Source organism: Aythya ferina, assembly GCF_964211825.1.
Source record: "Aythya ferina genome assembly, chromosome: 11".
Taxonomy (NCBI): Eukaryota; Metazoa; Chordata; class Aves; order Anseriformes; family Anatidae; genus Aythya; species Aythya ferina.
In genome coordinates this window covers 20,559,867-20,826,083 of record NC_140307.1, presented here as the reverse complement: position 1 = coordinate 20,826,083, position 266,217 = coordinate 20,559,867, and the positions used below count along the sequence as shown (strand labels likewise).

General features: G+C 38.9%; 4 protein-coding genes and 1 long non-coding RNA gene across 16 annotated transcripts; 3 read left to right on the top strand and 2 right to left on the bottom strand.

The window, feature by feature from the left end:
* Positions 1–247: 247 nt before the first annotated feature.
* Positions 248–9,658, top strand: CTXN2 (cortexin 2). Of its 3 annotated transcripts, none has more exons than XM_084532802.1 (3): positions 250–404; positions 1,429–1,588; positions 9,210–9,658. In XM_084532802.1, exon 3 carries the CDS (start codon positions 9,264–9,266, stop codon positions 9,510–9,512), a length of 249 nt encoding a protein of 82 aa, XP_084388928.1. In that variant the 5' UTR covers positions 250–404; positions 1,429–1,588; positions 9,210–9,263; the 3' UTR covers positions 9,513–9,658. The 3 variants fall into 3 exon arrangements, with proteins under 3 accessions (XP_084388927.1, XP_084388928.1, XP_084388926.1); XM_084532800.1 differs by having other exon boundaries at positions 1,429–1,660; XM_084532801.1 differs by lacking the exon at positions 1,429–1,588 and having other exon boundaries at positions 248–404.
* A 5,056-nt stretch (positions 9,659–14,714) lies between these two features.
* Positions 14,715–70,163, top strand: SLC12A1 (solute carrier family 12 member 1). 2 transcript variants are annotated; one of them, XM_084532792.1, is made up of 27 exons: positions 14,715–15,248; positions 20,965–21,099; positions 21,317–21,392; positions 25,991–26,086; positions 26,740–26,835; positions 27,503–27,642; positions 28,069–28,179; positions 28,779–28,890; positions 29,377–29,504; positions 33,890–33,974; positions 35,709–35,860; positions 37,488–37,595; positions 38,385–38,508; positions 39,423–39,524; positions 41,368–41,523; positions 43,216–43,315; positions 43,402–43,513; positions 47,635–47,775; positions 49,446–49,552; positions 51,002–51,084; positions 53,622–53,765; positions 56,065–56,196; positions 56,420–56,531; positions 58,778–58,864; positions 61,414–61,549; positions 63,844–63,911; positions 64,949–70,163. In XM_084532792.1, the coding sequence occupies exons 1-27, from the start codon at positions 14,838–14,840 to the stop codon at positions 65,082–65,084; spliced, it is 3,390 nt and encodes a 1,129-aa protein (XP_084388918.1). In that variant the 5' UTR covers positions 14,715–14,837; the 3' UTR covers positions 65,085–70,163. The 2 variants fall into 2 exon arrangements, with proteins under 2 accessions (XP_084388918.1, XP_084388919.1); XM_084532793.1 differs by lacking the exon at positions 26,740–26,835.
* Positions 54,100–70,780, bottom strand: LOC311442995. Of its 2 annotated transcripts, none has more exons than XR_014697022.1 (3): positions 57,313–58,026; positions 54,972–55,181; positions 54,100–54,465 (listed from the first exon to the last, which is right to left on the bottom strand). It is a non-coding gene; the product is annotated as an uncharacterized lncRNA (long non-coding RNA). The 2 variants fall into 2 exon arrangements; XR_014697021.1 differs by lacking the exons at positions 54,100–54,465; positions 54,972–55,181; positions 57,313–58,026 and adding exons at positions 58,958–58,997; positions 60,706–60,836; positions 70,147–70,780.
* Positions 70,781–70,896: 116 nt separating this feature from the next.
* DUT (deoxyuridine triphosphatase) lies at positions 70,897–83,131 on the top strand. Of its 3 annotated transcripts, none has more exons than XM_084532796.1 (7): positions 70,897–71,002; positions 71,291–71,441; positions 74,308–74,399; positions 75,471–75,515; positions 80,904–80,978; positions 81,847–81,917; positions 82,372–83,131. In XM_084532796.1, exons 1-7 carry the CDS (start codon positions 70,996–70,998, stop codon positions 82,426–82,428), a joined length of 498 nt encoding a protein of 165 aa, XP_084388922.1. In that variant the 5' UTR covers positions 70,897–70,995; the 3' UTR covers positions 82,429–83,131. The 3 variants fall into 3 exon arrangements, with proteins under 3 accessions (XP_084388922.1, XP_084388920.1, XP_084388921.1); XM_084532794.1 differs by having other exon boundaries at positions 70,920–71,147; XM_084532795.1 differs by having other exon boundaries at positions 70,922–71,128.
* Positions 83,132–107,566: 24,435 nt separating this feature from the next.
* FBN1 (fibrillin 1) lies at positions 107,567–266,001 on the bottom strand. Of its 6 annotated transcripts, XM_084532053.1 has the most exons (65): positions 265,517–266,001; positions 252,609–252,691; positions 251,586–251,684; positions 244,351–244,446; positions 242,233–242,328; positions 210,254–210,451; positions 206,813–206,938; positions 202,169–202,294; positions 198,229–198,387; positions 194,733–194,900; positions 193,285–193,425; positions 192,359–192,478; positions 188,516–188,641; positions 186,235–186,357; positions 181,300–181,422; positions 179,951–180,103; positions 177,221–177,274; positions 176,160–176,285; positions 172,885–173,010; positions 172,080–172,199; positions 170,983–171,120; positions 169,568–169,618; positions 167,156–167,281; positions 166,122–166,346; positions 164,287–164,412; positions 164,066–164,194; positions 162,624–162,749; positions 162,361–162,486; positions 161,998–162,120; positions 157,978–158,103; positions 157,133–157,258; positions 148,674–148,796; positions 147,982–148,104; positions 146,038–146,163; positions 144,298–144,420; positions 143,570–143,692; positions 141,645–141,809; positions 141,234–141,302; positions 140,994–141,119; positions 139,486–139,608; positions 138,681–138,839; positions 137,688–137,759; positions 136,482–136,607; positions 134,446–134,568; positions 130,413–130,538; positions 129,499–129,615; positions 128,965–129,093; positions 128,581–128,700; positions 128,006–128,131; positions 125,875–126,024; positions 123,446–123,511; positions 122,457–122,573; positions 121,980–122,099; positions 120,186–120,308; positions 119,622–119,753; positions 118,929–119,054; positions 118,057–118,263; positions 117,444–117,569; positions 117,112–117,234; positions 116,070–116,186; positions 115,484–115,612; positions 114,557–114,676; positions 111,889–112,120; positions 110,683–110,857; positions 107,567–108,836 (listed from the first exon to the last, which is right to left on the bottom strand). In XM_084532053.1, exons 1-65 carry the CDS (start codon positions 265,684–265,686, stop codon positions 108,447–108,449), a joined length of 8,607 nt encoding a protein of 2,868 aa, XP_084388179.1. In that variant the 5' UTR covers positions 265,687–266,001; the 3' UTR covers positions 107,567–108,446. The 6 variants fall into 6 exon arrangements, with proteins under 6 accessions (XP_084388179.1, XP_084388181.1, XP_084388180.1 ...); XM_084532055.1 differs by lacking the exons at positions 251,586–251,684; positions 252,609–252,691; positions 265,517–266,001 and adding an exon at positions 245,270–245,288; XM_084532054.1 differs by lacking the exons at positions 251,586–251,684; positions 252,609–252,691; positions 265,517–266,001 and adding an exon at positions 244,974–244,992.
* Between the last annotated feature and the right edge of the window lie 216 nt (positions 266,002–266,217).

Here is a 266,217-nt window from a genome sequence, read left to right as displayed (position 1 = left end):
GTCCCGGCGGCGGGGCCCGGCCGGGGGAGGCTCCCGGGGGGCTCCGGGCCGCTGCCGCTTACCGATGCTCCGCACGTAGCGTTTTGCGGGAACTTTCCTCGCTTCAAGCCGAGGCGGGGGGGCCTGGAGAGGAGCGCGGCGATGGAAGGGGGCGGGCAGGGAGAGGGAGGAGAAGGAAACGGCTGTGGCGTGCAATTTGTAATTAGGGCGCTTTGAGCATCTCCCGGCGGGGGCGCAGCGCCGGGCAGCGAGGGGAGCTCGAGCGAGCCGCCCCCGCCGCACGCCCCTCCGGGGCCGGAGCTGGAGCCGTGCGAGCCGTCGGGGCTGCGGCAGCCCTGGCTCCCCAGAGCCGGCGGGAGATCCGCGATCCGCCACCATGAGCAGCGCGGCCGCGGAGAAGCCGGGTCGGTAGCGCGGGGGCGCGGCAGGGCCGGGCCAGGGGGGCGCGGCGGGGGCTGACCTTGGGGCCCGGCCCGGCCCGGCCCGGCCCAGAGCTCCCTGCCGCCGAGGGGCAGCCCCCGAGGCTTGGGGGCCTGCCCCCAGGGAGCGGGACCGAGGAGAGCAGGGGCCAAGCTGGTGGAGGCGACGGGGTTGGCGACGGGTTGGCTCGGTGGGTGGCAGTGGCGTAGCCTGCATGCCCCAGGAAACTGGTGCCCTCTTCTACGTCTGTAAACGGAGGGTGATGCTAGCGAGCCTTTGGTTTTCCTGCCTCTGATACCCACGTACGTGAATTCACAGTATGGGGCACGGCACGGGGTCTGTCCTTCCACACAGACTCCAGGCTTGCATACTTCCTAGGGGTAAAATCTCTTTGCTGCAATTTATCTCTTGTCTGAAGGCTGGGAATGTCACTGCCTGGCTGCTGCTTCATTGCAGGGGAATGCAGTTTACGTGAAAAAGTGCAGCCTCTACCCTGAGTTACCATACTGCAAAAAACACTGCATGTTGGGGAGCAGGGGGTGGCTTTGCTATGCTCACAGAACAGTTCAACATGCTTCAGTTGCTGGTCATCTATGCCCTGGCCTTCCTACCTTACACCTACCTCCCCCTATGCTGTCTTAGAAACCTCTACTGAGCAGACAGTTTCCTCCCCAGCAATTTAGGGAAGACAGGCATGCAGCATGGACATGAGCATCACTGGTTGGCTCTGTGGTCACGTAGATCTTTTTGCCTTTGCATTTCTGGCCATGTGTTGTTAACTCATCTCAGACCCTTTGAAGAATTCCAAATTCGTTCTGGTTTCTATTTCATTATTTTTTCTCCATTATTAATCTTTTTACCCTAACAACTCCTATGCCCAATTGCTGTAATAGTATTCCTGAAATTCATTTTCCTTGACCAAATAGTTGAGTGCAAATACAGTGCCTCTGAAACTCCCAGAGGATGCTTGTTGATGTCCCTAACTGTATGAACATCTTTTCAAGGCAGGTTTGCTGTCACTCAGAAACAGAAACCTGGAACTGAAGCTATTCGAAGAGCCTTCAGAATGACCAGATTCATGAATCAGCAGCTGGGCTTGCAGCACATCCAAGGGGAGAACAGATGGCAACTGATTCAGTCCATTTTGTTACACACTGTAGTTTATGAAGTGAGTTTTCAGGGACCTGAGGCTTAAACATGCCAAGGGGATGAATGTTTCCAGTTTGAGCAGCTATTTAAGGTACCCATTTACAGTACTGAGCCATTTAAAAATAAATAAATAAATTGCTGGGGGTTCTAAGGAGAAATGGCTGAAACCTGAAGTCTAAGGAAGATTCTTTAGAAAATCTGTATTTAACACTTGCCAGCTACTTTCTCAGGGAAGTCCAAATTATTTAATCTTCTCAGTACCTCTGAAAACATGAGGGTGAGAGCTAGGTCTGAAAAAAGTGACACTTGAGCCAACAAAGAGCTTGGGCTGGGATCTTCAAACCACACTAAACGTTGGCAGAGTTAGACTGGTGATGCTTCTGGAATATCAAGAGTTTCAATGGCTTTCTTCCAGCTAACTTTCAATGCTTAATACCTATGGTACTCCCTTTCATCCTCTGTGGGTACAGCCATCATCCCCAGCTCATAGCTCCATTCTCCTTACCTCAGTGGTCTATGTCCCCGGATGTTTTTCCTCATTGCTGTTTTCTCTTGGACTCTAGCTGTTTCTTCTTGTCTCACAAGGGTCTCCAACGACCTTTTATTTCACAGCAAGATGTTAAGGAGCCTTTCTTTATGGCAGTGTTTTTATATGGGCAATGAATCAAAGAATAAGTAGAGTCCTGACCTATTAAAAAAGTCAAGAGACATCAGTCTGAGACCAGCCCCTACAAAATGACTCTGCAGATTCTAACTGACTTAATGCCTGTCCCCATCACATTGCCCTAGAGGTTATCTTCAAGAATTTTTGGATGTAGGCCATGTTAGTTAGTATTCAGAGTCTTCTGACTCACAACCTGACACATACTCTGCAGCAACTGAAAGGATATCTGACTAACTGGGAGAGGACATCTAACCTGTATACGTAGCATGAAAATCTGAAAACAATACAAGTGCACTCAAGGTCAATTTTGGTACCACAGTTTTGGGGATATGTAATGCAAATATGCAAAATGTTCTGTGAACTTTAAGGCTTCAATTACAATTTCTGCAATTCAGAACAGGGCAGAGAAGAGCACAAAGCTGTGTATTAGTTTCCCAGAACCAATTTCCACACAGTGGCAATGCCCACTGGTTTCTCATACAGCTGTTTCAGCCAAACTCTTGCTAAATAAGACAGATACCCATTTCTTAATACTCCATGTTTAAGTGTCAGCTAAGCTTTGTACAGAGATCTGTCCCATAATCTCCACTGACAAGCAAATAATGTGCAAACAAATCCCACTAATTTCAGTGTGTATCCTGCAAAATTAGTGAGACTTGGAATATAGCTCTGTGTTAAAGATGTATATATTTCCCTGGACTTGGCTCCAATGTAAGGTTCTCCAAGGCAATTCTATATCTATGATTTTTTCTATACATCTTTGAAGACAGCAGTGTTTTGGTGATTGTTGTTGGTGGCTTTTTGTTGGTGGGTTTTTTATATTGTGACACCAATTTGTGATACTGAACTTAGTTGTGTTTTTTTTTCTACACAAGGTCAGACTTATAGAAAAAGTGTAAGGGTACACAATGCAAACCTGTGCCGCAGGTGGCTTCATCTGTGATGTATTTTCAGAAAATAAATATTTATTATTGCTGACATTACTTTTCCCGTAGGCTATATCCAGATCTTCTCCCCAGCATAACAGGAATTAAAACAGTATGACCCAAAGAGAAGAATATCATTCAAAACAAAGAAGGATCTCATACAAAGCTCTATGGAATAAACGGATCATTGGTTATTGTGCTGTAGCAAGTGTGTAAAGAATGTAATAGAAAACCATACTATTTAGTACATATCAGGTTGGAGGTTAGTGCAAAAACAAAAACAAACAAAACAAAAAAAAAAAGGAAAAAAAAAAGACAAAAAAGAAGACTTGTGCCTTGCCTTTGCTATAAATGAAGATACAACTCAATCTGAATTTAGTAATATTTATAAAACGCAAGTAAACAGCGCTGGGTGCACGCAAACACTAACTTTGAACTTTCTAAATATACAGAACATTGCTTTTACATGTTAAACCTGAGTATGCCTATACATATGTACAATCAGAAAAGGTATCAATTGAAACATAAACATGGCAAAGTTTTAAAAGGCAAATGTTTAACAAACAATCCTTTAAGTCTATTACTATTATTGTCCATGACTGGGGGAGCATAGTTGGAGTTGGGAATCCTGGTTGAAGTGCTCCCGTATCTTCCATGGCTTCGTTAATTTTTCTCAGATCATCTAACAGTCTCCATTTTCTATTTTTCTTGATTACAAACACCAGAGAATTCCAGGGCTAGTTGTGGGAACAATGTCCCACTTTAAGTTGTTAAGCAACTCGGCCTTCGGGCTTTATGTATCCTATTCGTCCCGGATCGAAGGGAAACAAATATTTCCATTTCCTTTTCAAGGCCAATGAGGCCTGGGTCAAAAGGCACGTCCAGGTCAACAGGGGGCATAACAGCAAAGGCCTGCGATGGCTGTAGCAGCAGAGGGGCCCATGGCGTAGCAGTCGGATCAGTAAAGGAGCCCGCAGCTCCCTTACTATCGGCAAGCCACACGTTTGTGATTGTGGCTCCACATGGCTCTTTAAGGCCTCAGAGATTGCTCACCAGGTGCTGAGCAATCCCACTGCAACCTTGTCATTTTTAGTTGCAGAGTCCCACACCTTGACATCAATTTGGTCCCATGTTTCAGGATCATAAACAACTGTCTGATTGTTAATAAAGAGAATAAGCTGTAAGGTTGCCAGGACACTCTTTGTTCCTAAGGACGTATGATTCCCCATAATGCACAACTGCTTACCAGCGAGGGGCAGTTGTGTGTGCGGCTCCGCTTCTCTCAGCTCAAGCTTCTTTCCAGCTCCAGTGCCTATTTCCAGTGACTTTGAGTGGTTTGCTGAGTTTGGCCGAACCTGTCTTCACGGGGCGATCAATGTGCCTGTTCCCGTCCTGGTCTCCATTCTGCTAGCCTGTCCCTATTCATTCCTTTTTCCTGCTTCTTGATTGATGACGTAACTCCATTATATCATGTTGCCTTTTTTCATCTCGAGGACAGGCTCCCCTCTTATACCCTTCGCCCCACAGCAGTCCTTTTCAAACACCTTTTCATCGGTCACACAACTTTGCCTGGCAACAGCAAACACCCAGAAACTTCCATGCCTTAACGGCTGGAGAACAAGCAACCCCAGAGGGCATGGTGCCTCCTGAATACCCCTTCTTTGCTCCCTCTGAACTCTTTGCTTTCCTGATGGCCTCATCGGTAAGTGTCTGATGTTATCACCAACCATGGGGCTTGCCGACCCCCATGGCCACACTCCCACATCTCCCCCTTCTTTATTAATATCAACCATCTTCTTGACATGAATTATTACTCTATATATCACACCTTTTTAATCTTTGTTTTACAACTTTAATTCCTTGGGACAATATTCAAAAATCCCACAGATTTTTAACGTGAGAAAGGAGACACAGACAAGATAAAAATTCTGTCTGTTTCTGTCTTCTCAAGAATACCAATTCTTATTTTTACTTTTGTTGTTAATTCTAGACTGACTCAGGATATGTCTATAGTTCAGTTTCAGTCACGACTGCACTACCACATAGAGATACTGGAGCTCTCTTTGAACTGGCTAGGGCAGGTACCTGTATCAGTGTAGTCATGGCAGCACAGTGCTCCAAGTGGCCTAATTACTCTGCCAAGAAATAAATGGATACCTGGAATTCCCTGGGGGGAGAGGTGGTTGAATTGTTAACAAAAAGAGTTTTCCCCTGAGGCGCGTTAGTTAAATAGGTGTTAACACAAGAGGCAAAAAACCCCAAGCTCCAACCTTACAATAAAAATCCCTTTGTCCTTTACCTTGTACTTCTGATGTACCAGTCTTTCCAATCCTTCAGCTGCCTAGAGAGACATAAAAGAATTTCAGTATCTGACAGAAAATCTAAAATAAAGCAAACTAGCTCCCACCCCCAACTGAAATCTATACATAAGAGCTTACAAATACAATGAAAGTCTCTCCTGCCTGGAAATACACAGAACTCTCCTCGTGGCGATGGTGGGGTGGAGCTGCTCAGTGGAGTGGATGGAGCATGCCACCTCTGGAGGACAAACATCAGGGTCAGTCCCCTGAGCTCCACAAGGAGCATGTTCATACCTGATACTTGGAATGCCTGTAAAAATATGTATTTAATGGGGAAGTCCAAGGAAAAAAAACAAATTAGAGTAAGACTTAGAGGAAGGGAATTTGGTTGTGTTGTTTCTTCTCCCACTAATCTTTCCTCATATGCAAGAGTGATTTCTATTTTTTTTATTTTAAGTGAAGACATATATACCATGTGCCCTTGGGAGCTAGAACATGGCTGTAACATCACCACAGTGGCTCAATCCACCAATTCAAATGCATCTTTCAGCACTGTGTTTCTGGACACACTTGGATTTTACATACTGAATGGCACCCACTGCATGGACATGAACACAGAAAGGTGAAGGGGCAATTTTACCAATGTGTTTACTTCCAATTCTTGCAAAGATAAAAATGAACACAGTATTGTTATATATGGAGTGGTAATTCGTTTCGAGAAAATGGTTGATATTAATAAAGAAGGGGGAGATGTGGGAGTGTGGCCATGGGGGTCGGCAAGCCCCGTGGTTGAGATAACATTAGACTCTTAAAAATGAGGCCATCAGGAATGTAAAGGAGTTTAGAGGGAACAAAGAATGGTGATTCAGGAGACTCCATGCAGCCTCTGGTTTCTTGTCCTCCAGCCATTAAGGCATGGATGTTTCTGGGTGTTTGCTGTTGTTGTTACATTCAAAGTTGTTTGACCAATGAAAAGTTGTTTTGAAAAGAACTGCTGTTTAGAGAAAGGTATGAGGGGAGCCTGCCCTCAAGATATAAAAAAAAAAAAAAAGAGGCAACACGATGTGATGATGTTAGAAACTGGCTGGATAGCCGGGCCCAAAGAGTCGTGGTGAATGGAGCCAAGTCCAGTTGGAGGCCAGTCACTAGTGGCGTCCCCCAGGGCTCGGTGCTGGGGCCGGTTCTCTTTAATATCTTCATTGATGATCTGGACGAGGGCATTGAGTGCACCCTCAGTAAGTTTGCAGATGACACCAAGTTAGGTGCGTGTGTCGATCTGCTTGAGGGTAGGAAAGCTCTGCAGGAGGATCTGGATAGGCTGCACTGATGGGCTGAGGTCAACTGCATGAAGTTCAACAAGGCCAAGTGCCGGGTCCTGCACCTGGGACGCAATAACCCCAAGCAGAGCTATAGGCTGGGAGATGAGTGGTTGGAGAGCTGCCAGGCAGAGAAGGACCTGGGAGTGATGGTGGATAGTCGGCTGAATATGAGCCAGCAGTGTGCTCAGGTGGCCAAGAAGGCCAACGGCATCCTGGCTTGTATCAGAAACAGTGTGACCAGCAGGGCTAGGGAAGTGATCGTCCCCCTGTACTCAGCTCTGGTGAGGCCGCACCTCGAGTACTGTGTTCAGTTTTGGGCCCCTCGCTATAAGAAGGACATCGAGGTGCTTGAGCGGGTGCAGAGAAGGGTGACGAAGCTGGTGAGGGGCCTGGAGAACAAGTCCTACGAGGAGCGGCTGAGGGAGCTGGGCTTGTTCAGCCTGGAGAAGAGGAGGCTCAGGGGCGACCTTATCGCTCTCTATAGGTACCTCAAGGGAGGCTGTAGCAAGGTGGGGGTTGGTTTGTTCTCCCACATGCCTGGTGACAGGACGAGGGGGAATGGGCTTAAGTTGAGCCAGGGGAGTTTTAGGTTAGATGTTAGGAAGAACTTCTTTACTGAAAGGGTTGTGAGGCATTGGAACAGGCTGCCCAGGGAAGTGGTGGAGTCACCATCCCTGGAAGTCTTCAAAAGACGTTTAGATGTAGAGCTTAGGGATATGGTTTAGTGGGGACTGCTAGCGTTAGGTCAGAGGTTGGACTCGATGATCTTGAGGTCTCTTCCAACCTAGAAATTCTGTGATTCTGTGATTCTGTGATGTTATGTCATCAATAAAAAAAGCAGAGAGAAGGAATGAAAAGGAACAGGCTAGCAGAATGGAGACCAGGACGGGAACAGGCACATTGATTGCCTCATGAAGATAGGTTCAGCCAAACTCAGCAAACTGCTCAGAGAAGCTCGTACTGAAAGTCGCTGGAAATAGGCACACTGGAGCTGGAGAGAAGCTCGAGCTGAGAGAAACGGAGCTGCGCACACAACTGCCCCTCGCTGGTAAGCAGTTGTGCATTATGGGGAATCATACGTCCTTAGGAACAAAGACTGTCCTGGCAACCTTACGGCTTATTCTCCTTCTTAGCAATGAGACAGTTTATGATCCTGAAACATGGGACCAAATTGATGTCAAGGTGTGGGACTCTGCAACTAAAAATGACAAGGTTGCAGTGGGATTGCTCAGCACCTGGTGAGCAATCTCTGAGGCCTTAAAGAGCCACGTGGAGCCACAATCACAAACGTGTGGCTTGCCGATAGTAAGGGAGCTGCGGGCTCCTTTACTGATCCAACTGCTACGCCATGGGCCCCTCTGCTGCTACAGCCATCGCAGGCCTTTGCTGTTATGCCCCCTGTTGACCTGGACGTGCCTTTTGACCCAGGCCTCATTGGCCTTGAAAAGGAGATGGATATGCTTTTTCTTCAATCTGGGAAGAACGGGATACATAAGGCCTGAAGACCGAGTTGCTTGACAACTTAAAGCGAGACATATTGTTCAAAAGGAACGGAAAATGGAGACTTAAGTCATGGAACTTAAAGGATTGTTTGTTACCTTTCCTGATTTTAAATATGTATAGGCGTACTCGAGTTTAGTAAGTCATCGAACTTAAAGGATTGTTTGTTCTTTCCTGATTGTACGTATGTATAGGCATACTTGGGTTTAGTATGTAAAAGCAATGTTCTATATATTTAGAATGTTTGATGTTCATGTGTGCGTGTTGTTGGAGCGTAGACTCCCCACACACCCAGCGCTGTTTAATTGCCTTTTATACCTTTTATAAATATTTGTTTTATAAATATTACAAAATTCAGATTGAGTTGAGACTTCATTTATAACAGTATTATTCTGAGCACAGTATTTTTCTGAATATGGAGCCCAAGACTACATTAAAATTGCACACACCATTTTATTTCATAAATTGTATCTATTTATTTAGATTTCTAAACTAAATTACATGAACAAAATCCACAGTATTTGGCTGAAACTCCCCTTGAGATCAGTTTGAGTTTAACTAGTTTAAGAACTCAGGTAAAGCCATTTCAGAAAGCATACTTGTTTATCCAGGTTGAGACCTTGTGAGTATTGCCTAATCAAAACCTGTAGGCTTATGCCCAGTCTGACAAAATGCTGTTTAAAACAGCCACATGCCAAGGTTACTGTTTTGAGGAGGTAGAAAGCCAGAAAATTGAGTTTGCTGCCAGTAAGTGGATGGTGTGTAGGGGCTAAAAGTTGCAATGCTATTACATTAACTTAAATGTGAAAAAAAAACAACAGGACACTACAAAAATCCAAGATGTTTTTCATTTCCAACTGTTCGTATGCTACAGCTCAGACATACACAACTCATTTAGACCTAACCAAACTGATTCCACTTTTCTATGCAGGCAAAGAAGCAATAGAGGTGGAAATCCCACAGAGGCACCAGGATGTGATGGCCAATGATGAGCAGTAATTACTGCAGCAACACTTCAACCAGCATGAGTGTCAACGAAATGTCTGCCTTCCCTCTGACTTTAGAGCAAAAAACTGGTTTTGCTTTTGTAGGAATTCTATGTGTTTTCTTGGGACTCCTAATTATCAGATGCTTCAAAATCTTGCTGGACCCCTACAGTAGTATGCCTTCTTCTACGTGGGAAGATGAAGTTGAGGGGTTGGATAAAGGGACATTTGAATATGCTCTTGCATGAAAATTCATAGAATATCCTGCCTTAAATTTGATGATGATCTCATTTTGGAAACCAACTGTTAGTACACTTGTTATACATGCATACATTTTGAAGGTATGTTGGTGGCATCCATTTTTGTTAAATAAATATTTGTTGCAAATTCAAAAGGCGCTTCACATTGTTCTTCTATGAGGAACAGTGGAATGGTGGATAAGAAATGGTTAACAGCAAAGAAATACTACAATGAACAATTTACTATAAAGTTAACACAGAAAAAAAAAAAAGGTTGGTTCACACACTCTCATACTTTAAGGAACTAATGGGAAAGCTAACAATTAGTAATATAATCATAATTAATAACATCAATTGCTAGCTCAACTCTCACCTTTCAGGAAGAGGAGGTGCTGTATGAACGACTGTTTGTAAGGAAACTGTACGTTGTTTCTCCTGTGTGAAACATCTAAGTCCTCTGCAAACAATGCATACTTCTATTTCTTACTGCTCATCTGAGAATGTGTTTTTGATAGATTAGGTCTCCCTAGTAGCTCTACCGCTACAGAAAGCTAAACAGAACTAGTGGAAGGGAAACAAACATTGATAAAGATATTTTAGATTCTAAAAACATTCAGCAATACAAAATGTATTAATTACCTGCTCAAAAGTCCATTACCTGCTCAAAAGTCCATCATAAACCAAGAACACCACAGTCCCACTCTACTTGTGCCTCCCATGCAGTTAAAATCTTACGGTGAAAGAGAATAAGTAAACATTACATAACCAACCTGACAATCTAACTGAACTGGTCACGCCATGTCAATTTTTACTCCCCCTGGTTAAAGAGGATGATTGAGTTTAAACTGGAACTTCACTTGTTGCACTGTTAGCTGCAACCTGTTCTGTCTGGTTAACAGCTCCTAGCAGTAATTTCACTAGCTTGTCAAGGCCAAAGCAGACACTCACACTGCATACTCGTTTGTGCCCAGCCCCCAGAAGGCAGAGGGGTCCATGAGCTGGCTGGAAATCTTTGAACTCTCCAGCTCATCTCCACAGCTGTTTCTTCTGTGTTCCTACATCTGTGCACAGTGTATGATCTTGACTGTCAAACTGAGGAAATGGTCAGAGGAGATCTTATCAAGACAAAAGAACAGACAGTGAAAGCAGAGACTAAAACCACAAGGTCACCCTCAAACACAGGTGTTTAGAAAAGTGTGACAGTACTTGACAGAAATTCAATTCAGTTTTTAAGAAAGTTGGCATCAGAATTTTAAGCACTGTCACTTCTGCTAAATAGCTCTGTTTGCAACAAAGAGCAAAGACAAAAAGATCAGTTACAACGGCTGGTTTCTTCTGCATTTGTTTGGAAAAATCCTTACTAACCCTTTTGCTGTATATAGCAGACAGACACAGCCAGTGGAACACTGGACCTCAAATGCCACTTGGAACATGGAATACTGGATTGTACAGGGAAGGACATGATCTTCCATCTGAAGAATGAGAGCTGCAGCTAACATTCATCTATACTGGTTCATCTAAATAGAATAAACAATTACGAGAATATAAGAACTTTTAAACTGCTTCAGACTCTGTGTAAGAAAAATTGTCAGATCCACACATATTCAGCATGTTGCATTTATCCCAGTTAATTTAACCACAGAATCAAAGGCAGATATCCATATACTGAGTCACATAATAGGATCATCCACTGCAGAGACCTGACACCATCATTCTTTTTATGTACACCTAATCAGCACATCTGAGCCCTGTACTGTCAGGTTAGATTGCTGAAGGTACTTAAGTTATCTGGGATAAATATAGTTCAGTTATCTCTAAACTACATGGCAAGCACAGCAAACATACCTCAAGAACCTCACTACTTCTTTAGGTTTTGACTCAATCTGTTGCTGGAAGCAATTATCAAATTCTCTTATGATTAAAAAGCTTCATAATTTTTTCCTGCCCTTCTCACACCCCCAAAAGACAACAGTCTTCCCAGAATGAATGAATGAAACCTATTTCTTCAAAGATTTTCCTTAAATTTACAGAGTAAAACTTTAAACAGGGTTTAGATAAAAATAGTTCAAAAACATGTGGGACAAGGAAACCCACCAATGGGGGTGGTACCCAAGTGATCCCACTGGCTTCACTGGAGTCTGTTCTTCATAAATGAAATCTGTGCATTTTATAAACTCTTGTTATCTCCACTGCTACATATGCAGAACTGAAAAATAGGGAGATTATGATCTGTGCAGAGAATCATACATAGCTGGGAGGGAAATGGAGATAACAAAAGTATTTTGGGGCCTCCTTGGAAATTTTGCAATACCATAAACCCTGTAATTGAAATGGATAGCTACATTTGCTGGTTAATAGTTAACAAGCTAGAATGCTTCTCTAAATCACCATCCAGAAACGTTTTGAAAGTGCGGGATTGGACAGTTTACTTAATATGTTAAGCAGGAGAAAAATCTGGCCAATAAGGCAGAGTCTGTAATGCCTCAAAGAGAGATTACATGCATGAATAAAAGAGGAAGACTGTCCTTCTCTAAAAACACAGGACTGAGTGGTAAGTTAAATTATCTTGAATAAGGTAAATTTGATAATTTATGTGTAATGATAGAATGCTAAATGCAAAATTTATGGTAAATAACAGTCGAGACACTCCTGGAAATGAACTGTGAAAAAAAAAAAGAGAAAAAAAAAAAGAGAAAAAAAAAAGTATTGTTTTCAAGAACAGCAGAAAGGTAAGAGACTTTTCTTTTCCTAGCCAAGCAATACTATTAAGGAAATAGGACACTGAAATTACAGGTGACAAAAGATTTGGTTTTGCTCCTTCATGCCTGAAGATGAAACACTTCCTTACAATTTTAAAAAGCTGAAGGAAGCAGAACACTGTGATGAGAAATGTATAATAATGATAACAATAATAATACAGATCATCCAAAAACAGCAGAAGTAACAGAACTTAAATTAATGTAACATTGCTGTGGGTTTTATAAAGCGTTAAATAGGAAAACCAACATAAATATGAAGGGGTTATCATTTATCAGGTTACAGCAGAATATCGTCTATAGCTGATGGAAGAAGGGAGGAAATATGCCTTAGCTATATCTCATACTAAAGCTGGAGGACATCTGATTATCAGCTCTTCAAATTATAGTTTTGATATGTGTTTTTTAGACAAAATGTACCTTGCCAAGTCGTAAATATTGATGCAGTATTTTATCTTTCAGTGCTAGTGCCAAATGTATTTTACAAAATCATAGATTGGAAGAAATCTCTTGAGGTCATCTAGTCCAAGATCTTGCTGAAAGCACAATATTTAAAGAAAATTCTTCTAATAGGCTTATAACCCTGATTTTCAGTTCACATATTCCTTTACATAGATATATTTTGCTTCTAAAACTTTCTGCTATTATGTACACTTGCAAATTTTCAATGTCTGTCTAAGCATGCTTTTAGTCAGTTTTAGTCCACTTCAGCAGACCTGGACTCCTATTGAATTATACAGGTCTATAAAGTTACACCTCTGTATTTCCTCAGAAGAATTTTACTAGACATATGCATTGCCATTGTTTCCAATATCATTTCAATATCTCAAAATGGGATGCATGCCATTCCAGGGCCATGTAGGCCATCCCACAAGTTGCTGCAGAGATACTTAACCCTTCAAAGGCCTATATTTAAGCCCTATATTTAAGTACCCCTTTCATTCCTGGGGTTTTTATTTGCTTGTTTGTTTTTTGAGGGATCTGTGTGGAAAAGTGGAGGTGGGAAGCAGATAGTACTTCTATCATATGTTATGGGCTGCCATTCAGAGTGACCTAGATGAGCTAGAAAAACAGGCTCACAGGAATTTCATGACATTCGACAAGGACAAATGTGAATCCTGCACCTGGGACAGACCAACCTCCTGCAACATACAGGATGGGGCCTCACTGGCAGGCAGCAGCTCTCCTGGAAGGGACCTGCTGAGCCATACACTACAGAGGAGTCAGCAACATGCTCTGGGAGCAATGAAAGCAGTGTCCTGGGCAATATTAACAGGACCATAACTAGTAGACCAAAGTGATCATTACCCTCTGTTCAGCACCCATCAGATTACACCTGGAAAGACCCAGGCTCTTTACTGAGGTGAGAGATGATGGCCATAAAGCAACAGGTGGATGATTGTAACTGGGTATACATGAAAAAAATCACTGCAAGGACAAATAAATATTAGAATATCTGCCATGACAGGTTGTGGAATCTGTCCTTGGAGGACAGAACTGAGAGACCTGACTGATGAAAGTCCTAAGCAACCTGATTTGTATTCAGTGTTCAATCTGCTTTGAGCAGGAGGTTGGACTAGATAAACTCCTAAGCTGTCATCCAATATGCATGATTTTATGACTTGCTACAGCTTCATTCACATTGTCTTAAAGGGTGATTCAAGAGTAAAGTCTCAAACAGTGTAAAATTCTAGGAAGCTTTCAATGCCTATGACTACTGATATTTCTCAATAATTAATACTTCACCATAGACTTTTATTTCATCCATTTAGTTTAGAAAACCCAATGTTATTTTTGGATATGTTCCGTTGTTGATTTATTCCTTTATATGACATTAATTTTATTTACATAAAACAGTAATGTTTTGCTATACATTAATTGCCTGCTCATAAACTGTCACTGTCCTGGAACTATTGAAAACTTGAAGGCTAACTTTTGCAATTAATTTCAAAACATGTATTTCATTCAAGCTTTTCAGGACAATTTACTTCTAGGCTAGGGTAGAAATATACAAGATAACTTAGTACTTAAGTGGAACATAAACAGTAAATGGATGTCATGGAGTCCTGTGCATCCCTCATATTACCCACACCTTCATTGGCTTCATTTAAATGTAGAGTTATTAAGAGAAATATCATATTTGAAATACAGTTGTAGGTACTTAAAATCTGATCCATAGCCCATTTTATTTAGACAGAAAAATCCTCACAAACTCAGTCTTTCGCTTAATTACTTGTTATTCAACATGTCATAGGATGACTGTCTCACAGATATTTGGCAGGGCAGGGAGTGGGGAGCTATTGTCCGAAAATGTATCTAACTGTGCAAGTTAACATTTTTTTTATTATTATTACTATTATTTCTTTTTTATTGTTATTATTTTATGGCAGAGCCATAGAAGACAAATTTAGGAAGACTGCTTAGGGAGTTCAAGAAATATTTCTTAGAACTTCATTACTTTAGGAGCAAAGACTTCATATGCAACAGCACTAGAACCTTTGCTGTAGCTACAGTAGCACTAGCTGCAGCCCCAGAAGACCAAAAGGATCAGTGACTTAAGACTGTATCATCCCTGAAGATGTCAATTAATAATTCTCCAAATGTATTCTTGGATACAAATGCTAATCGGTTTCAAGTTAACATAATTAATGAAAGTCGTGACAACAACGAAGCATCCCAAGAGGATGTGGGCTCCGACCCACCACATTATGAAGAAACATCTTTTACTGACGAAGCACACAACAAACTGAGAATCAGTTACAGACCAGGAAAAAGAGAATTATATGACAACTTCCTTCAAAGAGGGGAAAAAACAGAAGCTAGTTTACATCCCTATGATACTCACAATAAAATGTATTATCTACAAACTTTTGGCCATAACACAATGGATCCAGTTCCTAAAATTGATTATTATAGAAACACCGGCAGTGTCAGTGGGAATAAGCTCAACAGACCAAGCTTATTAGAAATTCATGAACAACTTGCAAAGGTAAGTGGAAAGGAAAGATACAATTTTTCTCTGTTCCATTTCCAGGCTGTTAATTCTGTTTATTAATATGAGAAAGTCCTTAAATTCATGGACCTTGCCCAAGAGAGAAAGTACAACTAATCACTTTCCATATTTTCTTCAGTAGCTACAGTATGTTTTCTGCCCTGTATCCTGCTCAAAGCAAAGATTTTCATTAAAAGATGATAGTAATGTACTTGATTATCAGAACATCATAGCTTAATCTTACCTAGAAGTATAAAACTACTGAATTTCTTCTGTTTCATTTAGGAGTTAGGATGGTAGATGATGAATATCAACTCATAATTTAACCAAATTACACAAAACACATTTATTCCAAATTTAAATTTAACATCAATTAAAAACTAAGTTTCACAGATTCCTGCTGTATTCATTAAAATATATCTATATATCGATAGCTATTATAAAAAGTATTGCGTGCAATAAAAGCAATTTCAAATAATCAGAAATCAAAGCACTACCTGTTTATTGCAGTAACAAACCATTCAAATAGCAAGAAAGAATCCAGAACAAGAGTGTTGGGGTTGAAAGTGTTTGCCCTGAAGAGGGACAGGAGACAACAATTTCCAGGTATTGATTCAGTGAATTAATTTAGTCCTTCATGCTCATTATAACAATGAGTTTGGAAAGAATCTGAAGAGTCTTTTGAATGACCATGCATAAAGTATTTATGGAAGAATAAGTTGGCTGAATTCCTTCTAATATATCATGCAGAAGAGCTGTTTAGACTTTTCTCATATCCATGTAAAATACACTTACAAAACACACTTACAGAGAAAGTTATTGAACAGAAAAACAACTACCTAATTTGTCTTTGAAGAATTTTCTAGGGCTCAGTTTCTTCTCTCCCCTTCTGAGTGGTTCTACAATACAGGAGTTTATTGCTGATACATATGCCCAATGGATTTAATGGGGAAAAAAAGAACCTCCCCCTTAGAGGACTCTTCCTGTTTGTACTATTTCTTCCACATAGACACTACAGTAAATGAATAATGGAATACCAAAAACATGCCATTTAGTGTGATAAACCTCACTTTTGTCACCCTCTATAGCTATATACCCAAAGAAAACACATTGGTCAGGTATAATCTTTATGGTTTGCACATTTAAAACTTCCACTGCAACTAATTTGGTAAGCTAACAACCTTAAGTGTCAAATATCAGATTTTCACTAACTTGTGTGTTACTGCCTCAGCAAAATTCACCTATTTATAGACCTTTTAATGCTCGACTTTTGTATGTGGAGGAACGATCTCCATGCAAAATAATAATGCAAAATAATGTGGAAAAATGCAATGAGAACTTTTGGATGATAAAAACAACTAGATTAAGCAGTTTGAAACAATTAAACTATTAAAAAACCTACTGCAAAACATTACTGGAATAATACGGTACTGAACTGACTTTGGTAAAGTTATAGCCTCTTTCACCTTATCCACAATAATAAGTTCTCCATAATAAACATAGTTCTCCATAAAAAGCAAAGGAGAGACACAGGGTACACCCACTTACTGAACTAAAATCAATCCTTTTTTGAGTTTGTTTTGTACACTTGTGAGGCAGGGCTGGAAAGAGAGAGATCACCTTTGTATTCAAATTCAGACTGAAAGTGTTAAGTGCAGGAAAAACAAACAAACAAACAAACAAAAATAGAGAAAACACACTGTCGTTGCCATTGCACTGTTTTACATAATTCTGAGGATCAGACTAACATCTGATTTTTGTTCAAGATATTGTTCAAACTCCAGTTCTCTGTAGATTCACCTGTCCTAAGAAGGATCAATAGAAAGTAATTAAATCAAGCAAAAAAAAAAAAAAAAAGCCATTAGGAAAATTAAGACCTGATTCGTTAATATCTGATCAGAACATCTTCCTAGTTTGGGCCTGACTTAAATTTATATTATAACTTTAAACTTTAAATGAAGGTCTCCACATACCTGCTTAAAATGGTTAACATAGAAAAGAGAAGCAGGTTACCCGAGTAATTGTTTATATGACTGCAAAGTAGATGTGAAAAGGGGAGAATATGAATTTGGTAGCACTACTCCTTTTCAGCTGCTACTCAAGGGACTAAACATATTTCCATGTTCCAAAGAAAATTCCTATTATAGAAATAATTTACATTGATGGTGGTCAGAGAGATGAAAAATAGTGTATTTTGGCTTTGAACATAATGCTAAATGAACATATACTAAACATTAGCATATTAAGGAATTTTCAGTTTTGACCATTACCTTTTTTTTTTTTTTTTTTTTTTTTTCTCTGTTGCATATCTCATTTGGTCAAGAAGATTGATTTGTTTGTTTTAAACACAATTAGATAAATTGCTTGAGATTTGTTAAGACTTAGTGAAGACTAAAAAGGCATCAACTTCCATCCCAGAATACAATGAAGGGAAAATTGCTGACTTTTAGGGAAGAGAAAAGAGCATGGTCTCGCTCAGTTGTTTCCTTACTTTTTTTTTTTTTTTTTAAATATCCAGCTTACAGAAGGATAATCTTGTGCCTCTCAAACTATAAAAGGGAATGTCAGAGGTAATGGGATTTTTGTTATGCTGGCAACCTGCTGTGCCCTTACATGTGTTGTGGCCCTGATCTGGGAACCACGCCCACAGCACTCATTAGCATGGCTGGAGTCCACTCCTGGCTGTCCCCTGGACTTACTCTGTGACCTTGGACTAATTACTTCTATCTACACACCTTCACCATGTTTTCAAGCTAGTTCTGAACAGGATAGTTCCCAAGTTAGAATAAATTCAGCAGCTGCCAGGCTAAAAAGTATAGGGATATTAACATACTGTCTCAGCTTCTGAAAACCGTGCCAGAACTAGTAGGTACTATCTAGAAGTACCACCCTAGCTTTTGCATATCCAAGTGCTTTGTGGTCTTTCACACAGTCCTGCCTTAAATTTCCAGACAGATTCCATAAAACCCGATTTTCTGACATGTGCTAGGAGTTGAAAAGCACCACTGAAAGATGCAATCAAATGCAATTTAGACATTCCAAAGAATAAACAAATGCGAGAACAGCAAGTAGTAGATTAGTAGAGAAGGCATTAAGATAGTATGAAAAAGCTGAGCTCCTATCTGCAGGTGAAAGCAGTATGTGCAGCAGAACCCATGTGCAGCAGGCTCTCTAGCCACCCTTAAGTTAGGGATGTAATGCCCCAGTATGTGTGTGTGAGGGGGATAGTCTTATATCCCAGGATACAAATCTGAAGAAGATGCTTTATTCCTTTTTTTTAAACACTAAAATCTGGATTTACCACACTATAACCCAAGGCAATCCCCTCCCTCCACAGATTTTTTGTAACTCAAATTGCTGAAGACAACTGCCTTTTCAAAGCCCAGTGCCAGATTCTGATAAGAAATGACATATATTTGTCTTCAGATTTCTAAACGTCACATAAGTTTTCCCACTGTGCTTTGATGCTGGCTTAACATCAGAAGATAAGTATTAATATTTAATACATTTTTAATATGCATTTTTTCAAATGTCAGAATGTAAGCCAGGCTGAAAGGAACTTCAAATATCCAGTTCCCACGCTGCTGGAGTCAAATGTGTGTCATCTTTTAGCAAGATGTGTCACGCTTTGCACACATTAAGCCACAAAACACCAATTAAATCCCTAAGAAATAGTTTAAGTGCTATTTCACAGCTTATAGCTGGTGATAATTACTTGGGCTTAATATTTACCTTACATAAGAAATCATTTAACCTTTCTTCCTCTTGGCTATTCAACACATTTGTTATGAAGACTTGATGACCTCATCATCTTTATCTCCAGGAGAGATGAAGGCTAGACTTCTGAAAAAAGAGAGGAAATTTTTATTTTATTTTAAATAAAATTTTAAAATTTAATAAAATTTTTAAAGGGGTTAAATTCTGATTTTGGTAGCTTTTTAAACTATTCTGTCACTTTTACTCCACATCCTTAATGCATGAGTAGCGCAGGTACAGCTACTTGGTAAATAACAAATCATTGACTAGAGCACACCAATTTAAAATGCATTTAAAATGCATTTATGGAAGGTTTAAGACCATAATTTACAATAATGACATGTGATAGCACAAATTAATTCAAAGTATTAATGAAACAACTTGTTTCAAGTACAAACACTGAACCCTTTAATTTTTTGCCTTTGAAGCTCTAACCACTGTACATGCAAATAAGCAAAAAAAAAAAACAAAACAAAACAGTATTCTGATAATCTTCCTTAACTCACTTTAATCGTTTTCTGTTTAGAACAAACAGAGCCATTATTATTTTCGGGTGAGAATTGTTAAACATATCTAAGCATTTCAGGAGCTCAAAGTCACAGGTTTTCAATAGCTTTTGTATTCCCATCACAGGCACCAACTTGAAGTTATGCCAAAATGCATTATCCAGTCACTTATTTCAATTGTGAACACAATCCTAAATTTATTGTGTCAAAGGCATTCTAAAATTTTACATCACAGGAGCTAGAGACCCCTTCCATGAGAAGGGAGATCAAACATTATCATAAATATCATATACAATTAGTTGTTATGCCGATATTGTATTCTATTTTCTGAGTATGTGGACAAAAAACAGAAAGAGATTTGAAGCTTAAGCAGTATCTAGAAACCTCATATGTTTTACAGAATCACAGATGTTTTCCCTCCTTGACTTGTTTAGTTAATGTGGAAACCTCTTCACCCTCCTCCAAACCCTAAACATCTGATTTCTCTCCAGAAGGGACACACACTCCTGACCCTCTGCCTGGCTAAGATAATGTACATACCCCTTCCTGAGTCATTTTGCACAGGACCCAGACAACACTTGGCAACAGTTAACCAAATTCCAACTCAGCGCAAAATCAGTCAGAACTTTGTATAAAAAAATTAAAAGAAACAAACCAGCAATGACAGCACGTGTAAACCTCAGCACTGTGATTAATTCCCATTAAAACCACAGGAAACATATTGTGGTGCTAAACTGAACTGAAGAGATAAAATACAGATACAAGTCTGTAACTGGATGGGAATGATCCAAAATTCTGGGCTATTTATTATAATTACATAACAAGTATGCCAATTCTTAATCTTATCTACTACAGTTAAGCTAGAGCTGAATAAACCACAGAAAGGGTTATTAATTTACTGCATTATTTATTGCATTTCACAAGTATTTTTCTGACTGCTTTCAAGAATATGCCAGTGTCTCAAGAATATTTGCTGTTGGAATTACGTTTGTACATTAGGCAATGAAAAATACCAGAGTTCGTCACATAACTTATTTGCCATGCTGCACTCAACTAGGTCTCTTCACCAGTAAGCAATTCTCTCTCTATAATTATGATGATTCGTAAATTGTTGCAGCAGCATATAGAGGCCAATCATGAGGCCCTCATTACTTTAGGTGCTCTACTAACATATCAACACAACATATATGTTGAATACAGCTTGGGCTAAAAATAAAAAAAGAAAAGTATCAGATAACAATGTATTTACTCTGTTTAAGTGATTCTTTAATTCTTTCATTTTTTCTTGCTGCTAGCAAGCCCACCTGTTGATGCTTGGTGTCAGAAGAGTATTGCACTAGAAACAGTAAAACTTGATCTTCTTTGGAATTCCTTCTTCCATGTCCCTCTCATACAACCAGGTGTCCTCTGCTTGATACAACAATGTGTTTGTTTTCTGTGTGATCCTTCAGAACATAGCCGTGAGCACCAGCTCAGTGGAAAGAGTGGCTAATGGAGAAAGCACTGCTGGAGATGAGACAACAGCTAGCAAGGAAGAAGAAAACAAAACAGGACTTGTCAAGTTTGGATGGGTGAAGGGTGTGCTGGTGAGAAACTTTCTACATTTCAAAAAAAAAAAAAAAGAGGAGAATAAAATTTAAGATTAGTTCTGCAATACTAAGCTTTGTTAAGAAGTAAGAGAGGGAGATGGACTTGAGGGATGTTTGGGGTGCTTTCAAGAATCCCACAAAGCACACTATCATGCTTCTGATTAACACTATTTTCAGTGTTACACTAATGCAGAATTGTTTGTTTAAAACCTAGGTAAGATGTATGCTCAATATCTGGGGTGTGATGCTTTTTATTCGACTTTCCTGGATTGTAGGTCAAGCAGGAATTGGTATGTATCGTATTTAATACCATTTTCAACAGTGAAAGGGATAAAGAGGATAAACTATACACAATCACAATTAATATATAATCTGAGATGTGCATTTGCATGTTGCACTTAATCATGTTTTCAAATGCTTGCCAAGGTAAAATATGTTAATCCTCCAAACTATTGGAATTTTCCAGACTTCCAGCCAAATTACTGCTTAGAGGCACAGATCTGTTAACTGTGCATATGATCATCACATTTGAGTATTTCTGAGCTTTGGTAAAATTTGTATTTAGATCCTGTAACAGATGTAAACTCTGTGACTTGGGCCAATTTCTAATATGTGTGTAGAGAGTTAACCTTTAAGAGTTTGCACTTTGCTTATCTGTGAATCCCAAACCTTGTCTTCTGCATATTAAAAACAACACTTCTTCACACTTCTCTGCAAAGATGAAAACAGAACTGGAAGGAGGTGTCATTTCATCACAATTTTAACTATAGCAAAGCACTACATACTAGTGTACAATGAAACACTAAGTTATTAAAACTCTGCTACAGCTTTCATATAAGTAAGCACACTTCATAGTGTATTGTATTTTTGCCTCTTCACTGTGTATTTTCATTAATCCAATTCTTAAATCCCAGTCCCTGGGAGGCTGGGCCCCCCAGGCTCCATGCAGCATGTTGTTAAGCATTCAGTGAAACCAAGGCTCACACTACATGGACCCCTAGCAGCTAGAAGCACCTCAGGAACGTGCAACATATCAGTAGCTGTTGTGTGGTACAACTTCATTTTTTTTTGCTGCTGCTGTAGAGAAACAGAAATGTGAACTGCAACGGCAGTGTCACTGTATTACATGTTCATAAGTAAAATGGGTCCATAAGCTTTAACTGGCACCCAGACATCACGAAAAGCAGCAATTCAAAAGGTTGTTGACAAATATTTCCCTTTGTATTCTCACAGAACAGAAATACTAGGTTGACATGAGCTGGAGTCCAAACTCTGATCTCTGGGCCTCTACTCTCCCCATCTTGGATAAAACTCAGTGCCCAAATTCAGACTGAATATCAACATAATTCACAGCCTTGTTAATGGCTGAAATGAAACACTGAATAGAAACATCTCCAAAATTTTGCATGGCTGAAGTGTAATTTCCAGCAAAATACAGTAACTTCACAGAAGTTCTTCTTGAGCAAGACTGAGCTTTAAAAAAACAGATACAAATAAAATGCTCATTAATAATAAGAAAAAAAAAAAATCAGCCACAAAATTACAGGCACAGGTAGGAAAAAAAAAAAAAAACAAACACAAAACACCACCAAACAATAAATGTTCCAGAACTAAGCGGAAGAACTTTAGCTACTTTTGCAGCGCTCTATGCATGGCTCTAGCACTGTGCCTGACAAAGGGGTGCTTGCTGACTTTATGATGCATACCAAATAAGAGTGTACAGCCCAGGGCACTGTATATGCCTTGCCATGAAAATTCTGCATCTTAATATTGCCAAGGCTTTGCTCTAGGGTTTCATGCAAAATTAGTTTTTAAGGGCAGTTTAGTAACTTATTGAGATCATCAAGAAGTATTACTTTGTTTTGAGGTGTGAGAATAGCCATAGGCAAGAGTAATTCATTTTAGAACAACTTTCTTAGCAGCCATATGCCTAGGTTTCAATCTAAATTTTAATCAGATTTTAGCATTAATTTGCACCAAGATCAGTAACAACCCTTCTGCTTTCACATTTGATTTTACCATTTTAATTCATTGATAAGCAGATCCTTCTTTCTTAGGCTTTATTGCTTTGCTATTGCTTTTTAAAATTGCATGTCTTATGTAAGGAGGTTAGCCTTTCTTCTGAAAATGAGACATCTAATTCCATTTCAATGATTTCTCAATGTATTTTCTGATGTCTTGTAAGCAATGAGTTTAAGTCTCTAGTCAAGTTGCCTAAAGAGAACAGTGATGGAAGTTCATCATCATGAAAGCTTTGGGATTTCACGTGGTACTGCTACTAATGTGGAAATCAAATGAGTTAAACCACCATTTGCACACCATTTATATTCCCATCATTAGAGGGCCAAAGAGAGAAAAAAAATATATATATATTTCCAAATCCTGCTGTCTTGGGCAAAAACTCTGAGAGAATAAAAAAAAACGAGGTACAGTGTTTATCAACAACCTGGATAAAAAGGACAGGCTGGTTTTGATAAGGTTTGAGGTCCAAAACCAGTCTGGCATTTCGACCTAACATTTGGGGACTCTCTCCAAAGTCAGTATTTGTACCTATACATGGAGTGGTTAATCGATGGCAGGGAAAAACACCAAGTTTATGTTAACTGAAAATTTGGCCCCATATATTACAATTATGTTATCCTAGGTTATATATTACCATGTTTTGGTTGGATTACTTGATTTACTTTATGCGTTTTTCTTCTTAAATGTTTGTTGTTGTTGTTGTTTTTAAATAACATTAAGGCCTCCCCTAGCAGATATTACTCATCAAATTAGCATAATATCTGACCCTACTTAGCATATACATATTTACAATATGACTTGTGAAATCTAATAGAGAATTCCAGAAAAATACTCCTCAGGATACATGTGTACTTGACAAATAATTTTAAAACAGGTTTAAGAATAATGTGTCTGACGTTCAAGTTAAGAATTAACAGCTGATTAAAAGCCATATTCAGCCACTTTTGGGGCATAAAATTTAGAGTTCAACAAGGCCCTTCTATGCAGCATGTAATCGTAGCTAACCAGAAAGAATGACCATTTATACTTTTACTTTTGTTTTATGCAGACCATGTACAAAATAAATACATGACTTGTTATGGAAAGAGTTCAGAAATTAAAAGGATAAACATTATTTATTATAGGCTCAAATCACTTTAAATATCCTATGCTACATTATATATCATTTATATCTCTTGCATTATGTTGTTCTTAAAGGATTGTGATAACATGGTTCTAATTCAAGCAGCAAAGAACATTTATTCAGAGGCTGGATGCCTATAGCCCTCCAGTATGAACTGAAGTCAGGGCTCTGATCTGGAAGCTAGGGGGTAAAAATACAGCAGATAAATCAGTATGTTTGTAGTTCTAGTTGGATGTCAGTTGTTGAATACAAGTTTCAATTTGGAGGAGCCTTGGTCAATAAATATTGTTACAGGCAATGTATAATCTTCAGTTCCACATTGAAGGCCCTTGTACCTTACAGAAACAAGAGAGCTACTGCATAAGCACTAGCAAATTCAGATACAAGTAAGAACTGATTCCATGTTTTTGTACCAAACTATGTTGCTGTTGTTGTTGTTTTGCTTTTTTCTCTCAAAGACAGAAATAGGAATAGAAGCAATAAAACTGAGATTAAATGTTGTATTTCATCAAATGACTTGAAACAAGGAAGTTTTCTTGAACTACAGGGCCAAACTTTTATTCGTAATACCAGAAAATATAAGCAATGGCCACAATTGTGTCTCAGGAGATCCCAACAGGACACAAAGAAACTTTTTCACTGGGAGGGTAGTCTACCACTCAAACATGTAACCCAAGGAGGCTGAGAGATCTTTGCTAATGCAGGTTTTCAAGACCCAACTAGCCAAGGCCATCACAGATTTACTGCTGTTCTGGTGATAGCTCAGATATGACTGAGAGGCTAAGATACACACCTTCAGAAATCACTTCCAGCCAATGTTTCTATGATTCTAAATCATACTAGGTGCCTTTTACTTACACAGTTTCTTGCACAGTTTCACAAAGTTAACAGAAACTTGACTTTAGAGCCCATGATTGGAAACATACTCCAAAATCAGACTTACCGAAACTGAGTTCACCTATCACTAATACTGATCTTCAGATGTTTGCTTACATTTAATGTTTTTTTTTTTTGTTGTTGTTGTTGTTTTTTTTTGATCGTTCGTTTGTTTTTTATATCAGCTAAAAAAGGATGCTAAGTTATCTAAGATTACCCACCACTGGTTACTTGTCAAAGTACACAGCATCTAAAAAATAACATTTCCATTTTTAAATGTTGATTTTGTGTTAAATTAAAACTACTTTTTGCAGGGTAGAAGGAGATTAGGAGAAAGTGGGGAAGCATTGCACTGGACAGCCTGGCAAGCAAGGATATAGAAGGATCACATTCAGATCTTGTTTCTCTCCTTGATAGATTCTTTGTCCTGGTGAAACTATATATAACTATATATATTATATAACTGTGAAACTATACAGTCACTATCCAACTCAGTATTTAACTGATGAAAGACAGAAGAATTCTTAAATGAGCTCTGGTTAATCTCTTTTGTTAAACAGTCGGGATGTATATTAAAGGCTGATATAAGAAACGCTTGCTTGCTTCATTCAGCTAATGGAGAAAACCTTTGACAATCATAAGAGAGATTTTGGCTAGGGTACTCCTATCAAAAAGCATCGTCACTTGAAGACTGATGGGAATAATTTAATACTGCGACATGGACTCCTTGGAAACATTCCAAGTGGTCAACAAACCATCTTTCAGTTTATTGCTCTGATTCTGGCCTGTAAATTCCATTTAAAGAAAGAATAATATGTAGGAATTGTGGAACATAAGTAAAATATTTTATCTTCTTATTACTGACAGGTCTTGGAGTAATCATAATTCTTCTCGCCACGATGGTAACCTCAATTACTGGGTTGTCAACTTCTGCAATAGCAACTAATGGGTTTGTCCGTGGAGGTAAAATCTTTAGGGTTACTAATGCTTTCAAGCCCTGAAAGATCTTTATGTATTATTTTCATACGATGCAAACCAGCAGGACGATAAAACAAATAGTACATCAGCAGGAACCAGAAGGTAACAACTCTAGCCAACTCTAATCACCATCTATGGCATATTTGAATTGTCATTTTTCATCAATTCCAGATTTCAGTTCAGTCTGTGAAGTACATTTCAGATGTTCCTGCCTAATGCTGAGTGAGAAACGGCATCTGAATTTTCATGGAATTTTTCCATTCTTACCTTGCAGCAGGTCTTTAATGTTCAGAGCCTTACAGGTTGGACGTCCTTGGACAAACTGAACATGAAGCACTCTTCCTCTTATTGTGAATACTGATGCAGATCAGCGGTATCTTCAATTTAATACTTTCTTGTATAATTCTTTATAATACTCCTTACATTTCAGCTACTTCTTCAAAGATGAGCACATATTTTCACTGGAAAAGTAAAATGCATATCAGGTATTTTATGATACAAAGTTTTAGTACATTTCAGATCCTTTAAAAGTTGTAACTGAGCTGCGTCTGAGGAAAACAGCAAGTTCTTACTGCATCATTTAAGCAGAAAAGGTATTTGAATACACTTGTATATACTTTCTTTTTCAAATCTTTCAGGTCTTGGAATCATAGTTATTGCTCTGAGTGTAGTAGTAACAACATTAACAGGTATCTCCATGTCTGCCATTTGCACTAATGGAGTAGTAAGAGGAGGTAAGTGAATATCATCTCATGAAAAGTACAAAAATCTTCAGACTTGAACTAGAAAAAAGCGGGAATTGAGATAACTGTGTTATAAGCAAAATAAGAATAAATAAATATATTTGGGGTGATCTCTCTTAATAGAACAAACAGCAAATTAAAACATATGTAATCTTCAACGTTTTCTGACAATAAATATTAAGTGAGATGAGATGAAATAATTAACTGACAGAGTAATAAGCTCCATTTATGGTGATATGAAAAAAAAAAAAAAAAGATTAATGACTCATTGCATCACTCTTTGGGAGCTTTAAAAATTGTGTCACAGTATATGATTTTTCATGCTTCATGGATCCAAGTAAAGCAGAACCTGCCTAGAGGTGAGGTTTTCTCTGCTCTGTGTTACTGCATTATGGCTCATGAAAAATTGTTTGAAGGTTCGCTTTTGCATACTAGTATGTACTAAAAGGATTCTTGCAGTAGAAAGGCAAAGTAGAAGAGTCAGAAGTCAGAACCACTACAAAGCACATTCCTTGGTTTTCAGTTAATATATTAATATAGGCAAATCTTTATTTTGTTTGTTAGGCTTAAAGTAGAGATTCCTGTGATATACGTGAGAAAAAGTGAGCAAAATCTGAGTATTTAGTTGTGCTGAAATAACAGTAATTTCTGTCTGCAGGTGGAGCATACTATCTTATCTCAAGAAGTCTAGGTCCAGAGTTTGGTGGATCTATAGGACTTATCTTTGCTTTTGCAAATGCTGTGGCAGTTGCTATGTATGTGGTTGGATTTGCTGAAACAGTTGTAGAGCTTCTTAAGGTAAATGTAAATGTTTCATATATATTGTTAAATTGGCACCTTTTATATATACATATTTGTTTTAATGGTGACACTTTTCAGCTGTGGCTTAGGGACAACTTTAGCAGGAAAGATGCTGGTCTTTCTAGCCATGCCATGTAGTGCTTTTCCATTATTTCTGCTTTATGAATATGTCATACATTTCTCAACAAGAGCCTCAAGCATCAGAAAAGGGGGTAGACACCTAATTAAACAGCCAAATAATCCCAGCTATGAAGAGCCAGCTGGACCATGAAATACAAACATTTGGTCTCACAAAACATTGAAACTGATTGAACTATGACAACTCATTCCTTTCTATTTCACCATATTACCTCATCCCACCAGCTGGGCCAATAAGGACTGGTCCTAACAACATTTTTTTTTTTTTTTTTTTACTGTTTCCAGGAGAGTGATACAATAATGGTAGATGAGTCCAACGACATCAGAATCATAGGTACCATAACTGTTGTATGTCTTCTTGGCATCTCTGTTGCTGGTATGGAATGGGAAGCAAAGGTAAAGTTTTAAAAGAACATACAAGCAAGCAGTATATTAGAGTACTGCACTCTAGAGGGTTTGTGCATGAGGGATGCTATACAACAGGTGGGATTTTCAAAAGCACTCAGCTTCAGTTTATGCTTAGCCTTTCTAAAAGCAATAACAGTTTAACCATTACATTCATTGAAAGCACTATTACTCTGTGCTCTTCCTTGAACATTCAGTTAGGAAGGAAAAGGAAGTTTATGTTTCACAGACAGCTTTATAATTCATGGCATCATTTATAGCCTTGGGTAAGTGCTTCTTTTACCCTTATTTTTGATGCAGTTTGACAGAATAAACAGTAGTTAAAACAATATATGGTTTTATCACTGTAATCTCTCAAGCTCTGATCAGCAGTTGAGCTCTATTTGCTAGCCATTCCTTAATCTCTGGTGATATCTGTTATTCCTTCACCCTCAAAAAAAAAAAAAAGAAAAAAAAAGTTAAAATTTGAAATACTTCAGAGTGTAGAAATCAGGTCTGTAATTGGACCCTTATTTTCATATTCCGCTGTGATGTAAACTTAGAACTACTTGTAAAGTTCTAAGTTCATATCTTTTTATTTCTATTAACAGGCTCAAGTTATTCTTCTAGTTGTTCTCCTTATTGCCATTGCAAACTTCTTTATTGGAACAGTCATTCCTACTAACAATGAAAAGAAGGCAAGAGGCTTTTTTAATTACCAAGGCAAGTACTGTTCATCTATCACAGAAAAGTAACTTTGCATTCTTTGTGGCTTCATACTGAGTTGAGGATTCCACTGAAAAAGGTCACAGGATAAGGATCTTTGGCTCAAATTTAAATAAGCTTGCAACCAAAGCTTTTTCTTTCATCTTTAATTTTGAGTATGTCTATCTGCTGCTGAATCTGACAGCACAGTTAGCTACAGTTTGAGTCATTTGTGTATCAGCAGAGCACAGACAGACCTTTAAACAGAGCTAAGTGCAAGTGCTGCAGTGACACTCCTGTCACTTCAATATGGCTCTGTGGCTTTGAGATGCAGACAAGCACATCGTACTGGGGACCAGACTGAGGAAATCAAATTCACTTTGCTTATGAGACAGATTCAAACCCAAACGTCCAGATGTGAAAGACTTGATGATTCACCTTCTTCATTAACTAACTCTGGAATCAAATGCCGTTAACATGTTTCATTTTCACCTATATTTGCAGCATCAATATTTGCAGAAAACTTTAGACCAGATTTCAGAGATGGAGAAGGATTTTTCTCGGTGTTTGCCATTTTTTTCCCAGCTGCCACTGGCATTCTTGCAGGAGCCAATATCTCAGGAGATTTGAAAGTACGTATTTCGTTAACTTCATAATACTAGCTGTAGGCTGAAAAAAAGAACAAGAAAAATGATTATGAATCAGCACTGTATTCAGTTTTAAATCATGTCTGATTTTAGGAAGCAAAATTCTCACTTTTAAGTACCTGTTTTATTATTTAAAAATACCATTTCACATTTTCTATCGTAATACATTATGGGTATTTACACAAATTACTGCAATCAGATTTGGGTTGCTGTATCATTTAAAGGCATATTTCAATAAGCCGCAGTAATGTAGCCATAATGGCCTGTTTGCAGAACATTACATAGAGAAAGTATGTGTGTATCTCCTGGTGCTCTTTTGCAAAATTTCCTATAACATCATCCCAAAAAACATACCTGTCAAGCTCATGTTTGTACTCACAAGAATAAGTGGAGACCAGCTTTGTCTGTTCAGGGTCATAGCAATGGCAGAGTAAACAGAGCATTTAATGAAAGCAAATGTGTCCCAATCCCTTGTCACTATGGCTGCTCAAAGGAAAAGATGCAGGTTTGCAGCTGTGGCAAAAGAAAGGTGTCTGAGGAGAAAAGGAAAGGAGGTCCAAGGGTGCCTAAATATCTTGCTGGGGCTGTTCTGTGAAGTCCTCGCTCCTTTTGCAGTACAGCAGTTGCACAAGATGCTACCTGTCTACCTTGACTTCAGCAAGGCTTTTGACACCGTCTCCCACAGCATTCTCCTCAAGAAACTGGCTGCTCTTGGCTTGGACTGGCGCACGCTTCGTTGGGTTAGAAACTGGCTGGATAGCCGGGCCCAAAGAGTCGTGGTGAATGGAGCCAAGTCCAGTTGGAGGCCAGTCACTAGTGGCGTCCCCCAGGGCTCGGTGCTGGGGCCGGTCCTCTTTAATATCTTCATCGATGATCTGGACGAGGGCATCGAGTGCACCCTCAGTAAGTTCGCAGATGACACCAAGTTAGGTGCGTGTGTCGATCTGCTTGAGGGTAGGAAAGCTCTGCAGGAGGATCTGGATAGGCTGGACTGATGGGCTGAGGTCAACTGCATGAAGTTTAACAAGGCCAAGTGCCGGGTCCTGCACCTGGGGCGCAATAACCCCAAGCAGAGCTACAGGCTGGGAGAGGAATGGTTGGAAAGCTGCCAGGCAGAGAAGGACCTGGGAGTGATGGTGGATAGTCGGCTGAATATGAGCCAGCAGTGTGCTCAGGTGGCCAAGAAGGCCAACGGCATCCTGGCTTGTATTAGGAACAGCGTGACCAGCAGGGCTAGGGAGGTGATCGTCCCCCTGTACTCAGCTCTGGTGAGGCCGCACCTCGAGTACTGTGTTCAGTTTTGGGCCCCTCGCTACAAGAAGGACATCGAGGTGCTTGAGCGGGTGCAGAGAAGGGCGACAAAGCTGGTGAGGGGCCTGGAGAACAAGTCCTACGAGGAGCGGCTGAGGGAGCTGGGCTTGTTCAGCCTGGAGAAGAGGAGGCTCAGGGGTGACCTTATCGCTCTTTTTAGGTACCTCAAGGGAGGCTGTAGCGAGGTGGGGGTTGGCCTGTTCTCCCACGTGCCTGGTGACAGGACGAGGGGGAATGGGCTTAAGTTGAGCCAGGGGAGTTTTAGGTTAGATGTTAGGAAGAACTTCTTTACAGAAAGGGTTGTGAGGCATTGGAACAGGCTGCCCAGGGAAGTGGTGGAGTCACCATCCCTGGAAGTCTTCAAAAGACGCTTAGATGTAGAGCTTAGGGATATGGTTTAGTGGAGGGCTGTTAGCGTTAGGTTGGAGGTTGGACTCGATGACCTTGAGGTCTCTTCCAACCTAGAAAATTCTGTGATTCTGTGATTCTGTGATCTAAACTCTAACTGTAAATTAGAGACAAGAATTTAGTTTTGAGTGCCCTCTAGTTTTCACAACTCTGCACAATGTGTTTAACGTGAAGAGTGTTTAAAGCTAAACACAAAGATTAACTAATTCAAAGCTCAGAAACATTTTGTAAAATATCTCTAGCAAATATACGGCAATGCAATACTTTGCAGCATTACAAGAAAACCAAAATGCAACAGGGTAGGCAGCAGGGTATCTATAACTCAAGCTTTGGAATCTCATACTTAAAACAAACAACAAAAACACCATAAATAAAATGCAAAAAAAGGCACTGAAAAGAACAGGCTTACACCTAGATTGCCCCAGCATGTCAAATGATATTATTTGATTTTATCATATAGACTCACTGTCTTTAGTACCTTAAGGATTTGACCAAAGGTCTGTTAGTTCTGCGTTGGCAAAGCAATCACAAGTTCACCAGGATCCTATCAACCCTGACAGCCGGTTTTGTTTCCCTCCCTTACACTGACTCTATGCCTCAACTCCTTTGTTTTCAGAGGACTCCTTTTGAAGTCAAGCACAGAGAGAAATACATAGAAACTGAGCCACTAATAACATTTATGAGATTCCATTTTTAATTAAAAAAAAAATAAAAATCATTGTACTTCTGTCCACTGGGACTGAATCAGCCTCACACAATCTCCATCCTTTTATCAAGCAAAAATAATTCTTTTGCTATACGTGGTACTCTCTATCTATGGCAAGCTCCCAAAGCAGCAGCACTTCTTTCATAAGCTATTTGAAAGAGTCTGAACAGACCAAGAAAACCAGGTCTCCTGTTGGCTCCCTGCAGCTGTTTCTGTCTGGCAATAAGTAAAAGTCTATGACCAGCTCCTCCAGGCTGCAGATTCCCCACTGAGCATGTTTAGATGCATTAGATCTAATTAAATTAACCAGCCTCCACAGAAATCCAAAAGACAAGCTGACTATTTAAATTGTAAGATTGACAAACTTTGTTTAGAATTTGTTACAAACACCTGTGTACATGCTTCTGTAGCCACTACACACTTAGTAGGCTACTAAGTAGTAAGCTACTCCAAAGTCTGCTTATGGAAAGAGTTCATCTTCCTAGTGACTTCAGAGGATTTTAGAGCAGGCCTCAAAATGCTAATGGCATATTAAATGTGTTTAATTATTAATATATTTTAAAAGTTGCAAAGCAGCAAGAAGCTTTAACTCTAAGATTTAAGATTACAGTGATTAAGACTGCAGCATAAAACTCTACAGAAACAGTGACCAGAGGCACACCAAAAGTGTATAAATTAAAGTTACCAGGATCCCAGGGCAAAAGGTCTTATGGAGCTGAAATGACTTTGAAGTTATTTTTCAGTTCAATAGGCCCTTACCTCACTTAAAAATATATAGTAATTATTTATGCAGTTAAGTCATTCATCCGTGTTTCACACAAGTCACCAAATCTATATACATATTTTTCCATGCAATTAGTGTAGTTGTTGCAAAAGTATAAAAATTTGTGGCTTAAATGTATTCCAGGCATCTATGACAAAAAAAAAAAAAAAAAAATCACCAAAGGAACTTAACAAGGCAATTCATAGAGTGCTTCCTACCAGAAACAAACACACAGTAGATTATAAGGTTGGTTGGTATTGAACTCCACTTTAAAATTACAATGTATAACGCAGGTCATTGCATTTTTTTTACTTACAGTTGCATGAATGAAGCTGATATTATTGTGAGACAGTCTATAAACATTATAACCCAACCTTATTAAAACATCTAAATTAAACATCAAAATAGTGAGGAGTAGTTTGTTGTCAAGATACAAGTACCAACAATTACTAGTTGCGGATCACAAAAGTACTGTATTACGTTCAGGGTGACTATATGCAGCTCTCTTACTGATTAACCAAAAATGGTCCAATCTTGTCATCTGCACAAGCATGATGACAACCTCATAAACTGCATTAATGCGGACATGTGTTACACTTGCTTAAACAACTGCTTACACCAAAAGCCTGATCCAATTACAAAGGCACAGAAGGGTTAGTGAGAACATGAGCTGTATTCAGGTCTTTAAGAGGCTGCCTGCACATCTATTACCTACTGCTAGAGAAAAAGATGTCATGTTGAATGGAATAGTCTCGTAGCCTGGATGTGACCATCCAACAATCATCTGGACCCGCTCTACTGATTCAAGCAACTAGATGTTTAGTTCAGGAACTATTTATCTATTTTATCATTAAGACATTAAAATAAAGGCCATTGCAGCAATGTAAGGGGAGTTTAGAGCACCCGGAAATGCAGAGTTTAGGACTCTTCTGCTGCTGTAAGCATTAGCTCTGCTCCTGCAGACTATGTTTCTCTATGAACAGGGATAGGAGCATGGCACCACAGACTGTTTCATGGCTATCAATGTGCTGGGGCAGGAGATGTTGGTGCAGCTGTAAGTGATAAAATTGTACCTTCTTAAAGTATCTTCATGTTGCAGTGTGGTAGGACTAACTGGTATGCAAATGCAATCAAAATGCAGCACGTGAACTCACTGTGTTTTGGTCACTGCTTTATTTTAAGGATCCACAAGGTGCAATACCCAAAGGAACAATGCTGGCCATTCTGATAACAACAGTTGCTTACATAGGTGTTGCAATATGTGCAGGTAAGTATAGAGCCTCTGTTTCAAGTCTTAATTTATACAGATATGAAGTCTGAAAGCCTAGTATGCAAATGAGTGATTAAACTCAACACCTTTTCATCCTGTGAATTTATTATGTAGAAACAGTTGCTTTGATTTTATTGAATGTAAAAACAGCGAATAAAAAGAAATAATCAGCAAAAACAAAGTCCCTGTTTGGCAGCTGGATGACATTTGCCTTGTTTGAGTTTACACAAGAATAGAAAAATGATTTTCGTAGAACTTATACAATTACTTTTGCATTTGATTCAGTGACAGACTACTAGCCTATAGTATCCATGAGTGTAGTAAAGATTCAACAACTTCAAATCAATCTGCTCATCTTTTGTTTCTCATTCACTTTGAAGTTTCATATGGCTTCTATTTACACTCATTAGTCTTAGTAAGCACTCATCAGTGTCATGGCAATACACTTATTTTATATGTTGTGTATCAAAGACAAATCAATTGCCTCTCTTCAAGAAGATGCCCTATATTACTAACTGCTCTACAATATTGGAATGTGAAGTAACAAAAATGAACACAAGCATAAAAAGGAGGCCAGGTACTGTGTTGGATAAACATGCAATAAAGTTCTCATTACAAGGGTATACTAAATTTCTGATCAAGAAATATTTTTTTTCTTCTATTTGAACAGTACAGTAATAATGAGTGTTGTAAATGACACACCTCTTTATGACCAAATATCCCAGCATTGTATGAAAGTCCTGCAGGGTACTCACTTTCCTGGGAGATGAATCTCAAGTCTTCCTGACTTTAGCAATCCTTGTACTTTATACAAAAGACGGAATACTCAAGTCAAATTTCAGCTCAGATATCACATGATTTGGATCTACATTTCACTTGCAATTACAATTGAAGCAGTCATTTTTCATCTTGCTATAAATTTTTGTTAATACATTGTTCTGTTCTCATAAGCAATAGCTGTATTTCGACTTCAGAGCTGTCTACTATTCAGTGTAATATTTATTTATTTATATACTGATTTGCTAAATAGATAATGGTTACTTTCGAGTCTCAATAACATTTTTGACATGTTTGAAAATACAATATGAACTTACACTTCGGCTGTTAAAGACATAGAGATCAGCTTTCTACATTAACTCCATATGTTTCTTCCCATTCTAGCAGCAAACAAGAAAAAACAGCAGAAACATTATCATTAAACACAAAGACTACAAGCAATTTATCCTCTTCAAAGTTTTTCTTACTGTATTGATCTTTGTAGAGCTGTGACAATTTAAACAGATGAGGATCTGGGTCTCTAAAGCAACTGTGTGTCCTTGTTAAACCAAAAAAAAAAAAAAAAAGTGTGTCTGGATCTAGGACCCGCATTGACATGTTACCTTTGAATACTGACACTTGTAAAATTTGTCACAGACTGACAATCTACTTCTCAGTTAATTTATTACTGATCTCCAGTGTCTGGTTCTCTACTTTCAGAAAAATGCTAGTCTTCATTAGTCAACTATTTGACTATTTTAAGAGTAACAGAAATAAATAGTTGCTTAAAGATAACATAAGAAACTTAGCCAAAGTACAGGGAAGTAATCTCTGCCTGACATGAAAACATTACTCTTCGGCATGACACTAAGGCAGTGACTGTACAAAATATATGCAGACTGTTTCAACGTATGGCAAGAACATTCTTGTGGCATCATGAGGAAGGAAAATAATAATATGCTGTTGTGTCCACAGCCTCCTGTGTTGTCCGAGATGCTACTGGGAACATCAATGATACAGTTGTATCTGGAATGAGCTGCAATGGATCATCTGCCTGCAACTTAGGCTACGATTTTTCCAGATGCAGAAATCAGCCATGTGATTATGGGCTGATGAATAATTTTCAGGTTTTAATGGAATAATATGTATAATCATAAGCAATGCATGAATACATAAGTACAAACATGCAAAAATATTATTCACTAACAACTGACTGCAACAGAACATCCACTTTCATCTAAAAAAGAGTCTAAAACTGTAGGAATAATCAAAGCAAAACATTCCTGCATTCCTTATTACCTTCACACTGCCATCACTAGCCTTCCCAGCACTCTGCTAAGGTCTTCATCTCCCCTTTCAAGAAGTACCATGCAACACTATATACTCCAACACCTTCAAACTCAAAGCCTAGACTTAACAAAGACCTCGGGAACTCCTGTCAGATGAGCAGCTCATCTCACTGCTCTTTACACAATAATGTGATTTTTACCTCAGGGGTGCTGTGGCCACTGTTAGAGGCTTGTGCCACTGTACGAAAGCCAGAGCTCTGACTTCTTATAAAAAAAAGTATCCAAAAATAGTCAAGTGGGAAGTAATGCAATCTTTCTCCTAGGCCAGAGATACTGTCTGCCATTTTTATTCTTCAAAATAGAGCTTAGGCAAAAGATCAAAGAAAAGCAGTTCTTCTGCAGCACCACAACCATGGCTCCCAGATGTCTCTTCAGCCCCTCAGCTTCACAGCCCCAAGAGGAGCTCACCACCTACCCGCACATGCTTTTCAACTAGACATTTTGAGTTTTTTTTTTTTTTTTTCTTCCCAGCTGGTTCTGCTAAATGACAGGGCTGGGTAACCACCTTGAAAGGGATATACTGTTCCTGTCGCAGACTACTTTTCATTCCTTCGCAGACTGTTTTCCTTCCTTCCTCATTCCCACCTCAGTTCAGCTGCCCAGACTCAGGGGAACCCTTAAAAGCAGTGACTTCACTCAAGCCATGCACAGAGCTTCATTTCCCGCATTTATCCTTGCCAGAGTGAAGTCAGAAAGAATTATGTCTTCATCCGACAAATCTCCAGAATTAACTGCTCTCTTTCCTGGAGTACTTCCTACACACTGAAAAGCATCTGGCAACCACATCCATCCACTTCATCTTTTTCTTCCTTCTCTGGTGCTTCTGAACTTAGCAGCCCTTTTATTGTAATGGTGGTAAAGGCCAGGAAAGGCCCCTTTGGAAGGGCTGAAGGAGGCCTGATGGTGCCCAGCATCACAGTTTGTGGTGTGGCTGTTGTGCCAGCACAGTCACATATTCTCTTCCTTTTTTAGCCATATTAAACAATAATAATTAAAAACAAACAAACAAACAAACAAAAAATAACAACATAAAACAAATCTCAGACCCTCTGACCACATTTAGCACTTTGGGGCTCTTTCCTGCTGTTTCCACTTTCCCTTTTTACTACCACTGACTATTTATCCATCAAGCAGAGACTGTGACTTATAGTAGCCAGTCAGTACGGGAGGTAAGGAAATCTCACAGATTATCATTTACCTCAGCAGACAGCTGCAGGTTTTTATAAAAATTCAGCTGTGCCTCAGTTGCTTTTCACTGAAACAGGAATAACACTACTCCCCTACCTCACAGCTGGTTTGTAGTGTATTGAATTTAGGACCATGAAAAGCCGTACGTAGAGTACTTAAATGGATCTGTGATCAAAAATGTATCCAAATGCAAGTCTGATTTTTTTTTTTTTTTAAGGTGATGAGCATGGTGTCTGGCTTTGGTCCTCTCATCACAGCTGGCATCTTTTCTGCTACTCTGTCATCAGCCCTGGCATCTCTTGTCAGTGCACCCAAAGTTTTCCAGGTAAAATCAAAATATCCATTTCCTTATACTCTATTTTACTTCAAAGACGAACAATTTAGTTGAGCTCTGTGCCAAACGTGATAGGTATTTAAACAACAGTTACATAAGTAGGAGGACAAACCAAGGGAAACAGCACACAGAATGTTCTTCTACAGAAACAGACAGGTCTTGGCACCCTCACAGAGGGGGGAGCATTTAGGATGGTAATGTTCCTTTGGTCAGAGCTCAGCTTGGTAGCAGAAACAGGTGCTGGTTTTCGATAGCTTCAAGGCTATTTTCAGGACCACTTCTATCTCCTGACAGAAAGCCAGCCCATAGCTCAGTAATGCCAGGAACATGCAGCAGCCCTCATTCCTGTACTGGCAGGGTGCTCAGACAGGCTCTCTCCACACACCACCAGGGCACCAGCAATGTGTTTCCCAGCAATGTGAATGGGAACACAGGGCACGGGACAGAACGATACGTTGCACCCTTACAGCAAAGCTCTGATTTCTGCGACAGTTTCCTCCAGTTTTTTGTTTTTGTTTTTTTTTTTTTCTCCATGTCTTTTTAAAGTACTGGATAAGTGTCAAATGACTGTGATTTTTTTTTCTGCTATAATTTAGCAGGGTATTGGCTTATCACCTTATTTGAACGTTTACATGCCATAGCAATAGATGAACTTGAAGTACTAAGATAGATTTAATTTTTGTTTAGCAAAAACCTAGCACAAGCTGTCACTCACATATGGTGAATTTCTTCTGAAAGAGATCACTGCTCAGCAGAATTAAATTCTGATTTGTCTACCAGGCTCTTTGCAAGGACAACGTCTATAAAGGGCTCCACTTCTTTGCCAAAGGATATGGAAAAAACAACGAGCCAATCAGAGGATATGTTCTCACTTTTGTGATTGCTATGGCGTTCATATTGATTGGTTTGTATATAATTACATAACTGCAATATATGTTTTGAAAGTATATAAACTGACATTTTAATACAATGATTAGCTATGGTTAGAAAAACTTCCAGTCAGGTAAGCACACTCAAAGCTCTGGCAGCAATTTCATTACTCTTAAAGCAAAGAGAAACAAACAAGGACTCTGGTAATAGCACAGTACCACCAGAGCCTCATTGCCAAAGATACTAAGTAAGTGCAGCTCCTGTTCATTTCACTGTAAGAGGGCAGCGCTTAGAACTATATCAAATAAGGCAATATCCAACTTTGAAAATGTATTTCCAGTTCATATTGCATATGGATGTGAAATAATTTTGAGATAATTAGGAGGCCTACTCTGTCAAGCCTTTCCCACAGTCAGCTCAAAGGCACAGCCCAAATTGCCAGCACTGGTGGCAGAAAAACTTAGCTACCATATTGAGTGTGCTATCACTATTATCAGTAATTTTGGGGAGTTGGATTTTTTAAATTATTTTTTCTGAAATTTCAATTTCAAATTGTGTGACACTCTCAACAAATAGGAAGTTTAGTAAAGAGAATTCAGATCACCATTTAAAAAGCAAAACAATACATTTTGACTAAAAGCCTTTCAAGAAACACGTGTCCTCTGAATCACATATTTAAAGCTCTGAAATTCACACCAGATCCACATCATTAAGAGGCAGTCTGCAGGACTGGAGTATCAAGTATAACCTTACATGGCATATATATTATTAAAATGAGCAGACACACTAATATAAATGAGGGTATATCAAGGTGGCCTTAAATTAGTACCACAGAAAAATAGCAAAACTCCCTGAATAAAAAATTCAGACAGTATCCAGATTTAATGCAGTCAGAAGAAAGCTATCCACAACCTAGGAAACTGATGCCTGTGTGTGTGTGTCTTGCAGCTGAACTGAATACCATTGCTCCCATCATCTCCAATTTCTTCCTGGCTTCATACGCTTTGATTAATTTCTCCTGCTTTCATGCCTCATATGCAAAATCTCCAGGTAAGTCGGCATTCACCAGTGATTTAAGGGTGGGCTACACAGACTTCTCTATGCAAGTTTTCAACTGTATGTCAGAGAAAGCTGCAGTACCTGTAAAACATCTAAGCTATGTGATCTGAGGTTTTACTGCTCCCATTGAATATGATGACATTTTATTTATCTGCAAGAGACAAAAATAATGGCTCTAGCCCTTACATTCCCTGCAGTTGTACAAGATGAAAAAGACTTTGGTGAATCCCACTGGAGCAGAAAAGCTCTTCCTTAGGGTGTATTTCTCCTCACTATCACTCAACATGGATGAATAAAAAGCTATGCTACCTCTGACCACATAAAGTAAGCAAGGTATAGTGGGGTATCATTATGCCTGTCTCTGCCAGAACTATGGTGAAATTTGTAGAAGGTTCATGAGCAGTAACTGTGCTAGTAGTAATACAGCCTTGGAGGGAACACACAGAACAAGAACAGGTCCCCAGAACAGCATCAGCTCTGCAGTGGCTAGTAGCAGAAATGTAGGGTAGAACATAATGAGGGCCTCTACAATGGTAACTTGGGAGTTACTCTTTACACTTGTACAGCAAGGGAGAATACAGGCTTGCAGGCATATGCATCACCACAGATGAACAGTCCTCCTCATCATCATTAATGGAGGGGTGACACCTTAAGGACTAAAGTCAATCAGCTGAGCAGCACCGTTTAGGGCACACAGGAAAGACATGTTCCTGCTGATATGAATAAATTATTCAATTCAAGAAGCAGAGAACACATTTTTGATTTCCAGCGTGAAGAAACCTGCAGTGGTAGCAAAAATGCCTACATCAGCTTCCCTCCAACAGATCTGCATGGTGCCATTTGTTCAGAGGGCAGAAAAGATGAACACTTCTGCTAATTACCTGCACAGCTGAACAAATGCAGATCTGCTTTACATGGCCTTAGAGCTGAGTAAAAATTACCCCTACATATTTCACATACGTGCATCTGATTCAACTCTGCCACTACTTAACGTTTCCTGACAAAACCGTATCCTTTTTTTTTTTCCTAATTTCCTCCAGTTAATTTCTGCCAATTCACAATGATAAATTATCATAATTGCAAGGCTGCAGGATAGCAAATTTCTTCACAGCAGGACCTTCCCATTCCCTCATTACAAAGATGATCCAAAATAGGGTTGCTCAACCTCTCCTCGTATCTTCAGTGTTTTTCTCCTCTCCAAAGAGTCTGCTCTGTAGAACACCTAACAGAGACCTGCAAACCATGGAGGCTCACTGCTTGCTTCATTTTAATTGCTAGCAGGGGAAGGATTCAGTACTGCAGCTGAAGAGCAGCAGGAATAATATCTTTTTAAAGTCAATTGCCAATGATTTTATTTTTATGCAGCGAGGCCAGGCAATTTACAAATTTGAAAGACACATGTACTTAGAACATTGGGACAAACTGTCCTCTCAGCAAGCATTTAGCTTCTATTAATAAGTTCTATGTGTATGCATCAGAAGGATGTAATAACCTATTACTTGGAGTTACGGGAAAGCCTATTTTCAGTTCTGAACTAGTGAACTTTATTTTGGCAAAAACACATAAAAGCCATTCAAAGCGAGGCTGGACAAAGCAGTAGGAAGCAGGTTATAGTGAAAGGTTTGCAAGCCCCAGTATTTGGTATGTATAGAAATCTAAACCAGCCAATACCCTGGAAGTACCTGTTGCCTGAGAACTTGCACATACCCCTCCCACCCCTTCTGACAGAGCCTGAAAAAAACTGCATGTGAGTCTGTATGTGCAAGACCACTGGATCGCCATTTGCTTTATATATTTTTCTGCTCTTCCAATTTCCTCAATTCTCTTTAAACAGGTTGGAGACCTGCATTCAGATATTATAACATGTGGGTATCACTCTTTGGAGCCCTGTTGTGCTGTGGCGTCATGTTTGTCATCAACTGGTGGGCAGCTCTCATCACTTATGCCATTGAACTCTTTCTATATATTTATGTGACATATAAGAAACCAGGTAAGGCCACAAGATACTTATTTTATGTATATGTTATGCAGCCTCAGCAGACTTTACTGGAATTAATTCTGCTTATAGAAGCACCCATTCCTTCTTCTTAAACACCTTTCCTTACAGGGAAGTTTGAACCATCATATCCCACTTTATATAAAATAGATTAAGGCAATAGTCTTCTGAACTTTTGCCTTTTTAACAAGCACTTCAGGTTCAGGGCTTTGTATAAATGGTCCAGCGCACCATTTGTTTCCCACATCATTATTAAAGAGTTAATCTGGGCTTTCACTTGAGTTTCACTCATCACGTTTTTCCATCCATACACAAAACCTTGCTTGAATTTTGCTGTGTTCTTAGCTGTCTCGTCTGGCATCCTCACTCAAAATAGTGAAACCTGCTGCCACTATACAATAAAAACACAAGCTGCATTGTGACCTGATCTTTCTCCACTACCTTCATATAATTCCTCAGTAAATCATGAAATATAGGCACATTTTACTGCTGGAAAAGAATGCTTAGTAGCTCAGCAAATCACAGGAGCTGTCCTTAGAAATCTGTGCACTATTGCAATACAGCACCAGTATGAGACAACTTAGTCTGGTTATTCATAGCCAAGACTAAACTAACCCAGGTCCAGATTTTAGTGCTAACCATCTGAATACCTTGTTCAGTGAAACAAATAATACAAAGAAAAAAGGCAAATCTCCCAGCATAAGATGTGCTTTCATTGCAGCTAGGTTGATACAGCAGCATCTGGTCTGAGCCTGTGTTACTCTTTTCTGTGTATATTAGTTCATTGTTGTGTGTCCTCCCTATTTGTGCTCTCATACCTACTGGGATGGTCTGTGGTTCTTTCCCTGTACACCACGTAGGAGAATGCAGCTGTGAAAAGATGGGGTGTCAGAAATACATTTGAAGATTGTTACCCTTTTCCTAGTATATTACCAATGAATGTCCTTGCTGGAAAGTAGCAGCTTAAAGCCTGGTTACATTCACTGAAGACACCAAGCAAAAATCTATCCATCTCCAACTCTCCAAGATAGTGACTTTTGTTCAGCACTTACCTACCAACAATGGAGTGGTTCAAAAAGTCTAATATTCCTCAGAAAAGAAGGCCTCTAGACATCCTTCTACTTATTTTCACTAAGCTTTAGCTCTGTACCTTGACATAACTGGACTTGATCTGCATTCATGTTGACCTCAGTATGGAAAGTTGTTTCTCATCTGCCTCCTTCCACCAAAGAACAGAGAAGACAATCTATATGCCAAAATTAGTTTGGGAGAACAATTTTTGCCCCATACAGAAGAACAGAACTAACCAGAGCTTGTGATACTCCCTGCTAATGGATTAATTTGAACTTCCTCAAATTCCACACTGAATGGATTGCTCAGGGCTGTCCATTTTATACATGGGGAAAGAGTACAAAGTTAATGAAACATAAGAAAACATTTCCCAAGCAGAAGAAATAACGTTGCTTATGCTTTTTATAAAAATAATGAGACAATTCATTTGCATGTTATTTTTGCATCACACAAACTAACTTTTCTTATGAAGCATAAAGAAGGGTAGATCTATATCTAAGCATGGTAGAATATACACTTCTTTGACTCATAGATAACATGATTTCTGACCTTTGTAATAGAACACAGAGAAAAGCCCATGGTTTAATATGCATTATTTATCTTCATTATATGCAGAAGTAAATTGGGGCTCTTCTACACAAGCTCTTTATTATATTAATGCCTTGGACAGTGCTCTGGCTTTAACTGCAGTGGAAGATCACGTGAAAAACTTCAGGTAAGATTTCCAGTGAACAGCTGAATGGCTTACTCTGAATAAGTACATTACCCAATTAAATACAATCTGTTTTTTCCTCCTAACAGGCCCCAGTGCATAGTATTAACAGGAGCTCCTATGATCAGGCCTGCTCTGCTAGACATCACACATACTTTCACAAAAAACAATGGGCTGTGTATCTGCTGTGAAGTGTATACGGTAAGGTCAACTCGCATAAATACAAAAGTTCAGCACTGATGGGTGCTGCATATCCCCATTACACATTCCACTTTCAGTTGGCACACAATGTTCCCACTGGTGCTGATGAGCTTCTGTGCAGACCACGAAAAAGATTCACACTGAGAATTAATTTTGTCATAAGTCTTGACAAGAAAGCTATTGGCTGATGTAGTGCCTGTTGGTAAATGCCTCATTGTGATGCATTTCAGAGCTCATAGTAGATGGAAAAAAAAATGATAAAAGTTTTTATTTATCAATTTTTATTTATCATTTTTTTATCAAAAAATATTTCAAAATATATCAAAATATATATCAAAATATATATCAAAAATATATATCAAAATATATCAAAATATATATTATTATATATATTTTATATATATTATATTATATATTATATATCAAAATATATATCAAAATATATATCAAAATATATATCAAATATATATCAAAAAATTTAAAAAAAAAATTAAAAAAATAAAGCATTGCAAATTTTTTTTTAAATTGACACAGTAAGGTTTAAAAAAAAAAAAGAAAAAAAAAAAAGAGGGAGGCAGAGTTCTCTCAGGAATATAGCACTAGAGACAATTACCTAAGCTCTGTTTCCATCTTTGCCACTCATTTGCAAAGTAATGCAAGTTGGCAAGTAATTCAGATCTCTGTGCAGTGCTTTCTCCAAAATTGTAACAACGCTAATTTTGAGTATAAACATACTTTTCCAATATCTTCTAAAGAAAGAAGCAAAATATATTTCTAGCTATAAGTAGACAGGAAGTTATGTATTTTAAAAGGATGAACATTAGACTTTAATTAGGAAATGACAAAAATAGATGGGTTTGTATTATAGAAGAGAAAACGCATTTTAAATATTACAACAACCTTTTGAGAGGAAATAAAAGGTCCATGACACTAAAAGGGACTGCAGAATCTAACTAATAGAGTCAGAGTCACTGCAGACAAGATAATGTATTCTTCCACATGAGCATAAGAATAATTCCTTTGATGCTGTCACTTTGAAGAATGGAAGTATAGAGAAGCTACATGTGATTTTTTCCAAACTGAATGAATCTATAAAGAGTGAATGGCTCAAATCCTTTTCTATTGTAATTATTGGTAGCTTTCCCACTGCATTCAATAAGCACAGAATCAAACCCAAGAAGATCCTGAGATTAGGCAGATTCATAAGGTTGATTTCCAGCATGTTTTCTGATTTATTTAGGCATGTTTCTCTGATATTACCACTTTCTATGTAGAACTGAAATTTCATTTTAGTCTACAAAAAAAACAACTATGTCTATTTTGTCAGTGTAAGCATTTTTTTCCCTATTATTTCTCCAGTAACAAAAGCTAAATTTAATTTGGTTGGTAATAAAAGTGTGACACAATAAACCTTACCAATTTGCAAAACTATGGCAACAACCGCATGATAAAATTCCTGTGTCCTGGGAGTGGGAATGTCATAACGTACTTAGAATAAGTTTGCTGCCATAGTACAAGACTGTGAGGTGTCTTACTGTCACATAAGCTTGCACGACTCCAGAGAGAGCTATGACTGGAAATCCAGGCACTGTACTGAAGATACAATACATATCATAACAAATACAGCAAGACCATTTACCCACAAATGTAATATCCAACATATTTTGCCTCAAAGGCTGACATGCTGCTAGCTATGCTAAAGTTTTGAGACTATGCCAAAGGGAACATCTTCCATTCCCTATCCCCAAATGAGGGCAAGAAACTTCCTGGGAATATGATAATGTTCACAAATGGGTAAAATAAATATAGGAATTTAATATACAGACAAACAGCTTTTAAACCATCTTTAAGGTTGTGGCTGTGTGTGGGCTTGAACAGTGATTTTCCAGTGAAAAGGGCTATTCTGCTTTTCTCCCTGTTTTCACAAATATTTTTGCAAGGTTAATCTTCATCTGTACCGAAATTCACTGCACAATTGCAAAACATGAACAGTGATACAAAGGAGGAGTAGGGGAGGACAGATAGGCTATCTGATGAAGTGGGACTGTCCCCTTGGACAACAGAAGCATCTTTGTGCAAGATATTTGTAAATGTTTTATATTTTTTTCCTTTTCATGAATTCACAAATTCATTAATAATGCAGCAAACTCTTCTCAAGTTACACGTTAAGAAATACTCCAGTAAGCTTACTGTCACACAAGAGTGCAGCATCGTCTCTGAAAGATTATGTGCATTTACCTCCCTCCTCCTGTACTTTCCAAAAAGTCATTCATTAACAGAACTATGTGAGGGATGATGCCTGAGTAAGCATCAATCCAGCCTGCTTTTGATCAGATCAAAATTCACATTATCATTTGAAACAATGAAAAATGTGCAGATAAAACATGACACACAAACTCTGCCAGATCATTTTCTTTTTCAATGCTGCTTTATACATGGAACTTACTGAAAATTTTCTCCTTTTCTATCCCCTTCTCTCCATTTTCTATCAGCCAATACCAACGAAGTGAAAGTAAATGTATTGCAGTTATTTCTACATCTCTATAAACATACAGTACATCCAATTTCCTTCCTTACAGAAAAAAAAAAAAAAAAAAAAAAAGTATTTCAGCAAGGCTGGAAAGCTCTGAGACAAAGAAATTTTGAGTTTACAATCTGTATCACCCATTTAAAATTGTTTTTAAATTAAGTGATTCTTCCTGTACACTTCATTTCAGAGTGAATATCTTTCAGTTTCAGTTTTACGCTGTTCTCGATTGGGAAATTTTGAGCCTATAGTATATGTTATGCCTAAAAAAAATAAATATATCTAATTCTTCCTCTACTCAATTTTAATCAATTTCCTAGCTTATCAGGAGAAGCTACCAGATACTAACTTACTTTAAGTATGAAAGATTTAAATATGAATTTTGAAATACAACCTCCTGAGCATGAGTTTACCAAGCCTTTCTAGTTTGTTGTATAAAGTTTTATTGAGTTCTATTAGTTTCCTGTCCCTTTGTAACCAAAATGGCAGCTTGCACCCTCAAAACTACTAGAAATTATAAAATAGTAAAGTGGTGACTGCAGACTGCATGGAACTCAACTCCGTAGCCAACTCAAGTTCTAAATTATCTGTTTCTAACAAACCAGTCTGGTACCACTTCCCTCCTTAGGAACAAGCAAACACACTCACTTGATTTCAAGCACTTCCAAGTTATCTGCATCTTTCTGACACATTTAATTATTACTACTTTGATGTTGCTGAACACACTCCCACAGTTTACAATTCCACTTTCTATTCTTCCTCAGAAAGCAAAAACTACCTGTACAGCCAGTAACACTCCAAAGCCAGCATCTTGAGCATCTGTCTCTGTGTTTCTTCTTCACTGCAGAAGAGCTAGATTACTGTTACAGATTTCTAAAAATCAGTATAAAAGGGAATAAACAAGGCCTCACAAACCTTAATCTCACACTTAAGAGCACAGATTTTTGAAATCAGTTAAATTCCAGATATATGCTCCCCAAACTTATCTTATCTGTCTAAATTCCCTGCTGGCAGCCTTGATGTCTCCTCTGGGCCAAATCTTTCTGGGGACTGACTGCCAAGCCTTTCTCTGCTGAGAATGTACCAGGTCTTATGACTTGGATATAGACATGGATTTTGCCTCATTAAATTACCAGATGACCGCTGGGAGGACCTGGTAACAAAGGCAGTTACATGTTTAATTGTATGGCAACATATCTTTCTCTTCTTATTAGTAGATAGTAGTTTAACAAGGTGTATTTAGATCTGCTCAGCCTTATTTATGAAATCATGTCAGGAAAGGAGTTTATTCACTCTGAGATGTTTCATCATACCTTAGATATTTTTCTAAGATGTTACAGCCCAGAGTAGTCATCCTTTCTGTCAGAATCGCTATATTTAAGTAGCATTAACAGACTCAGCCTTCTTGAGCAGAACGTGAATTATGTTAGCAGCCTAGTTCTTTTCAAAGGGTTGAATCTCTGCAGACTCTTTTGGGAAATGTATTTTTCTGACTCTCTCCATTTGCTCCCACAGCAGACTAGGTAACTCCTTCAAAATTGCTCTGTGTTGCATAATACAAGCCTTCTTAATAATATTTTATTGTATCATGCAGGGATCACGCAAACTGTGTGTTAAGGAAATGAACAGTGGCATGGCAAAAAAGCAGGCCTGGCTTACAAAGAACAAAAGAAAAGCCTTTTATGCAGCAGTGGCAGCTGACAGCTTCAGAGATGGAGTCAAAAGTCTCCTTCAAGTAAGCTTTTTGTTTACAGAACACAGAGAAGAGTGCTACATCAAAGCATCCCTTTATAGAAAGCATTTCTGTTTACTTGTTAAGAAGTCCTGTGTATGTATGGAAAATGTTATAAACAGAGAGGGCATTCTGGGGGTACATGTATTTATATTACAGGTTATTTCATAAACAGATCTAGTTCTGGGCTATGGAATTATGAGACAAGGCAGGCTGATTCTTTCCTAAATGAACAAGATACTTCCTAAAAACAAAAACAGAGGCCTTTACAGGGCATCATATGAATGTCTGTGCAGCTGACACTTGATACATTTCAAATCAATTCTATTGCTTGGTATTATGCAGCATAATAAGTTGCTAAGATTTTTATTTTTTTTTGCATTTATTGAAAACAAAGTGTAATAAACATACATTTTTTGCAGAGAAGGCCATCTAAAATAGTGGGCAATATTTTTCTATTACCCTAAGAATAAAGCAGACTCTTTCCAAAAGTCCATTTTTAAATGGCCTTAACAACAGGGGCACTTTTTATGTTTCCAATTTCTCTCTCTCACCTGTATTTAAACACAAAAGTACTGAGACAAAATGCAGAAAAAATTTGTTCTATCAAAACTTGACATGGTTACTTCACCTTTGGTTTAAGCATTGTCTCAGAAGGAGATCCTTCTAATATTTTTGAGAACAATCATAGTCTAAAGATCTCTTCATTACTACCTAAACCACAAATAATTCCCAGCACACCAGAATAACCATATAATCACTGTAATAACCTAAGAACAAATGTATTGGTTTGCCAAGCACTTATTCATTTGAATATAAACAGTGCAAATCTAACAGTGTTACCCCAAAGCCAACCAAAAAAAACCAAAACACACACGCACACAGACAACCAATAACAACAAAGAAAGAAACAACAACAAAAAAACATACCAAGATTTCAACAGTTTTTTGTTGAGGTAAAAGGTTCCCAATACTCCGAGTATTCAGATTTCTATAAGAATTAAGTTAGCTTAAACTAGAACTGATAGCCCTTACTTTTCCATGTTTTCACATCCAGTTCCAGTTTTGGAGGCAAAGCAATATATTGACAATCCATTTGTTCTTCCTGTTTATAAACTGTAATTTTATCTACAGAGCATGCTTAGCTGCTTCTGGATAAATAACCTTTCGGAATGAATACAGAAGAAACAGAATAGAACAGCAACAGTTTCTAAGCTCAAGGCAAAAAAAAAATATATTCTTAAGAGGATATGCCTTCTCTACATATCTGAGGTGTTTAAAAAGACTTCAGACCCAGTTAATCTATTGGGTATTCCAAATCTGATAAAAGCTTTGTGTTATTGTCTTAGAATGAGCATACAAACAGTGCTTGAACTCTCTTTTGATTACAAGTTTTTGAACCATTTTAATGAGAGCATGTCAGAAGAGATATAAATGAATACTTTAGCAAATTTAGAAAAATTACATTTCTGTCATCTAAAAATCATTTATAGTTGGAGTGATTTAGAGCTAATCTTTTTGCATGGGTAGGAGCATGAAGGACATTCATGAAATGCAATCTAGTCATACGCGTGTCCAGAACATTATTACTTCATTTATCTTTCACCATTACTTCTCATTTACAGTAAGAGCATGTGTGTGTGTATTCTCAAGCAGTGTTTTAATATTGATAGGCGTCAGGCTTGGGTAGAATGAAACCAAATACCTTGGTGATTGGATTTAAGAAGGACTGGAGAAATGCTGCTGCCTCGCAAGTTGAAAACTATGTGGGTGTTATACAGTAAGTCACAGTTCAGCATCACCTTTTTCACTCCCTCTAGTCTAGATTAATATGGCATTTCCATACAACAGTTGGACCAGATGATCTTGGAGGTCTTTTACAACCTTAATGATTCTATACAGAACTTAACATGCAGAAAAATGTAAGAATAAACCTAGAGATCTGGGTTCACATATGCTATCTCTGTAACACTCCATGGCTTCACTCACCTTGCAAGATCTGCTTAGAAAACGTCTGGCACAGTTGGAGATTATGTGGCTTGACAATGCTACATAAAGAAGCTGCACTGTTGTCAGCAGTGCTTTTGCAGAACTATATGTTCTCTTTTTTTTTTTTTTTTTTTTTTTTTTTTTTGTAGGCAGGAGCTCAGAGAAAAACAACCCTAATGTACACACTTAGGGAATAAGAGAACATCATGGAATTCTTCTTTTAAGCCTAGGAGACAGAGGAAAAGCCTTGCTTCAAATCTCTTGTGTGCCGAAGGCTCAGCAGCTCTGTGGATTGGGATTTAGCCAGAAACAGTCATTTAGAAACAGGCTTCTCAGATTCTTGCTCAAAACTCACCTGCAAACCCACAGCAAGTCAAAGAAATACAAAACCCACCCCAGCTTTGTTATTTCCTCAGAGAAGGAAGAAAAAAATAGCTCATGGCAACCTAGCTCCTAAAAAGTGTTGTGTGAAGTTCTGTGTGCAGTTCTGGGCACCACAGTACAAAAAGTACATTAAACCGTTGGAGAGTGTCCAGAGGAGGGCGACGAAGATAGTGAAGGGCCTAGAGGGGAAGACATACGAGGAGCAGCTGAGGTCACTGGGCCTGTTCAGCCTGGAGAAGAGGAGGCTGAGGGGAGACCTCATTGCAGTCTACAACTTCCTCGCAAGGGGGAGGGGAGGGACAGGTGACCTATTCTCCTTAATCACCAGTGATAGGACCTGCGGGAACGGTGTCAAGCTGAGGCAGGGGAAGTTTAGGCTGGACATCAGGAAGAGGTTATTCACCAAGAGGGTGGTTGCACACTGGAACAGGCTCCCCAGTGAAGTAGCCACTGCACCAAGCCTGTCTGAATTTAAGAAGCGATGGGACTGTGCACTTAGTTACATGGTCTAAACTTCTGGGTAGACCTGTGCGGTGACAGGAGTTGGGCTTGATGATCCTTATGGGTTCCTTCCAACTCGGTATATTCTAGGATTCTGTGAAACACCTGTTATATTAGGAATAGCCTATCTGTTCCCATACCCTTTTTTCCCCCTCCCCTCAAACGAAGGAAAAAAATTAGAACTGTACTTGATTCTTGTGCAATACCTTCTGCAATTTTACCCAGAATAGCCCAGCACATGGCAGTAATACCTCCACTGAGCACTAACACTTTTACGCATCAGCTCAAGGCAGCTTTCCTCAATGACATGCACGATATGAAATGATATATGTTCTTTTTTTATTTTATTTTTCAGTGATGCCTTTGATTTTGAGCTTGGCATGATTATCGTCAGAATTAGCCAAGGATTTGATATAACTCAGGTCCTCCAGGTTCAAGGTATGTGGTGACTCAGTAGTCAAATTATACTTCACAGCTATGGTAGTTACATGCTCAGCACAGGGAAGATTCAGACCAATACTCTTAGCATCACCATCTGGTTTTGGAAATAGTTCCTACACCTGTAATTTCTACAGTTCCTCATTGCTTCTGCAGTTTCAATACTTCCCAAAATCCTTGCTGAAGCAGATGTCCACTGGTAGTTACAGGAGGTCAACCCTCACATGCTAATGAATTCTGCACAACAGGGAACTGAACTCCCAAAGCACTCGTAGCACAGGCACAGGCTAAAGCTGTAAAATCATGCATGGAGCAACCAGTTGCTCCAGCACGGTTCCTTCCAGCTCTCAGCACATCTTCCTCACTCTGCCTACCTGAGATCTCTGGGGCTGATGGTAATCAGGAAGCTGTGCTTTCAGTATCACCTCTGTAGGACGCTGTGGCCCAGAAAGCCGCAAAAATCTCAAAACTGCACGAAATATCAATTCTCCTTTTCACCTTTTTGTTCATTCTTCCTTAGATTAGCAGCAGCAGTTGCAAAAGGACTTTCAAGAGCTATGTTTAACGGTGGCCTTTGTTTTCCCTTTCCTCTTTAGGGCACCAGAGTTCTACTGGTTCCTCATGTAACTTGGGGAGGGAATGGCTCCATATAAACACCCTATTAGAACAATTCTCCAGGTTTTCAATACGATAACTTTTCCATTTCCTGTAAGCTTGTTCACTTGAGCAGACAGATCCAACCTAAACCCGGAAATTACTCCCAGTGTCCCATGTAGACCTCACCAGAGAAAGCTTTTGTGATACAAATTAGATAAAATCTGTAGACAAGGAAGGTATATGTACACAGGAAAAGAAGAATGGTGGTGACTCTTTGCTGCCGCCTGCTGTAAATCTGCCTCCAGCTTCTCCCCACAGCATTTTAGAGACCCGCTGACAGACTGTGCTCAGGACTGAAAGAACACCCAGAAAGAACATAAGTACCTTAACTCAGCTAATTAAAACAAAAAAAATATTTCTCCACTAAAGAGGATGGATTCTAGGGATGAGGCAGCCTCCAAAAGCAAATCACCTACGAATTAAAAGGCACCAGAGACACCTTTAAAAACAAACAAACAAACAAACAAAAAAAAACAGTAGACAAATATTCACCCAGGAGAATCTCTGGTAGTCTGATGTGCATGGAGAGCTACAGTGCAACATGACAAGAACTTAAAATACTAAAAATAGATTTATGCTTCCCCAGACCTGTAGATACCTCCAGTAGAACTGCCCGCCTCTGCATACTGAGAGTCAGAAAATGACTGCTCAGAAGATAGAGGCATTAGAACACCAGTGAAATTTCAGCAACTACCAACTTTGCATTCTTACAAACCAAGTTTTAAGACACTAGGAATGAGAAAGAATTAGAAACAGTAGAGCAAATAAAATAAAACCCCTCTCATATGCAGAAATGTTTTGAAGCAGATGCAGTCTCCAAAATGGAGGAAAAAAAAAAAAAAAAAAAAAAAAAAAAGGTTGTATTCTGGTATTCTGTTCTATTTGCTATGGAAGTCTGTTTAAGAGAGAAACTGAAATTCTACTTCTGAATAACCATTAAGTTGGTGGTTATCATCACCTCTAATAACCAGAAGCACAAGGTTGTCATGGATTCTAAAGTAAAAGAAATGGCATTCATTTACACTGGCAATTGAGAGTGCCAAAAGTGCTTATGATATCCAGCTGGTGAGGTTTTGTTTGTTTTAAAAAAACTTTATTAAATAAATTTACCTCACTCTACATAAATAGAAGTCTTTCTTTTGAAAAAAAGCTTTCAGCAGGTAAATGCCTGTATCACCATAAAATTAGTGCCTCATCATAATATATACCACAATAACATATTGTACTTTTTCCTCAATATTGCTAAGGTGGAATTGTTCTTTTTTATTATTGAATTTACAAAATTGTTTAGCTAAATCTGAATTTTTCTGCTAAATTGAAAAACAAAAAACAAAAAACAAACATCAGACATACTTCAGCTTAGAAACTGATCACATATTCAGTAACCTTTCATATTTCTGAGAATCTCAAGTCCAAATTGATGTAGTCTTGCTCTCAGAGCAGAGGCCCAAGAGCTTGAACTCTTTACACCAGCTTTCTTACTTTAAGAAAACAGCTTTCCTGATCTGTTTTTGAATTCTTAAGAATGAAAACAACCCACAAACATAACTAAATGTATAGTATCTTATGTAACCATAAAATACAGTAATACTGAATTTGATCTTGAAAAGGAAGTCTGAGAATGGTTAACTAGCACTTTAATATTCACTGCTGTGATAAGCATGGGCACCCTAAATTAGGGCTTCTAGAGGTGAATTCAGCCTCCTCCTCCCTATTGGTTTTCGAGGAGAAAGTATTTAAAGACTTTTTCTCCCAGCAGCTTTACATTGTGTACTAAGAACCACAACAGCAATTACAACATCGCTGTTACTTCAATAAGTGTTTTTATTTGAAATAGAAAATGATGTGTTACCAGTTCGCCTACTTTTTCTCAAATACAGAGGAATTAGAGAAGCTGGAGCAGGAGAGGTTGGCACTGGAAGCTACCATTAAAGAAAATGACTTTGAAGAAGAAAAAAGTGGGATCTGTGGATTCTTCAGAAAAGCCAGAAAGCTCAGTATCTCAAAGCATGAAACAAAAAAGGGTAAGTTCTGAAATGAGAACTTCTTCCTGACCCTTCAGTTCATTACACTCTCACCAATATGCAAGCTGGACTTTGGCTGTAAGGCCAAAGCTCCTGAGCCACACAGAGTCTCTTGGAACAAGGCCTGCCCCGCGCAAACAGGCCTTGGTGGCCATAGAAAAATAGCATCAATGTTTGAGGAACACAGAAAAAGTCTTATTTTTAAAGGACATTTTCAGTTTTTAAACAGAGGTGTTTTCTTCCTCCTCTAAAGTAATTACGAGCAATATTCAGGGAAGAAGCAATCTTGCTTTATTCAACATTCACATAGGCACATACACGCAAGCACCCAGTATCCAGATGGAAAATAGGTAAAAACAGTACCACTGCTCTATATTCTAAACATCATTTTGTAAAAAGGCACAAATGAAGGTGGTACAAGTATTGAAAGTACATATACATGTACAGCATGCAGTGAAATAACTAATTAACACATAACTTAAATGTAGAGGTGTTAAAATCAAAATTACATTTCAGATACAGTAAAATGACACAGAACTAGAGAAAAAAAATTAAAGGTCTGATATTGCAATTGCCAGGCTGTGATGATAATGACCCACCTGAAGCCACGCTTGTATGCGGACAACTATTTTCAGAATTTTCACCTGCAGAGCTTATTACATCTGTCTGTGCATGCAACTCCCACAGGTATCACGAAGACCTACAGACAGAAAACACAAAATGAAATTATTCTTTACTTGCAGGCTTTAGTAAAACATATATATAAAAAATAAATTAAAAAAAAAATGCACCTCCCTGCTTCAAATACCCTTTTCAATTTTATTCAGAAAAGAATAAAAAATACGTTTATATACTTTGGGTCTCAATATAATATAGATTATGTTAATAAACATTCCTATGTCTCCATTTTGCTTATTCTTTCATACTCCCCAGAGCTGTTGCATCTTCCTGCATAGATGCTAGAAATGTAAAGGAAAGCCAATAGCTGCTTGGGAACAGTTGCATCCAGACTCTAGAAATACAGGAAAATAGAACAAAGCATTTTCAGAACCTGACAGATCAGAGTAAAAGCTCTAAAGAAGCCTGTCTGCTGCATTTATAATACTGCTCTGACACTGTCTTTTTTGAATCATTGAAGCAGTAATAAAGCCACAGGCTTCAAAAGATGGAATGAGAGATACTGTTAGTGCATAGACAAGACTGTACCTTTTAAAAGCAGTCAAGCAAACAGCAAGAAGCAAAGTTTATTTTCAATTAACAATGACCCTCTCAAGCATAGGGAAGTTGCCATATATGCTTATGTTTTCTGCCTTCCAGTCTTAGCCTCACTTGTGTTCTTGCTGTGCCCAGTTAGCTCTTTGTCCTTCTTTACTGTTCATTTTATGATGATCTGTATTTTACAACAGCAAGATGAGCCTGTAAACAATGCAAACACAAGATAATAACCATTTATTTCTAAAATCTATCAAATATTTCCTAATTGCTTTTGAAGATCCTGGTGAAGTCTAGGGTAGTTAACAAGATCCAGAGAACAAAACCAGATAATCCTTTTGAAGATGTTACAGTCTAGTGAACACAGTATTTATTACACAAGCTTTGTTTCCTCTGTGTACTGGTCAACTAAGAGTCCATAGCATGTATGCTCTACATTTTTGTAGATTTATATAATTTAGAGCAGAAACAAGTCAACCTCTGTACCTTCGTGTCCTTACTGAAAAGTATATCAAAAATAACGAACTTCAAACAAATATTTACATGTTTGCTAAATTTTTAACAAGACAGTCTAATGAAAGAAAGCAAATCCATGTGACAGCAAACAGGTATTTCTCTAGTTCCTCATCTTGATTCAGGCAACAAAATACCATCACCTGTTTCGGGGGGATATGTTCTTGTTGCTTATAAGGATATCAGCCAGTTTTGCTTATATAAATAAGTTTAAACAAATATACAAGTGTTCACAGATTTAAGATACCAGTTTAATGCCTTTAACATCTGATGGTTTCATATAAACATGCTAGGTTATGGAAATAATCCATTGTTTCTGAATGTTATATGGATAAATTCCAACATATCATTTGTTCCTAAGTAAAGGGCAAACTTATAGTAAGGATAGGCACAATTTCACTAATCTTTTTAATCCTTTATTTTGTACAAAGGAATTGAAATAGAACTACAGTGACCCGGGGGGGGGGGGGGGGGGGGGGGGGGGGATCCTGAAGCTTTTTCTCCATTTGGCTCCCTACAGCTACATGTTGCTTAACTTGTCAGAAATCTTTCCACATTTTCTTTCTCATTTCAGAGAGCACCATTAACACAATACAGTCAATGCATATGGGTGAATTCAATCAGAAGCTGCTAGAAGCCAGCACTCAATTTAAAAAGAAGCAAGGAAAAGGTACAATTGACATTTGGTGGCTGTTCGATGATGGAGGTAAGGAATTCAAGTGAGAACCGCAGGGAGAGATTTCTGTGTTACCAAACAAAAACATACTCGGGAACTTGTACAAAACTGTTTTACGATTACATAGATAAGTTCATTTTAAAATAGTTTAAACAGATGGAAAAGTATGTCCAATATTGCCTATATTAAGCATGGCAGTTCTCCCACACAATGCACTAATATGATTTTCCTGCAATTTTATATGTTCTTCCAGGTCTAACAATCCTAATTCCTTACATTCTAACTATCAGGAAGAAGTGGAAAAATTGCAAATTAAGGATCTTCACTGGAGGAAAAGCCAATAGAATTGAAGAAGAAAAACTAGTGTAAATATATCTATTTTGCCTCACTGCTTAAGGATTTTGATAAATATAATATATATGCAGCAGAAAGCTGGGAATTAGCCAGCAAAACTTTTTGTTTAAAAAACTGTCAGCAGTACCAAAACAAGTACTTTCTATAAAGGTGTTGAGCTTATGGCATAGCACTCAGGGCTTGGTGTAAATGGTGATGGTGTGAGGAAACTCACATCCAGATATTTTTCCCATTAACAGTTCATATTGCCTTCTCTGAGAAGGACACTGCACTTTGTAATGAGAATATCATTAGTTTTATGGGATTTACATAAGATCGTCTAGTTAATGCTATGTGAAATTACACATGAAGCTCCTCATATGCAAATACCATAGGCAGCCCATTTGAATGTGATTAGCCATAGCAAAAGTTAAGGAAGGTAAAGACCGTATTAATCAACTTTAAGACCAACTTAATTTGACTTAGCTCTTTTTAAAAGTCTAGATTTCATAATCATTTGCTTTCAAGCAAATGAAAGAAACTAATACACTCCTATTACCAGCCTCACTGTATACAGGACCTTTCCTTCCGAGGCACTTTACACACTAGAAGTACTGCCATTTCATCAGCAGGTGAAGCAGGCAATTTGGGCTGGAAATTTGCAACAGATGCTACTTCTTAAAAAGCAGTAGCACTATGTAGTGAGCTAGTAACACATCCATTCAAAACTCCATCAGAAAGCAGTCAGGATAGATGCAAGAACAGGAGTTAGAAGCCTGCCAGCACCACTAGGATTACGACGCCATGCCTTACAAAGACAGCTGCCACAGGGACACTGCTAAGATTTTCCCTTCACATAAAGGAAACTTTATGAAGGAGGCTCTCTCCTCACCGCTGGGGTACTGTCAGCAGTAAGAACTGCCCTGAAGTCGACACACTTAAGTAGAACAGGTGCACAAGTGTTTGTGTAAACTGCTCATACCACTGGCTAAAAGCAGCCTTTCAGCTGATTGCGGCCTGTGAGGGAGAGCTCTGCCCCCTGTCAGGAGCCTGCTGGAGCTCAGCTGTTTGGGAGCACAGCGGGTGCCTGGTCCAGGCCTTGCACACAAGGCACCAAGCTCCACCAAGAGTGGAAATAGGTTTTGACATCAAACAGGATTTGTGGAAATATGACAGACATACATAGAGGTAGCTCAACACCTGTGCACACCACTGGTGCTACAAAAGCCAGAGTGAACATGGCGGTCGGTATAACTGACGACTTGGTTTCAAGAAAAGAATGTGTGTATACATTCCTACATAAACATCAGCTGTCCTCAGCAGCATAATCCACCCATCACACTCAGAAACCTCAGACAGATGCACCAGAGGCAGGCTGGCTCTGTTCTCTAGGAAGATCTAACACAATGATGTCCAAGTACAGTTTCATACATTGTACTTCTCAGTTCAGAAAGAAAACTAATCTGGACTTTTTCTAATGTGTAATTCCCCAAATATTAAAACCTTCCCACAGAAGTTGAGACTTGGTTATTTTTGGTGTTCAAAAGATTTGTGTAAGCAGTATGTTCTTCTTACATAGGAAAATCACAAGTATATTCTGAGGTCATAGGCAAGTATGGTTTTCTATCATGGTTTACTCCTAGGAACTTTTTCAAATTCCAAAGCTTGCATACCAGAAAAGGGGTGGAGGAGGTGGGGTGGGGGTGGGGGGGGAATAAAATAAAATAAAAGATTAAATTCCCAACTGTACTTCAACCAAAGACAAAACTGACTTAACTTCTTAACTGTCCCTCTGTAATCTCAGCACAAACACACAGAGCTGTAAACTATTCCTCCTGCCAACTGGTGCAGAAGAGCACTGTATTTCCTTTTATGAAAATATTTAAAGAAAACATATGAGTAGATCAATATAAATGCATACATTACGTATTGCACATCAACCTTCTGGACCAAATTTTCACCAATACATGTACAACCCATGTTGTATGTATTCCATGCATTTTTCCAAAACAAACAACCTTCCCCTCTGTCCACTACTTGTTTCCATTTTTTATTTATTTTTTTATTTTCATAGATCACCAGTTAAATGAATTATACTGCAGCAATCACATCAATCCAGTTCTGTAATTGGAAACTGAAATATTAAAGCATTTAAAGTACTTTGCCATATAGTTAAAGACAACGAGACAAATGCATTTGATATCTTAACTCATTATGAGTGCTCTTTGATGCAAAGCACTCAGAAATATAGTGATAAAATGTTCTCTTTTGTTTTCAGGATGGCTTCACTTCTAAGCAAATTCAGAATAAAATTCGCTGACATTAATATCATTTGTGATATCAATATGAAACCCAACAAAGAGAGGTAAGAAACATTACCAAAATCCATTACTTAGCAGCAGGCCTTTATCATGAGCTTGTTTCTTTTATGCTGAGCATTTAACAAAAAAGCTCCACAAAGAATAAATGTCGCTTTATTGCAATCATTTCCTAAGAACCTACAGGAGGAAAAAGAAGAACCTTTTAACAATCACAATCCAAAATGTCAAAACCATAGGCAGCCTTTTTCTTTATGTTGCAATTATAAGATAATTTTAATAAAGCCTAACCAGACACCGTACTTAAGAACTTAAGAGACACTAAATTTAACAAGCATTTGATAATGTATTTCCATATCTATTAGTTTGCAATATACTTCACCGTATCTTTCAGTCAGCCACAGTTCTCTTGTACACCTCTCTGCCAACTCACTCTACTGGGTTTTATCATGCATTTATGAACTTAGTATCTTTCTGGCCAAGCATAAGCATACTTCTTTGCCCACAGGTACAATACTGTAACACACCTCCATCACTCAAGTATAATAAATACATGTATAATGTACTGAAACGCATATTTAAAAAAATTAACTTATCTACAGACTTCATTTTCTCAGACAAGGGTTAGGAAGTTGGTAAGACGGCACTCAGGAAGCTCCACCTCCAACTATTAGGTCCAGTTGTTTTCAGTTCCATGCCACTATTAAACTTTTTGTGCTCCACAGCAAGTTAAAACATAAAAATCTGACCTTAACATTTTCCTCCTGTTTAGGCTTGCATTGACACTTTATATAGTGGTATCTTCCATATACATGTTACAGGAGGTACTTAGTTCAGAACCTGTTGTAGACAAGTCCAGATGGAGGGTGAACACACTCTCTTTTGCTAAGGGGAACTCCGCTTACTCATGTTAGCTATGGATTTCCTTTTCCACGTATTGGAGGTCAACCAAAATCTTCAAGAGTCCCTGCCTTATGAAACATCTCTCTATTGAAACACCCTATTTCTTCTGCTATATGTAGACAGAAGTATATAGTACCTTCCTCAGGGAACAGCTGAATCCTAGTTCAATTCACAATATTGCTCTTGGTATTAGGGATTGAAGCATTCTCACTTTGCTATGCTCCCTTCTATCCCACCCCTTACTCAATAGCCCACAGAGACTTCATAGTCAAAGGGCTCATCTTCACCATGCAGAGCCTTTCCACTGAGTTGAGATGAACCTCAGGTTAGTCTGTTAATCCTTCTAGGCCCCATTTCTCCCTACACACATAACTGCAAAAACAGTACTAGATTCACCAGTGTTTCTACAACAGACTGGAATTTTTTACTTGGGGGGTACAATTGAAGAACATAAAAATATTATTACTAGATACCTACAAATTGCTGAAGTCACTTACTAGTACCCTCTTGATCCCTCAAGTTAATATGGTTTTAATTATATAAAGAACTGTGCAGAATATTTTTCCCCAGTACTAAGCAGTGATTTTACAGAAATAAAAACTATCAATAGGAATTTGAATCTGGTGTTAACATAAAATTCAAATACATTTGCTGCAACAGCACTATCTGAACAGAGTAAGTGAATACAGTGCAGGATGCTTTCTAGATCACAGCATCTCTCCCCCAGCTGATATCCCAATTATTTCACTAATAATGAAAAGGATTATCACTTTTTTACATACTGAAACAGACACTAAGGATGTTGACGAGCTCGCTGGGAACTCAGCCATGGCGACATTAAACGCTGCATTGCCTTTAAGCCAGCTCTTGACCTCCTGGCCATATTGAAAAGTCCAACCTGTGCCCAGGCTCCCATTTCACTTATTTCTAGGCCTGTCTGCATAAAGGGGAAAACACACTCGCATTAACACAAATAGAAACGCACTTGCATTAACATAAAGTACACTCCTTGAGATCTCTGTGGGACGATAGAACTACCCAATAAAGGGACAAGCAGGGAAGCATGGCAGGATAAGCTTCTCCAGATGATGACAGTCACAAGCTTCAAGAAACAAACTGAAAGAGAGAAAAACCGTGGAAAAGATGGGAAATGATCACAAATCTAATCTCCATTCAGCAAAAATCCACAGTGTTTCCCTCAGCCCCTTGCTACAGGTGATTTATAAAGCCTGTTTTTTTATTTCATGAAAGCTGTAACAGAAAACTTGTACCAGTCAGGTGATTTCTCAAGTTAATGGTAAAACAACGTGAATAAAAGCTTGTTATTTATGAGGAGACCCATATTCATTATTAATGTCAGTAACCAGTATATTGCGGTTTGGAGTTACAGCACAACTCCTTTTAGTATTTTTGCTATAGCCAGGAAAATGCAACAAATTCTCTGCAACCACAACAGGCCAAATGCAGTGTTTTCATCATCCTATCCTCAAATAATCTTTTAGTTATCCTCAAATAGCCTCAACATATTGATCTGGTATAAATAAAACTTGGGGCACAATGCCGTACAGAACAGTTAAAGATTTTGCATGTTTTTCAGCTACAGTTATAGTCAGTGGGGTCTACCATACACAGTGTCTACAAGTAAGTAAGTTCATATCCTGCAGCAAGACATCCTTTGCAATTCCTGTTTCAGTTGGAAATTCTTTGAAGAGATGATTGAACCGTATCGCCTCCATGAAAGCTGCAAAGATATAACAACTGCTGAGAAATTAAAGCAAGAGACTCCGTGGAAAATTACAGATGCTGAGCTGGAAGCATTCAAAGAGAAGGTAAAGCCTTCACTACCTTTTTACATTTGTACCTATTCTTACACTGAAGACCAGATGCTTGAAGTTATTAGTAAGAAAATGTGAAATACCAGATATGGAATTACAAACATAACATGTACAAACCTGTATTTGATATTTATAATTTTCATTTGTGTTATAAATACTGCGGGTGTGTTATGATTACATTATTCAGCACTGTGTAAGACCTTGGTATGCTTTACAAAGTATTTTCCAGGCTAAGCTCTGCCTACATTCAAAGCCAGCCAGATGAAAGCCACGTCTAAGCCAGAAGCCAGAGAACTGTGCTAAGCCCAAGCTAATAAGATCTGCTGAGGTTTATTAAGGGGTTCCACTGTTAAGTGCCTGAATCTCTTAAGAACAGTTCCAAACATTCACCACTTTGGCAAATTTAGAGGTGAATCCAGTCCTTACAGCTAGCTGCTGAAATTTGTGCAAAAGGCAAAATTTAGCATGGATTCTTACTTCAGTGGCAGAGCTGTCTAAACCTGCCTACGACATAGGAACTCTCCCCCAGTTTGAAACTATTTTAAGGCTGATGCTGACTGATCCACTAGGTAAATTAGAGACTGGGATGCTCTTGAATATTGTTGGAATGTATCTTTTTAGCAGTGAACTGACAGGCTTCATCTGCCCAGTGCTAACAGATCACCTAGAACTGTTGCATTCTTAAGACACAAGTTCTGCTGCAACTCTCAGGGAATGAATCCAGCAATCTTCTTTACAGTTCCTGTTGGATTAACCTGAGCGCATTTGGAGTTTAGTTGTCTCCACTTTATGATGCTGGTAACTTCCTCAGTGAAGCAAGGACTGTGAGTATGAGATCAGAGATGCCAAGGGTCACAGCTGGACGTATTAACATAAGCTGAAATCAATGGCGATTTAAGATAACACACTATACTGCCGACTGCAGCAGCTGGGAAGCAGACTGACTGCTCACTGTATTACCCTTTTCATAGATTTGATAGCCAGCATAAAATGATGGTAGTCAGCTGCAGGCAGAAAACTTTTAAAACACTCTCAGAATAAATCATCAAAACCTGAGTCAGTCCTTAATCTCCATAAAAAAGACAACAGAAATATACTCCCAAATATACACACTTGTGTACACAAACAATGAGGATACAAGAGGAGGAAAAATACATATATACACATACACAATGGTTAAGCTTGGTCTCATCTAGGTCCGTAACTAAAGAACCAAAAAAACCCCACCTCTATGTTTAAAGCAGTCAGCAATATGAAAGTGCCAAGTCTCTGTAAAATAACAGCAACAAAATGTTTAGCTTGCACACCTGGAAAGACATGCCTCTTATCTTAATCAGTAAGACAGTTCTGGAAATTTTATGGAGGACATTAGAACACATTTAAAATTCAAGAGAAAAAAGCCTGGCAGCACCACAGATAAAGGGTGATGTTACAGGATGACTCTGGTGAGATAACTTTCTAAATTACGAGTACTCTTAGTTACATAACACAGGTAAAACAACAGTGAAATTTCCATAGAGAAAGAAAATTTAAGGTCTGAATGGAGAAAAAAAAAATAAATTACCTTTTACCTTCTCTACTGAAATAGAAAGGTTATTTTATGACACCACTGAAGATACATCTGTCTCCCATGCTGCAATGTCCCTGCTCTACCCTCTTATTCTCTATGACTTTTGTTATGTGTTAAAAAGTTTGAGAACCTGACCAAAGTAAGGTTGGCTGAATCTCAAAATAATAGCCATTTATGCAATGCAAAAACCATCCATACAAATACACAACACATAAAGCAGTTAACAGTCTTACTCTAGAGCCCTGGTCTTTTGGAGAAGAAAATAATTTTTATAGGGTGGCAAGGTCATCGTTTACATGCTGATGTTTAGCCTTACTGGCATGGCAGCTCAACGCTGCAAAAATAGATGAATTAATGTATTAACCATCAGCAAACAATATCACAAGTCTTTTCACAGCTCCAAAACAGCTATGCTACATAGCCAAACCAATACCTAAAAACTATGCCTGATCTGGCTATGGTACTGTGCCAGTACAAGAACAATCTCAACCCCCAGGAAACCATAAACAGATGTGAAGAAGTCTGGCCCCTGGGCATCAATACCAACCAAGAAACCCATCCTAGACAGCCTTGTATTTTGCCATCTCTGTCACTTTGGATCACAGAACACACTTGGCTTCCAGTGCTGCCAACGCAGAAAATCTTTTGGGCAATAGGTAGGACTGCAGACCATTGACCTAACGATCTTTTTATTTCTCCCATGTTTTGGTTTAAACAGAGTTACCGCCAAGTCCGTTTGAATGAACTCTTACAAGAACATTCGAGGGCAGCTAACCTCATTGTCCTGTGAGTTGCGTGGGTTTGGTTTTAACTTAGAAAATAATATTATGTGCATAGAGATTGTAGACTAGAGCAACAGAAACACTTGTGCTAACTCATTGAGGGCAAAAATAGCCTTTTAAAGTACATTTTAAAGGACTTAAATCTGCACTGATGATTCTCTGGGACTACACTAAATATGAATCTCTCCTCATATTTCTTCATAGCTTAAAGCAAAGCTGTACTCATGAATGTGTCAAAAACATAATCTTCACATCCCACTCTACACATTGAATGCTACACCTGCTTACCCACCTGCACAAAGTACCTGTTTTCCTTTCTTCCCCCCTTCCATCCCAAGATATTAAGAACTCAAAGTTGTAGAAAGAACTCTTTTGATTTGCACATAATCAATGGAGATCATTTGCCAAGATCTACTTGAAACTACACGAAACTGAATAAGGATGATTAACTGCATAAAGGATAATGTCACCAATAAAAACAAAAAAAAGTCATTTTTAGATCAACTTCTAGATAGAATCATTTTTTTTTTCATAAAGATACTCAAAAAATCACTTAGTATTTATGATGCACAGATAAAGCTCTTTAGCCCCATTAATTCAGTCTCCAAAATAGGGGTGAATGTGTAATGTTTAAATTGACTCATATGTCAAAACTCACATCTCACAATAGCTACACATCAGGAAATAAACTGATGGACTGCAAAAATGTGCATGTAATGTATTTTTATCCTTTAAAAAAAATCATTGTTGATGAAAATACTTCTTTATCTATTCAAGGTAAAGATATTCACAAGCAGTTCATGCTCACAACAAATAGTCATGTTAATGGCATTAACTAGGTGACAAAGAATTTGCAAGATTAAGACTTGATGGTAGCTTTGTACTTTATAAGATTAAAACAATCATATAGTCTAATTATGAACATTCAGAGTGGCATATGAACAGCTGAAGTTTTCTACTTAATATTTTGTGTGATGCATGTTCTCAGGTCTCCTCTTTTTCTTAATAATGTTATTTTTACTTTTCTGTCTATCTGAACAGGAGTCTCCCAGTGGCAAGAAAAGGAGTGGTGTCTGATTACCTGTATATGGCTTGGCTAGAAATTCTCTCAAAGAACCTTCCTCCAACTTTAATGGTCAGGGGCAACCACAAAAATGTACTGACTTTCTATTCTTAGAAAGACTTCAGTGCCTAGAACATCCCATGCTTGATTTCAACCCCACAATTTTAATGGCAGTGCTTTATTAAAGACACACTTATTTAATACAGATCTAAAACTTCACTTATTGACAGAAAAATTATCAGAATTCAAAGCAACATAGTGGAGAGTTGGACAAGAAAATGCAAATGGTCCCTAGTGGTGTCACACTCCTGTGCAGGCAAAAGCAGGAAAATCCACCTGTATAACACGAGACAGCAAATATTTTGAGAATACAATGAAGAAACTCCACTAATTTTATTTATACGGTAGCTAAAATGCTTGTGATATTCATCCTTGAGAGCCAAACTTATCAGCTAAGTGTAAAAAGTATTAAATCTATAAATGAATACTTTTAAATTGCACTGTCATAATTGCTACTAAACACAGAGGAGGATTAAAATCAAATGCATCAATGTGGGAGAGAAAAAAAAAAAACAACTGTACAGTACCCATGAGGTCAACAGAACAGAAACAACAGAATTCCTGTGATGCTGTTTAATTATATTACATTAAAATTAAAACCTATGCCTACAACAGATTCTTTTACCTAAATTGTAATGCTTATTCAAATGCTTTTAGTTAACTTGCAAACAAAAAAGATACATAGAGATGGATTCTGTATGGCAAGAGCTGATAATGAATTTTCAAGCTTTGACCTGGAATGGACCTGTATGATTTCAATAATTAAAGATGGTAAGTAAATTTCACAAAGAAATTAGTCAAAGACTAAATATTCTGACAATTTTTGCTATGACTGTTATGAGTTAATATAATTTGAGATTATACTTTGGAATGTAATATACAGTGATTCATGTAAGTGATTAGAAAGCAAATGATTAGCTGAGTTGAATGCCTTATTTTTTATTTATATAAATTTATGTTATTTTTTAGACTTTCTAAATAATACTTGTTATACATTAAGTTGAAATAAAGGAAATCCATTAAGCTATGCTGTTTTTCTATTTTCAATTCTGCAACATTATAGTACTTTATCATTTCAGCTGTCAATAAAAGCAGTTTCTCTGTTTAACGGGGAAAGCTATATCCTATGTCTAAGCATTATTTAAATTAAAGACCACTGAGGAGCACAGCTAATTTAATTACTGCTGTCCTGCAACTTCTTTGGATAGACTATGAGAAATCTAAGCCCCAGGAAAGTCGGTGGACCCTGATTTTCATTAAATGCTTATCTCAAAGCAGGCCTCAGATTCCATCTTTGCTTGAATTATGAGAATGTAACTTGTGGAAGATCTAGCACTCTATCTCCAAAAATGTCAAATATTTGATATTCATATTTTTCAAGTTCAGCAGAAGCAATTCAGCAGAACGTGGTAATGTAGCCCAATAATCCATGGTTTATTTTCTCCAGCTATTAAAGGCAGATATGAAATATTGGTATTCTCTCTTAACACTCCTTCTTACACATTTACAATGAGGCTGAAAGATCACTTTGCAGTTTAACTGCATGACACAGATGTATGAGTTTCCTAGATATGACAGACTTCCCCCACAACTCTGAGCAAACCAAACCTCAAATTCTGTACCTGCAAAACATGGAAATTATTCTGATCCTTCACAGTGAGGTGAACAACAATAAAGGAGTTTGTTACATGCTGTCAAGTCCTTCCGCCTTGGTAGAATTGCGGCAGCCACCACCCTTTCCCCTTACCGCAGACAACAAACAATATATCAAAATATATACATATTATATCAACATGTACAAAACAAAATATCATAAAGATATTATCTTTGTGAGGTACCCAAGCAGTCAATAGAAAGAGAAAGAGCCTCTGGGTAAGCTCTAATTAGGCCTTCTGTAAGTGTGTTTTGTATCACAAGATATGGAAGGACTAGGGGCAATTATGCATCTGCATTAAGACCTTCAGTTTTGTACATGAGTGAAGATAGTTTCCTAAATATTTTCAACTCCGGTAAATTCTCAGTCCACAGGGAACATTGCCCCAAACTGATATTAGGGAACTAAGCAGATCGAAAAAGAAAGAGCATGATATGCATTAGTAATGGCACTTTCAATACCACTCCTGCTTTTTTCACAGACATCACTGCAGGCATCGCAACAGTGAATCCCCAAGAATTAAATTTCTAAATGAACAGCCATACAAAAAGTAAGCACTAACATACACATCAATGGAAAACTCCTTGCTCAGACTACAGAGATTAAATAATTAGCACAACAGTGCTATGGGATTTATAACCAGCAACATAAACTCTACACATAACTATCTGAAGTGCTTTTTTCACAAATCCACAAGTAATTTCAACATAACAGTTTCCAAAGAGCTTCTTCTTCACCACAACTTTAATGCATCTGCACGACTAATTTGGAGAGCGTGCTAATTGTAAACTCTTGAATTGCAACTTCAGTTGCAAAATTTTATTAGTCCACCTACCTCCTTTCCCACTCTGTAAAAGACACTTCCTTTTTTACATATATTATGCATAAAACAACTGCTGAATTTTAATCACCATGTTAGGAACTGAATTCTAATTACACATTTGACATCTCTAGAAAAAAACATGGCTCTAAAGCTGTCTAACACTTTTTGAGCATATATCACACCATGGGTTTAAATAGGCTAGGGTTGATTTGATCAGACATGACAAAAGCAAGCATAGATAAGTTGACCAAAGATGTACAAATGAGAAAATAACCACTCTTTGAAGAAGTAAATAATATTTTGAGAATTCTACAATGGCCTCAGCCTACCACAGTTCATACAGCTACGCTTAAGGCCTAAGGGCCTGTTAAAAGGATCCACTACTGCTTGTCTCATCAGTGAATCTCACCTTTTCCTCCTCATATTAGTGGAGCTCAAACAGGTATCACAGAAGGCATTGTATTGTAGTTCTTTAAATCTCTTTACAACCACTTGCAAATTGCCCATCCTGATCGTACACCCATAAGGCAGGATGCTCAGTAACTGTAACCCCTGTCTAGTGTTCCAGATCAACATTCTTCCAACAGGACTTTGACTAGATTTTCAGTCCCCAACAGAGTTTAGTTTGTTGTTTTTTTAACCCAACAGTGCAAGTAGAAGACCGTAACCAAAAATTCATTGTATTCTGAAGACAATACTGCACCTGGTCAAGCCACATTGGGCAAAGAGCATGCCAGTGTCCTACTTCACACCCAAAAGGGTTCTCCATTTTCTCATCATGATCACAGTGCAAGGCCCCAGCCACCCACAGAGGTTTAAGACTGGGGTAACTTACTGAGCAATTTTCATTGCACCTTCAAAGTTCTACCAGAAGCCATCCTGGCAAGGCAAAATGATGGCTGTCCTTCATTCTCAGAAACCCTGGATGTCCCTCATCCTTTCCCTCTTTTTCTAAAATTCTGTATAGTATTTCAAGTTCTTCCTTCAGGCAAAAACAGTTTTGGCAACTGACTGGTAGTCTGCAAGTAACAGACATGGCAACAGATAGCATGAATTAACACTAAGTCCAAGATACGGTGTAAACAGCAACACCATTTTAGCTATTATGGACCCATTTAACCATATCTGTTTGTCACCTCCCCTCTGTCAGAGGTCCCCATCTCATCAGCAAAGCTGAGAGAACAGAGTTCAAGGAACCCTAAACCTCTTCAGCTCAAAGCTCAGCAGCATCCCTCTTGGTGCTGACCTCAACTGCTGTGAGAGCAGAAAACATTCTGTGCCGTTGCAACCCATGGCCAAACCCAATACATTTCAGCTTGCACGCTCTACAAATAATGACAATAACCCACAGCTATGCCATTGCTGGAATTTCATCAGAGGAAATTCAGTTTCAAGCAAAAATAAAGCACTAAAGTTGTTCCGTAACAGAGTAAAAAGCAATGACAAAATTCTACAGTCTCCACACAGTACAGCAAAACACAAGATCAAAAATAAAACTTAATTGCAAATAAACACCCCCACAGCAGCCTTTAAAATTACACATCTTAATCACTGTGAGAGAGACAGCTGTTCTAAGTCAGGCTGGGGTGGCAGCAGGGAAAGCTCTATTTTAAAGCCACATTTTTCTCCTAATAAAAACACTCATTCTATCACCAAAACTTCAGTGCAGAGAATTTTATGGATTAGCACCCCTAAAAGAAGCTCTGTATTTCTTTCTATGTACCAGCAGCTGCCACTCTTATTCTCAATTTAGCAAAAAGGCAGATAATTTCAGTTTATCTCACTATTATTTTTCAAAGCCAGCAGATATGCCTAATGGAGAACAGCAATAGTCAGCAGTCAAGAATGCAGAAACGTTGACCAAATAACTGCTTATCTCCAGAGCAAACAACACATTCCCAGCACCAAGGCAAACTTGCTGACACTTCTGTCTTTTCTAAAAACCTGACAGGGGGAAGTGTTGGTCAGCTGAGGCCTTTTTCCTTGATGACAAGATGTTTTGACGAGTTCTCTTACCTGCTATGCAGAGGCTTCCTGACTACCTTACATGTAGCATAGAACCAAACCCGCCTCACGGAGGAGCCAGGCCGCTCACAAAATCAGTCCTTTTCTGCACTACGATGCAGGATGCAATTGTAACCATTATGAAGTGCTGGCTGTATAAATAACCAGTTATGATCAGACATTAATGTGATGTAACTTCAAAAAAAAAATAAAATAAATCAACTCTCAATTTGTGAATGGGTTATATCAGAAGTCATTAACTATTACTTTTTTTCCTACACAGGTCTATGGTACTGTTATAACTGAAGATACAACTCAATCTGAATTTAGTAATATTTATAAAAGGCAAGTAAACAGCGCTGGGTGCAAGGGGAGTCTACGCTATACCAACACGCACACACGAACATCGAACTTTCTAAATACACAGAACATTGCTTTTACATATTCATAAGAAACCCGAGTATGCCTATGCATATGTACAATCGGAAAAGGTATCAACTGAAACATAAACATGGCAAAGTTTTCCGAATTCCGGCAGGTGTTTAACAAACAATCCTTTAAGTCTATTACTATTAATGTCCATGACTGGGGGAGCATAGCTGGAGTTGGGAATCCTGGTTGAAGTGCTCCCATACCTTCTGTGACTTTTTCATTGGTCACACATTTTTGCCCGGTGACAGCAAACACCCAGAATCTTCCATGTATAAGGGCTGGAGAACAAGCAACCCCAGACGGCATGGCGTCTCTTGAATCACCCTTCTTTGTTCCCTCTAAACTCTTTTACATTCCTGATGGCCTCATCGGTAAGTGTCTGATGTTATCACTAACCATGGGGCTTGCCGACCCCCATGGCCACACTCCCACATCTCCCCCTTCTTTATTAATATCAACCATCTTCTTGACGCAAATTATTACCCCATATATCTCAGTACATATGCATTCTCATTCAAATGGTGATTATTAAGACTAGAAGTGCCGGACAGAAACAACGAAACCCCAAATTGGGATGTTTTTCAAAACACTGTTTTTCAGAGTGCAACACGCAGCAATGGTTTCACTGCCACCTGCCTGCACTTCAGAACGTGACACAGCCAGGAGACACTTGCATACACGCTAATCTTTCAAAAAATGTCATTAGGAGAGGGTTTGGGACAAAATTTGGAGGAGCAGAGAGAACTCCTACAGCCCGCAGCGACGTGCGGAGAGAAAAATACATCCATCCGCGCGGGGAAGCACGAGTTGTGCAGCCGCAAGGCGGCAGGTTCCGATGTCAGCCTACGGGGGGAGTTCGCTTGGCTTGACGAGGAGGAGGAGGAGGAGGCGGAGAACTGGTACCACGGTTCCTGCAGGGGGCAGCGACGTAGCCGAGCCCCGCCTGCCGCGCACCCGCCATCGCCTTCCCCGGCAACCCTGCAACCCCCGCGGGGTCCGCCCGCCCCTCGGGGGCGCCGCCGCCGCCGTGCCCCGGGGCTGCTCTGTGCCGCATGGCAGGTACGGGCCGTGCCGTGCCGGAGCCAGCGGGGGGTGTCGCTGCCCCCCAGCCCGCAGACCCCCGGCCAGCGGCGGCGAGCGCCGGGAGCCCTGAGGCGTTGCGCCGCCGCCATGGCGGCCCGTCTGGTGCGGCTCCTGCGGCTCCGTAAGGAGAGGACGGAGGGGAAGGGAGGGGGGCTGCGGGGGGGGGGGGGGGGGGAGGAGGAGGCGGGGACTGAGCGGTTCCCGCCTGGCGTTTTCGCGCGCTTTTTGCCCCGCCTCACGAGCAGCTCGTGTCGCCCCGCGCAGCCATGCCCTGCTCCCAGCCGGCCCCAAGCAAGAGGCACGCGAGCTCGGCGCCCGGGGAGCCCTCCGCCAGGCTCCGCTTCACCAGGCTCTCCGAGAACGCCTTCGCTCCCTCCAGGGGCTCCGCGCGAGCCGCGGGCTACGACTTGTACAGGTGAGGGTCCTCCCCTGGGGAGCGGCGAGCAGCCGCCCTGCGCCTCGGCTCCCTTGTGCCCGGCCCCCTCCCCGCATTTCCAGAGCTCCAGCCGTGCCGCAGCCTCCAGGTCATCAGGCAGTAGCGCTGTCAGGGTTGGCACGGCAGCACGAGCTCCTGCTGGCACCAGCACTGGGCGCTTTCCTGTGAAATAAAAAAATAAAAAAAAAAAAGTCAGCACTCGTGGGTTTGGTCTGCCAGAGCTCGTTGCTTTGCCACTCTCCTCTTGGCCGCTGGGTGCTGTGGCCAAGGGCGTTGTGGCAGTTTGATAACGGCGCCCAGCAGGAGCCATGGTCACGGCTATGCAGGGCTAGGTTTGTTAAACTGGTAAGTGTTGTTCAGAGGCATGCGTTATGTCTAGGAATGTCTACACGTGGTTGTTTGCATTGCTCAGTGATAAGATACAATCACTAGCTATATCTGCGCTCTACTCTGCCTTCTTCCAATTTCCTTTTGTAATATCACTTAAATATCCATCCTGTCTTTTTCTTTCCCCTTAACCATCAGACTTCCTCTCAGAGGCTTTATGCGTCTCTGTGATCTACCACGCTCAATGCTTTATATTGTATTCCACTTTTCTAGGTTTGTTTTTGTCTTGTCTAGTGGTGTACTGTACACCTGGAAAAAGACAGCTTTACAGAAAACTTTTTGTTGCTTCCACATGTTTAAAAATAAGTTCTTCCTGTGATATATGGAGTAATAATTCATGTCAAGAAGATGGTATTAATAAAGAAGGGGGAGATGTGGGAGTGTGGCCATGGGGGTCATGAAAAGGTGTTTGAAAAGGACTGCTGTGGGGCAAAGGGTATAAGAGGGGAGCCTGTCCTCGAGATGAAAAAAGGTAACATGATATAATGGAGTTACGTCATCAATCAAGAAGCAGGAAAAAGGAATGAATAGGGACAGGCTAGCAGAATGGAGACCAGGATGGGAACAGGGACATTGATTGCCTCATGAAGATAGGTTCAGCCAAGCTCAGCAAACCACTCAAAGAAGCTTGTACAGAAAGCCACTGGAAATAGGCACTGGAGCTGGAAAGAAGCTAAAGCTGAGAAGTGGAGCCGCACACACAACTGCCCCTCACTGGTAAGCAGTTGTGCATTATGGAGAATCATACATCCTTAGAAACAAAGAGTGTCCTGGTAACCTTACAGCTTATTCTCTTTATTAACAATCAGACAGTTTATGATCCTGAAATATGGGGCCAAATTGTGACTTGTTGAAAACGGACTCTACAATCTTATTGATTGTGGAGTCCGTTTTCAAAGTAGGTATATTTATTCAGCGCTGGGCAGCATGGAGGGTAGTCCCACCAAAGTTGTGCACACCTGATGCAGCAACTTGCCTTGGTTTTATGCCATAAAGAGTTACATATGCATGAAGTTTCACAATATGCCTATACATATTCAAAACCCGTCCCCACTTCATATTAAAATTAGTTCCAAGGAGTTATTTCCACAACTCTTCCCATCTGCGCTTGCGCAGTGTATTCTGGCGGTGGTCATCAGGGGTCATGGGGATGAAGATTGATGACTTCCTCGTCACTGCTTGTTGACCTCTTGTCTTTGTGCAGACTCAGTTGCTCCTTGGCTCTTGTGCATTCGCAGGACCAGTTTCTGCCACTTTCTTAAGATAGGCTCACGCTCTTATTAGGAGACTGACCTTGGTAAGGCGCCCAAGGCTTCTTGCTTTAGTTAATTTGCACAATGCACCATAGTTAGCAAAGACATGAAGTAGCATCCTAACTTAATGCTGTCAGTGCTCTATCGCTACTTGATAAGATTCTCCTAACTCCCTCTCTCCATTGATGTCAAGGTGTGGGACTCTGCAACTAAAAATGACAAGGTTGCAGTGGGATTGCCCAGCACCTGGTGAGCAATCTCTGAGGCCTTAAAGAGCCCTGTGGAGCCACAATCACAAACGTGTGGCTTGCCAATAGTAAGGGAGCTGCGGGCTCCTTTACTGATCCGACTGCTACGCCATGGGCCCCTCTGCTGCTACAGCCATCGCAGGCCTTTGCTGTTATGCCCCCTGTTGACCTGGACGTGCCTTTTGACCCAGGCCCTATTGGCCTTGAAAAGGAGACAGAAATGTTTCCCTCTGATCCGGGAAGAACAGGATACATAAGGCCCAAAGGATGAGTTGCTTGACAACTTAAAGCGAGACATTGTTCCCACGACTAGAACTGGAATTTTCTGGTGTTTGTAATCAAGAAAAGGAATGGAAAATGGAGACTGTTATGTGATCTGAGAAAAATTAATGAAGTCATGGAAGACACGGGAGCACTTCAACCAGGATTCCCAACTCCAACTATGCTCCCCCAGTCATGGACATTAGTAGTAGTAGACTTAAAGGATTGTTTGTTAAACACTTGCCTTTTAAAACTTTGCCATGTTTATGTTTCAACTGATACCTTTTAGTAGATTTTTAGGTTATAGTTAGCTCACCTGATGTAGGAGGCTTAATCAGAAGAGAAACTCCTTAAAGTTTCTGCTTTGGCACACAAAATTGCACATCCTTGTTGACCTGGTTAATTTCAAGTTAACGTCTATGTTTCCTCTCTCTCTTACTAGTTAAAAACAGTTAAGAAACAATCTCACGATTATGCGGTTCAAATGATGCTACTGAAAGCTAGCACTGTGAAAATGGGAGCATCTTGTATTTTATACAAATATTGTCGATCTGTAACTTTCTTGTATAAATTTCACGGTAGGTCATGTTCTCCTACATCCCAGCAGGAGGAATTCTGGGTAATTTTGTACCTTAAAATACAGAGGTGTCTTTTTTCCATATTCTATATAAACTAGTGTTTATTTCTGTAATGCAGTGCCTACGACTGTGTGATACCACCTATGGAAAAGGCTGTAGTGAAAACAGACATTCAAATTGCTCTTCCTTCTGGTTGCTATGGACGAGTAGGTAAGTAAGCAGGCCATGAAAAAACTGCAGTCACTGCAGAACAGGTTTGACATGATTTTTACATTAATATTCTTGTTTTCATATATTTTATGTGTGCAGAATAAATCTCACATCTATGTGTTTGAGCCTAATAGTAGACATTTGTGAAAAACATTTAGTAGATATAACAATAGTAGACATTTTTGAAGTTCGCTAGTAAGAATGTTCATAATCTGTATACAATGTCATAGGCTATGCAATAGTTAATTATTTCTCTGCAGTTTCAGAATTCAAATGACAAAGACCAATAAATAATGGATAAATGGAAAATGCACCCTTGACTATTTAAAAATTAACTCTGAGATAGGAGAGTATGGTAGTATTTTACTACTTTTAGTGACAAAATAATTGAGAGAATGTGTACAAGGTATTATGTTATGTTTTGTTCATTCTTTTTCTGAATTACATATTAGTAAAAACATAGTAAAAACAAACAGAAAAACAGCTACCTCAGTGGAAGAACGTGCTCAGAGTTTGCTGTTTCCTTTCATCTAAAAAGAGAGTGCACGTGCATTTATTTTAATCCAAACAAAGAATTCTGGAGAGAGTAATTTTTAGCACCTCATTAAAGTACGCTAAGATATATATTAAAAAAACAATTGCACATCATTTAATGTGTATAATATTCTTAGTAAATTGCTTGTCAGATATTGTTTTCCATCATAACTAAAATGGATTGACCTAATAATCTTCTGAGATTATTCCAGAATAGTGGAAACAACTAAAAATAAACCAACACTAGATAGTCATTGTCTGCTCCAGCATTCTTTGGAGAAACCTGCTCTGCAGTTGATGGTCTAAACAAGGATATACTTGCATCATTTAAAGATTTCAATCTTAATGTAGCTTGTAGCAGCTGCTTTTTAAATATATACAATAACACGTACAGTAGTTCCCGTAAAATCACATTTATTTTAGAAAGACCATGGAAACAGTTCTTGCTGACACAACTTCAAGCAAACACACTAACCTATAAATGTTTTATAAGAGTTTAAAAACAAAATTAATACACTTAAAATTATTGTTTTCTAGCACCACGTTCTGGCTTAGCTGCAAAGCACTTCATAGATGTTGGTGGTAAGATTTTTGTTATTTTTACTATAACTTCGTAAATCTTGATTGTTATAAGTGCCTTAATTTAACATTGTAATATGTGTAAATAAGTAATCCTGGCTTCATTAGTTGTCTGGCAAAAGGAGATAATTGGGTAATACCCCAGTGACCAGTAAATCACACTTACTTTAAAACTTTATGGTTTATTACTGATTTTCCTATAATAACCACAGAGCACTCATGTAAGCAGTGCATGGCATAGCTGTTATTTTGGGGTTTAGACATTAAAATGATTTTTTACAGTATGTTTTCTTCATTTTCATGAAATACCTGTGTGTGATTCTTTTCAGCATAGTGTAAGATCTAAGTGAATTAAATTAAAGCATATAGATTTTCTTTTATACAGAAGACACAGTCATTGTAAACAAATCAAATGATAAAAAACACTGGAATACACCATTACTGTGGGCAGTTCTTCACTTAGAGAAAATTTTTCATTAGGTTACAAAGAACCTAAAACTTTAGTTTATTCTTAGTGATCAAAATGCAACAAATATAAAGCAAATAAAATTTAAACTAACTTTGTATGTTTATTGATTTAAAATCTGAAAATCTTTTGAAACAAGTAAAGCAAATCCCACTTTCTACAGGTCTTTCCTTTTTTATCATCTTTTGCAACAGATGTGTTTTAAACAGGTTGTCTTTTAATATACTTTGAACTTTTCCTTAATCTTAATTAGAAATTCACAGATCTCTAAAAACAATTATTATAGGTGTATATACATAAAACCAGAAACCTTTATGAAAGTCTCAGAATCACACATTATAAATATATATATACACTAACACTTTTTGATCTGAAAGTTAAACTAGGAGGTACTCAAAGGAAATAAAAAGTGCTTAACAGGATGACCTGTTCAGTTTTTCAAAAAACAAGAGTTTAAAAAACACAAGTTAATGATTACTAACAGTTAGTAGAGGACCTTTTATGGAGAAAAAAAACAAAAACAACAACAATTGCTATATCATTTTAATTTGTTCTGACTAGGTACATTTCTGACAGTGAAAGCCATTACCCATTTAAGTAAAAATACATTGTAAGAAGTCCTGTAAGTCAAGGAGGAAAAAATGGGATCATGTAAGAACACGTTCAGAATTCACATCTGCTAGGTGTGGCTGCTTTCCAAAAAAACGATGTGCCAAAGTTCTGACAGAGTAAGACAGTATGTCAGACTGCCAATTCTAATGCACAATTTTTCCAAAAATGATTTAGATGATTTCCACCCAATAAACGTAATTTAGAAGAGAGTCTTAGTGCTCAGCAGTGTGTATAATTATTGCAGCTCAGTGTTGTGGAATAACAGAATGCCAAGGCAGAAAACTTATTGTTAACTTTTTTTTTTTTTCCCCAGTATGCCTAGTACGTACAGTTTGTTTCTGACCCGATGCAGAAGGAGGACTGTCAGGTCCTTCTTGTATCTTCCAAGGATCATATATTTTCTGATACAAATAGTATAGTTTGAACTCAGGTGGTAGCTAAGCTCAGATTATGTGAATGGAGGTATAATACATTTAAAGAGAAAAGGATTGGAAGGCAATTAATTTTACAGAAACTTTATACAAAATGGAATTACTTCATGGAATTTGAAGTTATTGTGGCTTTGAAAGTATTACAGTCATTCAGCACAGCATTACACTGAGGGTTTGGCCACAAAATATATTTTAAAAATATTTCTTAATACATACCTTCAACTCTGATTGCAAGTTTTGTTTGTATCATGCATGCTTTTGAGGAAAAAAAAAAAGTCCTTACTCTGCATCTGCTGAAAAGCTTTCATCCTCAGAAGTGTGTGGGAAGCACAATTCTCACTAGAAAGGAAGTCTGAAGCTTTCTAGATTCTTTACTTTATAGCTAAGCTTACAAATGTTAAGTGCTTTAGTGAGTGTTTTTTCCCGGTCGACTGAATACTGTAAATAACTTATGTTGCTGACCAGTTCAGACACAGAAATATTCATCAGTCTTCCGCATTGAATTATCAGACAGTTTTCAATTCCTAGAGAGCTCACCTGTCTTTGTTTTTACACGCTATTTCATTTCTTTGGGCTGGGTCATCTTCTCCAGTGGTAAGCTTGCTGAAACAAAGAAAACAAAGAAGGAAGCCTGAATTTTAAAGTGATATTTACAAATTTCAGTTTTCTCAAATTAAAGTGGCCACTGCTGAAAAGCCACTTTTAAGAGAAACTACCTAATGTTTAAGTTTGAACAATTTTCAGAAGAATTTTACTAGCTTACTGCCAACAGTGGTTAAACACATGGCAAACTTGTAGTGACTGGTGTTAGAACATGATATATATTCATTGAAGGGCAGGATTCTCTTACAAACATATTCAACTTGATCTAGAATTACATATTTGTGGGGAGGGTATGGCCCTTGGATAGCCAGTCTGAAAGCTACGATGAATACAGGAAGGAGTTATGGCAGCCTGATTTCTAAAAGAAATAATGTTAAGATAGGTGTAGAAATAAAAAAACTCAGTGTTATCTGTATGCTTTTAAATAATAGCTCCATAGTATTACCCCAAAACTCATTGCCAGTCTCTTTAGTAGTACTCAAGTAGGTGGTCAAAAGAAATTGGTGTCTGTTCATGACAAGCTTTTCAGCCAATACTTGTAAAATAAATTTTAGTGCCTATATATAAAGCTGAGATTCTGCTAATGCCATTGTTTAAAAGTCAGGGAACACATCTGACTAGATGGATTGTAGATTAGTATATCCATTATAGTCAGTATCACTCCTTTCAAAAAAAAAAATGGTTTGAAGTTTGAGAAAAGATAGAATACTAACATGCAGTTAAGCTCCAGATACTCCAACACAAGCTAAGTTTTAGATACTGTTCTTTTTTTTCCCCTCCAGAAAATGGTAAGAATGACAAGTAGACCAAGAAGCATCATTAGCAGTTAAGCACTAACCAATGCATCAAGTGTGATTTTTGTCATTATGTAGAAATAAACTTGTTTTCTGTCAGATAAAGAGGTAGAAAAGTTAAATTAAAATGCCTTTAAGTTGCGCCAATTGTTCTTCAGACTTTCTTTAGATAATTCCAGCAGAAATGTGACAGTATTTTCTTGCCTGTATAAATTTAAGGGTATTACTTCAATTGATACATTCTGTACCCACAAAAGCATATCTATTTAAATAGAATTAGACTTTAATAATCACTTTAGAGTATTGTGTTACATCAGAACAGATTATATTATAACAAATAAAACTAGCCCTTGATATGTTAAACTAGCAAATTCCATTATCAGTCTCTAATTACATTATCTGTCCCAGCATATAGTCTAGAAAAATGTTTTCTTAGCTGCACAGAAATGTTTGAGAATGGCTTGTCAAATTAAGGATATATCCAAAGAGCTAATCATCTTTTAATGGGCATTTATGAGCATATGTACACAATTTTATCTGCCAAGCGTAAACTCTGACTTTCAGCTCTTCAGCTGATTGATGCACATCAACAAAGGCACCAAAATAATGGGCTACTGACCACAGAACTTGAGTGATGCTTAAAACAGTTTGGACTGGTATTAACAATTGGTTGAATCTCCCTTTGTCATGCATATATGTAGTATGTATAAATTATATGTGTAGCACTCTTACTAACACTTTGTGTCACCCCTAGTTTAGGGATTATGTGAGGATTATAGATTATTTTGTGTTTTAAAAGGGGGAAGGTAGACTACATTTCTAGAAGTTAGAAGCAGTTTTCACGGTATTTTATAGTTCAGCTGCTTATGCACTGACACAGGCATAAGGGTTCAGTTTTTAAAGGTTTTAAATATTGATTTGTAATACTGAACTGTGGTAGAAAACGTGCAAGAAACCTCTTAGATGTGATGACCAATGTAAGTGATGCATTGTGATGCTCAATTTAGCTGATGACTTTCAGAAAGTTGGTCTAACCTAAAACAAACAGTGCAGGACTTGTACCTGTAGCTTCAGTACATCAAGCTCTTTGAATCAACCAAACCAAATGCTATATTCAGGATTTATTTATTTTTTTAAAAAACTTTGATTCTGGAAAACGTTCATACATAGCAACCCCTAAGATTTGTTGACTCTTACTTCTGACAGTACTCTGTAGGTAGGATCCCTTTAAACAATTGCACACAAATATCAGTGACCTAACAAAAAAACCCTGCATGTTTTGCTGATTTTCCAGAACTCAGGGATACTCCTGGTCTTATTAGCAGCTTAATTAGGCTGCTTTTCAGAAATGTGGTTGGATTAACCCAAAATATTACATGGGAAATAGAGCTCCGTAGATACCATTCATACCAGAACAAGTGCAGAGATGACACAATAACATTACGTACAGTATATAATGCAGTGCTTTCACACAGCTGAAGAAACAGAAAAAACGTTCAGTTTCTATTCTTATGTGTTGTTTATATGTTGAGCTTCAGCAATAATAATTCAAAGTAAAGTATAGTCATAGTACAATTTATTTTGAAATCTATGATCTACGGGTAGCATTTTGTATGTATGATTCCTTGAATGCCTGGGAAGGACATTCATTTTACTATTTCTGCAAGTATTATGCAAAATACATACTTTGGTCCACAGGGAAATCTAATTTCAATTTTTTATATTAGAAACATATTTCCTGTATCTGAGAGGGGAAAAGAGAACCTGAATGATAATTTTTATATATTAATAAATAATCTGCTGAACTACCTTTCTAAAGATTACAGAATATAGAGTTAATAGTTTATATATAATAGCAAGCTTTTTATACAGTATTTACACTTGAATGTAGCTGGATTTTCCTCCCCTGGATGCTCCCATTGCTTCTGAAACGAAGGAATCCACCCTGGTATGCACCTTACCCTCAGCCTTTCACAGCAGAAGAACAAGAACTCAGTTCTTCGCAGCCTTTGTGCTTTGCTTTGTGCTTTTAATCCATGAGAAAGGCCTTAGTTCCTTAAAGCTTCAGTTCTTTTAGCTTGCCTGAGATAAGGGACTGGAATCCATGTAAATCCATAAGTTCCTAAATAAAGTATTAGAGTTAAGAAAACAAATTTGTGCTTGACACTGTAGGAGCTGTAGTTAGCAGAATAAATGGAGGCTAAAATTGGTACAGCTGTCTTGATTTCAGATAGGGTATTGCAACTAAAATTAGTAGTACAGTGGCAAAACACTTCTTAATACATGATGGTGCTTTTCAATTCTTTTTGTAAGATTAACTAGCAGTTTTAGTTGTGTCAGTGTTTTCATATATATTGTTTAATTGCATGAGTAGTATAAAGGATGTCATTATGAGATACGGCATTCACCGAACTAATCTAAACAAGCATTATTTAAAATACTGACAACATTTATTAACAGAGTATCTTTCTTAATTCTTTGTCAGCTGGTGTCATTGATGAAGATTACAGGGGAAATGTTGCTGTGATACTCTTCAACTTTGGCAAGGAGACTTTTGAAGGTATGTGTTGAGCTAGACAAAGCCTGTTTTCAGCCATTGGATGGGAAATGAGAAACTAATTTTGTTTAAAAGTCTACAGAGAGATAAAGTTACCTGAGAACATTTTTACAATTAACAAAAACACGTAAACTTAATGTCCTGTTAAGGAAACCTGAAAAGTTTCTACTATTAAATTAGGTGACATGCAGAAAAGAACTACTTAGCTAACCTGTAGATTCATGAGCTTTACTGAAATACAACTTTGTATTTTGGTTTCTTTCTTGTTTTAGCAAAAAAGATTTGAGATAAAAAGTCTGTGATTCTGGGAAGTATGAGTAATAAAGATAGAATTTTCCCTTAATCGTGCTCTCCTTTTGCAAATGCAGTTTTAAGCCTCAGGACCCAGTTAAGATATTGCTAGTGATTTGTGCTGTGAAGTGGCAGAAAAGGCTACAAGATTCTTACAGAAGTTCTCTGAATCAAATTGGTACTAATCAGAGTTTTTGTTTTCCTTTTATCAGTTCGGGTTGTTTTTTTTTTTCCCCAGGGAAATTAATTCCTGTATCTAGTTCACAAGGGAGCTACATCGTGGAACTTGCTCACAGCATCTGCAGTATTTATGCATAATAACACTTAAGATGCCACGGTGTAGCAGCAGGAATGAGGGGAGATCTCTTGAGCTAGTATTGCTGTTGAAACTTCATTTATGAGGCACAAGCACAAGTTTATCACATCCTGTATATTTCTGGGACTATTAATGTTTGCTTAACTAAGCTTCAGATAAGTATTTACACTTAAATACATTCTCATACTCTTAGAAAGGGATTGTCTAAACTATTTGTTTGCTTTTTTTTAAAAAGGAAATTATAATAATTTAACTTTGTTGCAGTTAAGAAAGGGGATAGGATTGCCCAGCTCATCTGTGAACGCATTTTCTATCCTGAGCTAGAAGAAGTTCAAGTAAGTTGACAGAAGGAAATATTTCTGCTATCTTCAAGAATCAGTAGCTTAAGATAGTTGTATATAAGCTGAAATTTATGGTTTATGTAAATACTTTGTATTAAAACTATTTTCAGTGTTAGGCAGCAACACTATCATGCTCTTTTGAATAAAAATCTTTATGCTTTGCATGCACTTACCTGGAGGATGTTTTTTTGTTTGCTTTTTGTTTTTTATTTTAAGTCTTCAGAGGTAGAAGGCACATGAGAAATATTTTCATTTGGTATTTGTTTAAACTTGCACAGAAAGTATTCAAAACTCTCTCTCTCTCTTAAAATGTTTTATTTTAGTTTGAGTTATAGCTAGCAAGAAGCTGAGTAAATATATCCTCCTCTATGGTGGATGGTATCTGCTGTGTAAAAATTAAAGGCAAGTTAAAACACTAAACCAGCTTATCATCATTGATGTCTTTCAGGCTCTAGATGATACAGAACGTGGCGAAGGCGGCTTTGGTTCTACAGGAAAGAACTGAAAGTTATTGTAATATGCTTTCTGTGTTGTTGCTTTTTTGTTACTCCTAAATATTCATTTGAGTTAGGAGTGGGATTTAGATGTACATAAAAATAACCTCAAGTTTTATACAACATTTCTGTACTTGTTCTCCTTTCTAGGTTTATAGGCAGTTAATTCAGCTGCATTATGGGGGAAATGTGCATGAATGACTTGATTGATTGGTTGATGATTTATTTTTTGTAGCTTTTTGGTCCTCAGTAATAAGTACTTGTTTGTGCTGATTATACTGCAATAAATCTAAAAATAATTTAACAATGTGATTTTATTTTACGCATCTTTAGTTAACTTACCTAAACAGAAATTGCTGATTGTTACCTTGTCAGTTTATATTAATCTTCCGAAATCCAGTTTTCATGTATCTCAGTATTTCATGCTGAGAGCTCATTTCATAAAGAATCAGTGATGATATAGAATATAGCTACCGGTATGACTTCCTGCTCTGACCTAAATCAGAATAAGGTGAAGATATTTACTATTGCATCTTCTACCTGTCAAAAATGCATGTTTCTGCTCAAAGCTAATGTTCTGGCTTTGATCCTTAGCTAGTCCTCAAACAGTCATTTTTTCAGCTTTCTATTAATAGAGCAGGCAATATAATGTTTGATCTAAGTAACACAACTCATCTGGAAATTATTTCTCTATAATAAATAAATGCTATGAAATATGCTGCTTGTTGATATGAATACATGAATAAGGTACTGAATAAGGTACAACATGAATAAGGTACTGTATGAAAGAATGATTCGGAATTACTGCAGCACTCCATAAACTGCCTTTTTTTTTTTTTTTCCAGTGGGCATACTTGTTGCAGTAGGTATCTTTACCAAAAAAGGCTCACTTATTTTGAAAAGTAGTATATAGTTGAGTTCCCTTTCATCAGTCTCCTCAGTCGCTATCTAGAGAAGCGTGAAGCATGTAACAAGTTTCAGATGACTGCAAGGTTTTTGTCAGTAGGGTTTCTTGGGGGGGGGAGAGGGGAGAAGAGGGAAGTAACTGAAGCACTGGAAATGCTTTCAAGCTCATCTCTACACCAAACTCCTCCCTGTATGCATCAAACCACTGCACTAGATAACATTCTGATAATTCCTTTAATAGAGTTGGGGTCTTGCTTCAATATGAGTAGCGAAGCTGTAGAAGATAAATACTTCCTACAAAGTACCAAGTTACATACCAGCATATTGAATGTTCTGAAATTGATACTTATTTTTAAGAGTCCTTCAGACTTTCATTTACAATAAACATGGGAAGCAATGCCCTCCAGATTATTTTAATGTTTCCTTGTGAGTACCTGTTAGAGCAGTTTAGGTTTTTTTATTATTATTTATTTTAGTTTTCTTTAAAATTCCCCTGGCTTTTACTCATACGACTTACCCTTTCCTATAAGTAGGGAGAAGATAGACTAGTAATTTTTCAGCAAAGTTTAAACTTCATAATTTTAAGCTTTAATTAGCACATTTGATCCTGTTTTCTTAAACATTTTATTTTTTATTTTTATTAATTTCTATACTAGCAAAAGGAAGAGAGGACTACTAACCTTGTTGATCTGGCTCACTACTAACAACTAGTTATAAATTAGTTCTGTAATTCAGTGAAAAGCTGGCTAGGTTTGTCTTTGACTGAATGACATGCATGATTAAATCACCTCACGAGAAGCCAGAAACTAATGTGCAAGTCTTACATCAAAGATATATAGACAGATTCTTCTCCAAAATCTGTCACTGAGGAGTGGTTCCCAAGGCTCACTGTATGAGACCAAAGAGATGGAAAGCTCTGAAGCAACTTGGAAGTAAAATGCTATTTGGAAAAAAAATAAATAAATAAATAAAATGAAATTAAAATGCTATTGGACTGCTCTCCATTGTCTCACAAATAAAAAGCTTTGTCTGAACCTGTTTAAAGTTTACACTGTTAACTACCAGTTATTTGTAGAAGTGGCAAAGCTTGAGGAATGATACTGCAGAATCTCATTGTGTAAAAGGAATGTGGACCTTTTACAATGGGAAATAATTAAATAATTTGGGGGAGGGGGAGTTCTTGTCTACTGCAGAAAGTGGCTTTTTCCTGCAGGGAAAGGAAAAGGATATTGCTGCTAACAGTCTGCCTTCTTTCTGTTAGAAATGAATTTGACTTGTTAAAAATAGAGATAGATCTGACCTTCAATTCCAGATCAATTTGGTGGAGAAGGCTAACCTTTGAATTCAGATTCTTGGGTCCAGCTTCACCACCATCGTTTAGGCACCATTGAGATGTGAGAGGGTTCAGTTTTCCAGTTTGAACTGAAATACATACGACAACTTGGAAGGTTACACATTCCAATAAGCTGATGAGAGTCTTTAAGGAAACAGATGATCACTAAATGATTCCTACCATTTGAGCTCTCCACTTAAGGCTAAAAGCTTAAGAGAAAAATTATGGTAATAACACCATTTATTTCTAGTCCTTTTCTTGTTTCCCCGAAGTATTAACCTGGTCTTTGGTGGCTCTGAATTCAAGCACTGCTTCCTTAGTTCAGCTACAGTTATATTACTCTCTGTGTCACACTCAGAAGTTTTTGGATCTATCTAATGTTTTTCAATAAATCAGCCACTAGATGGCACTTAAAGTTTGCTTTCTTTTCTACTTTTTTTTTTTTTTTTTCTAGAGGTATTTTTCAGAGATCTATTCATCTGTAATTAAGAGGTGATGACTCCCATCGGGACTAAGTTGGCGGAAAGCAAGATGCAGCAATATTTGAGTGAAAGCAGGCAAAAGTATAACCATTAAAGGGGGAACAATGACTGTAATTTAAATAAGATTTGGGTGGTTGCAGTGTTTGCATAATCCCTCCTGGCATGCAAGAGCAGTAGAGAAGCCTGTGGCTTTGCTCTCCTGCTGTGTTTCAACAAAAATGGAAAATTGTAATGAACAGCAACATTTTTCCTATCTTTAATGTTCATTCTGCTCTTATTCCCCCTTCCTCCATTCCTTTAAGTAGAATGCAGTTTACTTAAGGATTGCATTGTAATAGAAGTAGTGTATAGCTTGATAAACTGTATTGGGATTCTCCAAATCAGATGCTTATTGCCACAACTTCAGGACAAATTAAAACTTAGTTAATGCATGTTAACCCAGTAAAAGCAAGTGACATACAGTAACGTGAATTAAGGGAAATTTTATTAAAATTCCCTAGACAAACTAGGTTGCTACTCTTACAATAGCTCAGTCCACTACTCTTGTATTCCCCCCCCATATATATTTTTATAACTATCATTGTATTTTGGCTTAAAGATGGTTAAATAAGTTTCAGTATTAAGTAAACTTCTATGACCCTGCCTATTTCCTGTCCTGTCAAACCTTTCCTTGTAAGAATAACAGTGTCCTTTTATTTGGTGGAGTGTAGCATGATGTTTTTGGCAGGTCCAACATTTTTGACTTGCATAAATTTGTGACCTCAAGTGCAAGAAAAGTGAATGCTTGCTTCAGTGCCTCATGGTTTCTGCCTGAAGAGAAAAAGTGTCCACATCGCTAATCATTACAGTTTCTGAAGGAAAATTATCAGCACACTTATTCCACCTGATTGCACATGACTGCACTTCCAAAGAAAAGAATCTGCAATAAAAATGAGTATTTTGTACCTAGTTATGTAAGGTACCAAAAGTCTGGAAATATAGGGCAGACTGTACTGACTTACTGATTTCTAGAATTGGCACACAGGGCACTTCCCTCACTAACAGCTATTTGGCAATCTCTACCTCAGTAAGGATGTTATTCTGTAAAGTGTAAAGTGTAAATTTGGATCTGCTGCTGGGCAAAGAATGTCATTCCATGGTTAAAGGTTGCAGGATCAGGTCTGAAGTGAATTAACGTAATTATTTTCCTAATTTTTCCCTCCATTAACTGTGTGGCTATTTGGCCCTTTACTACTGAAGTGGTGTTTTTCCCCTTCTCTATTAGAACACAGCAAGAAAACCTTTTGCCCTGCCAAGTCTGAAAACCTGACAAATTAATTTTATAATTCAAGAGCCCTCATCCAGAAAGCAACTACTGTTTTTAATATACAAAACTATGCTTAGTTAAACAAATGTGAGCTGTGTATGCACATTTGCTTGTTTCACCATAGACTTTAATATTACTGTTCTGTGACATCAAAAAAATGATGACTTTTTAGAAGATATTTGTATAGTAAATTTTGTAACAGATACTAGAGTTTTGTATCAATTAATATTGCTTGTAGCCTTAACATTTAAAGCTGGTGTCCTTGAACTGAAGAAAGTTCTTTTGATCACTACTGATTACTGCAAAGGAATTTGTTTTGTAAAAGGAAAAAGAAAAAACAAATAGTCATGAAAGTATTGTCTTTAGCCAGATTTTTTTAGCGTGAGTATTTTGTGGTTTATGGATTCCTAGCTAGTCCAAGAGGTTGTCTCAAGTCGACAAGACAAAATAACTATGTGTCCTAGTTGGAAGAAAACTTCTCCCTTTCATTTGCAACTAAGCCTGATTATGCGTACCATGTCTAGAGAGCAAGGCAGCATGTATCTAGTGCTGCCTTGCTAAAACCCCTCAGTCATAACCATAATGTTCCTGCTTGTGCCAGCTTGCACTTCAGTTGCTGATAAATTACAGGTACATTCCCTTAGGATACAGGACAGCATCAGGGAAGCCCACATGTCAGGTTTTCACAGCAGCAAACACAAAATGTAAGCATCACTTTCCTATACTTCCACATAGAAGTTATTGCTGGCAGTGAGTCCAAACTTTCAGGGCTATTACAGCTAATTCAGGCCATTCACAATCTGCAATATGGCTTTTTTTTTGTCCATCCTATCCTATAACAGTGTATCATAGCAATATAGGCTGGCAGTGGTCAAAGAAAAGAAGGTATTATGTTTGGGGGAAAAAATAAGAAATAATCATATTCTTACCTTTCTTCTCAACTTGCCTTAAAACATTAACAATGTGGGAAAACTGAAAAAGGAGTTGTGACAAAGCCGGGAAATCATGGATCCAGCAACAAAGAATTCATTGCACTCGTGATGTGAAGAGGAAGAAACAGCTGTGTAAGAATGGAGTAAAGGCTCCCATTTGTCAGCTTGGTGAGACTCTTTGTTTAATATTAACCATATTAATGTCACTTATAAAAGTGGATAAAACCCACTGCCTGGAAGAGTGCTGCCAAATGAAAAACCAAAACACTGCTCAGGGGAGGCAACAAGGTACTGGGACTTTTGTCAGGGTGTTAGTCCTCACCCAAGTGCAGCCCTCTGCATCTTTTTCTCAGTTTCTTGCTAAGAGAAGCTGCAGAGGTCTTCACATTTCTATTATTTCTGGAACCATAACATAGATTGTGTCCTGCCCCCAGGCCACCTGCACAGAGCTTTCAGCCTCCTGTTCATAGCTTTCCCAAATGCCAGCTGAGTAAGACTGACTTATGCAACAGGCAAATCTAGGCAACCTTTCACCACTGTATTTTGAGCAGGCTGGAAGTCTGATGCGTGGGAGAGTTAGCCATCTGGTTTTATTTGGAAGGCCTTTTATGGAACAGCCCAGACCAAGCAGAAAAACACATCTCATGTTCTTGCTTGGTTCCTACAAGAGGATTCTGGGCACCTGCTTACCAACAGGACCTATTCATTTTTTCATCACCATTTCCCACTAATAAAGTTGACTTTAAAAGTTACCAGCCCACATTAATAATAATAATGAATTGGACTTCACATTAAATTGTTTGATTAAATATTATTTAATAATTACTATTAATTAAATTAATGGACTTTAATAATAATAATGAATTGGACTCCAACTCTTAAAGTTTACCCTTCAGAAGTTCAGAACACATACTGAAGCCATAGCTGTGTATGTATTAAGAAAGCATGCAAATGATCAGTGGTACCAGGATTGCATACAAGCTAATTAAAAATTATTACTTATTTACAATTACTCCAAGAAATTTTGAGTAGCTGCCAAAATACTAAAACAGCTGGATGAGGAGAAGAATAGGGTCCGCCTAAGCTGGCGCTCAAATTCATACGAAGCAATACCCATAGTTGTCTGTTACCTTTATCACAGCGTTGGGCTAGTACAAAACAATGCACACTGATAAAGCTGTTTGCTAGCAATATCTGCCTGACAAATAAGGTATTCCACCAGCTTCCCTTATATTTGAACTGTAAGGGAATACCAAGTGCCACTAGAGCTACAGGTCAGCAAAACCTGATGCAATGCTGAAACCAGAGCTGTCTGGCTGTGGTAAGATTGCTCAGCATGACATGATTCCTTGGGTCTCCCTGGATAGCAGCTTTCCCCCTTATCTCTTTGCTCATTGGTTTCTATGTTCTGGTTTGGCAAACTTTGAGTTTCCAGGTGTACTATTAGCTAGCAAGCAGTATAAGGGGTGTTTGAATAGTTCATTGAAAGATTCATGTGAGACTCACTTCTAATGAACAGTAGAGGAAGTTCTATTTAACCAATGCAAAGGAAGAGTGCACACAAATTAGGCATTAGAAATAAAATTAGGTCTAAGAGCAAACTCCTGGTTTAGTACTCTAAAGAATGTGCCAACAGCCCAAGGAAAACCTTTTCGTTACAACCTTTCGTTACTGCCTCTTCTAGAGCTGCTCTACAGTGAAGTACATTATGTAGTCTCACTAGCCTGCGCATGTTCCTGGTCTGTTGCTGACAAAGCTTTCTTATTATATTACTGCATTACACAAAGCCATCTGCAAATGCTAAACAAAAAGAAATTATATCCAACTGCTAACAAAGACATTTTGGGTATTCAAATTTTTTCCCCTCCTTCATACCCAAAGTGCCAGTCAGACAAACGCTTCTTCTGAATCCTTGTTCATTTTGCAGAGTTCAACTCAAACAATCACAAAAGGATACTAATCAGAGCCTTCTGTAGCTTTGCAGCTATACTCTGATAGCTGTCCTGCATACTGAATAGGATTTTCAGTGGCTACGAACTGCCAAAATACAGCCCTCATCAAAATGTTAAGGGTAGTGGCATTCCTTTAGAGCTATGTCCATAGTCAACTTCAATAGTCTATATGTACATAGATCTTCAAAAAAAGTCAGACCGTTGCTTGTTTTAATAGTCATGGAAGTATTTTATTCCCTTAGAAAAAGAATTGATTCATGTTTTCTTAATGCCCAATACCCAAGGTCAAAAAGCACGTTCATATATTTGGGCAGAAGCATTTCCTAGGAAGAGATCAAGATGTCAGAAAGTTATGATTGATCAACAGCAGGCACCCAGGGAATTTGAATGAAAACATTTAGGAGTCTTAAACCAATAGCTGTCAAAAGTCCTCTATCTATAAATGTAGTTGTTTTTAGTAAGTATCTATTGAGTGGTTTTAATTCACCTAAAGAAAATATGCTGGAATAACTTCATGGGTTTCTGGAACATCACATCACTAATTGCCAAAGAACTTTGGCACAATTGAAAGGAGCAAGAGGCAGACAGAACACTTCAAACACTAGTTAGGGCAAATTGTGAACTTTTGCCAAGAGAAATGCAATTGTTAGGGTTTGTGCACTAGTTACTACTGAAAGATGACAAAAATCTGTCTAAGGAATAATTACCGAAAGAGACAGCTGTAGGGTGGGACACTGTTAGCCTCATATGATCTGTACACAAGTAGTGATTAATATAGGATTACATTTGAGATACGCTATAGTCATTAAGACTCAGGGACCTTCTCTCAGAGTTCCTTTCCTCCATCAAAATGAAACTTAGAATGCCTCTGTTATTTCACAAACTCAAAGTTACTCCTAAGGGCAAGAGCTAATCTGCTATGCCATAGTCTCCCAAGGGAAGCTGTGGAAACCCCTTTGGCTTGATACAGACAAAGAAGGGAAAAAGCACATTGCAGAAAACAATCCTGCTTTGGCAGATGGGCTGCATAGATGACCTAACGGGTCTTTTTCATCTATAATTTTATTCTGTGCTTTTGATGCTGAAGGCCCTGTTGACATCCACAGTGCTTTCCTGGAAGCTTCAATCAAGATCTGGTTTTGAACTTGGAATAGCTAACATCACTGAGCAACTAACTCTAGTATGAAGTGACAGGCAACAAGAATGCCAATGGAAACATGCCTTGTCGTGGTAGTTGGGTTTATCCTGGGCCTTAATACCAGGATGCCCTGAAACACTTGTATCAGTGTGTAGTAATTGTAATGTCAGTGTTCTGCTTACTTCAGTGCAGAAGAAATGCAGCATGCAATCACTTATTGTACTATTTAACCAAGATTTTGTTTGAATTTATAAGCATTTCTAGTCTAGACTGAAGTACTCAGTTCATTAGGAGATGCAGGTATCCATCTACAACTCCACAATCCAGCAGCAGTGTTGGTATTTCTTTCCTGTTCTCTGCCCACCTAAGTTAATATAAGAGGCCTTACCTCCTTTTCACTATAGCACATCCTTATGTAAAAACTGGTACAAGCTTACAAGAGCCATTTTATCACGTTTATTCCTTAGTTGAAAGACAAGACTTTATAGTCTACCCTGTTGCCATGGGAGTTACTTCTGGGCCCAACACTATTACAGTTATATCTCAAAGTATAGCAGGAAGATTCGTGATCTCTCTTGTCGCTGAGAACTTGGGAAGGTGACAAGGCTTGATTCTCAGTGTGAAATACACCTCTAGCCTCTAGAGCAAGACAACTTTGTGCAGTGTTTCTGCACATAGAGCAGAGCTCCTCAGCCAGCAGTCAGCTATCCAATAGCCTGGCAAGGTCTAAAGATAGTCTGCCAATACAGAAACTGAGTGAAAAATGGTAGAACATAGCCTACCGCAACCCAGATCTGAATCTGGAAATGTAGCCTGCAGAAGCATGGTGGTACCAGAGTAATATTCTGACTCAGCTAGAACAGTTTCTCAGATCTGAAAGAAATCTTGCCCAATGGGAGCTCACAGCAGGTCACAGCTCTGTTTCTCATGAGGTTGGCTACATCTGTTCCCTTTTATGCAAGAGAAAAGCTTCATTAGGACCCTGTGTAACCTTCTGTTGGGCAATACTGGGCACTCCTGGTTTCATCAAATGATGAATCAGTGGGTTCCATTATTGCTTCATACCTCATACAGTAAATTTTTGGGTGGGTTCTTGGATAACAATCTTGGCTCCAAAAAAACATTTGCTATGACAGCCTTGGAAACAGCCATACTGCTCTTTTGTAAGAAATGTCTGAAATACTGTATATATTTAGTTACATCATTAAGCATAAAATGAAAGCCATCTCTTTTGCTATTGTATAAAATAATAAAAAGCCCCACAACATACTGATATCTCTTCTAGAATTCAGGAGTTATATCTCTTGGAATTCCCCACTCAACCCCACCACACACAAACACACTCCACTGTGTGATTTAAGAAGGTATCTTAGATTTTACACCTTCCCATCTGCTGCAGAACAGCTGTGTTGAGAAGCCTTCTCCAGAGCTGAAAGCAGGGGGTGGTCCACAAAGGCATCCCCAGTACTTAGCAAAGCAAGCTGTGCAGATAGTTGAGGGAGAGTGGAATCTGCCACTTGGTAACAAAAAATAATAATAATAAAATAAAAAAAATGCTATTTTTAAAAGCTATATCAGTATTTTTTTGAATGTTTTATAACTTCAGTAAATTATTAGTTGGCTCTATCATAATCCAGTTCTCTTAAGTTCCTGCTAATGGCAGAATAAATTTGAAGTCTGGAGTGCATTAGAAAGCACGAAGAAGGACTAGACATTACGATAGTATTGATGGTAGCCTTGATTATTTTCAGTAGGAGAAATCCCGACTTTGCTGAAATCAGTGGCATTTAGGCTGGGATTTAACCACAGAACTATTTTTAAAATGAATGAATAAAGAGAAATATTTTGAGTCTTAAGCCCTCACCTGTTATCCTTCTTCCTTCAGTCTGGATTGAGGTGGGGATGTTGGGCTAAAATTCTGGTAGTTACTCTTAATCTAGCTGTAGACTAAATACAGCACAAGTGTAAGTGGACACGAGGAGTAAGACTTGCTTCTACCACAAATCAGGATTAGTTTCTTTCACTCATCATCTCACAGCAGTCTTTTCCAGCGACCTATACTGTGGGTCCCCTAAAACTTTTAAGCATGGAATTGAAGGTACAGACAGGACATTTAATTGGCCCAAATCCACTCTCAGATTCATCATCTTGAAGCCTAAAATAGTCATAAGTAAAACAGGTAACTGAACATATCAGCTGAAAACCTGTTTAGCCAACTTGTCCCTCACTGTAGAGAAAAGTTATCGGTGGAGAAATAGGTCTGTCTGTTCCCATTCTTACCTTAATGTAATATTGCTACTATATTTTGTCCTCCAGAAAGCACTAGAGAGTGTGGCATCGCAGCTTTTTCTTCCCACTAAGTGCCTCATACAGATGACACACCCTAGCAGTGCTGGGCCTGAGCTTGGGAACCTCAGCCTGTTCCAAAAACCAGAATTCCCACATAACTACATAATTTGCTGCTATCGAGTTACTGGGTTGGCCACAAATTGACTAATGCAATACTCACTGAGGATCAGGAGGTTGTAGCATGAGTCTTTAATTTCCAGGAGAGGGTGATTTGTCCTTTAACATCATAAACACTTTAATTATTAACACACAAATGCACACTAAGTCTCTATCTAGCAGCCAGGCACAATACAAAAAGGGAATCTACTGGTGGGGATTCACAACCTTTATCTTGCTCTGATGTACCTAGACATTAGGGTCTTCTGAAATCTCTTAGCAAGATTTGTAATGCTAGTGCCACCTCAGCTGTGGGGAACAGGCCAAGGACAGGAAAGCAGCTGGGACTTAGCACTGCAGAGCATTGTTTGCCTTACTGTGACTGGGAAATATAATTCTCAGGTTGGCTACCATGCCTTCTCACTTGGTGTTTTCAGCCCACAAACTAGACAGTGATAGCTATCAAGAGCAATTCATTTTCCCCTTGCATGCTTCACCAGTAAATAAAAGTTTTCCCTAAAAAAGGATATCAGTCCTAGAAAATCAAATAAATCTTTTCCTAATCTAGGATAGTCTTTTGAAGTGCTCCTTGAACCAAGGCTTCACATCATTCATTGTGATGTCTCAGTCTTTGGTAACCAAACTGATTTATAATCTGCAATTTATAATCTGCTGGAGCAAAAGAGTTTGCTCCAGCTATAACAACACCTTACATTTGAAGGAAACAAGACCTACTTACATATTCACCAGTGCAAAATCCTGATAGTACTGATAGTGCTTTCTTCACCAGATCAGCTCAACAATCCTACAAGTCTTCAGAAAGCAAATGGGAGAGAACAAGCTACAATTATTGGCTGCAGATATTTACACCAGGTAGTGTCCTGCTAGCTACCTTTAATTGCCAGCATCCTCCAGCACAGGAGAGCTTCATAAACATTTGCAGCTGTTAACAGCCATTTCTTGCTTATGCATGTTCCCAAGGCTATATATATATATATATTCTTTATATATATATATATATATATATATTTGTACCAAGCAGGAAAGATTCACTCTACAAAAATTTTAAAAACCACAATCTTTAGGTATCATGCTGAATATACAAAACAAACTTCTGCAAAATAAATGACCACCTAAGCTCATTGATTGAAAATTGCAGGGCAGGTTCATTAAATGTGTGCCTACCTCTCTGTTAGGGCTGCTAATCATCTCTATAACAATCTACTGCCTGAAAGATTTTTTCCAAATGTTGAACCATAAAATCTGAGCAAGTTATTTTGAAGTAGATCGTTCTCTGGATATTGCAATACCAGCAAGTTTTCCTTAGCATTTGATTTACATATTAATCAATGAAGTCCTTCTAGAGTGACTTTATTCAGTCTATAACTACAACTCACTCTAGGGGCATCCGTAAGAAAAGGAATTAATTTTGGAAAAGGTAATTTTTAATACCACTGGATTGTGGACCACTCTGTGGGTCAAAGGGAATTTCATTGCTCAAGATGGCCAAGTAAGTATATTCGGTTTCTCAAATCAGGCATAGATGACAGGGCCACAAGAGTTGTATGTACTCCCTCTAGACTACAAAGAATATGTTTCCTTTTGCTTAACCTTCATGCTCTCCTACTTTGCATTTACCTCCAGACTTCAGAGCAGGAGCCATTTCAAACAGCTGCTTAAAATAGACTGCTTAGTTATTTGAGCATCTTAAGCTCTAAGTGCAGTAAACACAGGCCATCCTTATCCATTCATGCATGTGGCATCCATAGATGCTGACTGTTTTCTACATTAATGTCATGAAGATCAGGTGGAACTAAAAAGTCATACATGTATCAGGTCCCAGAGCAAACTGCAGACACAGGGTCTCTTCCTGCCAGCTCTGCAAAGGAGAAGGAGGTGCCTCTTGTTTGCTACTTATATTAGACCACAGTGTATTAAGAGTTGTTAAAGATCAGTTTTTACTTGTTTCTATTCTTCCTAAAAATAAATATGATTTTATGCCACCTGCTTCTTCTGACCGGAAGGGGCCAGATACCATAGATTCCACTGAAAAGGCTGAAAGAGTTCTTGTGTTAGACTAGATGTTGTGCTTTTGGACACTTTCATTCCATGAACAGTGATTCTGAAGCCATACAACACTGGAAAACAACATTTGAAGTGACCATAAAAAGTGGAAAGAAACAGTGCATTCAAAAGAGCAAAAGGGGAAATAAAAACAATGGGAGGATTTTCATAGTCCATCCTGATATGTATTTAGCTTTAAGTAAAAACCTCTGTGGTATCCCATCACAAGGTGGTCAAAGGACTCTTTTTTTTTTTTTTTTTTCCCCTAAAAAAAGGCATTTGCAGCACTTTAGATTCAAAGAAAAAAGAGCAAGAAACACTTTCCTGATTAGCCTCTATAATGAGGAGGAGGAGTGGAAAGGAACCCCTTCTAGGATAGTGATCAAAACTGTGGCAAATGCTGGACAGTTGAACTCTTTCAAGGTGACTATAATCCATGAGCCAAGTTCAGTACTCAGAGTTGCTTTCTCTGTATTAGTGCCTAAATGTTTCCTTGTAAAAGTGCAAAGCCACTGGTCAAATTGAGCCAAACTGAACCAAGTGGTAAATGTAACATCTGCTACACTCATATAATAAGCCTTTTAGGAAAGCAGGCAGTGAATGACAATCTGGACTAGTAGCCACCCAAATGAAAGGATGTGGTGTGAGCTTTACCTTTATTAGACCTCAGCAAATGGGAAGGAGCTGCTACTGATGCTCTGCCTGTGCGGGGACTGAACTTGACTGAACCTTGGGTCTTACTAGACATCAAAAGTTCATGTATAAGCCATGCCTTTATGAGAATAGGCTGCTTTTATTTCAGATTTGAAATCTCCACCCAGTATCAGTGTTGAAAGACCTCCACTTATCAGAAATCTCACAGCACAATTTATATATGAGCTCACCTGTGATCAGTGGGAGGGCAACTCTGAAGCATCTGTCAAAGAAAAAACGTCACTTGAATACAATATGGAGAAAACCTTATGGTCAGCTTAGCAAATGAAAAAGTATGAGAAAGTCAGCAAACCAAAAAGAAACCAGTGAAATAACTTAAATAATAGCAATTAACTACCTTAGCTCCATTTTCTGCAATAAGATGTTGTCCTTGCTTGGACATTTACTTGTGTAGGTGGGAAAATATTGTCACGAGGGGTCACACGTGCTGAGGTGATGAGAAAGTGTATGAGCAAGAAGCAAATGGTTGTAAAAAAGTTGTATACAATATGACATAATGCACCAAGTCCAGCAAACACACCTGCCTGGGTTTATAGGAGGATAAAGCTAAAGTTATAGGTCATTTGAGTTCTCAAGTGACAGGTCAGATCTGTGAAGTGGCAAACATAGCATCATTATTAAAATAAGTGTTGGCAAGTATTATGGGTCTGCCCTTATGTTTAATAACATTTATAAGCTGTTTTGGATATCAAGTAGCTGTTCAGTCAGTCAAACACAGAAAAGTCTCTATGGATGCTGGGTTACTGGAACAGAGCTGAGGGTGTGATATCTCTCCATCCATAGAAATTTTTATTTGTTTGTTACTTATGCTCTGGCCCTCTGAGAGCTCAGGGCAGAACTCCACTAACCTATAAAATTCTTCTTATGTGCCAAGGTGTCTCCGTCAGCAACTTCAGATGCATGACACCTATCTCACACCCAGGCCCATCGGTATTACCAAAGTAGTATTCTCAGCACAGCTGGCTGAGCAGGACCCAGGCTCAGCTGAGCCAGCACCAGGACCCTTCTCTGCTCTCTGCCATCTTTTCCCTCGCTGGAGCTGTGGATGGCTGCACTGAGCATGGGTGAGCTCCAGGGGCACTTCAATGATCGGGGTAAAACCTTGTTCCAGTGAAATCAGTGGTAGTTCAGCTACTGACTTTGGTGGGGCCTGACTTCATTCATAGAGAGTTGACTGTTATGATAGATTTATCAACCCCACAGGCAGCTCGTGCAAGAAGGGTAATAGATTTAGCACTCTTGCTTCTCAAAACAAATCCCCTGGCTTGGACAGAGGTCTGCAGAGAGCTGCTTCCTCTGGGCCAAGCCCTTTATCCAGGAAATCGACTACCGAGTACCCCACAGAAAGCCCCGAACTGACCAGGGCACCTCCAGCACAGGAGGACAGGCTCCTGCTGGCACACCAGCCTGCTCTGGGAGAAGTCAGAAGCCCCATGGAGGTGTGGCCCCAGTGGTTCTGCATTGCAGCAAGACAGTCCCTCGAGGAATAGCAGCAAGGGTGGACTTCCTCAGCTTGCACCATAGCCAAGATGGCCTTCAGCAACCTTGGCTCAGAGAAGGCATAAGTCACCGTATGAGCCAGCATCAGTGCAAGCAAAGGGATGGAGTCTGGCCTGTTACAGGGCAGGGAAACTGCTGCAGTGGCCAGCACTGACCCTGCGCCACAGCTGCAGAGAGGACTGTGGTCTGAGTCGCCTGTCATATACTGCCCTGGCAGGATTTAAAAAGAAAAAAGCAGAGAGAGGGAATCCTGCTCTATTGTCCTTCTGCAAGTGGAAAAGAGCTGAATTAATTCAAACCAAACTCAGAACAGAAACTCCTCCCAGGCGGAGACATTTTTTCTGTCAAGTTTCAGCCTTGGGAGAATTTTTACAGCTGAGCAATAAACTCTTGAAACAGAGGTTAAGGGCCTCACTAGCTCCAGGCTTCTAACACAAGGAGCAGCACAGAGCAATGTGCACTCTTTAATCCACAGCAATGTGTCAGGCTGGCAGGAAGCTGGAGCTGCCAGGGGATGCAGAGGGTTAATCACCACAATTGCCCAACAAACATTTCCTAATATTGTCACTTTTTACCCAAAAGTTACAATTTCTCTGTTACTATAGAGGCAAGATGTTGATACTGGATTCATTTTCTGGGTTTTATTCCTTTTTGTCATTTTTCCCATGAACTAATAAGCCACAGTGGATTTGAAAGTATGAGCAAATATGAACATTATACAAAGCACTTTTATGTTCTATTGACATTTTCTTCCCACCCCAATAATTTAGAGCTGTTAACATAAAAAAAAAAAAAAAAAAAAAAAAAAAAAAAAAAAAAGATGATCATACTTCCCATCACTTTCATTTCCCAAGTTTATGAAAGAAGAATCATGAGTAATTTCCCATAGTTATTGTTTGCAGCACAACACATGGTCTCAATTACCAGGATAGAGAGGGTATTGGTGAGGATAAGTGATTTATCTGTGCATTTCATTCAAAATTCATTTTCCATGCCATAGTTTATGTTACACTGATCAACCATCATCTTTCTTACTCACTTTATAAACATAATCCAGCTATTCTGAACAGGACACTGGGTCACAAGTGATCTGTTTGCTGACACATTTTTGGAACTGTGAAGCATGCACAGAGTGACCCACAATCAAACCTACCTGCCATTACAGGAATCTACCCAAGAAGAGCAGATCTGGACAAACCTATGCTAAGAGTACCCAAAATAACTGTTGCCCTTCACTTTTATTCTCATTTCCAAGGAAACAAAAAAGGGGAACAACTAGTATCAGGATCCACATCCACATATAACAGAATTCTGTGCATTCACATGCATTTTCTTTATAGCAGGTGGAGGCACCTCACTTGCCTTTAGACTAACGATGCCTTGAAAATGCCATTGCTGCATTAATGAAACAGCTGTCTCTGCACCCATAGCTTATCTCTGCCATGTGAGCTCTACCTCTGGAGTGGATGCACGAGAGCCTCATGGTACATCGCTCCTGCACAAGTAGCAGGCAGGTATCAGCATGTGACCATGCTGAACCAGCCTGTGCTATAAAGCTGCAACTCTAGCACAACCACAGCAAATCGGATAACAATTATTTTTTCTGGACTTTGTTCTTGAATTAGGTTTGAACAGTGTCCTACTGCCTGGCTGAGACAAGCTGATGGCATCGCTAAAACCCACAGCAAATGGAGTGCTCAGTTTCTTGCAGATTTTGCAGGGCTGGAGGTTTGGCTCTGTTACCATTAAAGCCAGGATTTCTCTCTTTCATCCCGCCTTCCTGTCTGCTACTCAAAGCAATGAGCTGCTTCTCTCACAGGACTGGTTAGAGACCATAAGGGACATGAGGTGTTTAATGCTTAGGGGCCTGCTGGAGAGGTTCCCTTGAGTAAAGCCTTTACCAATTCTCTATTTTTTAAATGAATTCTAGGCTGGTCTGTGGGGAACCCAGAACTGTGCTATTTGTTAGCATGAATGAGCCCAACACAATTAATTGATCTTTATCACCAGAGGGTTATGCAACTCCTGCCAGACTTGGCCTTCAACCTGGGCCCAGCGGTCATGTTGAGACCCCACAATTTCCTTCCATGGTTTTATCTGTGCTGTCATTGTGGAGAATAAAACGTTCTCGTTCCCAGCATATTTAGGGATATAGGAGTATGTAGTAGGCCTATGTATAGATCACAGTATGATCTTTGGTGAATTCAGCCTCATAAATTATGTAATCAAATTACAGGGACAAACAAACAATGGGCAAGTTCACGCAGATCTGACTTAGCTCTAATACAGTTCTATTTCCTAATAGGAAGCATCTTGTCCTTGCTCTGAGAACATGCACCATGGATATTTTTCAGCCTTTTTTTCCCCCTCTCTTCCCCTTCATTGCTGGGTGCCTCTTTCAGTCTTAATCCATGCAAGGTGGACGTGATACGGTGCTTGAAAATAAAGAACATGTCACCCCAGGAGTCTTTTCTCACACTCCTGTCCATCCCTCACCCAAAGTGTGCTGTGTTGTACAGCAGCTTTCTCAGCCTGAGTCTCCAGTCGGGATTCTCCAGCTCTGGCCTCAGATTGTCTCACTCCACAGCTGCACCCCAGGAGTAGAAACAGTTACTGGTTGAACACGTGGCAACCTCTTGCCTCCATGGTGATTTGACATTAGAGCTTTAGGGAAAGCGCTTCACATCTTTTATTGCAGCTACTTCTTCCAAGTGCTGTGAGAACACTTGAAAAAGTATTGAGACATCTTTTACAGTGGCAGATTTGAAAACTGCAGTTAAAATAATGATAGTGAAAAGCTTTCAGTGAAGGGGATTTATGCCTTTGGCAAGTACCATTTCAACAAGGGGAATGGGAAATCTGTTAAATTCTTTCTTGCTTGGTTACCCTTCTTTTGAATTCAGTAAATGAGAAATTGTATTTAAGGACTTAATAATCTATACTCAGCACTTGGGAAGGTCACATAGTGATCTGATCCTGACAGGCTTTGGGGATTTTTCTGTCTGGCTCATTTGGTAAATTCTTACCACCCCACAGATGGACTACACCCTCCAAAGGGGAGCCACAGTCCCACAGCCCCAAAACCACAACAGGCAGATTAAAAAAAAAAAAAAAAAAAAGGCCTTTTTCCTGCTATTGCACATAAGCAGTTGCTTGATATGAAAATGCTTTCTAGAATACATTTTCCAGTTCTTCTCACAATATCACAAATATAACTACCCCCAGAAGGACAAATTTTGCACTGGAAGGATGCGCACCAAGTTTAGCTCTTCTTAAGGACTTTGCCTTACACATCAACCCAGTCATGCCTGGATTACATCTCTGTGCTTGGACAAGCTGAAATATCTGTAACTTTCCCAGCTAAGTAAGAGACTATGTATTTTTACTTCTATCTTCTCCAGTGTCTTTGATAGTGCAGAGAGGAGTTGGTAAGTAGGCAAGAGATTTCTGTCCCAGAGCAATGACCTCTGCCTCAGGATTCAGATTAGGTGGGTGAGCCTGAGTCTTTCCTCATCGATAAAAGAATGAGCACAGCAGGAAGGCAGCAAAGAAGGAAAATTAATTGTTTTCAGGACTGAGCACAAAAAGAAACCTGGCCATATACAGTTATTCAAACAACACGGCAAAGAAAGCCACGTTCCTCTCTGGGCATTTCAACCATCTTCCTTAGTATGCTTTTTGCTTGAGAAGTATCCTCATCGCCCTTTTGCCAGTGGACAACCTAGGCCAGTGACATCCCTGTCACTGCCAGGGGCCCACAGCCAGGCAGTTCCAGAGCTCCCCACTAGGCTCCACCTCCAGTCACTGATGGGACAGCGCCCCTGCTCTCCTCACTGGATCCATTTTAGTGCAGACATGGTACGAAAAGCCCTGTGGCCAGCTCTACAGTCCTTCCAAGTGCTCGTTGGTTTCAGAGTGCCAAACAATGGGGAGGGCTTTACATTAAAGCTGGTAGCCTTGTGGAGCTGGCTACCACAAGGGCAGGTGGCTGCGGATTCATCTCAAAAAATCCTTTAAAGAGCTGGCCCTCAGCTGGCAGAGCCAGCGCTGCTGAGTCGCTCTTTCCCTTTCTCCCTTCTCCCAGTTCCCTGTTGTTTCAGCTTTGCACCGATGTGGATGGATATAGACTGACAGTGCGGTTCCTTGTCTGCTCCGCACTGGCACTTTCTTTCTCCCTTCCTGCCCATCCCTCCAGTCATGTGTTTCTCAAAGCAGCAAGTTGTGCTATCACCTTCTACTCTGGACTCAGCACTTACATTCCCAGTTCAGCTGTTCATATTTTGCCTGACAGTTGAAGCCAGGTCCTGCGCAAATATTTTCCAGCTACAGTTTATGTTTGGCGCAAAAAGGATCTCATGATCAAGGGGTTTAATGATGATACATACTTTTTTATTTAAAAAGACAAGTTTATGTCTGGAGATCCCTTTAAAATGCCTGAATGAATCTGAAGAAAACTGCATAAGAGAATTTTCATCTCTTTTTCTTGTTAAAGGTATCTGTGCTGTGGACCACCTGGCAGGACTGGCAAGCTGAGACTTCTTAGACCCTCTGGACATCTCCAGGCTGGAGAACCAGTGCTGCAGTGCTCTGAATCTCAGGAGCTCATTGAAGCAACAGATAGAAAGTCTATTTCCCCATAAGCTTGGTTGCAAGCCATGTTTTAACACAGCATGGGGATGATGACCCTGGGCCTTGTTCCCCTGTATAGATTTCTTAGCCGAATTTACCCCTTAAGACACAAACATGCAGTATAGATTGGATCATTGTTGCACAAGTCAAACCTGAAGTCAGTACACTCCAGACTTAGGAGTTGTACATACAACCTCACGTTTAGAGGCTGGGGAAGGCTAAGTTATTTGGAGGACATACATGAGCAGGACTGGCTGTGTCAGACTGCTGGATGGACATGCACAGTGGACATGCACAGGGACAAGCACCTTCAGGGTGGGAACAGCCCCGTGGCTGGTGGAGCATCACAGGTGTGTGCTCAGCGTGGTGCAGGGCTTTGGGGTCCCACCCAGTGAACCCATTTCTGCATTGTTTATTCGCAGGACGCACCTCCTTGTCCCAGCTGTTTTGCTTTTAGGGTCAAAATTCAAAATCAAAGTGAAACTCAGCCAAAATGCCAAGGTTTCCTGGTTACAGATTGAAACGAAGCAAAGACTTCACAGTTTGTATGGTTTCAACCTAAAATCATAAATCATCTCTTATTCACCTAAAATTTGTTCCAAATTTACTCAAAGCTTGGACCAGATTTGCCTGAAACTTGGCCCAGGATTGCTTGAAATTGAGCCCAGCTTCAGAGAGGTTCATGAACCTCAACAAACCTGGCCTGAGCCTTGAGTATGTAATGAAACCCAAAACCAGGGGAGTTTCACCTGTTTTGTGTTTGGTTATAGATGTTTCTCACGGCTCTAATATTTAGTATGATTAACATAACAATGCATTTATACAAAACTGCAAGCATACATACAACATTAAAAAGGAAGAGTTCAGACAGCTTTCCTACCTGTCTGAGCTGAATAACACAGTGTGCTACATCTATAATCAAATCAAGCTCCACACAGACGCTTAAAAAAATAGACTAAAATTCTTCTTGGTTGTCACAGGCAAAAAAAAAAATCACCCTGAAGCACCTCACATAGGAATGATAGGAATAAAGAATCAACCTCCAAAGAAAACTCAGCAGTAGCCCTGTTTTCCTGGCTGGTTCATCCAGCAGCTTTAGCGACGAAAAGGGGAAGCTGGCAGAGCCAGGCCCTGCTCACCAACAGTGTCACTTCTGATTACCTCTATGCACTCTGATGACCTGGATGCTCACCCAGAATCCTTTTTCCAGCAGAAGACTACCAGGAACCACCATTCTGATTTTTTCTAACCAGTGCTGCAGCACCTGCAATGGCAGCATCCCATGTGGAGCTCTGTGGGGTAATGGCCAACCCAGAGGACTGGTGCTGGGACATTTTTTGCAGCTGGACAGTTCCCATGGCTTCATGCATGCCAGGGCTGTCACAGAAGATGAGCCCATGTAGCTCCATGTTCTCTGCTCTGAGGACGCTCCAGCACTTCAGAGCTGCTCCAGGCAGGACAGCCACGGCCTATAGGCTCTTCCAAACTGAAACATCTGGTTCTTGGTTTCTGCCCTGTAAAAGACGATGACAAACACATCCTAACCTCACAAGAGTGTAGTGAGGATCAACACGCATGTCTGAGGCACTCATATCCTAGAGCCTTGGGAGCCATAGAGAAGCTCATAAACAAACAAACCCACAGATGTGAGCACCAAGCCAGGGCGAGGGCTGGGCCCGTGCTGCTGCCACGCAGGAGGGAAGGGTCCAGCCCAAGAAAGGGAAGGAGAAAAACCCTTTCCTGGGTACTTAACAAAAGGTTAGCCCAAGTGTGAATTCAGACTGGAAGCACTGAGAGAAAGTTTTCCCTCTAGACTTTTTAGAAATAAAAATATACATTTTTACATACTCCTGTAAGCATGTGTCTGAGCAGGTTTAAGACTTGGCTATGTGCTAACAAGCAGCAAGAGCACCCAGTGGGCCTGCCTGCACCAGTGCAAGGCTTTGACCCAGCTTCACCAGCACGCTCCCAGTGCCCGAGCAGCCTCAGCCTCTGCTCCGTTAGAAATGGAAGGGGGAGCCTGACATTAAACAACACTGCAGTGACCTCTCCGGCCTAAATGCTGCTCCACTGAACTCTGGGGGAAGCTCTGAACTGAGGAGTTGGCTTGGGCACAGTATTCCTCAAAAGCATTTGTTACAAGGGTGTGAAGTATTTGGCAAGTTTTAAGGACAGCAGAAGTAGATGGCTGGAATTTGTCAGAGCTGAAGTCATCAACGTCTTCAAGATTTTGCTGCAAAAGAGATGGTCTCATCTTTAGGCAAACCAAACTGCATGACCCACTTGAGAGAGACCAGCCTTTGTTCTCGGTCTCTCTGGGGGCACCAGGGTCTCAGCAAGGCATTCCCTGAACACAGCAGCAGCACTGTGAGGTCCTGCCTCTGAACACCTCCAAGGTAACAGGGACAGCACAGGTCCAGTCTGTGGGGGAAGCAAAAGCCACGTGCATTGGGGTGTTTTGGGCAACTGAATAACTGCTGCATTCTCCTCCCTCTTGTTACTAATGCACTCACTGCAATCATTTGCTATTTACGTTAGCATAAGTGATGCATTATTCTTCCCCCAAATAGAGCTGTACGCTCACCCTCTCTGAAAGTTTCCCTCTTTAGCTCTCACAGCACCCAGAGCAAGTGTGACTGTGGGCACTTGGAATCAATCATGATGCCCAGACCAGTGATGTCAACACACAGGCTTGTAGGCAGAGCCCCCTCCACAACAATGTGTAACTGCAGGAGCTCCCAGAGGGGCTGCATGGGTTTCTGCAGCCATCCAACACAGGCCACTGTCAACAATTAGAATCCCTGGGTTTTTTCTGAACGGTTTTAGCTAAGCATTATCCTCCAACATCATGAAAAAATGAGGGCTTATTCTGGGCAAATGTTCCAGTAGGACACTGCCAACCTGGATTTACTGGATTAGCCCACTGTACATTCTATCTTGGCCTTAGCTGCTGGCCACTCCCACAAGCATGAAGTCAACCAAAGCAGACTGAGCTTAAAGACTTGCTCCAGAGAGAGGGTGAAGTAGGCAAGATCCTGGGCCCAGACGTCCCAGCTTTGAGACGTGTGTCTGTCCTGTTACCTCCTGTGCTACCTTATGCAGGTCAGCTGCAGGACCACTGCAAAATGGGTACGCAGCTCCTGTGGCTCCACAGGCAGCCGCGGCCTCAACAGCTGCTGAACTCTGGCTTCCTTCTTTGCAACTCAAAATGCAGGATTATCTTGTCACAATGGTGAAGTTCAGAGGAGGGAAGCTTTCTCCTTCCCCTCCCATACCTACTCAGGAAGTAGCAGTACCACACTGCAACATAAGCTGTTAACCTTGCTCATTTATAACCATTCATAACCAGACTCATTTTGGCAGAAGCCATCAGACCCATAAGAGTACTGTGAGGTTTTGATGATTCCAGTACAGGATTAGTTTAAATGGGGAATCCTAATGATTCTTTCGCAGCTAACATGAATTTTTAAAGGTGGTGAGAAGGCTTTTAGAATGCCAACGCCTCCCCCTCCAGCTTGGTTTAGAGCAGCTGCAGGCTGCCTTGTGCTGCACTTACCTGTCGCAGTGCTGCGGGCAGAGACCAGAGGTGCCCCAACAGGGTCCCAGGAGTTGTAGGCAGCTGTTAGGTGACAGTCGTAGTGCCTTGCTCCCCAAACAGCTGACACCTGTCTGTGCTCAGGAGTCTTGCCCAGATTAGCTCTTCCAAAGCACAAAGCTGAACTTGAATCACCATGCAGATAATTTATCTCAGAGAAAACCTGAGTGTGACCCGCTGGGACCTGCTGTAAGAAAGCAAACACTTTGGGTCCTTTGAAAGTCAGTGTTAAAAGGGAGACTGTAGAAATAGTCATGTTCTGCCAAAATACACGTTAGCTGTCAAATTTACAAGATACAGTTACAATACACAACAAGAATGATTTGATATGTACAGTAAGAAACCATCTTAGTTAAACAGTTAACCAAAACCTCTATTTATTATCCATGCATTCATGCATGGATATATCCATGCCAAGTCATATGCACAATCGCAACAGAGCACATGGTTATTTCAAATATTTATTTCCTCAAAGTTGAAAAATAGCCTTTAATTGCAAAAGCATACACATTGGAAAAGACCTCTGCTTTAGTCTACCTAGTACTTAGAGTCTCTCCGGGATCCCACTGCCAAATCAAATACAAGAAAATATTTTAAATCACACTTGTAGCTTACAAACCACTTTTTAATTGCAGGTCTCACTCAATGTTATCATGCAAGCTTTGTGCTTCACTGGGAATTTAAGAAAACTGCAGAAATTCAAGCTATTGTAAATAATTATACATATATGACAACTAAAACAGGTAGGCAAGAGTGTGCCTTCCATTTTTAAACCACTAAAAGAGATGCTGTCAATATTTTATAGCACAATATTGGAATTACTTGAAAATTGACTTTTAGTTGATAGAAAAATAGAACTACTTCAAATTGGTCTCCTCCCTGGAGCACAAAATAATGATACTCCGATTCTCCCTTGTTTCTGCAGCGTAACAAAGGTGATCCACTGCACAGACAACACTGGGACTGCTGGAACACAACACAACTGAAGGCTTCAGCACAATAAGGTGCTATACAGTAGCTTCAATGCCAAACTAACTCTGCTTGACACAGTCCTGACAGTTCTTTCTAAAACTACTCTTCTCGCTTCCTCTTAATGTTCATGGGCTGGAGAGAAAATACCCAAACCTTAAACAGAAACCATACAATCTTGCACACTGCCACTGGCATAAGAAAACACTCCCAACCTGCTGAAACTGAAGTGGCATGTACAACTGTAAAGCTCTGGTTATACTTTGCCATAGTTATGCAATATTTGGAAAAAGTACACTGTTCAAGATTTTGGCACACTAACAAATAAAATCCAGACATAGTCCATTACAAATATCAAAGTAACCCTGTGCACCAGCTCCTTTCCATATAGTTATATCTGTTATAGAAGAAATCCAAGGCAGCTGAAATCTAATTACAGAAAATAATACAACTCAGGGTAAATTGTTACAGTACATGTCCCTTTCAAAGTTGTTATAGCTTAATGTATGTTCCCTCTGTCAACTACAATGCTATCCAGTCACTTTCATTTCCCCCCCTAGATTTTGTAGCATCAAACCTCAGTAGAACATCCTGCTGCTGTTAAAAGATGCATCACAGCACTTGCATATACAAGAACATGGGCATCACTGAAAAATTCCTTTGTTATTAAAGCCCACCTACAACTAGTGGTTGCTTTTGGTATTGGATTATCCCTTTTGCAATCAGTCTTGGATCATTTGACAACAGCTGTTGAAGTGGGGGTAAAAGAATGGAATATTTTAAACAAGTTAAAGCAGTTTTAGCAAACAACTTTGTTTTTTATTTATTTATTTATTTATTTATTTTATTTTATTTTATTTTGTATAATGATTTAACATCCACTTCTGCACGTTTTGGCAATCAAGTTACTGATTGACAGGATTATTCACATCAAGTCATTGGAAGTGTTCTAACACACTTTTTGGAGCCACACAATTATTTTACAGAGTTCCACTGCTGCTTAGATTTGTGAAGGTTTCTGTATTTCTTCAGTTCTTCGTTTGCATGAAGAATGAACAAATGATAGCACCATGCCTTCAAGAAGAAATCACCTGTGCACAGATACACAACCAACCCTACCAAAAATGTCTGAAACATAAGAACTCAGTTTATCATACTTTTAGCAAGAACACAAGGCCACAGAATAAACTAAAAAAAAAACTGTTTTATTGTGACATTTATGACATTGAACCCTTGTTGATATGAATGACTATGGGTACTCTTAACACATTACATAATGTCATGGTGTAGGATGGCACTGATTGTCATCTGACTTTTGAGAATGTTTAATGGTCCCTACTGACCTCAGTGCATTTTGGCAAGTCACAGAAACTTTATCATCAGGTTTGTGTATACAGTTAACAAGTAGTTGGTCTTATAAGCACCATTACAAACCCTCACATTAAGGGTATTATTAATCTAGTTTACAAATGCTTCATTGATAAAAATAACATGATTACAGTATACACACACTTAATTTACATGTAATGTATTATAGGCATAACTGAAATAAACTACTGAGCTAACTTTGGTTGATTGAAGTATTTAGACTGAATAATGGCAATTTTGGCTTCTAAGTTGTGTAAATATTACAGTGCATTTATAAATCTAGGTTGAAAATTTACTAGCACCAAATGGATATCATAAATGGCTGACCTAGTAAGTTGTAGTTGGAGAAGCAAAGTTTAAGAATTACAAAAATAGAGCTGTCCATCAGTTGAAAGCACATTCTTGTACCTCTGCTGAAATGATGATGTGTCTCAGCATCAGTGGCCAACTTCCAATGGTTAAAGTCCCAGTTTTCAAGATTCAACATATCAAGGTAGCTCAGCTACAGTTAAAAGCCTGAGAAAGTGGTTGTTTTGAGCTAGGGTATTCATCCTGTACCTTGTTTATGTAATAATATAATAGTGCTCATTCATACAAATGTACTCATGTACCTATGATATGGAGAATCTGATTGGGAGGAATATTCATTCCTACCTATCTATCTTTGGTTTAATTATTTGGTCTTTGGTTGATGAATTAATGAAGCAATATCTGAATTTTCATTTTCAGATTATCTCCCAGCTCACCACTGAGGTAGTCTTTGTCATGTTTCTCTTCAAGCTGGTTAAGTTCCTTCTTTTTATAGAGTGGAATACTAGTGATTTGTAATGAATAGTTTCCAGGCACTGGCTTCTTCTTTGTGAAATGAAGGTAACTTATCCCGTCCTTCTTATTGATTCTAAAGAAACCATCTTCATTTCCGGAGTCAATTAAATATCGGTTATGGTTTGTCAGTGTTGTGAGGGCAGGAAGCAGTTTCAGGATGCGATCTTTGTTACTGAGATCAGAGATGTTGATAGAAAAGACTGCTGCTTTCTCAATATCCCAGCTGGCAAGGCTGATTGGGGGCTCCGGCTCTTGCTGATCCTGCACAAGAACAAACAATGTTAGTCAGCTTTGTCAATGTTTCACAGGTGCCTGTGTGCGTAGTTCTTGCCCAGTGCATCTGTTACTAATGAAATAACTTTTAAAAGGACATTCTGTAACATCATCTGTCTAAACCACTCTTGGAGTGGTCAGAATAAAGTACAGTCACGTATCCACTCTTCAGGGCAAAAGCACTCTCCTGCCTTCCCATGTTAGCAGAGAGCCACTCACTGAGCACTTAATGGAAATGGCTCGCTGGCTCCCAAATCCTCTGTATTCACATGTGGAAAATATGCTCTTCGGCATACACACACGAACAGAGTACACACAACAGCTCAGGGTAGTGATGGTGTGACATCATTTTACAAGAGTGTGCAGAGTCTCTTGGTTATATTTTGAATGGAATGCACGCATTTGCATACACAGACACATACTTTTTCCTACACAGTTAAGACCTGCCATGACCTGCTGCTTCTCTGGCCAGATCAGGGCAGGTCCCATCACCTTTAACGTCATTGTCACCACAGAAAGGATGAAGAACTGGGACGTCCAATGACTGTGAACACTTCTGCAAGCTGTTTACTGTTTGTAAAGTCTAAGTATAATTAGTGTGAACAAGGTTTAAGTCTAGTGACCTGAGTGGGACACTGCACTGTATGACTCAAGCAGAAATTTCTGACCTTATATTACAAGAAGTTAAAATAAGCCAACGTGGCACTCCTTAGGTAATGCAGGGAGTTTTGCTCAAGAGAGATTACAGTAACATGACACATTGTAGGACCATGCCTCTGCCACAACTTCTGCACTCACAGTGGGAGGAGTGGTGCTGGGAGCAGGCAGACTTTGGACACTTGTGCCGCAAGCACAGCTGAAGAACAAACAGCATTACAACCACCTCTGCCATATTGTTTCACTGCTGTGATCAATTCAGAACAAACCCCAGCTGGGGGAGTTACTTTAATCCCGTTTTGAGAAATGTTTTCTAAGAACTAAAGAAAAATATCTCCATACAGGATGAATGAAAAAGGGTGCTTGTTCTTCATATAAAGACAACACACGTCACTTGTCACACAGCAGACCAGTTTTCACCCAGATATAAGTGTGGGCATTGAAACCACTCACTAACTTTTGGTTGCTAAAAAAAAAAACAATGAAAACAGATAGGAAAGAGTACAGCTGGGTGAGCACAATAGATTTTAAGCATTTTACTGACACACAGTTACCCACTCAGAGGCAAATGGAAACTGCCACTGTCCCCAGGGACTTCCTAGTGATGGCAGTTGAAGCTCAGCCTCCTGTCTTTCCACTGGGACAAGCAGTGAGCACCACGAGTGACCCCGTTGACAGCTTCATTCGTGGGCTGGCAGCCCAGCCTGAGTGACTGCAAGGGTGCAGACAAGCCCCAGGAAGGCCTGTGGTGACAGGTCCTGCTAGGTGGGGTCCTCACCCTGAACAACAGTGCTGCCTTCCTGGCCACAAGGTCACACACATTTTTTTTATTTTTTTATTATTATTTTTATTTTTTTTTTTACCTATCTGCCATCCTCTAACATCAAGAGCCTGCTTTGCTGGGGGGCGCATTAACCTCTATAGATAGCTGGGTGGGTTGTTTTACTGTTTGATGTGACAGGTAAAGATGAGGGTTGCAGAAGATGACCTTAGTCTAGTGACAGTGAACAATTTCAGAACAGCCTCCCCCCCCAGACACCTGTAGTCCAAAACCAGCTCTTTGGTCTACTTTGGGGTATATTTTTTTCTTGTGGGATTGTTTCTTGGCCCAAGTCCTTCTAAGATTGCTTTTCACGAGATAACACCAAACCCCTTCCCCCTGAAAAGGGTCAATTACCTCTGCTTCATTTGCAGTTTCATTAGTGCTTCTGCGCTTCCTTCCTCTCTTGGGATAGCCATTGATTTTACATTCATAGCAAGCTTCTGGAGAGAGAGAGTTGTCATCTACTTCTCCACTGAGTGAAAGTTCTTGCCCTTGACCTTTGCCTAGCCCCACTCCAGAAACACAGTGTCTGAGGAAGGAAGAAATCCAAAATTAATTATAGTGAGAGACATATCTTATCAAAAGCTAAATTTGGGGACTGCGAATGCAAATAATAAGCAATTATGTTGCACTCATTTCCCAGAAAAATTTTCTGCTGAATTCAACAGGCAAAAATCTCAATGAATCACAGTGCAACTGCCTCTTTGATTTCAAGACTCTGTCTCCAAGAGGCTTTGCCTAAGAGAGACCTGCCAATATTAAACAGCTTTAAAAACTCAGGTTTAGGCTCTGAGAAGTTCTTAGTTATTTCTGTCACCCAACCTGAAACACATTAAAACAGACCAATTTTCAGAAAGTGCTGAAAAATCTGAGAATTGGGGTCTTCCAGGCCAACTGAGTATCCCAAACTTTGAGTCACCTCTAAAATTTAAGCCACAGTCTTTCTGCATTTGAGTGCTTGGTCCTACATGATGCACAGCCCTAACACTCCCACTGGGGCAAGTGAAAATTGGTTTCCTTGATAAGGGAAACATTTATTTAAAAAATAATTAATATGGAACACAGATAAGAATATGGAACATGCAGGAATATAAGAGCATACAAAATTGTTGTTCCAATCAGTAGGTGAAACCTCCTGTATAATATCATTTGTCTTTGGATTTGGAGGGGGATGGGGTGGGCTTGTTTGTTTTTAAAGAGACAAGTGTACACCACAAATCATGGTGAGAGGTGTGAGCTTCCAAGGGGCAAGCTCAGGTAGCTTGTCTAGCTGCTGGGCTACGTAGGAGAGAGGTGAAAACAGTAGTTTAAAAGAGATTATTGAACTTTGTAATTGTGAGAAATTTCCTTAAACACTAAACCCATACAGCTCCCTTCTCTCTGTTAGCTCTCCCCTCCCCCATCTCTAAAACAGGCAGGTGGATCCGTCTCCTGAACACCTCCACGACCTTGTCGACCTTTCAGTGGTGACAACCCGCTGGTTCTGCTGCGCCACACCACAGAGAAGGGAGAGAGTTATGTCTCCTTTATGTCTGTTAGGTTAAAATGAGAATCCCTTACCCTTGTCCTATTCTGAAGTAACCAGGTGGACATCCACAGACATAGCCACCTTCAGTATTTGAACAACCATAACTGCATGGGGCTTGTGCAGAACCGCATTCATTGATATCTTGGCAACCTCCACTAAACTGTTCATACTGAAATCCGGTAGGGCACATACATTTATAGCTTCCCAAAGTATTGTGGCAAGATGCTCCTCCACAAATGTGTGCACTGAGACATTCATTTTCATCTGGAAAGGAAGCAGAACATACTATGTTAACTGTTTCTCAGGCCCAGCCCAAGCTACCCCTTCAGAAAGGCTGTGCTCGACTTGCTAAACCTGCTGCCCCGTGAGATGTGCAGAAAGGAAGGGAGGACAGGGCTCGGCCTCACCCTGACTACAGCCACACAACCCAACAGCTGGGCTGCTCTAGATGCGTCATGCCACGTCTGCTGGTGCTGAGTGGAGAAGCAGAGGAGGGAACTTTTTTGTTCCAGAAACAATTGAGAAGGATAAAACATTGTACAGGTGACACTCTGGTCTAGTAATCACATGCTGATAATTCTATTTAGCATTAAAGGGAAGAGTAGGGAATTGGGCTCTGACACCTTTTCCAGGCACTGAAAATCCCTCCCTACATGCAGTTAAGTACAGGTGAAGTGCAGGAACTAGTAGTAAAGTAAAAATAAAAGCAGCTGAAGATACAAAGGACTGCCACAGTGAGACAACACTTTTCCAAACTTTCCAAGTGTGGCACTGTAGGAGTTTGAGGTCAGCTCAGGCTTGCTTACTGTAAATGGATGATTTGTTAAATGCAGTTGGTCTGAATGTTTTCTCTGATGTGGCAAAATCGCTTTGAAATGTTCTGAATGCTATTGTTCTCCATTTTCTGTGATAAAGCAACTGCACATGCTTGTGTGCGTGTACACATGCATAAGAAATGTCATCTGGACACTGCATAGATAAAAACATCAAGCCCAGAGCAGCATTTCTGACCTGAGCATCCACATGAGACGGAAGTACTAATTCAGAGCATCATTGTCTCTTCCCAAACAATGTGGCTGTTCTTTCTTTGTTTAAAAGCAGTGCCTTTACTTTTTGCAGTGTGATTACAGAACTGCCTGAGCAGAGAATGCAGTCACACACAGCACGAGGCATGGGAGGAACCAAAGCATTCTTCAGTGATTATCTAAGTCTGTGTTGCAGCAACATCAGAAGTCCCTGAATACTTTATTAAATAAATTTAAAGAGACACAAACTGTTTGCAGAAGTGGGATTGCCAAGTAATAGGAAAGAAGTGTCACAGAAAAACCTATTACATGAATTTTTCCCCTGTGATATGCGCAGGAGATCTTGATAAGTATTTTAAGCACATATAATTACAGATGTTATGATTTGAACATGTGGAAAACTCAATATATTGCAACCTGGGGCTGCATTCTGTATCACCAAAGCCCAGAGGAGCTTTGACATTAAGGTAGAGTGATGTCTCAATATCATACCTAACACAGCTGAATCCATGGCAATGAAGCACACCATAAGCACTTGTTTGTGCCAGAGTGTTGCTGCACCAAAAGACATACTCTACAACAGCTGGAGTGTGGACACTACCAACTCTAGTTCCAGTATTTTGGGTGACCGGTGGAAGAAAAAAAACATGTAAAAAGGAAAAAAAAAATGTACAGGAGCCTTGGACTCTGTGCTAGCTGTGCCATCAGGTGCCAGCCTTCCTCTCTGGTGCTCTGTGCTCCAACACATGCAGCTCTGTCACGCTCAGCTCCAGCAGGAAGGAGAGGTGCCATGAGCACACAAGGAAACCAAACCTCTTGCCCTACAATGCTGGGTTTCTGCCTGGACTACCCTGTGTCCAAGAAGGTGGAAGTACTAGCCAAGTCTGTCCCCATTTGTGGCACCCAACCTAACTTTCCCTAGTGAAGTCTGGTGATTAGTATTTGTTGCACAAAGGTTGAAGCCCTTCTGTCTTTGCATTTTGAAACCGATAATCCTTGTATGAAATCTAAACAGTAGTCAATAGTCTCAAAAAACAGAATAAAAGCGTGGGCCTGGTCTGGAAACCAGGCTGGAAATACACGTAGTTAAATGCTGTCACCCAAGAAGACGTCGAAACAGCAAAGATGACTTGCAAAACTAAAAAGCTGCACTTTTTCACATTCCACAATGTCCTCCAACAGTCAGAATCAGTAGTACTAAAAATGCAGGTTCTTTATTACAGGCTTATTTGATATTTTTTTTTCTCATGACAATTATTAGATTCTAATTTGACCCTAAGCTCTGCTAATTTAATTATTATTCAAGGCCACCCTATGTTTGTACTCCCCGCTTGTTCTTTTGTATGTAATAGGCATTAAGTGCTGGAGCACAAGCAAGCAAACATCACAGCAAGGGCTGCATAAAATGTCAGGAATTTTGGTAAGCATAATGAGAAGCAGAGACCTCCCTAGAGCACCACAGTGCTAACAAGCTACGGCATTTTTATGTTTCTGAAAGCAAAGAAAGCCAAACAAAGAGTTACAGAGCTCTTTGTTCTCAAAGAGGTCAAACACATCTCCAGCTACCTACATAAGATGAACTTGTATGAGGCCCATTCAATGTCCTACTGCCCTTCACATGCTGCTAACAAAGGTAACATGCATTTCTATGTATGAATTTTAAAAAGTGACTTGCCAACACATTGGTTCCATTGGTAATGCTGGAGATATCCTTGCGGACAGCTACACCTGTATCCTCCAATTATATTTTGGCAGCCATGCTGACACCGGTGGTTTCCATCACATTCATCAACATCTAAAAAGGTGAGATACATTCTGAATTATGGGAGAAAAGCTCAAATTATTCTATATTTGAAAAGTATGTTACAAATAATTGTGTATATGTATAGGTATATTCAAGGATCTTCCAAAAACCCTGACCAGCACACGAACTCACTTCAGGCCTTTCAGGTTTGGGTTTGTAGCTCCACATCAAGTAAATTAGGGCAGAAAACCACCCAAAGATTAAATACAGCCACAATTTTCATAGCTACTGCATTCTGCTGTTGAGCAGAGAGAAGAAAGCCATTTGTATGTGAGACCAACAAGGCCTTCCTAAGGGTCCTAATCTCCACAGCAAAGAATTCCTTGCTTTTCCCTCAGCAAACCCAGGAATCCCAGGATATCTTTTTTCAAAGCAAACAAAACCCTGTTCCTGTAAAAGGCTCGAGGGACCCAGAGAAATATAGCCACCAGCCCTTGAACTCTTCTCAGCAGGTCACCTTGGAGATGCAAGACTTCCTGTCCTTGGTGAGCCCCTCAGAAATCCAGGCAGGATTCAACAGAAGTTCACTGAACTTATGGTTCTTAAACTAAAACATTCCAGACTAAATTGAAGTCTCCTCAGAAGATATCAGCTCTCTAGCATCCTGCAATATATCTATTTATTCAGGCCCATTAGGGGAAATTGTTATAAACTTGGATACCCCACCCTCTCTTCAGTCTGCACATGCTTACCCTGTAGGTTTTGGTGCTTACTCTGTATGTCCCTCCTTGGATAATAGTAGGATAAAAGAAGATGAAGGAAAACAAGACAAGATCAAGTTAAATGTGTTGTACCTACCTTCACAGCTAAGCCCAGTTTGATCTAGTGAGAAGCCACGTTGACATTCACAAACAAAACTTCCTGGTGTATTCTGGCAAATACCCTTCGCCCCACACAGGTTGATTTCAGTAGCACATTCATTATTATCTGAAGGAAAACAAAGCCTAAATGTTACTTTGACATGAGGCATTTCCACGGACCTAAGGTGTAACTATTTAAAGGAGGACTATAGAAACAAATGTTTCATGCTTATTTTTTAAAGGAGCCTCAACGTGATGTCTAATGTGGGCCTGCAATTAACTACAGGAAAAGAACTGATTTTTAATTTTTATTGCTCCTTGGGTAAGAAAGGGTAAGGCAAAAATTACAAATCAGTGGTCTTACTGTCTAGTTCTCCCACAAGTGCAAAATTCAAAGACATGGTTTAAGAAAACAAAGGAAGGTAGGGAGGACCTCCACCTCTGTTCTGTGGGCCTGGGATCAGAATCTGGCCTGTTTCCATTTGGTTTCCCAGGAAGCTTATTTCGTCTTCTTGCTACTTTGCTTCTGGAATAAGAAACAGTAAGAAATCCCAAATCTGTGTCTACATTCTCACATCACTTACCAATGCAGGCTGTATGGTGCTGAGTGAATCCAGGAGGACATTTACAAGTAAAACCCCCAATAGTGTTGACACAAAGGAACTGGCAGTTGTGCTGCTTTGTAGCACATTCATCAAGATCTAAAAAACAAGCAAATATCTTTCATTTATGTTCCCTGGCAAGGATGTGACAGTTCAGTTGGACTTAGAAGAGATTGCAAATAAATAAAGTATCAAATAAAGGCTTTTGAATCCACACCTCACTTTTCAAGCTGGCTTCCAGTACCTCTTACGCGGAACCCCACATGTTATGATGGGATTTCAGAGCTATGCTAATATTTGCGATAATGCAGGACTACAGACACCACTCTCATCTGCCTGAAAGGTGCTATTATATGTTAAATGCCTGCTCTAGATACAGTCAACAAATGCAAAGTCACAGTCTTGATCAAAAGCAGTGGCAGATTGCAAAATGATTGCACAAAAGTATTGCACTGAAGCCTGCTATAACTCCAAAAGAAATATTTAAATACTAATGACAAAGTATACTGTCATTTCCCACGCCAAGTTTAGAATTGCTGCTCAAACTTGTGTGGTTTCAGTCAGAGCTTTGGTAACAAGATACAGAAATAAATTAAAATATAATGAGCATTTCAAAATCTCTCCTGCAACATTGTCCCCTATTCAGCCTGCTGCAGAGGTGGTTGGTTAAAACTCTGTTGATGCTAGACAATGCACTGCAAACCACATCCATCTTTGAACTGCAGATCATTAGAATTATTATAATTAGCAGTCATAAAGATATATTTATCATTGAAAAACATGGCTTAAATCAATATGCTTACCAACATAAGACCAATCATTTATATCATTGGTTCAGAAGTCTTTAAAGACTGACTACTACCAAACTGCAAAATGCCTGTGGTTCCAATGTTCATCCAAGTTAACAAAAAGTACCTGAAACACCAGCTCCATTCTGCACAAGCTATTTACACTATTTATTTTTTTTTGGATTGGTATGAATTTCTGCAGGTTTTGTGTTTTTTTTTTTTTGTTTTTTATATACCTTTGCAGCTTCTCCCATCTTCTTGAAGGATGTACCCTTTTGGACATGAACACTGGAAGCTCCCCTCTGTGTTTTTGCAGATGAAATTGCAAGGTTTGGGGGACTCGTTACATTCATTCAGGTCTGAAATAAGCAAAAACATATCTCCACTGTGACAAACAACATTCATGATGCTTTTTGAAATGCTCCAAACCTCATAAGGAAAGACATTTTAATTTCCTCATTTTTTCAAAGTTTTTGTATTTCCTTCCACAAGCCATGCCTTGTATATAAACTTTATATGTATACAGCATAATAAATTTTATATACATACCGCATAATGAAAAACCCACCTATGCAAAGAGTGCCAGTTATGTCTGTAGTGTAGCCCAGGTTGCAATGACAACGGTAAGATCCCCTTTCATTAATGCATTCCCCATTACGGCAGACATCATGAATAACCTTGCACTCATCAATATCTGCAGTTAAATGAAGGTTAGTTCACAAGAGAACACCATGAAGAGCTGATTTTGTAAAGTTTGTAAAGTTCTAGTAGATTCTTGCAATCTGACATAAAAAAGTCCCTACATTAAAAAAAAAAAAAAAAAAAAAAACACAAAAAAAACACAACACATAAAATAATGAAATATTGCCCAGATTAAGGAGAAATATTAAGTAGAAAAATATGGAATGGATCATTAATCTAACTTTCAAGCACAATGAACAAGTTTTAAGTGTAAGTAAAACAACTGGAATTGATCTACATTAGCCTCCGTAAATCAAACATCACTTTACTTACATGTACACAAGTAGTTCTTAATCTGTACCTACAGCACAAACAAATGTGAGCATGCAAATTCCCATTTGAGTGTGTGTCAATCAATGTTTAACTATGCAAAAAGCAAGATTTTCTAACATACTACTCAATAAATTGCATAAGACGGTGTTTAATAGGTAAATTGGTACCTGCTCCATTAGACATATATCCTCGACCATGAGGACAAAGCTTCTTAAAGGCCACAGTGCCTGGGAAGGGGCAGACCTCGCAGTTTGGCCCCCAGCCTCGGCCACCATCACAGCAGCATTCAGACTTGGTGACAGAGTTCCTGTTGCTTGATCCGATTTGACACATACTTTGTAAGACTTCAGTGAAGCAGTAGCCTTCCCTGTTGTCTGGAAGACAAATTATGCATCACAGAGAATACTAATGGTGATGACCTCCATAGGGTCATGAGATATTAGGAATTTAGTTAGAAATATAAAAGAAAGGGCATACTTCACCCTGGGACTGTGGAACTGAGAGTGAAAAACTACCAGCAGTAAGAAAGAGAGCACGATGTCTAAGGGAAACAAAGAAGACAGGAAATTTAGCAAAAGGTGGAAGACAAGTTACATTATGCTCATAAAAAGATACACTTCAGTTTGATCCCAGACAAGAAGGGCTGGCTGAAAATCAGAACTAAAGAAAAGGCAGAGCAATTCCAAGCTGACTGACACCACCGAACAGTCAGCTTGCACAGCAAGCCAACCCAACCTGACTAATCAAAGCAGTTAGCAAGTGAACAAAGAAGTTGCAAGAGGACACCTACTTAAAAAGGCCCCTTCTAGAAGGAATGTAAATTGAAACACAGGTTTATTAACTGTTACATTTCTAAGTATAAGCTCCTGAGTACTTCCACAAAATGTAGTAACTCATTAAGCTGTGAAACAGCCTCAACCAATGGTCGCCTCTGAGTGCCAAAAAAAAACACCTTACAACCACAGATAAAGTGACTCCCAGAAAACAGAATTTCTGCAATCGAAGTGATTGTTCATAAGGGTGTTACTGTTAGACTTACCAAGGCATTCTTTCTGGCTGTCACTGACGCTGAATCCCTCATTGCATTCACATCTGTAACCTCCCACTGTGTTTACACACCGGCCATTCTCACAGATCCCAAGTTTGGTCTGACATTCATTCTCATCTGTGTTTTCAAAATGATATGAGAAAAATCATGTCTATTACTGGATTGAAGCAGGTTATAGAAGTTTACATGGAGTTTTTAAGCTGGGCATTCTGCATTGTTAAACTTGCATAAATATTTTTTTTAAAATAAAAATTCTCTTTATTTAATTTTCAGAGGAAAAAGAGCTGACCAGCTCACAACGTTATATATTTTGTTACTAAATTTTCTCTGCAACATACTTCTCACTGGTTTTCAAAACTGTTCCCAGTTATAGCTGTACTTCTTAATGCTATCCAAAGTTTTAAACTAATTCAGGATCTACACTCATTTACAGAGATAAACAAGCTCACAGCAGTAAGTAGGAAATCCAAATTTCCTACTTACTGCCCAGATGTGTGAACACCTGAACAGTAAAGGGACACATATGGCACTGGTGGATCCACTACGCAATCCACTACTGGTGGATCCACTACGCAAGTAGTTTCATAATTCTTCTCTTGGGTTCTTTAATACTTTGTTAAATCCAAAATCATCTGCTCTGCTGAGGAACTGTCTGTATCAAGAGCTTCAATGCTTCACACTTACCTACACAGCCTTCCCCATCTGGTCTGCGCTGATAACCTGGTCCACAGATACACATATAGGTACCTATTAGGTTTTTGCACTCCATCTGTTTTGAGTCACAGTCATGAATGCCTTCTTCACACTCATCCTGATCTAAAACACAAGGTTTAGACATTATAGTATAAATAGATGCTCCTGAAAATTCACAATAGTAAATACTGACTTTGGAATTTTAATTCTAATCAAATTCTACACACACTTTTATTATGCAAAACTATATACAAGATGTAGTACAGACCAAATTCAGTTCTCCCACATGCCCTTTTTACTGGGGCAAGACAAATCCATATCATCTGAAGTGACCTCACTTTATGTAGATGTATAAGATTTCAGGCAGGATAGGGCTGATACAATCAACTGTGTAATGCAAACTGCAAGCCATAGAACTTCATCCCAAATTCCTTCTGACTTAGTTAGTTCCTGAGATTAAAACTCTGTACCACTACTGCAGTGAGTCAGGGCCCTACCCCTGCAGGAACTTAAAATCATTATCTTGTAACTGTGAGAATCTGGTAGGAGTTTTACCTCTGCACATTCTCCGGTCTTCTCGCAGAACGTACCCCGCAGGGCACTTGCACTCATAGGATCCGTAAGTGTTCACACAGCGGAAAGCACAGAGCAGAGGGTTCTGAATGCACTCGTTGACATCTAGATTCAGAGCAGCAAAGGCCACATGAAGTGAAAACATGCTTTTGCAATATGCAGCAGACTTGAACATGTAGGCTTTATTTATCGGCAATACCACAGAACTCCGTTTAGCAAGGGCTAAATTTTAATTGTTGAGGACCCACATTTCTACTCATTTCTGTAGAGAAGCAGGCACCAGACATGCTAGGATGTTTAAAAGATACCTGAAGTTTCAATATCTTCAATAGCAAGCAGCCTATAGAAATAATTTCCAGATCTATGCTGCCAAAATACCATCTAACTTAAAATTGCATCTTTTCTGCTTCTAGGCTCAATTTTTATGACTGGTTATTTTTAAATTCTAGATTCACTATTTCAAATTCTTCATACACTGAATTCCATAAAACAATATTCTCACTAGAAACATGATTTTGAAGTGCATTTACATATGCTCTGGGCTACTAATTACTGCTACATAACAATGTTTATGCACTTGCTAACTCCTCCTCTGCAATTTGAGCTTTGAACCAAGTTCCACAGGGAAGTGAATGAAGCTCTAACTGTATATAAAACTAACATGAGCTGACATAAAGATAGAAGCGTTCTTTTGTATGAGCTTGCAAACAACTAGATTGTGGCAGATAATTTAAGAACAGCTGTGTCAGGTCAGATGACAGTGTCAGAATGTCCTAGGACATTCTTCTCTCTGACTATAATGGGAGGGGAAGAGTATTGAAAATAAAACTCATACCATGTATGCAGAGATCTTTCCCCTGATACAGCCTCCCAGTTTAAGGACTTCCACAGCCAAAATCCACATCCATACTATCAAGTTTAATTTCCATTGATGGATTACCACACAAATTTGTGCAAACTCTTTCAGGATCAATTTATACTTGAGGCTTCACTAATGCTCTGCAGCAGAGTTCCACTACTTAAATAAGTACTATGCATACAAAAATGTTTTCTTTGGTTTGTCTAACATGTTCCTTCTAGTTCTGGTACCTTCACCAGTTGTGGCTTTATAAATATAAATCATTTAATCATATTTACCACACTGAAATATTCTAGTCTAACTAATTTTCTGTGTGCTCCTTCTATAACCCTGATCTTCCTTATTCCTCCCTTCTTTGTGCACTTTCACTTTTTTATGTCTGAAATGAGAGACCAAAGTACAAAAAATATTCAATGTAGGGGTACCATAGTAATTTTATATGGTACTGTGTTTACACTGTCTGTTTGCTCCCTTTCTTTCCTTAAAAACAAACAAACAACAACAACAAACAAGCAGTCCATTTTCTACTTTCACTTTTGCTTAACATTTCAGAAGTCACTGACAGTCTCTCTTTACTCAAGGGCCACCTGGGAGGTGAGCAAAACCCATAGAAACAGTAAACAGCATTTCTGGGGACTGTTCTGGAGAGACCATACTCCCAGATGCTCCCTTCTGGGCGGTCGTTTAGTAGATAACACCTGAAAGCCTGTTCACCCAATCTCCAATAAGAAAAAGGTTCAGTTCAAGGTGAGTACGGGAAGGAGGAACTTGCTTTCCCTTTTCAGATAAAGACACATTGCTCCAAATGGCTGTATTTTACTTTTTAAGCTGCTTTACTCTCGTCAGTTGTTTCTGAAATCAGGAAACTGTTTCAGCACACAACTGCAATGACTGTCCTTAACATGTAGGAGTCTCACCTTCACACGTCATCATTGGTCCAGGCTCAAATCCATCAACACAGGTGCATTCAAAACCTCCCACTACATTCCTGCAAGTTCCATTTCCGCACGGATTTCCAACAGCACATTCATCAGTATCTGCAAGCAATTAAATCAAGGCAAGAATACACAGTTATTCTCAAGTATAAGGTATAAAACTCTATGTCATCAATATGCAACCAAAAAAAAATAATACAAAATCCAAGAACTCACTTAAGTTACTGCATTACAGTCACAGAATTCTGTCATAATTTGAGAACACTGGAGGTTTTCTTGGCCAAACCCCCATCCAGTGGAAGACCTACTTGGAACAGGTTGCACAGCCCCTGCCTAGTCAGGTTTTGAACATCAGCAGGGATGGAAACTCTATGTTAGAATAATGTATCTCCGTTATGTCTTTAATGCTTAACAACTCAGCAGATTCTTTAAAATGGAAGATGAACCAGCTGTACTTACCCACACATTGAGTTTCCTGTAGGATGTAACCATATGGACATTCACAGCGGAAAGACCCATCTGTGTTGATACACTGCCCAAATTTACAGTTATCTGGATCAAGGCACTCATCCACATCTGAACCAGAAATACAAACAACACATTAAGAGCAGTTTACTTCATGTGGTTTTAGACTTCTCCCAAAGAACAATGTTGTTTTGGCAAGAAATATTCCTGAGATCACAACAAAAATACAAATATTTGAATTTTGATTTACTAGGATGAGAGCAAAGAATTCAACTTACAGGCTGGCTTTCAGAGTACAAAAAAGAAATTCATTCTAAACATCATATAAAAAAATTGTCTGGGGAGGAAAGGCATAGGGAGAGGAGTACATATGAAAAATAGTGGTCATCCACTGCTCCTTAAATGAAAATTTTTGCCAGGGAGGCTGAAATGTGTTGGGTGAGAACAGAATGTACTGATGGCATTTGGGAAACTGTGGTTTGTACTTCTGGGGCCTCTGAACAGGCTACCCATATTCTTTAAGAAAAGGCAGGTATGCTATGTGATCCATTCTCTAGATTCACAGAATCTAGAATCATTCACAGAAGTTTCCTAGTAAATTTCACACAGAATCACAGAATCACAGAATTTTCTAGGTTGGAAGAGACCTCAAGGTCATCGAGTCCAACCTCCAACCTAACGCTAACAGCCCTCCACTAAACCATATCCCAAATTTGCTCAGCTTAAATTAAAAAGCCAAAGGTTTTTTAACTCTAGTTAAAAAAAAAAAAAAAAAAAAAAGTTAAAAGTTAAATTTCTGACATAGGACATATTCAGGCTTGAATTTAAAATTAGTATAAATAAATGAGAAGAATTATAGAAGTTTCCAAAATTTGTGTATTTGGAAATAGTTGCAGAGATGTTATTCTCAATTTAAACTGAGAATGGATTTTGGGTATAAAATGTCATATTGATACAACAGCATTAGCAGTTCAGGCACTTACCCAGTCTTGCATCACCAGGTCCAACAAGGATGCCTATTCCAAATGGACAAATCTGTCTGAATGCCTCTGTGCAATGGAAAGAAAAAAAAAAAAGTTCAAAGCACATGATAAATTCTGTCTTGGAGATCAGCATTAGCCATAAGCTATGCAATCACTCATACCAAGTCATCCTTCTCATGGTCAGATCCAGAAATTTAGTATGTACAATTTAAAATGCATAATTTACTTTAGTCTTATATTAATGTGAAAACTGTATGCTTACTTTACATTCCACCTGATCTCCAGTATGTATATATGTAAAATTCTGTGAATAATCAGCATCGTTCAACTTGCTTTAAGGAGTAAAGTAACGCAATATTTCCACTTTAAAAGTATCAATAACAGTGACTGCATTCATTTTTATTGTAAATTGAAGACTTCCTACATTTTCTGAACAAAATACAATCTCATTTGTAGTCACTAGTTAGTAGCAATAGTCTTTTTTATAAGTAGGCTAAGAGTATAATTTCTGGGTTCAGCTTAGAGTGAAGTTACCACCCAGTTTCTAAATCCACAAGGTTTTCTGTGCAGTTTTTGAAGATTTAAAGATGATGTAAATCTTTAGAGAATGAGTTGTTCCCAATTTTTTTGTTGCATATGGCATGTAGTTCCTTACCTATGCAAATCGCCTAATATATTCTGGGCCTTACAGTAAACAAGAAATCATACATTTCCACTCTTTTGGACCAAATTACAATGAGGATTTTGTAATCACAAAGGCTCTTCAGATTCATAAACTACTTTTGGGCCAGACATGCACACACACAAAAAAAACCAACAAGTCTTTCAAATTGAAACTAGCTTTCTACCTCTCTTCTCTAAACTGTATCTTCAGCAGATGGATGGACACATGCCTGTAATTCAAATCATCTCAATACACTGCTGAGCATCTATTCACTACTAACCATGCTCAGAACTCTTCATAAGATACAACTTTTATTTGAAATTGCAGTAGGCTGCAAAGAGGCAGTAAAAAAAAAGTTCAGCAGTAAAATCCAATCTTAGCCACAACAGATGTTATATTTTCTTTCGTTGAAATACATTAGCATACTGTTGCTGAGGTTGAACAAAACTGAGCTAAAATTGTGCTGAGCACACTTGCGCTGAAAATAACAAAGTGACTGGCATGCTGTTGCTCTCTGATTGGGAAACTTATCCCTGTGCTACTCAAAACCCACCTACTGCCCAAGCCTTCAGAAAGAGACTTGTCTATATGCTTGAGTTTACTAGCCTGTATAAGATGGCATGCAGTGGAGAACACGTAAAGATAACAACCAAGTACTTATTTAAAAACAAAACAAAACAAAACAATGGAAACACAACTAATTCCAGTGTCCACAATATGTCAAGACATAAATTTCCCTCACTCTGATATGTTAATACCATTTCTCTTTCAAAAGATAAGAAAAATGCCCTTGATCTCGTCATTTGAGAGCAGCCTGGACTGCAAAAAACGTTATGTGCTGACACTTCAAGGAAATGTTGTGATGTATATCATGCTTTTCCAGCTGACTGGTTCAAATGCTCCTGGGGCAACTGAATTAGATTTGCACAGGCATTATGCCTAGAAGGAGTATTGCAACTGGCACATTTGTTTTCTCTTTTCTTCTCTTGGTTTTTGTGTGGATTGTCTGCAAAACATCTACATGACATATTAATGAAATGAACTGTATTAATGTATTCCTGAAACTAGTAATGCTGTTAACCGCATTTGTCAGTATGAATTAAAGTGCGTTCAGCAAATTGCACTACGATGGTACAAAGGCCTGTTGAGTTGTTTGACGCTTAGTTACTCACAGTCTTACAGAGGATACTCACAAAAGAAAGTATTTCTTTAGCAACAGTCCAGGAAGGCTTTCCTTCATAAGGGCCTCCGTTTTGTCATTCTCTGCTATTTTTGCAAGTCATTCACATTGAAAAGATTGCCAAACAGATTTTTTTTTTTTTTTTTAAATAATAACATGAAGTCACAAAATTTAACATGGTGGTTCAGATGAGGAGCTAATTCTATTGTGTTTTTTGTTTGTTTGTTTGTATTGTTTGTTTGTAATTTAGATTTCATCTTTATGGCACCCCTTCCTGTACTTGTAATTAGATGAATTCCATTTGCATCTTGCAGGTATTTCCACATACAGCCTCCTACCTTCCTACTGCAGTATGTGACACCTCCAGAGCAAAATACTCACCAACTAATTATACTAACAAACCTATAAGGAAACATGGAATATGGTTGAGAGATGCTTTTTGAGACCTCAAAGGCATCTACTTTAGAGATAGCAATGGCAACCTCTGGAAAAATATTTTTCTTAATTCCTTCTTATAAGAATCACAATCTTCTTTCAGTTCTGAAAGTCTATCATGATACTAAGGTCACCTAGTCAACAACACACCATCTGCTTCCTCTGGGCAGAGTTCACAGGGATCTCCCCACCCTTGTCCTTTCAAGGCACAGCAACACTCTTGTTTGGAGTGGTTTCGGGACTTCGGCACAGAACATTTTCCATCTTCAAATTTGGTAAAGCAGTAACTCACTCTCAGATCTGCATAGAGAAAAAGTTGTTAGTCTAACTTTGGCAGTTTTCACTTAGAGAAGTTAGTTGCAAAATTACATGAGGTCTCCCTACAGCCCCCCCAGCAAAGCACCCAAATTCCATCTGATTTTAAAAAGGACCATTATTGCCTCTGACAGGAGAGGCTCTGATGGGAACGCTCTGATGAGGGAGAGACTCCTTCCATCCCAGTAAAGGAAAGCTATGGGATAGAGTGTCCTATCTCAGTCAGGGAAAAGGAAAAGATTTTCTCATATTTCCAGCAGAGATGAAAGGGCTGTACTCCCTTCCTATCTTCACTCCTTTTTGTAAAAAACAAACATTGACTTATTTATATTTCATTATGAGTAAGAATCACTTAAGTCAAAAGATTTGAGTAAACTTGCAATGATAATGCTGTGTAGTATTAAACTGAGGGGCAATGTACAATAGTGCTTTCTGTTATAATTCTTCCCAGAGGTACATGGAACAAAGAAAACTGGCCCTGTGGCACTACATTTTACTGCTTTAAGCTGGGTAACAAGGATGCTGGAGTAGGGCTGAGATCAGAGACCACAAGCATCCAGCAGGCAGAAAGCTGGCAGCTCCCTGGCTTGGCAGGGGAACAGCAACAGGCCAATTGTGGAAGCAGCTGCTCATCCAGTTTTCTGGCTGCAGCATCAATGCTGGGCAATGTCCAGACTTTACAAAACTCCTAGGTAATGGGAAGTTTTAAACAAAAGTTTGTTTTGCCCGAGATACTTGAAAAAAACAGTCTTCTTCAGTGGATGGGGAAAAACACAGTTCTTAAGGTTTGTTCACACAAGTATGCATTTTCCTCTAATATTCCATGTGAAACAATGGTTGGCTTTTATAAAGAAGAAGATAAAGCTGCATACTTTTTTTGTGATTTTGTTTCTTGTTGTGTTTTTGTTTTTTAGTGTTTTTCCCTACCTGGAGAGAACAATAACCTCAGGGTAAAGAAATCTCATTTATACAAGCTACAAAAACACAGCTAAAACAGCCATGCTACTTTCTTGAAGTTGAGGCAAGTAACTATGCCAAACTGCATGGTGGTTTGGAGACCTGGATGAATGTTTACTGCAGGTTCCACAGATTCATTTAGCCCATTGTGAAGTGAAGAACTCACTATGGTGTCAATAAGCATCACCATTATGTGCCAAGCATAACTACAGAGGTCCTTATAGAGGTCTTACTCATCAGCAGTTACCGATGTGCACACTGTGTATGGGACATTTAATGATATATCTATTTAATAATTTCCAAAGTATTTAAAATAACTCACTCCCTAATTTGCTGTGCTTATTCTTTATCCACAGAATAAACTAACCTGTGGCTTTTCATTACTAGATGTTCAGTTCTCAGCATTTGACCTGTCTCAGTGCCTCTGAACAGTGTATGTACTAATGCCTGAAGCCAAAAGGAGCTTCAGACTTTTTTAAGTAGATGGGTGCTTATCAGCCATGCCACACCACCTGCAAATGTTTTCCATCTTTTTTCCATCCACACATTTGCGTAGAGGAATAGTGTATAACAAATGCTATATAGAATTTGATAAGTGCTAAGAACAGCCTTATTCCTGGAAATGCTGTTTGTAGCACTGCACTGCAGTAGTCTCCCATGTTCATGCTTCTACACCATGTCAAACATGTCACAGTCTATACAGAATCTAGGTAGCCTCAACATTTCTTCCAGGGGTGCAAGAAAGGGCTACAGGGCAACATAATTTTCTCACTTAACCTGGTGCATTTAACATAATCTTCACCTCTTTTATTGAAATGTTCTCTTTGATGACAAACAGATGTTAGAGCAAGACAGAACCTGGCCACAGCTGAAGAATTACCATGTTTTTCTTGTGAAAAACATTGTTTGAGTCCAGAGTCTCCTTATTATATTAGAAACAGGCAGCTAACAAGGCTTTTATAAAACAGAAAACAAATTCTGAAATGCCAAAAAAAAAGAATAAAATTACCTTGGCATCGCCTTCCTGTGGAAGACAACACAAAACCTTCTGGACACAAGCATTTGAAACTGCCTGGTGTGTTGCTGCATGTGCCCAGGGCACAAATTTCTGGCTGTTCTACACACTCATCAATATCTGTAAGAAAAGTAATTACAGAGATGAGAAATAAAAATGTCTGCACTGGCAGATGTACAACATAAAATACAACCTTACATCAACAGTGATATCTAATAGATTTGAAAACACTAATGCCAATAGAAGAACAGACAGAAAGAGGGATGAGAAATCCAGGCACAAAATCTACAGTTAGTTTTCAAAACCTCATGTGGTGGGCACGCCTCAGCAATGTACCATCAACCAAACAGCCTGGGATCAGATTTTTCTTGGGATCTGATAGGGTAGCTCAGGTTCAAATAAAACTGTGTGAGATTTTCTGAGAAGCAAGTGACTTATCAGTTGCTACAGTTCAGAACTGCATACTGCCACAAAAGAATAAACATTACGTATGTTTAGATGCAGAGAACAGTGGTAACAACAGTGAGTAGCTAGAAAAACAAACAGATAAAGGATTGGTCTATACACACCTTCACATTTGTCATTTTGCAGGACATATCCAGGAGGACAAATGCATCTGAATGACCCATCCAAGTTCTGGCACGTGCCCGGTGAGCATTTTCCAGGATCCAGTGCACACTCATTCACATCTGAAAGAAAAGAGAGACAACAGCAATTATTTCAAATATGTTATCTCCACAAATCTGCTGTAGAGGATGCTTTACTTTTGATTCCATCAAACTAACGGTGGAACTTTCCAGGAGCAGAAGTGTCTTCATCCACTTGCTTTTCTTCAGCTAGCTATAATGACATCAGTTTGACAGTTCTCTCTGACCTCCTTCACTTTTCACTCAACACTGTCATTTCAAGGTTTGTTGCACTTTCTTTTTTTGACCCTAAAAGAAAGTACTTACCAACACAAGTCCTTCCATCCAGAGCCACCTCATAGCCATCATTGCAAAGACACTGGAAAGATCCAATCGTGTTCACACACTGACCATTCCTGCAGAGCATCCCATTTCCACTTGCACATTCATCCACATCTAAAATAACATTGAAAGATACATGAGAAATACTTGCACCAAGTACAATTGCATAGATAAGATTTCTGTTTACACTACATCGCACAGTAACTGAGAATTCATCAATAAACCCTTGTTTCAAATGCAAGTGAGGGAAAAATACTCCTATTGGTCTACGTTATAAAATTGTCAAAGTGAGAGTTAAAAAGAGAATGGCATATTTCACAAGAAAACATTTAAGTGCTTATAGAAAAGCAAGAAGTTTACAATCAGAAGCCTTTTCAGACCAAAGAAATAGCTTTTTGTCTTTAATCACATAGACCATTCAAAGTGCAATTTTAACACCATAGAAATGATGGTACTAATGTTAATTTTATTAGAAGCAGAAAGTCTTAGAAACACTTAACTGGTCTCAGCACTCCTTACCTATACAGTCATTGTTATGTGAGAGGATGAACCCCAAATTGCAGCGGCAATTGAAAGAGCCAATGGTGTTTCTGCAGGTTCCATTGCCACAGGCATCTCTCTCACACTCATTGATATCTACAAAGGAGAAAAAACAAGCAGCAAGAATTTTAATCTCTAATGGGGAAAGGAAGGCCTGGAGCTATCCCACTGGCATGAGAAATAATCTACTGCCAACACAGAGCAAATAGAAGTAAAAAAGATTTTCCTGTCTTCCAAAAGGAAGATTTTACATGGGTTTATGTATTTGATAGCAACATATGTAAAAATAGATCAAGTGTCCAATGATAATTTATTCTCCTAAATCTATTTTGTATCTATCTCACCCTCCCCAAGGGATTTCTAATTTATCTTTGATCATAAACATCCTGAAATCTCATCCTATCCACAACAGATCTAAACTAACAGCTACAAATGGGTTAAGTACAGAATTTCCTTCTTTATGAAGATGCCTCTGTTTCTGAAAAGGGCACTTTTCTGGCAGGAAATCTACCCTTCGCTTATTCTATTAACGAGTAGGCTGTATACAATTTCTGTATTGCAATATTCATCTATTAGATTTCTTGTCTAAGGAATAAATGAGACAAAATGCTTCAGAAAATTCTAACAAGGAAGGAATATTTTCCTGAGGAATGAAAGCATCAACAGTTCATTAGACAGGATATATATTTTTAAAGGTTCTATCTACAGTAACGAGATGTTCTTCTTTCATTATCAGCTTATCATCTCCATTTACCAGGTATGGTGTTTTCACACCATTGCCAGTGGTAGATGGCTCACAATCAGTTCTTAAAGGGCCACTCCTTATGATACAGAGGATCGGCTTTCATTAAGATAGTCATTAGTCTAAGTACAACTTAATTGGATATACTTGCCTATACACATTGTTCTGTCATCGTTGGTCTTGAATCCGTTGTGACAAATACAGTAAAAACTTCCGACAGTGTCAATACACTGCCCATGGCTGCAGATATTGGGAATTTCTTGACATTCATTCCGATCTGAAAACAAAGAGGCACATTGAAAGTTAAGGCCTCTAAACTACAAGGCTAGAAAGATGTATTAGCATCAACCATGATATTTAGAATTCAGTGCAGGTCTCTAATTTAAAGTAGTATTTTTAATTTATTAATAAGAGAAACATTACTAAATAAATCTCTGGAAATGGGTAATTTGCTTGTAAACTACCTTTACAACATTTGTGGAGCTAGAAAAAGTCTAGTGTAAAAGTGATATTGCTGAAACACGAATTCTTGCTGAAAGGGAATCATGTCACTAAATTGTGATTTTCAAATCACTGGATTTGAAAAGCAGATTTAATGACATGAAATTGTGTCAGGAGATTTCTGAGCGTTCTACATTGATTTCACAGCAGATGTGAAAGCCTCACATATATATATTTATATCACAGTTTGTATCCTTCTCGTGAAAGCAGCTTATTGCTTTTAGCCATGTTAAGCGCAATGCTGCTTAACTGACTTACTGAAATCATACAAAACTGAGATTGAAATAAATCCTACGCTCTTTTCACTGAGCTTACAAAAAGATAAAAATGCATTAAAATATTAGGCACTCTGCAGAGATAAAATGAGCACAAGTAGCACCTGTGTCTTATGCAATGTGATGGTCCTGAAAATCAGACAAACAAGGCATGATAAGCTGTCCTGGATTCAGCTGGAACAGAGTTAATATTCTTCCTAGTAGCTGGTATGGTGCTGTGTTTTGGATTTAGGATGAGAATAATGCTGAGAACATGCCAATGCTCTGGTTGTTGCTGAGCAGTGCTTACACTGAGTCAAGGACTCAACTTCTTACACTGCCTTTGCCAGGAGAGAGGCTGGGGGTGCCTCACAAGGAGCTGGGAGGGGACACAACCAGGACAGCTGACCCAAAGTGGCCACAGGGATATTCCATACTGTATGGCATCCTGCTGAACAATAAAACTGGTGGGGGGTTGGCTGGGGGAGGCAGGAGTGGGAGTGGGGAGGCCACTGCTCAGGGTCTGGCTGGGCATCAGTCAGTGGGTGGTGAGCAATTACATTGTGCATCACTTGCTTTGTACATTTTTTTTTATCATTGTTATTTTTCTGTCACATTAAACGGCCTGTATCTCAACCTGTAAGTCTCCCTGTTCCTCCTCCCCCCCCTCTTTTTTTTTTTCTTCCAATTCTCTCCCCCATCTGTCCAAGGGCAGGGAGTGAGCAAATGGCTGCATGGTGCTTAGCTGCCTGTCGGGATAAATCACAACAAAAGCTCAAACAGCAAGAAGAGTTATGCTGTATGTAGCCAGAAAATATTTTGCCAACAGAAGCATACAATCACCTGTATAGTTCTGCAGAAAGAGATGGGGAAAACTATCCTGCTAGCATGGGATTTGCTGCCTTACAATAGCAGGGCATCTATTACACTAGTTCAACAGCTACCCGTTTCCTGCTACTCGTTATGAATACTTCCAGGCAGAATGCAGGGTTTTATCAATAGTAAGCGAAACAAAATGTCAAAGAACAAAATGTTTGCTGTCTAGCAGACTTTTTCCATAACAAATCAGAAACATGAATAAAATGAGGTCTTTTTGTTGACCTCATCCACCAACAAGAGCTGGTTTGATTCAGTATGCTTCCTGGCATTTTGTCTGCTGCATCTCCAAAATACTGCAACTGATATGCTCCCATTAGCCTGTATTGGAGTCTAGTTGATTTTAGTGTTCTGTAATTTTATTTCAAATACAATCTAAGCAAAACATCTAAGATGCAGTTTCATAACAAACTGCATTGCAAAAGTGCAAGAGTGAAATTGTTCCTAACTGCAAAGAATTGCGTGTACTAAATCTTGTTTTCCTTTGTCTGTTCTCCACACTCTGCTAAGCACACAGACCATCCTGATAGCTCTCATCCCTAGGATTACTGTACATCAATCAGCTCCATTAGTAACTTTGGATGAACATTTACTGACTACTAAGCTCTGCCAATGCTATTAAGGATACTGCTGCTAACTAGAATCTAAGGAAGGAGAAAGGAAACCAATGCTGGATAGCATGCTGATATAAGAATTCCTAATTTTCTCATCTCAGAAATGTAGAGGGGAAAGAAAAACTATGACTCTCTTTAGTGCTCCGTGAACAGTGAATTCAAAGTCCCAGGGAAAAATCACTTCTTTTGGGATAAACAGACAATAGAACAGAACAGAATGGAATAGTTCAGTTGGAAGGGACCTTTCAAAGGTCATCTAGTCCAACTGCCTGAGCACTTCAGGATGAACCAGAAGATAAAGCAGATTAATGAGGGCGTTATCCAATTGACTCTTTAACACTCACAGGCATGGGCATCAACTATCACTCTAAGAAGCCTGTTCCAGTGTTTGACCACCCTCACAGTAAAGAACATTAGAATTGTTTAAAAACTGGGAGGCAGAATTGTCTTAATTGTTTATAAGAAAAAATACTCATTATACCACGATAGATAGCACCAGAAGAGTGCTATTTTTATAAGATAAATTAAATAGTCATAGTATTGTTGACCATGATACAACCTAGTTACGTACAATAACATACAAGCTACTGGGGTGTAATACTATTTAATGCAGAAGCATGACTGATCCAGCATTGCAAGGTGCTTATCACTATGCTCTCAGCAGAGCAGTTAGGATTTTCCTTTCTTTGCTGGATCAAGTATTTTATCAACCACCTTTGACTCTAATTGTTACACTTTATTTTCACTAAGTATAAAATAAGAGCAAAATACAGGGAAGTATTACTTTTGTGCCAATTCATGCTGGGTTATTGTAACCCGTATCAGAACCTTCCCTGGCTCTTCCTGTACTACGGTCGAACACGTAAAAACAACAATTACATTGGTAATGTATTGCATATTTACATATGCCACTGCATAGCTTTACAAAACAAAGTTTTAGTTCTCATAGTAGAGTTCAGGTTGCCCCTACACCCTTTTCCCTCAAGGGTCTCATGAAACAATGAAAAACTGCACTGCAGGAAAAAGTGCACTTCCTAAAAACTCAAGTACTCAGAAGCGCAAACAGAAGGAAAATGTTACCAATTTCCTTTGTAATTATTATATTGTTCAGAAACGTATATAATATTTACAGCTCTTTAGCTCGTAGCACTCTAAAATCTCTGCAATTCTTCAAGTAATCAAGATAACACCAATGCCTCTCTGGACTATGATATTAGAAGAAAGACCAACTAGATTAGAGAACTACAGTCCCAGTCAGGGAGTATCTAAAAATAATGTTCAGGGGCCAGTTTAAACCCACGGAAAAGTTAGGAAGTTTAACAGAAAGCTTTTTAAGTTAGTTGTTGCATATGGCTTAGGTAAGTCCACCTTATCAGCAGAGATCCCAGCAAGCAGTGATTTATTCGTGAAAAAACATGTGGCAAAAAAAGTGCTAAAACACATCCAGAAAATAAAAATAAATGACTTTATTCAGATGAAGGGGAAAATATCACATTCTCTGTCAGCAACTAAATTTTTAGTGTCAGAAAACAGCTAGTCACAAAGTAGTGAAGCCAGACATGACATGGACTAAAGAATCACACACAGAATCACAGAATTTCTAGGCTGGAAGAGACCTCAAGATCATTGAGTCCAACCTCTGACCTAACACTAACAGCAGATCTTTGCAGTTGGTGGTATAAAGTGGAGGTCAAATACCTACTCAGGTGATTAACTATCATTTATGCCTTTGCAGGATGGGCCCATTACTCTTCCGGGAATTAGCAGAATGTTTATGGGATTTCCTAAAAGTCTTTAAGAGGAGGGTTCTTGGAGCCTAGATCACCTCCTAGTATAAAAAATACATCTTACTGAAAAGGAGATATGCTTTTTTAAACTTCTTTTAAAGTAGTACCTTACTTTCTGCAGACATTCATTCATGCAAGGCAGAAATACTCACCAGTGCAGCGTCCGGTTGATGTGAATCTATAGCCAGGTTTACAGTCACAACGGTAGCTACCAGCTGTGTTGACACACTCAGCATTTTGCTGACATACTGGTCCATTTTGGCATTCATCAATATCTGTTATACAAGAAGGAATTTGACTGTTATGGTAAATTGGTACTAGAAAGATAAGAAAACCACATTGTTTTTAGTGTAAAGGAGTACTGTTTTATTAAGTATAGGTATTTCTTTTAATTCTGAAAACATCAATATACTCATTAAATTAGGTACTTGGTTAAATTTAGATGTCTCCTTGAAATGGTCCCTAATCTGTATGTTCCATTTGTAAAACTTATTCCTGCTTAGAAGACTGATATAATGGTTTTCTGAAACTATTGGAGTGCACAGGAAAGGACTGTTGCAACCTTCCACTTGGATGGACTTCTGTCAGACTGCGATCAGAATAAGGAAGTTGCTATGCCCACATAGATCTGCAGGTGGAAATTATAAGCATCCCCCCAGTCGTAACACAGAAACAAGATCCATGTTGGATGTTAGCAGCTTACAATATAAATATAAACAGCAACATAAAATTTCAGGCAAGGAAAAAAACCAGTTTTCCTTATTTAAGAATGTGAAAAGTAGATGGACATGAATGACAATTTTTTCTTTTGTGATATTCGCCTGTACTTACAATTTGGGAAGATTAGTTTTGGATTATTTCCTGTGGATGGCTGCATATTGAAGGCAGCACACTCACTTGGGAGAGCTGTACTACCACATGCAATTTCTACCAGCAGCAGCACCTCAGAGACCAGTGCAATGACATAAATACATGCGCCATTCTAAATCTGAGAAACATAGTCATAGAATCATTTACTAGTTACCCAGACTAAGACAGTATGAGTAAGAATCTGACAGAACAAGTTAAATTCATGGTCAGAGGCAACGAGGTGTGAAAATAAAGCATTAGCACTGGATTTGATTATGTTTTTTAAGCTTTGAAGATGGAATCACAGAAGTAGAATTTTACTGTGGATGGATTGCTGCTAGCCCCCTCGTTCTCAGAATATGGAAGGGAGAGAGCTGTTTTATAGGTTAGATGGTATAACCAAGAGATAGATGTATAATAGCCCTCTTAGAGAAATACACAGTCTAAGAGAGGTGATTCTCACAATCATGTTCTAACAATAGATATTGACTATAATAAATCAATATTATTCTGGAAAAAAAAAAAAAGGCAGGTGAGCGGGGAGAGAAGCAGGGCTCTTAAATGCAATTTTATTCTCATTAAACAGCATTCACAGCACTGGATGGCAGAGCAGAGGCTATCCTCTGAATCCATTCAAGCTTGGGTCAAAGTCAACACAACCCTCATTGTCACTTGGGTTTCTCAAAGCTGCTGCTAACAGAGAACATTATTTCCCTAGAAATGTAACATTTCAAATAGAAGCTGCCTACAGAACATGCTTGTACTTGAAGCTCCTCAATACCTTGCTTTTAGTATCCATTTTGTCAGCAGTCATAAACCACACCAGGGAATGAAGCAACTCATACTACTGTCTTTGGTTTCACCATAAAAATGACTAATAAAACATTAGGAAATGTTTAAATTGCCCTTCCCCCCCAGCCCCCCCCAGGAAAAACAAAACAAAACAAAACAAAACAAAATAAATAAATAAATAAATAAATAAATAAATAAAAAACAGAAATCTTTGTCCCATAAGAAAAAATATCTTGGAATAAAAAAATATTATTGTGATTTGACTCAGGATGACTACTCTTGTCTTGGCTTTTCTGTCAAATGTGAAAAACAATGTTTCTTCCCATGACTGCTGACTCATGCTCCTCCAAAGCCTAAGACGTCTGATAGAAAATCTGGTATTTTCTATGCAAAAAAAATATTATAAAAGTCTTAATTAACACAGACTTACTACACTGACACCAGTAATTTCCTTTGCTAAGAATGACTTGCAAGTATCTCAAACTTGCCACTGTCTGAATTGTCAGCTGGTGAAATACCATTTCTCTGAATGATATCAACACTCTACCTTCGCAGATCAGTAGCTTGTCATTGTAGAAGAAACCCACAGGACACTCGCATCGGAAGCTGCCAACCATGTTTATACAGATGCCATTTTCACACACTCCAGGAATCTCTCTACATTCATCAATATCTGCAAGAAGATTTTTTTTTTTTTAATTCTTGTAAACAGCACTTCATAAAATCCTTTGCTGAAGAACATGTCCTCTTGCATTTATCCTTAATAGAATCATCAAGCGCATGTGATCATCAGAACTTTTCCAACTGCAATAGATTGCAAGTCGTTCCAAACTATGAAAATGTAAATGTTTCCTGTTTCCTCAGATCCTGACTCTTCTCTGTAGCGAAGACATATCCTGCCACATGGGAAGGCAGAGCGCAGCACACACCCCTCCTCATTTCTCCCATCCATAGCACTGGCGAACCTGCTTGTCATTCTGAGTGTTACAATGAAGTTATTTGGAAGAGCCAAATGGAGAGAGTTTAACTGCTTTGAAAATGATATTCCCCACTTCACTAGAAATATTACGATTTAACTAGCCAAACACTGCATCAGAGCAACAGATTAATCCTAAAGCACCTGATTACTGCCCGTATACTGCCTCCGTTTGTTACATGGCACATTATCTGCTTCTTATTTGCATTCTTGTGTGAATAAAAACAAAATAGAGTCCCAGTAGGGTTTACTCAGACTTCAGTCTTTGAATTTCTCATTCTCTCCCTCTTTTTGTTTTGCAATTCGTTACTCACCATTCAAAAGTTATACACAATAACATATGTGAGAAATATTCTAGTTGAACAGAAAAAAGGATTTTTCTGTCAAACCAATACACAGGGGAACTGGTATGAAATGTCAGAATAAATCTCTGGTTTAGTCCCAAGGAAAGACTCCTAATTCTACTCAGAACAAATGCTGATTGGCCTTACTCCCAGACTTTGTAGGCTTGGTATCTGTGCCCTGCTCATGCAGGACTGATGATAATTTATTTATAGCTTTATATTGCCTTAATAACAAGCAGCAATAAACATTGCTGCTAGCTAGGAGGAGCTATACGGAAAGCTTGCAGGCTCAAAATTCAACAGAAGGTTGATCTCCATTACACTGTTTGGCTTTTCTTCCTCCCATAAAAGAAATAATTGGGAAAAGAAACATCCTCCCTTCCTTGGACAGAGGTAGTATGGAATTTAGTTCAAAACAGAAATCACAACTCACCAACTGGTAGTCCTGTATATATATCAATGAAGAAGCCAGGCCTCTGACTTCCACAGAGCGTAGAGAATTCATCTACAATAGGAGACCAAAGCAGCAATTACAGTATTTTGAATTAATCAACAGTCACAAATTCACTACATCCTTTGCCCAAAGAAATTTCTACTTTTACCCTTTCAACATCTGCAGGGTATGTAGAAGTATGCAGATGCTTCCCTAAGGCTCACTGTGTGATGTGCTTAGTATGTACTTGGGTTCTCATTCAAAGGCCACTGAAATTAGCACATAAAAAGATGAGGAAGGTTTGGGCTCACATCCTGGCTTTGCTGTGCATATGTTTATCTCTGTGCATTACAGTTTCTGCACACAAGTCCAGATCTGAATTTAAAAAAGTCTGAACCATAAGTTGGAACTTATCCAAATAATTGTCTAGGAAGTTTATTCTTATAGCTAACCACCTCAAACCAGAGTGGGATATCCTGGGCTCAACTTTGCAGAGTCTTAAGTCAATGTGGAGGCTTCCTGTATGCCCATACAATTAGCCCAGAAACTGCTACATCTTATTGTAGCTGCTTGACATGGATCGTTCTCAGAAGAGACAAAGGTACCTCAGCAGTCAAGGCACAGCACAGCACACACATTTGTTGAAGCAATGGCAATAAAAATCCGGTCAGTGCCTCAGTACTTGATCAATAATAGGCATTTGCCAAGAGATGGATCAAATTATACAGCATGAAGTCTCCCAGAAAATGAAACTGTCACAAAAGAGGCATGGCCCAGCAGTCTGTACACATACCACTCCAAAAGGATTTAAACATATGCTTTCATTGTGACTAGGACTGATCACATCCAGGCCAAAAGAGGTAAGTGATCTCTTCATTTTAGATACACAAGAGCAGACAAAGTCATAGCATCTCTTTCTCTAACAATGTTACACCTGCTAATAGTATTCCTGTTACCAAGGCTTTCAAATTGCTTCCCAATTCAAAAAAGTACCGGTGCTAGGTATAGGACACTGTTCACAAGGCTTATTCCATGCACGTCCAATGTTGTAGGAACAGCAGCACATTTTCTTGGTCATATTAAAGAGTAGCTCGCCATCACAGGTTTGGTTATCAGCATAGTAATTTCTGTAGCACAGACTTCTTCTCATATCTGTGAAAATGAAGAAAAAAAGGCCAACACATCAGCAACTTTTACAAAAGATGGCGAACCTGAAGGGTTTAAGAACTATTCTTCACATACATACTTTTTAGATGCCTGTCTAGTAGATGTTGTGGTACTGTAGAATACTACATAAAAATTTATCCCTACAAGATTACTTTAAAAGTATGAAAACTTGTCTGCAATACAAACATTTAAGAGTCATAAACACTGCTGTAACACTGATCAGAATCATTAAAGGATTCAGTATTGGCGTTTTGCCTAAAATTGAAAAACACGAGTTTGTTTGTGGTTCCTCCTAAAAACTGTGCACAGGTTGTGATTTCATTCTGTGAAGCCTGAGTCATTTTAGTAGCGTATCACCTGCAGAAGCTTTTAAATGAAAAGCTGAAATGATAACTGGAAAGGATGAACACACAAATTATCAAATCAAAATAGAAATTCTGATGAGATACTAAAAAGTCTGTAATAAAAGTGATCTACCTTGGTTTATGTAATAAGATGAATAAAAGAAGGTAGATCTTTTATTTAGTTAACTCTTGTTTAACTAAATTTAGAGGAATAATTCTGATTTGTGCCAGCTAAAGCCCTGGCCCAAAGCATGAATATAAAGCTTAAAAAAACCCACAACACATACCCATACAGTTGTTCCCTCCATTGACTTGCATGTAATCAGGAGGACAGATGCAGGTGTAGTTCCCAACAGTATTGTAACATGTGCCAGGTCCACATATGCCAGGTGTATCACACTCATTCACATCTAGAAGAGAATAAAAAGGCAGTGAGTGGCCATAGCAGTTTTCTCATTGTGCTTTCAAGAACGAAAATGTCTCAGTAACACCTGAGGTTGGAAGGTACTAACAGAGGACAGCTGAAGGATCGCTGAACAAGATCATGGTGGAGCAATGCCCACACAGTGGAGGAGTTTGTGGCACATGTGGCCACAGAGAGTCCAGCTGTGGTGTGAAGATGGGGACTCTAATGTGTCTAGGCAGCTCAAAGACAGTAATTTGGTTTCTGCAATTGCCACACAAAAGTAGCATTTAAAGATCTCATTCATTCCGAATTCCCAAATCCAGACAAGAACCAAAGCTGTTTACTGTGGAGTGCCCATCTCAGTAAGTAATGATGCTAAAACAGACTGATTGGAGGGTTCAAGTCTGTTTTGACTGGGAAAAGTGAGTAACTTTCCCAACTCAAGATGTCACCTTAATTTCATCAAGAGATCAAGATCACATGACATCTCACGTGATTCATCATCACGTAGATTTCATCAACATTTGCTAAAATAACAACAGAAAAAGTCCAACTTGGTTCCTAAAAATTCAACAGTAGTTCACTAACCTTAACATTTTAAACGATCTTTGACACATCACTAAGGAAAAATAAAAAGGTAGATCTCCTCTTTAACAGGAAACCATTTGTTGAGCTACATAAGCACAATATGCATGAAGCACTTTGCTTCAGACTTAATTTAGAACCTGAACCTTTTATACTTCTGCAGTCCCTGGAATATCATAAGTACTGTATTAACATTATTAACAGTCTGGAAGGCTGAAGACAGCGTGGGCTTTGGGAAATTTAAGGATTTAAGAGGTTGCCTGAAGTTTTGTATCCAGTAAAACCTGATAGTTTCAAGCAATGTGATGAATATATACTACGGACAGTGCTGGGGGAAGAAAAATGTTGTGCAGTCCAACAGATATTTTCAGTTGGACATTGAAATCAATAGGAGCAAAAATAAGCAGTGGATAAAAAGCACAAAGACATTGTAACCAACCCAGGAAACCAAGGGGCAAGTTAGCTCTTTATCTGGCTACCCATAAACCATTCTATTACCCATTAAAGGACAGCTATTTTTTTTTATAACTGGTTATTAAACTATGTTTTACATATAAATGGTTGTTTTTTCTGTCTTTGACAAAAATATTATTATTTTGAATATAAATTTGTATATATTTCAACATGGTCAAGAAAGAATTCTCTCTCTCAATGTAAGACTTCAATCTGTTTCAACTTTCCACTGTAAAGCTGCATTGGTCTGCTTATTTTCATTTTCAAAGACAGATCAGTTCTGCTACATGTTGATTTGTCGTCATTTTATATCAATAAAAGCTGAAGACTAGTTAAGTGAAGGCTACGTACCATCACATACTCGAGTCTCTTCATTCAAATAGTACCCTGATGGACACTGACACTGGAAGCTACCAAATGTATTAATACATTTTCCTCCTTGGCAGAGCCCAGGCAGTTCTTGACATTCATCAATATCTGTTCAAACAAATTCAGAGACATTATCTCATTTACACTTTTCTATTAAAAACAACACTCACTCAAGAGTTTAATAATTTTAGGCATGTAAAAATAGGAAAATGTAAATATTACCCTCTAATATAACTGTAATAGGGTTTGGTCGGAATCCTTCTCCTCCAGGGCAAAGAACCTTATATTCAGCTGAAAACAAAATAGATTTATGAACTTAAGATAGCAGAAACATTTTCAGCACAATTATCTTTGAAAATTAGTCAAATTGTTACAGATAATATAAATGTAAAGTAACCAGATATCAATATTAAATTTTACTCTATAACATCAACTGATATTTCATTTCATAATGTTAATTTTTTTGTGTAACAGCAAACTTGCTCAAAAGTGATAATATTCTGTCTAGATAACTGAAAGACTATTAAAGTTTTTGATTAAGACTGATGAGGTTCTTCAAAGACCTCTTTCCTGCAGGTATCCAGTAAATGATCACATTGTATTGTTGTGTCTAACCCAGGAAAGCTGACTTACTTGTGTTCACAGGTGGGCACTGTTCACAGGGAACTCCCCAAGCTCTGCCCAGAGAGCAGCAACAGGAGGCCTTAGAAACACCCACTCCAATCTCATTGCTGCAGAAGGTGCCACCATTATCTCCACGTGTTTTAATGTCCAAGTAACAGTTGCCAGATCGTGTATCTATTCAGAACACACATTAGCAACAAACATTTTAGGAGAGGGGAAAAGAAATCACAAACAATATCTCAGGATGAGGGATAGCCTCAGACAACTCTAATTTCTTGTGTAACAGCTAAAGAAAGTGACTTGTGTTGTCCAAGAGAACCCATCTCTTCCTGCATGGGTAGGACAGTGGTGCCACATCTCTTCAGCCAGGCCTTTTCTCATTTTGATTTACATTGTCATCCACATTTGTACACCCTTCCAATTTCAGAAATACCCTGCTTTCTCCTCTCTATGAGATTAACATGCATGAAAGCATCTACTTGTTAGGATTTTCAAATACATTTGAATTTGAGGAGCATCCCTATGCCCTCTTAAACAAACAAAAGCAAAAAAATATCAGAGTAACGAGTAGTCAGAGCCTAATAAAACAGCATTTCCATTGGTCATGAAAGCTGTACCTATCCAAGCTGCACTCAATTGCTCAAAGAGTGTAAGGTGGCTTTATGCCATAACTTCATTTGCCTGCCATCTTGGGGCAAGCTGGATGTTGGTTTAAGCTTGCTGAAATTTAAAATCATCTCATGCCTGCTGTAAATTGTGGACAGCTCTAACAAGCCCCAAGGGCTTGGTTCTGGCAGCAGGGCATTGCTGGCATGCTGCATCACTTCAGGCGTGTTCTCACTGCACTATTACAAGTTGCAAAACTATTAAAACAGGCCAGGGGCAGTGGGCTGGGAGTTGGTGAGTCTGTTCCAGCCCTCTTCCATGACCTAGGACTTTCACAGAATCACACAGATGACCTAACACTAACAAGTCCTCCACTAAACCATATCACTAAGCTCTACATCTAAACATCTTTTAAAGACCTTCAGGGATATCTACCACTTCCCTGGGCAGCCTATTCCAATGCCTAACAACTCTTTCGGTAAAGAAGTTCTTCCTAACATCCAACCTAAAACTCCCCTGGTGCAACTTTAGCTCATTCCCCCTTGTCCTGTCACCAGGTATGTGGGAGAACAGACCAACCCCCATCTTGCTACAGCCTCCTTTAAGGTACTTGTAGAGTGTGATAAGGTCGCCCCTGAGCCTCCTCTTTTCTAGACTGAACAATCCCAGCTCCCTCAGCCGCTCCTCATAAGACTTGTTCTCCAGACCCCTCACCAGCTTCATTGCCCTTCTCTGGACTCACTCAAGCACCTTGATGGCTTCAACCCCCTTCTTGGGGTTTTTGTGCCCCAGGTGCAGGTCCCGGCGCTTGGCCTTGTTGAACCTCATACAGTTGGCCTCAGCCCATCGGTCCAGCCTATCCAGATCCTCCTGCAAAGCCTTCTCACCCTCGAGCAGATCGACACACGCACCTAACTTGGTGTCATCTGCAAACTTACTGAGGGTGCACTCGATGCCCTCATCCAGATCATCGATGAAGATATTAAAGAGAACTGGCCCCAGTACCGAGCCCTGGGGGATGCCCCTAGTGACCGGCCTCCAACTGGATTTGACTCCATTCACCACAACTCTTTGGTCCTGGCTATCCAGCCAGTTTGTAACCCAACAAAGTGTACACCAGTCCAAGCCAAGAGCAGCCAGTTTCTTGAGGAGAATGCTGTGGGAAATGGTGTCAAAAGCCTTACTGAAGTCAAGGTAGACCACATCCACAGCCTTTCCCTCATCCACCAAGCCCATCACTTTGTCTTAGAAGGAGATCAGGTTCTAAACGGTTAGCCTTGCAGCCTCTGTGCAACTTCACTTGTAAATAAATATGAGCGGTCCCTTACCAACACAGCCAACACGGGTAGGATTCAGCTCAAAATCTGGAGGGCACTCACAGGTGTAACTACCAGCAGTATTGACACATGTGCCACTGATGCAGGTTGTGGGATCTGCACATTCATTAACATCTGCAAAAAAAAACAGCAGGTGGTAAGCAAATACTCCAGGACAGTGCATACCATAGATATATCAGGTATAATATGCTGACCACCACAAATCCATTAGTTACCAAGTACTGATCTCCAGGAAGTTCTCAAAGTAAATACACGTCTTAGAAGTAGAACACTAGCCTGAGATTAATTCATCATTGCACTAGGAAAAAAGTATTTTCCCTAGAAAACCAATCTATCAATTCACATAAAATATTCAAAAATACTTAAGGGAAAAATACATGACATCAGCTTGCCATCCAGTACTGTGAATGGAAACTACAGGGTGCAACACATCTCTGCCTTGAAGATGTAGACAAAGATGTTATCTCTGCTGTATTTCTCCCTTTCTTCTCTGAAGCCACTGGGAAATCAGAAGTTGACAAAAAAGGTGAAAGAGGAATGTGGAGAAGGCTGCCAGTCTCCATTTGAGTATAATTTCCACTGACATTTCTCTCTGTGCTATTCAGCAGATTTTCTTTATATTCAGACTGATTTGTATAGCATTTTAAAATAATTTCCTAAGGAGCAGATTATAACACTAATAGAAAATTAAAAAGCGTGTTGTTTGAAATCATCTTTACCTGTGCAGTTACCACCACTTCTGTCCAGTTCATAGCCCACTTCGCACTCACATCGGAAAAGTCCAGGAAGGTTATGACAAGTACCGTAGACACAGATGTTAGGAAGGGAGCACTCATCAATATCTGATAGAGAAAGAGGAATGGAAAAATATAAGATTTCTTTATCTTTTTTAATATAGATACAGAAAACTACAAAAAAGTTCAGAAAACATGAATCTGGAAACCGACTGCTCCTGTGCACTATATGAGACCAGACAAGAATAACATGCAAGATTTATGCTTGAAACCTAACTAATCTAATCTATGGCCTTTTTTTTTTTTTTTTAATGCAAAATACTCTTTCCAATGTCACTAGAGACCATATAGAAACAATCTGAATTTACTCATGGGCTAACCTGACAAGTAGCAAAATTAAACATGGCAGGAAATATGCTTTAAAAATGAAGTTCATCCTAAATCAGCAGCCATCTCCAGAAAGCTGAACTTCAGCAAAATAAATTAATAATAATAATAGGCAACCCCCCCCCCCCATGCTTGTGCACAGAGGTGAATTTGATGCTCATCTTCAGGTTTCTGCACTTGACAGATCTTGAGGTTAGCACCTTAAGCTCACTTCTATGTGCTGTTTGTCTAAATCATTGTATCTGATTCATTATTTACTGAATGCTTTATGTATTAGACAAAGAACAACTAAATGAAAAAATAAAAAAAAAAGTGTGTGTTTACAAAGGACCTTAAAATACTGTGTTTTGTGTACACATCCGAGACATCAAGGGAAGTCTGTTTTCACAACGGAAGCTAAGCTCTATGTAAGATATTTAAAGTTAGCTAAAAGGTCTCAAAGTAAATTATTGCATGAAACACTATGAAATGTAATATTCTTTTAGTTTATGCACAAATTCACTCTCGTAAATTAATTCTCTTGGTAGATTACTAAAAAAAAATTACACAGAATACTTTTCAGGGGAAAAATCCTATTTATAGTGATGTAATTATGAACTCCCTCACATACTAGTTCTTACGAGTCATTAGTATGTCAGATGATACAGCTGCTGCTTCTGGACTGACTGAAGTGATAAGTGCTATACAAACTGGCTTTCATATATCATTACCAAATATATGCCCTTACACACATTGGTAAAATAGGTATTCCTTGGGTTTTGTAAATCTTTTCATATAAAAAGCTCTTACTGAAGAGTGGTAACCAGATCAAAAAGAACAAATACTCTCGGGATTTTTTATTTTTTTAATTTTTATTTTTCCATGGTCATATAAATTTTCTGTAAGGCTTCAATCTCTGATTTGGCATTTGGCAGAAACCCTCAAAGCAGGCTATATTAGCTACCAAACCAGTGTTTTTCAGCTTCATATGCACTAAGGCAAAGTAACTGTTTCTGTTTAACTGTTACAAATAAAATGAAGAACTGTGTGCATACTGACCAAGATGAAATGGCAGTTGACAATGCCATTTGGATCAGCAATCATGTCTACTAATAATACGTGGAAAAACAGTTTCCAAAAAGCTGTCCTTTCTCTATACAATAGGTAAATGAAGACCTGGAGGTCCATAATAAATACTAGCATCCAAGCACATAAACAGAAAAAAAAAAAACAACTATTGACAGTTTTCATGCAGTTCTCAATAAAACCGCAACTGCAACCAATTGTAAGACTTTTCAAACATAAATTATTATTAAGGCTGAATTTGTTGAGTGTTGTTTAAAGCTTACAGAGAATTACCTTCACATGCTTTCCCATCCGGACTTGGCAAAAATCCCATATCACATTCACAGCGATATCCTCCCGGGGCATTGAGGCACTGCCCATTTTCACAGAGATTTAAGTTTTCTGAGCATTCATCTAGGTCTGTAAAAGGAAAAGAAATTGGAGGTTTACAGTAAACATGGTTTTCTCAACAACATTTATTTCAGCTAACTATGCAGTGTTCCAAGGATTTTAACTATTCTCTTAGCTCTGAACACTTGCAGAAGAAACTACACCCTACTTATAATCAAAAGAAAAATTAGCAACAGGTACAGGCTGCTAAAGTAGCTACAGCTAACAATGGTTGGAAGCCATACACACAGTCAAATTTAAACTCAGAATAAGAACATGAATCTTGTTATCGTTATCATTTCTATTACAGCAAAGCCTAGATACAGCAATTGAAATAAGAGGTTTACTGTGTAATGAGCAAACATATGGTAATAGACGGTCTCCATGCCAAATAGAAAACACTAACAAAAGTGGCACTGAAGTGAAAATAACTCGATCAAAACCAAACTGCAGTTTAACAGCTGATAAGAAAAACGGCCTTGATACTGGGCTACGCTGCCCTTCAGATAGATTGTGGCCCCTATTTTCTAGCTGACGTTTTATACATTAACAAAAGAGCCTACTTGCTGCAACAGAGTCTAGCTGTCAGTGTGAGTTTGTTGCAAGTCCGTGGCTGGCAAAGCAAAGGTAGTACCTATCACAGTGAATGCTGTATATTTTGGAAGAGAGCTTACAGAATATTTGCATACCCTAGTTGGAGCCCCAGCCACCTCTTGCATCCACGAACAGTAAGCTTTCTTTTTTTTTTTTTAAGGTGTTCAACTGAACACAGAATCTCTCTAAGTGCTCTGAAAGATGTAGTTTATAGACTCCTAGAAATCATCATCTAGGAAATTAACAAAAAGCCCTGCAGGTTATGAAGGCCACTAAGGAAGCTGAATCAGATTCAAGACTAAATTATACACACTCCATTAAATGGAATCCCAGGGCTCATTTATAAATTGGAATTATTCAAATTCTGCCTTAAACCTACTGAGCCAGATTCTCAGATGCAATGAAAACTACTGTTGTTGATAAAGCACTACTAATCTGCAGCAGCTGAAAATCTGGCCCACCAACTGTCTTCCCATTGCTTTATCCTCAACATGATCCCCCTGCATTATCAGCAATGCTGAATTCCTTAACGTAATAGCAAGGTTGTGAAAAAAACAAAACAAAAACATTTTTTGGTAGTTTTATAAAACAATTTTAATAACGTACCCTACTATTTAAATATTAATGTTGGCAGCCAGTGGATTGGGTTACTAATTGGATAAATTATATGATGAAACATTGTTTTAGTAAGTTTGCCACCCACTCCTACTAACAAGAAAATCTCAATGAAAACTTACATTTTATCAAAAGAAAAAATTGACTGCTTTAGGTATAATACACAGTATCTTTAAAGTTGTCACAACTTAAATGAAGTAGAAAACAATGGAAGATGACATTCGAGAATAACTTCAAATCTTTAAAAGCTTTTTTTTTCTGTATTGAATCACAGACTAACTTAGGTTGCAAGACATCACTGGAGATCATCTTGTCCAGCCTCTGCTATACAAAAGGCTAATTTCAAAATTATATCAGGTTATTCACAGCCTTACCCAGCTGAGTTCTTAGTAATTCCAAAGATGAAGATCTTACAATATCTTTTGACATCTGCTGCAGAGCTTAAGTGCTATCTGCTGAATCAGCAACCTAATTTGGGGAGCACCAGACCTAACGTAACACAATCCTGTAGCTGATCCACACTTTATATTCTAGTTGAATGGGATTCAGAGTATTTGTGTTTAAATTATAACGCTAATAAGCCTAAATGCCAGGTGAGTATGCAAGCATGGTACTTGTCTCATTCTTAAGAAAGCTTACCTGTACAAGTGAAGCCATCCCCAGTATAACCTTCTTTACACAGGCAACGATAAGAACCCATTGTGTTCTTGCAGTCAGCATGTGGACTGCACATGTGGGTTCCATTTGAGCACTCATCCAGATCTTTAAAATAATAAGAAGAAAAAGATTTTTTTTTTAATTAAAAAAAAAACAACCAAACAAACATGAATACACAGTTTAGGCAGTATATGACATGACCAAACCTCTACTTCAAATAATCTTCTGTAATAAAACCCCCACATATGTGGTCATCTGACGGGAAAAGTAGTCACAGCTTATTTACAGCCCAACAAAGAATGGTGACAAGGTAATTGTGAATGAGGAGGCTGCAGGGCACCCTCCAGGCTAAGATCTTCTAGGATATATCTTGTTTTCACAAGGAGTACTGAGAGACCTCTCACTGTCTCCCATGAGCCACAAACTTTCCTGAAGTACACAGTCTCTCTCCATGGTCCAGTTCACTTCCATCATCTCACTCACCAAATATGAGATAATGCCGATTTCACAGTTACCATGGCAGAGAATTCACTCTCCAATGGATAGTGTCAAATTGACCTAATGAGGATGATAAACATTTGTCTTCTCTATTTGTAGGTGTGGTATTGTTTTTTCCAGGGTCACACAGACCCCGTGTTGATCAGACCTTACAAATAAATGCATACAACACTCACCTGTGCACTTGATACCATTCCCAACCCAGCCAGGGCTGCAGCTACATTTGAAACTTCCTGCTGTGTTCGTACATATGGCATGCCTATCACAGTTATGGGCTCCAATTTCACACTCGTTGATATCTGTAAAAACAGAGACATTTGAAGAGCTCATGGATCAAACTTTCTCAGAGTCAGCCTACTGATATAGGAATTTTTCAAGACAGACAATGTGAACATGAAAGCAAGTCAGCATTTCTTTACAACATGAGATTTTAAAATGACACAGAAAAGAAATAAAAGCAAAGAAAAGCAGAGAAGCATGTAGAATATTTCAAACATGCTGGCCTACTACCTGTTTTTCTGGGAGACATATAAAGCAGTACTTCTGCAGTCCACTCCAAAATCTTTTTATAACTAAGGAGGAAACCAGTAACTGAGGTTCTTCTTCTTTTGCTATCCGGTACATTCACAAAGAACGTGAGGACACAGCCCTTGGGAAGAGGACTAGAGCCCATAAAGAGTGGTAACACTGCAGGTGTTCAGCATCCTGGGATATATGCCTGTCAAGCGGCTTTCAAATAGGTTGTGGTTCAAATCTAGTGACTAAGACGTGACATGTGGACCTGTGCTGCCTTCACAGCTACAAGACACCACTACAATCTATTGGCATATCCGGAGTGTACCTTAACATAAGTGAGGGAAAGATGACAGCTTCCCCGTCTGCCCATCCTGAAGGTACTCGGGTGGCTCTGCACTGCATGGTTTGCTAAAAGATCAGAGGAGTCTCTGCTGCCCATGGACTCTTGGAATGCAGCACATCCCCCACAGTATCTGCAAGGATGCTGATGAACACCAACTGGGTACGGTACCACCTGCAAACTCCTCCTAGCATTATCCCCAGGCAGTTAATGAAGCCAGGTTCTGCTTTGCCAGAGACGGTGGGAGGTGAAGGATGGGCTGTAAAACTGCATATAATGGGACAGCTGATGGACCCAAAGCTCATCAGGCATGCAGTTTAATAGGAGCTCAGGAAACCTATCAGAATGGAAAAAGTCAGCATCCTTGGAGACACCAGACAGCAAGTCATCCAAACTTTAACATATGCATTCATGCCAGCACATTCTATTTCAATATTTTCTATTTTCACCTTATTTTGATTCCCGGGTGTTCTCCAGCAATGTTGAAAAGTATAGACATTAAAAATACAAACAACTGAACTTCATTCTGACTCATCACAAAACAATATTAATACTCCATATAAGTACTTGGAGAATGTGTAAGCTTGAAGACAAAGTTCTTAGGAATTACTACTGGTAACTAAAACAAAGTGGTCAGCAATTTTCTTACACATCTGAGCTATGGATTTTACATTGCTTTCTGTAATCAAGCTCTCTCTAACTGTGCTTTACATCCACACAGGATGTAAATTATTTTGACTTCATATCAAACCACTTAATATTTATATCCTTTTTTTCACCCTCCCAGATACTTTTTGCTGTTGCAATAAGTCAAATCATGCCATCCTGCTAAAAGCTGATGGAAATGGAAATCAAGCTCATGAACTCCACATGATTCCATACACAAAAACCCACCTCAGACCCCTTTTGAGAAGATGATTAAGAGAAGGTATTATCCATCAACCAGTTAACAGTCAGTGGGGTTCTCAGCCCCAAACCCTCAGACCTCATCTACCATTGTACCTAAAAGCAACTACCTCTTTCAAGAGAGCAAAAGAGTGGAGCCACCGGGGAGAGTGTCCAGGTAAGACCTTCACCATTTCCTTTATAAACATTTCTTAGGTTTTCTGCCCACCCTTCTTTAGGCATAAGGCTCTACGTCCTTTCTGTATAACCTGTACATATACCCTGCCTTTTCACAAAGGCTACAGGCAATTCTGAGAAGTAGATAACAAATGTCTTGCATCCTACAACTAAATTCTTGACTCAAGATTATTATTTTTTTTTTTATAACTCTGTAGTGAAATTGCATCCAGTCTTGTTTTTCTGAGTTTTTCTAAATGAGGCATTGCTCTGAATCAAAACTCCAGACGTGAGTATCCTCACAATCTAAATACTGAAGTCCAGATACAGATCTAAGTCTGGCAGCTGGAATTTACTGTTAATGAAGGCAGACTGCACCACAAAGCCTGAAAACATGCAAATGGACACTTACTTTTTAGAACTTAAGGGGGGGGGGGGGGGGGGAGGGAGGGAGGGGAAGGGTGCAGATGATCTCAAAGAATATTTGCCTTCAGTATGTGCAGAAACTCATGTGAAGATAACATCACCCTAAACAGGAAACTAGTGTCTGTTAAAAATCTTAAGGGTGGTCAGGAAAAAAAAACAAACAACAACAACAAAAAAAAAAAAAAACAAACAACCAAAAAACAAACAAACTCATTTTGGCTTGGACTGAAGGGAAAGACTAAAAGGAATTTCTAGAGGTCAGTTACAGTATACATTGACATAAAAAAGCTGAGGCAAACACTCTATATTTTAACCTTCATGTGATTTTTTAAAACCAAACTGTTAGACTTTAGCCAGCATTAAGATTGTCCTGTATTTGATTATTTGATGCTTTGAAACAACCAATATCTTCCTTATACCCTCTGGAGCACAACAAAACAACACAAAGACCATCATCAGTTGAGATATTTCTGCCAAGAATTCTTCTAAACCACCAGCAAACACAAACAGAAACTTGCATGCAACAGCTCCACCGCAATGAAGTCATGTTCAGGCTCAATTTTAAGGCAATCTAAAAGCAATTTTTAGTTCTACATAAACTGACTGTGGACTCCATCTCATTTTGTGCTGGCCCACTAAGAGTTTGCACCCCATTACTATCTCCCAGTGGAAGAGAAAGCAATTGCTGCACTTTCTCACAGCTTGTGAGCTGAGCACCTTCCCCGGTGCCAGCCATCCTGTTCCCCCATCAGCTATTTGCCACAAACACTAAAGAGATTGGAATCTTCTGCAGGATGAAAGTTGTGAGCACAAATCTATATCCAAACAGGGGTATTCATAATGGGATCAACTTTATCAGATATCATCCACTAAAATGCCATTTTACTTGCTTTGATCAAAATCTTAAAATCCTTTTCAGCTTTTATCCACCAATAAATAAACAAATAAATAATTGATTTCACTACTTTTTACCTGGGTAAATATCAAATAGGGAATGCAAAATACATTTTCTAATGCCATCTACCTTCACAGTGATGTTGCTGGGCTTATTTCATTGATGCATGGAAAATCTTTCACATACTTAGATGAAAGCTCATTGAGGTGTATAAAATTCCTTTACCAGCTTCTTCCCAAATTGTACTTATTTTCAAAGCTATCTGCATTTAACTTACACATTGCTTTGTTGTAATCCCTATTCTCTCCTTTCACTGCACAGCTGAGGTATAAGCCTAAATTTATTGCACTGCAATTATTTCCAAGGCAGAGATCTCAGACCAAACAGGGTCCTGTGTAAATGGGGCAGTGAAATCAATGGAATTTATGCCTGCTTATACTGGAGCTTAACATGGATTTATGTTACCATAAGTACTGAATTATGACTTCACAGAATGAATCAAAAAGGAGAAGTTGAGCTCTGTAGGGGAAAATTAATTCAACATAAATATCTTTAATAAAAGAGTCCAGATTGTGCTGTCTGCATGGCAGTACAAACAGTACTACACTCTTCAAATAGCTCCAACTATTTTCATGCAATTGTTTGAAGAGCAAGGCATTACTCAGACTGAGTAAAGGTATCACGACCCAAAGAGCACACAGGAGAATGCTGCTCAAGTCCATGTTTCACAGAATGATGGCCTATTCCCATTGACTTCAGTGGGATTTTCATTAAAGAGTAAAGGAGTGAGTCACTGATTTATATCAACCTTCTCTTTCTGCCTCCAGTATGAGTCTGTGACAAGCCAAGGAAAATAAAGACATTCCAATCCAAGACTGACACTGCATCCTCAGCTGGTCCCACTGTGTCCCAGTCCTGCTGTACACATGCTCTCAGCTCTGTAATTGCACAACTCCCATTAATACTAAGGGAGTTGTCTGCTACAACAGATGAGAATATGCATGATAAATAAAATGCAGATCTGACATCATAACAATCCCAAGCACTATGGGGAAAAAATAAAGTCAGTCACCCTATTTTGTTGGCTCTTTCAGTTCTCTGGACCAATGTTTTTTTTCCCTCAAGTCCTTGGCAATTAATAAAGCATCTCTCTCACTGATCAAAGAGACACAAGTATTTAGGGCTGTGAATGTACAGCAAAAATATATGCCTCACATATACCTGTTGTGTTGGCACTATGCCTGCAAACATGTCAGCCAAATGCAAGAAACAGCTAGCCAGCACCTGCACAGAGTCCCCACACAGTTTATAAGTGCATCATTAAAAATCAGCCAGAGAGAAGCACAGGGAGAAGTCACTTTATTCTTGCCTATACTCTGGAAACATCCAAATGCAGAGGAATCTCTGCATTTGAACAAAGAAACACTAACCCATGACAATTCATATATCCATCACAGGGCATGAAAGCATCAAAGTATGCCATGTACATTTACTGTTAAGTTTCACTGGGGATTCAATAGCCTATAAAGACTCTTAGCAAAGCGTGAATTTAATTCAGTCTTCACCTATAAATTAGTACAGTTTTTCAAGAATAATGCAAATCCCTCAAGCATTTTCTGACTTTTTTTTTTAAAATTTTTGGCACTTTTTATATATATATAAATATATATATATATATATATATATATATAATCTGTGCATTTTATTGCACTGACGTTCCACTGGTATTTCGAGCCTGGCACTGATTCCCACCAGACCGGTCGTCTGGTGGAAGTCACAAGGCATTTCCTCCTCCTGGGATGCTGCCCATGTAATCAGGTGAGGAAAAGGAGCTATTAAGAAGGAATGCTTCTCAGAAGGGAGAAGACAGTGACTTCTGTCTTCTATTTCAACTTAGCACTCGTTTCAACATATGAGTGGAAATATATATGGAAAAATTCCCTTAGTCTGAGCTCTGTACTTGGTGTAACTGTTTTCTTCTTTGGGATTCACTCTCGGATTCTGTTTCGCATACTGCAGTGTAAGCCCCTCCTGGAGTTTTTTCCCATGGGCCAGGTCTAGCCTGCTATTGATCCTTACATAATCAGCCCGGGGTACAGCATGTTGTTGATGGACAGGCACCTACTCACAATGCACTCCTTCTGTAATACTCCCATTTGGCGGGTAACCTCATAATATTATTATCTTTTGGTATTTGGCCTGACACAGCCAGCTCCCAAATTCATAACGGGAAATGTATTTGTTTCACTGATACCACAATTCTCTTGTGCCATCAGACTGAAGCACAATGTATTATTAATGGCCAGAAGCCAAAGGCAGGGGAGAGAAAGTCAAAACAGATTGTACATGCCACAAAGTGTTATGGACCTACTTCTGAGGGCAAATGACAAGGCTCACCTCTTCCTTTCACAGTATCAGTTTTCTTTCTCTTTTTAGCTGTGTTATTCTCAGCCATGCAAGTATTTAACAGCATGCACACACTTCTCCTTTAGCTGTTAATATCATCACTACTGAGTGACAGCAAGTAGCATTCAGGACCAAACCCTCTAATCTCGCCCAAAGGCCATGGCTGAACACCTTCCACCAGCCTTTCTCCAAACAGAGTGGCCCTCACAAAGTCAGCAAGCAGAAACTGACCCCAGTCCTCCAATTCCCCAAGCTTGCTGTGGAGAAGCCTAGACCATTTGAGCACTACTTTTTATCTGCTGACCATCTCAGGTGACTTCTGCCCCAGGGTCACCTCATGCAGTTTGACTTTGTGAAGAGCAGCCGAACCCTGTCCAAGCACAGCTTCACCAGGAGCACACAGCCATAACTAGCCAGGATGGGTGTAAGAGAGTCAGAGAAGAATTTGTTCCTCTAAGAGGGTATCAGAGCAAGTAAAGCTGAGGCTCTGCATCAACAGTGAAATACTGCATCCAAAGCACCGATGAATCTCCAAATGCAAGTGCCAATACAGGATTCCATCTCTGCGCAAATACATGAATACTTTATTGAGAGAAAAAGCAGATAAATTTGTTATAAAGCTCAGCAATCTGGAACAGAGATAGGGGAAAGCTTTGCAATCTTTCCTCTAGTGGCTATGAACCACTACTTGCCTAGAAAAATCTAAAATGAACTGCTCTTGGTCAGTCTTGCCACAGTTTGCTTTGTGAATGGAAATTACATCATTTGTAACATTTTGCCTCAGAAACCTGCATTCACAGTGTATATTTGTGTATAAAACATTTTTAATTTTATTTTTGTTACTAAGCTCTGTACACATTCTACTGAGAACCAAGGCAGGGGGGAGGAGGGGAAGGGGAGGCTAACATCTGTGTGGGATGGGAATGCAAGTCAGTGGGTGGATTCTGAATACTGTTACATGATTGGTGAAATACATGTTTATTTGTTAAAATGGAAACAATCAGTAATGACAAGGGAGCTGAAATATTTAGACAAAACTGTAATGGAACCCAGAGGACGTTATTTAATTGTTCTCATGAAACAAAGAACCTCCCATTCAAAGTATTGTAGACATTTTTGTAATTTTTTTCCACGGGAGTTCCTAATTACTGTGAATGCTTTTGAACTGTCTGCATGACAAGAATCGGGCCCTTGTGTCAAGGTGCTGTTAGTAGGGTCCCTACTGAAGAAGTCTTGAAAGATGCTCTCATGGGTTTTAGTACCTGGGTCTAGAAAATTCAGCTCTGGCACTTAGGCTATGCAAGCATGAGGTGTGGAATTCAAAAGACTCCACCAGTAAATCAGACTTTTTCTGTCAGAATGTGAGAATCTGCACAATGGGACCTGTTTCCTATGCTTTGGTTCCTACAAACAGTCTCCTCATCATGAAACCAGGCTATGAAGGTCCTGCTCTGCTTTCTCCCTTCCCCGAAGACTTACTTAAATCCAAACAATTTTGGTGAGTTGAGTATGGTCCCATCACAGCTGTACCAGCACAACTGATACTACATCATTTTGTTCCTTAGGCCACTGGCCTCTTTCAAATCACAGAGGGTTTCTATAGCATCTGCTGTAAGTTAGGTGTCCTGGTGAGTAGCGTCCTCCCTGGGACACTGACACATAGCCAGGATAAAGAAAGAACAGGCTGAGAGAAAGGTAAGTACATTTGAGGCGGTGAGAAGAGCCTACATGGCAGATAGCATCCATCCAGAGGGCTGGGCTTGGCTGGAACCAGGAGGCAGGGATTTCCCCGCCTCTGTTAACAAAAGAGTATTTATTGGGACAATTGCCACTACCTTGTGTCACATGCTGCCAAAATGGTGTCTGTTTCCAGGCACTTCCCCAGAAGCCATACCTCAGATTCCTCCCTTGCCTCCAGGACCTTTCTCTGCCTTTTCCCTTCTACTAGTCGTTTCATCTTCCCTGAAAGCTCCTTACTGTCACTCATTACATGGTGTGATAGCTGTACCATGTCTAACTGATCAGCATGAGGGATTTCAGGTCTAGAGAACTGAAGATATTTACATAATTTAGGACAGAAACAAAGAACAACGAAATATTGGTCTACAGGGTACAATTAGAGTTTTCTTGGATTTAGATCAGTTCAGATGTAAGTCAAAGGCAGCTGTTACTAATGCACAACTATTCGTCCGCAATCCAATATGCAAAGTACAACTTAAGTTCTCAGATTGTTCTATGAGAGCTGTTAAAAACCAGCCTCATATATTTGGGGCACTTACAGTATATTAATAACTCAGTACAATAAGAGCAGACAAAGAATAAAAGTCTCAAAAACATTGCCAAAAATGTGTTTACCTTAAGTCTACATCAAAAATTATATTAAACATATGTTTGCTTTCATATTTTGGGCAAAGCCTAAGATTCTCAACACCTTGGCTTGAGACAACAGCATTAGGATCATGCCCTTTAAGTCTGTATATTTGAACCTCATTTCTGTTAGCTTGCAATATATGAACTAATGCAAATTCTGATTTTGCTGATATAATGTAGTTGGGTAGGTGTATTGTTGCCACTTTGCAAGAACTGAGAATATATTTTAGCACATATTTCAAGCCATTATGTTTGCCAAAATAACACTTGGAAACAAGACCCGTTATTTGCATGCACAGCATACAATTAACTAATCCTAAACCACTGTAGCCCTCAACAGTCTGTCAAATTACAGCCAATGGCATTTTCTGTTCTCTTAGACTAACAACGATACAGTAAGCCCAATTTTGCTCCCAGTGCATATTTTATCACTCATTTCAGCAGAACCTGCATTAAGCTGAAAGTTGTGCCACAGAATGGAAGCAAGTTTGGGTAAGGATTACAATATTTAACACGAGTGAAAAGAATCACAGTGAGGAGGTTTTGAACACTAGAAAAACTAAAAAGGCATATAGAATCACAAGTTCAACTGAAGATTAACTATTAACTTTGTAACATACCTGTGCAACCAGTTGTGCCTTTCTTGCCTGAATATCCCATATCACAATGACAGATAAACGAGCCTTTTGTGTTCTCACAGGTTCCACTCAGACAAATGTTTGGATGCAGATCACACTCATTAACATCTAAAAAAAACCAAACAACCACCACGTAATTTAAGATTTATTAAATAAAATTCTTAGAAAGTAACTAGCAAAATCTCTGAGATATGGTTCCTTAAAGACTCAAAATCAGCAGTATTGTCCAAAGAATGACTATGACTATTTATTGAAGCTTTCTATGTATATGTATGCGTGTGTCTGTATAGTTATATATGCATACACACACAGACACTATCTAGTTTTGCTCAAACAGTTCTCAAATATTCTCCAGATTTTTAATTTACATGTGAAAATTTGTTCCGGATTCAAACTGTTTCCTGACTTTGTTCTACCAAAGCACAGTACTTGCACACAGTTTGGTTTAGTGACAAGTTTAATCAGCACTGATGATTTACCTTGCCAGAAATTTTCCAGTGTCACCCATCAGCAGTTCCTTTCTATAAGCCCTCTTTGATCTGAGCTGCATAAGAGCTTATTGGAAGAGGACCCAGAGATACACTATTATAGATCACCACGTCTGCATCCCAACTTGATCTGGGGGTATACTGGAACACATAGAAATTACATCTGCGTTTGGTAAACATAGCTTGTGCACTAGGACTATTCCTGTGGTCAGGTGGCCAAAATTGCAGCATAAGAGCAATACCTTTTAAATACCATTGTCTACCTACTTGGAAATAGTGCCTTAATGAATATTTTTTTCCTTAGTTAAAGCAAAGAGGAAAAGATATATTTTCACTTACCTACACAAGTCTTCATGTCCTCTGATGCCATGAATCCATCATAGCAAAGACACCTGTATTCTCCTGGGATGTTTGTGCACTGGCCTCCATCACAGATGTTAGGATTGTCTTCACACTCGTCAATATCTACAGGGAAAAATCATATGCTTTAGATATGTTATCTTTATGCAGTGCAACTAACCGTAACCACAGCAAGCAAACATTGGTAATCACACTCAAGATTGAATCCTTGAACAGTATATTGCAAAACTGTCTTGATGATTAAACTTGCCATCTCCTGGTAAAGTCTGTGGAAAACATTCCACTCTTGCTCCAACAGGAGCAGGAACCAGCTTTGTAGGTAAAAAAGTCACTAAGAAAAAAATACAGAACCTTTGTCACACCGCATGGCCACATATAATTGTATCTTTTTAGATACCATCCATCATTGTTGAAGTCAATGGAAGCTCCAAATTCAAATACAGTGACTTGATCCAGTCAAGCTCATGATGTGAATAATTATAGCACATACATTTATGTCACTAAGAGATTTTATGGTGGTTTTTGGGTGGGGTGGGTTTTTTTGTGGGCTGGTTTGTTTTTTTGTTTGTTTGTTTTAGCATTTCAGCAGACTGGCTAACTCAGACACATACTTACATTCTCCAGCATATAAGATGCTTTTTCAATTCATGAATCGGCCATCACCGATTTGGGGCAACTGCAGAAGCGGACACTTTATTATATTATTGCAGCCATGCTAAGGTCTGGAATCTTTCAAATTCCCTGGGGTTATGTTATTGTTTCTTGTAAAAATCCCTAGAATTTCCCTGTATCAGCACCAACATAGACCAGCAAGGATAAAAATCAGAAACTCTGCTTAGTGATTCCATGGGAAAAAAGTCAGCACAAAAAGGACAAGATTCAGGAACCCCCTTCTGAGAACAAGGGTGTAACTCATTATCAGACTGGTCTATTGTGGATTGCAGTAATTATGCAGCTGCAGAAAATGAACGCACTTTAACTAAAAATATTATGTTCATTATTCTTCTGTATTTCTAGCAGCAAATGTTTGTGTGGATACACACAGCTTCTGCAAGGAAGAAGGCTGACTCACCCTTGTTCATCTTAATGAGCAAATAACATTGGCATGGACATTAGCCTGGAAATGTTAATTTGGAATGAAATTTGAATTAACATGCAAAATTAAGCTCTATAAATTGGGATAATGACAGAAATGAAGAGCTTTATTTATTAACCTGTCACTGTACTGATTTCACAGTTGGGGGAAAATCATCTGACAAAGAACCTGTTGTTTCTCCTAACTGAGGTGATTATTTATGCATAACCTCACCAATTCAAATCTGACCTACTACTGAACTGAACAGCATTCTCAATAGCTCAATTATCAAGAAATATATTCCATAATAGCTTCTAGCTCTGTATGATGTTAAAATTAAAAGACATGTTCACAAAGAGAGCAAACTGAAAATGTAAAATAGGTGTTTCACATACTTAGGTCAAAATGCTACTAAATCATGTACCCTGCACAAACATACAACACAGTACAATCAGTCATTATGTGCAAAAAGTAGAATATGTTGCAAAAAAAAAATTTTTCTTATTTGTCACTAAGTTTGGGTAGAAGTCAAAATTTCAGCATGCAGACTTTGAATATTCACCATACACTTATATATGTAATTAACTTATCTTCATAAGAAGAATGCAGCATTTTCAGATACTAAAAGCATGGTGAAGGTGGTCTGGGTATTTTCTTGGGTAGAGTTTGACTAGATATCCAAAAGTCTCTAGTATTTCTGCTATCCGTACATGACACATGTGCAGACATAGCTGATATCTTTCTACACAGACTGTAGGAAAAAGCATCCGACTAAAATTTGATCACTGTTATTTGTGTTCACAATTAATTGTATCTACAATCTTTCCTGGATATGCTCACATAGATCTGTAATAATAACAAAAATCTGGTATGTCATCCTTCAAATCCCACCTATTGGCAATATTCCTTAATGGAATTTCATTCATTCTCATATTTTATATTTAAAAAAAAACTAATACAGATGCAGGAAATACCAGAGTTCCTCTATAAACATAGAATTATAATAATATCAAATGGTTTTTGAAGTGAGGATATAAATTATCTTTTAGATTTGGGATAGCAACCTGTTCTAGCATGACATCAGTAGCTCCCCAAAGCTGCAGTCATTTGTTGGAGTGTGAGGCATCTATTCAGTATGGTATTTTGTGTTAAGTACACGGATAGGCCTAGAGAAATCAGCATACTTATGGAAACCTCCTTACACATTAGTTATTGCATCCAAGTCTTTCTTAGGGGAGAATATGAAAATGAATAGCTAGCAGCTATTAATGGCTGTCCTGTAAATGAAATTTTATTTTTCAGAGTCAAGGCTGGATATAAATATTCAAAAATTAACTAAGATCAGATGGTTCCTCACCCAGATCTGACTACAAACCTCTAAGGACTTTTTTATGCTTGAGTGGTCAAAGACATTGAGAACCCATGCCCTCCACACAGCAAGGACAATTGCTCCTTCCCTTTTTAAACCTGAAAAGGGAAAGATGATAGTTTTCTATTCCAAAGGTTTTTGTTTAATAGGCAGGAAGATGCTCTAAACAATCCGCTCTGTTCTTGGTTTTAGAGATTCCTCTGGCTAAGGGCAAGAAGGGCTAAAACAGAGGAGAACTGTTGCTAGCCATCAGACTTGAAATCCCTAAGACTGCCTGAATATGCACTTGTGTTATTTGTACCCAAGTCAAGCCAAGATGAAAACACAAAAGTGGACAACAGACCCCCTGCTCCTCCCCTCCCTCTCATGTATCTGCTAATCCTGTCAGGTTTAGATTCTGGTTGAGTCACAATTTTGATCAAATGGTTTTTATTTTTGCATTCAAAAAGTGCCCAAAACAGCACTGTTGGCAAGTTTTTGCATGTACTTGCCTTCACAAGAAACTTGACCTATCCCTGCTCACTAAAGTAAAACATTTCTAATTTAAGTATTTGAGGTTTTGAAATATTTAATTTCAGGGTCAAATTTGCACTTTTCTAGTTGACTTCTGTCTTTGTAAAAGGGTCAGATGCTTGATGAAGATTGGCTACTTCACAGCATTGTGACAGTGTAATCTTTCAATGGGGGGCAAGCTGAATTGAACCATGCTTTAAGGCTCTTTTATCCTTTGGAATGGTAGTGAATGGCCTCAGGGTAAATGAGATCTTGTTCAGAGGTCCATAAATATTTACCAATTCTAAATGTGAGTCCTCTCTACTAATTTAGCATAGAAAACTCTCAATTTGTTCTACTATAAAGGCAATTCTATTCCAAGGGATTAACCCTGCTATATTTCTCATGCTCTTCAAGTTCTTGGATGGAATTGGCAAACAGCTGGCAAATATTCACATGCCTCAGCAGTTCAGTGGTTGTGCAGGAAGAAATAAGAAAAGAGCAGAGAATAATTATCTTTCCACTAACCTATGTGGAAATCACTGAGTACAATCCACATACTGGGATTATGACTACCAGAATCCCAAAGGAGAACACCCAACCATTACAGAGATCTGATGACAATTTTCTCACAAACTCTGTTTAGAGTGCAAGAGCAATGTTTCCTAAGAAAGATTTGCACTATTCAAATTTCAGTTTGGCTGAAAGTCATTCCGTTTTGAATGAATGCAGGACACTTGCATTTCACTAAACGAAGAACTAAAAATAGGATTATTTATTTTTTTTTGGTTGTTTAAAAGCAGACAACACTGCATCTCTATTTGTTCTCCAATATAATCATATGGTATACACGTATGGCATTCTGACATATGTTTATGATGATTCTTTCCATTAACTTCAACACATTTTGGATTTGGACCTATTCTACCTTAAGGGAGAAAATTTATCTGCTACTAAAATATCACTGCCTTTTGCTACCAAATATTAATATTAAGAAGAAGTTACATTTTTAAAATACTGAAATCAACCATTTCAGCTGAAGAGTTCCAAAAATCTCCCTTACCAGTACACGTCCTGTGGTCTGGCATGAGTGCAAAGCCTTGTTTACAGCTACATTCATAGCTGCCCTCGGAGTTTGTACAGAAGTTCTCACAGCCACCATTCATTATGCTGCACTCGTCAATATCTAAAATGGAGAAAATTACAGTTAATACCCACAGTATCTTTTACTTTAAAACACATTTCACAGACATACTTGGAGTTAGTTTTCCAGAACAGCATCAATCCAGCCTCTACACTTGCTTTTGCATGCTCCTCGAAGATACAAGCGTTTGCAAATACAGGCATTAGGAATAATGTCAGGCAAACCAGGAAGGAAAAGAATCTTCCCTACTCACTAGGCATCTTGTGTAGGCTTTGTCCTTACCAACACAGTGTAACTTGTCAGGTGTAGACTGATATCCAGGGTTACAAGAACACTGATACTTTCCAATCAGGTTGACACAATGTCCGTTTCGGCACAAGTTGGTGCTTAGATCACATTCATTAATGTCTGTTGCAAAAGAAAAAGACAAACACATTTTTATGTCTGTATGGAAATGAAACTATTGCAAACATAATACATGCTAGCACAGTAAAAGATTAGTATAAAGATCTGTGCACAGTATCAATTTTATCTCCATATCTCACCTATACATGCAGAAATATTTGGTGATATCTGATGGCCTGGAGGACAATCACACCGAAAACTTCCCTCTGTGTTGAGGCAGGTTCCACCTCGGCAGAGAAGGGGGTTGCGCTGACACTCATCGATGTCTGTGAGAAGAAGGGAAAGCACATCTGTGGTGGTTTTACTCAGGCGGGCAGCCGAGCTCCACCACAACTGCTCTCTCACTCCCCTTCTCCTCAAAGAGGTAGGGGGAGAAAATACAACACAGAGAACTCGAGGTCTGAGATGAGAAAGGTTTAATTAAAGGGAAAGGGAATGGGGAGAAAAAAAAAGAAACAAAAGAAACAATAAGTCCGTGTGGAAGCACAGAGAGAGGGGAAAAAAGAAAAAAATTCTCTACTTCCCATCAACAAGTGATGTTCGGCCACGTACCGGGAAGCAGGGCCTCAAAACGTGTAGTGGTTGTTCAGGAGGAACAGCCCCCTCCCCCACGAGAGCCCCCCTTTTCATTGCTGAATGTGACATCAGGTGTTATGGAATATCCCTTTGGTTGGTTTAGGTCAGCTGCCCTGGCAATGTCCCCTCCCCATCACTTGCCCACCCCCAGTGTGCTGGCTCTTGGGGGCTTGGAAGGAGTCCTGATGCTGTGCCAGCACTACGCAGCAATAGACACAACACTTGAGTGATATCAGTGCTGTTCCAGCTACAAGTGCAGAGCACAGCACTGTGTGGGCTGCTGCAGGGAAAAGGTGACTCCAGCTCAGACAGACCCAACACAACATCACCACCAGGATCAGCACTGCCAAAGCACCAGCCCTGGCAATGCCCCAGCAGCAGCCCTAACAATGCCCCAGCACTGTTCCTCTCATGAGCATACCTATGCATCTCCTCATCCAATGCCTTTCCAGGTGCTGACCATGCTAATCTCCCCAGGGTTCCAAAACACGTGTTAAAACAAGGCACGGGACTGCTCCACACACCGTACTCACACAGCCCCTGTATGCCACATCCTACTCCCCTCACTGACATGCGTACCAGGGGAAGTGATCACTGCAGACCAAGAAAAACTTTCCTCTGTCCTGACCGAGTCCATCTGTCCCCTTAGTCTTCTCCCACTCCCAGTTCCATCAGCCCAGATTGATGCTGGAGCCTTTGCTACAGCTAGTCATTCCTTAAAACTGCTTTAACTTCAGAGTTGAGGATTGTATCCCTCTCAACAGATTGTGGGGATAAATTTAACCTCCTAAAATCCTGACCCTTGCACATTTATGCTTTGGCATCCTACAGAAATAGGAAATTAATGTTTGTGGTGGAAACCAAATTAAAGCAAGCTTTAATAAGACTCAAAAATGAGAGAGATCTAAATCAAGGCACAATCAGGCCTTTAAAATAACCTGATTGCTTCACAAAAATAAAACATACGTAAAATACTACTGCACATCTACGGTATTTAAAAACATACCCATGCAGTTTTTCATCATCATAAATCCACTTTCATAGCCTTCAAAACATTCACATTCGAAGTCCCCAGGAGTATTGACACAGATCCCTTGACCACAAAGATCAGGAGAGATGCGGCATTCATCGATATCTGTAACAGAAAAAAACATTCACAGTATTTTCAAAGTAGTCCAGCTTTTCCTTTTCCAAATCAAAGTTATGAGAGATGTCTACGCAGTTTACCTGTGCAGTTCCTCTCTTCAGAATCAAGGGCAAATCCACTATCACATCTACACTTGAAACTGCCAATGGTGTTTCTGCATTTTCCATGGGTACAAAGGCTGGGGACCATTTTACATTCATTGATATCTAAAAATGAAACAGATTAGGCATTTGATTGTCAAGTGAGCTAGCAGAACATCCAAAAACTTCAAGAAGGACAGATTAGTAAAAATGTAAATTCTGCAATAAGAAGCCAACCGCAATTTATACACGCAAACTTTCATCACTTCCCTCAATGTAATAACAAGCATTCATAAGCAAATATATTATCTTTAACACAGACTTTGGAAGAGTTTTACAGAGAGGTAAGTATCCTTTATTTCACAGAATCTAGAGTGTAACTAAGGTGCTAAGGAAGACCTCTGTTCAGTGCAAAGGTATTCAAGCACTGCATAGACTTCATGCTTCTTGTCCTCAAAGAGGGAATGACTGAGAAAGAGGGGACATGTCATGCAAGATCTTGATGATATATTCTCTTAAAAAAGCCACATTTCTCACTCTTCTTAGCTCCCTGTGTATGGATTTAATGATAAGGATATATGATATTATCCCTTCATACAAGAACTGCACACAAAAGAACAACATTGACTTCAGAGATCATTCTTTCATGTGATAATTAACTCTCCTTTTGGGAAACTTGGCCACACTACATAAACTGATAGTGCCTTCCACCTAACCACCAATACAGACACTATGTAGTGGAACTGCATACAGCACTTTTTGCCATAAAAGGGCAAAAGGTCTTATCCTTCCTTTGTCCTACAGGATCTAATTGCAGCTCACTGAAGGAGACATTGATTTGAATGGATGGAGGATCAAACCTACAAGGGCAAAAGAAGCTTCCAAAAGAACCAGTGCTAGTGGTTCTATCTGCTAGTTTCTGAGAAAAAATGTGTCTTTCATGAGTCACAGAAAATATGAGCATAAATAACAGCATGTCTCACTTCTTTATGGATAATTAATGGCTTAGCAAATGTTTATAAAGCTAAGACTGAAACTATTTACAACAATTATCATTCATATATATTTCCCTATCCTTTAAAACTTCAAAATATTTAGGTTTTGGTAACTGGCTTTTAAAAAACAAATTCACGTTCAGTTGTGCTTCTGATATTATCTAGCTTAATCCCACTGGTAACCCTGCAAAGATGGCTTTCAACACATGACACCAGGGTGTCACTGTGTGATGCCCACTAATGCTGGTAGTTTACCAAGCACAGTCATAACAAGACTAAGTTTACAGTAAATTCAATTCTGCTCACTTAAGTTATCATGCTGGAAACATTTTTCTCAATTTCTAGTGGGTCCACAAGAAATTACCAAAATTTTTCATCCTCCCTTGCTTGCTCCACTGTAAAATTGAAGTTCCCATACCCTGTGCAGGTAAGAAAGACTCTGCTCTTAGAATATGTCCAAAGCTAACTGCGCCGTTAGTTCTGGTTTCTTGTATTATGAGGTGCCAAGTTTTCAAAACTATTCCATCAGCCAGAGATGCCATTAGATGCATCACAGGAGGCACGGTCATGCACAATTTAACTTCTCTAGTAGAGACAGGGATTTAGTATTTTGAGGCTGCAGTATAATATAGTATTTAATGGTCTGTGACACAGACTAAACGATCTTATGTTTTATTCTGGCCTTACTTTCCATGAAATCTAATGGGATTTGCAAATGTGCCTTAAGGCAACTGAAGTGCCTAACCACCACTGAAATTTTCAAACCCCCAGGAACTGACCAAGAGAAAAAGGAAAAGGCAGCAGAACTTGGTAGCAAAGAACTGCAAACACATCAGATACCTTTAGAAAAAGGTTTCCCAGTAATCTCTATCTTTGTAGAGAATCCAGATCCTCTGGGACAAAGAGCTTCAAATTCTGGTGATCCCTTCAGAGGACATTCCTCACACTCAAAGCCCCATGCTGCCCCCACAGAACAGCAGCAAGCATCCATTCGGTGTCGGCCTGGTATTTGTAAAGTGCATTGCTCATCTTCATGCTGCAGGTAGCAACTCTCCAAGCGAATGTCTGTTGGCCAATTGAACAATATGTTGAGAGAGAAAAAGAAAATTTAGTTCACTGCAGAGGAATCTCCAGAATCCCTTCTCAAGACAGTTTGCTCTGTGCTTTTGAGGATTCATGGGGCATACCAACCCCACTGCACAGCTCCTAACAGCAAAATATGAACATTAAATTTGAAAATTAACAACTGAATAAAGTTTAAATGTTTTCTCTAAAATGATGCTCAACACTTGAAATACATTTAGGCTCAGAAAAGGGTTTTAAGCATTTCAGCTTATGTAAGGTATGGTAAACCTTTAATCAATACAAGCTATTCCTCATTCTGAGACAAATCTTAGGCATTTACTGTTATAAAGGGACGAAGGTGCTTTGTATGAACTGCATACAAAACTTTGATATTCTGTTGCACTCCCCATTAATGCGTACACTGTGGCTACCAACACCACAGCTCTCAACAGAAGCCTTGGTCCTGGCAACAGCGGTCCCAACACCACCCTTCCAACCTCGGTGGGACTGATGATGAAGAGTACTGAGGGCATGGATAAGCTGTAGGGATTTGTCAGATGAACAATTTGGAACCAAATCTATGCCATTCACCAGCCAGCAGATGGTGATGGGCTTTAGACACTACCACTGGAATCTGTTCATATTCCAGTTGAACAGAGTTTATGTCCTTGATTGATTCCACCTGAAAATAACACATGTGGACAAAAATAATTTTCCTTATTTGTAAGAAAACATGCAGCACAAATCTATTTTCTCATTACATAGATTTGCTATTCCCTAGTAGACCTGTAAATGGAATTAATACTTACCAAGACACGTCCGTCCAGAAGCATCTAAAGTCATTCCACTGGGGCACTGGCAAACAAACGATCCCAAGGTATTGACACACTGCCCATTGGTACAGACTCCAGGGAACACCTCACATTCATTTACATCTATTTCCAATGAAAGTGTGAATAAATGTAATCACTAGCATGCTAAGCATTAACAGGTCAGAAAAAATACTAACATTCTAATGTTTGTGTTTTAGGATAAAATACAAAGCCACAACAGTTTATATGGCCTGACAAAACCGCAAATATTTAGGATTTCCTATGCAAGTCAGCCAGAATCAATTAATTACAGACAAATGTTGATGATTAGGAATATTACATGTTGTTATTTGTTGTTCCTATGAATACTGAAATCCAATTCTAAAGTAACTAAAAAACATACAAAATTTCCAAAAAAGAAGAAAAATATTTTCAAATATTACCAATTTTCCTATCTATTGTTATTTGGCACTTTCTGGAAAGGATAATTTTATTATCTGTGTTAGCATGGCCTGAGCACAAACAAATGTTTAGCAATCTAAGCATGGGGTCCTCCCACCTGTGTCCTTTGTGAAAACCACATGCTACACAACTGCCTCTATAAAAAAGCCTCCAACGTTAAAGATGACCCAAGATGAAGTATAAGAATTTTTAAGACAGTAGGGGATAAGAACAAGGAATCAGAAAGGAATGACTGGTCTATAGCTCAACATTCATGTACAGAGTGTAATCAAGAAGTGGGTGGGTTGGACTCATTCATCTTCCTGACAAATCTAGTGTGAACAGAGTCTGTGCAACACTCTGACTGCATAGCGCAGGGTAGAGGATGCATGTGTAAGGGGCATCAGTGGCATCTGCCCTTGACTAGATATTATAGATAAAAAGCCCACATCGACTAGGAGGCATGAAGTAAAGCCAACAGACTATCTGTAACCACTGAAACACAGATCACAGCCTGTGAACCATATTTCAGCTGACAACTCCAGGGCTCACCCATAAACTCGAGGAACACTGCTAATTTAGTTTGCTTATTTCCTTGCACAAGGCCCGTTACTAATTTTACATGGACTATGTATGGGAGAACTGAGTATCACCTTTTATGAACAAAACTTACTCTCTTTCCCTGTCTCTCACTTGCCAGTAAATTTCCCTGAGCTCTTCCCCTGTCTTGAAAAATGCTTACATTGGTTGAAACCCAAATACCACTTTAGTATGTTAAAACCAGGGGAAAGCACTCAGAAGAATCTGGGACCATCCAGGTCCCATTGAAATCAGAAAGATTAAAGCATGTAGTAGATGTAATCCAAAGTGCTGGTAAAGGAAATGCTGAAAACAGTTATGTCTACATCTTGGAAGGATAAACTTTCCATCCCAGCAGTGTTGAAAATGTTCTAAGACTTTCCTTGTGAATAGAGAAAGGTGGGGCTGCTTTTTTTTTTTTTTTTTTTTTTTTTTCCCCTTTTCTTTCACTTACACACTCCAAAAAGTGTTGCTGAGGTCAGATAAGTTATGTACAGTGGGTCTGCAGCACGGACGTGCCAAAGTATTCAGTCATCATTTGGAAAGCGAAGAATATGTGTGAGGGTGTTCCTCTTCCCTTTTTGTTGTTGTTTTATTTTCTTTTTTGTTAAGGAAAAAAATATTTCTTTATGGAAGCTACATATGGGAGTAATTTTTAAAAAATATTTTAACTGCAGTGTCATGTCAGATGTTGTCAGTCAGGATGACCCACAGCGGTTTGAGACTCTCTGAGCTTCTGCATATTATGGAAATATGCAGTACTTTGCCAGGGGTTCAAATCAATTCAGATGAAGATGAAATAGGGTGGGACCTTCAATTCTCACAGAATAGTATAGAGTCATCTCATACTGAGCAAAAAGCTACACATTTAAAAAATGTTCAGCCTGTTCTTTAACCAAAGTTTAACTGTGTCCTGATGCCCATTTTTTATAAGACAATAACTATGCTTTGGAACATTTCTGATTTAATATGTTACATGGAAGAAAGTCAAAGTTAAGAAAAAAAGCTTTCATTTCAAATACAGTCTTTAAACATTCTTATTCTACAGCATGGTAATGGCTTTGCATACCATTGTATTAATAATGCCATGCTTTATGGCATATTTTGCCTGAATAGGTTACTCAGTTAATAGTATTTGAAGAGAGAACCATCTTCTTATACTCATAGATACTGTATTTTCAAGTGTGTACTTTGAGATAAACTATATGTAGGAATGTTAAAAATATATATATAAAAATTCAATCCTGACATAAATTTAATGAAGTTAATGGAATCATACGAGGTAAGAATTTGGCATAATGTTCCTCTATGCTAAATTAACTGCTTAACTCAAAACACTGGCGTTTTTTTCATTCAAGCTCTGATTTATGTTAAGGCAACAATAAATACCTTCACATAATGTTCCTCTTATTCTTGAATATCCCTTTTGGCATATTGGGTCTGTAAAACAAACAAAAAAGAAATTTTAGAATGGTACAGTACAAAACTCACTGTTAACCTCTTGTGCAAAAATGATCATGTGAAATATTATCTCGAGTTTATTGCTGTGAGAGGTCTGAGTACATAGACAATATCTCAGTATTTTCTGAAAAATAAGGAGACAAGATGGGGCTACTACATAAACTGTGTAAAGTGTCAGCCATTGTCCTCTTTTACCTCCAACGCGTCTTAGCTAGCTAACCACAAAGTGGTTATATTATTCCTGCTTTATTCAAATCAATTAATTCATTTAATCTGGTCTCAGCATATTACAGCTCTATTTATCACTGACAGATGAGGATGAATTCTGCTGAGTTATAAAGGATGAATTAATTGATGACTTGAGCAAACTAGCAGCTTTCAGTGTGTGTAAGTATCAACCCATACACATTTGTGCAGTCATCATCTCATCCTTAGGTTCCCAGCTCATTCCACAGTTCAGTCAGGCAAATTGTGATAAAGTGAATACGCAGGCACCTCAACTCACTGCTTGATCAACCATATGATTCTCTAGATTGTCAGTTAATCTACAGAGTATAATAACAAGGGCTACTCCCTCTCCTCCCTCCATTACCACACCAAAGATCCATTTGTTGCAAACATTTTCTTGGAAGCTCTGGGGAACGTGCATCAATTGCTACATCGTTAAGAACTTTAGATCACTTATTATGACAAACCATGCTAAAGTAAGCAAGTTACAGACTGTAGGTGTGGTCCCTTCCTTTCAGAATTTAATTTTGTAAAATGTTTACTATAAAAGCCAATGTCAGAGCTTTCTATAGTTACATGCCACCTCTCAATATTAAGTCATCTTTTTTTCAGACTGAATAAGGAATGAGTGTTGTACAAGAGAAACAGTAAACTTATTTATCTGGCCTGTGGTCAAAGTTCTGTGACAATAATGTGGACCAGCCTCAGAACAAGGAAAAATCCAAGGTTCCTGAGGATACATACCATTTGTTACACTATGCCACCTTCTCAAAATAAAGCAAGGCTATAGAAGACAAAGAACAGTTTCCCTGTCTTCTAAAACTTTATGGATCGATTGAGAATAAAACCAGTCTTACTACCTTATTTTATTTATTTATTTAATGTGGCACCGGTGCCTAGATGGCCATCATCCTTGTTCTAGGCACTAAAGGGTTATGCCAAGGATTTCATAGCTAAATGGTTTAAACAAGCTTGCCTTTTTAAGCTTTTTCCCTTGCTTGGAATGTTACTTTATTCATTAATTCAAGTAAGATGGGAAGGCTCTTGTAATGTCACAGCTGTGAGGTACAAGAGCTTTGAATGGGAATTTTAAGAGAATAAATGAAGAGTGTTACCTCGTTCACACGGTGTACATGGACTACCCCAAGCAGCACCTAGTGAGGAACAGCACTGGGACTTTAGAGTTGCTCCATTGATATTTATTTCACATCTTCCATCAACTATGTTCTGCCAACAGGTACCCTTAACAGTTTCTGTTAGGAAGAAAACAAGGTATTGTCATGCAGATTGTTTAGAATTATACATGAATATATTTGAAAATACATCTCAATTTAACCATGAAAAAGAATCGTCCTTTCATTCTAACTCACCACATCAGATCTGAATTTAGATTAAAAGATCTTAATTTATCCTTCTCTGTGCTGAAGTACAGCCTGTAATCATCCCAGCAAAGAGCCCTTGCAAGTCCTAATTTATGCTTATTAACCTTAACAGGGAATATCTCAACACCATTCAAGACCTGAGTCGCCATCATTTTTTTTATGATTCAGATCTGAGGCCCATGTAGAATGGGGTAGATATGAACCTCTTCTAGATCCTCCATTAATCTCTAAGATACTCCAGTCTGGATATCTGACCCTCCCATCTAGGAAGTGACAGGAGACAGCTGAGGACCACCCAGAACCATAGCTCCATAATTTTCCTTGCTGACTAGGCAACAGCTATAAATTATTGTCACTCCAGAACAACTCAGGGATAAATTATGAGCTCACATAGTATATGAGTCACAGCATTGTCTGTGTCTGCTCTAGAGTTAGTCTAGACTATATTAGACCTATGCTCCATCTCAAATCAAAAAGGGGCCTTTCTAGAGAGAAGATCTTAAGGAGAAGATTTTAAGATCTTGCAGGAAGGTTGAAGTGGGTGAGCACATTCCTGAAGAACCAGTCTGATCATTCCCATATATGTTAGAAAAATTTTCATCTCCTTCACATTTGACATGAAAGCATACCATGCTACTACATGCTAGTCACACTTTATGTACCCATAGTAATGGTGAAAACAAATACTTTAATGTTGTTTCTGGAATATTTTCTACTTAACATATCTACAAAAGTAATTTTAGAGTTTTTTTCGATACTTGGTGTACACTGCTTTTATGTCATTGGACATTTTCTACCAGCAAACATAAATTTTTCAGAAAAATAAATACCTATGCAGATAGTTCTTGTTGTATCCAAAGTACTTTCAGGAGAACATTCACAAGCAAAAGAGCCTGGTGTGTTTTTGCATACCCCATTAACGCAGGGGTTAGATTCACACTCGTCAATATCTAGAAGAGAAACACACTGCTGTTAGTGCCAGGAGACATTAACAAGAATACACATAGCCTTTTGCAGCGTGGGTAAAAATGGAAGCAGCTTTCCTCATGATAGGTTTTCCTCATATTCTGTGTTACAGTTATATAGTTCTTCACAGCAGGCTAATGATGCATGTGCCCTAAGGACACACTAACACATGAGAGCATTAAAACACTGAACTCAGCAGAAACATCTAATTTTTCTGTGACATCCAGCTACTATCCTGTTTTGAGTTGGTAGACTGTGTTGATTAAGTGATTTGATACACTGTCTGCAGCTCAAAAAGGATTCACACAAGGACCCATCTAGCTTTTTGTTCTCCACGTGAGAGAAAAGATTTGTAAAACCTGTCAGTTTTCACAATTTTTTCACTCCTGGCACAGTGCAGGCCCACTGGTGGTAGCCAATAAGGAGAATGCTAGAGCAGACCTGATATAAGCTATTCCACAAGGTTACATAAAACTTTGGTTTTGTCTCTCCTCTTTCCCCAACTTTCCCATATTATTTCCCTATGATTGTTTTGTGTTTTTTTTGCATTTTTTTTCCTCTCAAGTTCTACATGTTATATCCTTATCAAGATTCAAAGTATTTCTGACACAACTCCAAAACAATCTCTGTGAATCAAACTAAAATAAAATGAAGTGTCTTCACAATTACCTTCACATGTTTTTAGGTCTGGAGTGTATACAAATCCTTTGGGACAAGTGCAGGTGAAACTCCCAGGCGTATTTCTGCATTGTCCGTTGTCACAAAGCAGCATGTTCAGTGCACATTCATCAATGTCTGTAATGAAAATTAACATTTTTTTTAAGAAAGGAAACATTCCTGGACTAGAAGCCAAGACAAAATTCCCCTCCTCACAGCCACATTTTATTACATTTTGCGTATGTGAGACAAGGAAATAAAAGGGAGATAGAGAATACTCATACACATGCCTTGCACTGCTTTCCAAAAACACTAAATAGATTTCTAGACTTTTTAGTAAACAACAGACTTGGAATTATTTCAAATGGAAATGACCACTCCAATACTTAAGACCCCACTTCCTTCATCTTCCTTCTTCATGAAAACTTGTTAACATAGTGGAAACAATAAGTTATATGAATTCAAATCACACAAATATTACCTGGAGAAAAATTAATGGCTTTGTTTTGCTTTTAAATGGGGAAAATGCCCCAAAAATATTTGTTCATCTTTTCCCGTGCTTTACTATTTAGGAGGCTATTTTGCATTTGTAAGTGCTCATACTTTCCTTCTACATGAATTCACAATATGTGGCAGCCACAGCACTGTTTAAAATAAAGCTGGGAATCACACTTTTGTCTTGCCTTTATTGTAGAATAGCTCTATGCAGTCTCTGATTCCCTGAACAACAGCCCTCACTCATGGGAAAAAAAAAAATAGATGATTGGTTTGGAAAGATTTGCTGGTCATCCTGGTCCTTAAATCACCATTTTTCCAAATCTGCTCTGACTGTCTTAGATGTTATGGTTAATAAGGCCAATGTGAGTCTACGTTTGTTTCAGAGTTGAAAATTTTCAATAGAAATGCCAGTGCGAAATTTCAGGAGCCCTTAGGAAATCTTTGGAAGAGCTGTGGTCATGAGAGAGAAGTTGCAAGAAGGTGGCAATGGGCCATGAATGGCAGGTGAAGATCAGGAGAGACTTCAAGAGCAGACAAGAACAATTGGCTAAGTCAGAGAGGCCTCAGAAAGTGTTGAGAGAAGTTGGGAAAACTCAGAGGGTCAGCTCAGCAGCTGGGAACAGCAGAAGTGCTAGGAAAAGCAGGGAGATTTGCAGAATAAATCAGACCATGTGGGAAGCTTCACAGGAGTTCAGAAAAATTGAGAGAGGGCCAGGTAGAACATTATAGAGGAATGGGAAACAGCTGTGATAGAGCATGGATGTGGGCTGCAGCAGGGTGGGCTGGGGAGCAGCTGGAAAAGTCACAGATGGATGGGGAGAAGAGAAGGGATGCCATAAGCTAGAGGCAGACTCTGAAATGGGACATGGATAATCAAAGCCAAAGAAGCAAATGGGAAAATGGGATGAATTACATCATGACTTTTATCAAAGATCAACTCAGACTTTTTATTTTTAACAAGATAGTGGATAGTTTAGACTGGAATAACACAGATGACTTAAGCTATTTAGATTTAAATAGAGAATACAGAACCAAAATAAAATTATTATGTAAGCTGAAGATAACAGGAAGGAACTTATGAACTTTAAGGTAGATTCAGATCTGGCTGAAGGAGAGATTACAGTAGGTTACATTAAAAAAGAGAGTCATCACATAGGAGAGATGATATTAGCAATGTTTTTCAAGGATAAGTCATGGTTCTATTCATTGCCATATAGAAATAAAAAATGAATTGCATCAAAAATTATGGACAACACTACACTGGAAGTTATTGCTAACACAGACAATCATGCAATTCTTTCAATTGTGCAATTCAATTAAGCTTGACAATGTGAGTAAGAAAAATAAAACACAATCACCAATGTTTGAAAACTTAGGGGCAAGTAACAATAACATGCTTTAAAACAGAACACATAAATTGAAGGCAATAGAGGAGAGAGAGCTCTGAGTGTACCTCCCAGTTAGAGGCTGACTTTAATCCCCAAGTATAATGTGTTTGAGAAAAGAGTAATTCACTCCAAAATCAGTTCAGGCAGGACTTTTATAGGGGCGATGGAGAAGTGCTGGCACCACTGTTTAAGACACTGGTTGGACCTCATCAGAAGACCACATAATGGTTGGATCAGTTGTATGCAATACAAAGCTGTAGCCTTTGTTTTTATGAAACTACCAAAATCATTAATTTGGATAGTCACTTAGGCAACAGTGTTTGAGAAAGGTTACAAAGATTCTTATAGAAATACTTTGGGGATAAGTGCTGACATGGTGCTATGTCAAATGATAATATTAGTACAACATCAACTGGTCATAAAATGGTCACAAATTTTAACAGGAAACTAGAAGAAATTTGTAACCAATTGTATAAAGACATACTGGAAACATGAGCCAATGCAGTAGTGGAAGAAAGGAATTTGAAAGTTTTTAAGTAATGTGCTTTTTGAAAGTGTTTAAGTAATGTGCTTTTGATGGTTCTGTTAAGTGGAACAAGAGAATTACCAGAACTAAAATTTCTAATAGGAGCTTTTTTTTTTTTTAAACATCCTTGACAGGATGAGAAGAAGCTGAACTACTACTTATTTCAATTCTTTTAATCTAATTCTTTTAAAAAGTGCAGTGCTTCTCTTGTTGTTCCTCTAGAAGTGACCAATTTATTTCACTTTTTCTGTGATGAAAAAAATTGGCTTTTGTTTTTTTTTTTTTTTTTTTCACTTGTACAGCACAGGAAATAAGCCATAGCTAGAGAGAGCGCACAGGCAGAGTCTGCTAGTGCTTTCATCAATTTTCCTACATCTGACCAGTAAACTTAGCCCTGTCAGAAAGTTGAAAAGGAATTTTCCCTAAAGTCAGAACTGGTGGAAATCACAGAAGTTTTCTGTAGTATAGGGTATACTCATCTTCTTAGGATCTATTATATGTTTTACATAAATACATTTTTTTACATAAAGTCCCTCTTGGAGGTACTTACCACGCTGGTGATCCTAGATCTCTCCCATGGTGCACTGCAATAGCAGGATCTGGCTGTTTCTTATTTGGAGAAACAGTGATGCCATGGAGCACATATTTAGGGGACTTATCTGAACTGCCAGCGATTCAGGTCATTGGTAGCAATGGTCACTTACACTCTTACGCTGGAGGACTTTATAAGCAATGTAAAGCACCAAAATTAAACCAATAAAATTTAGCAAAAACATCCAGAAGAGGAACTACTGGATCTGATGAAACACTGAAGAAAATGGCAAAGGAGGATAAACACGAGCAAACTTCAAAATGAAAAATAGGACATTTCATACCAATGCAGTTTTTTCCAGTTGAATCCACTTCATACCCAGGGTTACAAATACATTTGTATGTTCCATGCAGATTCTCACACCTTCCATTGGGACAGAGATCAGTATCCAGTAAGCACTCATTAATATCTACATAAATGTTAAATAAATAAATAAAAACAAAAGTCAATTGTTGAGAACTGGGGGGTTCCCCCTTTTCATTCTCCAAACTAGAATAAGATATATTTTCAATATCACTAACATTGGACATTCCATATTTTTAATTATGTAGTTCTGATTAGCAAATTCACACCTAAATATTCACATTCAAGACAAAATATATCCTTTTCACACTGATTTAAGACCATTTCTAGCCCACAAACATTTAAAAAACTTGCAACTGTAGATACAAACTGGGATATTAAACTGGGCTCTTATGTTTATAGATGCACAGGTACTAATAGCACCCCGTATTCATTTGCTCTGATTCACAGCATTTCCAGATGTTATCACTCCCAAGAGCATGAACATCCTTCCTTTCTGAATGCTCTTCCCTCTCTACTGGCAGCAATTCTATTAGTGAGTATTGACTTACTTAAGGTTTGCAATTTCAGTTGTACAACTACAAAGCTTTTATTGTAATCATTTGTTCCTTCTTTGTAATTATCAACCAAGCTCTGTTAGCCAGGTACTTGTGACTGAGATGAAAATACACGAGCAAGCTCAGTGTTCAACATGGCTTTATTCTTCAGGTCAATTTCAATTAAAAAATGTAAATACGACTTACAGATAAGATTTCTAGGTCACGTAGGTAATGACACTATTCACAGATTTGCCACTATTCTATAACAGCACTCACATACATTGAATGGCATAAAAAGAGAGGGCACACTGATGAAATAGCATGCTCCACTTATTTTATCCTAAATTCATCTATTCTTCTGTTGCAAACACCCACCTAGATAAGCCTTCCTCCCACTCTTTCCAGCCATCATCCCATCCAGCATGTCTAACTAATTAAGGATATCAAGGTCATGCTTTCAGCCAGAACTTCCACAGTTTGAAACTACATAAGGTGATCTTACCATTTCCTCCTGCTGTCATGCCAGTTCCACTACTGCACAGAGCCTGATATTCAGCTGGAAAAAATACGAAAATACTTACTGGCATACTCTTTTTCAGTTCATTGCTTTCAGCTTCATTTACAACATGCTAATTAATTACTCCAATTAAATAACATGCCTTTCAATTCCAAACACACGAATATTCTCCCAATGTTCTGAATCTGTGAAACATTTTAGCATTCATCTGCTGATGAAGATGAATGAGTAAAAACTTCAAATGCTGAACCGAGGCATTCAGGAATAGGCATGGGCTTCATCATGGCCTTCCTACATAAATAAATCATAACATCTTCACAGCAAAATCCTCCAGTATTCATATGTCCCAGTCCTTGCTTGAAGTGCACACTCAAAGTGATTGAAAAACAGAAAAAGTTTTCCATAAATCTAGGCCATATTTAACTCCATTTAGTAGGAGTGTCTGCAAATCAAGAATCTGCTATCCTTAAAAAAAATAAAAATAAAATATCAAATTTTCTCAAATGTTTCAGTGAATGGTGGGTTCAAGTCCTTTTGAGTTCAGACCATTTGACAGAGTAAGCTGAACAATCACATCTACATCAGGACTACCTGTAAACAGATAGGTCAGTGTTTTTCAATACAGTTGCACTTTATGAACAGTCAAAATAGAATCTTAGAATCATAGAATGGTTTGGGTTGGAAGGGACCTTAAAGATCATCTAATTCCAACTCCCCTGCCACGGGAGGGGACACCTCCCACTAGACCAGGTTGCTCAAAGCCACAACCAACCTGGTCTTAAACACTTCCCAGGGATGGGGAACCCACAGTGTCTCTGGGCAACCTGTTCCAGTGCCTCACCACCCTCATAGTAAGGAATTTCTTCTATCTAATCTAAATCTACCCTCTTTTAGTTTAAAAACATTACTCCTTGTAAAATAATTACACTACTATTAAAAATATATTTATTGAACAGCTGTTTTCTCGTCAAGAAAATCATATGCAAAACACCTCCCAGTCTTATCATAATCAGCAGGTTAATACAAATTCAGAAGGCTGTACGCTTAACAGATTTTCTGACTTGTAAAACAAACAGATAAGTGGAATCAATTGACCCAAAATCATCTGTTACAAATATATTCTGCATTATACAGTTTACAACAGGACTTTTCAAGAGAAAGGACCTAAACCAGGGCAAACTATATATGTCTACATTGTGCCCAAAGTGATTCAATATCCATGTAGATACACACACAGAGCACATACTGCTACTTGAATCAATTAATCACTGCCAACTTATGTGAAAGCAGACCTGCTCTAGACATGCATCAGCAAAACTATTATTCTCATACTCAGTAGGAACTTCTGCAGAGAGTTTCTGAGGAGAACAGAGCAACAAGCATCTTCCTTTCAGGAATTCTTTTAAATTTCTCTGATGCAATGCTCCTCTGTAAAAAATTTTCTCCTTTCCTCTCCAAGTCAATTCCCAAAGAAATGCTGCACTTCACCCTTTGTGAGATGGATTTTTTTTCATTTTAAACAGCTGAGAAGGTGGGCAAAACAACACAAAAAAAATAGCTTTCACATGTGTAAATGTTCTGTTAAAGTAATTAAAATAAACAGAAGTCAATGATACAGACTCCAACATTTAGATCGAAAGATTTCAACTCTACTGTACAGAAAGAAGGGCCTATTGATATGAACAGAGGCTGTTGGAAAGGCTCTTTCCTATTCTGCTAACATTTCCGTGGTGTTTTGCTATTCTAAATAACATGGCACATTATAAAATGGTGGCAGCAAGCTCTTGCTGAAGAGCTCTAATCAGCTCAACAAGCCTAATCTGTTCCAATTGCTCGTGTCTCTAATGCTTTTCATAAAGCTATCAGTTAAAACTGAGATTTAAAATACATTTTTGGCCTACAAAGCAGGTACCAAGTTAGTGTGAGATGGTTTAGAACTACTTATCAAATGGCTTATTTGGTTCATATGCAACAACAAATTTGCTGAGTGCAAAGAATCACTTGACAAAGTTGTGCTTCAAACTATCCCCCTGCAGTCACCTCCACAAAACCAGCGTCTCTTTATTTATTGGCTTCAGGACAAGGACTGCATCAACATATTCTTCTTGGAAGAAGTGCTTGCCTAAAAGCAGATTCTGCCCATGAGAATGATTAGGATTGCTGTTTTGCCAAAGTGCAACTATGTTCCAGACATTGCTTGGTGGGGATTTTGGTGAGAGACTCAAATATTCTCAACTGTCTTAATCGGGCTTTTGTTTTGCACTGACTATCCAAAGTCTACTTACTGTATTAACAATTTCAGAACACTAGGGTGATACAGAATTCAGACAGCCAACATGTGACTGACAGGTGTACAAAAGGATTTGCATGAATGCATGAATTACTCAACATGGTTCCATTAATAATTTGAGATCAAAATTATACTTTTAGTAATCCACATCTACCAAAGTAGAGTTTTGTATGTGACAATCTGTTTTCATGTGTGTAATGACTTTCAATCAGATATTGGCATTTACTGTTACCTCAAAAAATTCTCTCCTATGCTATTTCAATACTCAAAATAGCAGATTGCTCAAAATACTTAACATGTTGTTTGACAACATAATTCTCCAGTTTTTAGATGCGATGTAAACACAAAGCTGTATTTTACCTTCCTAAAAACAGCTTATTGACATAAAGCTTACATTAGAGTAAGTACCAGTTAATATTCCATACCTGAATTTTGTGCCGGACAGGGTTGGCAAGGCTCCCCAAAGGCATAGTCAGTGCTGGCACAACAACATTCCGATTTTGTAACTGCACCGGTTAATGGTCTTACACATTGCCCTCTCTTGTAGCCACCATAGCACGTGCTTCGCATATGTGTATCTGAAGAAAGAAATCCCTCTTAATCCTATCATTATCAACTATAGTGCCGTAAGTTACAACAGCTATTAAATATAGCTTGGTTGTCATAAATAGTGTCAAAGCTGTCAAAACAAAATATTTTTCACCATTTCCCTATGTTTCTCAACCACCTATACCCTTACTATACTCAGGACAGGAAATTCTTCTTCCTCATGCTCCTTCGAGTTCAGACACACAAACTAGTTACCACATTTAATGACTTAACAAATGAACTACAGAAACTGTTACTATGGGCTCTAACATGCAGAAAATGCAAATGTGTAATGCATTAGCTTAGAACTCTTTTATTGACCCTATAATGCATTTTAAATTCCCACTTCCTTTGCAACAAAAGTAAAGAAACAATTACTATAGCTCTGCTGACCACAGCTACTCTGTCAACCGGGATAAATCAACCACATATCTGAGCAAAATTTAGTGAAAAATCCATATTTTCATGGCTTCTGAATGTCAAAAGAGGTTTCCCTAATGAGAATACTTGTGGCACATTACCGAGATGGCTTTTTAAAGGCAAGTTGTAGACTGAGGGACTGGGGGCAAATATTAAAATATCAGAACACCTTATTTTTCTGCATTTTTTGCATTACTGCCTTTCAGAATACTCAGAGATGAAACCTTACAATTTCTGAGTGTACCATTAGTTTTCTGTTGTTGTTTACCTTTTCAGGATCATGGTTGACATTTCTCACTTTTTAAAAACTGGCTGATAATGGCCATCAGACATACATGTATTATAATTTTAAAATCAAAGATCTCAAACCTCCTTCATTTAATAAGAAATAGATGAAAGTAGGAAAATTGATATGTCCAACTTTAAGAGATGAAAGCCTAACTAAATCTTTAACTTGGTGAAAAAATGAAGTAATCTAGACTGACAAAAACGGGGCAGATTCTCACCTGCTCAAAACTGATACAATTTTCATCCCCAACAGCACTATTCTATATAGTCTACCTGATCTTGTAATTTGGCCCATACATTTTTTACCTTTAAACACAAACAGAAAGAAAAAAAAGTAAAATGGGTCATCAACATAAATATTCCAGAAACCACTAATCCATGAAAATACAGTAAATTCTACGTTCAAATTCCAATCTATCACTTTAACTTTAATGCCTTAACATTGGTTGTGACTCGCCTCACATTGAGCTTGTCTTACCAACACACACACGTCCATCCAGTCCTACTGCAAGGCCAGGGAAGCATTCACATCTGAAAGAGCCATCAGTGTTCACACAGCGCCCGTTCATGCATATTCCAGCTGTCTCACACTCATCGATGTCTGTTAGAGAATAGAATGAGCTTTATTAGAAACTAAGTTACATAGAGTTCAATGCTTGGCTGAAACTTGCATTTGTGCAGCCTATTTTCAGCTGAAACGCATTCACAGCTGCTTTCAATGCATCTTATAGAAAAATATCAAATGAAAATGGAAACTAGTTCAAATAAAGGTCTTATTAAGATTATCGATTAATTAATTCTGTAAAATAAAAGAAGAAAATTTAAAATTCAGGAGAAATGACAACAAACCAGAACAATTTGACTCTCTTAGGATTTTTCTGCTGCTCAGAGGTCTACACTTTCCCAACTTGTTCCCAAGGGGTACATATTCCAAAATAAGGGTCATTCAAGCAAAAACATAACAGAGAAATGAGGAAACTGTGACTGCTAAGACAAAGGACTTCTGTAGTGTGCAACTGCATATTCCCTTTCTGTGTTAACAGTTGGTTTGCACTGTAAGAAATCAGCCCAGATTGCAAATTGGATCTCTCACACCATCACTGTGCTCCCCTCTATCAGGAATGCCTTCATAGGGACACCAAAGAATTTCCCTTCCTCCTGCTGTGGGTTCAGTTTTTGCAAGCTCATATGAATGTTCACAGGCAGACCCTTCCTGCACACAGCATCTCTCTGGTTATCTGCACGACAATTACTTTTTCCTATCAGATGCTCATTACAGCCCATTTTATAAACTTTTAATGGGTGGACTATACTCCAGTCTTGAAAGGAATTTCCTAATGATCTGAGCACCAAGCAATTGCCAAGTACAAGCTATCATCTTTGCCCAACAACAGTACACTAAACAATAAGGCCCTTAGCAGTGAAATATAAGAGTAAAACCTCACAATATTGGACTATCACAAAGGGATGTCAAATTAGCAAAAAAAAAAATCATAGGCTTCCTGTCCTAATAGTAAGATCATTCTCTAGACACAGAGATCATGGCATTATTTTATAGGTGATTAAGAAAAGGAGTGTTTAAAATATTGTTTGGAAGTATGTATAACCTTTATAAAATAATCACTTCATAACAACTCTCCATAACACATACAAAAGACAGTGTGTGTGTGACAATTTCCTTTTTTCTGACCTTAAAAGGGCAAACTGAGAGTGAAACACCTCTATGTTTTACTTAGTTTGTGTTGTTTGGCATAAAACATGACTTGTATGATCCAAGATTCCTTTTTCAAACTGCATTTTAAAATAGAAGTTATAGTTGAGTATATGGGCTCAATTCATTTCAACTTCATCCTGCAATCTTTCGTTCTGTTTCAGGCAAATTTTAAATGCTTTTCCCTCTTCAAATGTAGTCTTTACTCAGTCTAAGTAAAACTGACTCAGGAACTCAAAGTATGTCCATATTATTTAAAGGTGCAGACAGTTTTTGCTAAACAATAATGAACTCCTTGGACAGATACACTGTAAAGTAGTAAGGGATGAAACGTCAACGTGTTTTGTTTTATACTCATTTAAAAATGTGTCTAAAATACCATCATTGGTGTTTTATAGAAATATACACTTGGTCACTCAGCATTGCAGAGGTAGCTGAAATCCTGGCTCCAGTGAAAAAGAGGCAAAAATCCTCTGATTTTACCAGGGCCTGGATTCCAACCAGTAAGTCAACTGCACATGCAGGCATAAAGTCCAAATTTCTAACCCTGACAAGGGTCCACCGTCCTCTGTGGTAAAAGCCACCATTTTGACAACTTCAGAAACACTCACTTTTCTGACTTTTGCCAGTGTACCTCAACCTAGTTCTGGAAAACGACCTAATATATTAATTCTCCATGTCCAATCAGTTTTTGCCTTTTCTGCTTAGCTTGCTCAGTAGTGCCAGCTGGGTACACTAAGTCCTCTAATTTTAACCAGGAAAAATTTACTCAGACTACTAAAGCTCCCACTTCCAGTTGCCTTGCAAGAGCTTTCAATAATGCTTTAAACCTCTGCCTGCCTGATATAAGTATTTCTGAAAAAGCTTCAGCAAATCATCAGTGGAAGAACCTAATGGTGAAAAAGTTTAATACGTCTTGTATTACAGGGAATACACAAGACTGTGGTGTAACATTCTTTTTTGGCATGTTACTTCATAAAGACTGAGTGGAATTTTTACCAGACAGCCAAGCATATGCCCTGTACTTAAATTCCAGTTTTATGGAACTGTCAATTACAGTATTCCTAACTTTGAGTTAGAAATTCTTAACATTTCCAAATTCAGCTTACAGTGCATCAAATGAGATGTTTATATGAGTAACATGTTTCACACTGCAATTCTTGCATTCTTTTGTTGATCTCCTGAAGAATTTGGCAAAAATACTTGTCAATTCCATATCAAAATTGCTCAGGCAGGTAGCCAATTTGTTGCAGAAACGTCAGTTTGTGCATACACATGTTCCCAAAATGCGTGAGCACTAACTGCATGTTTAAGCTTGTGTAAGATCTTAATGCATTCACTTCACAAACAAATTCAGGATACACAGTGTGAAAGATGAGTGTTTCAGAACCTAAATGTTCTGTAAGACAGGAATTATTTACTCTGCACATGTGGTATATACAGAGAGGACTCTACAGGGAGAAACACTAAAATGTAAAAGGAAAAAACATTATTAAGGATCAATTTTAAACTTTTATTAATGTGACTAGAGACATTTACCAGAGAGTTGTGCTCATTCTAGCCAGTACTTTCTCCTGGGAATTTCATGATGCTTTGGGCGAGTGGAAGAAGGAGGCACATATGGGAATTTGGGAATATGTGCACTTTGGGTGTCAATGTCTCAAAATCTGGTTTGATTTTCACCCAATAGCAATTTCATACTTAATGAATGTTTGCATGCTCGTTCATAGAGAACAAGGCTTACTGTAAGTGTTGAAAAGCAGTGGGAGAAATCCTTTATTTTACTATAACATCTGTTCCAACTTCCAGTAGAAATCAGTTGAGTTGCCTGCAATTTTGGATAACTTTCAAATATTCTCCCTTTGAAGCACAGAAGTAACATTTCTCTAGGGCCAGAAACCCCTTTTTGGCTGTATCCATAGTCCTGTTTGGCCAGGAGGCATGTAAGAGAGGCTATGAAGTCAAGTATCCCAAGTTTGATTTTGAAAGAGTCGAAGCAATTTATGTACCAGTTTCTTGGATGGCATTTCAGTGAACAGACTGATGTAAAAAAAAAAAAAAATAAAATAAAATAAAACCAACCAACCAACAAACACAACCCATCAACAACAACAAAAGGCCATACCAAAAGGTGATAAAGGCACAAAACAAGGTTTTCGGCTGAGTTTTCATGAGTTAGTCACATCCCTGCTAACAACACAGAGAGCAGCCAGTGAGTGGTCTTTGGGAACAAGACTGTCTGATGTGCCAAGGCCTGATAGGCATTGAACTCTTCCCTGCCAAGTCTGAGGCCAAGTCTCATTGCCTTCCCACACACAGATCAGCTTGAAAATAAGCCTTGGCAAAGCGCAGACATACACCCACTATTTGGAAAACAGGTAAGAATGTAAATACAGCTGATTGCTGTTAAGTGTGTGAAAGTTGCTGCCAATGCAGACAGTAGCTCGTAAACTAATTGGACACATGTACAGATCCATGCATTTGTTTGTCTGAGAAATTAAAAGACAACTTATTCTCCCAATCAAAACTATCCTATTATGAAGCAAGAATGGGGTCTCCTCTTGCTATAGTATATGAATCCCCTGCCTGAAAGCTGGGTAGCCCTGGCTTGCACATTTAGTGCAAAAGGTAACAGATGCAAGAAAATTTCTGGATGTTTTACCAATAAATCATTGTCCTAGTTTGGATCCAAAGTCTAAGTCTAGGTACCATGCAGCTCAGATCTAAGACCCATACAGTGTTCAAGAAGCAAAAGGATCCAGAGAATGGATCCTTTAATGTCAGTAACTCTCAAAAACAAATTAATTCAAACATTTAATTTTGTAACTGGTCCACAAGACGCTGATGTATAATGCAGTGTTCTTTTTTTGATTTTGTTTTTTGTTTGTTTGTTTTTTAATTTACTGAAGCGTAAAAACTTTCAGTTCAGCTGAAAGATTTTAAATTTTTCAAAAGAAAAATCCTATGTAACTTGGCACAGCATTTGCTTATTCTTTATTTCAGCTTCTGTAAGTAAGTTGGCACAGCACTTGTTTGTTCCTTATTTCAACTTCTGGTTTGCGCCTATAAAATGCACTGAAACACAAAGATTTATACACACAAAACTTGCAGTTCCTGACGGGACAGAACAGGAACTCCAATGACATAACTAGCAACAAGAAGACTGCAGTGTCTCCCACGGGAGCTTTTGCTGAGCTAGTGCAGCAAACAGGAAAGACAATCTCGCTGTGGTGCTCATGTCTGCATCTCGGTCACAAGGGGTACTGCACACTCCTTGGAGATACTGTATTGACTGGAGACACCCAGTCAGGAATGGGAGACAGACCCCAGGAAGGCAGTGAGCCAGGGTGTTTGGGTGGTCAAAGGCAGAAAACTTGAAAATGCCAAGCACAAGAAGTGCTGAAGTGCTGGAGCCAAACTGCAGAAGACCTCATAGGCAAAAAAAGAGTTGAACTAGGTCAGATCACACAGTTGTTGATCAAAAAATATTTCCCACTGGTTGGTCAGGGCTGCTGCTCAGCAGTTTGAAGAAGACTGAGTGCTGTCTTCCACAATAACAAATCATTCTAGCTAATTAAAAAAGCATATCTGATGAGAACTCTGCCCCGTGTTTCTTGTCGCCAAGGATCACTGTAAGGAAATTGAAGCTACAAGAGGAATATAACTCTCATGCTTTGGGAATCCATTACTTATAGTGCTTACCTCTGCAATAACGTCCATCAGATGCTAACTGGAACCCTGGTTTACAAATGCATTTAAAACTGCCGTCCTCATTGATGCACATCCCATTCAGGCACATATTTCTTATGCTGCATTCATCCATATCTGAAAATGCACATAACAGATGTAATCCTTATACTGTTTACGTAAAAGAACTCCTACTAATTATATCCAAAAGGTAAACCTTAATTTCCTTCTTGGTTGTCAGGAGTACATGATAAATGGGAACATACAGTGGGACACAGTGCGCTGCCTTAGGTTATTCATGAAAGCAGTAACTCCAGTTTTTCATAATGAATAGTTAGCATACAAAGGTATGCATACAAAAGAAGTAAAGAGAATGACAAAATAGATGAGAGACTGAACAGTTTGAGAACTGCCTGTTGGTAAAAACTTTTAAAAGATTTTTTAGAAAAAAAGGGGGTGGGGTGGGATGCAATTGAAGAGAGACTGCAATCTTGATGAAAATGGAAGCTAGGTTAGAAGCAGATTGCATTTGGAATGGCAAACATATTTTTATATTACTAAGAACACCTGAATGGGCAGGAGTGGATACCTGTGTTAGAAGTAAAAACTTCTGTAACCTCTGTTTGATGAGTTTAAGATTTCCAGTGTGGGAGACTTCCCACCACTGCATTCAAGCATGCAGAAGCACATTGAACTCTGCTGCATTTTCATCACCAATTTCCATTTAAAATAAAACTCGCACCTTCCTGGATTTGGCATGACAGGTCACATAGTAGAGGTACTTACTAGCTTCATGCTGGTATTATTCACTCTCTGACCTAATGGCATAGAATAAGAATTCAAATAAGAATAGCATATACTGCTATTCTGAACCCTGCACAGTCAGTCAGTCTCTCTCTCATGCAAAGACAAGAAATTTCTGTGCTTGATTTGAGTAATATATTATGTGCTCTTAGTCTTTACTTCATGCTGGTGCAAATGAAATAAATTTTGGACATCGCATAGAAGAAAATCAGTACTACTTAGCAATTTCATATAAAGGACTATACACAGTTACATTGAGGGATGGCACACGGTCTTTACCGGTAAGTGTGGGCGTACGTATTCCTAAGAACAAAACTCAATGCATTACAATGCCAGAGATGAAACTGTTTCATAAGCGGATGCAACAGACATTCTGGCAACATGTGCAATGGAATTAAAAATGTTTTACCAGACTGCCGATGTCCTGGTTCTTATTACTATTAGCACATGGTATTTGGTGGGAAAGGAAGAAATCAGAATCAAGTGTTTGTTTTTTTTTCCAAAATATATTCATTTTCAAGTACCTTTAGTCGATACAGATCCATAATTAGATATTTAAAAACTAACCTATAGTGCTAAACTGTGTCTAAAAAAAGAGTCAGGTAAAACAGTCTTAAAATGTCTGTCTCTACCAAGGATTAACAGAATCACTACAAGCACATAAAATCACTGGATCATAATGACATTACAATATATTCGGAATCGTGCTATTTTCCTTAATATTGCAGCTGTCTTGGACAGAAATTACACTTCTAGACATGGCGTGTTTTCTTTTTACTTACAGGCTAAGTCAGACAAAAATAATTTATGATTAAAAAAAAAAAAAAATCATGTATCTATCCCAACCAGGAATTTTGGCATTAAGTCTTTGAGCTGAATCACTGAGATAATATTCTGCCAAAAATGTTTCTAAGAACAGTGCTTGAAATTCCTTTAATGTATGAATAGATCATTGGGAACCCTCCCAAGGACCTTGAGAAGCATGATAAAGAACATTTTCCTCCTCCCCCCCCAACTTTGCTAAAGGTCTGGGAGGTAGGAACACATCAATTATGTTTACAAATTTTTCTTAAAAACAGACTTTATGGGTCAGCCCAGATTGCATCTGCATAAAACACACTGCTAGTCACCCAGTTAGATCCCATAAAGTATGCTGTTAAACATACAGTAAAATTAGGCAGCATGTGACTTGTACTCCATTTTAAAATGTACCACTCCCATCAAAGAAACTGCATTTTGCCATAGTGGTATGTGCTATTTCTCCTGCTGGACAGACATTCTGTTGAGGATTGCCAAGCCAAGGCTCCAAAACTGGCTGCAAAAGACAGTTTACTTGCCCTCCCAGATACAGCAAAAGGTATATAGAAATTTGATTCCTTGCTCCTTTCCTTTCCCTCTCATCAAAGGTTCTTTTCTTTTTTATTGATGTGAATAACCTCTTGCAACTGTATATTATTGCAACTAATATGGAGTAACTTCAGAAAAATCTTACCTTCACAGTTTTTCCCATCAGCTGCCACTTGAAATCCAGCATTGCACACACAGTGAAAACTGCCATCTGTATTTATGCATCGTCCATTATTGCAGATACGACCATTCTGTAAACATTCATCAATGTCTGAAAGCCAAACAAAAAGAAAAATAACGTTTTAGGACTTTTCTGTTTTATACTCAAGAGGATTTTTTCCCATTTTCGTTCCCCCAAGATTTTTAACCCTACATGGAAACAATATTCACCTGAGAAATAATTTAATTTGATTTCCACAACCAAATGCTATAGGTATGGAAAATGTTCTGTCAGCTTGAAATTTTAAGTTCTGTGAAAGAATTTCAGTGAACATTACCCAGCAGCTTGCTCAAACAAGAATCAGACCCATTTAACTGTTGTTGTTTGGTTTTGTTTGTCTGTTTTGTTTGTTTGTTTGTTTTTCCATTTTCATTCATCATTAAAATGCTTTTACTGAAATTTAACTTAAGAATAGCTAACTACTGAAGGAAAGACAAGTTTGTTTTTTGATGCTGCTTTGTAAAGTAAGAGGAGAGTTTGAGACTTTTCCACCTCAGAAGGTATTTCTCATGCTTACTTTATATTTGAAACATCAGCTCCTCATTTCCCTCTCTCTTCAGGAGGTGCTTGGCAAGTGCTTTGGAGGACCTGAACAGTGATATCACACAAGGCTGGCAGCTCTCCCTTGCCTCCAAACGAGGGGAGAGGAGATGCTGAGACAGACTGTCTAGACATTTTTCAGATTGCTCAGTGTTCTCCATCAAGGCCTGGACCATCTCCCAGAGATTCCTGCACACAGGGGACTCTGTTCACAGAGATTTCAACCAGCCTATGCAAATGCATCTATAGTACAATCACATCATCTTCCCAAATATTCTGGAGGTGCCCTTCCCCAAGCCCTCTCCACAGAAGAACATTGCTGTGCTTGAAGAAGGAACAGAGGACAAGGAGTCCTCCTGAACAGTGCCCCTGCTCTCTAGACAGGTATCTGAGGGGAAACTTATGTCTCATGAAATTGTGAACCTAGATTTGCCTTCCCAGCAGCATGGTACTTCTAGGAAGCTAATAAGAAAGCCCTTAAAATACCTGTTTTGCCAGCATGCAACCAGGCCAGCAGAGGCAAGAGCTGCTTAAGTGGCAGTGGTAGCTAGCATCCCTCTTGACAACCAGCAAAAGCGTACAGGCTTGATAAACCTCTTCGCAATTGATAAACAAGCATCATTGATCAGTAATGCAGAAAGCAAGTTGTCTCTGTGCTCAGTCCCTTTTCCCCACTTTTGTGACACTCAGTTGTACCTGAGCCTGACTTTAGTTACTCTGCCAGCTTTCTTCTTCGGGGTAGGCTGAATGCTAAATCAAGATTTTTCTGGCCTTTTAGTTTTTAGAGTTTGTTAGGATCTCTACCTTCATGGATCTGATAAGGTAACAGTTTTACACTAAAAGAGAGTAGGTAGTAGGTATGGGTTAGACAGTAAGAAAAATTTCTTTACTGTGAGGGTAACGAACACTGGAGCAGGTTGCCCAGAGAAGCTGTGGATGCCCCATTCCCTGCAAGTGTTCAAGGCCAGTTTTGGATGGAGCTTTGGGTGCCCTGGTCTGGTGGGAGGTGTCCCTGCCCATGGCAGGGGAATTGGAACTAGATGATTTTAAAGCTCCCTTCTGATCCAAACCTTTCTATGTTTCCATCTAAATCATGGTACAGGAAATTAACACAGAATTTTGGTGTTCTTTACATTCAGAAAGCTGACTGGAGACCCATCACTTGTTTCTGTTACCTTTAGAATTTTCAAGTTGCAAAATATCATTATGGATTTTTCTTTTTCCTCAGGGAAACTTCTAAAACTCAAAGTTCCCCTCTCACTGAAATGCCTGAAATTGCTGCCACCTCTGTGTGAGGTATGATCTCTTCCTCTTGAAAATATCAGGTAGATTATAAAAAGCACTTAGCTATTAAAGCTTTGATTCCTGAAAATTCATAGTTAATCACCATAAAATTTCATTTTTATGGAGGTCTATTTTACATCTACTCTTCTGCAATTGGAAAGCATTGTTCATTTTGATCATTAATCATAGCTCTAGTAGCCTTATTTATCTAAGTTCCCAATTAACATATTCATTTAGTGGAACTCCTACTAAAATTAAAAGGAATGCTATTAGCATTTATATTAGTAGCTTGTGTTACGGACAGCAATGTTTAATCAGACACCTATCAAACTTATCATGCAGAAAACCTTCCATGGAACCTCAGAGCAAGGAATAGATAAACATCTGGTCATTAAAGAGGTTTCATTTTTCAAGAACGGATGTAAGGAATACATTTGCAAAAGTGTATCACCACAGACACATTTGTATACGCAAAAAATAGAACAATTTACAAAGTAGTCACACGAAGTAATTCTACAGTAAATGCTGATTTTGGCAGGCTCCAGTGCTATATGCATATTTTGCCAAATGTACCCCACTAGCCCTTTTCTTTTCCCTAGACTGGTCCTAAAAATTCCTTCAGAAAACAAAGATTCTGCATATCTTAGCACTTCATGAACTGTCTGTCAAGCAAGTACAGTTCCCATAGACTGCAAAGGAACTGCTAAGTGACCACACGTTAATGCCATTAAGCTACTGGGCTTCTGACAACCATGTGTTTGTGTAATGAATCAGTCATATTAAAAGCGTGTGACAAAAATGACTCATGAGTGAATTCATCACCACTGAGACTCCACTTCAGCACTCCTTCACCACTAGTCAGCTGAACTATGAAGATGCTTCCACAACTTGGCTGTTTGGCAGCAACTAAGTCAAATATTCCCGGCAACATGCAGCAGAGGTGCTGGCTCTGCATGTCCTCCTGGATTGGAATAAGCTTCTGTACCACAAATACCTTTCAGATTCACAAAGGAAAAAATAAATAAAAATCACACATTAATATAGATAGCTTTCTTCTGGCTCTTTAAGAAACTCTGCTTCATGATGACTGCATGTTCAGGGAATCCTTCTTTTACTCCAGAAAGCAAAATATTATAACAAGCTAGGACTTCGAGCATTCAAATTTATCCTACTCCATTTAGATGCCTCCTTTCTTGTGGAATATCAAAGTAGTCATTAATTCTCCTGCCCAAAGTCTCTCATTTTGACTTAACCATAAAGGACTGCATCCACCTGTGTTGCCTAATTACCACCTCAGGGCAGTTTGGAAGTCACAGAGCCTTGACAGAGGGCTGAAAACTGAGGAGCTACACCTTCCCCACTTCTGAAGACAGGGTGAAGACCATCAGGACTTTTGTTGCCCTTGTTCTTCAAAAACACAAATGGGGATTCTACAGCTTCCCCACCTAGCCTTTTGTATGCTCTGCCACTTCTTCACACCTTAGTGAGCTGAAATTTATGCTGATTTCTTCCTCTGTCAGTGCTTATTTTATCTCCTACCTGTGTTAGTCTTTTAGCAGTAGGTAAAAGTGCTGTTTCAAATAAGGTACGTTTATTTGTCCTTGAGATCCTTGAGATGGAGCAAAAGAAGAAACAGCTGAACACGTTTTTTTTTTGTTGTTGTTGTTGTTGTTTTGTTTTGTTTTTATTTTTTAAAAAAGTCTTCCAATTCAAAGCCACAAATGGTGCCAATATACCTTCAGCACAGGACAAAACGTCTGTTTTCATAACCCTGTCTGAGGAAGGCAGGTTAATCATTTTGGAAGAGCTCTTTTTACTGCTGTATTTATTTTCTTTTAGATTTTTTTAAATCATACATAACAAGTGTTAAATGTTGCTTAAAAACTGTTTTCCCTCCTGGTATGTATACAATAAAACAGATATGTCTGTAAAACTGTGATTTACCTCGGCACTCTGTTCTCGTTGGTGTGCTCTGATATCCTATACGACACTGGCATATGTAGGATCCCTGGGTGTTCACACAGTCTCCACTGATACATGGATTCTTCTCACATTCATCAACATCTGCAAGACACAGACAGTATATTTTTATTAAGACATTGGTTGAAAGACATTCAGGTCCATAGGGTTATTTTACTGTTTTGTAGTTGGAGAAACAGTGTGCTGCAATCTAAAACGAGAGGGGATACCACTGAATTCCCACTAACAGGATCCCATGTTCTAAGCTAAGCAGGACCTGGGAAACTGGAGTACTCAAGACAAGATATTGTGGTAGAGTTCTTTATCCCACATGTCTGTATTCCCAGCACCACATGACGGATTTTGACAGAAGCAAAATCTTGTAAGACAGCTAATCCTTGCTCCTTTCATCTAACTCCAGCTGAGTTCCAAAATCAAAGGCCTCAAGAGTCCAACAAGGTACTCCTGATCAGCTGAAAGAGGACTTGTTAATTTCACTGAGTTTAAGATCATGTCTGCTTTTATTTATTTTATTTCATTTATTTGTTTACAATAATTCTTTTGCATACTCAAAGAGATCGTAACTTTTTAAAGGTATCATTTTAAATCACTAAGAAACACATTACAATCACAGATTAATAAGAAATCCTTAATTTGGTATAATTTTGTGACAAGTTACAAGATTTGTTATATGCTGTCTTAAGGACAAAACTGCTGTAAAAGTAACTCTGCTGTTGAAAGAAGTTTTGCTGTCTTTTTAAATATGAAGTTATTTTGGTGTGTTGTTGTTGTTTGTTTGTTTGGCAGGGGGTTATTTTATATAAGAACTCAGAGTTATTACATTGTCTAGAAAAGAAAAAAAGTTTAATAAAATTCCCTTCTGTGATTTACAGCAAAAAAAAATCACATACCAATGCATTCCCCTCTAACATCCAATTGGAATCCTTTGTTGCACTCGCAGCGGTAGCTCCCAGGAGTGGGAATACAGCGCCCATTAAGGCAGAGATGTCGGAACAACTGGCAATAGTCAGTGAAGTTCACCGGCAAGATCACTGAAAAAAGTTGGAAAAATATTTTAATAGCTCATCATAATCATTTTTGGTAATCTGCAACTTGGACAGCATTTTCCGTTAAAAATAAACATTTACCTTCCATCACAACATGAATTACATAGTACAATCAGCACTGGAAGAGAGAAGACAGCACTTTGTCTCTAAGAGATCTGTCTGAAACCAGCTAACAACCACTGCCTTTTTCATTGTGGCAAATCTGATACAGTTTTCCTCTTTTGCAGGACAAAAATGGCCTAAAACTGCTTGGACCCAGGGGAAAAGCAGGTGTGTGGAATTGCAGGGACTCTATCAAAGGCCAGCTGTAACAAGGAGCAGGAAGACTGGTTCAGTTATCTTCATTTTCAAACACAACACAATGACAGAGGGCAGGAATAACCTTGGAAAGTATGCCTATACGGACTTTGGCAGACAGACATGAGCGGGTTCTATCCATGCTCCCAGCTGACCAGAAGCTGTGCAGCTACATCAGTGCAGTGTCAGGCCTGAGTTAGTATACTTTGCCTCTTAGGCTTATTAGCTCAGCTTGGTGCTGAACCAAGACTAAATAGTTTCAGCTGGTGTAAGTGCAAAGGGAGCCTGCCTGCATCTGCACAGAGCATGGGTCAAACGAACTTGTGTTTACTTGCAAAAGAAAATGTGGTTAGGCCAAGTGATTTTAGGTGGTACATGCCTACTGCAAACTATCTGGGTACTCAGTAAATTCCCTGAGAAAGGGCAGAATAAGGAATATGTCATTATTCAGCTCTGGCTTCTATGTTGTTCTAGTGAAACCGTACCTATCTCATGTGTATCACTGGAACAGTTCTTTCTTTACATTGGGTCAGCCTCAGTGCCCACCAGACTAGTATTTTTACCTGTATATCACCTGGCCAAGTGAGAGCGAGGAACACAACCTGAAAGAAGCTGCTTTCTCATAGACAAACTCTTTAAAGTAACTATCACAACTTAGTTCAAAAGCTATTCATGTTACATGATGTTGACATGCAGCAAAGCTCGCAATAGCCTTAAAATGACAGTAATGTAACTATTATAATACATACATCTCAGTACAGACAGTAAAGATATGATGTTGGAATCCTATAGAAAGGAGGAAGACACTACCAATGAGGTACACTTGCTGTAAGATACATGTTAACCAGGCTACAATTAGAAGGATATCTAGAAACTATATGGCCACATAAAATAAGCGATAACAGCTGAAGAGAACAAACTGCTCCTCAGAAATGCATGTTTGTATATAAACTAAATGCAAATGGTATAGGAAAAAGTCAATACTTCCTTCTTACCATGAGGTGGTGGAGCCCGAGATGGATAGACAATTTCTGGCTGTTGAGGGACCAGAGGAGGATAAACACCAGGAGGGATTGGTGGAGGCATGACTTCAGGACGACCCGGAGGAAGGTCAGGTCTTGCTGGCAGCAGAGCGGCTACTGTGCACAATTTGCGATACTCATCTAAAATGTGAAAAACACGACTGCTGTTTTAGACTCTTGTAGCTTTTCCATTTAATCCAACTCCCCCCTTTTCACAGCATGTCAGATTAGTAATACCAAACTCTAAATAATTTGGAAACTCTGAGCCTACAATTTTCTTCATAACAACAAGCTTTGTTCTGTGAATCACGTCATTAATCCAAAGGAGGGTATTAATGCTGCTTGTCAAAAGACTGCTCGTACAAAGCTAACATAACTGACTTTCTGGATATGAAATTGAATGGTCAAACTGGGACCTGATCTTAATTTCATCTTAATCTGATTTCAATCATCAAATCTTTGATGAACTCAGTGAAAAATTTACCAAAAGAAGGACTTTTGGACTTGATCCCAAGTTAATTTAACACAAAACCTCCCATAAAGCTAGAATAATACTGCACTGGGAAAAAACAAACAAACAAACAACAGTTTCTACTGTATTTCTTAAAAGTTAGTCCCCTAAAACAAAGAAATATAAACATAAACCATGAGGCAAAAGCAATTAGAGAATGAATACACTAGCGCTATTTCATTGTGAAAACGAAGTTTGCCCTTAAAAGCAGAAATCAAATGAGGTGCAATCTAAGGAATGTAGTCAAAGAGAAACTGAGTCAGATCCACACCAAATTCATCCTTCCCTTAAGGGGAAAATGATTTGTTTTGCTGTAAACGTTATCTATACTGAGCGTTACACATTCTTCTATTGTTTATCTTTATTAGTGGCATCTGCCCTACTGACTCACTTTTCCTTGTGCCCCCAGCCCTTTTGTCCTTGGGAAGTGTGGGTTTGGAAGATGTGCTGCAAAAAATGCGCACAATTAAAGACCACATTTCCAGCTGACCTGATTCACACCCACAATTCATGTGTACACAAATAATTACTTGTGCAGCCAGTATATTTGAACTTCAAAATTGTAGAGTTTATGGCAGAACTGGAGGGAGGAATTATATAATGAAAACAAAATGCTAATGATGCATGAATTTCTGAACCAATATAAAAAAATGAGAACTGAAAAACAAATCCAGTGTTGGAAGATCTAGGTTGAGTATTTCAGCCTTCAACACTTTCATCCTGCTTTTATTTTCACCTGTAAAACATATTAGAAATTCTTCCTGAATCACGGAGGTTTTGTTAAATAAATATGGTAGCCCCAAATTCTGCTTTTCCTGATTGTGTTTGTGTTTTGTCTTTGTGTTTATTTTCATACTCTTAGGTGATCAGTTTGTTTCATACATCACTGCATTCCCCTCTACTGTTTTAGTGTGACTTAATCTTTAAATCATTCGTAAGATTGTATTGTATTTTGCTTGTTTTGTTCTAGTTTTCTATTTTGCCTATTCATAAGTAAGCTGAATCCATTCTGTCAGTGATCTGTGATAAAATAGACACAGAGACATTCAGAAGGAAGTGTCCACTTAAGTACGTTCACAAACAACAGCGTGCAATTTCTTTCTAACAACAGTAGTTTTAATAGTCAATTTTCTAATCATCCGTTTTCTACAACCTAGTGATTAGTTTCTGTGAAAGGAAATACTTTATTTCTTTTTCACTCCAGATTGGTAATGCTCAAGTACCCAAAGGCAATTGACCAAGAGCTGAGAATTTCCACACAAAAAGAAGTCACAGCATTGGGGCTGCCCACGAATGCAATCAGCACACATGAGCAAATGGTTTAGGTGAGAACTGAACACACATGTGGCTGGGTGCCTGACACACCACTTTTGAATTATTTGCAGTGTCAATGCGAAGTGTCACTCCATATAAACAATTATTGCTGTGTTATGCAAAGAAATACAGTGCAAGCCTTTTTTATTGCAACTTTAATCTCCACGTATAATTTCCAGCAATAAACAGCCTATTTTATAGTACCATCTGGTCTGCTGCCCACATTGAAAATGCAGCTACTTGGTTACATTATGCAACCAGTACTCCACTTCATATCGCTGTGTGCTTCCATTTCAGAATTAGAGAGACTTTGGGCCATTGGTACTCTTCGCTGATAGCTCTAAATTCTGCATCTTGCTTTCTCAGGCTATATTGAGGAATAAATGAACATGATTAAATAATGACAGCAATACCTTGCATACAGGTAAGGCTTTTCAAATATTTCAAAGCATCTTTGAAAAGAGAAAGTTCAGTCTCAATCTATATCCCAAGTTAGAAGAAAAAAGTGGAATATAGCCATGATCTTGGGAGACCTTGTATAGATTGTTGCATCAGGAAGTCTGAGTTCTAGCTCTTTTTCCACGATATGTCTCAGTCTGTGGCCTGTGCCAAATTACTTCACTTTTCCACCCAGCTTATTCAGCAGTTAGATATGAATAATTAGAAAGTATGTAAAGAAAACAGGGACTATGTTAAGATTGAGAGTTGTCCCATCCTCTTCCAATTTCAGGTGATCGTCGATAGATTATACTATGTTCTTAGCATTATTCTAGTCAATCGTGGATATTTAAGATGTTTAAATATTATTAACGAGATAGTGACAGAACCAGGAAGATACCTCCCACAGTTTTGATCTTATCTCTCTGCTTCAGTATTACAGTTTCAGTCAAAGGGTTAAAAACAAGAATAATAAGCACTCCCATATGTATTCTTTGACAATTTCTTCAGTTATACTGCAGTAGTGTTATGACCCCAAATTCTCCCTAAACCCTGCACCTCCCTTGAGCTCCTCCTAGCAATCCTTAAGCTTCTTGTGTTCTTCATTTCTAAAGCATTTCATTAAGTCTCCACTCCTGAACAAACTCAAAACATCTTTCCTCTACCCCCTCACACTTAGTTTCACAATCTGCTCACCATCTTCTGTAAATTCCAGATTCATGTTATCTGGGGATCTCAATAAGCAGTGAGGCACTAAAGCACAACACGTTTTGGTGTCAGACAGAAACCATGTTCTGTGTCAAATTCGAGAATGGCACCTCGAACAGCTAGACATACGAGAAAGAAAACCAGTTTTCCAATGAGAATGAAATTGTAGACGGATCTATTAGAAAGCTCTGGACTAACTTGAGCCTAAAGAGGATGTTGAAAACAACACCTCAGTCAGGTAGGGTCAGAATATCCAGGCTACAAAACATCAACTAGCTACTGATAAAATCCTCTGATAATGTTTGCATGCCCTAGCCTATTGGCATTCCTGCCATAGGAGACCATGCTCTGAGCAGCGGGGCTGGATAAAACCATCTCTCAATGTGTCTTCTAGCCTCAACTGTTGTGTGTGATCCTGTGACAAAAATACTACTGATGAAAGAAAATGGCTGCCTAATTCAATGTTCAATCACACTCAGAATACAGGTGGATTCATACCAGTGGATCTGATCGGACACATTTCAGGAGCACCAGCTGCACCAGAAGACCAGCATCGGCCACTGTCACAGCAACACTGCATTTTGGACAAAGGCTGGGGGAGCTGATTGCTGCAGCGCCCATTCGTCAGGGAAGAGAAGCAGTATCCAGGACGCACATCTACCAAGAGAAAAAAATGGATACATAATCATCAGTTCAATGAGGAATGTGACTTTAACAAAAAAGACAGGTCCCATTTTTCTTCTTTGATTACATGATCAATGATACAGCGTTTTCAACATTAAAAAAGAAAAAGAAAACCAAAGGCAGAAACCCACAAAAATCTGGATAAAATTTGGTCTATGTGGGATTCAACACAGGTGAAATACCTCCTGTGTGAAAGCCAAAGTGAAACGTGGTAGCAATGAATTAGAGGAGGAAAAACAGAATGGAAATGGGTATTCAGTATACAAAATATGCAGGGCCTCCAAAGAAAAATTCCAGTGTCAACTCTATAGTTAGTACTATAGATAGATAGATAGATAGTACTAGATCAGTTCAGTTTAAGCTTTATTTCAAAGCCACTGATACATAGCAAAAATTCACAGCATTGCAGATCTCAAAGGAGTAATTTATATTTCATTTGTCACGCCTTCCCCAGCTGAAGTAGGTAGTGATTTGACAAGATATAGGCTTGCAGGCAAGAGAGAGCAGCACAGCTTTAACTAGTACCGTCACATTGTTTAGGGAAACATACTGTCTTCTTATCTGAAAAGGGTAAGCATGTGCTGTACAATGAACATCCCATACCCAGATTTCGTACACTCAGCTCTAACAACATTGTACAGAAGATACCCTACCTTAGAAATGGGAAAGAAAATGTATATGGGAGCAAAAAAATAGAATAAAGTAATCTTGTGATAAATACAAAGCTCTGAGCAATTGTTTCACAATACGTCATACCACGTCAAATTCCATAAAAACTGTAGAGTGATTTGATGCTGCATGATAAACCAGATCAAGTTTGTTTTTAAAATGCACAAACATTTGCTGTCAAAATGTAGTGGAAAAAGTTACAGATAAAACCTTACAACAGCAGACACCATGCACAAAAGAAACAGTATCTCAGTTATACAAGGCAAGGCATTCATCTGTCTAACCAGTGCTTTCCAGAGTTTACTAGATATTCTAGTGGACAAGTAAAAATAAATAAATAAATAAATAAATAAAGAAGCAGGGAAGTTTCTTATTATTTTGAGGAAATTGATATATAGTGATATGTTGGGAGAGCCTGTGATGGTTCTTTGTTTTATTAGCTGGAACCATGAACACGGATATTACTGGCAGTACAGCTAAAACAAAAACAAAAACAGTTGGTCTTTGTTTTCAAACTTCAGTTTACTCTTGTTATGATACAACGGAATTCTGAAATAGACAAAAAAAAAAAAAAAATCTATTCAGTTCTGTTACTGGCCTCCTGGTACCCAACTGAACTGCCAAGCACACGTAGTCCTTGATCTACCATTTTGAAATCAAAGAAAGCTCTGATGCAAACTGTTCTCCACTGCATTTGTTACACAGTCTCCTCTTCACACAAAGGAGAGGTACATTCAGATGTTTGGCGTGATGGTGGGGTGCATGGGCAGGAAGGGAGGACTGTAACCATCCCTAACCCCTGTAATTCAGTCTTATCAGTTTTGGTCAGTACGAAGTTCTGAAACAAGTGAATGCAGTAATGGACAGAAGTGGGAAAAGTGTCTATGTGGGTTCTGTGCAAGCACGCAACGTGCCATAAAAAGATAAACAAAGATAAACAAAGATAAACAAAGAGCAAACATCTTTGTCTGCCTACAGGCATACGAGCTTATCCAAAAGCTACAACACTTTCAGAAAATGAAGGTAAATTTGTGAGTTTTTACTTATTAGGAGTATTTTCCATATTCTGGAAATAATTCTGAATTATGGAAATAATAAATTTATTAATATTAATATTAAATTTATAATATTATATCAATATTAATATTAAATTTCCATAATTCTTTCCTTATTTAGTTCTTTTTTCTCTTTTATTTTCTGTTGCAAAAGGGAAAACACGCGTAAGGTCAAAAATAGAGGGAAAAACATTTTTCTATTCACAAATACATTTTCAGATTTAACAATTATAATATTTTTCACTAAAAACTATTTCGAAATTTAAAAAAAAAAATAATCACTGAATATAGCTTTCAGGAATTTTTGGAAGGAAAAAAAAAAAAAGTAATCTAAAAGTAACACAGAGCAAACAAATTTATGAAAGCCAGAACCAGGTTTATAAGCTTTCTTAATAGCACTCTCGATGTACTTTGGTTGAGATGTTTCGCTTTTATTTCTACTCTCCAGCTCCATTTGCTTCATCTATTCTAATTTTTAAGATTTGTCATAATGGAACTCCCAGTTCTCCCTTTGGATATTTGGCTTCAGTGCTGCTCCATTTGAGTCCCATAAGGGATACATTTCTCAGAAGCATTTCCTCATCTCTAACAGAATAGACACGTTCAGCTAACACTTTTCACTTAAGACAGGCATGTTGTAATTAAATCAAGATTACATGTTTTGCCCATCTCTAATACAGATTTGGGTTCCATCCCTGTTAATATAGCAAGTAAACAGTCTGCGTATTAGACAAAATCCAAAATATCTGCAGCTAATTAACAATGCTTCCCATTTAGCACGTTTTGCCTTGGACACGAAGCCAAAATTTCAATGATGGTTCATGGTCTGGCATATTACTTAACATAGCCTGTCATCATTTAAGTACCCCATTCTTTAGCTAAACTATTTCAGACTGCAAATACAGTGGGTAAAAAAGGCTGGAAAACTGCAGGAATGGAGGGGAATGTTGGGCAAACCTGACTGAGCAATGAATATAAAAAGTAAAACGCAAATAGCAGTTGAGCATCTCCACAGAAGTTTTTTGCTACATAAAAGTGCAAAAATATCCTTCATAAATATTAACTACAAATGGTAATCAATGATTTAATGATTGTCATTTAGGAGCTATTCATCTGAACCAATGAGTAATGCTCAACCAGCATTTTAAGCGTATATAGTACACGTCTAATCTACTAAAATTCTGTTCTTGATAATGCAAGAAACAGTCTATTTCTCACAACCTGCAGAAATAGAATGGCACTCACATAGAATGATTCAAAATGAATCATAACCCAAACTACTTCCAGAACTCTTGGGAAAATTAATATCATTTGGTACTTTTCTCTGTGAAGTTATTTTTGTTCAAATTTTTCCCAAATCATTATATACCAAAGGTACTAAACAACAAAGAGCTCAACCTGTTCCAATGCCTCACCACCCTCATAGTAAAGAATTTCTTCTGAATATCTAATCTAAATTACCCTTTTTGAGTATCAAGCCACTACTTCTTGTCCTATCACTACACTCCCTGACAGAGTCCCTCCCCAGCCTTTCTCTAGCCCCCTTTTAGGTACTGGAAGGCCACTATAAGGTCTCCCTGAAGCCTTCTCTTCTCCAGGCTGAACTACCCCAGTGAACTGCCTGGTTTCACAGGAGAGGTGCTCCAGCCCTTAGATAATCCTCTGGATAATCCTCTGCCCATTCTGGACTCACTCTAATATAACTAAATGGACTAAACCAAGTACAAACATAAGAGCAAGAATATCAAGTATAATTGTTAAATATGTTCTGCCTACTTAAAGAGAACAAATGTGACATGACAGAAAAATTCTAATACAAAAAATTAAACAGAAGGTCACAACAAAGAAGGAAAGAGGAAACATCTTGTAAATGAAAGCCTCATTTTGGAATACAAATATAGGCACATTATGTACTTTTATATAAAAGAAGGATTTAAAGATCACAAGGTGAAATATATTTCTGGTACAATGTTACCCATTTCTGAGATTCATGACACCTACTGTATTATGATTTACAGTATTTTACTCACCTATGCATTTTAAGCCATCAGGAGCTGTATAAAACCCTGGAGGACACTTGCAGAAATAACTGCTGACTGTGTTTGAACACTCTCCTCCATCACAGATTCCAGGAATGGTGCTGCATTCATCAATATCTTAAAGCAAAAAAGAGAAGCAGGGTCAGATTAGCTGTATTAGGCATGAGAAAAGTTGTTTTATAATTAACATTAATGATCAAATTCATGATCAAATTGATCATTGATGATCAAATTCAAGTCTGATACCCCTCTCAACTTATGTACTAGGGACACAATCAGCAGTTTCAAACCAGGATCAGGATCTTTTGTTAGCTATCTTATAAATGCAAGTGACACAGAATCTAAGGTCATATTATATCTATAAACTGCAAAAGGTCAGTTTGTTTTGCTGCTTAATAATGATGAATGAAAATCTAAAGCTGCAGAAAGGATTTACTAACTGTAAGTAAGCAATAACTGCCAATTTGAATTCTGCACACTAGGATTAAGAAAATTGGTAGTGATCAGGAACATAACTGTTACGTCTTTTGGTATCTCCAGCAGCACAGCATCTTCTGGCACCAGACAGGCAACCCTGATTTAAAGGGATCTGTGGCACCTACTAAATTGCCTACCCTTACTGTATTTGTTTTTTCCTTAAAAATCCCCCATACAAAACTGACCAGATAGGTACTAGTTAACTAATGCAATCCAACAGGATTGTAGCACAAAGCACAATGACTACAAGCAACAAAAACTACCTTTCTGTTCCTCACCTGTTTCTCTGGCAATAAAAAGCCACTAAGTGAATGTACTGAAATTTCAACAAATTGCTTGACACTACAGATTTCTAGAAACTGAAATATCTACCACACTGAAATATCTACCACAGAATATCTAGCACGTCAGATTTTTTTCTCTCCAGATTTTGTCAGTAATTAAAAAAAAAACAAAAACAACCATACCGTACCATCACTAACAATTTTTAAACCATATACTAAATCATCAGCATATATCTAACGCAGAAATTTTTTCAATTTCTGTTGGAGAAAATAACACACATCTTATACCTGATCATTGCTGCATACATGAACAGAGGGAAGGTTTCTTCCATGCTTAGGAGTTCATGTTATTTACAGTCCTGCAAAAAACAGCCTATGCCAGTCTCAGCTGCTCCTTAATTACCATCAATAGCCCGCCTGTGCTGTGTTGTTACTTCCCCCCTGGTTTTCAGTGACTGTCTTAACATTATAGCTGTATCTACTTAGCACTGCTCTCATCTAGGAACCTGGAGTCCAGCTGAGCTTGAAAATAACTCACTTTTTTCTCTGGTACCTACAAGAAGAATCAGTAAAGCAAACCAGAAAGGCAGGTTACTTTTAGAGTGATCAGTGACAACTCGCTGTCACAGCCATCTAAGATCACTGAGCAGAGCTAGCTCTCCTGAAAGGGAGAATCCTGCCAGAAATCATGGTATCACAGGACTCTCTCTATACAACCTCTTCTCCAGAGATGTACAAACAGATAGACACATGGCTAAAATAATGATTTCACCAACCACAAAAATTTCTGAGATGAAATACTGCAACACCACCCAACACACCAAGGCAAGGAATGAATAATATTGTAGTCATTATAAATGATTTGAAGAATTTAAATGTAACGCCTAAATTGGAATTTGGCCCCAACAGATGGGGGAACACCCGAAGTCCCACAGGCCCATTAATGTGCTTTGTATCAAGTAGAGAGGATTTCTCTTTTCCTTTTCCTGGGAAGATAGTAATATAAAAATGATCAATTCTTTTTTCCCTAGGTAAAGAATTGGATGGTCTGCTATCTTTGTGGCCCCTTGCCTTTCCGGTAAAGGAGTAAAGGGACTGGGGTGGCATACAGATGGCCAAACTTTGCAGATTGTCCCATCCCAAACTATGCGGGGCCCTGGACCCCCTGTGCACACATTCCTCCCTAGCATCTTGCTAGCTGTCATGATGTGGGTCACATTCCTTGCTTGGGTGTGTGAGAGGGGTGTGACTTTTTGTTCAGTGCTACTTCAAGGGTGTTGCCAGAGCCTCCAGCCTTACTGCCCTGGGAGCACTGCTAAGAGACTTCTGGCTTCTGATCCAGGATTATACTCTGCAGGAGTCCCAAAAGTCTCAGTGACAAAAAATGTGGAAATTGAATTTCGGTCTGAATAGAGCCCTTAATTAACAGAGAAAAATGCAGTTGTAAATGGATCAGATTCAAGCATCTTCTGACTCAAATTCACCAATGTTTATCTAAAAGTCAGTGTTGCCACTGTTTATATAGAGTCTGACCTTTTTAAAAGCAAAATCACCACTCTTTATTTTAGGGTTGAGCCTAATCCAAACAGTATTTCACTATTTATATTAGTGTTGACATTCATATAAGCAATATTGTCATTATTAAGCATGCAAGGTAAGTATACTCAATGTACTCACAGACATGAATGTCACTCTAGGAAAAATTACTCCCTCCAATCGCCACAAAAATATATCTATCTCAGCTTTAATGCAACTACTGCAAGAGGAATACTGATTTGAAGCAGTGAAATAACATAACACCTAAAATCTAATTTTCCACCAGCTTTGATAATAAAGAGGACTTTGTCTGACACTTCTCTTTTTCCCATCTTGCTCTGATGTCTCACTATACCTTATGATTTCTGTCATGATCTTACTTGAGCTGGGACCCACAATAAAATGGTGCTAGTAATTCAGCAGGTAGCTCCCAGGTCTATGAAACCAGGGACCAAGGAGATGTTACACCTGCCAGAAATCCTATCTGCTGGACAAGAAGTTAAACCAAGTACATGATCATATGTTTATTATTATGTGATAGAATTAATTATAATTAATTGCAATAAGCCAAACACCTTGTCTTATAGTGGAAATTTCAACTTAAAGGGATAATTCAGGAAAGCAGAATGGATATTCAGCTGTTACATGACTATGTTCTTAACTATCGAATCACTGTCCTATTTCATGATGCTGGTATAGGGCTGCTACTTTCAATTCTTTCAATTTTATTAATACCTACAAGGCTTTCACGAAAATTGCATGGTACATTTTATATGAAAATGTACTGGAGGTAAATCTCTGTCTGCTGAAGTTCAACAATGAACAGGTATAAAATAAAAGAAAGTCTATCCCATCTTTGCAGCTAAGAAATTTCACGAAGAGATTTCACATGATGGTGCACAAAATTTGTGGCAAGGCTTGGAAATGAACCAAGTTATCCCAGGTTCTTGGGATAGTCAATCATTCTCAACTGTTAGAAGAATTGCAGGCTCTGAAGGTGTTCTTTTCTTTTTATTTTTTTTTTTAAGTATGATTTCACAATCAAAAAACACCATAGCAATGTTTATACAATGCAGCAAGCCTGAGGTTCTCAGTTTTAATACTTAACAGTATTAACACTAGATGTAAAAGAACTCAGTATTAATACTTAACAAGGCACATGTTCAGTCTTTCCTATTCATCCTGTTCTTGATACTTCATCCACTGAAGGAAATACTTGTAATGTTGTTCTACCATGAAGCTGGGCTACTTTCTGCCAAAACCAGAAATTCTGGCAGTCAATATGAAAGCCATGCTATGTACACACTCTTCTGAAATTGCTTTCCCTAACACGTAATTGAATTATGATTTTTTTCTTGAAATACGGATTTTCCTTTTGAAAGACTGTCATAATTCTTCCAAAATGACTACAAAATTTTGAGTACTTCCTTAAAGGCACCTGACATAAGAAAGGGTGGTGGATGCACACCTCCCTTACACAATCACCTTAAGCTGTAGAGGTCATTCTTCATCATTTCATCTTTCTGAAGGCTTAATCTGCAAGGTGCTAAATGCTTGTCAAGTAACAGAAAAGCAGGACATTCAGAAAATACTCTGGGGACAGACCCTCTGCCACCAAAGTCAGTGGAACAGTAAAGAAGCCAGTGATTAATACTCAGATTTTCCCTTCAAAAATTAGAATTGCAGTATCTATGCCTGATTATTATACTACAGAGAAGAAAAACCATTATCAAATCACAGTTAAAAATTCTCAAGATTCAATAATCATGCAGTGCAAATCTCAATGCTAATATCTAGCACCTGCTAAACTTCCAAATTAGGATTACCAATAAGGAAAGACAAAATGTTTGCCCTTCTTTAATATCTGCAACCATAAGGATGAGTTTAGACCATAGTCCTGTGGTCTTCACTCAGCAGTGTAAAATTCTCATTAATGTCACATACAGTTTAACTGAGTAGGTGGGGATGTGTTGAACCTTCCAGTCATATATACTTTTTGGTTAAAAGATCCACAGAGAGACATGTGCCTCAAGCATTTTTAAAGTAACATATCAGTTAAAAACATTTTCAGCTTTAATGTTTAACTCGTTTCAGATGTACCTTTAAGTCTGCAAAATGTTACATGAATAAAAGGCTGGAAAAAGCTGCAGGGCCAATATTTAAGATTCTCTGTTTTAGAAGGAGAAATGACTGTTATTCATATTTGCTGTGAAGAATGCTGTTTGCATGTTCATGGCAGAAGAGACTGGAAAGTTTGTAACAAACTCCTAAACAAAGTTGGCCCCAAAAAGAAGACTTCCCCCCTTTAGTTGCAGAAGAAAGTTCTGAAAGTTCTTACCATCACATTTTTGTGTCACTTCATTAAACTTGTGTCCAGCTGGGCATTTGCACTCAAAAGATCCAACAGTATTAATGCAATTTCCCCCTTGACAGATCCCAGGGATGGCTTGGCATTCATCCACGTCTATCATATAAAAAAGGAAAAAACACCCACTTTAAATTCATTTCTCAAGAATAGCCATAATAATTTGTCTAGATAGAAATTAAAGTAAATATGCCTACATCCATCATTCACCCATGATAATATTATGATACTTGCTTGTGAAGTCAGACACTAATTTTGTAATTACTCTATGCAAAGTATGATTAAGTACAGTAATCTAAATATTTTCTGCAAGAAATTACATGGTTATTATTGTTACAGACATTAAACATCTAACTGTTATTGCTTTGTTTTTCCAAAACATCTGGGGAATGGTGATGCAGAGAATACAGCCTGCCACAACCCAGGTTCCTTTGCGTGTCTGAAGCTGGGCACCCAAAATCACTTGCAACTTTGAAAAACTTGGCAACTCCATATAGCATATACCTGAGTGCTGAGATGCAGGAGCCCCAAATCAGTGGAGGAGCAGTGTGTGATGTGCATGGAGAGGCCTTACAGAGGGAATTGCATGGTCATTATTGGTGGAAATGATTAACTCCTCACACTCCAGTAAGTTCAGCATCAATGACCTTAAGCTGTGGTTAGGATTTGACTCAAGGAGTTCCATAGCCATAATTAATGTCTCCAGAGGCATTATTAATCACCTACTTAGACATTCATAGCTTTGTCTATTTTTTGTTGTTTCTTTCTTTCTTTATAGCTTTTTCCTTTACTTTTCTCTTCCTTCTAATTTGTCACTTAAGAAAAAAATGACAAAGATAGTACCACAGGGTAGGTAGGAAACACAAGACAAACATTTTCAAGAAGCCCCACTTTCTGGCCTGACAGCTATTTTAGCACAACAACGTGTGTCATCACTAAGCTGCAGAAGTATTGCAATGGCTTAGTAATAGCTAGAGAAAAGAGATTAAAGGAGGAGGACTAACGTTGCCATAGGAGACAAGGGAGGTCTGGCTCCCAGTCCCCTGAGGGCTGCCCTGTGTCTGTGGCTCCCTAGTCCTTTGGGAGCAAGCAGAGCAGTCACCACTCTGCACCCCAAACACCTGTGCTTACACACAGCTTCCCAAGGGGTACTAGCTGCTGCTGGCAAAACCCCATTTCTTGAAATCTTGGGCTTCAAGCTAGGATCAGTTTCTACACAGGACCACAGGCTGAAGGAGATGACGCCTTCAAATCTCCCTGTATAAATCCCAGAGAGTCAGCTGCAATGTGTCTTGCAGTCTGAAAAGCAAAGTATTATGTCTGTACAAAAGGCCAAGAGGCAATTTCCCTGGGAGCCACAAGTAGGAAGTTTCAGCAACGCCATGGGGCATATCTGTACCACATTGCAGAGCATTATGTAAAGATCCCCCAGTGATGAACTGGGTCACAGAGTGCCACAGCAGAGCCACAGCAGTGCTGTGCCTGAGCTAACCCAGGTGCTAGGAGGCACAGACAATCAGCACAGCACCCACTGACACTGTCATACTGCTGCTGGAACCTGAGCTAAACCCAAATGCTGCGCTACAGTAACAACAGTCAAGCCAGACTTCATGGCATTGCCCTGAATTTAAAATAAAAAAATAGAACTTATGCTCCTGAGTCACAATGTCTGTTTCAAAATCCCACGTTTTGGCTTTCATTTTCATAGTTTGTATCTTTAAGAAATCTCATCTGTAATACTAATTTAACTTTTAGTCAGACAAAGTCAAACTGTAGGCAGTGATATTCTATTTATTTTTTAAAATAAACTTGTCCTCCCCTCCATTTTATTTCTTCTGATTTCTCCACACAATAATAATGGTTTCTTTTCTCTTCAGAGAACCTGGATTTTATTTAACCTGCTTTTATTTACTTAGATTGAATATGGATGTGAAAGCCCTGAAATGTCTTCAGTCTGAATGGATGTTATCTGATTTCAAAAGGATTGGATTTAGTACAATTGTATGAAAAATAAAGCTAATATGTGGTTCCATAGCAGACCTGTTGAAATTATGAACACATTACAAGAGAAAAGAAAACTGGAAAGTACAGGTCAAATATACATGGCCAAAACTGTGCTGGCACTGCATACGGATTAGCATAAATGTAGCTGCATGCAAAGAAATGTGCAGCAAGCGGAGGTAGCCTTATTGTGAACTGCACAAAACCATCAGAGAGGTCACCGCAACTTTTCCATGACACAAACAAGTGGGCTATAACTAGGTGTGGCATGAGGTCAGGGGTGTGGGCCACATATTTATGCACATACAATCTCAGAACTGTCCAGAATGTTAATTTACAGATTTCTGCACAATTTAGTTCTGACTTTTAACAGTGAGAGGAGAACAGATTGGCTGAGGTCAGAATATGTACACGTTATGCAGCATACGCAAACATGCCCATGTTGAAGTTCACCATGCCTGTCTGCAGGCACCAACCAGGACTTAGCCTGTGACAGATATCTACATTTTTTAATACAATGGAATGTCTTGAAGTCCTTCACAAGAATTTGATGATTAAATAAAATTACTTGTAGATTTATAATCTTTATCTTCCCTATTTTAAAAAATACTGTAACTTATTAGAAAATGTTAGACAGATCGAAATAAACTAGTCCCAAAGATACGGCCCTGGGAATTTATAATCCACATCAGTTTAATACATAGCTGCCCCTGTTAACTTTCTCCTGTTTCCTGCCAGACATCCAGACAATAAAAGAATTTATACAGCTGGAAGTACTAGAATAAAAGCCAAAAGCAGAGTAAGGACTTTCTATGGTAAGGCATGCTTAGAAAGAAGTAAGCAACATCTGGGTGGATTTTACGATTTGAAACAAATGCAAATGCATTTCCAAAATTGTATAAAATTTACAATAAGTATAATAAGGCATTTGAAAATGTCATGATGTGCACTTTTCTCCAGGTTGAAGCAGTGTAGCTCAAGAGATAAGACACCTAAGATGAATCCAAACCCAACAAATTTTACCTAAAAAAATCCCACACCAGATAAATGGAACAGCATCACCACAGATTGATGTATGTTTTGAGCACTTCTTGAAACACAATAAAATCCTCCGTGGAATGGCTGAGTGGTATACTCTGAGAAACATGCTACAGAACCAAGGGAAAGGGCTCCTGGCAGTGAGAAATTCGTTAAGATGCTAGCTGCTCTCACATGACCTAAGTTACTAATGTACTCACTTGAACATCAGACACTCACTGAATCATGAAGTAATGCATTTGACAACGTTTTTCCATACTTCACACATATAGCCGAGAATGACTTAGGACAGGTTATTCACAGCAGTGCAACTCAATTAAGATTAATCCAGTAACAATTTCAGCAGCTTTCGGGTAAGCTTTGCTGCTAACTTACCTTGACAGGCCCCCGTTCGAATGTTTGGAATGAAGCCTCGGCGACAGGGATGCGGCTGGGCAGGACACATTTCACAGGGGTGGCCCCACGCTCTTCCAACAGTTGCACAGCAAAGGGTTTTTGTGCAGACTATTCCACTGAGCTGTCCCTGGCACATCTGGTTGGTTACCAAAGTGAAGCAAGGGCCGGTCCTGTAATCTGTGCCAAAGACAGGAAACGTAATCAGCATCACAGTAAAAATACATAACAAAACTTATAATAACTTACAATAAAGCAACAAGATTTAAGGAAGACTTCTGCACATAAATTCCCTACTACCCCAATGATTTCACTTAGCAGTGCTCTGCTACAGGTTTTTCTCAGATTTACTTCTTATTCAAATCCAAGGAAAATACGCAGCTCCACAAATACACTGTGACTATTTTACCAGGGGTATTATATATTTAAGATTCTCCACATCCCCTTTGCAGCTTGGTTTAATCTCTAGTAACACTATTTGGGAGGTCTTTACACTACTTTGTTTTAAATATTCAACACATTAATTAAAATAATACTGATAAAAAGTTAGGATATGTTTATTTCCACAAGTGTTATTCTCAAATGAGTCTCAAGGGACAAGAATACAGACTGCAGGAAGTTTTTCAAGGACAGCTTTCACTGTTATTGAGGCATATGCCGTACCAGATACATGGGTAAGCTTTGCCTACAGCTGAATGGAGGGCATGTGGAACACATCTGCTTTGATTTGTTTATGGTAGGACAGGCCACTTATCCAACAGAAAGAATTAAACTAAGATGTTAATAAAATACTGGTAGACTTTATTTTGTTCCTTTCTCCAAGGGCAACAACCAAACAGTGGTACTGCCAATTCAGCTGTCTCCTGCACATCCGGGGTGCGCACTCCAGCTAATTCTTCACAAGCGACCCTAAAATGCTTTTCTGTTATGGTGCACCAGGACAGAGTCCATCATCCTGTAAGCACAGCCAGCAAATTCTAAGCCTGACGTTCATCTGTACTGAAATAGTTACTAGCTGCATGAGCCAAGGTCACTAAGCAATCCACACTGCCTTGTAGAGATGACATTATAAATGCCTTCAATTTTCATGCCACTTCCAAACGTCGTTAACAGTAAGATGTTTCCATTAAACCACTGATAAAAAGTGTTAAATAGGGCAGAAGTAAGAATGGACACTTTTTCCATCTGCCCCCCAGTACTCTTGTCAGACAAGTACTCCAGGATTGCTCCCCGAACCAGGTGCACCTTGAAACTGACCACAAGTCCTATATGCCATAAAACAGTGCTGTATTACTACTGCTATCTTCAACAATTAAACATGATCCTCTCAGGAAGGATAGCAAATTAATCTGAAAGAATTATTTCTGATAAACTTGTACTAAATGCCACTCACTATCAGTGACCTCACATTCAGTAAAGGATGGAGATCCTCCTTAATCTTCATTTTGCTCTTGGTGTATTTATAAAAGCATTTTTCATCGTCTTTCACTGCACTAGCCAAATGGAGCTCCTGAGCTTTGGCCTTTACGATTCTGTAACTGCACAGCTTGCCAACAGCTCTAGAGTCCTCCTGAGCTGCCTGCCTGACTTTATATTAGGGGAGACACTGATTTAATGTCATCCTTATATGCTATTGGATTGCTAACACAAAATTTCTGTCCTATCCCCTCCAAACAGTGCGGCTACATTTATTGAACACTTCTCCATCGCCTTCCCCAGCAATTCTGTAAGACTCATCTTGAAATGGGTCAGAATCTCTCTTACCTCTGATTACTAAATTCCATTTCATCACCCTAACTTTTTTTTGGGTTGGCATTTCTCTTTCTACCCCTTCAATTCCCATATTTTTCTGCTCTACAACTTCTCTCCAGTTCTTTTCCTGTTTTTAAGCATTTTTGTAGCTACCTTCATTTTCCTAGTTAGATGGCTTTGTTTTGCGTTTGTCAAAACTAACACAGCTTTCTTTCTCATTTCTCATAGTAGACATGAAGCTTTGGAATCACACAGTATTACTAGCTTTATCATATTTCTTCAGCCCACAATGAATACAAGTGAGTCAGAACAAATTACACCTAACCAATCAAAAAATTTTAGTTCTGAGATCATTCCTTCAACCTAACACAAACCGAGGTCTACGACAGGTAATCTACTTTACTGTATGCAAAACTTCTGATACTAGAACTCCTAATATTAAAACAAGAGATGACAATTTATTTAGAAACACCACAGTTTTGTGTTGGCAACATGAAACCTCCAGCGCACCTCCTAAGAATGAAATCCCTTATTGTAGATTGCCCCTATACAGTTTAAATATAGACAGTTAAAAAAGGAGGCATTTTGTTCTCTGTCACAGTGGGAAGCAAACCTCAGACAGCCCATCTTGTATTTTATGTTATGTTATGAATGGATCAGCATTTACAATTGTTTAATTTCAAATTATAAATGGCTTATCAGTGGCTAAAATGACTTAGAAATATTGTGAACCCAATGAAGATCACTTCATAATCATGCAAATTTCCCTGAGGTTTGAGTAACAAGAAGTAGGACAAATATGGACTCAAAACCAAGCAAATCCATCTCCTATTTGTTATTATCCGATCAAAAGAGCTCTAAAATTAAAGTATTCCTAATGTTGTGTTTAATATCTTTTACATATTAAAAGAATAAGGCATACAACAAGGAAATGTGTTTCCGTTAAAATGATGGCAGAATAAAAGTATAATAGTATAGCTAGTAATGAGGTACCCTTGGATTTACACCATCTTCTTTAAAACTGTTCGGATTTATGAATTATGTTCATTTTAGAAGACACTGTAACCCATAAGGCCTATGTTACAAAGCACTGATGTGGAATATGAGCTTAAAAAATCGTTTCTATTTTGTTACAATAACATTCCCTTATGCATTCATGATTACTCAAACTACTTTATGAGTAAAGCTCAATCAAGATTCCAAGTGATCAGTAAGGAGCTGAAAAAAGAGGCATGGATACTACCAGAAAAATTTGCACTTTTCCAGAGTAATTTTACTTTAACTAAAAAAAAAGTTGAGGTTTGAAATTAATTTAGTAAAATTATTTTTTAAAGATGTGCAACTGATGGTTCCAATGTTCCACATAATTTCTAATGCAATTTTCAGCATGTGCAAGCAGCCTTCAATAAGACATTAATCACGGTTATCTAACAATTTTATCTGCTTCTTCACATACTTTTTAGCCATTTCTACAAGGAATAATTCCTCAGGGGTCCTCAGACAACTGAGAAAACAGCACAAACTGAAAGCACTTTAAGTTCATATACGTCAAAAAGAAAACAAGGGCAATGGAATGAAGCTGGTGTATACCACATAAAATCCTGTTTATTAAGTCCAAGGGAAAGAAGCAAGGTGCATTTTGATCCGCAACTTGTTCCTGTTTTAGCAATAATGATCGGATAATTTTAGTTATCCTTTCAAAAGATCCCTTATATTCCTAAATCCATCAGAGAGGCTGCTGAAATATGTAGCACAGGAAGGCTTTGATCAAAACCAAGTACAGCAATAAATAATGGTAATTGTTCCAAGTAATGCTGGACAGCACCAAGGAGACTCAAACACTTGGTCAGTGCAAGACTTTCTACAGCATGCACGCTTCTTAAGTCCTCAACTCAGAAAACCCTTAAACCTTTAGCTCCCGCTAACCCCTGTTTTCAAGAACAATACATTTTTTAATGTTAAGATACAGTTTAAACATAATTTTGAACTAAGGGAATACAGATTAAAGAATTATGATAGTGCAAGGATGCTGGATGAAATTACGGTCACTCTCTCCTCAATATTCATTCCATAGAAACATCCTAGAAAGAGTTCTTGATGGTTAAATTAACAGGCTGATTTCACAAACTGATAACCACCTATTGTAGAGGTTGACAGACTCTTCCAGCCCTGTTAGAATGAACTGCAACTGAGTAAGTGCAGAGAGAGCAGGATCGGATCGGAAATGCAAGTCAGCATTTACCTTACTGTGATGCTCATTTGGAACCTGATTTCAAACAACCAAAGAATAATGCTAGCTAAAAGATTGCCAGTCTGATTTTCAAGTAGCAGAATCCTTTCGACAGTACACAACTTCACAGGTAAATAAAGTTTCAGGTATCTCCATAGTTATGGATACCATGATACAAGTTTGTACTTCTACACCCAAGAAGGTATTTGGAAAATTACCTTCATATTTTAGTAGCAAATGAAACTAAATACACCAGTCTAACTGAATGGAGAGACTACAAGAAAGGGTTTACTATGGTCTATTGAGAAACAAGATAGACAGAGGAGACTGCACCATATAACCTGCCTAGTGCTGTATTGCAAGGAAGAAAAAGAAAGAAAAATTGAAGCAGAAGCGAAACAGGTCACTTAATTGTAAGACTGGCCAAAAGCAACTGCTCACCAGATCATCAACCAATTTTTTTCAGAAGGAAATGCAGGTCTACATTACGATTTATTTAACAACACCTTTTGTAACCTGGACCGCGAGTTTTCTATCATTATCCAATTCAGTAAGGAAGATACCACACTTATAGACTCCCATGTAATGGTGTCACCAAAAGCTCTGTAAAATGTAACAGACTGAACAGAAAAGACAGAAGAAGGTGAAAGGAAAAAAACAACTGAAGGGAGCGTCTTCAACTATTTAAGAGGTAAATTTCAACTTTATTTTATTTCAGTTGTACAAAACACATATTTCTAATGGGGAAAATGAATTTTACAGTGATTCTGTTTCTCAATGGCATTCCTAAAGTACAAGAGGGGAGCACAAATTTCAGATTAACAAAAATTAGGATCAGGAAAACAGATGATGGGAGTTCCAAAGGAGTTTCCAAAAATGTCCCATGACGGGACACTTGCATATAGCAAAAATTAATGGGGGAGAAAGGAACTCTGAATGCATCAACTCTAGCGTCACCAGTAAGAAAGGTATGAAAATCACATCAAGCAAATTATGTTTTTGAGACATAAAGACAGTATTTTATAAAATTAGCTTTCACTGAACCATGAATGAAGAATCTTAAATGAATCCTAAAAGTATGCGCACATAATCTTATTTACCCACATCAGAGATTCTAGGCTGATCCAGCTGTGCTTGCACAAACAGAGCTCCTATCATTTTCCCAAGTCTAAAAGCTAGGAATTGAATAAATGTATGTCTGCTACTCTGATATAAAATTTGAAATAAATGGTGACCTCACAGCAGTAGGGATATAATGAGAAGCACCAAATCTGAAAGTCTTAGTTCTTTGAGGAAGCCATGTTCCTTGACAGGATCAGAAACCATACAATACCTCCACTTCAGTACACTAACAACTACACTGCTGACAGTTAAAGAAAAGAAACAAAAAAAAAAAAAAAACAAAACAAAACAAAAACAAAAACAAAAAACAAACAAAAAAAAAAAACCTGCTTCATTCACTGTATGTTTCAATGTACTTCCATCGTTTCACACTCTTCAGAGTGTGAAATGCAGTTAAAGATGATGGGGAAAAATATCACACATTCTGCCTCATCTCAGGAGGCAGGATGCATTGTGCCCAAAATGAGTTTTTTTTGCAGTAAAGTTCCAAGAATTACAGGGAGACTCCAAAGTGGCACCAGACCACAACAAGGCCACGCTCACTGCAGCAGTCAGCACCACCATAGCACAGGGAGTTACTGAAAACAGAGGTTCAGCATTTCAGGCTCAATTTCCAAACATCCTTCCAAGGAATTCTAGTATTTCTATGCAAAAATCTCCTCATAAGGACAGAGGGAATAAACAGACTGCTTTATACACATACGACTCCCAAGACGCTAATGCAAACTCACGTGTGCCACTTTACCAGAGGCATAGGAAAGGCCAATGTGCTTGGACTCTATTTGCACTTGTCCAACGTTCCCTTTCCATTGTGTGTAGGCTATCATGAAATCATGTTTTGCATTTATACAGGATTTCATGGCTTTTAAGCACCAGGCAGAAAAGTGAATGACCACTGTCAGGAACCCATGGGATAACAATTATTTACCTCTATTTTTCTTAATAGGGGACAGGCCACATATCTCGCTTCACAGACTGAATTGAGACCAGACATACAGCATCACGTTCCCATGTTAGCTTGATGCACTGACTTCCAACCATTTAAAAACTCAGACACCATAAGTCTCAGTTCACAGGTGAGACGGAAATGCCAGTTGATAAATGCATTCAATCCCAACACTTTTTTTCCACATGGGCCATTTCCTCAAATAATTACTCACTGTTAAGCTCTCCCCTGTCCCCTCCTCCCTCCAGTCAGACACTATTACTCATCCCAGTCAGATCACAATGTGTCATCACTGGAAAGTACATGGCAAAGATATCTGAGGGTGTTCAGAAGGAAAGAAAACAAAATTTTGTAAACATTTTAAACACTACTTCCTACAATGTCCAAAACTTCTTACTAATGAGGCTTGGTGGATTTAGCTGTGGTATGTGAAGAAATTATCACCATGTCACTTCTGTCTGCTGCTTTCCAGTGCCAGAGGTGGTTTCACATATTAACAAGACTGTTTCTTGGTTGCTTCAGTGCACAGTCCAGCCCAGAACTTGAACTGCTGAGATTTAACACTGGTTAGTGCTGCAGTGTCACTGGATCTGGGGACTCAGAGTGCACTCAGTCAGCACTGTGTCTGGCAGGGGTATAAATCTGGCAGCAGAAAGGGCTCAAAATACCACAGCTGTGCTGTGGACAGATCAGTGCTCCAAGTTGCCTCTCATTATTTTAACGAGAGTAAAAAACATCCATGGAGGCATATCCAACACTTGCAATAAATAACTTCCACTGGTATCGTAACTCTTTATTCTGTATTAGTCAACCACAAAAGTTAGTTCCAGCCTCATATATTCCAGACCTAGGAATACTATCCCCTCATTCATGAATCTGATGACCCCATTTCTGCATGTCTTCCTCACCTTTGGTTGTTGCAAATTGTTCTCATATATTGACTTGCTGGCACACTTCAGCCCAAATTTATTTTCCATTCCGTAAGCTTCTTCACAAATCACTTTCTGCACAGATAATCTGTTTAACATGTCTATCTAGCAAATATTATCTAGTCTTCCTAGGATACTGGTTAAAGAACGGGACTTTTAAATAACAGTTTGCTAACCACATCAGACTAACATTATCAGTTGCACTGGATGTAAAGAACAATTCAGGCTGGCCATTTAAAAAAGTATTTTGGCAATTCATTTTCAAGAACAAATATACAACTTTTTCATGCCAATTTTGTTCTTGCAACTGACCCAGTTCTTGAAGTCTGTGACTGAAAAGTAATAACATTACAGTAATAAAATAAAAAATAATAATGTTCAAAAAAATATTATAGAATTGGAGTGATTTGTTGCACACATTTTAATCCAACACGCAGACTAAGCATTTCACCAAAATCAAGGCTTTAGCTCTGTTGTTCCCAATTATGTGCGGCAGCAGTCCAAATACAGAAAATTGTTACCACATTTTATTCTTCTCCATGATGAAGAAAACAGTAAGCAATGCAGCTAAATGCAGAATAACTTCTCATTTCTGAATAATCAGTTACCTGACAAACTCTTACCCACCCTACTTTGCTATGTAAGCTACAAAGGAACATTTCTTCACAGATTTTAATTTTTCCAATTTCTTTCACAGGCTAACAAAAATGAAATAAAATTCTGAATTGATTTCCATCTCTCTTTTTGCAAAAAAAGTAACTAACGTTGGTGACATATTTATTGTCAAGACCGGATGATTATTAAGGAGAATGGATTCAATTGAAGAACTCTGGAAGTTTCACTTAAAAAGCACAAGTTGGCTGAAGTTTATTACTACTTTTTTAAAAGTAGAGCTCTTAAGAAGTGCCACGTTATAATAACAGTCTTAACATACCACAAAGTATTAACCATTAAATAACAAGGTAAGGACAAAGCTAGTAGATGGGCTCTGTAAATTTTTTCTCTTTGGTTCCAGAAGACACTGACTATAAAATAACTAAGACTATCCAAAAGTAGAGCAAACTGCGTAAGAAAAATAGATGCTAATGAGTTATAGTATATTAAATAGAGTGACATCCAAAGACAGGGCAAATGCTTTCAGACAATGCAACATGCAGCATTTAAAGACATACTGCTCATATTTTAAAACAAGGAGTGGTACAATATATTAGGAATAACTGTGTGTGTGTTTTTTTTTAATGTAAATGTTTCTCTGCAGTGTCATGAAACAAAATACAATTGCAGAGCACTGGAATGAAACTCAGTCCAGGACCGAAGACGGGTTATAAATAAAAAGGGGAGGTGAGAGGAAGGAAGAGAGCCAATTTCACTGTTCAAGCTAAGTGAAATACAAAGAGTAAACACACAGCAGGAATGGCAAGAAGTCGACTCTGTTTCAGTGTGGATAACTTAAAGGGAAAGCAGTAAATGTAATAATGGTGTTTTGGGTGTCAGTAAGTATATATTATCATAATGACACATGGACAAATGTTTGTGGTCCTAACAGAATGCAGAACTTCTAGAGTCCTGGCAGCTCTTTAACGAGGTAATTAGAGCAAACGACAATTTCTTCTGACTTGGTTGTAACAGCTGCCAGGAATCATCTAGCTTGTCCTAAGAAAGCTCTCTCTTTTCCATAACTGAAAGGGACCAGCACTCCTGAGAAATTATGGCAGTGGAAAAGCTTCCACCCAACACAAGCAAGGATCATGTTCTTGTGAAGATACTCGTCTCCAAATGGCTGCCAGCTCCCTGACCAAAGGGTCTTCAGGCAGCCACTGGCCTGGCTTTTTGTATTTTCAGTACTTCTTGGGTAAGTGTAGTTTTAGAGTTATGATTTTAGTTATGACAGATTTGATATAATGTAAATATTGATTTATTTATTTTACTAGTCTGAAGACTTTCAAATAACTTGCACTTTTCTTTTTTGAATAAGTTTATAATATGGAGTTTTATATTGCAAATAACCAGCTTAAAGCATTTGAAGTATCTGAAGAACAGTGATAATATACAGTACTTTGATTTTCACAGAAATATTTTAACTATGATTTTCTTTCATCATTGCACTATACTCCCCTCAAATCTCATAAAGTGTTACAAATTTAAACTGATAATTACCAAAATAACTTCAGACACGAATGACTCACCTCGAACTCTGCAGCGAAACACATCAACTACTTAATTGAAATACCATGCAACCCTTTGTGTTAAAGGATCTGATTCCTTCCTCAATTAAACTGTGGCATCACTCTGTGTTTACACCAATATAATCATGACAAGAATCTGTCTCATTTTGCATAACCACATATATGGGATTCACATTAAGACCATGGTTCCAAAAATAAACACGGTAATAGCATGCACTAGTTAACTCTGAGTAAGTCTGATAGTATCTCTGTTGAAATGTTATAGAGTACATGCCATAACTCTGCAATTATCACATGTACTTAATACCTATTTCTAGAAGTAGAAAGCGTCGCTCTCCAAGAAAGCAAATGATCTAATCTTGACTGACAAGTATTTTCAGCTATGCAAGTATAATTTTAAGTGTTTGTGTGTATGTAAATGGGTGTGTGTGTATACATATCTATCTATCTATATATAACACCTACCAAAATACATTTTATTTTTTTTTGTATAATCCTGTAGATATCACTATGAACTCTACTTCTCAGTTGCCATTCTTCTGGTCTTTTGATTTATCAGGTTTTCAGAGAGCCTATGGTTCTCTCTTCTTTACTGCTTTCCTGTATTATCTACTAAAGCATTAAATAGTTGCTATCTGTGAATGAACTGCAGAAAATCTAATATATTCAGACAGCTTATAGGCTTCTATATTTATTGGAAAGAGACAATGAACATCAGTTATACTAGTATTTAATGAAAAGAAGTAAAGTCATTCCCTTCTTCATTGACAGCTTGGTTGGAGAAGTGTTCTTGCATGGCACTAACTAGGAGGTGAATATCGCCTCCAGTCAATGAATGACTGGCCTCAAATGACTGAGGACTTTCTGCATATACTACGTTTTTAATCTAAAGATCAGAAAAACTATTTATGGCAATTCTCCATTAAATAGCCTTTGCCAAAACCATATCAAAAGTCTGTTTTTCCCAAGAAGTAACAAAATACAATGCTAATTATAATTAAGTATCCTAAAGGAGAGAAATAAAAAAGAAATAGACCATTAGCACACTTAGGGTCAGATTTTTTTCTTGCATGTATGCTGCAGGTAGGAAGAGCAAAAGGTCTTTACTGACTAAGATTTCATTTGCCCTCCAATATGTGGCATAGCATGAAAACTTGGGAAACAGCCAGTGGTCTTGAACATTTAACATTCAAGCTCTGAAAGCTTAAATCCTTAAATCCAGGTTTCTGTTTCCTCCCTATTAGAAAGGACATGATGGCTTTGTAGGTACCCAAATGTGGACATCCAGAAGGAAGTCCAGGTCTCAAATACAAGTAAATGGTTAGACTCACTGACTTTGGTGAGACTGACAATTCTGGAAAGAGCGTAGCAGAGGGACACCAAGATGATCAAGGGACTGAAGTACCTCTCCTATCAGGAAAGGCTGACATGTTCAGCTTGGAGAAGAGGAGGCTCAGGGGCGATCTTATCAATGTGCATAAATACCTGAAGGGAGGGTGCAAAGAACACAGAGCCAGGCTGTTTTCAGTGGGGCCCGGTGCCAGGACAAAAGGTGGTGAGCACAAGCTGGAAGTCTGAGCATCAGGAACCTCTTCTGTACTGTCCAGGTAATGGAGCACTGGCACAGACTGCCCAGAGAGGATGTGGAGTCTCACTCCTTGGAGATCTTCAAAAGCTGTCTGGAGATGGTCAACCTGCTCTAGCTGTCCCTGCTTCAGCAGGGTTTTGGGCAAGATGACCTCCAGAGATTCCTTCCAACCTAAACAATCTTGCAACTCTGTGGGGAATCCCATTGCCTGTGATTGCACATGCAAACCCACACACGGAAAACAGCCATCACTGGGAGGTGACAGTAAGAGAGAGATCCACCCAGCATCAAAGGCCTCTTTCCAAAAGCTAGTCGATACTGGCTCAACCAAAAGTGACACACTCCAGTTGTATTTCACTAACAATATGCTCACAGGGAATAGCATCAAACTCTTGGAAACTTCAGTTTGCACTGAACCAATCATTGTTCCATTTGGGGTGATTTCTCACTACTTATTTTAGAGATTGTGTTGAAAAACAAGGTTTCTCTCACCTCCATTCTGCATAAATCCCAGTGATTTTTATTTTTTGACTTGACGGTCACTGAAATTTATCAATGTAAATGCACAGAACATCTGGAATTAATAGTTTCAATTATCTGAGTGCATAACAGTGGTACTCCAGAACATATGTCAGTGAGAATCAGATAAGTAATTTTTATTTGGGTGCTATGGGAGAAAGGAATCAGGGGTTCAGCAAATAAACCAGGTGTCTGTGAATACCTAATTATGGCACATAGGGGAATGAACAGCTCTGGCCTCTTCTTTGTGTGCTTCAGCAGAGCACTGCTGATTTCATAAAAAAAAAAAAAAAAAAAAAAAAGAGGGTGGGAGGAATATCCCTGTTGAATAAGGATGATAAGGATGATGCATGTCCATGGAGTTGCCCCCTCACATACTTGCACTTCCATCTGAGGTACAAAAGAAGTTTTATAATACTCTGGCTACACAGAGATTCTCCAAAAGATAAGAATATACTCAATATAATAGGAATCTCCCAGATGTAGGTCAGCTAACTGCTAGCCTCACCAGTTCCCAACACAGGAGTCCTTAACTTCTGAGGAACAGGGGTGCGTTAGCCTGTTATGCCCCTGTACCCCCCCCTCTCAGTTTACGCTGCACGGTGTAACACCCCACAGCCTGGCGCTGCACATCACTGCCAACACATCGTGATAAACGAGTAGGACCAGAACCTAAAACATATGAAAATTAAGAGAGCCAAGGAATGCAGAAGTCCTTTAAATATGTTTCTCATTCTTAAAAATCACTGAAATGCCTTGTAATTAAGGATACTATTTACAGATTTAACTACGCAATTTATAGATAAAATAATAATTTATGTTAAATTTACAAAGCCCTTACAGGCTTTGCTTCTGTTTACAGATAAAAGTATCTGTAGAAACTGCTGTTGATCCAGATGCCTGTCTAGTACATAATACCTCACAGCCTTACAAAATGCTGTGTATAAAAGGATGGAAATTGCTTTTTGGCCTACTTTCTACACTGACATACAGAAGAGGAGGGATAGTCTTGTGGTTGAGACACTTGGCTGGGATTGAGATGACCTGGGTTCAGTTTCAGACTCTGCTACAGACTCCCTGTATACCCTTACACAAGTGACTTAATCTCCCTGTATATTAGCTCCCCACATGTAACATGGGGCTGCCAATACTTCTGGACGCTGTTGGGTTTTTTCCTCTTCAGACTACACAGCCTTTGGGACACAGACTGTGTGTTTTGTGAATGATAAAGGGAGCCTCAAGCCAAGTTCAGGCCTCTTGGCATTACTGTAATAAGATGAGAAAAGATTTTTCACATAACGTTTTTTGTACTATGACCCTTCAAGTTATTTTATATATATATATGTATATATATATATATATATAAAAAATTAATTGTCTGTTTATAGTAAAAGACCAGAGGAATTAGCTCCTGAGATTTTCTGTGCTGGGCAAGCGCAACAGCAGCAGAACAAATTCCACAGAGGAACTCATGCACAATCAATTAGGTCGTCTAATTAATTTTCCAACTCAATAGATGCTATGAACTATTTTTTATGCAGAAATATGTCTTTACGGGACACACATGTAAAATCAATCCAAAAACTTTTAAAATCTTAGAGGAGAAGGATAGATGCTATTCGCTTGAAGGTAACAATGCCCTCTCACATGGGATTCATATTTCTGACATGAGAGGAGAAAACACATATGGGGAATAACAGTATTTTCCAATTGACAAGGTTGTGTATTTAGCATTACAGACTGACTTGTTAATCACTATTTAGAATGATTTATGATGTTATGTACCCCATAAGTAGGGAGAATGAAAACACTGGCCACGTGGAAAGAAAAAGCAAAAGATGTGCTTAGAAAATATGTCTAAATACAACAGGGACAAAATGTATGGATGTTTATGGGATTTTTAAGCTGAGATGACATGAGGCTACAGCATCTAACAACAGAGATCTGTTTATCCAGTCCTAATGCAGACAAACCTTCAATTAACATCAGCAGGAACTGTGTCTGAATAAGGACTGCAGAACAAAGTCTGAAACAAGTTGAAGAAGAGTGGCCACAGAATTTTATGTCTTTTCTCACAGGGTCTTCAGCAGCAAAATTTTAACTGCTGTGTGTTTCTCCTGCACTGCTTCTCCCATCATTGTGATTACCCCAAAATACTTCTTCCCCACTAACAGAATAAAGCGTGAGACTACAGTTATAACTGTGAAGTCTGGGTTAGAAATGTGAGTTGTGGTATTTCTAGAGTCCTAAAGGAAACAACGTAAGTTATACACATATACTTGGTAATCCATAATTATAGGAAAGGTGGCACAGAAGCACAGCAAGACACATCAATCATGGTTTTATCATGGGCATTTCTGTGTAAACATGCACTAGGTTTATAAATGAACTTAAATATCCTATAGCAAATAAAAAGCAATAACCCTAACCATCTCTCCAAACTGTAACACTAATCAGTTTTCAGTTAGTGACTCTACAATGTCCTCTGTTTCAAATGAAGCGGCTCCTACATCAGACAAGTGGACAAGAATAAGAAACAGCAAGCTCTGGAAAAGATGCACACTGCCAGTAGGAAAGGGAGAGCCAGTGCAGAAAACTTTTAGGGAACAAGTGTGAAGGGAACAAGGATCCAGCAAATCAAAACAGCAAAAAGAGAAGAGGGAAGAAAAACAGGAAGGCAGCAAAGACAGGATGGAATAAAGCAAATCTAACACATGAGTGGGAGGCACAGAGACACAGAGAGATAAACAGTGGGAATCAGCAGACACCATGTGTGAAAAGGGTTGGAAAGGAAGGGAGGGAAAAGGCCGGCCGGCAGAGAGTTTCATCAGCCAACCAGGAGAGGGAGGTTTGCCAGGACAGGCCAGCCAACTAACTAGTTAAAAAGGAGGTCCAGGGAGCCAACTAGTAAAGAGCAGCCAGCCAGGCAAAGACATCCAGGAGAGCAATGTCTATCGAGTAGCATGGGAGCAGTCCCGGCTCCACCCAGGATGTGGGCAACCTGCCACCAGCACCGTGACTTGCAGGGAGCGGCAGGTGTGAGCGGCACTCACCTTCACACTCTGAGATGCAAAAAGATGCCTGGGAATTTCATAGCTGTGTGATAAGAGTACCGCTGATGCAGTACACAACAGCCTCCCATCTGGCAATAAACTCTGAAATATTATGTATTAGCTACCACTAGGTGACTACATGAATAAACAATGATTACATAAATTACAGATATTATCCTCATTTTTTTTCCCAAATGGCTTTTTCTCCCTGCATCTTTTTCATATTCCATATTTCCAGTTGATTTCCATATTCTTTTTTGCTTTGATATTTTCAAGCTGCTAAGGTAAGAAGTATGTACCCCGACATTATTTATATACATCAATGTCATAACCCTAGATCAAGCAAAACAAATACCAGGCCAGTGATAAATGAGGATATTAGATTTAAAAAAGGTTAGAAACCATGTCAAGGATGGCCTAATCCAGCTGCACTGACAACATACTGCTTAGCTGTTAAATTAGGCAGCTCTTATGTATCCATCTCAAAGAATAAAATTGAGGCAAAATTAAAAGCTGTAGCTAATGGATTGCCAATACTTGTGCTGTTTTCTGAAACATTTTTATACCGAAAGAATAATTGTATAACTGAGTTGGAGCTGAATAAACCATGGCAAGACCTAATCATACGTTTTAAAACTCATATTTCAAACCAACAGTCACCTTCTCCTTGGGAGAAGAGAACAGTACAGAATGGAGAGCACCTCAGGGTTTCCCTCAACTGCTAAGAGGGGAGAGAAGAAGGGAAGCAGGATGGACCTCCTGTCTGCTGCTGGGAGTTAAGATGGGCAAGCATACACAGTACAGCACAATGCAGTTTGAAGTTCCTCTGTGGGAGCTCCTGGATGTATCTGAACTGCACGGTTTAGCAATTCCAGTGCCAATTTTAAGCTGTACCTAAAAATATAGGAAATATTTTCTTTTAATATTTGATAGAATGGGTGTATTTAAAAATCTAGGTTGTCACAGATACACATAAGCATCACTCCCAGCAATGTTAAAGGAACAGCAAACTGTTCTGAGAGGTGACTAAAGCTTCAGCTGCTTGCAAACCAGAATTGTGGAAAACTTTTAGGTGGCTTTAAAAAAATTCCCATAAAACAGTAGAAAGCTCATAATTTAAGACACGTTAGTGGGAGTGAAAACTTCCTCACAATTATCAGAGGTATTGTGCACTATATCCAAAAGGTAAGTAAGATTGTTTCCAGAAATAATGTCTTTCATCCACATCACCCTTGTAAGGAAATATTTGTTTTAATAATTAAGCTTCAAGTTTCAGCTACACTTACAATAAATAAAATTTGAATTAAAAAAATGTTTTTAAAGCACCAAATAGTTTAGTCTTATAAAATAAAATAAGACTGTAGTGGTTAAGCTGCCTTACACATGAATGTTTTATTAGTGTGTGAATATACTATAAACCTAAATTATAAAGATAATGTAAGGTAGCCCTCATATTTCAAATGAGATAACCACTGGAAGGAACTCTTGCCTGGCAGCACACTGGTCTCCTACTTTCCTCCATCTCATTTAATTAAGAACTGCAAATTGGATCCGCATCTTTTAAACAGCTGATTAAAAGCCCTGTTCATAAAAGCGATATTGTTCATTTTTTCACACGAGCATCAAGCTAATGCCCTGCAGGGCAGAGTGCCTGCTGCCCACCTGGGATCTGATTCTGCTTAGAACGAGGTGCAGAGAGCTGCTGGCATCCTGTGCACTCCATCTGCACAGGATGTCATTCCATGGAAAAAGAAAGGATGGCCCAAAACTCTTCCCCATCTACTCAAATTTGGGTACAACCTAAATCCAGCTGAAGCAAATGAAGAGCCCCTTTGGATTTGAAAGAGGCTATTGGAGGACATGTACACATGTATTTATCCATGCATTAACCAATGTATATTGACACATCTTGCATTCAAGAAACATTGTAGAAATGAGAATATCAAAGAAAGATTGTGCATACAGCACATAAGCCCAACTTAGGCACACTGCATTTTTAAATATAAAGAGACATAATATATTTTGTTTCTTACTCTATTAGAACCTCCCATATTCATCACCTTGAAATTCAAAATTGCTGTTAAATAAATACTATTCCAAATAACAGTATTTCTGTACCCTACAGCCAGAGATAATAGCCTTCTTTGCTAGACCTTGTTCATATTTGTGGCTTATGTCTTTGAGCACTTCTATCCAAAATTACTGATTGATAGTAATGCATGGTACTACAGCACAGAGCTAGCCACTTTCTCAAAAACCTCTTGCTCTCTCTTGAAACCTGTCTGAAAAAAGCCTGCCTGTGTCAATTCTGAGGAAAAGGAAGAGAAAAAGAAGAATGATAAATGAATACACAAAGTGATGCACAATGCAACCGCTCACTACCCGCTGACTGATGCCCAGCCAGACCCTGAGCAGTGGCAACCCCCCACCAGTTTTATTGTTCAGCAGGACGCCATACAGTATGGAACATCCCTGTGGCCAGTGTGGGTCAGCTGTCCTGGTTGTGTCCCCTCCCAGCTCCTTGTGAAGCACCCCCAGCCTCCTCACTAGCAAGGGCAGCACAAGAAGCTGAGTCCTTGACTCAGTGTAAGCACTGCCCAGCAACAACCGGAGCATTGGTGTGTTCTCAGCATTATTCTTGTCCTAAATGCAAAACACAGCACCATACCAGCTACTAGGAAGAATATTAACTCTATCCCAGCCAAAACCAAGACACCCACCCAAGTCTTTGGGTGTCCCTTTCTTTGACTTCAGTAGGGTTTGGATCACTTCCATAGTTACTGAGAAGTTTAATCCAGGCTTTGCTTCCCTGAACAATATAAAATTTTCACCCCCGAATCTAAAATACTGCCCATATATTTGAATGTAAAACCAATATGCTTTTCTTGTTATTGTTGTTATATGTGAAATACATGCATAATCTACCCTCTGGTCATAACAAAATGCAAAGTTGTGGAATAAATGTAATAAATGCATCGCCTGCAGGGTTTTGGCAACATTTTACAGTAAGTGGCAAATCATTACTGGTTTTGACATTCCCTGTGAGGTTAACCATCTTGACCTCTGCTGATATTTTTTGGATGCAATGGCAGTTTCATAGAAATTTTTTTTGTGCTCTTTAATGCAGAGTCATTACATAACATTTTATAAGATTACCCAAGTAATTATGAACAGGGAACAAAAGTCACACATGCGTATGCACAACAAACATCCTGTTTGTTTGGATGATCTCAGACACTAAAAAGCACTATTCTCATGTCAAGACTTCCTTCAGAAGACAAACACAAAGAACAATGGCAGTCTCTCAGCAGCGGCAGATGTCAATAATGGCTCCTGCAACCACCCTCTAGGCAACTGTAAGTAACAAATCAAAACTATCTCCGGTCTTCTAAATCTGTCCTAAATCTGTCCTCCATCACATTGAATTCAAAGGAAGTGTTTCCACTGATTTCAACAGGACTGGCACACTCCTGGTATATTTCAAGATTAGTTGAATCATTGGAACAGCAGCAAGACTTTGCATAGGAGTAACAAAAAGAAATTCCTCCCAGCTTGAGACTGAACCAGACATCAACAATATAAGCTGAAGGAAGTTGTTATTTCTATTCAAAATTCTAAACAGCTGTTTTCAAGACAAATTAAAAGATTTTTCAATGTTTGGATTCAACTCAAGAGCTTTATCTAATGCATACTTTGTATTTGAGTATTTGTTGAATTAGAAATTTAATAGAGCAGCTGAGTATTTTAAAATCTTTTGGAAGATGTGAAAAAGGGATGTGAACTCTAGCACACCCTGTAAAACATAAATTTCTTAGCAAAATAATATGTTATTCATGTGCTCTGTACATTAGGTCAATTATTACTCACTTTCTTTGGAGAACAACCAAGTGCCTCCACCCTTTATAACAGAGAACTGTAATCAACTGTAGTAAGAATAGCAGAATTATTCTAATACACATTGGTGGCTCAGGCCCTAGCTGAGGAAGGCTTGAACAGTGAGAGACTAAGATTGATTTCCAATCTTTTTATTTTTTTGAAATTGGGAAAGAAATTAATGTTTTCTTATATACCCTAGTAAATAATTTTAATTTTTTTTTTTAAAAAAAAAAAGCTTCTTAAAAAAAAAAAGAGGAATGCTTTAAATTAGCCCTCCAATTTAAACACTTGTTACTTAATGACAAATTCCATAAACATTCTAATACCAATTCTTATTCCACTGCACGTCTTTCCTTTCCGCTAACCCAATTTAACCTCTCATCTTCCTTGGAGTCAGCAGCTGTACAAAGAAATTTTTTAATACTGGCATCAGCAAATGACTTAAGTGCTAGTGCTAGATTTAAAATGTCTTCTAAAAACATGACTTTTTGTATTGAATTTGGAACTGAGTCTGATACAACTTGTACTGTTAGTTTAATATAGTATCACCTTTCATGAAGCCATATCTTGTTGGGTTCCTGCTGGGACCTGAGAGCTGAAATAGCAAAAGGTTTAATGCATGGCACTTCATTTTGCCCAGCCTGGCTCAAGCCAAGAGAAGCATTTCAAATTATTTAGATAACCACACAGATTAAATACCCAGCAAGGTAGCTTGCTAAGTCATTCATCATTTGCCATTCCTGGACTGTGCTTGCGTCTAGCAATGTTTTTACTAGAAAAGCCATTCAGATGAATGGAATGCACATCTCTGCTGGGTTTCCCCTGCCTAAGAAGCAGTCTACACTTCTCAACCTGCCTTCAATGCTCTCTTCCTGAGTGAAAGCATTTGAGGTGGCAGAGGGGCTGGACCCCCTCTGCCACCTTCCTCTCTCCTATCTTCTTCCCTCACCTGCTTCTCTTGTTTTTCTTTGTAACTCCTCATAAATTTATGTATTAAGAAATACCTTTTCTTATTTCAGCCCCTCAAAAAGCTCACAATAAATTGTCCTCTTATTATTCCTTTTCTTTTCACCTCAAGGAACAAGTAACTGGGATAGTTCACACTGCGTGGTGCAATTCAATTCCAGACACAATATCTGCATCATTAAATTATACCTTAAAGGTTACTGGAGTGAAAGTGATCTAACATTGACTCTCCTTTCACAGCTACATATCAGTTCTCTCTTTTTTAACTGACCATTTCAATGGTAGGTCTTTTTGCCTTTAAAGCCTGCAGTCTGGAAGTCATTTTTGACCCTGTGGTTTCTTTTGAAGCCTGTATTAATCCGACTGTAAAGCTGTCACACTACCATTTTGTGAATCTCTCCAAGTTACCACCCATACTGTCCCACCGGGATGTGGAGGTTCTCATAAAGACTTTCATCATATCCCAGCAGGACAATTATAATGCATTGCTTGCTGGTTTTACTGTTACCTCTTATAAACATTTCAAGCTCAAGTAGGACTCTGTCACTGTACTGCTCAGCTGAACTAAGATGTCTGGACATACTATTCCAGAAGAGACTAGTTCAATGGCCCTTGAAGAAGCAGTTCTCATTTGAACACCGTTGAAGAAGGTGTCTCACTTTAAGATCCATTTTAATTGCACTTTAAATAAATTTTAGTGTGCTCTTCACAGCAAATGTTTACCACTTCATTTTTTGTCCTAGTTCTCAGAAAGTTACACAGACAAAGGAGGTTTTGAGATCTTAAAATCCCCTCTTACTAAGGGACCCAGTTTCCCCCTAAATCCAATGAAATTGTCAGTGAAGTTGGGAAAAAGTCTCAAAGCATATCTTTGGTTCTGCTTATTTGCATGTTATTTAGCTGTATCAGTTACAACATATAAGATTTCTAATTAAAACCTTATAGTGAAAAAGAAATCATGATGGTGAATTATTTAAATGCAGCATTAACAATGTAATACTGCAAGCGCAGTAGGCATAACATGACAAGCATGAAGAATTATGACTGAGTAAATTACCTCTGGGGATTTCAACTAATCAAACAAGTCAATCAATAAGCAAGAACAAAGAATATTTTCCTCACTTTCTTGTTGGCTTCTAATTTTAACTTCTTTAGAACTTGAGAAAAGCTGAAGAAAGTAACTAGTCATATTCCTTTGTGCAACATTTCATCTTTTCTGATTTGTGATAGGTTTTCTTGTGTAACAGGCAAAGGTAGTGCATTACTAAAGGCCTGTGAATTAGGTTTGGTCTCTCTATTCTTAGGGCTAGGACAGGAAGTAACATCAAAGCTCTTACAAAGCACCACTGAGTTAGCATAACAGATCTAAAATCACTGAAAAAAACGTTGGACAGAAGACTTTATTTTCCTTATTCTCCTCTCATTTTTGAAGAGAATAAACATGAAGAAGTTTTTTTGGAAGTGTCTAAAGCACAAAAGAAATTATTCTTTAAGCATATATGACTAGATTGCAGCAGTGTCAGTATGAAGTCTTACATAGGTTTGATTCTAGATTGGACTCTAGAATCTTCCCATCTTCTAAGTGACAGACGTATAGCGAGTATCAAATGAAAAGAGGAAAATCCCCCTGCTAGTTTCTCTGTAGTTACTAATGCTACTAGAAATTAAAACCATTCCCTATCCCACACCCCATAAACCAGTGCAATTTTGTCAGCTTATATTTTTAAATAAACTGTTCCATTTTTAGAATTTTAGTAGGCAAGTCCACTAGAAATTATCAGCGTAACATGTGCTTTCATTTGATAGCTCTCAGTTAATCATTGCCACAGGACAAACACTTCCAGACAGCAGAAAGCACAAATAAATAAAACAGACAAACAGAAACAAACAAAACATGCAAAAGATCCAGGATTATGAGTGCTTTGACGCTGTTAGCCCTGGATCTTCCTTAAATCCCTGGCAGCCAGGAGGCCAACCACATCCTGGGGTGCATCAAGCACAGCATCGCTAGTCAGTCGAGGGAGGTGATTATCCCGCTCTACTCTGCTCTGGTGTGGCCTCACCTTGAGGACTGTGTGCAGTTCTGGGCACCACAAGTACAAGGACATTAAACTGTTGGAGAGTGTCCAGAGGAGGGTGACAAAGATGGTGAAGGGCCTAGAGGGGAAGACACATGAGCAGCGTCTGAGGTCACTTGGCCTGTTCAGCCTAGAGAAGAGGAGGCTGAGGGGAGACCTCATTGCAGTCTACAACTTCCTTGCGAGGGGGAGCGGAGAGGCAGGTGACCTGTTCTCTGTAAACATCAGTGATAGGACCCACGGGAATGGTGTTAAGCTGAGGCAGGGGAAGTTTAGGCTGGACATCAGGAATAGGTTCTTCACCGAGAAGGTGATCACACACCGGAACAGGCTCCCCAGTGAGGTAGTCACTGCACCAAGCCTGTCTAAATATAAGAAGCGATTGGACTGTGCACTTAGTCACACAGTCTAAATTTTGAGCAGACCTGTGTGGTACCAGGAGCTGGACTTGATGATCCTTATGGGTCCCTTCCAACTCGGGATATTCTATGATTCTATGATTCTAAATGGCTAACAGGTTTGAATGACACAATTGGAGGTGCTACAAATCACAGCTTAACACACATTTTAACACATTTTCCACAAGGTGATTGGATATAGGCCTAGGCAACCTGCTCTAGCTGATCCTACTCGAGCAGGGGTGATCTCAAGAGGTCCCTTCCACCCTAAAGTGAATCAGTAAGGTGAAAAAATCTTAGAAATTATCCCTTCTGTCTCCAGTACTTCTTAGTAATTCTTCTCCATCCAGCCCATGGAGTAAGGAGGAAATAACAGCAGTACTGAAACTCCTGGGGATCACCAGGTAAACTTGGCAAAACTTAGGTGATGAAGACAGGGCCATTATAAAACAAGAGCAGCACCATTCAGTAAGGCAGGCCTACTCGAGTGAAATGCTCTTTAAAAAGTCACTCACTAAATTAAACATTCAGAAAAGCAGTGCGAGGCTCCTCCTTCTTAATGGGACCTGAATTACATCGCCATGAAAGAAAATTAAGACTATGGCAGAGCAAAGTGAAGGTGAGGCTGCAGTTATGTTAACCTACCTGTGCTAGTATAGCATGGTTAATACCAGCAACAGACACATAGTAAATGTGTAAGATCACAACCAAAAACCAGGTGCCCACAGGTTTCATATTTCTGTTCTTAACATACCTGAATATATAAGTACGTATATGTGTATATATACCCACACACTTTTAATAACTTTCATGCTTTTTAAAAAATTGCTTCTCCATAGCCTTTACATATCTTTTTTACAAAGAGAAATGTTGAATCTTTGTTTCTTACATAAAGAAATTCCCCCCTTTTCCAAAAGAGATTTTCTGGATAAGGAGTGCAAAGCTAGACTCCGTTTTACAGCAGAGCAGAGTTTGGAAAGTGATTCTTTCTCTTAAGGCTCCTTTCTTTTCAAACCTTATTTAGGCCTCTTTTCTTTTCCTACAGCGTTTCTCCAGAGTGCCAAACCGTACAAGCTGTCACAGAAAAAAAATTATGAAAACCACTCAGTCATTATTCCTGAACTTCTTAAGGCCAATTGGAAGCGTGAATGTGACTGTCCTTACAACTGCTCTTAGGTAGTTATTTCCTATAACTTTTTGCCACTTTCATGCTGAGATAGAATATAAGATACCTTTATAAATGTAACAGAAATTTCAACAATTCTGTTAAGAACACGTTGTAAGAAAAAGTATGTGTGACAAAACAGTTACACTGACCATTTTGAGCACCTCTGCTTAAGATGTATTTTCATTAGCATTTTGTACCTGACCTACATAAAAGAATTGTTTTTCTTGGAAATGCCCTTGTCAGTTTATCCTTACATTATGTATGATCTATGATGTTTTAGAAGAAGTTTTCTTTTCTTTGTTAGCACTGAGCATCATGAAGGCTTTAGCACTGAGCATCATGAAGGCTTAAAAACAAACAGAGGAAAAACAAACTCCCAACACAAACTTGACTTAAGGAATCCTATGTACTGATATTTCATTTTTGCTGTTGCAATTGTAACAAATTTTTTCAGCTTACCAGCTGAAAAAGGGTATGAATGGAAAATATTCATAGAAATTTTCAGGGTGATTCACAAGGAAAACATTTGTTTTCACTTTAACAAATCAAAGAATTTTAGCTAGCTCTGCTTTCTTGTATCAAAATATATTGTGGTCCAGACAAAAAGGAACACTTTTCTCCATAAATGGCTAAGTCGGCACTGTTAGAATGAGTTCTCAACTTCATTTACTCATTCTTTGTATCATGTTCAGCTCCAGGGTCACCATTTAGGCAGTACCTCCTCTATCAAAAGCTCCATGAGAAATTGTTTGTGCTCACTACTTTATGTTCTAAAAGTTTTGTAGTGACCCACTGTTGTGGTTTAACCTGGCTGGCAGCTAAACACCACACAGCCATTCGCTCACCCTCACCCCTCCCTCTCTTGGATGGGGGAGAGAAATGGGAAAGAGATAAGAAAGATAAGAAAGAGTTGAGATAAAGACAGTTTAATAAGACAGGAAAATAATAATAACAATAATAATAACGATAATGATGATAATAGTACTACTAATAATAATGTGTACAAAACAAGTGATGCACAATGCAATTGCTCACCACCCACTGACCGATGCAGTCCAGCCCTCCTCCCCGGGCTAGCCACCCTATTGTTTAGCATGACATCGGATGGTATGGAATACCCCTTTGGCCAGTTTGGGTCAGCTGCTCTGGGTCTGTCCCCTCCCAGCTCTTGCTGCACCCCCAGCCTGCCCGTTGGCAGGACAGAGCAAGAAGCTGAAACGTCCGTGGCTTGGTGTGAGCACTGCTCTGCAACAATTAAAACATCGGGGCGTTATCAGCACTCTTCTCATCCTAAGCCAAAACATAGCATTCTACCAGCTACTAGGAAGAAAATTAACTCTGTCCTAACTGAAACCAGGACATCCACAAATTGGGAAATGGCTGAAATTTGAAAAATGGGAATGCTTCAATGGCACTAAGATCAAGAATGGTTTGAAGACACTTGTTCTGAAGGCTTTAAATGCAACATTATGCAGCAATGATAACTAAAATCAATAAAAGCTGACTCAGTCTTTCAGCACAGAAAAAAAATCTCACTTTCATGATACATCAGACAGATTCTTCCCATTTCTCCTTGGAGCTCTGCAGAGTGCAAATCTGGCAGTGCAGGCCATTCAGGGAAGTTACATCTTTCAACTGCCTACACTGTGTATATAAAAGTCATATATGTATTAGTGTAACATCCCATAATCAAACAAACATAGACATCTCTTTGTGTATGTAACTTCAACAAAGCCTTCTGATGAAAGCACGGGCCTCCACTCTTTATTTCTTAAGACACCACAAGGCAGCTTGCAAGCACCATGCATGAGCAAAGCCAATGCAAGGTTCTATCTCTGACTGCAGGAAGCAGAACTGAATTTCTTGTGCAGCAAACATGTGCCCGCAGGCTGCCAGCACACCTGGAGGTAGGCGTTGGTTGCAGCAACCCAGCTGTCTACAGGACCGGGAGAATGATCTCAGTGATTCTCATGTGAGTCCCTTCAGGACCTACACGCAAGACTCACATCTCACAGATTAAAACAATGCAACTATTTCAATCAAGCATTTGCAGTGTTAGTTATGCAGTGTTTGTATTAACATATGCCATTACTACTTGAAAAACACTTTTAGTTCTACCTCAACCAAAGCATGGGCTCCTCAATTGGTCATTAAATTTGTATGCATCTCCATTGTTACAGCTAAAATCAAATCAAAACAAAACACAAAGTCCAAGTAATACCTTACTGCACATCTAAAGGTCAGTGCCCTTAGCAGCCAATCAAGAAGGCATGGAAATACAGAGAGGGCTGCCAAATAGTTGAATGAAAACTTTGGATTTGGATTTGTTTGACTAAAATCAAAACTCAATTTGGAACAAAATGTAAATGTTCAGCTTCGTGTACAAAAGTTGGAGTCCTTACGTCTCACAAGAGACCTAAGTCCATATGTACTGAATCATTTATGGATCTTGATTAAGTTTTAAGCATATATCCAAAGGAACGTTTTAAAACATGCTATGTGGTATTTTCAGATGCACAAAGGATCATAACATACAGCTGGTTAGATAGTGTATTTACAAGGAGCAGAACAATGAATAAAAGCCTTCACATACAAAAGACCCTAAAAATGCTTTTTGGTCTTAAATAACAGACTGAGCTTAGCACTGAGTTCTGATCCAAAGATCTATTGATTATATTGCTAAGCATTATAAACGTCCTTAAATCACACACAGTAATTCTGTAAAGACTGACTTCCACAGCATTAAGCTGCAGCTTCAGTTTTAAGACGAAGAAAAACTCCTCATCCATTTAACTCAACTTCTTTTATAGGAAAGATAATCCTAGGTGCTGATACTGACTTTTTTGTTTTAAAACTCAAAGATATCAAGGGTGGCAACATGTATAAAAATAGTGTTAAAGAAAGTAAAACATGACTGTGACTAAACATATTTAACTTCAGCCTGAAGCCATGTTTCATAATCAGGTTATAAAATCAGGGTGAAAATAGTGTGCAAGAATACTTATTCCAGGCCTTCAAGCTTACGCATCTTTTAGTTTGCTGTTATAATACTGTACACACTGTATTCATGTTACAGGGCTGCAGAAACTACATGTCTGTGTCAACAGATGTGTTTCTTGGAAGACATCTACAAAAATCAAGTTTATTCAAATGTTTGCCAGCTACCATATGCTGCAATACTACTTTAAATGCAACATAAGGCTTTGGGAACATACTTTTACTGCTATCTACACTTTGTTATTTACTTTCCATTTAGACTAAATACCAGAGACGGGGCACACTAAGGGGTGCAGTGTCCTCTTTGTAAAAACATTCTACCCGTTGTAGTATTTAGAAAGAAAAAAAATATACACGGCTCTACACTGCTCTCGACCACTTTCAGCGGCTGCACTTTCATAGTGAGGCTCTGGGAAAGATATTTTTACATATGGCATTAATTCTGGGAACTTTTAATAATGGCCAAATATAATTAAAAATTAGGCAAAAATTCCTGCCATGGAGAGAGCAGTACAGAAACAACTCTGTTTGAAGAAAAAGCAATCATTTGCTCATATTCTGAGTCCAGAAAAAAAAAAACAAAACACACGTGGTACATTTTTAATATTTGAAATGCATCAGGCCCAATTCAACTCCTATGTGAAGCGAGTGGCAAAACTCCAAAATGCAGCAGGATTGAGCCCCTGATGTTGTCACAAGCATTCAGATAAACAAACAGGGCTGCAACACATTCTAAGCTTCCACTGTGTTCCTCTAACTGGATCCAGACAGAAAAAGAAAAGCACATTTCATTGCATTTTTTCAATACCAGAACAACAACAATATACAATTTTATATTCTATGGAAGTGACCCTATTATACTATAATTATCCAAATGCCCAAAGAAAAACAGATTTGAAGAAGTCAAGTTTTATGCACTCATTTGAAAGACATTGTTCTATCAAATCCAATAGGGATTTCTGATCTCTCTGAGGTTGGTAATATCAATTCTGCCTCTGGACTTTTATCAAATGCATGATATAGCAATGTTTTAGATGCCCACTTTGGGGTCATTTGAATATGGCTAGCAAAATCCCCCAGACTCTTTTTACAGACAATAAAAAGTGCTGTCAATGTTCTGAATTATCCTCATGGGAACCTAAGCTAAGCCTCTGCCCTCATTCTCTTCAGAGACTCTAAAAGGGACTGCAAAATCCATAAGTAACGCATGTTATTCTGTGTTAAAAGACAAATGGTGTAAAGAAGACATCCTTTTTTTTTTTTTAACCAGCAGAAGAAATTGTGCTTTGCTTGCATCTTAGTTTTTCTATTACCTGATTTCTTTTCATTAACAATATGACTAAATGATATGCTTAAACCTGAGTGCACCTCTTGGAATTTAACTGACTCTGAAAGCTTTGGCCAAAAGCCATCAAGACCCTTAAGCATTTGCGTTATTTTAAGAATACTGACATCTCAGTTTTGCATTTAAATGCATGTCAAAGCCCGTCATTGGATCACAGCCAGAGAACTCAGCACCTTCCAGAATGAATAGTTGAAGTTCAAATTTTAACTGAGTCAATATCCATGAAATATTTTCCTTTCTGTACTAGGCATATTAAATGTGTCTTAAATTGCTGTAGGAAGCATTTCCAACTCCACTATATTCTTACTGTATAGTTTACATCAAGTTCACCTTTTTGATGAACACTATCCCACAGAAAAAAAGAAAAAAAAAAGAAAAAAAAAAAAAGGTCTATTGTATTTATAATACGCCTGCACATACTTGATGGTATGCCCAAGAAGCTTCCCCTACTCTGGAAAGGCACCAAACACCATTCGTGACAGTGTAGGAATTACTGATACATGTGTAAGACTTGACAATAGCACAGCTAGGGATCCAGCTCTGATACCATGTATCACTGGTAACACAGTACGCAGTCTCCCAGAACTTGAAGAGGAGTTCCACTGATACTAACGACTCTAAATATTCATTTTGCTCATGTAAATAGTGTTTTATGCCATCATTAACACTTCTAAGCCACACAAAAAGTAATTTGTACGCTGAAATTGTACCATGCTACCCTCTGAAAGAATGACTGAATAGATACATAAAAGTACTCAGGCCACAGATTTGATGTCACTCGCAGCACTGTGAAAGAAGCAGGTCTTTTACCAGATAAGCTCTTTCATTACACATGTATTTGAAGCTACTGACCTACACAGAAGTCCTGCAAATCTTCATCAACAACCATATGGTCAGCATTTACTGAGGTAATACCAATTAAGCTAATTTGTATTACAAATATGGGCCAAACATATGGAAAAACTAGTTAAAACAGTAGACAGAACACTGCAACATGCTGCTGGACTTAAGAAGCTGGCTCAAACTTTGATACAAGCAACTGGAACATTTTCATTGTTTTCTGTATTGGATTATTAGAATAATTCCTATGAATTTGGTTGTCTCAACATTGTTTTATTCAAGACAGTTCTAAGCTATGACACATGCAGCAACGGCTGGAATATTCCTTGGTCTGTGACATACGTGCCACAAACACCCTGTGACTGTTACTATTAGTCAATGTTCACAGAGAAAAGCACTGCGTGATATGCAGTAGTAAATTACTTACATCACTGTTAGCATGTGGCATGGCACAGCCTAGAAGTCAAACCACAGCCAAACACATGGGGAATGTGTATGCCACAAAAGCGTATCACTTCACATTACATTTATATCCAGAAATGGTATTTTCACAATAATCTGCCTCTCCTACTTCTCCCAGAAATGGGATAACTTAAGAGACTAATTCTTTTATTTATTTTCTATTTTTTCCCCGCTCCACATTCAGAGAAGCTTTAGTTTTGTTTTGTTACTTTTTTTCTATTATCTATTTACTGGATAACATCCATATACACATACATCAGAAGCCCACTAGGGAATGTCACAAATCCACATAACATTCCAGAGCTAGATTCAAAATATGGACCTCTTTTTTAGCTGACAGATGTGTAAAATCATACGCAGCCAGACAAAGCCCTAATGACTACACAGGTGCATGTGCTTAACAATGCAAGTTATTCCTACTAAAATCAACATTAGTTTATACTTGAAGTTATCTTCAGAAAACATTTTTCTGATGGCATAATGTGATTCTGCAACCAAAAACCACCACACCCTTTTTAGAGGAGGGGAACATATTAGCTCAGCTAGGTAGAGAGGCCGGAGGAAATCTCTGTGAAAGAAGCCAACTTTCAGAGGTTTTCTGGGAAGATATCACAGAATCACAGAATTGTAGGGGTTGGAAGGGACCTCGGAAGATCATTGGGTCCAACCCCCCTGCCAAAGTAGGTTCCTTAGAGCAGGCTGCCCAGGTAGGCGTCCAGATGGGCCTTGAATATCTCCAGAGAAGGAGACTCCACAACCTCCCTGGGCAGCCTGTCCCTGTGCTCTGTCACCCTCACCGTGAAGAAGTTCTTTCACATGCTGGTGCCGAACTTCCTGTGCTTCATCTTGTGGCCATTACCCCTTGTTCTGTCCCCGCAAACCACTGAACAGAGGTTGGCCAAATCCCTCTGTCTCCACACCTCGGGTATTTATACACATTGATGAGATCCCCTCTCAGTCTTCTTTTCTCCAGGCTGAACAGACCCAGGTCTCTCAGCCTTTCCTCATAGGGAAGATGCTCCAGGCCCCATATCATCTTTGTGGCCCTCCGCTGGACTCTTTCCAGGAGATCCCTGTCTTTCTTGTACCGGGGAGCCCAGAACTGAACACAGTACTCCAGGTGAGGCCTGACCAGGGCAGAGTAGAGGGGGAGGATCACCTCCCTTGACCTGCTGGCCACACTCCTTTTAATGCACGCCAGGATCCCATTGGCCCTGTTGGCCACCAGGGCACACTGCTGACGCATGGTCAACCTGTCGTCCACCAGGACCCCCAGGTCCTTCTCCTCAGAGCTCCTCTCCTTCAGGTCATCCCCCAGCCTGTACTGATACATGCAGTCGTTCCTTCCCAGGTGCAGGACTCTACACTTGCTCTTATTAAACCTCATTTGGTTTCCTCCTGCCCATCTCTGCAGCCTGTCGAGGACTCACTGAATGGCATTACAGCCTTCTGGCGTGTCAGCCACTCCTCCCAGCTTTGTGTCATCAGCCTGCTTGCTGAGGGCAGACACTATTCCCTTATCAAGGTCATTGATGAAGATGTTGAACAAGACCGGACCCAGCACCGACTCCTGGGGAACACCGCTAGTCACAGGTCTCCAGCTGGACTCTGCACCACCAATCACCACCCTCTGAGCTCAGCCAGTCAGCCAATTCTCAACCCACCTTACTGTTCACTCCTCTATCCCACACTTTCTCACCTTTGCTAGCAGGATGTCACAGGAGACAGTATCGAAAGCCTTGCTAAAGTCAAAGTAGGTGACATCCACTGCTCTTCCCTCATCAACCCAGCTGGTGATGCCATCATACATGAAGAAGGCAAAGAGGTTTACTATCATTTGGCTTCAATACTGCAATGAGCTTTAACCAGAAATACTACAGCTCTTTAATGCCTAGTTATCAGTAAAAGAGAAAATATAGAACAAAAAAATGTGTTCTAAGTAAAATCTGCTTATGGATGATGCATTTAAAATACAGATTTCCACCTCATTCCATGGTGGTATGATTTGGCTCAAATTGCTTTGTGCCATCAGTTTCTTGTTCCACCTGACACAAAGCAGGAGCCCTGAGGGACAGGACTGAAGCTGATAGCAGGCTTCAGCCTTGAAACTTGCCCTAAGTGGGTTGAGTGAAATCAGCCCGAATTCAGGCAATGTAAAAGCAGCTTTAAACAATCCTTTTTAGAACTTGCGCACTGTAGCTCCTCACCAGACTGAAGGCTCAAACCCTTCACCCACGGAGAACAAACAAGCACTCACTGCTTGAATTTCAAAGCCTTTGCAATAATATTCAGTACAATCATTACCTATAAAGATTTTATTCTATGCAAATTTCAGACTTCTAACCAAAGACACAACATTTTCCATTCCTCTTACTCCTCTCTCCACTGATGAGATCACGAGGCTCAGAACACAGCTGCTCCTCGGTCTTCAGCACTAGTTTGAACTACTACAACATCTGAGTGGACAACTGGCAAGACTTCAGACAATGCCAACAAAACAATTTTATCTGCTGTAGGGAGTGCAGCAAATACCTGCTTCATCCTACTGTCTGCTCCAGCTCAGAGCGAAACATTTCTGTCCCCCACTATTTGTTATTCTGCATCACCACCTACGCTGCCCTTTTAGAAATGCCAGCCATCACTCCAGCTGCAGTACCAACAGCAGTGAGCACCTGGCATACTCACTGCCAAAAACTTTGTGTGCTAAACACATCCTGTACATGCAAGCCCAAAATCAGGTCAGTACTACCCATACTGTCCCAGGTTTGCAGATATGTAACACAACCTCTTGTATGGGTAGTATGTATGAATTTCCAAAGAAACAAATCAATCAATAACTCTATCAAATTAAGTGTTATTTTTAAGATTGCAAAACTCAACAGAAAGCTTATACCTAAACCTTGATTGCTGTATCTCTCTCAAATGATCCCTTAAATTGGTTTTAATTCCATGGAGAAAAAAAAAAAAAAGAAAACAATATACCAGGTGAGGTAGTTGGTATATCTGTCAGCTGTTATCACTATGGATACATACGCACAAAAAAAAACAACAACAACAATAACAACAAAACTGTACAAGATGGAAATAAGGATTGAATGAACTCTGCCAAAAGACATGCCAAACACAGAGGCAACATGCTGCTTACCACTGGTAAGTAAATGTATCAGAGAGATATGAGCTTTTCTGATGACTTAAAAATTATTCAAAGTTTGTACAAAAACACTTATCAATATATATATATATATATTTATTTCACAGCTCTCCCACTGAAATGTTTTCATAGCAAAAAATAAACAAAACAAAGACCCTAAGCAGTAGCATGTTTGTTTCATCCCAGTGTATTACATCTGTACTTCACATTCTACAAGAATGCCAGTCCTATTTTACCTTACTGATAGACAGCAATACAACATTACTACCTAAATGTGTGGTGGCACTGGTATTTTCAAACTATTATTAAGCAAGTTTGAAAATCAAAATTTTTTCCACTGTTTTAGGGCACATACCTCTTTCACACTGGGGTCCTGTAAAGCCATAGGTGCAAGCACATCGGTTCGGAGCCACACATCTCCCTCCATTTAGACATCCACTTTCACAGACAGCTGTATCAGAGGGGAGGTAAGAGTAGTCTTTATTGAGTTATTTCCAGAAAGACAGGAAACTACATACTTGACCAGCTCAGGTAAACTAGCAAACACTGTAAACATAACAGGCCAGGATACATTTTTTCCAGAATCTGCTTCTGATCTTTTGCTATTTCCTGGTCTCATTAGTATAATGAATTCATCTTTTCAAGGGAGCATAACATAAACATACTAACAAGCACAGCTTCTCCAACCTCTCAGAGCCTCTTTGATGACTAGACAATACCGTAACTGCAAAATAACATCTTTCAAACTTTCAATGAAACAACACTGAAAATGTAGAGATTGCAGATAGGAACTTAATTTCTGAATCCTCTAAATTGTTGCCTATTCAAACACATTAAGAGAAGGGCGATGAAGCTGGTGAGGGGCCTGGAGAACAAGTCCTACGAGGAGCGGCTGAGGGAGCTGGGCTTGTTCAGCCTGGAGAAGAGGAGGCTCAGGGGCGACCTTATTGCTCTCTACAGGTACCTTAAAGGAGGCTGTAGTGAGGTGGGGGTTGGCCTGTTCTCCCACGTGCCTGGTGACAGGACAAGGGGGAATGGGCTAAAGTTGCGCCAGGGGAGTTTTAGGTTGGATATTAGGAAGATCTTTACTGAAAGGGTTGTTAGGCATTGGAATGGGCTGCCCAGGGAAGTGGTGGAGTCACCATCCCTGGAGGTCTTTAAAAGACGTTTAGATGTAGAGCTTAGGGATATGGTTTAGTGGGGACTGTTAGTGTTAGGTCAGAGGTTGGACTCGATGATCTTGAGGTCTCTTCCAACCTAGAAATTCTGTGATTCTGTGATTAAAAAAATGTATTTGCTCCTCTACCATAATAAAAAAAAATAACAATCCAGTGTTAAAAGGCTTGTTGCTGATGCTTAATAATTCATGATATCAACTACAACTGCAAAACAATATCTATTTTGATTTAGTTAATCCAATATATTCTTCCTTGTACTACACTGTGATAAAGTACAATTTTTTCTCATAATGAACTTCAAAAGCAATTGCTCTCAAAGATAATCAGAAAAAGGAACATTCACATGAAAAAAGGGTTTTTTAATACAATTTGATGCTCTTTGAGTAATGTTATTCTTTGTTCCATTTCACATTTCACTTTAGTAGAAAGAACGTTTCCATTTGTCCTCTTTTATCCACTTGATATTTCACAGAGAAGGCAGAAATACAATTCTTAATCCTTTCACCATGTGATCCTCTTCCAGATTATTAGCATAAATTCATGGTCTCAGTGAAGTTCATTTTAAGTATGCCATTGACTTTGACAGAGCAGAGCACAAAAGGTTTTCATTAAATAGGCTAAACACATTTTCCCTGTCAGACCAATAGTGCACTAGATAGCAACATGACAGCCTTGGTTAAAAGCAGCGCCTGCATCCTTATTTGAGTTTCTTCACAGCATTCCAGCCAAGAAGAACAACACTACCAGAATCAGGCTGGTAGAGGGTTTATGCAATGGATCCAAGAATGCTCTTGGCTCAGGATTCATTGACGAAGTAGATCAATTTGAGAGTCTTGATAACTCCATCAAGATAACATCAAAATAAGCAAGATTCCTAAAATGTAATAGCTAACTCTGAGGCAAACCCTTGAAACAAAAACAAGGATTTGTATTAAGGAGCTCAATTTTGTCTATAAGACAAAAACTGAATCCTATATAAATTCTTTATTCATGGCCTATTGCCCTAGAGAATGTAAGGCCCTGTAGATCAATGGGAATTAATGTAGAGTGAGAACTATAGGATCAAGTTATATCCCATTATTATGAATTCAAATGATGTTTATTTTAATAGTCCTGATCAGAAAGAATTCACTCGGCACTCATTACAAAGTCATGTGTTTTCCTGTAAAATTCCACTGCACCCGATCAAAAACAAGCTCAACATCAGTTGAAATTTAGCGTTAAAGGGTGCCCAGTTCACACATCCCTAAATTATTTAACTGTATGAAGTATCTATACAAATAAAATATACTTACGCTGTCCACAGTGTGTTCCTGTATATCCCTTCTGACAGAGGCAATGGTCATCACTGCAGCTACCTCCATTCATGCACCGGATGTTACAGTGTTGTACTTGAAAGGAAAAGAGATTTTCCTCAGTTAAGCCAAGACAGGAAGAAACACTTAACTATCTGCTAAAGGATTTTTAGGGATTGATTATATGAACTAGAAAGCAGTGCTAGAAACAGAAGATGCATATTTTAAAACAGATATTTAAAATGGCAGTACAGAAAACAATACGAATTTACAGTTCCTCAGGAATACAGGTCATTGTGCAAGAATTTGAAACCACCCTTATCCATTGAAGTCAGCAGCATTTCATATGAGCATAGATGCACAGAACTCATCTTCTAGTTTGCAATGGTAAAAAAAAGACCATCAGCAAGGGGAAAGTATTAAACTTCTGGCAGATACCACCAAGCAGAGAAACTTATCATCTGAGCAATGGAAAAAGGAAGCATTAAAGGGAAGGAAATAAGAAAGCTCCTGAGGACAGCCTGGCTCTGCCAGGACACATAACACAAGAAATGGATCTGCCCAGGTAGGACTTCTTGCACAGAAAGGAAAAGTAACAGGGCACTTTCTTTCTGTGGGCTTACCCCATCACCACATAATGCTGCCACCAGGTCAGTGCCCATGGCCTGAGGAGCTTACAGATAGCGCTTCCCCTAAGTCCTTCCTGCAAAGAGGAGAGACCAGGGTGCGACACAGCTCACTCTCCTCAGCAGCAGCCCCACCATTTGTTATGATTAACAAACAGCCCAAGTCCCAAGCCAATAAAACATAAAAGCACGTGCTGTGTTTTTCTAATAACAAGGACAAACATATTTTTCAACCGGAGGTCAGGAACAACTTAAAGTATGTCAGACTTTTCATCAGGCACAGAGAAACACACAGGTCTCCTGATGAAGTCCTCCTCACAGCTCCTGCTGCCTGACACAGCTGCTAACAGGGGCAGACACTCAGTACACAGCTGGGAAATGGTTTCCCTCTTAACAGGAACCACATGAAAGGCTCCTCCCCAGACAGGATTACAGGCAGATCGGCATTTTGGTAGGTTGTGATGGAGTGCTGGATACCTACACCATGCTGTCTGAAATGTTCAGGACTGAAAAATACAAATCACATGTACTGCCAGAGCCTGTTGTTAACAGGTGCTGTGCCAGCCACTGAATTTTTCCTGTTGCACAAAGCCCTTAAGCATCATTTGGCTTTTTACAGTTCAAAAGTACGTGCATGGAATTTAATTTTAATTTTTAAGCAGAATTAATAATTTTAGCAGTATTGCCATCTATAGCAATATGAATCCACAAAATATAACATGAACATGCAATTGTAGAAATGATTTTAAATAATCTCTAGCATTTAAAACACTAGTACACTTGATTCTTCAGTTATAAAAGTAAGACTATCATTTCTTATGTGTCTCATATTTATGATACACCTTTGTTCTGCTTTGGATGTACTTCAGGAAACAAAAATGTGCTAACATTCCTTAAAAAAAAGTAGAATTGTCTGCAAATACAGAGTAAGTATCTGGTGAAGATTTTTGGACAATGTCCTAAGTAGGTCAGAAAAAGGTATATAGTTACTTTAAAATGTGTAGTTCAACTTAGCTTTATACAATCTTAGAAAAACAGAGGGGATTACAAAAAGCATAGGAAATGATATCATCTGTGAAGCAGGGAAGGAACTTGAAAACCACAAACTGATTTCAATTAGAGCAAGCTATGCCAAGAGCTAATTTCCATTCCCACATGAAGACCAAAGCCATTTAAATACTTTGAACTACATTTGAGATAAAAAGGTTAACAGTAGCTTATATGATGATTTTCATATTATTTGTTCAAGTAACAGTAAAGTATATTTCCCCATTTTGGGATAAGGAAAGGTTTTGCACATAACACACACGCACGTTTCCATAATTTGTCTTACTGCTTCTCAAAGGAATTTTTCCAAGGTAAAATATTTCTTCCTCCTTTTTAAACTAAAATCATTATGGGAGATTGCTGGGATACCCAATCATAATTATTAAAATGAACCATTCAAATCAGTGAGCTTTCTACCTTATAACTATGTAATAAAATCAGTGACATAAAATCAGTAAGCTATTTATTTTCTGTCCTCTTTCATGGGAATGTTGAAAATAGTATTTCCAAAATCATACTAACTATTCTGAAATATTAGCCTTCCAGAAGTTTATAGAAACACATGCGAAGGCTGTCTGGAGCTTAGATGAGGATTTTAAGATTGCATTTTTGACAAGTATCATATGAATGCAGGTGCAAAGTCTATTCTCAGTTATATGAACAACTCCATTAATGGCAGTGGAGATATTCCATTAAATGAAATAACCTATTCCAAGGTATCACATTGACCGAGACTCAAGGAAAAATCACAGGAATAATAAGGCTGGTAAGTCAATTCATACAGCTTTGCACATATAGGAAATATTAACAACATTAATACATTATTGCTCTTAATAAATTTTCGTTCTCTTTCAGGTCCAACTTGTAAACAGCCTGCACTGGAAATTTCTGAAGTCAAAACAGAGGTAACTGCAGGAATGTAACTTTATAAACCTGCAAAAAGATCCAGCAAGATCTAACATACACATACACTTGGTGTGTGGGCGATGTTTGTACTGACTATCCAAAGTGAAACAAACTACAAGCTGCACACTTAAACATAACGGTTTCTGACTTTCTTAGTAAATTCTCAGCAAAATTGAGTAAAAACTTCATCATACGGAATGTACCACATGACAACCACTCATGAAACATTCATGAGCTCACTAAGCAGCCAACAGGTAAGCTGCACACTGTCAGCTCAGCAGTCCCAAACTAAAAAATACAAGGGTCTGTGATCATGACATGAAGAAACATAATGGAGCAGCACTCTGGCACCTGGGGCCCAGGGCACTCTGCAGCAGAGGGTACTGGCAGGAGCGGCCGCCACTTGTCTCTCTGTGCCACTGAAGAGGAAATGCTCCCAAGTCTGGTCGTGCATGACACAGAGCTTTGCCTGCCAGGAGCTGTAAACAAGGAATGATGGCCTCATCACATCCCAGATGCTCAGCGTGCTTTCCCTGTCGAGTAACTGACTCAGGAGATGGCAGCTAGCAGCAGGCTGGGATGCTGAGCTGCGTCCCTGTGAGACAGCAGCTGCCTCACTGCCCAGGGGGCTGTGTAAACCCACAGCAGTCTTGAAAACTCTGGAAATGTTCAAAATTCAAGACCTTTTACCACCTCTGAGAGCAGCAGTATAAGTGAAGGGGCTGCACTCTGGGGTTTTGATCAGATGTCTTACATCCCATCCCAGAGAGTGGCCTCCTGGGGGTACAAACCTTATGGCCTGGGCTTGGGGCCCCCAGAAATGCTGGGCATTCCCATTCACAGCAGGCATTTTCTGAGGAAAACCTCAGTACTATGGCTCCACCAGCGCTCATGGACTGACCACCCAAATTGGCTCTGTTCTCAGCTGGTGCCTCTGAAGCCACTGGCAGGGGGAGCGGGGCAGGCCCCATTTTACATTCAAGCGGTGTAACTGGCCTGACAGGAGGCAGCTCCCCTCAGCTGCTACCCTCAGTGTCCACTGCAGCCCTCACTGCCTCTGCCATGGCTTCCACCTTCCGAGGCAGCCGTGTCAGCAAAAGTCTGCTCTGCCTTGGTCAACCCAGGCCATTCTAACTTGGAATACATTTGGAAGCAAGACCAGTCTGACCTGACCCATAACCCTGTGAGCAGCAGAAGGCCTGCAGCCAAAGGAGAGACCATTCTGTTCCTCACTTCTCCCCTCCCCCCCCCACCCAGCTTCCACAGGAACAGAGCAACTACTCTAACAACAGGGCAGGATCTTGGCATGTGTCTGCAGCACAAGGAGGTGCCAAAGCAGCCACGCCCTGGGTGGTTTGGGAGACAGTAGTATCCATCACAGAGCCAGCACCAAACAGGGCAGATGACTTCCTCCATCGCTGCCGCATCAGTGCCACACACAGCAGGTTGGGGGATGCCTCTACACATGGCAATTTTATCTCCATGCCTACTGTAAACATACCCAAAATATCAAGAATTACCCAGAGATAACCACTGCCCAGCCAGCAAGTTCACTGATGTCATGAAAATCTATGCTGAGAAAACCATGCATTGATCTTTTCAACCATTAATCAAATTCCTAAAGCTGATTAGTAACAGGGAAGTCCCAACAGTTGACCTGTGTAGGCATCAAAGTTGGAGGCTATGTTTTGCTTTCCAGTCTGCATTAATTATTTGAGTTCAGCAGGCTGTCAGAGCTATCGTGCATCTGGTGTCTGCTTGCAATTGTACACAATTTAAAACCTGTGACCATTACTAATTCCTTAAGTAATGAACACAGACGTAGCTTAAAATATCCAAAAGAAGACTCAAACACGTCTCACCTATCAGGACCCATTATTTTTAATTGTGTCAAGTCCCATTATTTTCACTTGTACCTGTTATTTCTATTTTAAATGTAACAAACTTGTTGAAACCTGTGCTGTAATGTAATGTCTGCACACAGAAAAAGACAATTGGCATTCATCTATCTGCCAGTATTCAGGACAACACATGTAACAGCACTCTTTCCATAGTGTCACCTTCAGGTCTGAAAGAAAAAGAAAAAAAGTATCTATGGCTACCCAGATTTTTATGCTGGATAAAAGGAACTGATAGATCATTTGACGTGATTCATTCAATCTGGTAATCACACTAACATATTTGGTATCATTCACTTTAATTTTTTGTATTACTTTAGAAGAACTTTTTCCCATTTGTTAAAACATAATTAATAAATTGGTTTATGAATGCATATTCTGACAAAATATGAGTTGTGGCCAATGCAAGCTGACAGTAACCCTTTGATGTCAAACAGAATTTTTTTATGTTTATGTTTCTTTTGTTTCCTAATACCATATCTAAGCCATTGTGGTCTGTTGTGTAAATATGTATTCATGGGTTTTGTCTACAGTGCCAACAGAGCAAATGACTTTCAAAAAGTGTACGTTCTGTAAGTCCTAATGAGGTGTTGGGTAATAAAAGTTATTACACAATAGTGCACAGAGGCAGTACAGTCATTTCTGTCTACAACAACTGAAGACACTTTTCTTTTTAGAATTGGTTTGCTTTACTAAATAAAGGATGTGACCACACACACAAAAATATCTTAAGCTATTGCATATATAAATGAGAAATAAACAATGTATTTTTTACACCAACTGCTGAATGTATTGGTATAGTGTACAGAAAAGCAACATCTTAATGTAGGCCTTATAGACCTAGGCAGCAGTATAAGGAAGATGATCTTAGCACTGATTAAAGCATTTCATTGGTAGAACATCTATACTTAGAAGTAATTAACAATTACCGAAATAGCTAACAGGTATAATCTTTAGAAGCTGCTTCATTAAGAACTGTAGTGAAGTCATTTTGGGACCATTTATCTATGCGCGCAACTCCAATAAAAGCTAAAACTAAAGAAGTCAATGGTAGAATAAGCCAGAAGAAGAACCACAAGAACAACTTTATCTTTACTCATACTCTATTTTTCTTTTTAAGTCTTGACTCATAAAATACTTCATTGTGACCTAAAACAAAATGAGGTAATACTAAGGCCCACTTATTCCAACCTTTTACAAAGGTGCCAAAACACAAAATAAACATAGTAGTAGGGATATATCTCTTCTGTACTCTGAATGGGACTTGGGAGAAAGTCATGCTTTCCTTTACTAGATTACAGGCCTAAGGATTGTGCACCTGGTAAAACAGTAGCTGCAAACCCAGGCAGGAATGAACAACATAGACATTTCTTCAGCATTTTGTACTCTTTCTCCTTCCAGTACTCTATGGGAGCTTCACAGCTCCATACCCTCCTCATGCCAGCCTCTTACTAACACACATCACAGGAGCATGAGAAAGGGGTTGAACTATGAACAATATTTACCATTTTAGTACATGCCATTCCATTACATTCCACAATTGTTATAGTTTTTCCACTGTTAACTGCATGAAAAGGATGCTAAAGCCTCAAACTGAAGTGGTCAGTTATATAGGAAAGCTTTTCAACCAGGAAAGCAGAAAAATGGCAAAGTAAAATATGGGGACAAAGCAGACTACACACTGAGTCTGAAAAGATATTCAAAATGAAAAGGATGACAGCTTTTCATAATATTACAGATGTCAGTTGAGTGCATTCCTCACTGACTTTAGTCAATATCTTGTTCAGATACTTATGGACATTTGCACCAAAAAAAATTCCCTCACTTTTCATCCTCAAAACTACCTAGTTTGTACAAAGATCAAAGACTTCTATATCTAACAGATAAACACCATATTTATATGAGAATACAATTGAGATTACAGCTGGCATCTCAGATACAAACTGAGACACTATCCCAACCAAGATCCTACTTCATATCAGATACTCTACCCATGATTAACCATTGAGCTCTTTGTTTCATTGTATTAATTGCATTTAACTTATTTTATTATGGATCTAGGAAACCTTCCTTGAAAAACTGAAATTCAAACACTTCTAGACAAAGTCACCTCTGAAAATTCTCATTTTCAACATATCTGTTTTTTTTGTCAATGAAAAGTTGTTCCACTCAAAAACTTTGCCCAGTTCTGTACCTCCAGCATCTACAAAACCATCACTTCAGTAAGTTCAGCAACATTAGATCCAGAAGATGCATACTGAGCCTGGCAAGGAAATGCTATAATACTCGATTAATTCATTGCAAATTAGTAGGCCTATGTCTGTAAAAGACGGCATAGTGTCTGGCTTAGTAACCCCCAAAATTATAGAAGAATTACAAAGCAAGATAAATTTAGCCAATTGCCAACAGTGACCTCTCTATTATTACAACTTCTAAATGGTGTATCTATGCATATCTAGTGTTGAATAAAGATAAGAGATTTTCCAGAAAGCAAACAAAGACTGGAATTAGTGTTACAAAATGGCAAAAAAATATAACATCTAATAAAACTAATTTGGCAAAGAAGAGCATCTCCAATAGCTAGTTTCCGAGTCATTATTCAGTTTCGTCATAGGAGGCTATACTTTCTTTCCTGTGATCAAGTACATCTGGTAACTCAGAAGTAATTTGTCCTAAATATTGAGCACTGAACTATCTTACATACCTTACTAGTTTCACAGACACAAAACAGTATCAAAGACACAGAAGAAATACTTACTAGATTTTGAACCACAGGAGGGGGCTATCTGACCATTTGGGCACGTGCACATGTTTGGTCTAGAGCAAAATCCATCCCCACAGGAATGTCTGCAAATCGCTATAAACAAAACATATATGCCTTTAAAACATGCTTAAAAAAAGCCCAGACACATTAAAAAAAAAAAAAAAAAAAAAAAAAACTCATAGAAAATATTCATTCAGTTCCATGACACCCAGTTATAAACTCATTAAATTGTGTACAACAGAATCCAAAAGCGTTCCTGCCATTCATCTCCAACTCTAAAACAACTAAAATTTAAACATCCAGTCTCTTATGAAAAAGCCTGGGAACATGCCACAGGCTGTGCTAGATATGTAGGGAGATTTCCTTGGAAAAGGAAAACCGTGGTCCATTTTACCAAATGACTCCTGGAGGAAGGATGGCTCTTATGCAGCATTACAATGCTCTCTTTATTGCTGCACCACAGACACAGCAGTGTAATAATTACCATCTGAGAGCACATTGCCTCAGTATCTCTTGAGAGGGTCTTATCAGGCTTATGGAATTATCCCTGGGACAGTGTAATATTACAAGTGATATGTATACAGCAACATGATGTACCTATGTATACACTTACGTTTCTACATATATATTTCAGGGATATGGTCCAAACAAGCAGAGCAAATCTACTTGCTGGCCCAGTGCTGTTGCCTCCTTCCATTTACTTAAATAGATTAACGTATTCCACAGCTACTCACTCCTGAGAGTCCACACACCCCTTGAATCCCTCTACCACAGACTTAAACAGAACATGTGGATGACATTAATCCTTTGTGAAATATTGGTATCACATCACTATATTGTAGCCCACAGAACTCTGTATATTAGTTTAATATATTTGAAATGGTAAAGAAATGATGTGCAGCTGTTATTGAAACCATACAGAAACACATTTCCATTCTAGTATACAATTAAAAAATATCCTGATACACAGGGACAAAGATAAACCCTCAGTCATAACATATAACTAGATTAACTTACGGACTATGCATTGGTTCCCACCAGGTAAAGTTTTCCATCCAGGGCAACAGTAAGCATTGTAACGTGATCCACACACATTTGGTCTGGAAAAAAAAAATATATATATAACTTATTTTTACACAGAAGTATGCTCTGTAGTAGAGTTATAAACATGGAAAAAGTAAATCATTGTAATATACATTTCAATAATTAAAAGCATTGTTTTTAGCAGGACTGTATGCCTTAGATTGTTGTGCTTTTTTTATGTGACACACTGTTACAAATTGAAGATGACATTATAAAGCATGAAATCAAATCAGTAACAACTGAACAACAGGAACAGAATGGACAAAACTTGCCTCCTATCAATCCATATCTGAAAAAGTAACTCAGAGTTTTCTAGCAAAACACCCACTTAAATACAAAATGAGGGATCATAACCATCATCATTAATGAATACAGAGAAATCCAGTGCCTTTTGAACAATAATTTTTAAGCTTATTGTTGTCTTCTCTGCTTTAGTCTAAAGCACTGTCACTGTTTCCTGTTTTATCCCTGAGCAAAACTACATGTCTATGTATGAGTGAGACATGCCAATCATGACATTAGCCAAATGAGCCAAAATATGCAAACGCTTCATTAGCAAAACTGGCTTACTGTCAAAAAAAATCAAGGATGTGGGTGTATGTAGACAGATAGTGCCACATGAAATAAAAATGAAGGGCTACTGCAATGAGTATTTCTTGCAGTTCTTAAATTATGGATCCATAGGAATTTTTCTTTCCATCCCATCCCTCTCACCCATATTTCCTTTTTTTAAAAGTATACAAAAAGAGTTTACAACAAAAGCTGAAAGGATGTGGCAGTATTCCTATGATTTCATTGGTAAAAATAGAAAAGTTTAAACTGTTCTATGCCCCTCACTAATAACTTTTTTTTTTAATGTAAGTTGTCCCATTTACTTAATGCATAAAACGCATCCACGCATGTAAAGCTAGTAAGGCATAGCAACAAAAAATGAAAAAATACGCCTCCTTTTGTTGTATGTCTCAATCTTATCAGATGAAAATTTTACAATATATTACTATTGTGAGCAATTACTCAGTAGATTAATGCAACTAAAGCTATCTATAAACTAGTACTTCCTAGAAACTGCTTTATTAAAATATTATACACAGATTAGAGACAGATTTAAAGTGTTTATTGTTTTAGGAAGGAGTTTTATTATTGTTTTGTCCTTGGTCGTTCAGAAAGTTTTTCATCCCTAGTATTGCAACTGCTAAGTAAACAACAGTTACCTCATATGGTGAGGCAACTTAAGAAAAACAGTCTTAGTGTACACAAACATTTATTTATGCACATTTTCTAAATAACAAGATTTTTATACTGTATTTATTTAGGGATTTGCATTGTTAATATAATTTCAGGTATTCTGATTACAGCAACTTCAGTGACACCTAGTCCTCTCATTAAGTGCTTGGCCAGAAACTACTCAAGTCAAAGCAAACTACCATTATCTTTCACGAGATTTGTATAATAGCTAAGTGGTAACTGAGGCCGTGAGCAACACAACTGGGCATGTTGCAGGGCCCTTTTTCCTTCCTGCACTCTTCTTATTCATATTATTCCAATGTATTCAGTTTTAGTAATGTCAGCTACTTCCCTGCAGGGCTATAACCATGTAACTTTCCTAGAGTTCCCTGTTCATCAATGCCAAATGTTGCTCCATGATCATCTGCCAAGTAAGACTGGCAAGCAGACAAGTGAGATTGCTTTTCACCTTCTCCGGTCAGAAGAAATAATGGAACTTACTAAGACAGACAGAATGGGTTTGTTGCTACCTGTTACAACCACAGGTATAAACCACCCATTTCTGATCCAAGTTGGTAATAATCTATAACCAGCTGACCATAAAATGATACACAGACACTCTGTCAAATTTCTGTCTCAGCAAGCACATGGTTTTGGGGACCATCTGGACCAAGTTAAGAATCAGGAGCAGACATCTGTGCCATGAAGAAACACAACTTTTAAAATCTGTTTCCAAAATGGGGTTCTGGAAAACCTAGATGTGCCAGCAACCGTGAAGTCAGAGACCCTGAGAGCCTTGAGGCTGTCCACATGGTAGACTACACCATATATCCCAAAAGCTCCAACTCTGGGGCAGCCTGCTTAGCTTTCAAAAAAGAAAATGAAAAAAAAAAAAAAAAAAAAAAAAAAAAAAAAAAAAGGAAGAAAAAAAGTCATCAAACTGTACTTCCATGGAACAGTTTGAGTCTGACAAGTGCATTTTCCAGTGGAACAGTTTTTCGTCAGAAAGCTGCTGTCTAGCTCATAAAAGAAACCTGTATTAAATTCTAAGCTCTACTGTAGGCTCCTTTGAGAAGGAAAGGGTTGTTCTTTACTTGTGTCTACTTGTAAAATGTCTTCAAAAGGAATTAAGTTTGAAGGTTAAATTCATTGATATTTCTGAGGTGATCAAACACTATAGCAATAAAAGCCTGTAAATAAAGTATTTGAAAGGATAACAATTTACCTCATGTAAAATCATGGACACTACCAATCATATTTCAAAAGGTTCTATCATAGTATTTAATTTAAACAGTTAACCACCACTGGGTTTAATAGAACATATTTTCCTGCTGATATTATAGGCTATGAATAAAAAAGAAGCATTTTATATTGTTATAAAACTGATTTCCTGAACAGCACTACAGAGCTCAGTAATAAAATAAAACCTGATTTGTAATGGTAAAATAGGTAAAATTGCACCCACAGCACTTCCTGTCACTCCCAAGCCAGAAGAGGGATGAGGAGAGCTGAGGGATCTTGAGATCCTCTCAGGACCAAAGGAGGCAGCAGCCCTACACCCACTTCCTAAACCCCAGCCTCGCTCCTCTTGCAGAGTAGAACACATTTCCCATAACACAGCGAGCTCTCAACATGGTGCCCGTCATGGAGACAGGGATGGCAAGGGGGAGCAAATTCACTATGTCTCACTGGGTGTTTATTAAAGCTCATGGGGTCCTGACCATTGTAGAAGTTTTAGGAGACAAGGAGACAAAACACTGAAAAATACAGGTTCAACATGCTCTCAATTTTTTTTTTTTTTTTTTTGGGGGGGGGGGGGTAGGTTGAGGTAGGGAGAGGGAAAGGAGGAAGGCTTTCCCTTTATTTTGGAGTCACTTCTGAAGTTGTAAACCATAAAGGATTTCTGTAATGGTACAGTGCTGAGAGACACTGACTGATCCAGTTTCATCAAAGGCTTCCAAAATAAACAAGATATTATATCTTTGATGACATGCAAGTACAAATTCAGTAGCAAAATGAGTTAAATAATTATCAAAGGATGTTAGTCATCAACTAGAAAATGACTGCAACAGTGAAAAGAAAAACATTCATCCAGAAATTCCAGTAATTAATGCTTGAGAATGACAGGTTTGGCTGACAGCATCTGCATGCATCAAAGTAGATTTCTTCAGGAACTACTACAGGGAACCTCTACCCCTGTTAAGAAGAAACCACCCAGCACAGGAGCAGCGGGGACACCTCCACCATCACGGCTGTCCTCTGCAAGGCCCCGACAGACACACAGCCAGAGTCCAAGCTGTAGCCTGCCTGGGGCTGTGCTAATGCTGTGCATCCCTCTTCACCCTGCCTGTGACCTCTCGAAGAAATGACAACCCACTCCTGAAGAAAGCATCACCCCCCAGCTGCTCCCACGGCAGGAAGAGTTTCCAGCATTGCTGCGAGCAAGGTTTCAGGCCAAAATTCCGTCAGCAGCACTGCCATGTACTGACCAACGCTGGCGTAACCCAGGCTGAAACAAACCCAAAGCATGGGTCTCGAATTAGGCGGAGAGAGGAGACAGCGTGGGCAGGAGACAGCTGATCTCCAGATACAGCTGAGTTGAGGTGCAGGGACACAGAGGAAGGTTTCTCATCACTCCCTCAGCCCACTTTTCCTCTCCCTGTAGAAACGTGCAGGGATTCTTCACTGCAAGAAAATTCCTAATGAAGGACTTCAGTTAACTCCTTGGCTGCAGCAGCTGGCCTATGTTTAACATAACATAGGGTCACAGTTTTCTGTCATGAGATAGACAATTTAAAGCAATATCATCAGCCATCTGTTATTTTCAAAGGCTTTGCCTACTTTTCTTCTTATGTGGCTACAACTGTACCCAGAACTATTTGCTGATGATTCCCACCTAGAATTTGGGTGGTGTTTCCAAGCTTGGACCAGGAGTTCAAAAGAATGAGAAACAGTACCTGAAGAAATGGTAGTGTAGTCTGAAACACGTGGTCCTCTAAGTCTGGAGATAACCAACATACCAAGAAATAGTAGCTAAGGCTCCAGAATGTGAAAAGGAGTAACTTTCACAAGCTTTTTTCCAGAGAAACCATCAGATCTATACCTTTTGTCATAAAGCAGCTTTCCATACCTCCCTAAACTCCTCAGCACTTCAGAGAAAATGCTGACAGCACAAAATGGCCCCACTCCGTTGACTCCACTGGAGCTAACACAAGACTCAAGAATTTCCATCCTTAGAGATGTCCTTGACTGGACAGAGTTAAGTGTCCAGTCAAGTCCTTAGAGATGTCCTTGACTGGACCCAGCCTAAGTTCACTTGCCCTGAGCAAGGGTTGAACTGCACAACCTTCAGAGGTCCAATCGCACCTAAACAACCTAGAAGCCAGATATTTGGTGCACAAATTAGAAATCTTCTTGCTGCCTGACTGCTAGGAGGAGGAGTCTGGAAGCTACTTATTTCATCTGCCTAAAAGGAAACTCTAGGAAACAATGCAAGACTCAGAGTAAACAAACAAAAAAAATCATTCCTTTTATCCTACAAAGGATAAGTACACATTTTTAAGCAAAATATGCTTTTTATATAGAAGGGATTGCTTCTGATTGCATTTTTGCCATGCAATAAATGAGGCTGGATGTTTGTGCCACGCAGAGAGCCTAATATGATAACTATTTCTTACTCTGACAGACAGGATACCACTGTCCCAGAATCCTGGCTCAGTTCAACTAAAAAAATAACATGCTGAGGAGCTCTACGAGTGTCTTTGGCTCTGGCCTATGTGCATGTCAAGAGTTCAGAATGACATGCAAGTTTTCTGCAGCAACACTGAGCGCTTTTCTAACCCTAACTTCCATCACACTGTGACAGCTAAATACAGCATTTTAAAACTGTCACAACCTGACAACAATATTTGACATTAAGTGAATTCTTCTGCACTTGCTCTGAAGATCTGCCTGTGTCTTTTCCAGGGAAAGACCCATCTAACTTGACAGCCAGGCATTGTTCTCAATCATAGCCAGTGACAGACGTGCTTCTGGCACGTACTCCCTCCTTGTTCTGCATGAGAATGTCAGTGGGTCCAGTTTGACACCCAATTCCCATGGCTGCGTAAGACAACAAGTATAAGGCATGAGTACACCACCATAAAAACTATCTGCTGGGCCAGACAAGGATGGCTAGTCAGCAGGAGGGATCCAGCAGGTACTCTACTGTGCTACCCGCCATCCCCACCTTGGAGCACATCCCAGCACTTATGGAGAGTCTCATGAACCCGACAGCTGTATCAGTGCTTGTCAGCAAATATCCTCAGGTGTTAAGCAATGCCTCTAACTTGTCTTTTAAAATGCTCTCCTTTAGGCTACTGGAAGATTTATTTTAGCTAAGACAGAAGTGTTCCTCCTCCTCCCTCCACATCATTCTGTCTCCTACCCTCTGACTCTTTCCTTGCCTGGACAGCAACGCTGTTATTTCAAAAGGTCAGTTAACTGTATGTCTGCTGTCATGCAACAGGAAAACTGATCCCACTGTTATAGCTCACCTTGTCCCTAGCAGTCACTCGTAATTTACTCTGTATACAGGGAAGAGAAAAAGATGAAGCATCAGAGAGAAAAAAACAAAGAAGGAGAAAAGAGACAGGAAAAAAAATGTTCCTGAAAGGAAATAAATCTTATTTTGAAACCCCAGCTGAACATCACTGGATACTCTGATGTCCTCCAGCAAAACACGAGAGGGAAGCTTGAAAAAGGGGATGAAAATGATTAAGACTGTAGACAAAAGAACTGTGGCTTTCATTTGGTATTTCTGAGGCTTTAATGGTCATGAATCATTTCACAAAATGAGAAGTAGAAAGGAAAACAACAGATTCTCCAGCAAGTCAACATTCAAAGTATTGTTCCAGATAAAAGCTAGAACTACTTCATACCTCAGTGAAGATATACGTGCATAAAGAGAAGGCATGGGTTTTGATTTAACAGGCTTCATTTTACCTTCCAATGTACCTTCCAGAGAAGAGCCCAAATATTACAGAACTGTCACAAAACCAGAAAATGATTCTTCTCATGTCTCTATTTACACATCAGCCTTAACATGAATGAGGTTGTTCTGCAGGTCTGAAATCCTAAAAATAATAAAACAACACTGAAATGGGATAGTCAGAATTGATGTGAAAACAATCAAAAGAGACGTCCACAATACAAGACTGAAGAGATACAAACATATTTTCCTGCCCAGTGTGATGGATAATCAGAAACACTCCAGGCCACAATTGTTTCATTTTACAAAAATATTTACTGAGTCTGGGGAGAAAGACCAAAGTGACACACATGCATCTATGTCCTGTTCATCTTTAAGGATCAGGAGGGAGATAAAGAAGAGGAACGAGATGGAAGGTGATCTTACTGCAAGCAAAAAAACTAATGATTAATCGCTTACTATTTCCATACATACACAGGCAAAGATCCCTTGCTCCCAAGCTTTGTTTAAGGAGAGAGGGCCTCCAGTGAGCCATTGTCTACTATGCATCTATCAAGAGGAAGTTTTTCTGGTGATCCATGTAGCTAAATCGTGTAGGTCTTGGGTACTACTATTCTAATAGTCAGAGGCTTCAAAGTCAACATTTGCAGGATGGAAGATGAATGACAATAAATAAGACTGTCCTAAGTGAGCAGCACCGCTGAACGACACATTGCAGGAAAGGAAAACAGGCATCCAGGAAAACAGAAGCTGCAATTTTATTCAATAAGAATCACTGTAAACGAAGCAGACAGATAGACTGTCCCTGCCAAACCCTAACCAAGTGATCCTCCCATTGCTCCCAAAGAACTGAGAGAAGCCCTGTGCCTGCTTCAAAGTCTGCATTGTCAAGCCCAGCACAGTCCCAAATGTTCTGTCACTGCAGTACTGTGCAGTTGCACGTAGAGGAGCTTATCCAGGTAACACGGCAAACACACCCAGATCAGACTGAACCTGGCGAACAACTTGCAGAACTGCCACTGAACACAAAATGTATCTTGTGTTGGCTAACAAGAAGTTTAGTTTTGCAAGCCTTAAACTGGCCCTTTACTGAAGAAAGTATTTTCAGGGCCACAGCTTGGCTTCTTTGGTCTCCTCCAAACAATTCTTTTTGGAAACCTGTGCTGCAACCTGAGGATTACTTCTCTGCACTGTGCTGCAATCAGGTGCGCTCTCTGCAGGTGCTCTTCTTCCCCCCAGTCCTTTAAGTATCCGGTTTCTAAAGAGTGAATACCACCTGTCTCCCTCAACATAAGTTCAACAGAACAACTACAAACTGAGAGGCTCCAAAAGCTCCAGACAGATAACACCACACAAAATGTTAGATAATCCCATCTTATAACTGTGGAAGAAAATGATTACCTGGAACATGTGGGAAGAAACTGTGCTATCCACAGCATCTCTTGTTTTCTGAGTAAGAGCTGTAGCATAAATCTCCTTCTAACTGGCCAGCCAGGTAGTCATAGCCACAAACAGCCTTGCACTGGACATCTCCAGAATGGAGAACAGCAATGTACCCTCCTATGATGAGACACAAAGTGGCAAACCCAATGGGAAATTCTTCTCCCCTCTGGACAGAAAGTACAAACCGATTACACCCCAGCTGTGACTTACCCTGCAGCACCTGGGTTGTGTATCAGGCCAAGCTGGTATAGCTAAGGACTATGCAGGCCAAAATATCTAAATAAATACATGAATAAATAAAAGAAGGAAAGAAAGGAAAAGAACTATATCCAACTCCCGATTTCCAACATGTCGTCTTGGCAAAGTGGGGCTTGGTGACAGGAAACTTGTTTCATCCAAGCCCCCTAAGCCAATTTTACAACACAAACCATGTTCCAACACAACCATGTCAAGAACATTGCTATATCATTTACTGTAGCCTTTTCCACTGTCTGCTCTAGCAGGGACTTGCTATCATCAAATGGGAAATAAATACTGAGTACATCAAAAGTACTTTTCTGATGACTACTGCCAGACAGCTTTCATTAAAAGTATCTAATGTAAATAAAAATTTACATGTAGTGGTTAAACTAGTATATTTAAAAACAATTAAAACACATCATGGCATTCAGGAAGACATCTATCTATACAACCAGAATTGAAAATCATACATTATTCCTTCTTTAAGCATTAGCCCTTCAGCAAGCATTGATAACAGCTAGTACCACCTGCAGAATAAATTGTGTGCTGGCTTCTTGCTAGTCCTAGTCCATACATCCCACTCCCCAGAGAAAGTCACACCTACATCAAATCACATCATATGGTCCTACTGGGAGACAGGAAACATGTACACGAGACACAATGCCAAGATCTATGAACTCATTTAACTTTTGAATTAGATTTCCATTTATGTACAGGATAATGTAACAATAATGATAAAAAAATAAAATCATGGCCATTGGAAAATAAACCAGAAAGGTGCAGAACCTTACGCTGCGTGTAGCTGCCAAGAAGACCTCCACAGAGGCTTTATGCCGTAAGGTGCCAAAAACTGGAAGGAAGTCTGCCATTCCACCTGGAAGCCAGCTATTACAGTAATTTACATGTATTCTTAATTGCCCTATATTAAAAGTTATTGGCATTGCTTTTATATCTGAAAATTCACAGGGCTGGCAGGTGGCAATCCAAAGGGCTCTGTTTCTAGTGCATTTTTAATTACTTTTTATCCCCAAGTATCCAGGTTCCCTCCTGCTCCCGCATGACACGGACAAGGTGTGGCACCAGCAGCCAGTCAGAGTGGCAAGAAAAAATGTTTGAGGTTTTTCAGTATAAACCAATATTTACCGGTATGGAAAGTCTGCTTTTCTTCAGCAAGCTTTTAGTGGTAAATATTGGTTTAAAACGAAAACCAGAAGCCTTAATTATATAGTTGAATACTGGAATTATATTATAGATTTAGAAGATTTATTTTATTTCAGGGAGCAGTCATGCATAAAAAGGATCAAATCCAACCGAGTTTACTCAAGCAAGCCTATCAGTAAACCTGTGAACTTTGTTTTGTGAGTACAACCAACAGAAATTGTTCCAAAAGCCCAATCCCCTGTTGAATAGCTTTAATACAAGTGTGTTATGAATCTCACTGAAGCCAACTATTATGTTCTGCAATATTCACTATCATTTCAACTTCATAACAATTAAATTAAATCACTTTTACACATATGTATTTAATGGTGTCTTAATTAGAGTCGTGCCAAAATTTGGATATCTTGAAGAAATTTTAGGTCTCTCAAAATTTCTGCTGAGCTATCTGTTAGACAAATAATTGCTTTCTTTGGTCATTATACAGATAAAAAGGCAGATGAATGTGCTTAAAATATTATTAAGAACTGATTGATCATCATTAAATTTGAGGTCTTTGTCTAGTGTCATCAGAAAAAGGGAAATCCTAATTAATTCTAAGATATTCAAGCACAATATTTCTTGTATGCAGTAAAGCATCAATCAAATCACCAGTAAATTACTTTTGGTTTATATTCAAATGATTGAAATGTATATAAGTGGTTTACTTCAAGAATGTATTGCTTAGAAAGAACTTCCCATTCATGGCCCAGTTTTGTAGTTTTTATTTCTTCAAAAATTGATGCTATATTTTTCGGTGTTTAAGGAATAGGGGGATAACAGTTTGATGCCACATTAATGTTTGTGTTAAAGCCTTGGGGGTTCTGTGGATAAAAATGTCTCAATAAGATGCTTATTATTTTAACTTGCTGAACCACACCAGATTCCAGCAACATTTCTGTGAATGGGGAATATGCAAATGATATATCTAGTTACATGCTGAAATTAATTACTGCCTTCTTTTGATTGCTTTCTGTTCACTTAGAGGCAGCACGTACCCGCACATAAACACACACTGCCTTAGACCAAATGTACCGGGCACTACAAAGACTTCAGTGCTAATGCCTTCATAGTTGGATCAGTTCTAACTACAGAAGCAGCAAGCTCCAAGCCTTAAAGTGAGTACATAAAAGGCTTTCCCACATAATTCATAATTATTAAAGCTAAAAATACTTATAGAACCATATTATGTGCTCAGACAGCTAACAAGTATAAACAATGAGGCAAAGGTCACAGGGAAGAAAGCAAACATCTCCTGTAATCAACAGCTTGCAGTAAAAAATGTTAAGTGTGAAAAATCACCAGAATCAAATCAGATCTTAGACTTCTTCATTTTTACATAAAAGACCAGTATTCACATACAGGCTTTCCCTGATATATTAAAATGCTAAGACCCTTTCAACAGTAATTACAATCAAGCAAATAAAAAGTCTAAACTTAAAAGAATTTGTCTAAAAATGTAACTCCATGCTCCTACAATCAGGGCAAGAGTTCATTTCAAAAAAAGAAGAAAAAGAAAAGCAGTCTTAGTCAACTACAATAACATCAAAATAAAGTTTCCCAGCATCTGTTATGATTTGCATTACAACTCTCAGATTCCCAAGTGTATTTGTACTGATGAACAAGTTAAAAAAAAATAAAAAAAAAACTTGTAAAATCATATTTTTAGTGTTTTAGTCCATTCAATAGCAATGAATTTTCCCTGTCTAACATATGTACAGTTCCTGTACATTCAAAATACATTTTCCGTCTGGGTTTCCAAAGAATTAGTTCCAACCTTGTCTGATAAAATGACAATTCTTTTTATTCATACTGTACAGTACACTACCACACCTAAGGAAGCACTCGCAATTTCTGAATTGGAAATGTCCTGCAGGGTTCTCCCAACAAAGATAAAGATGACTGGATGTTAACAAAGGGATTTCCATCTCCTCCAAGCAGCTTATGCACTCTACTCTAAGCCTCGAATGAGAGTTACAAAAAAAGTTATCAATCGAACTAATGGTTTGTTTTGTATTTACTGTATCTCAGAACATCTGGCAATCATATTTTATTTAAGAACTTGCCTTCCAAGGGCACTCATTCAGAACTCTAAAATTCCAAATATTTGACCAAGACATAAAATACCTAAAATTGATATGTAGATTTTCAGATCACTAAGTTGATATAGAACTCACAGATAATATACAATAAAAGGATGGGAATGAATCACTGCAAAGTACACAAGCTGAAGGTTTCAGTTAAATATACAAATCAACCCATAAGACTGAATACTTATCCTAACCCATCCTGGACTTCAAAAATTATTAAAATTGAAATACCATCTATGAAGCAGTACTATTACTATCTAAACAGCACAGTCATATTCAACAAAGAAATTTTATCCTCAGCTGCTTGCCTCTAACTCCCACTAAGTCCATCAAGGCAGCACACATGTTCTAGGTGGCATACTTTATCCCATTGATCAGAAAGTGATGCTTTTCAGCCTGATGTTAACTCAGAGTTCTAAAATGAGAAAGTTTTTCAAAACATCATGAAGAAAAAAAAGGTTCGTTCTAGAAAATACTTTTCCTTATAATTTTTTATTACTTACAATTAGTCCCCAACTAGCACAACCCAACAACCCCAATAGCCCCCGACTTCAAGAACAGCTTTTGTCAAAGAAAAGACCTACTCTGTCCAATTGTTCCTCTGGTGACAAGGTTTGAGGAAATGAAATAAGAGAGTCTGACCCTACAAAATCAGATCCTTGAAAAACAATACTGACAGCTTGCATCCATTTTTGCAGAACAAGGACCCTAAAACTTAAACCTTCTCCAATTAGGCAAATATTAAAAAGGCCAAGATTTCCAATCTGTATATAAATAAAATGTACTACGTAAGTGTGAGGAAGTTAGCAAGAAATTAAAGCATATCCATCAAGGCCTCTAAAAATAAAGCTGTAATAGCTCCTCTTGGGGAAGTCAGGAAAACAGAGAAAAAGTCTTGCATCCCTTACTGAAACGTAACTATCTCTGTGTAATTTTTGCTACATTTGCTCTCTGCCTGATGCGTGAAAAAATTTTGCTATGGGCTGAAACAGGGCACCGGAACCCCTCAGGAAGGAAACCTCCTTTTTCCTTCCAAAGTTGCAACCTTTCACCTTTACCGTGAACTATGCTTCCAACTGCGCACACATGCAATGCCTTTCAGCTGTCTTAACAATTATTTTTGCTCAGGAAAGGTGTTCTATTAGGATTTGGAAAGCATTTTGCCGGATCGGATTTGCCCCTCAAAAAAAACACCCTGCTAAGCGTGTGCCATGATGCCCGATCATGAGTTTTCACTCTTGTATGCATTGCTCGCTCGCTCGCTCTAGGTACCGGATAGCTCTGACACAAGCAGCAGTGCCGGGGCCAGGAGCAGCAGCGGAGAAGCAGCACAAGTCCAGAAAGCAGAGGCGCAGCGCACAAGGTTTAGGGGGTGACGAGAGCCGGCAGCAAGCAGCGGGCCTCCCCGCTGCCCTGCTTTCTGCAGAGGGGACGCGCGAGGAATGCAGGAGCCTGCAGCGAGCCTTTATCTGCGCCCTTCCCTCGAGCCACCCGAGCAAAGCCCAGCCGCAGCCCAGCGAAGCCCTCATCCCCCCGCACGAAGCACGGCTCCCCGGTGATGCTGCGGGCGGTGCCCCGGCCCTGTGTTGGGGGCATCCCCGAGCCTCCTGGGGGCCTCCCCTTTCTCCCCTTCTCTCAGCCACCTCCGCGGTGCCCCGGGGGGCCCGGCCCGCACCTACCCTTTGAGCGCGTCGTGCCCGCCGCCGCCCTGCCCTCGCCTCTTGGCCCTGCTGGCCCGCAGCTCCTTGCCGCTCGCCCCCTCGGCGTGCCCGGCGGCGGCGGCGCCCCCCTGGGACGCCCACAGCACGGCAACTCCCAGGGCGATCCCCAGCAGCCGCCCCCGCCACATCGCGTCCCCCGAGCCCTCGGGCTGCGAGCGGCCGTCGCCTCCTCCTCCTCTTCCTCCTCCTCCTTCTCCTCCTCCTTCTCCTTCTTCTCTCCGCCGCCGCCGAAGTCCGCCGATGCCCGCCGCCCTGCCTCCGCAGAAACGTCTGCGAGGCGAGCTGTGAGAGAGAAGGGAGGAAGGGGCGTCAGGGGCAGGGCGAGAGCGGGCACGGCCGCCCCGCGCCCGCCGGCGCTGCTTCCACCTCCCTGCCACCGGGACCCGCTGGGAGCCTCCCCCGGCCGCGACCCCTTTCCTTTTCCCGGCTCCGCCGAGCGGGTACCGGCGGCTGGGAGCGCCGGGGCTCGCCGGCAGCCCGGGGGGGAGCCCCGCGGGCAGGAGCCTCCCGGCCAGCCCGCCCGCCCCGCTCGGCGCCCGCACCCGCTGGAGCCGCCGCCGGCCGCCGTTCCCGCTGCTGTTCCAGCTGCGGCCGCTGCACCCACCGCGGTTCCAGCTGCGGCTCCAGCTGCCCCCTCCCTCCTCCTCCTCGTCCTCCTC

Excerpts from the sequence above, each read along its gene's own strand:
- CTXN2 (XM_084532801.1), top strand. The coding sequence starts at position 9,264 with ATGATGAGCAGTAATTACTGCAGCAACACTTCAACCAGCATGAGTGTC.
- FBN1 (XM_084532053.1), bottom strand. The coding sequence starts at position 265,686 with ATGTGGCGGGGGCGGCTGCTGGGGATCGCCCTGGGAGTTGCCGTGCTG. Across the intron at positions 148,797-157,132 it reads AGGCACAACTGGTTGCACAG|ATATCAACGAGTGTGAAATT; the intron begins GTATGTTACAAA and ends CTGTTTTTACAG. Across the intron at positions 141,120-141,233 it reads TATTACAGTTATATTAGAGG|ATATTGATGAATGTCAAGAA; the intron begins GTAATATTTACA and ends TTGTTTGAACAG.
- DUT (XM_084532795.1), top strand. The coding sequence starts at position 70,996 with ATGGCAGGTACGGGCCGTGCCGTGCCGGAGCCAGCGGGGGGTGTCGCT. Across the intron at positions 71,129-71,290 it reads CCGCCATGGCGGCCCGTCTG|CCATGCCCTGCTCCCAGCCG; the intron begins GTGCGGCTCCTG and ends CGCCCCGCGCAG. Across the intron at positions 81,918-82,371 it reads CTGAGCTAGAAGAAGTTCAA|GCTCTAGATGATACAGAACG; the intron begins GTAAGTTGACAG and ends GATGTCTTTCAG.
- SLC12A1 (XM_084532792.1), top strand. The coding sequence starts at position 14,838 with ATGTCAATTAATAATTCTCCAAATGTATTCTTGGATACAAATGCTAAT. Across the intron at positions 29,505-33,889 it reads ATATCTCAGGAGATTTGAAA|GATCCACAAGGTGCAATACC; the intron begins GTACGTATTTCG and ends CTTTATTTTAAG. Across the intron at positions 51,085-53,621 it reads TCAGGTCCTCCAGGTTCAAG|AGGAATTAGAGAAGCTGGAG; the intron begins GTATGTGGTGAC and ends TCTCAAATACAG.